Source organism: Mytilus edulis, chromosome 12 (assembly GCF_963676685.1).
Source record: "Mytilus edulis chromosome 12, xbMytEdul2.2, whole genome shotgun sequence".
NCBI lineage: Eukaryota > Metazoa > Mollusca > Bivalvia > Mytilida > Mytilidae > Mytilus > Mytilus edulis.
This window is the reverse complement of record NC_092355.1, coordinates 41331095-41544228: the sequence shown is the minus strand read 5'-3', so window position 1 is coordinate 41544228 and position 213134 is coordinate 41331095. Positions and strand designations below refer to the sequence as shown.

At 31.7% G+C, this 213134-nt stretch overlaps 4 protein-coding genes across 4 annotated transcripts; all 4 read left to right on the top strand.

Annotated features, from left to right (window-relative positions):
- The first annotated feature begins 18774 nt into the window (after positions 1-18774).
- LOC139497626 (E3 ubiquitin-protein ligase TRIM71-like) lies at positions 18775-197456 on the top strand. Its single transcript, XM_071285857.1, has 4 exons — positions 18775-19559; positions 21533-21574; positions 194857-194925; positions 197423-197456. The coding sequence occupies exons 1-4, from the start codon at positions 18793-18795 to the stop codon at positions 197454-197456; spliced, it is 912 nt and encodes a 303-aa protein (XP_071141958.1). The 5' UTR covers positions 18775-18792.
- On the top strand, positions 53274-55495 carry LOC139499266 (E3 ubiquitin-protein ligase TRIM71-like). Its single transcript, XM_071287938.1, has 2 exons — positions 53274-54079; positions 55405-55495. Exons 1-2 carry the CDS (start codon positions 53313-53315, stop codon positions 55493-55495), a joined length of 858 nt encoding a protein of 285 aa, XP_071144039.1. The 5' UTR covers positions 53274-53312.
- LOC139499265 (E3 ubiquitin-protein ligase TRIM71-like) lies at positions 77111-124574 on the top strand. Its single transcript, XM_071287937.1, has 3 exons — positions 77111-77933; positions 121613-121681; positions 124541-124574. The coding sequence occupies exons 1-3, from the start codon at positions 77167-77169 to the stop codon at positions 124572-124574; spliced, it is 870 nt and encodes a 289-aa protein (XP_071144038.1). The 5' UTR covers positions 77111-77166.
- Positions 149869-156354, top strand: LOC139499264 (E3 ubiquitin-protein ligase TRIM71-like). The gene is made up of 4 exons (XM_071287936.1): positions 149869-150656; positions 153215-153283; positions 155800-155829; positions 156333-156354. Exons 1-4 carry the CDS (start codon positions 149890-149892, stop codon positions 156352-156354), a joined length of 888 nt encoding a protein of 295 aa, XP_071144037.1. The 5' UTR covers positions 149869-149889.
- Positions 197457-213134: the final 15678 nt, after the last annotated feature.

Sequence of the window (213134 nt, the reverse complement as noted above, 5' to 3'; positions counted from 1 at the left end):
TCAGAAACACAGAAATTAAATTTGCGCCTCAAGTATATTTTTATATTATATATATTATTGGTTTCCTCTGGCGAATGAATTTACAAACTCAAACATGTTGGGGGGAGTTTCATAATAACATATATACGCCATATCAATCAAGACAAAACATATCCCTCAAATTATACTTAGTTGTTTTATTGCTAAATAGTACTTACCTTTTTTACAAAAACATACACAAATGTACGGGTAGATACACAACGAAAATTCCCTTGCCATATAAATCCTTTAATTCATTCATAAAACGGTATCTTTGATCGAGACAAACAAAAACGTGACACCAAATTAGGAAGTATACAATCTGTCTTGTCACACATGTAGAAGACCAAACTATTATTTCTAAGGTCTGAGGTTGTAAATCATTAAACATCTGTACACGATCATCACATATTGTTTCATTAGATTCAATTTTGATAAACTGTTTTTATTAGATACCCGTTTTTTTCGATTTGATGACATAGCAATATTTATACAAATGAAGGAAAAATGCAAATGTATAAATGATTGTTAAAAAAAACTAATGCTATAATTCTGTCTTTTTCTTTTTAGCCGTATTTGGCACAATTTTTTGGATTGTTTGGATCCTCAATGCTCTTCAACTTTGTACTTGGTTTTATAAATATTTTGATATGAGCGTCACTGATGAGTCTTATGTAGACGAAACGCGCGTCTGGGGTACTAAATTATAATCCTAGTACCTTTGATAACTTCAAAATAATATACTTTTCTACACGACACGTAGGGAACTCGGTATTTACTGGTCTATGAATTCGAAATGTTGTACCACTAGCATGTCAACACAGGTATTTTGAGTTCAAATTCTGCATGTGGCCAGTGTGCTCGACGTCAATCAAAACTGAAAATAATTGTCATATTCTTCTATCGACGATCGGTGGTTCTCTGTTCGCACGCCCGCGTCCTCAACTAATAAAAAAAAAATGACCGGACTGAATTAGAAAATTGCTGCTGAAAGAGTTTGAAACAACAAAACACCAATTTCTGTAATATCAACAAATTATTTTAGTTTATTGCACAAAGAAAGAACTTAAAAAATTAGAAAAATAAATTCTAGAAGTGCCTTACAGTAATTTTTTTTCTTCTATTGGGCGCTTTATTATTTTTCATTATTGACATTATAACATATAAAGAAAGACTAAACTTATTAATGAAAAATTAGATTGAGCACTGGTAAACAAATCCATACAGCTGCAGTTCGGATAATTCACATGTGAAGTAGGATCTGCTTGTCCTTACAGAGCACCTGAGATTATTCCCAGGTTTTGGCGGGGTTCGTGTTATTCAGTCTTTAGTTGTCTATGGTACTACTAACAATGTAGGTGTATATCATGAATTAACTTTTTCCCTTTGTCCTTTTGTTATTAATACAAAATAAGCGGGGTTTTTTTTACTAGAAAAATTAAAAAAATCAGTGTTTCCAATGTCACACAATTTGTTTTGCTTAATTTAATCTTTTCTACAAGTACATTATTCGAAAATCTAAATCAATACACATTTTGATTTTAACGAACGTGGGTAAATTATTAAGCCAGTGATTTGTTTACACAAATTACTAAAACAACCTTTACTCAATTCTTCAATAGCTATATAGGTTTGGTTTTGAAGTTTGATTGTAGCTGTAGATAACTATTTTCAAACGAGATAGAACATCCTCATTTTTACGGAAATGTCGTTCTCCGTGCCCGGGAATTTAGAAAAGATACTTTCAATATGCTGTACTTTTTCAGCACTGTCCAAGGTTAGGGGAGGGTTGAATTTCCGCTTACATGTGATGACCCCGCAATATTATGTATGTTTGTACCTGTCCAAAGCCAGGAGCCTGTAATTAAATGGTTGTCGTTTGTTGATGTGTGACATATTTGTTTTTTGTTCATTTTTTGTACATGAATACTGACGTTTGTTGTCTCGTTTGAAATTTTTAACATTTGTGAGGGGACACGACACTTTCGGGACGTCGGGATTGGATATTTTTAAGCTCGGGATTTGGGGATTTACCCTTTCGGGATCCGGGAATTCTTCTTTTGAATTTCGGGATGCCGGGATTTAATTTTTCGTAATTCATTTAATTCGATACCTCGGGATTTCATATTTCAAAGTTCAGGATTTCGGGATCAGGACCCCTCCGACCCCTCCTCATTTGTCATTTCTGGGCCATTTATAGCTGACTTTGAGGTATGGACTTTTGTGATTGTCGAGCGCCGTACGGTGACTTATAGATCTTGATTTTAGTGTCATTTAGTCTCTTGTAAAGAGTTGTCTTATTGGCGACCATACCACAAATTCTGTTTTTTCTATGAATAAGGCTGTTTGTTTCACTTTAGTAGAGTGTGTGGTATAGGGAGGACTGCAATTTCACCAAAAATATTGGCCCCGCCGCTTTTATTCTAGCCTGATCCAAGTAAGAAACCGATAGCCTTTGGTAGTCTTGTGGGTTTTTTTCTGATTGTGGTTCATTTGTATGTTTTGGAGTTTGTTTGCGTCCATTTTACTGAACTCAAATTGAGACGGGAAATCGGAAATGTGTAAAAGCACAAAAATAATGAGTTCCGATAACAGACCCAACCAAAGGACAGAAAACAGCCGAAGGACAATACTGTGTCTTCGACTCAGCAAGATAATTTTTCATCTGGAGGTGGTTTTTAGCTGACCCATTAAATAAATATGCACTAGTGGAAATGGACATCATTTAGTATATATTCTGTTAAAGGGTCAACTGAAGCCCGCCAACGATTGGGGTTTTTGTAATATTGTCGAAGACGTATTGTGATCTTGGTCTTATGCTCTTTGGTCGAGTTATTGCCTCTCTGACACGTTTTCCGTTTTCATTGTCGATTCTATTTCATTCTGCGAATACAGAATATCAGTTTGATTTAGTTAAGAAAATGATAGAGATGAAAAGCTGTGGGTGTACTCGAAGTTTCATCTACAGTAAAATTAATAACTACAGTCCGTATATCATTGTTCATTTTTGATTTGATATCGGAAATGATGCAAGTAGTTTTTGAGACTATCATATCAGCAATTGTATTGGTGAGTTGTGAAACACAAATTTTAACTACTTCGATAATATGTATGCTCTTTATTATGATGTATTGATGTCGGTCAGATAAAAGCAAACGTCTTATGTATTATTGCATATTATTCTCCTTGGGAACATACATGTATGTGACTAAAAAGCATGCACGTTTCTACTGTATAACTCATTAAAAACAACATTGCTCATAATGATCAATGTAAAACTATACAACAAATTAAACAGTTTATAACATTTGAATTACTTTAATACCAAAATTTATGACACACGCGATGATTTTAATTTTCCTATAGTCAACTTTCCATTTCTGTGTAGCAACATCCCAGTGGCACCAGAATATGGAGTATATGTGTCTCAATAAATACGTTACTCTAGAGCTAGCTAGTTGATTTTGTTAAACGAGGAATACTGCTTTCTCAAAAGTTGCTAAGACAGGGCTATGAAACAATCAAAGTAAGGTCATAACTCAAGGAATTTTACGGTCGCCATCATGAGCTGATTGTCCATTATGACAAAAGTGTGACAGAAATCATTTCTGATATTCTTCCTCAGTCATAATAACCTTCCATCAATACAGAACTGAACAAAGAAATAACACGACGGGTGCCATATACGGTGCAGGAAATGCTTACCCTTCCGGAGCACCTGATTTCACTACAGGTTTTTAGTGGAGTTCGTGTTGTTTCTTAATTATTATTTATAACTGTTGATGTAAATGTCCTTAGGTTTTGTGAGTCTTCGTTTACTTTTTGGTTTTGATTGTTATTGTCTTTTAATATATATACATTTAAAGCATTACAGGATACACAATGACACAGTTTTGTCGATTAATATATTCAACGTGATGGATAAGCCGGTATATACATGTTTATATAAAAACCACAAATATTTTACATTACTTTGTTTTCTTGACATATTGTGTTTTAATCATTGCAAAGGTCATAACACTAACCTTAAAATAAATGAAATGTGTTTGTATACAGTTATTTTGCAATAAAAGTTTTTTTTAATGTTTATTGTGCCTTTTCATTTGTAGTTCGTGTAGATGCACCGGACAACGTATGTAAGTGCTCTTAATATAAATAGGAAATACTCGTTCGAACGGAAAAGCAAACAAAGCAAAGTAATATATTGTCTTTAACAATTCATTGTAACGACGTGAAGTGACTCTTCAAAGAACAAAATTAAGTTTAAAACTTGATAAAGCTGAAATAATATTTGTTTAAATCAAGACATACAAAAAATAACATGTCGAATTTAGTGAAAGCTCAGTATAGCTCTATTCTTAGAATTAAAAGATATAACAAAAATACAATGGATTAATATATATAGCAGAGTTGTTACAAAGAAAGAAGTATACATGAAAGCATATATTAATTATTAGATGAAGTCATGTTTAACAATTGCAAGTAACGAAGGATAAACATTGTTAATGTTTCTATTAAGTTACTATTCAGTACATCCTGTCAAAACTTATTTGTTGGCATTGTATATGTTTTTTCAGATCTTTTTTAACGTCTTTATACTCAAATTTTATTACATATGCACTGATTCATTCTAGAAATGACAAATTTTGTTTTGAAGAATTCTAATTGGCTTATACCTAGCTTTCTTAAAGGGCTTACCAAATGGTATTGGTTTTGATTGATCAAAATACTTTATCCGTGCTGCTGCATTAGGTCACCAATATGGTTGATACTCAGTAGTTTATTTGTTTTAATATAATAACGTCAGTAAGGACCAGAATCTAAAATGCATATACGGCATTTGTGAGAAAACAAATGGTTTGAACGAGTTGAATCATTTTATGATAATCTCAAATCTTTGGAAGGGTTATTGATAAATAATTTGATAGTACTGACACGCCGTTGTGCAAGACTGTTGAAACATAAATGCTGTTCCGTTTCGACGTTTCGACTACTGTTCTGGTTAATACCCAAAGCTGGCTTTCAACTTTCATATTTGATGTTTAAAATAGTATGTTGAACGTCAATTCATATTTCAACGAGCCTCTTGCCTTTGTTCGTCTTGTATTATTTCTAATTTTAGTTTCTTGTGTACAATTTGGAGTTTAGTATGGCGTTCATTATCACTGAACTAGTATATTTATTTGTTTAGGGGCCAGATGAAGGACACCTCCGGGTGCGGGAATTTCTCTCTGCATTGAAGACCTGTTGGTGACCTTCTGCCATTGTCTGCTTTATGGTCGGGTTGTTGTCTCTTTGACACATTCCCCATTTCCATTCTCAGTTTTATTAAACATAAAATTTTGCAAAAAGTTTGTAAACAGGAAGTACTGCAACCAGCATGCTTAAAACTTTGTACATATTGTATAGTTTTGTTGTATCAATTTTGCATACAAAATAACAAAAATATTTTCAGAATAAACTTTTATTCAGACTAATATCTTTTTTTCTTGCAGACAGATGAAATATATCAAAAAAGTTTAAAAGAGGCAACGCAACAAAACCTGCATATGTTTCCAATATGTAATCAACAGTTGTACAATATTGTTTTGTATTAATGTATTAACTAGAAAATTTGAAATTTCAATGATTAGAAACTTTCAGTTGATGTAGTTTTTTAATGTATGATCAATATGAGGGTTGTTTTCAGCTAGTTCTGTTTGTTGAGAACGTTTACTTTGTCAGATTTTGCTGTCTTTGCCTATTTTAATTTACGGTATTTTTGTTATACTTTATTGTTCACGTCTTAAGATAAAATACTACCTGGAATGTTTTCATGTTAACTAGTTTGATCAAAATGTAGATGTATCATTTAAATATGAAGTATGATGTTAAACACCGTTACGTTCTTTTTTCAATATTAAATAAAACCCCGCCGCGAAATCGCGGGCAAAAAGATCGCAGTTGAAAAATCTTTGTAAACTGATGTAAGGATGATTTTTTGTAAAAGATTCTGACTGGCGAATTTCAAGAAAAGTATCAAAAGTCACAGGTACTTGGGACAGTAAACATTTTTTTAGTCCTCCGTCCTTCTTCAAAAACATAATTTTTTTTTTATTAATTTTGATTTTTTTTTGTCGTTTTTCTGTAGACTGTAAACTACGAACATACATACACTATAAGGGTAGAATAGATATGATAGTAAAGCTTGCCTTTTTTAGTATCTATTTTTATGTTTTCTATTTATTTGTTATGTTACAATCAGTGAATGCATGTAAGAAAAACGTTTTTAAAATGACGAACCGAGTATAATGTTAATGGTCATAAAAATATTGAACGTAAATTTCCAAAACATTTTTACAGCACTGGGTCGATACCTATATTCCACACTATGTCGTTAACGCAGGGTTTAAAAATGCAAAAGAATTTGTCATTCAGATATTCATGTGTAATATGTGATACAATTTCCATCAAGATTGTGGAACCGTACTATTTGTTTGTGGTATGCAAGTCCGATCATGCATATCTAACGGGTTTTCTTTTCTTATAACACTATTTAGGGAACCAAAAACTGCACAAAGAAAGAGTTCCTTACTACCGGTCAATCTTTTGACCAATCTTGACAGCTTTCGGTTCAATTTCACATATGTCATATATTTCAGTTATTTCTTGTTGTAAAACACACACTATGGTTTTTAAATGCAGTATTAGGTAACTGTGAACGAGGACAAATTCCATATTTTTTCTATAATATATTCTGATAATTCAATATGCAAATTTGCAGGACATCGTTTGTTCCTTCATGATCTAAAACATGTAAAGAATGGACAATTGAGATGCGAAAATATCAAGGAAATATTCAAACTCATAAGTCGTACAAAAACTAACAAGTTCACGGCAAACCATGAAAAACATCCAAAGAAAAACATCAAAATAAAAACCGTAACATATCAATCTAAAGACCGAGTAACACGAGTTGAAAAAGATACGACATGGTAGAAAAAAGTTGGTTGAGTGAGATATTAAACAAACAAGGCAGCCTCCCACTTCACCGTAACAGTTCACAGGACAGGAAATCTAAGTGAAAAGATTTTGGAATCAGTAGTATATAAATGTGTTTGTTGATTTTCTAATCAACGATTGTTAAAGATAGAATCATGACCAAACAGGTCTAGGTAAAACAGCATTCTATGTGAACTTTTCTTGATTGTGTTGAAAGCACAGGATTAAATACTAAGGATCTGTACAGATAAAATCAATAAGGTAAACCATGACAACCCGTTATTAAATGAATGAAAATGTAAGCAGGAAAACATTTTCAACAATTAGATGAATGTGAGTGAAAGAACTGCGTGAACCAAAAAAATACATTACAATTCTGCACGCTGTCTCCTTTCATTTGAATGTCTTACGAATCTAGATGTGTTCGCTTTTATTGTTGTCTTGTTATGACATAAGTTATAACATCTAACCGAAAAGATTTATTTCTTTTAATTTAAAATTGAGAAAGGAAATGGTGAATATGTCAAAGCGACAACCACCCGACCGTAGAGCAAACAACAGCCGAAGGCAACCAATGGGTCTTCAATGTAGCGAGAATTCCCGCACCCGTAGGTGTCCTTCAGCTGGCCCCTAAAATATGCATAATAGTACAGTGATAATGGACGTCATACTAAACTCCGAATTATACACAAGAAACTAAAATTTAAAATTATACAAGACTAACAAAGGCCAGAGGCTCCTGACTTGGGACAGGCGCAAAATTGCGGCGGGGTTAAACATGTTTATGAGATCTCAACCCTCCCCCTATACCTCTAGCCAATGTAGAAAAGTAAAAGAATAACAATACGCACATTAAAATTCAGTTCAAGAGAAGTCCGAGTCTGATGTCAAAAGATGTAACAAAAGAAAATAAATAAAATGACAATAATACATAAATAACAACAGACTACTAGCAGTTAACTGACATGCCAGCTCCAGACCTCAATTAAACTGATTGAAAGATTATGTCTTCATCATATGAATATCAGGTACAATCCCTCCCGTTAGGGGTTTAGTATCATACTATCATAAAATATATGAGAAGAACATAACCCGTGTCATGCCAACAACTGTTTTTTTAGAAATAAATGTGTTTAGTTCCGATGCAAAGACCCTATCAGTGAATCAATGTTAAAGCCAAAATATGCAATCTTTAATGACCTGACAACAGTATCGTAACTATATCCCCTTTTAATAAGTCTATTTAAAGGTTTTGTTAGTTTCTGAGGAGAATACTGACATTTTTGTGCTTTATAAAGAATATTTCCATAAAATTTTGGATGTGAAATACCTGAACGTATAAGATGTCTGCATGTTGAGTTATATTTACGAATTATTTCCTTATACCGGTGATAAAATTTAGTAAATGTTTTGACCAGTTTGTGATATCGAAAACCCTGGTGTAATAATTTTTCAGTAATACATAAATTTCTCTCGCTAAAATCTAATACATTGTTACATACACGAGCGAATCGTACAAGTTGAGATATATAAACACCATAAGATGGTGACAAGGGAACGTCACTATCTAAAAATGGATAATTAACAATAGGAAATGAAAAATCATCTCTTTTATCATAAATTTTTGTATTAAGCTTCCCGTTTATGATATAGATATCAAGATCGAGGAAAGGGCAGTGGTCATTGTTATCATTAGCGTTATTTAAAGTAAGTTCTACAGGATAAATTTCTTTAGTATACATACTGAAGTCGTCATTATTTAGAGCCAATATATCATCCAAATATCTAAAAGTATTGTTAAATTTTTGTATCAAATGTTGTTTTGATGGGTCTTTGCTAATTTTAGTCATAAATTGTAACTCATAACAATACAAAAACAGGTCCGCAATAAGTGGTGCACAGTTAGTCCCCATTGGAATTCCAATAACTTGACGATATACGGAATCTCCAAAGCGAACAAAAATGTTATCAAGTAAAAATTCAAGTGCATAAATAGTATCAAAGCATGTCCAATTGACATAGTTCTTTTGTTTATTGCTACTAAAAAATGATCTAAAAGAGTTTGAACATATGTACTCGCATTCCGACTTTTTAAATGCCCAGTTAATTAGGGATGTGAATTTTTTCTTAATAAGAATATGAGGCAAAGTGGTATATAGGGTAGAAAAATCAAAACTTTGAACAGATTCAAAATCACCAATATATGCATGCAATTTATCAAGTACTTCCAACGAGTTTTTGACACTCCAAAAGTAATTAATTCCACTATTTTCAAAGGCCTTATTTGAACAATTTATTATCAGGCGTTTTATTGTACCAAGTGTACTAGTAAGTAAAACAGACAATTTAGTAGTTGAACAATGGCTGGAAGATGAAATAAATCTATATTTGTAAGGTTTTTTGTGCAGCTTCGGAAGCCAGTACATAGTTGGGACTTTCATTGTGTTTGGTTCTGCTTGTAAAGAAGTAGCTAAAAGTTTATGTTTGTTACAGATGTCGTTTTCTGAAAATGAAGTCAGTTGGAATGTTGGTGAATTCGTGATTTCCTTTTGCAGAACCTCTATATAAAATTTACGTCAAACAATAATGATATTATTAGCAGCTTTATCAGCCGGGACAAAAACAAATTCCTTGGCTAGTTCTGTTAGTTTATTTTTGATACGCGAAATAGGGTTTTTATAGTTTTTGTTGAGGGTAAAATGTTCTTTAAAATGTTGTATTCGAATATCAACTATCTTCATTACTGAATTAAAAAAAGAGTCCAAAGATTTTTTGTCAGCTTTTTCCCGTTTTACCCATTTCAAACAGTAGGCGCGGAGTGAGTCGTTGATGATATTACGACACTCATTCCAGTTAATAGTTGACGGGGGACGATATTTAGGTCCTTTACTGAGGAATGATTTTAACTCTCGGTCGCGAACGATGTTAAGGTCTCCTGTTATAACATGGGAAATTGGTCCATAGGTGTATTCTGAATTACTGCAATTACACGACATAGGTGTATTTTCAGTGATATTTACATCTTTACACAATTGGCTATAATTAAACACATATTTTCGGGTAGATTTCTTGTAAATATAACAAATGAGAGGGAGTTCAGTATTATCAAAATATCCAGGAATTTGGTCTTTAACAGAATGGTCGTTAAAAATACCGGCAATATTTACAAAATCAAAACCTTTATTGACATACTTTATTTTAATAAAATGTTTTTTATGATCTTCAGGGCGATCAATTTTTGGAAACAGTTTAGAATAACAATATGCCATTATAATTTGGACAATTTCATACTTAGGACTGTAATATGAAATTGTGTTGCAATCCTCTAAAATTTTATTTAATTTATTTATAGGTAAAGAACAAAGCTTGGTTAACAGATAATGTCTGCCGTTGTTTTTTGAAATGGAAATTAGGTCCGAAATATTTGTATGGTTGGTCCGAAATTTTCTTTGATTGCGATTTTTTCTGCGTCCATGAGAACGTTTTTTACGAACAGTTTTAGAAACTATATCCAAAATGTTAACAGAATCGGTTCTTGATATATTGCCAATTCCCATGATATTATCATTAAGACCGAGAGGGTAGACTGTCTGTAATTTTTTAATCCAATTTAATTCATTTATTTTTCGTGATCGTACAAACTTGGAATGAGATTCACCAGGCTGCTTATTTACTACTTCTAAAGGTTGAACTGTTAAATAATTGTTTTCCAATCTTAATTTTCAAAAATGAAGATCCCATAAATTTTGTCGACCCTTTTCTTCATGTTAACTTGACATATTGCTCTCAAACCCTTCCTAACAGGTGTTAGACTCTCGAAAAGCAAAGTTCGACAGCAAACCAACAAAAAGGTCAAGGTACAGGTATAAAAGCAAACGATAGCTGAACTGGTACAAACGTTTCTATATTAACTGATCAATTTACAATCTGGACTGTCTGAAAAAGACAGTCCTTTATACTTCTAAAAACGTGACTTAAATTTACAAGAATGTTGTTTGTTTCTACTTTCGACAGGAAGTAACTTTTAGAAGGCCGAAAGCGATATATTAAAAAATTAGAAAAAGTGGACACTACTTTCTCCTCAATAGCTTAAGCCTTTTAATACTTCTACAAACGTGACTTAACTGACCACTAAACGATGACAAAAGTTATAAACGGTGGACATTACTTTTGCTTCAAATGCTTAAGTCTTTAAATTTTCTATAGATATGACTCAACTGACCAACCATAGCTAAGCATTCAAGTTCATTTAATACAAAGCAATAAATGTGAATTAACTGACCACCTGCCAAAAGTATAGGTTTTCTTAAAGCCAAAACATGTATGCACTAAGTCACGTTGTAACAATTATAAATCTGCAAGTTTAACTTAAATACACATAATACCTTACTGTCCATTTGTATATATGTCCTTTTGTATATAAAATTATATTGAATATTAAAGTTATTATATAAGCACTGCGAACTGTTACATTCCTCCCAATGTACAGGAAATATAGTTCTATATTTCACTAAATGTAGCTAAATATAACTTAAATAGTCAATACTGCTTCTCAATTAAAAGTCACATTTAAGGGTTCATCCTTCTACTTAGTTTCACACGGTATTGTTATGCGGAATTCAACTGAAGTGAACAGTTATTAAAATGTTCCGATTGTTCTATGTTGTCCAATAATTACAACAACTGTCGTCTACTATATAAAACTGACTCGACACATAAAAGTATTGTCCTAAGATCAATGTCACGAAGAGTCCATGGTCATTTCATTGTACCATTAAAGAGTGGTAAAAATTGTCCACACACATTTGTAAATACAAAGTTCATGATATAGATGATTAAACGTTCAATATGTATATATGGATTATATATCAAGGTCTCCTAAATCCCGTCTGGTCAGTACTATTCTGTAGTCTGCTTTCTTCCTTAAACGTTAGCATGGTAAGGCAGGCAGTGAAAGCAATTGAATAAACCCAGATTACTTTCATTAGTCGAAATTTGAATTTAACATAAACCAATGCAATGGGTAAGAATGATGTATGACAGGTTACTTTGTCGACTTTTACATTTCAACAGCAACATGTACAAATCTGATTTCAATAATTATACATTCTAGTATTAGCAAAAAGTATCTATATCCGTTTGAACCTATTTTTGGGTCATTTATGATATGACTGTGTCATTAATATGTCTTAATTAATATACTCGATGAAATATTGCAGTTCTACGTATATTGTAAAATAAAGAAAATATTATTGTATAAAAGGAAAACAAGAATACAAGAAAGCTGGTTGCATTATTATCTATTATATAACCTGGTTGATTGTTATGTGTAAATGATGCTACCTGAGTATTCAGAAAAGTCATATTAGTTTCCAAACTTACTATTCTCAAATCGAGGTCATCGGTTAACCGTTTAATAGCTGTATCTGAAATATTAAAATTGTTATTATTCGGGAACACGTGTAATGTGAACAAGAATTCCAATCGAAAGTATCTATAAGAATATATATAACTTATTTCTTGATAATGAAATGAATAACAAAAGGTATAATCATAAAGCCGTTTAAAAATTTCACATTTGCACTAGTGTTCATATAAATTATACATAAGGTTGTAATACTTAAAAAAACATTGGACCTACAATGAAAGAAAAGTTGTTTTCAGCATTAAATTTTAAAAGATTGTTCATGCAAATATGTCATACTTGTGAATATCTACATGGAATGCTAACCATTTTGTGTTTTCTTTCGGTATTCTTGTTCAACCGATGTGATTTGCTGAGTAAGATTTTGGCCAACAGTTATGATATCCAATTTATTTTGGTTAGTTATTTTCGAGAGGGCAATAATATCCTGATGCGTCACCGTATTGCTATATTCGAGTTGGTTTACTCTGTTTGTTGTTGCCTGTACTTGCTGTTTTAAATTTCCTATGTTACCAACTGATTGGTTTTGACTCAGGATTGTAACGTCTTGTGATAGTTTCTGCTTTTCATCCTTCAACAAAGTAGAATTCATTTCTAAATCTTTGAATTTGCTTTCTAAATCTCCCAAATTGTTTTGACATATACTGCATGAATCATTTACAGTATTGACTTTTAACTGCAAAGCCAAAATATCTATTGTATGCTTTGAAATGTCCTTCTGTTCAAGAGATTGTACTTTCTGTTGTAAAGTACTCACTACCTGCTCTAACATATGAAGTGATTGCCTTTCCTCCATTAGCAAACCGATGACGGCACTATAATGTTGTCAGTTATAACGCTCAGATAGTTGTCGTCGTAGTGCTGTCAATCAATAATCCATTTATGAGATCAGAAAGTACGCATTGGGAGAGGACAAACAGAGTTTTTAGATTATGATTCATCTTCGTTATTAAAACCACAAAAAATTTAACACAAAGATATGTGTACCGACGTGTATACGTGTACTATCTACTTGTCCTATCTGTCTTCAGGTTGGTTCTCTCTTTTCTATATCAAATTAAACTGTACAAGTTTTAGTGTAGAGGATTTTTTAGATATTTTCTGTCAGTGCATTTTCACGGTTTTATTATATATACAATGGGACTTTGGTTGATAAAGTATAACGTTTGTTTCCATAATTTCTTTATGAACTTTCCTCTTTTTCATATACCTTCTAGTTCGGTATTACTGTTTATACTTTTTCACTTTATCTTTCAAAGTTAAATATATGTATGTTTCTCTTTGAATTGCAAAATATTGCATTATTCATTGGCACTAACAGCAGCTGTGAGTTCATTTTTTTATTTATGTTTTTTTGTTGTAATGATGGTGTGAATGAAAGTAAAAGCATAAAAGTCGTGAAATGAGAATATTTTTCAAATATATATATATATATATATACAACTCGTCTAAACATCAACCCAACAATGTTAGATCTGTAAATTTGCTTTCGCAAATTTTTGGTTCTTCCCTCGCCGGGATTCGAACCCATGCTACTGTGATATCGTGACACCAAATCGCCTGCACTGCAGCCGTCCCGCTAGACCACACGACCACCTGGGCTCTCAAAAAAAGAGCTTTCGGTGGGCATGTGTTACCTTTCCACGTCAGTTTTAATCTAGCGGCGTACTACAGTACATGATATATAAGGCATGAAGATGTTATTGTTACAGATCAGCTAAATTATCTATAGTAAAGGATCCTACAAATTAATGTAATATACAGTCACAGAAAATAATTATATTCATAAGTACGTCTGAGTCAGTGACAACTCTACAACAGATGTATCCATCGGATCGCCATCAATGATGTATATATATATATATATATATATATATATATATATATATATATATATATATATATATATATTTAATAGTATAAAAAATATTGACACCTCATTTTTGTGGCATAACATCGTGGCCACAAGTTAATTGTTTTCTGTTTAGTGTTAAATTTATATTAAGATCCATTTTGTTACATCTTGTGATCATTTTTTTGGGGCAATCGCCAATGGCAGTCAGCAGGGTTAAAGAACATCAGTTGTTCGACCTGTGAGTCAAATGGGTTTTGTTTAAATATACTTTTTCACTTTTTTGGTCTTTTGGAAAATGTTGTTTGTGCTGTATTTAGACCCTTCTACAACAAAATTTGTTTTACATGCAAACTTATAAAAATTGCGGTTTTTATCCAACGCAATCATAGGTTTGAACGTAGTTTTCAATTTAGACTCGTTTGTATATTTAATAGTTATACATCTGGGTTTTTTTTAGTTTTTTTTTATCAAGTTTCGTGTTTTATGATCCTAGCAAAGTAAGTATGAATACCAATTGAAAATGTAAGATAATATAATGTTTTCAATTTGATGCGTATTGATTTTTAATTTAACATAGCATGTGAATTTTACACACGAAATACTCCAGACACAGGTCACTTAATCATGTGATTCGCATGTCGACATCAATGTTTCGATTGTGTCATAATCGAATACAACTTATGGCAAGATATTACTTTCATGATAATAGTATGTACATGGTTTGGCTTCTGTACCTCAAATCTTAATGTTTTATATAATGGTTTGTGGACTGACGTTTTGCAGTTTTGCCTGTTTGTCTTTTCTTTTAAGCGTTATATTGTCTAACTTTCCTTCGTATGGTGACACTTAGGGTATATTCATCTTTTTGCAACACTCAAAAGGACTGACATAGGAAGGAACACAGGCGGAGACGATTTTTTACTTATATTTCATTTTATTTCGAAACTTGTTGTCACTTCCAAACCGAAATGTATTGTACAAAGACGACTCTATTTTGATAAAGTAAATTTAAAGGTTATTAAAAAAATACAAGATTGGAGCGATATGGTTTTATGGAAACTAAGTAAACAAGTTTAAAAAGCTAGATACATTGAATTTTATGTCTGTCATATCTATGTCTTGATTAAGTTTCATCTGATGCATCTGGGGAACTTTTGGAGCTGTGATATAAAAACACATCTTTTCAAGAATAAATATTTATTCAAGGTGAAAAACATGATAAATTTAGATAATAAATAAAGACAGCCCTGAAAAAAATAAACCGTAGGGCTTAGATGTAATACCACTAAATCATTGTACGTCACAGCTCGTTGTATACGATAATCGGTCGAAAAAAATGTTTCCTTGAATTTGACAGTTGTAGGTAATTAATCCTACATTTTATTGCAGTGAAACAGTTCTGGGTCATAAACATATGTCTTGGGTATTTTAAAGCACCATTATTTTTTTATTAGGGTTTTCTATAGAAAATTTTGGAAACTAAATCTTATACACAGGTTAAATAAGGGGGAAATTTGATTGGTTCACTTCCAGTAATGGTTATTGTCTTATAAGCAATGTAATGTTATTTGAATTGGGTTTCTTTAGTACTGGACAGGATAAAACTTTACTCATGCCAAGTACTTCTTTATTTGAAGCAAGGATAAATTCTGCACAATTGTTTTAAAAGTGCAATTATATCAAAGACTAATAGAAGAAAATCAATGGTGTTATTACACCCAATTTAAGCTAATGTGATCGCTTCATAGTGACACATAAAAAAAGGCATTGAAAGGTCAACAATCTTCAGCAATAGTTAAGTATAAATATAATGTGGCATAACTCTAAATCACTTAGAGTCCAGAAAAGTTGGAAATTATTTGAATATAAGGTATGAAAGATTTGTACGTGATTTACATGATTTACCGGCAGTTGAAAGAAATTAGAATTTCCCGCGGGGAATTGCGGCTTTGGTGTTTAATTTTGAATACACCGGTGATGTAAATCTTTTGTTCAAACTCTCCCTTATTTTTCAGTAATTCAGATTTTCTTGGCAGAGTGGGAACGTGAATTACTTGTCTTTTCACGTATTAGTTCGAAGGCGTATGAATCTTTTGGGTAGGAAACTTATTGTGTTAAATGATGGGTGTATAATTATCATTTTAAGACTTGTTTTACTTTATTGAACGTCAATATTTTTCTTAGTGCAATGATGGATCCGGACATTGATAATGGCGTTGAGCGAACTGCGGAGATGAAATTAAAAAATCACAGAATGATTCATTGGAACAAATCATAGGAAGCTTTTCAAATAAACTACATACATTTTATCATCACAAAGAAGATCAGACTTACAATTGAACAGATAACAGAATCAGCTTAAGGTGAATGGTGACTAGAAGTTTGAAAGAAAGTCTTGAGTGGACCAATACAAATTCAACCGTAAACTTACCGTAGCTTTCAAAGAAGCTGACATTTGTTTGGAGCCTAGAGATTCACCTGCCGCTTTTGTCAAGCAGAAAATATCAGAAGGTTACATAACTTACGCACGTTGATAAGGATTTTAAATTATTTACTTTCTTTATTAAAATAATAGGATTTGGAATATATAAATTCATTTGACGTATGCATTAGTTAAACGTAAAAGATGGGTGTCTTGATTATCATCGATCGTAAGTGGCTTTGAAGTTATTTCATGTTATATGGAGGAACAGTAGTTGTTTGCAACATAAGACCTCTCAATATAAATAATAGTTGATATGATATTATATGTATATTGGTATGTAAAAATTGACATTCCTTATCATAATACGAAGGAAGTTGTGTTTTGCACTGCTTTGTGCAACTTGTGGCCAATATTGAGAACAACCCTTTGTTAAACAATGGTAAAATAACCAAAATACCGAATCTGTAGAAAATTCAAAACGTAGCGACTTTAACGAAAATGGCATAATCAAAAGCCCAAACTCATCAAACGAACTGTCATTTTCCTAACTTGTTGTAGGCATTGTTTATTTTGAAAATGGTGGACTTTTTGTATTTTCTGTCAATATTTATTTGTAACAATATTCAATGAGTTCTAAGAGTACTGTCGTTGAAGAGTTGCCACCGTCAATTTTGATTTGACGATCGCAAATCTCCGTTTTACTGTCTCCTCTACGCTTCGCCAGTAAAACTGCATTTGCGACCGTCAAATCTACAATTGACGCGAGCAACTCTTCAACTACAATACTGTAATCCTTAAATAGAACTCATTGAATATTGTTAAAAATATATATATATATACTATTATTCCGATTCTAATGCATTATAAAAAGAAAAAATGTCTAAATTTGACAAATAGAAAAAAATCCGCGAAACTTCATGAATGATTTTGGCACAAAGACGTCATGGCTAAACGTGACGTCATACAAATGAAAACTTACAAACTCGAGGTTATTACGTTACCTGTACGCTTCAAATTCGGAAAAAATTACATTAAAACGGCGAATTCGAGGTAGGTGTTGTTTCATTTTCGATTATATAGTAGTAAACGAACATTTGTTGATTCAATCAATTCAAAATGGCGGGTCCCTCCTTAGTTATGCCTGGTCAACTGTTGATTTAACGGCATCTTTTAGCCAATGAAAACAACTGTTACATCCAAATTGCATTAGAATCTTGCATATGACATTGGTTAAAAAAAAAACTGATATTGAAGGCCTGTGATTCCTATCGGGATTTCTGTGGTAGAGGATTTTAGGGTTCCACAAATTCTTTTGAAAAAGCGGATGTTAATGGTGAATATACAATGTTAGGAAAATAGAAACTTTTGTGTATGAGGCTGAAAAATTGGAAAAAGGGCGAGGTTCTATGGAGCCCTTCCCTAGTTTTGCGCTGAGTAAAAAAAAATTTCTGACATTTACATTATATTGTTTTTATGCTGCAATTTGAATTAATAAATTGATAACGTTTTAAATCGTAATACAAATGTCAAACTTATTTTCATTCCTTAATGGACCTCTGATTGTAGAGAAATGTGTTCCATGATGAAATTGACTTTATACAAAATATAGCTTTGTTATTTCTTTTAGGAAATACATGTTACTTCAATATAGATGCAGTATAAAGAACATTTTTGATTGATTTTCAATTGATTAACGCCCAGTGATAACTATTGCATGCCTATGCAAGACGATGATCTTAACAATCAGTTTGACATGTAGATTGAACGACAAGGATTAAGGATGTGATCTTTGAATTGCAACAAGACACAACGATATGACTCGAGATATTTCATTGCATACGGTTTACTTTCTTTTAATTAATCGTCACTAAAATGTCGTAGGAAGACGACACTTGAGCTTGGTATCCCATATTTTATTCCTACTCAATTTGATGGGTGTATTTACTTCGGGGTATACAAGTGTAAATTGTAAGTAACTCGTGTTACCTGTTGTGATAATGTATGTATTTGAACAAGTATTTGATAAGATAAAATTGTATGTCATGTGATAAATCACCTATCAGTCTTGTGATTTTATTTCAGTACAACATGGCTCAGGCTGCGTCTAAAACATGTGAAATTTGTGTGAGTGCCCCTGGATCACAATACTGCTTAGATTGTGAACAATATTATTGTGAAAACTGTAAGTCGCTGCATAAAAGGCAGAAGTTATCGACAAATCACCAGTTTCAACACGCCTCCGAACTTATCCCGGAAGGTAAATCTAGATGTAGCCAACACAAAGAAGAATTCAACCTAATGTGTAATACATGCAATGTACCGGTATGTACCAGTTGTGTGACAGGAAATCACAATGGTCATACATTTTCGAAATTGGTCGATGTTATTGCTCAATTACGAGGAGAAAACGAAAATCAAATTCGGGTCAAGACCAATGAAGCAAATCAAAATATAAATAAAATTGAGGATAGCTTGAAATCGTTTGATAATGATGTAGAATCTGTCATTAATGCTATCACAGATCAAAGCAACATGATAAAAAGAATGATTGATAAATCCGTAGCTCAGATGATTGTCTTAGTAAAAGAACAATCCAAAAAGGAGAAAGATAAACTCATGAAGAGTTTATCTTCTGCTAAATCCGTACTTGTTGCTGGACAGAACTTAGATAAGAGAAGACGGGATCTAGATAAAATCAGACCGGATGAAACTATGGTACAACGGATCAATAAGATGAAAGAAGAGATCAACGATTTACACATAGAGTCTCCTCCAGAGTTTCCAAAGATAGCATTCGAGAGCAAAGCTGTTACTGAAGACGACATTAGACAACTAATCGGTACATATACTTTTAGGTAAATATCAAAACTTATTTTATCTGCTTTTTCGAAAACCCCGAATGACCGAAAAAAACTTATCTTAATGTTTATTCATAGTGCCAAACTATTTTTAAGTGAAAACCATCAAGATTTTCAATAATCATAAGGCAGAAATGTCTTGTTTTAGAGATCTCGTAACAACAAGCAATTCTTTATATGGACACCTATTCTGACATCGGATATGGTTTTCTTTTAAAATGAGTTTTACTGTTTGTATTGATGTGTTGTTTTTTTATTTCTACATCGGCTAGAGGTATATGGGATGAGATCTAAAACATGTTTAACCATGCCGCAGTTTTTGCGCGCATCCTAGGCCAAGAGCCTCTGGCCTTTGAAAGTCTTGTATGATTTTTAATTTTAGTTCATCTATATATTTCGGAGTTTAGTTTGACGTCCATTATCACTGAACTTGTTCACATTTTTCGTAGCGACCAGCTGAAGCACGACCTTTGGTGCGGGATTTTCGCGCTGTATTGATAACCCATTGGCTGTCTTCGGCTGTTTAATGCTCGTTGGTCGGGTTGTTGTCTCTTTGACAAATTCCCCATTTCCATTCTCAATTTTGAAAAGTATATACTAGTCATCTAAAGGCAGTCCCTTACGAGGACTCACATTTGCGATTACTACACAGAATACTACAAAAGATTACTATTTCGCTTTCAATTGTTTTCTTTATGACCCGTGTTGCCTTCTAAAAATCCCAAGTGTTAGTACTTCGATTATAAAGGAACTCGAGCCTTATAACGAGTTAAAACGATTTGTTATTTAATGACGATTCGAATTTTAGGTTTCGTCGCCTATTATCATATTAACACTAACAAATAAAAAATGAAGGCAAAATCTGTCTGAAGCCATTTATGATTATACCTAGAAAATAAAGATTCTTTCCAATATTTGTAGAGCTCAGTTAAGAGTTTTTTAATATGTAAAAAGATAACTTACATATACATCCCAGCATGTATTATGATTACTCATAATCACACCAGCCTATACATTTCTATAAATATCACTAGTTAAATGTGACCTCTTGGTGACTGTAAGCATTTTATATGGGGTTATATAGTTAGTAGGCGTGGTTTATTTCGATACACGGTAAGTAGTGGTGTTACGTCCCTTTATTAAAACAACATGACGTTAATGAAAAATTGGAAACGATTCGTACCGACAATAGTTGAAGAAATTGAAAAAGCACGATAGACATAAATGCATGAAAACATAAAAAAGGTCACAAGTTGTTTATTGTTGACATTTGTTGTTGAATAGACCTATGACAGTAGGTTCTTTAATTTGAATGAAATTGAGAAGAGAACTGGTGATGTGTCGGAGAGACACAATAAAAATAACTCAAAATAAGAAAATATCAAAAGGCCACAATGGGTCTCTAACACAAAGAGACAACTCCACAGGAAGCGGGCTTCAGCTGACCCATTAACAAAAATGTGTTTTAGTTCATCGAAAATGAAGACTTGATCACTTTAAAAGATCACCAGTCGAAATGCTGCATGTGATGATAAGATAAATAAGCTACACAATGTGCTAGTGACCTATTACGATATCTAAGGGGTCATTGAATTCCCTCTCACCCTATGTGGAATTTACTAGCCCATGTATATCGTATTAATTTACTAGCCTAAAATGGAATAGTTTAGTAGTATATTCATCAGTAATATACTTTCATTGATACAAAAGTAATAAAGAAGTCTTTATCTTTTTTTTTTAAATAAATACTGTTCATGAATACTGAAAAAAATACACGAAAGAGCACTCAGATTTATCAATGACGGCTACATACATTCTTACGATACACTTCTTGAACAGTCTAAGTTACCAGCACTAAAAAATTGAAGAATGATAATCATGGCATACGAGACTTATCAAATAATTAATAAATCAAGTCCATAATTCATGCAAATTTAAATGAATATAAGATAAAATGCATATAACTTCAGGTACAAAGGCACAGCGGATATACCACGGTCAAAAATAACAAGGTATGGTAAATAAAGCTTTAGTAATGAGACAGCAAAACTTTGGTACTCCTTGCCAAATGAGGCAAGGAGCTTTTCAACTTTTGGCCAGTTCAATATTTTTATATCCACCTAGTGTTTTTTCGGAAAATTTTACCTGAAGTTCTTGTAAATAATGTAACTCCTTGCTGCCCCATGACTTGACCGTGAAGCTTGGTGTTTGTTTTGATGTTTTGAAGTTTTTTATGTTATTTCTTATTTCTTATGTATTTATCTGTTTTGTTTATGCATCTGTGCTGTAGATGCATGCAGTCTTTTGCTCTTCCTTACAGTTTTAATTTTGCATGTGCTACTCGGAAACATATACTGTGTGCTACTATGTGCTGATATTTGACATTTGTTTTAATAGATATATATATATATATATATTATATATATTAACAAATATATATATACAACTCGTCTAAACATCAACCCAACAATGTTAAATCGCAAATGTTTTGTTCTTCCCTCGCCGGGATTCGAACCCATGCTACTGAGATATCGTGACAGCAAATCGTCTACACTATAGCCGTCCCGCTAGACCACATGAACACCTGGGCTTCATAAAAATGAAGCTTTCGGTGGCCGGGTGTTACCTTTTTAAAAGTGTCAATCTAGCGTCGTACTACAGTACATGATATATAAGGCATGGAGATGTTATTTTTACACATCAGCTAAATTATCTATAGTAAAGGATCTTACAAATTAATGTAAGATACAGTCACAGAAAATAATTATATTTATAAGTACGTCTGAGCCATCTGTTGTAGAGTTGTCACTGGCTCAGACGTTCTTATATATATGTCAGTATATTTGTGTTGTATATGTATCTAATGTTATTACATGTATGTTTTGTTTATTAATATCAGTCGGTTAAAGAACTCTTAAGATCTCATGTTCCTTGTTAATATGTATATATGCGACCCGACTTATAAAATATTACTTTACTTAACTTTATCATATAAAAATTTTGCATATTACATATATATCCACGCATATATCATACTACACATAGTGTACTTGCCGTATCATCGGTTTCCGACGTCGTGTACGTTCAATTATAAATAAAAAATCATGCATAACTCCATATTTCGTTATAAAACTCAGTTTTTATATAAACGTGGTTATATTGAAAGAATATATAAATGTTGTAAAGAAATATAATATACATATAACTATCACATGACAAGAGGATTTTTTTGAAAGGCATTCGTTGTCATTTTGAAAATGGTAAAGCAAATCATTTTACTTTAGTAGGTGTTCACCAGTCGACGAAAAAGAAAAGCAACAACATGGATATCTATTCAAATGTTCAGAATGCGGGTAAGTTCCGCAGAAAATTAAATTGATCATTAATTGTGACTACGGTCCGTACACTTTAGATACATGGAGGCTTAAAAAACTTAAGCAATACGTAGAATGAAAGCACAAAAGACAGAAAAATATCTTGTAATCTATAACTGAAGTCAATTACATCTGATTAAAATGTACAGGAATCTTTTTTTAATATAATGCGTTAATTGAGTTACTGTTTCCAAATACATTTAGCATACGGAGCACCTGAGATCACCCCTAGTTTTTGGTGGGGTTCGTGTTGTTTATTCTTTAGTTTTCTATGTTGTGTCGTATGTACTATTGTTTTTCTGTTTGTCTTTTTCATTTTTAGCCATGGCGTTGTCAGTTTGTTTTAGATTTATGAGTTTGACTGTCCCTTTGGTATCTTTCGTCCCTCTTTTAGTGTAAACAAATTAATTTCGGCACATTATTTTAGGCCGTTTCATTTGATGTAGTGGCAAACATGTAGACTTTGTAAATTCATCCAAGAGACGATTCTGGACTACAAATATTCACCTTGTTGTTTTACCCAGAGAAAATGAATTGCTTTTTAAATTGTGTTGATTTACAGTATTAGCTATATTCTCAATATAAGCGATCGATCAGACATTTGTGTAGCTTAAGGGCATCCGATACAGTTTCTCGATTAAATGTCATTTTTATTAGTTTGTATTATGTTGTAGGCCTTGGCGAGTTATAAAATAAAACACAAAATATAACATATCACCGTGCTTGTTTTCGAGAAAATTGAGGCTGAATATTGGGGATTTGTGCAATTTTGTAAAAAAAATAGGCAATGTTATAAATTTTTTGGAGCAGATATCTTTCGTCGTAAATTATTACGATCGGGTTCAATCTGAAGCTGTGATAAGTGACTAAAAGGAAAAAAATAAATCACTACACGAATAACTACACAATTTTTCAGGTCTTGCTTGACATTGCGGACCAGATTCTCAAAGTGGTATTTTTCTGAACCTAAAAAAATGGAAATAAACTGTTTCTGAAAATGTCATTTTTATCATTTTTCTGCAGATACTGCATTTTGTCATGCTTTCTCCAAATCTCAAATAAAAAATAAAGGTCACCGTGCTTGATTCCATGATAAACGCGATTTTCCCTAAAAATGGCGTCCCCCCTTTGTAACCTCAACGTTAGCGCTAAAGTGCACGACGTCGCTGGCAGACATTTTCGACGTTATCTCTGCAAATTACCGGCGACATTTTTCAGATGTATAAATATTGCTTGTAATGTACTGTCTATAAATTGGTAATATTGTTTCCAGAAATAAAATCATGTGAATAACAAATACCTCTCTCTGTTTGTGGTCTAAGTGCACTGTGTCTAAACCACACCGGCAAAATTTGCTCGGACTCGATGGTGTCTAACATCCGGCACAATGACGGAACACCAATAGACAAAAGAAAGGTAGGTTTCTCCTTATTTTTTTATTTTTTTTATGATATCGAAGAATATATATACATATACAACTATTTTCTATTATGAGATGCAATATGTTCTACAACCGTTCTATATTAACGGAGAAATAAGTCAAAATGCATGTCAAAATGACGAATTGAGTGAACCTTGCCTCGAAATTGTTTAATTTCTCGTTAAATTGTTCACATTGTACGAAAAGAAAGGTACGAGAAGATAGATATTGACACGGAGATTGCAAATTTAGTTATTATGAGCATCTCCATAATTGTATATCTGTGTATGGAACGAAAGAAATGGGTCATGTCAAAATGGAACTGGCCGGTTTCGTCAATGTATACAACCCGGTTTCGTCATAGATTTCAAAATGCATAACCCGGTTTGGTCAAATAAAAAAAATCATTATCGCATTACATTATAATTGATTATTTAACTTCAGCGTTCAAAAGGAGTTTTGTTGGTCGTTGGAAAACAAGTTCGTTCACCGGACAACGGCTTATCATTTATACGAGTCTCAGATTCAAATAAATAATAAGCAAAAACTTGAATTCCTACTCTTACAGAACACAAATATTTTAATATACTTTGCATTCCGAAATTTTTTAACAGCTTATTGAGATTAAAGCTCTCTAAATATGCGTTTTCTATATTAGTTATGGGAAAATATGCTGAACATGTTTAAACTTGAAATTAAAGTTTACGGTCTTAAAAATCGAAACACATAATGGATATGTGATTTTCTCGCATAAAAGGATGGACACCTTTATAAGTAATCTAATCATTCTATGTATGTAATCTTTTCTACAATCGTTAAAAATAAATCTTCTTAAGGATAAACGTTGATAATTAGACAACTGTATATGCATGCATAATCGACATAGAAAATGAATGTAGGATTACAACTACCATGCATTAAAATATTTTTTTTTATCCCTTATTGTAACTATACTGCTATGTACAAATTAGTATAATAGTCTCAGGTCATCGACAAAATTCAATAATAATTATTTTGTTAACATTACTAAAAAAAAAAACGAGTCTGTACTGTCGCCGTTGTGTTGTGATGATCGTACACTGACGTTGGCCAATATATTTTGACAATATATACGGACAGACGGATTCAGTTTATTTCAAAGTGGACGTAATTCGAACAACTTTTACATACCGCCGAGCGTAGCGAGTCGAACAATATTTTGATTATTTTTTGCTTTACAAAATCGTTAAATACAGGAATCAATATAGTTTTGGCAACCAAAGGTGGGGTCGGGGCGTGCAACCTATACGTCATCTAGATTCGCCACTTGTCTTATAAAGTGTATACCGAATTAAAATATTGTAAGAATGTTTATTATAATAAATGCCGAATATCAAGTTCTTTTTATCGATTTCTATACATTTTTTTCAAATATATATAAAAGTTATATAGCAAAAATGATAAGGCAGACAAATATACAAATAAATCGACTTGGCCGATATGCTAATAAAACTTATTGACCTTTAATTACGAGTTTTTTTTTTTCTTTCTATGCGTTTTTACACGCCCGTCCCAATTTTGACAGGACGTATCACCCGTCTGTCCGTCCGTCCTTCCATCCGTCCGTTCCTCCATCTATCAGTCATTCGGTCCGCCCGTCTGTCCGTCTATCTATCCGTCTGTCCAGCATAAACATGTCGCACCGTAACTTCAGGACAGCTTATCTTATTTTCTTAAAATTTAACATAGTTATTTCTTATAATGGTCAAACGATCTGCAAACCTTTTAGTGAAAATCAAAAAATCTTTTTGAGTTACAGAAAATGTAAGTGAAACAGGAATGTGGGGTTTTTTAACATGTCGCGCCATATCTCAAAAACGAAGTATTATAACGGCATTAAACTTTATACAATTCTTTCTTATATAAATATTTTAAACTTCTGTTTACTTTTTGGTGATGTTTAAAATTTTGGTTTAGAGTGATTGAATTTTTTTACATTTATAATTTAGGGCCCTGTTATAGCTTGCTTTCATTCAGTTTGTGTGTTTTTCTCATTGTTTAAGGCATCATACGCTGACCTAAACTTGATTAATTCAACATATTTTTTTGTGTCTAAAAGAAAGTTGTCTCATTGTCAATGTTTATGGGATAAGTGGATACCGTCACTTCTTCTTAATAAGACCTAGATATAAATGACGGTCATGTTTTGCAAACCAACTTTTATTCACATTGAAAATACAAAACTGTCAGATATTGTTTTCGAAAGTTATCTTGAAGTTTCAATTGAATTTAAACTGTACAAAAAATGAATTTGAACTGTAAAAATAATGTGAAAAACATGCCTATGAAAATAAATGTGCCTACCAGAAACGGGAAGAAAGTTACAAATCTCACTGCTATGTTATGGATGCTTAAGTGTGAAAACTCGCTTTAGTGCGCAAGTAACACAGTATATATAGTACCAGAAAATCTGGCAGGACTGCATGCATGATTAACTTGTGCAGAACAGTATAGACTATAGTCGGTTCGGGACTGTTCGTCAATAATTGAATGCATAAATGTATTAATAATTGATAGTAAATATTGTAAACTAAGTGTATATAATATAGTATAGTATATTAAAATTATGGCACAATCAAAACACATCCTTTTATTTTTCATCTTTACATAGTCTACTATTATAAACAAAGAAAATATAATAATGTTACAAAATAATTAGATACCAGTGTTTGCTATTCAGTATTTATATTCCATTTAAAATTAGTTTGAAGTTAGTGAAATAAGGGATACGCCTTTCATTAGGAAAATGTGTATTATCATAATTAACTATGTCCAAAAGTGCCCGTTTAAAATAGATTTTAACACGCCAAGTTTACTTTACAATAAATATATATTTAAATTCTCGAAAGACAATGTTCAGATCCGTGCCAAAGTTTATTTTAATAAATTGTTTGTTAAAAAAAAACAAAAAAACCGGGTGATATATGTAGACGAAACCGGGTGATTGTGTAGTAACAACATTGACGAAACCGGTTTATTTTAATTTGACATGACCCTTTTCTTTCGTTCCATACACAGAAATACAATTATTGAGATGCTCATAATAACTAAATTTGCAATCTCCGTGTCAATATCTATCTTCTCGTACCTTTCTTTCCGTACAATGTGGACAATTTAACGAAAAATTAAACAATTTCGAGGCAAGGTTCACTCAATTCGTCATTTTGACATGCATTTTGACTTATTTCTCCGTTAATATAGAACGGTTGTAGAAAATATTGAATCTCACAATAGAAAATAGTTGTATATGTATATATATTCTTCGATATCATAAAAAAATAAAAAAATAAGGAGAAGCCTACCTTTCTTTTGTCTATTGGTGTTCCGTCATTGTGCCGGATGTTAGACACCATCGAGTCCGAGCAAATTTTGCCGGTGTGGTTTAGACACAGTGAAGTGAGAAACATCTCAAGAAAAGTTATTGCGGACTGTTGATAATTTTTACGGCTTTTAAAATTAAATTAAGACTCGGCAATTTAGAACTCGACATACAGGTTCATTTACTTATACACTCGTATATTATTTAATACCATATATTGACCTCTAGATTTAGAATTTACGTTAGGACGTAAAACATTTCGAATGCGAATTAAACGAATCGAATTCGGATTACGTGTGAACTCAGCCTTATCCTGCAAATAGAACTTCTTTTTTTGTACACAAATTGCAGCACAGAAATTAGGCCGTTACTGTTCTCGTTTGAATTGTTTAAAATTGTCACTTCGTGACCTTTTATTGCTGACTATACGATATGGGCTTTGCTCATTGTTGAAGACCGTACGGTGACCTATAGTTATTAATTTCTGTGTCATGTTTGTCTCTTGTTGAGAGTTGTCTCATTGGCAATTATACCACACCTTCTGTTTTATGTGGTCAGAAAACAAAAGCAAAATCTTATAAAGGAGAATCTTCAACTTGCTTAAGGAATGTTTTTGTCCAAACAATGAAACTATAACTTTGAGTTTTTTTTTATTTAGCAAAAACGATTGGATTAGTTGCGATTAAAATCCTTCTCTCATAGCGTAATTTTATTGGTCAATAACTATATATTTTTTTCACCATATAGCGCGTACAAAAAATATCGCACGTCCATTCCTCTGTCTGTCCTTCCGGATCTTCTAGTTAATTACATTTTTCAAGTGAACATTTCTTGCTAACTTTCTATAAAACTGATATCGTATGGACACGTTCGAAAATCGGTGCATATCAACTATTCTTTAAAATAGTAATGCCATTTGGAAATGTTGATTATATTGGAAATTGCATTGTATTTGCTGTCATTCCGTCATTTGTCCAATAAATTTATAAAAAATACAAAGAACAAAATAAACAGCTCCGCTTCGAGCGCATGATACGCCCGTCGTCTTATGAAAAAACATAATACATGTTTCTAAAGTAACACGGGGGTTGTACAGTAAGTCATGCTAAGCCTATCTTGACTCATTCATTATTCTTGCTCAATAGGAAGTTTGTATATCACAACATAGGCGAATCCAGGGGGCCCTGGACGGCCCGGGCCCCCCTTTCGTGGGAAAAATTTGGTTGATTATATAGGGAATCACTGAAGCATGACTGGAGTGTGCACACTGCACAACATGTTTTATATGATCCCCAAATTGAAGCTCAATAAAAATTCAAGAACTCAAAAATGAATTAAAGAATCATCACGCAAAAGTGTACAGATCTTAAGAACAATTTAACTAAAAAGTATGCCGAAGTCTTATTCAATGATTATATATAGTTTCTGAGATACGGTGCGACATGCATGTGAAAACCCCCTCTTTTTGTCACAAACTCAATAACTCTTACATCAAATTTTGAATCATTCTCAAAAAGTATATATAGATCTTCAGATAAATATATAAAATTAGTGTGTAAATTTTTAAGCAATAGTCATAAATCGTATTTGCGATACAGCGCGAACTGTGAAAAAAAAACCTGTTTTAGTTACAAAGTCCTGTAACTCAAAAAGTTCACCAAAAATTAAACAGATCGTTTGACCATCATAACTGAAAAAAGAATCATGTTCAATTTAATGAAATTTGGATAATATGCTGTACCATGTTTACGACGGACAGACGGACGCGGATATTTGTATACCATAAAACCCGTAAAAATGTTTACGGGTGTATAAACATATTGTTGGCTATTGCCTTTTGTTAGATAAAATACGTGCAACGTGGAAGAAATAAGAACTTTGTTCTTTTATAAAAGTTGTATCATTGTTTATATTAGCCGCCGCTACATTACCTACATTATCGGTATTAGTTTTAAAATTTCATTGGTTTACTGTGCTGTAATAAAATGTCATGGATAATGAATGATAATACGAATGATAATTGACATGCACCAAAAGGGTCAGTCGTCTCGAGATTGCTCACTATACGATATTGTGTTGAAGATCCCAAAGAAACAGTAATTTTATTTTTTATGATGTTATTAGCCTGTTAGAATCAAATGCACTAATATTAATGGCGTAGAAATTAGTATGCGGGAGTAACAGAAATTAGAGCATCGAAATTCCACATTACGTTTCTTATTACGGAAAATTATACGCATTACGTCCTGCAAAAAGTGACGTTTTGCGGGAATTTTAACGCTTAACGTCGCGCCAAGAGTTAACTCCCTTGAAACTGTATCAGATGCCCTTAAGGTGGATAGGGTGACTTAATTTAAATCTATAGAATTTAATAATTTGTCAAATTGTAGTTTTTATCATTCTTTTTTCAAAAATATATATAAAACAAATATTTTTGGCATGCTACAGGTTGAGCAATATTATCAGATTTTGTAAAGATTATACACGGAAACTCTAATTTTGTGTGATAAAAAGAAAAACTACATTATATAATTTTAAGATAAAATGCGAGATCGGTCTTATAAAATGCTTTTAGATTAAGAAAAAAATTGGGTCACCGGACTTGTTTTCTTGCTTCAATTTTCAAAAGGTAAATTCATAACTGATCCTGATATAAAAATCACTCTCATTGGAGTTATCTCCCTTCATGTAGCAAAAAAAAGAATCAAGCAAAATGATTGCGTTTTTTTTTTTAAATACATCCGTAAAAATGATAATTTTCTACATGAACAATAAGAAAAGTCTTACACATGAATTACATACTACTCTCAAATTTTGCAAATTTCATTCGATGCACATCTTTTTTATTAGTTGTTAGCGGGTTTGAGCTAGCTTTCATTACCTACGAGTACCCTCAGACCTTTACTCAGTGTATTTTTGTTGTTGGGATATACAAGTACCCGGCCACGTCACTCTGTGTTTTTGTTAGATGTATTTATATTTGTTTTCATCTGATGAGTTAAGCCTTTTTAACTGATTTTTATAGTTTGTTCTTATGTTGTACTATAACACAACTGTCCCAGGTTATGGGGGATCCCGCTAACCTGTTTAACCCCGCCACATTCTGTTTGTATGTGTCTGTCATTTAGTGGTTGTCGGTTGTTGATGTAATACATAATTATTTAAAATATTTTTTTGAACATACATTAGGCCGTTAGTTTTCTTGTTTGAATTGTTTTACATTTGTCATTTCTGGGTCTTTTATAGCTGACTATGCGGTTTGCTCATTGTTAAAGGCCATACGGTTACCCATAGTTGTTACTTTCTGTGTCATTTGGTATCTTGTGGAGAGTTTTCTCGTTAGAAATCATACGACATCTTTTTTTTTTATATATTTTCCCTGTATTTTCAAAATTTCGTTTTTGTTCCGCGAGTTTTTATATTTGCATTAATGATGAGAGGGTTGGAATTTATTCGCTTGGTTCCCGACAACAAGACGGGACATAATAATACATGTATTAGCTAAACGCTGATAAAGTTTGTTTCACATCAAACAATTGATATATGTTACACCTTACATCCCTTAGATACAGTACGATACAATTTAATCTCAATTAGATCTGTTATTAAATAATAAGCAGTGTCCATTGAAAAATCAAAAGTATGTTTTATAGAATATCATATTTAAAACAAAGAAGACGTTAAACCTGATATTTCATATACAGGGTGAATTGTGATTGGTATTCAATTAATTAAGTAGTCTATTAACAGGTTTCGGAAAGCTTTGAAGTTTGAGTTTGTTCTATTTCAAGAACAGGAATATTGTAATTTCATGCGCTGTTTTGTTAAAACTTGAGTTTAATTGTTGGTCATCGAGGGCACCATAAAATGCATTTGCTGCAGTTCAGTTCTTTGGTATTTACATATGTCAAAAATAAAGGTACAGCAGTAAACATCGTGTTGTTAGCTTAATCACTATAAAAGCAAACAAATATATAAACGAAAAATTACCATGACACAATAACACAATGAGAGGATACGTAAGTACAGAGCCACGTCATAAGCAACAAAGAAACACACAAAGTATTAGCTCGTCGGGCATGCCCTTTATAAAAGGTTATTTATGTTTTGCTTTGTAAACACTAATTCTCTATTGATTGTCACTGTAACGTACGATGACCCTATAATTGTTAATTTCTGTGTCATTTTGGTCTCTGGTGGACAGTTGTCTCATTGGCAATCATACATTTGTACCACATCTCCTTTTTTATATTTGGTTCAAAATTAGTTTAAAGCAATGAAGTATCACATAGAACATTATGAATGAAGACAAGAGTAATTCGAATGCAACAAAACCCAAGGATAAGAAATACAGATGGATGCACTATTTTGTCTTATCACATGTGATATATATTTATTATCTTTTAAGGAAAGAATGTATTCAACCTTACAGATATCCGTAAGTATACTATTAATATTTCTACAAGCATATACGAATAGAAGAGTAAATGCTATTTTTACTCAAAAGTGTGAACCAATTGTGTCTTCTTTTTACGAGCCGCAATTATGCCTGTGCATTTTAATATCTATAGCGTTTATTGCCGCAGCAATATTTATGTTGTGATTTGTTAAGTTAAACGTTCTTATAAATCTTCATCCTGCTTTAGACCAGTAGAAAATGTACACTAGTATGACAACCATACTGTATTATGTGTCAATTTTTTATCAAAAAATAAGAAACACTTGTGGTTTTCCAGTGTTAAACTTTCCAAAATACACTTAGAACATCCAGAACTTAAACTAGATTTAGTGATCCAAATAATGTAGGGACGTCAACAAGTACTCGAAAATTAGATTATTGATCGATTGTACAGAGAATCGAATACCAAAAACCGTACTCGACTAATCGGTTTCCTGTTAGAATATTGCTACTTCTTCGAATTAAATTGATCATTCTAAAAACCGCTTACATAAATTTAAATAAGCATCATTGATTAATCATACTAGTAAAAACAATACTTTTTATCCTATTACTTTATATTTTATTGTCCGTAAGTACGAAGACTATATATACATGGGCGAACACTTTACACTAAACATGGCTTAGGCGGAGTCACAAGTTCACGATTGTTAGAGACGTCCTTAACAGCACCATTTCGGATCAAGATCAAGATCCTGTGAATCGTGGTTGGAAATTCAAACTTTAATAATATTTTGTAAAACAATTATTAAAGCACGTTAACAGTCAGATATTTTTCACGATTCTACCTAACTCAACCGTTTCCAGCCGAAATTATGCACTGACTCTGAGGGAATATATCCGTTAGAAAACGGTCGCATTATGGTCATTTAAAATTGCTTTGTCTGGACTCAATCGTATCGTGTTCTGTAATTGTTAGGACTCTGACATGGATATCATTGCCGAATATCGTATTTATAACTAGAGTGTTCCGGAATGACGGTTCGCATTCGACCTCACTTGACCTTTCCTGATCAGTAGAAATCTGTTACGCATGTATACGACTTTGTTCAGATAATTATAGGACATTCCTGATTATTCAGAATAGAAAACCTACTGTTTAGCTTTTAGTGTTTTAGAGCTGTCTGACATTAAATGGGAGCCATAATCGGCACTGTGTGAATGTCGTTTTAGCCATTCTGTCACTTCGGTACCGTCAGACCAAATAGTTTCGTCTGCAAGTCTGTAATTTACAAAGTTGCAAAACCGACTGTCCCTTATACATGTTATAATGGTTGACGTCTAATCATTACGCCTTTGTTGATATGAAATATGTTAAATGTGTTTTCATAACGATTACCAAATGATATTTTTGTTATAAATTTCAAATAGTTTTTTTTTATTCATATTGCTTTTATTATTGTTGTTTTAATAAGTGCTGACAGGTTATGAGCATTTTGTTATTTTTGGTTTGATATTCCTTTTTTCAGATACTTATATAGGGGGTTTGTCGTCCGTTGAACAGCAAACAACAAAATTTTAAGTGCATAGTTTTGAAATCCCAATCGAGTACTCGAGTATCGCGTGATAATATCAACGAGTTATTAATAGTTATCCGAATTTATATCCCTCACCAAAAAGCATATACAGATATTTAAATTCATTTATTTCTGCTTGCACTGTGGTTTAACATGCATACAGAACGTTAAAGGTATTACAACGTCTTTTTTTTTGCTTGTTTTAACAGTTTTGTATATAGATATAGACTGAAGTTTATTAAAGACATTTTGGAATCCTACTTAAACATCAACATTACTGATCTTAATTTAAACATAGTAGATTATTTCTTAATAAACTGTTATATATAGCTTAAATTCTTAAATTTGGATACATGTTTTGTGATTTGATGACAAAGCAATACAGAAAAAGTACAATTTCACCAATGACTGTAAAAAACAACTTATGCTACAATTCCTTCTTTTTCAGTATGTAAGTAGCAAGTTCAAGCTTGAAATAGAGAAGTATATATACTTTTACTGTAATGCAACAAGAACCAGTATTTCCGTTTAAGCAAAAAATAGTTCCCTATTCGAATTAATAATAAACCATCGGATGTTAACCACGACCAAAATCAACAAAAAAATACACCATATTTAAAGTATAACAACCGTCTTGCCAAGCGTACAGAGGAGCAAAAACTACGCATTCCTCCGCCAATAAAAACTGACCACCATGAATTAGTACATTACTGATCTAAGTATTGTTAAATACAAATCAAGCAATCAATGCAAGCCATATACGTTAATGGCTTAGCTGACAAGACTTCACCACTTCTTTCAACAATTAATTTGTTACCATTTCACATCGAAAAAACTTTTTTTAAATTTTTTTTGTTTAAATAAATCTTGTAAGCGCACATATAAATGTACACCTGAAAATTATGAATGAATCAATAAGTGCAATGCTGGTGAACAATTACTGAACCTAAAGTTTTGATAATCAATATATGTTCTGTAATTTCATATGTTAGCAAAATATAGTATTATAAAATTCAACATAGACAGTAAACACGATGTATTTGCAGTCAGTTAGTCTTCTTTTAAATAATAGTAAAAGTTCAATGATGAGTTAATATTGATATTAAAAGACCTCCGAACAAAAAGGGGTGTTCAGATCCCCGAGCCCGAAGGGCGAGGGGATTTGAAGAGCCCTTTTTGTGAGGAGGTCTTTTAATGTCAATATTAACTTAATCATTGAACTTTTACTGACTTACAAACCGTCAAAAATTTAAGAAAAGTACATAAAAAGCACTTGCAGAAACCTAATTCCCCTGAACTGGACGAGTCTAAATATGTTAAACTGAAATGATAGTTAAACAGTACTCAGACTGATATGTACAATTAACAGTTACCAACTTGACATGAAAACGGACCGACTTAATGGAATTACATCATATAATAATTTATTTATGTAAAAAAAAATAGCATCGAAATAACACCAAAATTATAGTTTTACAAAATTAGGAGTTAAATTTATATTTTTTTAGCCAACTTTTCAAAATAACGATTTCTTATTTAATAAATCAGGCAATCAAAACCCTCATACATACCTCATTTATAACTGACCAATGAATATTATGCCCAACAACTTCATGCTATATATACTTGATGTTTTTGATCTGTCAGTAATCATGAAATAGAATCGTAAAGATCAGACCTTAGAAAATAGTAAATAAACTCTTCCAACAATTAGCTTTTTAAACAGCTTGTTTAAGAACTTCTAATCGGACAGTCCTACATGTCCTAGATGCATAAGGTCCTTCACAATATTCATCCGGTAAATGTTCCTTTTGTTTCTGATTTGGTAATTTTCCTACATTAAGATACATGCGAATGCAAAATAAATAGTTTTGTCTATTCAGTCCAATTGATTAATAGATCTTGCTTCATTTGTGTTTTGTTTTTTTAAACAAGAACTATGCATGCAAACTTCAATGAATAAAACCGTATTAAACTAGGTTTTCACTGTCCCGATCAAAACGTGTTGGGTGAGATATATTCGCAAGTTCAATATATTATATGAAAACAAACACTTTCATTTAGTCGTCCGTTATTCCCTTTTTATGTCTAAATGAAGCAAAAACACCTGAAAAAAACTTTTATCTTTCTTAGTTTTATCCTTGCCTGACAAAAAAAATCATATGTTATAAATCGTATTTAAATATTAGATAAGAACAATAGTAAAAACAATATTTAAAACTTTTGAATAAGCAGTCAGTTATGTAATAAACTGGAGAGACCCCCCCCCCCCAAAAAAAAAAAAGAAAAAAAGAAAAAGAACACAACATAAAAATTTAAATGGAAATTGTAATTATAGCACTTTACAAGATCGTGTCTTTGTGTGCTAAGTACTGTAACAGAGAAATTAATTAAATTGATTGATTGTTGTTTGCTTTACGTCCAGTAGCAAATATTTCATGCCTGTTAATGACTATATAACACATAAATTTTAAATACAATAGGTATATGTAGGTCGTACAAAAGGAGGTCGACAGTGAGGTTGGACGTGAAACTTTAAAATACCACTAGAAAATGAGGGTATATTGAATAAGGACAGAAATTAAGACTTGAAACAGCAGCAATATTTGGACCACTCAAATAATAGGTGCAAGAGTTTTTAATTTGATCCATAAAATCTACCATGAAGTCGATCATCCATGTTTACGTGTAGTTTACAATATCATTTCACGCATCCAATGAAGGTTAGATACTTTTAGCTCGCTTTAGTAACTGTGAGAATTCTGTGAAACTGTATTTAGTTTTTGGTATGATATTCTGTACTACCGATCACTACCGCTTTCCTGGTTGGTCTCGTGTGGGGGCGTTCGCCTCGAGAGTGGGAGATCATTAGGTTTGTTCGAATCCCGAACGGGTATAAAAAAAGACGTTAATTAAATTGGTATTCTATTTCAACGCTTAACACGTGGCATCATAGAGTAAGAGCACAGACTGGCCGGCTCAGAGTCGGAAATGTGTCCGGGTCGGGTGATTTTTCTTCCTGCGTACTAATATCTTGTGAACTTACTCGAAAAAAAAAACCGACTCAGCGTGTCAGTCTAGTAAAAAACGGGGTTAATACTCTTATTATATTTACACGTAATCGTCCTGAATATTAATTGTATTTGCCGCTGGTCGTCATCCATTATCATTATTTATTTTACCGTTTTATCATACAGTGAAGTGTTTTTATTTTACTCGTATATATTAAAACTTCTTAAATTTTTACCAATCAAATTTAAAAAATGGCAATAACTTGTGATTGTTGGGATTATTATCTTTGACGGTAAATAATATTAAATCAAATGTGCCTTTTCGCATACATAATATTTGACGGAAAATATTATTGAATTAACTCCGTATAACTATTATTTAGTCATGGCGCGGTTTTGAGCTTATTATTCTGTATACGGAATGTTCTATAAAAAAAAGACCGAATGTTGACTCTAAATATTTTTATTTATCTGTGTCTTTGGGTTGCATTAATGTAAACCTTTATCTCCTTTTATTCAAAAACAAGATTCGCTTGGGTATAGAAATATTGACATCTCTAGACCTCTCCGTCCCACAGTATACCCTTGCTAAATGGGTGCGTTCGTTTGGCTTATTGGTTATGTAAGTACGCAGCTTTGTCCGATCAAAATATAATAGGAATATATATCAGATGCCTTGTGCAGTGAGAATTCCACGCTATCTTTACATTAAAAAAACATTAGAGGGAAAGACGATCTACGCACGAGTTGAATGATTGAAATGTATAAACATCAAGAAAGGTCAGCTTAATCTTTTTAAATAAGTCGCATGGCTGATTTTCACAACATTTTTTGTGATTTTTGCTAGAACAATAGTAGATGGAAAAAAATATATAACAAAACCGATCAGCAAGACAATATAATAAAAAAAAAATGAAACGCTCAAAATAAGTTGAATCTTTTTTATAAATTGTTGTCAACCTTGTTTTCATCATCATCATTCTTTTTTTTGTTGTTGCTTTTATGACAACTATTATACCAGTCTGAGATATAAATAAACTTGAAACAGCAAATGTAAATAAAAATGAAATATATAAAAATTGGAAAACTGTTTGAAACTGTAATCAACTGAGGACAAATGATTATAAATCACTAAATGAAGCTGATTAATTTATTGCTCCTTTGTGTCCAGTGGCAAATATGGCATGCATATTCACGACTAGATTCAAAGTGGATCAATTTGAAGTTAATGTTTTCAAATTTAGAGTGGCACTTTTTACAATAAGGCAGAGCGTTCGCTAGAGGTAAAACGTATGCCGTAATAGAATAGATTTGAACCATAATGATCGAACTCGTAAGTTAAGCCCTTGAAATTGTAAATTAAGGTATTTTGCTGAGTGTTTTTTCCTAATCCTATTTCGGACCCCCCTGATGTTAAGAGGGCGTATCTAATTAGTCATGCCCGATTAACTTTAATTCAATTGAACCTCAACTTAAAGACCTACATCAGGTAAATAAGTTCGAGGTACAATAAGTAGACAATAGAAATCCTTTGTGAAATAAGATCGTCCCAGGTATCTTAGAAAATAAATTTGCGTTGAATAACAATGAAAAATGCACGAGCAGGTTTGTAAGTTATCATAAGATCTTGCATTCTGATATCTGGTACATATATATGACAATGTATACAGCTTCTCTTAAAATTCCAATTATAAAACTCGCATATGTTTCAGTTTTCCCGCAAATTGCAATAATACAAATACAACAAATAATTTTTTAAAGCAAAAATAACTATACATTGTAAGGTGACTAAAGTCTGACAATTTCGATATGTTCATGGTACCATACATAGTGTCCCGTCTGAACCCGAGTTTCTACTGTGTTTTTAAAAACATGTTTTTCATACACAAGAGTTTGTTTATTAAAAAAAAAAACCAACTTCTTTCAGCAGCTTACAAATTGAATTTGCGCCTCAAAAAATAAATTGTTGTTTGCTTCTGGCGAATAAGTTTACAAACACATTTATGTTGACAGTTTCATAATCACCTGAATACTAGTACGTCATATCAATAAAGTTAAAATGAGTTGTTTTATTGCTTATGGAATTATAAGTCTCAAGATCGATTAATCTGTATTACTTATAATGTAATAAGATACATCGATATAAGGGTAGATCAACAAGATACTTCCCTTGCTAAATAAATCCTTTAATTCACTCATCGGTACGTTAACTTTGATTGAGACGAACATAAATTTGGCACGTAATCAGGGAGTATAGAACCTGTGGTGTCACACCTTTCGAAAATACAAACCTATAATTTCTAAGGTCTAGGATTATACTACATCATAATTCTCTACACGATATATACACTGCCTTTTCGTATTATTGCACATAGAAATAGACTGAAGATCATTAAAGACATTCCGGAATCTTACTTATGCACTAAATTGCTAATAAAAAAAATTGATTCAATTTTACAAAACTGTTATACATAGCTCTAAAACTAAAAGTGGGATATCTTTCTAACGACTCGATGACAACGCAATATAGAAAATGTACAAATGCATCAATAGTTTAAAAAAACAACTAATCACATTTCTTTTTTTCAGTGAGTAAGTACCAAGTTCAAGTATCAGTAAGAGAAGTATATATATTATTTTAACTGCAATGCAACACTAGTAGCTGTATTTCCGGTAAGGTAAAGTTTTTTGCCAGATTTGATGTAATATTTAACCATCGGACGTAAGTCACGAACAAAGTAGACAAAAAAAGACAAAGAGTAACACTTATCTTGTCAAGCATATATAAGAGCACAAACTATGATGGCTAAATATTTTAAAAGAAAATGTTTTTTCTATACAAGATACATTGGGTACGCCGTGGTTTAGTGTTCTAAGTATGCAAACCAGTTTATCAACAGCATATCAATACTGATGTTTTGAGATCAAATCCGGCATGTAGCAGGTGTACAAGCCGACAACCATAACTGAATAGAACTGCCCATTCTTCTATCGATGGCGGATGTTCTTTCCGGACATCACGGCTTCCTCCATAAAAAAATTGACCCTCTCCAATGAGCAACTGCTGTTAGTGTCGATAAAACAAATCAATCAAGCAATACACGACACATATATTGCAGGCCAGGCCAAGAAGACATCAATACATCTGTCGTATCAACAAATATATTTTTCATTGTACAAAGAAAGAACTTTTTTTTTTAAATAAATCTTAGAAGCGCACATATAAATGTACAACCAAAAATATGAATAAAACAATAATTCAGTTCTTGTGAACATTTCAATACAGCTGAAGTTTTGATAATTAGATACTGTTTCTGTAATTTAATATGTGAGCAAAATACAGTATTATAAACTTCAACATCTGCAGTAAAATATGATGCCTTTTCAGTCCGTAAGTGCCCGTTCATGTTATCATAAGCACTTGTATTCTGATATTTTTTTTATTCATATTGCTTTTATTATTGTTTTTTTTTTAATGAGTGCTGAAAGGTTATAAGCATTTTGTTATTTTTGGTTTGATATTCCTTTTTTCAGATACTTATATAGGTGATTTTTATAGTTCGTTCTTATGTTGTACTTTTACAGCACGGTCCAAGGTTAGGGAACGGTTGGATTTCCGCTTTTACATGTGTAACCCCGCAATATTATGTATGTATGTACCTGTCCAAAGTCAGGAGCCTGTAATTAAGTGGTTGTCGTTTGTTGATGTGTGACATATTTGTTTTTCGTTCATTTTTTGTACATGAATTCTGACGTTTGTTGTCTCGTTTGAATTTTTTTAACATTTGTGAGGGGGCAGGACCTTTTTGGGGACGTCGGGATCAGATATTTGTAAGCCTTTCGGGATCCGGGAATACTTCTTTTGAATTTCGGGATGCCGGGATTTATTTTTTTTTTTAAATTCGTGACCTCGGGATTTTATATTTCCAAATCCAGGATTTCGGGATCAGGATCCATCCGACCCCTCCTCATTTGTCATTTCGGGGTCATAGCTGACTTTGAGGTATGGGCTTTTGTGATTGTTGAGGGCCGTACGGTGACTTATAGATCTTAATCTTATTGTCATTTGGTCTTTTGTAAAGAGCTGTCTAATTGGCGACCATACCACAAATTCTGTTTTTACTATGAATTAGGATGTTTGTTTCACTTTGGTAGAGTGTATTGTATAGGGGAGGACTGTAATTTCACCAAAATATTGGCCCCGCCGCTTTTATTCTAGCCTGATCCAAGTAAGAAACCGATAGCCTTTGTTAGTCTTGTGTTTTTTTTTCTGGTTGTGCTTCATTTGTATGTTTTGGAGTTTATGGCGTCCATTTTCCTTCACTCAAATTGAGAAGGGAAATCGGAAATGTGTAATAAAACTAAAAGCACAAAAATACTGATTTCGGATAACAGACAACAACCCAACTAAAGGGCAGAAAACAGCCGAAGGGCAATAATGTGTCTTCAACACAGCAAGATACTTTCGCTTCAGCTGACCTCTTAAATAAATATAAACAAGTGGAAATGGACGTCATATAGTATATATTCTGTTAAAGGGTCAGCTGAAGCCCGCCAACGATTGCGGGTTTTCTTATATTGTCGAAGACGTATGATGATCTTGGTCTCATGCTCTCTGGTCGAGTTACTGACATGTTTTCCGTTTTCATTGTCTATTCTATTTCATTTTTTGAATATCAGTTTGATTTAGTTATGAAAATGTTAGAGATGAAAAACTGTAAGTGTACTCGGAGTTTCATCTACAGTAAAATTAATAACTACAGTCCATATATCATTGTTCATTTTTGATTTGATATCGGAAATAATGCAAGTAGTTATTGAGACTATCATATCAGCAATTGTATTGGTTGGTTGTGAAACACAAATTTGAATTACTTCGATAATATCGTATGAATTTAATATGGTGCATTTATGTCGGTCAGATAAATGCAAACGTCTTATGTATTATTGCATATTATCCTCCTTGGGAACATATGTGACTAAAAAGCCTGCACGTTTCTAATGTATAACTCATTAAAAACAACATTGCTCATTATGATCAATGTTAAACTATACAACAAATTAAACAGTTTATAACATTTGAATTACTTTAATACCAAAATTTATGACAAACGCGATAATTTTAATTTTCCTATAGTCAACTCTCCATTTCTGTGTAGCAACATCCCAGCGACACCAGCATATGGAGTATATATGTCTCAATTGGTACGTTACTCTAGAGCTAGCTCAAAGTACGTTGATTTTGTTGAACGAGGAATACTGTTTTCTCAAAAGTTGCCAAGACAGGGCTATGAATCAATCAAGTTAAGGTCATCACATAAGAAATGTTACGGTCGCCATCATGAGCTGATTGGCTATTATGACAAAAGTGTGACAGAAATCATATCTGATATTCTTCGACGGGTGCTGTACGGAGCAGGAAATGCTTACTGATTTTTAGTGGAGTTCGTGTTGTTTCTTAATTATTATATATAACTGTTGATGTAAATGTCCTTAGGTTTTTATGGGTCTTTGTTTACTCCTTGGTTTTGATTGTTATTGTCTTTGAATATATATACATTTAAAGCATTTAAGGATACACAATGACACACTGTTGTCGATTAATATATTCAACGTCCTGGATAAGTCGGTACATACATGTTTATATAAAAAACACAAATATTTTACATTGCTTTGTTTTATTGACATATTGTGTTTTAATCATTGCAAATGTCATAACACTAACCTTGAAATAAATGAAATGTGTTTGTATACAGTTATTTTGCAATAAAAGTTTTTTTTTAATGTTTATTGTGCCTTTTCATTTGTAGTTCGTGTAGATGCACCGGACAACGTATGTAAGTGCTCTTAATGTAAATAGGAAATACTCGTTCGAACGGAAAAGCAAACAAAGCAAAGTAATATATTGTCTTTAACAATTCATTGTAACGACGTGAAGTAACTCTTCAAAGAACAAAATTAAGTTTAAAACTTGATAAAGCTGAAATAATATTTGTTTAAATCAAGACATTCAAAAAATATACATGTCGAATTTAGTGAAAGCTCAGTATAGCTCTATTCTTAGAATTAAAAGATATAACAAAAATACAATGGATTAATATATATAGCAGAGCTGTTACAAAGAAAGAAGTATACATGAAAGCATATATAAATTATTAGATGTAGTCATGTTTAACAATTGCAAGTAACGAAGGATAACCATTGTTAATGTTTCTATTTAGTTACTATTCAGTACATCCTGTCAAAACTTATTTGTTGGCATTGCATATGTTTTTTCAGATCTTTTTTAACGTCTTTATACTCAAATTTTATTACATATGCACTGATTCATTCTAGAAATGACAAATTTTGTTTTGAAGAATTCTAATTGGCTTATACCTAGCTTTCTTAAAGGGCTTACCAAATGGTATTGGTTTTGATTGATCAAAATACTTTATCCGTGCTGCTGCATTAGATCACCAATATGGTTGATACTCAGTAGTTTATTTGTTTTAATATAATAACGTCAGTATAAGGACCAGAATCTAAAATGCATATACGGCATTTGTGAGAAAACAAATGGTTTGAACGAGTTGAATCATTTTATGATAATCTCAAATCTTTGGAAGGGTTATTGATAAATAATTTGATAGTACTGACGCCGTTGTGCAAGACTGTTGAAATATAAATGCTGTTCCGTTTCGACGTTTCGACTACTGTTCTGGTTAATACCCAAAGCTGGCTTTCAACTTTCATATTTGATGTTTAAAATAGTATGTTGAACGTCAATTCATATTTCAACGAGCCTCTTGCCTTTGTTCGTCTTGTATTATTTCTAATTTTAGTTTCTTGTGTACAATTTGGAGTTTAGTATGGCGTTCATTATCACTGAACTAGTATATTTATTTGTTTAGGGGCCAGCTGAAGGACACCTCCGGGTGCGGGAATTTCTCGCTGCATTGAAGACCTGTTGGTGACCTTCTGCCATTGTCTGCTTTATGGTCGGGTTGTTGTCTCTTTGGCACATTCCCCATTTCCATTCTCAGTTTTATTAAACATAAAATTTTGCAAAAAGTTTGTAAACAGGAAGTACTGCAACCAGCATGCTTAAAACTTTGTACATATTGTATAGTTTTGTTGTATCAATTTTGCATACAAAATAACAAAAATATTTTCAGAATAAACTTTTATTTAGACTAATATCTTTTTTTCTTGCAGACCGATGAGATGTATCAAAAGAGTTTAAAAGAGGCAACGCAACAAAACCTGCTTATGTTTCCAATATGTAATCAAAAGTTGTATAATATTGTTTTGTCTAAATGTGTTAGCTAAAAAAAACTGAAATTTCAATGATTAGAAACTTTCAGTTGCTGTAGTTTATACATGTATAATCAATATGACAGTTGTTTTCCGCTAGTTCTGTTTGTTGAAAACATTAATTTTGTCGATTTTTATGGACTTCGACAATTTGAATCAATTTTTGTTGTTCGGTACTTTTGTTATACAAGTTTGTTTGCGTCTCAACATAAAACACTAACTATAGTATATTTGATATTTTTAGATAATACCATTTGTTGGCACTACGAATTTACAATAGAGTGTGCATTATCTATTGTAGTAAGAGTATTAATTGTATGAGCATTTCGTTTGCACGATTGCCCTCTGTTCAGAACAAACGGAGGATTAAATCAATCACATTTTAAATATCATTGCACACCAACATTCAAAAATTAAATGGCTAATCGGACATGAGCCATCTATGACCACAAGTATAAAAACATGTTTTCAATAATTTTACAGTTCAATATAGTTTCTTTTTTTACAAATCAATGTTGAAAAAGTTAAACATGTTTAATGAGCACATTAGTTTACTACGAAATTAAAGACGTAGATTGACGTCATATTTGTTACTTCAATACCATAATAATTAACATATTCCTTTATTTATTCTAGTGGAATGGATCAACAAAAAATCTATTTTTATAAATATTTAGAAAAAAATGAGAAAGGTATTAGGGAATATACATCGAGGAGACAACAAACTGACTAAAGAGCAGACACAGCTCAATGACACCGTTTGATCTTCAACAAGTCGAGAATAATCTGCACCCTGAAGCGATCTTGAACTGGTCCCTTACATTATATCAAAATAAGAAGAAGTAGTATGACTGCTAATGATACAACATAACCACAAATGACTTAAATAACAAAGACCATCGTAATGCCTTCTTGACACATGTAAAAACAATTCAAACAAGAAAACTAACGGTCTGATTTATGTCAAAATAATCAACGAAAAACTAATATTATATGCAGCAACAACCTACAAAAATTGAATTACATGTACCTGACTAGGATGTGGCTGGATTTAACTTGTTTGAAGGTACATCCCCCCCTTACCTTGCATAGTGGTGGATCAGTGGTAAAATTTGTCATTTATGGGCTATAAATCCCAAAAAAGAATTTGTCTAACAGGTTTGGACATGTTGGAAGCGCTCATAACATTTTTGCTCCTTTCAGATTTTCTTGAATAACAACGGTTCATTAAATAATACCGGTAGACAAATCATGCATTCATTCCCTATGTATTTTTTGAAACCATATCAGCCATTTTGATTGAAACGCGGAGTCATCGGCCATATTCTTAAAACTATAACCCCAAATGGTGATTGTGACCAAGTTTGGTTCAATTTTTATCGATAGTTTCAGAGGTGAAGATTTATGTAAAAGATTTCAAATGTTAACAAAACGCTGTTGAACATTTACTATAAAGGGCAATAACTCTTTAAGGCAACAATTGACCATTTTTTTCAAGTTAAGTTATTTGTAGATCTTACTTTGCTGAACATTATTGTTGTTTACAGTTTATATCTATCTGTAAAAACTGTAAAATTAAAAACTACCAATTCAGAGGTAGTAACAGGTTTCGGCCTATTGAAAAGTCTTTACTATTGTTGCTTTTTGTAATGGGCATTTATAATTATTAAGTATATGCTATTTCCATTCTCTAGTGAGTTATTTTTAAGATAGGTAGTTTGGATCAAATGGTCATTATGAAAAAGAAAGAAATTAAAGTCCTTTGATATCCAATATAAAATTAATACCTGGTTATGTTCATTGCACCGCCGGATTGTAGACACAACGCACACTTGGGTATGACACCTACATTACTTCACATGTTTAGGATTTATAGTGATAATATAAATAATTCAAAAAGAATGCACAATTTAACGTTTTTTCTTTCCTTGTTATATGTTTTTACAATGTCACAAAAAGTAGGTTTCGTCGGCGATTATATTTAGCATTCACAGTGAGGGTATAAATCTGCTAATTTTAGTTCCAAGGTTGTGTACGATACACCCATTTTAGCTTTACCAGATAGGTCAGATTTCATAGTCATTTAATCATCGTGTAATGTACGTACATTCCCCCATTTTTGAATCTTTACAGATACTAGTTATTGGGAATCAAATGCTTTTGTCAAATATGATCTTCTTTGTCTTTTTCTGCAATGCGATGATGTAACTGAAAGATTTTGTTTTATAAAACGGTACCCAAGAGGGATATCATGACAATCATTTGGGAGACACGAGACAGTATTCAAAGTTCCGGAATTGACTCATTTTGCTGTGAATAAATTATGCGTTTAAGAATGTTCCGATATAACAAAATTAAGCTGGTTACAGGAACAGCGATATGTTCTCAAATCAAAACTGATGCATTAAAGATATGAGTTAGAACGACTGAACTTAACGGTGGCTATAATTAAATGGTTGCTTGTAACAGTGTCTTAGTTTCTGATACAATTAGGAGATATTTATTTCTGATGAGACAAATACCAACTAAAGGCCACAAGACATGCATGTAAGCAAATATAGGACACGTCTTTCAACATTTTCAAAATCAATAACATAAAGTGAGCTAATTATGGAATTTTGTGTCCTCAATGCTCTTCAACTTTGTACTTTTATAAATTTTTATGGCTTTATCATGTTTATAACTGTTTTGATCTGAGCGTCATTGATGAGTCTTATGTAGACGAAACGCGCGTCTGGCGCCTGGTACCTTTGATAACTATTCAACATAAAAATAAAAGATGTAGTATAAATGACAATGAGACAACTCTCCATCATAGACTCAATTCATTACTATTAATTTATTACATCTGTCCATCAAAATAAATATTAAAGTTTTAGCATATTGCTACTAGATGAAAGTGTGAATGGTTTGACGGATATGGATAGCGTATATCTACACTCCATAATTCCAAACACCATGCGGTCGTAAAGGTAAATGCGAGGATACATGACATTATACAGACTCGAATTTCGTCGTTTCAGACTTTAATGAATTTTGGGTAATATTTCCAAAAGTGAACATCAACACGTCGTGATTTGTTAGAAACATCCTACACAATGGAAATTCAACCAATTCATTTTAGGGTAATAACAATGAAATTACCGATCATCCTTTAGATTCTTAAACGGCCAATTCCTATAACATAACAATACATCTACGTAAAAAAAAACTTTTTAAAGATTACCTTGTTTGGCCTTATGGTAAAATACACTAGCATAACGAAAATTTTATAAGAAAGAAGACCAATGAGAGGTAGCGTTAAGTTTCAAGTCTTTTTCTGATCACTTATCTTGATCGATCATATTTTAACATTCTGTATCTGTTGTCATTTTTGCCAAATTTTCCTTGAATGTGTACCCGATTTAGAATATTGTTTTTTTTAATTTCAAAAGCTGAATCGTACATATCAGAGTTGACTGTCACCGTAATAATGTAAGCCCATCTACTTCTACTGTAAAAGCTCCCGTTGAATGAATGGCCGGCAGGCTACCTTCACCAATCGGTGTCTTAACTTTGTTGAATTTTATGACCTTGTCAGAGGTAACGTTTCCACCTTCATTCTAGGCAGTGAAGGCAACTAAAAATTAAATCATACAATCACTTTCAATAGATTCAAATTTCCATTTTAACTTACACCAATGAGAAAGAATGATACAACAACATATACATGTCGGATTTCAATAATAATAAATTCTAGTAAAGCAAAATGTAATTATAAACTATAATTGTGTCATTGGCATGTCTTAATTAATATAGTTGATGATCATGAACAGTTGGAATTCTACGTACATTATAAAATAAAGGAAATATTATTGTATAACGTTTGCTATGAGAAATTAAAGTGTATTGTGATTTTAATGCTATATCTATTTCTCGAGAAGAAATGTGAGAAAACGAGAAATGTAGTTGCATTATTATCTATACATTACCTGGTTGATTGTTATGTGTAAATGATGCTACCTAAGTATTCAGAAAAGTCATATTAGTTTCCAAACTTGCTATTTTCAGATCGAGGGCTTCGGTTAACCGTTTAATAGCTGTATCTGAAATATTAAAGTTATTATTCGGGAACACGTTTAATATTAACAAGAATCCCTATCGAAAGTATCTATAAATTAATATATAACTTATTTCATGATGGTGATGAATACCAAAAGGTATAATGATAAAGCCATTTAAAAAATTCACACTATTATTCATATAAATTATACATAGGGTTATGATACTTAAGATAACATTGGGCCTACAATGAAAGAAAAGATGTTTTCAGCATAACATTAAAAAGACGGTTCATGTATTAAGCAATAGGTCACACTTATAAATATCTATGCTTACCATTTTGGGTTTTCTTTCGGAATTCTTGTTCAACCGATGTGATGTGCCGAGTAAGATTTTGGCCAACAGTTGTGATATCCAATTTATTTTCGTTAGTTATTTTCGAAAGGGCAATAATATCCTGATGCGTCACCGTACTGCTATATTCGAGTTGGTTTACTCTGTTTGTTGTTGCCTGTACTTGCTGTTTTAAATTTCCTATGTTACCAACTTTCCTCCAACAGCAAACAGATGACGGCAATACAATGAGTGTCAGTTATAACGCTAGGATAGTTGATCGTCGTGGTGCTGTCAATCAAAAATCCATTTATGAGGTCAGAAAGTAAGCATTGGAAGAGGACGAAAAAATCTTTAGATTATGAAGCATCTCCGTTATTTAAACCACAGACTATTGAACACAACAGTACGTGACTGTAATACGTGTACTATCTACTTGTCCTATCTACCTACAGGTTGGTTTGTCCCAATTTAGCATGACTTATAATACAGAACTACATATAATTATCCTAAACACAATCAGAATGATCTCTCTTTTCTATGTCAAATTAAATTGTCCAAGTTTAACAGTGTTGAGGATTTTCAAGTTATATTTCGTCTGTGCATTATCGCAGTTTTATTCTATATAAAATGTACCTTTCATTAACAAGGTAAAACGTTTGATTTTATCAGTTTTGAGAGTGTGATTGTAAATCACAACGTAACAAAGCAGAACACTCATGAAATGAGAAGATACATTTTTCAAAATCTATTATCATGTTTTATGATCCTAGCACATAGTAATAAATACAAATTGAAATTGTCAGATAATTCAAAGTTTTCCATTGATGCGTATCGATTGTGTTTTTTATACAAAAAAGGCGTCTTACACATGAAATATTCAAGATAAAGATTAATCGTACTTCTATGTGATTTTTTGTCGACCACAAGGTTTCGATTGTGACATAATCAAATGCGACTGATCTCAGAATGTTACTCTAATAAGTAGTAACCTATTGGTGTATAAGATGTGGTTCATGTAGCTCAATTTTTTTTTATATTTCTTTATATTTTTTTATATTAGTCGTTATGTTGTCTATCGCAATCTTATGCAGACGGATCTTTTTTAATTATGTATGCTAAATAATATATTAGTTATCAGGATTATAGAGTTATGTTGATAGAAACCAATAACAAGTAATCAATTGTGAAAAACTAGAGACTATCTTGTTACAGATTCAAACTCTCTATTATTTTTCAGTAATTCAGATTTCCGAGGCACGAAGTGGAACGGGAATTAATTGTCTTCTCAAGAAAAAGTTCGAAGGTTATGATTTATTTGGGCGGAAAATATATTGTGTTAATTGATAAATGGTAATTTCTAGTTCTACTTCACTCGAGTAAACTTCAGGGTTTTTTTTCTGAGTGACATGATGGATCCGGCTATCGATAATGACGTTGAGTGGACTGCGGAGAATATATAGACAAATGACAGAACGATTGGTTGTCACAAATAGTAGGAAAGTTTTCAATTAAACTTTAGGAATTTAATCACCACAAAAGTAGATCAGACTACACAATGAGTTTCGCTTAATTATGACTACATGTTTCTACAAAAGTCTTGTGTGGACCAATACAAGTTCATACTTAAACTTACCATAGCTTTGAAGGAAGCCGACACTTGTTTGGAGCCCAAGGATTCACGTTCACTTTTCGCCAAGCAGAACATATCAGAAGGTAACACAACTGAATGACTAATGCACGTTGCTAATGATTTAAAATTATTTACTTTCTTTATAGAAATAAGAAGATGTGGTATATTTAAATTCATACGACTAATGTATAATTGGAACTAAAAGAAGGGTGTCTTGATTATGTGTTCAAACTGACTTTGAAGATATTTCATGTTAATAACACTTACAACTTACAACTCCCGTTAGAGCCATTTTAATTTGTCTGCGTTCATTCCTTTTTCTTCAAATTTCTAATGTTTTAAATTTATTTTTTGAAACCCAGTTTTTCAAATTTTTCATAATAATATGTTTTTTTTATTCCAATGAAGACAACTTTACTAACTACATTTGTTTTAGGTATGATTCAAAACTTATATGATTTATTTTTTAATCATATAAGTTTTGAAACATACCTAAAACAAATGTAGTTAGTAAGACGCGGTTTAAAAGAATACTTTTTTTTTAAATTATTAAAAGTTTTATTGCACTTTTGCTGTTAACAATTTACTCAATCTACAGCTGGAATCAAGTATCCCTTGAATTAGTTATTGAATATTTAGGGAAAAATATTCAATAAAGTATATCTATAATAGTTAGTTATATATATATTAAATCATATTAAATATATTAGAGCAGTTTTACAGAATATATACAGAATGTAAGACTCGGTTGAAAAGAACACTATTCGACATGCTATTACATTTTTGTAAATCGTTTTATCCTTTTATCATGTTAATAGAGTTAATAATATTTGTTTTTGAAAAAAACAACGTTTTATTGGCTAATGGCAAGCACATCAGTTGTATTCAACCTGAGAGTAACATCATGTAACCTAAGTATACTGATGAGCTTGACGAGGTAGTTGTTTGCACCATAACAACACTCAATGTAAACGTGTAGGGCCATTGACAATATCACAAAGTAACAAATTGTCGTCTGATTTTTTCAACAATGTAAACACAAAATTGTTTTCCAGATTACGTCACCGGGGATATGATAATTTATCATCTTTTTAATGGTATATAAATATTGATAGTCATGATCATATTAAGAATACAGTTGTGTTTTGCACTGCTTTGTGCAAATTTTAGCCAATGTTAAGCACAACTATTTGTTAAAAAAAGTTAAATAAACAAAATACCGAATGTGTAAAAAATTCAAAAACATCCTCAACCAAAATGGCAAAATTAAAAGCTAAAACTCATCAAAATGATAGATTAACAACTGTTATTGAGCTGACTTGTTACAGACATTCTCCTCTTCAGAAAATGGTGGATTTTTGTATTTCCCTTCCATATTTATTTGTAAACATATTTTATGAGTTCTGTTCCTGCATGTGACATATTTGTATATACGTAAAATAAATATTGAAGGCCTGTGTTTCCTTTCGGTATTTCTGTGGTAAAAAGAAAAATCATAAAAATACTGAACTCCGAGGAAAATTCAAACCGGAAAACTGATAATCAAAAGGCAAAATCATATGATAAAACACATCAAACAAATGGATAACTATCATATTCCTGACTTGGTACAGGCATTTTCAAATGTAGGATACCAGGTTCCGACAATTGTTTAAAAACTGTTAATGGTGAAGTAGATTTATTAATTGATTTTAAACTGATTAATGCCCAGTGATACCTATTGCATGGCGATAATTTTAACAATTAATATGTAGTTTGGACGACAAGGATGGAGGATAAAAAATAAAATCACAAAAATGAAGAACTCCGAAGAAAGTTCAAAAGAGAAAGCTTAAGGATGTACATGTACGCCTCTGAGGAGCCAAATTTCTAGAATTAAACTTTTTTTCTGAATCTGATTTTTGGGTTTATAATTGGTGAAGAAAAAATCATATGGTGGTGCGCTTTTTTCTGCTACAGCCTTTTGAAAGTACACAATTTTGATGATTATCCAATTTTTTCATCAATTTTGACTCATTTTTGATCTATCATCGTGAAAAAAAATCACAGTTTCACAATTAAACCTTTTTTCATACTCTCAATAAAGATGAAGCGGACCAATCTGAATAAATTCAACTAAAAAAATAGAGGTCGGTGTTAATATAAGAAAGTTTTATCATATTTTGATGCTTTTTTTGTGTCAAATTTATCATGTTGTCAGTTTTGTAAATTTGTGATTTTTCTCAGTTCAAAGAACAAAATGCACATTATTTCAACTTCTTTGTTATAATTAAATGATTGAAAAAAATAAATGTCTAAGAAATTTGAAAAGAAAAAGATATATGGGATGTTCATGTTTCTGGTAAAATCATTTTTTGTAACCCTCACCCATTTTCTCAAAATTTTGACTAAAAAGACTGACTAGATAAGTAATAAAATTTGAAAATTTTATTACTCAAGAAATACTTATTTGAAATACACAATTTTTTCACAGAGTTAAGTTTGATTAGGATATAAATCAAATTCATTGGTTTTTTTACATTTTGACCAATGTTTTGGAAATAATTTCAAAACGAGATTTCAATGACACTGAATGAGACTGGAACATCAGAAGAATACATCCTTAAGCCACTATTCAAACGGCAAAATCAAACACATCAAACGAATGAATAACAACTGTCATATTACAGACTTGAAACAGCATTTTCTTATAGAACATGTAGAAGTCAACAATGTGTTGTAATCTTAAGCTTATTAAATCACTATAAAAACAAACAATTATGTAACAAAGAAGCATAAAATGACAACTGTGATCTGTGGAATGCAACTAGACAAAACTTTATGAACTGAGATATTTTATTACATACGATTTACTTTTTTTTTATCGTCACTAAAGGGTCGTATGAAGAAGACACGTGAGAGGATACCATATTTTATTATTACTAAATTTGATGGGGTTATTTACTTCGGGGGCGTATACATGGTATACAAGTGTAAACTGTAAGTAACCCGTGTTACCTGTTGTGATAATGTATATATTTAAACTAGTATCTGATTAAATATTTGATATGGCATCTATATAAACAGAAATACCATTTGCTCTTAGTTATGTAGATATTATTAAACCTTAGTAAAAAACGTACATTTCAAATTTTTGGTATTGTGTATTTAATTGTAGATGATATTTTATTTATTTGTTTATTTTTAGAAAGGGTGCACATGATAAAAAGTCATTCATAAACACTATTTATCGTTCTTGATTTAAATTTAGAATACGTTGTCATGTGACATAATCACCAATCAAACTTGTGGTTTAATTTCAGTACAACATGGCTCAGGCTGCGTCTAAAACATGTGAAATTTGTGTGAATGCCCCTGGATCGCAATACTGCTTAGAATGTGAACAATATTATTGTGAAAACTGTAAGTCGCTGCATAAAAGACAGAAGTTATCGACAAATCACCAGTTTCAACACGCCTCCGAACTTATCCCGGAAGGTAAATCTAGATGTAGCCAACACAAAGAAGAATTCAACCTAATGTGTAATACATGCAATGTACCAGTATGTACAAGTTGTGTGACAGGAAATCACAATGGTCATAAATTTTCTAAATTGGTCGATGTTATTGGTCAATTACGAGGGGAAAACGAAAAGCATATTCGGGACAAGACCAATGAAGCAAATCAAAATATAACGAAAATTGAGGTTAGCTTGAAATCGTTTGATAATGATGTAGAATCTGTCATAAAAGCTATCACCGATCAAAGCAACAATATTAAACGCATGGTTGATAAATCTGTTTCTAAGATGATTGCCTTAGTAAAAGAACAATCAACGAAGGAGAAAGATAAACTTATGAAGATTTTATCTGCTGCTAAATCCACACTTGTTGCTGGACAGAACTTAGATAGAAGAAGACGGGATCTAGATAAAACCAGACCGGATGAAACTATGGTACAACAAATTAATAAGATGAAAGAAGAGATCAGCAAACTAGATATTGACTCTCTTCCCGAGTTTCAAAAAATATCATTCGATAGTAAAGCAGTTACTGAGGATGACATTAAGCAACTAATCGGTTCATATACTTTAAGGTAAATATCTAAATTTATGTTTTCTGCTTTTTCGAAAACCGCGAATGACCGTAAAAAATATCTTAATGTTTATTCATAGTGTCAAACTATTTAAAATTGAAAACAATTATTTCAAGCTTTGAGTAAAAGACCGAAATGTCTTGGTCCAGAGATCTCCATCAACAAGCCATTCTTTATATTAACAGTATAAACTATTTATCTAAAGGTAGTAACTAATGATCATTACTATGAATACTTAACCGAAATATCTTTCTAAAACAAATCAACAAAGAATTATTATTTCGCTTTCAGTTGTTTTCTTTATGACATTTGATTGCCTTATAAAATTATCAGGTGTTTTTACTTCAAATCGAAACGGACTCATGCGTTTTCAAGAGTAACACTATTTTTTATGTCATGACAATTCTTAAATTTTTAGGTTTCGTCTCTTATTTTCTATAATGTAGTCTTTTTTCTTTCGTCGATTTTTTAAAGCTGTATGAAACATCTGTATATTTACCATTTTTCAAAGCGTCATCTCAAAGAAATATCAGGATAACTGCTTTAGTTCGTCAGTTGCGCTTTTCGTATACACAAGTACCCTGGGTTTCAAAACTTTTTGAGATTTAAATCAATCAATCATACTTTTTATTAAAAAAATGAATAACAAATCTTTCTAAAGACATCTGTGAACTGAAGTAGAAAATCAAGTATGTTTCTTATATTTGTAGATCTAAGTATACATGGTATAGATAGGCTATTTTCACAAATTAAAATTGAAAAAAGTGAAGCATGTTCAATGAGGACAAGAGTCTACAATAAAATTAAAGACACAGTTTGACTTCTCGCAAGTCGTTTCATTACCACAATAATTCATTATAAACTATAAAATGTGAAAAAATAAAATAATACACCTATTACTTATTTATCCACCCATATGTCATAACAACTCATAGTTTTGTAAACTTTACAACAATATTCTACTTTCATTGATAATAAAAGTCATACACGAGTCCGTATCTCATTTTTTAATATTTAAATAAGGAATTAGTTGTGTGAAAAAAACCCCTTAACATATTACTTTCATACCCAGCATATATCATAATATCTCAGAGATGTCTTATCTTTTTTTCATTCTACTTTTATTGGTAAAAAAAAAATCATACATAAATCTGTATCTTTTTTTTAAAATAAGCAAGTTTTCTATATATTGAAAAAATATATAACTGTTAAAAGAAATATAATTAACATATTTCCTATACATTCAAACAGAAATTGACAAGAAGAAGTTTTTAAAGACATTTATTGTCATTTCGAAAATGATGAAACAATCTTTTTCATTTTAGTGGATGTTTACCAGTCAAAGAAAAAGACTATCCAAAACATGGAAGGCTACTTAGATGTCCAAACTGTGGGCAAGTTCCGAAAGGAAATTAAATTGATCATTAATTGTGACAATGGTCCATACACTTTAGAGACATAAAGACTTAAAACATTAATCAGTACTTGAATGAGACTGGTATCAAACACAATAGACAGAAATATATCTTGTAATATGTATATAACTGTAGTCAATTACATCATAATGTCTTGCATTAATGTACAGAAATCTGGTTTTTTATATTATGCGTTAATTGAGTGACTGTTTTCAAATACATGTAGTGTAAACAAATTAATTTCGGCACATTTTTTTAAGCCGTTTCATTTGATGTCGTGGCAAACTTGTAGGCTTTGTAAAGTTATTCAACAGACGATTCTGAACTGCGTGTACTCGCCTTGTTTTTGACTCAGAGAAAATCAATTGCATTTTAAAATATGTTGATTTACAGTTTTAGCTATATTCTCAATATAAACGATCGATCAGACATTTGTGTAGCTTAAGTTGGATAGCGTGTCTTAATTTAAATCCATAGAGTTTAATAATTTGTCAAAATGTAGTTTTTATCAATCTTTTTTCAAAAATATATATAAAAAAAACCTTTTTGGCATGCTACAGGTTGAGCAAAATTGTCAAATTTTGTATACACGGAAAATCCATTTTTTTGTGATAAAAAGAAAACTTACATTATGGAATTTTAAGATAAAACGCGATAGCTCTTCTAAAATGCTTTCAGATTAATAACAAAATGGGTCACCGGACCTATTTTATTGCTTCAAATCACTTCATTTGAGTTAGCTCTCTCCTACCATCTGAGTTATCTCCCTTTATGCAGCAAAGTTGAAAAAATGAATCAATCAAATCATTTTTTTCTTCAGAAAATACATCCGTAAAAATGATAAAGAACATAATTTTCTATATGAACAATATGAAAAGTTTTACACATGAATTACATATACTACTCTCAAAATTTGCAAATTTCATTTTCAGATCTTTTCTTAGTGTTTTCTTTTTGATGTTAAGATATACCCGCCCCGGTCACTCTGTGTTTTTGTTAGATGTATTTCTATATGTATCCATCTGATGAGTAAGGCCTTTTTCAACTGATTTTTATAGTTTGTTCGTATGTTTTACAGTTACACAACTGTCCCAGGTTAGGGGGCGCTAACCTGTTTAACCTCGCAACATTTTGTATATGTGTGCCTGTCATTCAGTGGTTGTCGTTTGTTGTTGTGATACATAATTGTTTTCGTTAATGTTTTTGTACATAAATTAGGCCGTTAGTTTTACTTGTTTGAATTGTTTTACAATTGTCATTTTGGGGCCTTTTGTAGCTGACTATGCGGTTTGGGTTTTGCCCTTTGGTGAATCCCGTACGATGGCCTATAGTTGTTACTTTCTGTGTCATTTGGTCTCTTGTGGAGAGTTGTCTCGTTGGCAGTCACACCACATCTTTTGTTATATGATTTCCCTGTATTTTCACAATTTCTTTTTATTCTTCGAGTTTTTATATTTGCATTTATGATGAGAGAGTTGAAATGTAGTCGTTTGGTTCCACACAACAAAACGGGACATAATACATGTATTAGCTAAACTCTGATTAACTTTGTTTCACATAAAACTAGTAATTTATGTTATACCTCACATCCCTAAGATTCAGTGCGATAGAATTGAAGCTCTATTAGATCGGTCTTTAAATAATAAGCCGTGTCCATTGAAAAATCAAAGAATGTTTCATATAATATCATATTTGAAACAAAAAACAAGTTAAACTTGATTATTTATATACAGGGTAAATAGTGATCGGTAGTCTTTTAATTAAGTAGTCTATTAACAGGTTTTGGAAAGCTATGAAGTTTGAGTTTGTTCTTTTTCAAGAACAGGAATATTGTAATGTCATGTTAAAACTTGTTGGTTCTCGAGGGCATTATAAGATGCATATGCTGCAGTTCAGTTCTGTGGTATTTACATATGTCAGAAATAGAGGTACAGCAGTTAACATCGTGTTATTAGCTTAATCACTATAAAAGCAAACAAATATGTAAACGAAAAATTACCATGACACAATAACACAATGACAGGATGCGTAAGTACAGATAGAGCCACGTCATATGCAACAAAGAATCACAAAAAATGTATATAAACAAAGTATTAGCTCGTCGGGCATGCCCTTTAATACTAAGGCTTTTCTACCTCAGGCATAGATTACCTTAGTTCTATTTGGCAAACTTTGAGGAATTTTGGTCCTCAATGCTCTTCAACTTCGTACTTTATTTGGCTTTTTAATTTTTTTTGGATTCGAGCGTCACTGATGAGTCTTTTGCAGACGAAACGTGCGTCTGGCGTACATACAAAATTTGGTTCTGGTATCTATGATGAGTTTATTCATAAAATGTTATCTATGTTTTGCTTTGCAACCACTAATTCTCTATTCATTATTACTGTAATGTGCTTTATTTCTATTTTTTGCCACTGGTCCAAAATTAGTTTAAAGCAATGATATATCACATAATAACAATATGAATGAAGACAAGAGTCAATTAAATGCAACAAAAACACAAGGATTAGAAATACAAATTGATTAACTATTTTACATTATCACATGTGATATACATATATATTGAAAATCAGTTATTTCAAATTAAATATATTTATTATCTTTTAAGGAAACAAACTATTCAAACTGACAGATATAAGTAAGTATACTATTAATATTTCTACAAGCATAAACGAATAGAAGAGTTAATGCTAACTTTACTCAACCAACTGTGTCTTCTTTCTCCACGCCCCAATCACACCTGTGCATTTTAATATTTAAAGCGTTTATTGCCGCAGCAATATTTATGCTTTTTTTTTATGATATTATTAATCTTCATCTTGCTTTAGACCAGTAGAAAATGTACATTAATATGACAAGCATAATGTATTATGAGTCAACTTTGTATAAAAATGAAGAAACACTTTTGGTTGTTAAAATTTCCTAAATACACTTGGAACATCCTAAACGTAAACCAACTTTAGTGATCCAAATAATGGAGGGATGTCAACAAGTACTCGAATATTAGATTATTGATCGATTGTACATCGTATCGAATACCAAAAACCATGCATACTCGACTAGTCGGTTTCTTTTTAGAATATTGCTGTCTTCGTCGTATTAAATTGATAATTCTGAAAACATTTTACATAAATCTAAATAAGCATCAGTGATTAATCATACTAGTTAAAATAATACTTTATATTTTATTGTCCGTAAATACGTAGGCTATATATACCGGGGCAAACACTTTACACTAAACATGTTTTAGGCGGGGTCAGAAATTTACAATTGCTAGAGGCGTCCCTAACATGACCATTTCCGATCAAGATCAAGATCCTGTCAATCGAGGTTGGAAATTTAAACTTTAAAAATATTTTGTAAAAACAATTATTTAAGCACGACAACAATCAAATATTTTTCACGATTCTACCTCATTCACCGAAATTGTCCTGGTTATCCCGTTCTCCATCCGATTCTGATCCGATTTGTACTTATCGCATGGTTAAAAACGACTGAATCGGCCTCAAAAGTGTCACGATTCTACCGAATGTGAACCTACAGAGATTAAACAGTGCACTGACTCTGAGGAAAGATATCCATTAGAAACGGTCGCCTTATTCAGGATGGTCATTGCAATTAAATTGCTTTCGCTGGAACTATTTGTATCGTCTTCTGTAATTGTTAGGATTCTGACGTGGATATCATTACCGAATATGATATTAATAACTGGAGTGTTCCGGAATGATTTCGGCAAAGACGGTTCGCATTCAACCTCACTTGACCTTTCCTAATCCGTAGGCATCTGTTACGCATGTATACGACTTTGATCAGATGATTATAGGACATTCCAGATTCCTCAGAATAGAAACCCGACTGTTCAGCTTTTTGTGTTTTAGAACTGTTTGATATTAAACGGGAGCGATAATCGGCACTGTGTGAATGCCGTTTTAGCCATTCCGTCACATCGGTACCGTCACACCAAACAGTTTCGTCTGCAAGTCTGTAATTTACAAAGTTGCTAAACCGACTGTCCCTAATAATGGTTGACAGGAAAATGTTTCCAAATAGAATAAATTTGGAGCCTCCATTTGTGATCATTAATTAAAAGTTAAACGTCTAATCATTACGCCTTTGTTGATATGAAACATGTAAACATGTAAAAAAAATGTGTATTTTTTGTTATAAATTTCAAATAGGTTTTTATTTATTCATATTGCTTATCCGAATTGACATCCCCTAATATAAAGCATTTAAAAATATTTAAAATGCATTTGGTATGCGTTTACACTATGGTTCAACATGCATACAGATCAAGGTATTTTAAAAAAACGTCTTTTGTTTTGCGTGTTTAAAACAGTTTTTGTAAATCATCCAAATCATTGATCTATATACAACCATTACAGAATTTGAATCACATAATGTACGACATAATCTTTTAATTCATTGAATATATACTTGGCTATCGTAATTATAAGAACTTGTATTCTGATATCTGGTAAATATATCCGTCCGTTTGTAGCTGCGCCAAAAACATTTAAACTCGCGTCAGTGTACATATTTTTATCCAAAAAGCAATAATAAAACACCAAATAATTTCTGAATTTATCCTAACTGAATTTTGTAATGTCAAGTCTGCCAATTTTAACATATTCATTGCGTTATACATAGTGACATCATTAGTGACCTGTCTGCAGTCAAGTTTCTATTCCTCCTGTACTACACACATATTAATAACACTTAAGGTAGATTCATGGTATACCGCCATCTTGGATTGAAGAATCACAGTAAAAAATCGGTCTAGTTATTTGCCTAAATCTGCAAATTTGGAGACAGATTTGCAATTTGATGGTTAGACTGTTTAATAATATAAAGAAAACTTGGCAATTTATTGTATAATTCAAAATAATTAAACAAATATGATTTTATTTTGCTTTTTGAATCATTTTTTTCAAATGAGCCATTTAAGGGAAGATAACTCTTTTAGTAAAAAATGTATACTGGATAGATAGGGAATTTTTTTCTTTTTACTTGTAGCAAGAAAACAAGTTCGGTGACACCATTTTTTCTTTTTATTTTCTTAAAACATATTACAAAACCTATCTTTTCACAATTTATTTCAAAATTCTATCTCATAGATTATTTTTTATGCACACAATTGTGTTTTTCCATTATCAATCTAACCAAATTTAGGCAATTTTCAACGACTCATAGCTTGAAAAATAGCACGGTGACCCCTACTTTTTATTATATTTTTGAAAAGAGCATATTAAAATCTTCATTCTGGCTAAGTATAAGAAAATTCTGTCTCAAAAAAGATTTACTTATGATCTACCTTAATAGTTTGTTTACTATAAATATCGTTTTTCTTATTATTGCACAAAGATATAGAGTGAAGTTTATTAAAAATATTTTGGAAACCTACTTTAACACGAACATTACTAATTTTAATTTAAAAATAGTAGATTAATTCTTAATGAACTGGTATATATAGCTTTAATTCTGAAAACTGGACATTTGCCTTCGATCGGATGACAAATTAGCAACATAGAAAAAAATACAAATTCATCATTGATTGTCAAAAATTCTCATACTACAATTCCTTCTTTGTCAGTGTGTAAGTAGCAAGTTAAAGATTAAAATAGAGACTTATATACACATTTACTGTAATGCATTACTGCGTGGTACCTTTCCGGTTAATTAGGAAATATTTCCCAACTCGATATAATATCAACCATCGGCTGTTAATCACGACCAAAAATAACAAAATAAAATGACGCCATTTTAGAAGCATAACACTTATCAAGCATATACAATAGCAGAGACTATGATGGTTAAAGTTAAGAAGGCTTTTTTTTGAACAAGCTACACATTACTAGTGTCAACGTGATGATCGTAACTGCAATTACGATGATCCCAATATACCAGACACAACTTCACGGAAATTTAAAAGGCCGATTTCTCAACTTTAATATCTTATATACAGATTTGTATAATTTCAAGGAAAATCTTTATAAACGTTGTCATTAATTGTGTGTTTCCTGTATGACGGACAGTTTCATATAAACATCGATACGCCATATCCATCAAGTCAAAAATATCCCTCAAATTAAACTTAAGTTTTGTTATGCTAATATACGTCGCAAGATCGATAAACAGTTATTACTTAAAATGCAATAATATGCAAAAATGTACGGGTAGATTCAAAAAGAAACTTCCCTTGCTTTAGAAATCCTTTAATACACTTATAGGACGTTAACTTTCATCGAGACGAGAAAAAAAACATGACACCTTATCAGGAAGCATAGAACATGTCTTGTAACACATGTAAAAGACCAAACTATAATTTCATAGGTCTGAGGTTGTAAATCATTAAACATCTGTACACCATACATAAAAATGTATGTGCCAGTCGACAAGGCATCGAAAATGTTTGTTTCAGTAGATTCAATTTTGATAAACTGTTATATATAGTATAAACCTTTTTATTAGATACCATTTTTTTGCGATTTGATGACATAGCAATATATACAAATGAAGAAAAAATTTAAATGTATAAATGATTGTTAAAAAAACTAATGCTATATTTCTGTCTTTTTCAGTCGGTAAGTAGCAAGTTCAAGTTTAGAATAGGGAAGTATATATATATAACTTTTACTTAACCGCAACACCTGTATTCAGGTTAAGAAAAACAGATATATTCCTTTCGATTTTATATAAACCTATCAGACGTTAACCAATACCAAGGTTAACTAATAAATGCCACCGTAATTGAAGTTTTGCATCCGTCAAGCATATTAAAGCAAAAACTAGGATGCTTAAAATTGCCATGAATATCAATGTTGTGGTCATTTTTATAAATTTCCTGTTTACAAAACTTCGATTTCTTCGAAAAACTACGGATTTTCTTATCCCAGACAAAGATTACCTTAGCCGTATTTGGCACAATTTTTTGGATTGTTTGGATCCTCCATGCTCTTCAACTTTGTACTTGTTTGGTTTTATAAATATTCTGATATGAGCGTCACTGATGAGTCTGATGTAGACGAAACGCGCGTCTGGCGTACTAAATTATAATCCTGGTACCTTTGATAACTTCAAAATAATATATATTTTTTCTACACGACACAAAAGGAACTCGGTATTCACTGGTCTATGAATTCGAAATGTTGTACCACTAGCATGTCAACACTGGTATTATGAGTTCAAATCCTGCATGTGGCCAGTGTGCTCGACGTCAATCAAAACTGAAAATAATTGTCATATTCCTCTGGAAACGATCGGTGATTCTCTGTTCGCAAAACCGCGTCCTCAACCAATAAAAAAAAATGACCGCTCCGAATTAGAGAATTGCTGCTGAAAGGGTTTCAAACAACAAGACACCAATTTCTGTAATATCAACAAAATATTTTAGTTTATTTCACAAAGATAAAAACTTTAAAAAATAGAAAGATAAATTCTAGAAGTGCCGTACAATAATTTCTATTTTTTTCTATTGGGCGCTTTATTATTTTTCATTATTGACATTAAAACATATAAAGGAAGACTAAACTTATTAATGAAAAAATAGATGAAGCACTGGTAAACAAATCCATACAGCTGCAGTTCGGATTATTCACATGTGAAGCAGGATCTGCTTGTCCTTACAGAGCACCTGTTATTCAGTCTTTAGTTGTCTATGGTACTACTAACAATGTAGGTGTATATCATGAATTAACTTTTTTTCCCTTTGTCCTTTTGTTTTTAATTAAAAAAAGCGGGTTTTTTACTAGAAAAATTAAAAAAATCAGTGTTTCCAATGGCACACAATTTGTTTTGCTTAATTTAATCTTTTCTACAAGTACATCATTCGTAAATCTAAATCAATTCACATTTTGATTTTAACGAACGTGGTCAAATTATTAAGCCAGTGAGTCGTTTACACAAATTACTAAAACAAGCTTTACTCAATTCTTCAATAAATATATCGATTTGGTTTTGAAGTTTGGTTGTAGCTGTGGAAAACTATTTTCAAACGGGATAGAACATCCTCACTTTTACGGAAATGTCGTTCTCCGTGCCCGGGAATTTAGAAACTATACTTTGAATATGCTCATTCTGAAACGTTACTAATTCAACACTGTGACTAGATCATTGAATACTGTTTTTCTTGGTATTAATAATAATTTTGTTATCAGTAAATCAAAAGCAAACTAAATATAATTGTTATCTACATACACACATTTATTGATGTACATCTGTCGATACCTGTATCAGCTGACTGTTTATGACGTCTTTAAACTAAATCCATCGGATGTGTACTGATTGATAATCTACTCTTAGATGTATGTACTTTTTTATTAGTTGTTTGTGATTTGAACTAGCTGTCAGCAGCTGCGAGTATTCTCACATCAGTTCTTAGTCTTTTTTTTTTTTTTTTGGGATGTAAAAGTACCTGGCCACATCCACTTGTATTTGTAGTATTTGTATCTTTATCCATCTGATTTTTATAGTTCGTTCTTATGTTGTACTTTTACAGCACTGTTAAAGGTTAGGGGACGGTTGGATTTCCGCTTACATGTGTAACCCCGCAATATTATGTATGTTTGTACCTGTCCAAAGTCATTTTCATTTCATTTTGCGAATACAGAATATCAGTTTGATTTAGTTATGAAAATGATAGAGATGAAAAGCTGTAAGTAAACTCGGAGGTTTCATCTACAGTAAAATTAATAACTACAGTCCGTATATCATTGTTCATTTTTGATTTGATATCGGAAATGATGCAAGTAGTTATTGAGACTGTCATATCAGCAATTGTATTGGTGAGTTGTGAAACACAAATTTGAATTACTTCGATAATATGTATGCACTTTAATATGATGCATTGATGTCGGTCAGATAAAAGCAAACGTCTTATGTATTATTGCATATTATCCTCCTTGGGAACATATGTGAATAAAAAGCTTGCACGTTTCTACTGTATAACTCATTAAAACAACATTGCTCATAATGATCAATGTAAAACTATACAACAAATTAAACAGTTTATAACATTTGAATTACTTTAATACCAAAATTTATGACAAACGCGATGATTTAAATTTTCCTATAGTCAACTTTCCATGTCTGTGTAGCAACTACCCAGCGGCGCCAGCATATGGAGTATATGTGTCTCAATTGATACGTTACTCTAGAGCTAGCTCAAAGTACGTTGATTTTGTTGAACGAGGAGTACTGCTTTCTCAAAAGTTTCTAAGACAGGGCTATGAATCAATCAAATTAAGGTCATCACTCAAGACATTTTACGGTCGCCATCATGAGCTGATTGGCCATTATGACAAAAGTGTGACAGAAATCATATCTGATATTCTTCCTCAGTCATAATAACCTTCCATCAATACCGAACTAAACAAAAAAATATCACGACGGGTGCTGTATACGGTGCAGGAAATGCCTACCCTTCCGTAGCACCCAATTTCACTACCGGTTTTTAGTGGAGTTCGTGTTGTTTCTTAATTATTATTTATAACTGTTCATGTAAATGTCCTTAGGTTTTGTGGGTCTTTGTTTACTCCTTGGTTTTGATTGTTATTGTCTTTTAATATATATACGTTTAAAACATTTAAGGATACACAATGACACACTTTTGTCGATTAATATATTCAACGTGATGGATAAGCCGGTATATACATGTTTATATAAAAACCACAAATATTTTACATTACTTTGTTTTCTTGACATATTGTGTTTTAATCATAACACTAACCTTGAATTAATTGAAATGTGTTTGTATACAGTTGCTTTGCAATAGAATACATTATTTTAATGTTTATTGTGCCTTTTCATTTGTAGTGTGTGTAGATGCACCGGAAAAAATATGTAAGTGCTCTTAATATAAATAGGAAATACTCGTTCGAACGGAAAAGAAAACAAAGCAAAGTGATATACTGTCTTTAACAATTCATTGTAACGACGTTAAGTGAATCTTCAAAGAACAAGATTAAGTTTAAAACTTGATAAAGCTGAACTAGTATTTGTTTAAATCAAGACGTACAAATAATTTACATGTCGAATTTAGTGAAAGCTCAGTATAGCTCTATTCTTAGAATTGAAGATATAACAAAAATACAATGGATAAATATGTATAGCAGAGCTGTTACAAAGAAAGAAGTATACATGAAAGCATATATAAATAATTAGATGTAGTCATGTTTAACAATTGCAAGTAACGAAGAATAAACATTGTTTATGTTTCTATTTAGTCTTTATTTAAAACATCCTGTCAACTTATATAACGGCATTGCATATGTTTTCTCAGATCTTTTTTTACGTCTTTATACTCAAATTTTATTACATAATTTATGCACTGATTCATTCTAGAAATGACAAATTTTGTTTTGAAGAGTTCTAATTGGCTTATACCTAGCTTTCTTAAAGGGCTGACCAAATTAAATATGGTTTTGATTGATCAAAATACTTTATCTGTGCTGTTGCATTAGATAACTAATATGGTTGATACTCATAAGTTTATTTGTTTTAATTTAAAAACGTCAGTAAGAGCCAGAATCTAAAATTCATATACGGCATTTGTGAGAAAACAAATGGTTTGAACGCGTTGAATTATTTTATGATAATCTCAAATCTTTGAAAGGGTTATTGATAATTATTTTGATAGTACTGACACACCTTTGCGCATGACTGTTGGAATATAAATGCTGTTTCGTTTCGACTACTGTTCTTGTTAATACTTAAAGCCGGCTTTCAACCTTCATATTTGATGTTTAAAAAATTATGTTGAACGTCAATTCATATTGCAACAATGTTAAACATAAAATTTTGCAGAAAGTTTGTGAACAGGAAGTACTGTATACATCATGCTTTTTAAAATATTGTATAGTTTGGTTGTATCAATATTTCTTACAGTAAGACAAAAATATTTCAAGCATAATTATTTTTAAACGAATATATGTATTTCTTGTAGATATATGCAATGTATCAAAGAAGTTTAAAAGAGGCAACACAGCAAAACCAGCATATGTTTCCAATATGTAATCAACAGTTGTACAGTAGTGATTTCTCTTAGCGTATTAACTAGAAAACATTGAAATTTATATCTCTAGAAACTTACAGTTGATGTAGCTTTTAATTGTATGTCTAATAAGAGAATTGTTTCTCGCTCGTTTTTATGGTTGAAAATGCCGTTTTTGTTTGTTTTTATGGTCCTGGTGAATTTGAATTCACTTATGTGGTTCGGTATTTTTGTTAGCTTTTTTGTTGACGGCTCCATAAAAAAAACCCACTTATTATAGATTATATATACATGTTTTTGAATTTAAAATAAAGTGTGCGTTGTCGAGAGTTAAACGAGTATTTATTTCATGAGCATTTTGAATACACACATACCCTCGGTTCAGAAAAAACGAATAATTAAATCAATCAATCACATTTTAAAAAGCATTGGACACCAAGAACTCAAAAAATAATTGGCTGATCTGAGAAAAACCATATACGACCAGAAGTACAAAAGCATGTTCCAATGATTTTAGAGATCAGTATAGATTTCTGTTTTCACAAATCAATGTTAAAAAGTTAAAATAGAAAGTAGAAATAGGGAATATGTCAAAGAGACAACAACCCGGCCATTAGTTTACTACGAAATTAAAGACAAATATTGAGGTCATATTAGTTACTTCAATACCATGATAATTAATAGTTTTTATCAGTATTTTAGTTGAATGGATAAAGAAAAACAGTTCCAGAAATCGACGATCTGTTTTCATAAATTTTTAAAAAAAATTGAGAAATGATTTGTACCGAGGAAACAAAAACTGATTAAAGTGCAGAAAACATCTCAATGACATCAATTAATACCAACTAGGCGAGAAAATTCTGCAGCCGTAAGGGATCTTCAACTGATCCCTTAAATTATATTAGAATAAGAATATGTAGTATGACCACCAATGATACAACACCATGGACTAAAATGATAGATCATCGTTCAGCATACTACACATTAAACAACCCCAATCCAAACAAAAAAACTAACGGCCTGATTTATGTCAAAATTATCAACGAAAAACAAATATTACATGCATTAACAAACGACAACCATTGAATTTACATGTTCCTAACTAGGATGTGGCGAGGTTTAACTTGTTTAAAGATGCTAACCCTCCCATAACCTTGGACAGTGGTGGATCAGTAAAGCATAATGAACATTTTTAACTATAGTCTCTATAGAGTCGGTATCGCTCATCTAGATCTATGTGTATATCAAGCAAAGGATGCATTCAAACAATGTAAATGAGAATAGACTTCATGACATAATAAACTCAGCATAGATAAATCTGAACACTTTTGCTCCTTTGAGATTTTCCCTATTTATAACGGTTCAAAAATAATACCGGTAGACAAAACTTGCATTTTAATACACCTATGTTTTATTTTATGGCATGTCAGCCATGTTGATTGGAAGGCGGAGTCATCGGATATATTTTTGAAACTATATACCAAAATGCTGATTGTCTCGGTAGTTTCAGAGGAGACGATTTATGTAAAAGATTTCAATTACAATTTGTAACAGCAAATTTTAATATCACAAACAATCCGTATTTTCATTCCAGTACCGAAGTAATGGCTACTGGGCTGGTGATTGCATGAAAATACGGATTGTTTGTGTTATTAAAATTTGCTGTTACAGATTGTTAGAAATTATTATAAATTAAGGAATGTATCTCCCTCATGCAAAGCTCTGATTCCTTTCACGGATTTGGCTATACTTGTTGGACCTTTTGGATTATAGCTCTTTATCTTTCATATAAACTTTGGATTTCAAATATTTTGGCTACGAGCATCACTGAAGAGACATGTTTTGTCGAAATGCGCATCTGGTGCAGAAAAATTGGTACCGTTAATGTTATTACTACCACTGGGTCGATGCCTCTGCTGGTGGACTGTTAGTCCCCGAGGGTTTCACTTGGAAATAAATAAATAAATAAATAATCTTTATTTCAATTAGAACAGGTGAGATGAAAAGCAGTTGGAAAGGGATTAACTTATCAGATACACACAAAGCAGAAAGATAGATAGCTTAAAAAAGCCGACCGAATGTGTCAGGGTATTTATACATTCCAACATTAAGATATTAAATATGTTCTGAGAGTACTCACAGCTACTGAGAGTTAGCTTGAATTCACAAAGAACAAAACAAATCATGCATCTGCGACTATAAAAGCAACCAGTACCAATCCAACATCCAATGGTCTTACTGTAAAGACGTCATTAACATTTAGAGGAAAAAATGAACAAAATGAACAAATTTAACAATAATGTATATTAGTTCAGGGAAATGGACGCCACAATAAACTGTGGCACATATAAATGAATCAAATTAACAAATAAACAAAAAAGAACACACACAGAACTATATAGCTAACAAAAGCTAGATATTCCAATCTTGATACCGGCACAAAAATGCAGCGACATTCACAAGTTGTTTTTTAATAGATCTAGTGCCTTCCCTTTATACCTCTACCTTATAAGAAATAAACGAACGAACATCAATTCTCACAAGACCAAAACCGCTGAAAGAAGTCCGAGTACGAAGCTAGATAATGTTCCAAAAGAAACTAAGCAAAATGACAAAGATCAACATAAAATAACAATTAAAAGACTACGAGCAGTTATAAACATGCCTGCCCCACACCTCCACCGACCGTGCAAGTGCTGTATATCTAGTCTAGGTTGTTAAAAACTTCCATCATCAACCTCCGTTTAAATAATTGACGCAAAATCATTTAATGTAGATCGATCTTTTAACACAAATCACCTTATACCATATAAATAGGTAATACTCTAATCGACGTCCAATTATGATTTCGTAATGAAATAAAATTGCAATTCGATGACCAAATAAAAGCCACTTTAACATGTCTTATGGATGTCTTTCAAATTGTTTCTTAAATCGAGATTCATTGTTTATTTTATTTGATCGACATTCCTTTTCTGGACCTGCTGCAACTACGTCAAAATTTTATTTCATAAAACAACTGTTCCATTCCAGATTTAATACAAACATTTTCCTAATGCAATTGTCATAAGAAAAGAATACAATCCTTGAAATCTTGCAAATTTAAAACAATTATACTTTTTAACACTTGAATGCACTTCTTTATTCTGTCCATTGATTGCGACTGTATATTGCTCCTAAGTTGTCTTTCTGGTATTCTTGTCTTTGGGTTTTCGTCTCATAATCTGTGGTTATCACAAATTTTTTAATATTTTTTAAATAATGACAATAGGACCTGAAACGACATTCCAAATCACTGCTACTGAGTTATGTTTTATCAACTATACAAGAAAAAGTTATGAAAAAATAAATATAACTATACTTTTGTCTTGTATCATTTGGTAGGAAGAAATAGTGACGAATTTTGTTTACGTCTACTATCGGTTCTATTTCTTTTTGGTTTCTAAATTTGACTCCTTGTATCCACCATGCACAACTTACAGGAGCCCACTGTGTTCCAACATTACGAATCAAATATTCTAAAACAAAAGTACATGTTTTTCATTGTGTTTACCTCTTCAGAATGTTGAGCCGGTTGTTTTTATGCCAAGTCTGGACACTTAATGACATCCTATACAACCAATAATGTAGAGTAGGATCCATTCTCGATTACCATTTAGCACAATTTTTTTGGTTATCAAACGCATGTGCAACCGAAATTTGTCTGATGTGCATAATGCCTTTGCAACACTGTGGAGTTTTCTATTATGTTCAGTAGATTTTGATCTGTTTTTCCTGTTGCATCTGCAATACTTAAATTAGGATATCTAAGTTTGCAGAGTATGTTATTCCTGTCATGTTTTTCAAATCCTGTGCCATTGATCGCCTTGAGGTAGATGCTCTCACGTGTTTCCATATAATCGATCAGGATGTTAATTTGTAGTTTATGTGGCCTTATATCAAAGTTTGATTTCAATCCAAAGTCAAGTCCGGAAACCAAAATTAACAGTAACTTCGTAGTGCGGGGTAACAGTCACATGAAATAGGCTTTATTTTACTTCGTCACTGCAACGTTGTATCAATTACGAACGACTAAAGTTGTAACGAAAATTGTCAGTTTTGTTCCGGAACTCCAGATTTATGATCTTTGTAGATAGTATCTACAAGTGTATTCACCAAAATTATCACTAGGATGTGGCGAGGTATTCCATAAAAAATGATGTTATGTCTTGTGTGTGTGTGTGATTTTGCTGCGTTGATTCATTCATTTCACCCACATTTAATACTTTTGTTGTTTATTGCATTGTTGTACTGTCGTAAATTAATGGAAGTTTGTCCGTTGTCATGTTGTGGTTTACATGTTGTTATGCAGTATTATATTATTTATTTATGTATTTCTCTAGACTTCATTTGTACTGTATTCCTGTCACGTAATGGTGTCACTTCAGCGGTATTTTTAACATTGACATATAAGCGAGAGGTTTGGTTAGCCAGGAAACCAGGTTCAACTCACCAATATTTGGCAGTTGAAATCAAATATTCCGTTCCTATGTTTGTTGGTGTTAGTTTTTGTAGCAGTTCAGTGTTTCTGTTGTTCCGTTGTTTTCCCATTACAGTTGACGAGTTTTTCACTCGGTTTTGATTTGTGAACTGGATTTTTTTCAATGTACCTACATTTCCCCATCCTTGAATTTTTACAGATTCTATTTATTTGGAATTAAATGCTATTGTCAAATATGATCTTCTTGGTCTTTTTCTGAAATGCGATGATGTAACTAAGATTGTTTTATAAAACGGTGCCCAAGAGGGATATCATGATAAGCATTTGGGAGACACGGGACAGTATTTTAAGTTCCGGAATTGACTCACGTTGCTGTGAGTAAAGTATGCGCTTAAGAATTTTCAGACATACCAACATAATGCTGGTTTCAAGTAACAGCGATATCCTCTTAAATTAAAACTGATCAATTATTATGAGTTAGAACGATTGAACTTTTCAGTGGCTATCATTAAATGGTTGATAGTAACAATGTCTTAGTTTCTGATAAAAAAGGAGATGAATATCATTTCTGATGAGACAAATACCAACCAGAGGCCACATGACGTGCATGTACGCAAATATAGGATAACATTCGTTTTTCGACATTTTCAAAACCAATAACATGAAAGTCAGCTATAAAAGATAGAAATACGAATATGTGGTATGATTGACAACGAGACAACTCTCCATCAGATACTCAATCTATTACTATTAATTCATTACATGTGTCAATCAAATTGAAAGCAAAACAGTCTATTATATATGTTGATACAAGATGAAAGTTGGAATGGTTTCACGGATATGGACAGCGTATTTCAACACTCCATAATGCCAAACACCATGCTTTCGTAAAGATACAAAAAATAACATGTAGATTACATCTGTCAACCAAAACAGTCTAGTATGTTACTACTAGATGACAGTTGGAATGGTTTGACGGATATGGACAGCGTATTTCTACTCTCAATAATGCCAAATACCATGCTTTCGTAAAGGTACATGTAGATTACAACTGTCCACGAAAACAGTCTAGTATGTTGCTACTAGATGAAAATTGGAATGGTTTGACGGATATGGACAGCGTATTTCTACTCTCCATAATGCATAACACCATGCTTTTGTAATGGTAGATGCGAGGATACATAGACAATAATAGTGCATTGACTTGACATATCAACGATATAAGGATGAGGCTTAGAAACGGGAAAATGCGAGGCTCTGCCGAGCTTTTTCCCCGTTTTGGGCCGAATCCTTATATTGTTGATATGTCAAGTCAATGCACTATTATTGTCTTTATACTGCAACCTAAATAAAAAACATTTTCAATTGTTGTTTAATGTGTTAATGTTATCATTGATTTAAATATTGGGTAACTTCCCCCTTTTATTAAAAGGCCTCATATCATGGAGGCGGAGAAATATACAACACGATGAAATGTACATTTATCTGTTGAAATTCGAAATCAATGGTGAACAAATTTGTTTAAAGAATGAACTGAAATATCAACAATAAGCATAAATATAATGATTTATAGTATGCAGACCAAACATATTAACAAGTGAAATATGTTTTTTTTTTTATAAAAATTGCAAAAGAAACAAGTTTGAGTCGTTGTATACATTGAAAACAAGAACAGGTTGAATAGGTCGAATGAATAATTAATTATAATCTCGGCAATTTCTATTTTAATATTCATGAGGAAAAATGATATCATGCCAGTGACTGTATATGACATAGAAATATACGGTCAACGCAATTTGACTGCTCAAATAGAACGAGTGCAGTATAAATTACATAATACAGAACTCGTCGTTTCATACTTTAATGAATTCTGGTTATTATTTCCAAAGGTGAACATCAAAATGTCGTGATTGGTTAGAAACGTCCTAGACAATTGAAATGCAGCAAGTGACGTGACATTATTTTCATTACTTTCATATTCATTTGATAAAATTTACTGTTTGCAATAGCATGAATTGTTCTATATAATAAGAATGTTCTTATCCCGGGCATAAAAACAATGCCGTATTTGGCGAAACCTTTTCAACTTTTGATCTTCAGTGTTGTACAATTTTGTACTTTTTTCACTTTCGATCTTTTATATCTGAGCGTCACTTGTAAGTCTTGTGTGGACAAGGCGCGTTTTTGGCGTATCGAATTTTAAACCTGATGCTTTTTGTTATCTATTAATCATGTTTCTCTTTGTCTAATATGTTCTATTAATTTGTATTGTAGTCCTGTAATATTATGTTGTCATTTCAATGTTATATTTAACTTTGCCATTAAAGTGCGAGGTTTGGCATGCCACAAAACCAGGTTCAACCCACCACTTTTATTCCCCTTTAAAAGTGTCCTGTACCAAGTCAGGAAGATGGCCATTGTTATATTATTGTTCGTTTCTGTGTGTGTTGCATTTTAACGTTGAGTCGTTTGGGTTTTCCCTTATTTTTGAGAAATTGAGATAAGACGTGGCACGGTACTTGTCTATCCCAAATTCATGTATTTGGTTTTCATGTTATATTTGTTATTCTCGTGGTGTTTTGTCTGATGCTTGGTCCGTTTCTCTGTGTGTTACGTTTCGGTGTTATGTCGTTGTTCTCCTCTTATATTTAATGCGTTTCCCTCGGTTTTAGTTTGTTACCCCGATTTTGTTTTTTGTCCATGGATTTATGAGTTTTGAACAGCGGTATACTACTGTTGCCTTTATTTAAGACTTTTTTCTATGAGAAATTATAGTGTAATGAGATTTTAATGGCTATATCTATTTCTCGAGAAAAAATGTGAAAAAACAAGAAATCTGGTTGCATTATTATCTATTACATTACCTGGTTGATTGGTATGTGATAATGATGCTACCTGAGTATTCAGAAAAGTCATATTAGTTTCCAAACTTGCTATTTTCGAATCGAGGGCTTCGGTTAACCGCTTAATAGCTGTATCTGAAATATTAAAGGTGTTATTATTCGGGAACACGTGTAATGTGAACAAGAATTCCTATCGAAAGTATTTTCAAAAATATATATAACTTACACTAGTAACCCGAATTTAACTTGAACGGACAAAAACGTGTTAACGCTATTTAAATGAGATTGATCGTTATTTGATAAAGATTGACAAAAATTAAAAATTATATTTAATTCATATCAATTCATATCAGTTCATTTTAACGCCAGTCAAATAGATTTCTTTGCGGTGAATCAATTGAAATCAAGTTGCTGGTTAGTTGCGTTAAACTAATAGGCCACGCCCCCGTTAAACTATTTCAAACATGCATTAATTCGTTTTAAACATGGATGAGACCCGAGCTTTTTACAGCGTTTTTGTCCGTTCAAGTTAAATTCGGGTTACTAGTGTTATTTCATGATGATGATATAAATTACAAAATGTATAATGATAAAGCCTTTTAAAAGGTTCACATTTCCACTAGTATTCATATAAATTATACATTAAAAAAACATTGGGCCTTCAGTGTAAGAAAAGTTGTTTTCAGCATTACATTAAAAAAGACAATTCATGTATTAAGCAATAGGTCACACTTATAAATATCCATGCTTACCATTTTGGGTTTTCTTTCGGAATTCTTGTTCAACCAATGTGATTTGCTGAGTAAGATTTTTGCCAACAGTTGTGCATGTTGTGATATCCAATTTATTTTGGTGAGTTATTTTCGAAAGGACAATTATATCCTGATGCGTCACCGTATTGTTATATTCGAGTTGGTTTACTTTGTTAGTTGTTGCCTGTACTTGCTGTTTTAAATTTTCAATGTTACCAATTGGTAGGGTTTGTCTCAAGATTGCAACGTCTTGTGATAGTTTCTGGTTTTCATCCTTCAACAACGTATAATTCATTTCTAAATCTTTGAATTTGCTTTTCAAATCTCCTAAATTGTTCTGACATAAACTGCATGCAGCATTTAGAGTATTAACTTTTAACTGCAAAGCCGATATATATTTTGTGCATGCTTCGAAATATCCTTCTGTTCAAGAGATTGTACTTTCTGTTGTAAAGTAGTCACTACTTGCTCTAACATATGACGTGATTGTCTTTCCTCCATGAGCAAACCGATGACAGCAATATAATGATTGTCAGTTATAACGCTAGAATAGTTGATCGTCGTAGGGCCGTCAATCAAAAATCCATTTATGAGATCAGAAAGTACGCATTGGAAGAGGATGAAAAGAATTTTTAGATTATGAAGCATCTTCGTTATTAAAACCACAAACAATTGAACACATAAATACGTGTAACGACTGAAATACGTGTACTACCTACTTGTCCTATCTACATTTTGTACAGGTTGGTTAACCCCAATTGCCATGACTTATTATACAGAACGTCATAAAATTGTCCCTATTACATTCAGAATTATCTCCCTTGGAGCTCGGTTTTACTGTTTATACTTTCCAAATGTATTTTTCAAAGTTTAAAATATGTACGTTTCTTTTTGTATTTCAAAATATGGTATTATTTATTAGAATTAACTGCTCCGAGTAAAGTTTTTCCTGTTAAAACATTTTTTTTAAATTTGATTGAATGATGGTGAGATTGACCGAGACAATGTTACAAAGTAGAAAAGTCGTAAAATGAGAAAATACATTTTTCAAATATACAATAGTTATATCCCAGTTTTTTGTAGTTTTTTCTATATCTACTATCGTGTTTTATGATCCTAGCAAATAGTAAGGAATAATAGTTGAAATTGTTAGAAAATTTACAGTTTTTAATTGATGCAAATCGATTAGTATTTTTACACAAGTGCATTTCACATATGAAATATTCCAAAATTCAGATCAATCGTACTTTGGTGTAACTCGCTTGACCCTGTTGACCGCACACAATGTTTCGATTGTGACATCATCGAATACGACTGGTGACAGGATATTACTTTAATGATAAGATTTAACCTTCTGCATCATATTTATGCACATTGTTTGGCTCCTGTAGCTAAAATCTTTCTATAATTTCTATGTATGATTTGTTGACTGCCGTTTTTTCCGTTTTGCCTGTGTCTATTCCTTTTGAAAATTATGGTGTCTAATTTTCCTCCGTATGTAGACACTAATAGTATATTTGACCCTTATTTATCACACAAAAGTATTGACATAGGTAGACGATCTTTTTACTTTTATTTCATTCTAATTCGTAATTAATTGCCCCCTCCAAAACAAAATGTATCGTATAAAGACGAATCTATTCTAATAAAATAACTCTTAAATTATATGTAAGAGATAACAAAATTAGAGTGATATGTTGATGGAAACTACGTCCACAATTTGAGAAGCTAGAGACATTGGATTGTCACGTATATGTCTTTCCTTAGTTTCATCCAATGCCTCTGAATAGCATTTGGAGCTGTAGTCTTAAAAACAAATGAAAAGAAATATTTATACAAGGCAAAATATTCAATACATTGAAAAAAAATATAGCTATCAATTTGAAATATGCAATCTGGTAGACAAAATTCTTAGTGAGTGTTTTTGAAGGTTAAAAGAAAGTAAATTAGAAATGAATGGCACCACCTAGTACATTTTTCACCAAAGATAATAGGTAGATGTTAATCTATTTTCTGCTGCCCTGGTAATGATTAGAAAGCAAAAGTGCAATAATGAGAAATAAGTGTTGGCCATTTGTAAAGAAACAGCGAGATATTGCAGGAAACTCTATGTGACGAGCACCTTTTTTCTGTTCAAAATGAAGCAAGGAGTGAGCTTCATTCATACTATTTCTGAAAATTTCGGTATCGTTGAGTACAATAATTAAGTGTAATTTTTCTATCAAAAAAACTGCGGAACCATATGTGTTTTCAATTCTATTCACACCCTAGATGTGTTGATAATTCAGAAATTGTTAATCTTTAATAGTGAAAATGCAGTGCCACAAAGCTTATATTGTCTCCTATGTAAAAAAATATTTTCTTTTAAAATAATTGTTTTTTTATTAATTTTGATATTCTAAATGGCGTCTATACATTTTGAGTACTTTTTGTCCGTTTTAATTTTGTCAAAATAACCGGGAATCAATTTTAGCTCACGGCTCACTTCAAAATAAAACCCCATATTATAAAACCAGGTAAGTCATTCATAAACAATACTTATCGTTCTTGATTTAAATTTAGAATTTGCTGACCTCCGTCATACCTTTGATTTTATATCAGTACAAAATGGCTCAGGCGGCGTCTAAAACATGTGAAATTTGTATGAGTGCCCCTGGATCACAATACTGCTTAGACTGTGAGCAATATTATTGTGAAAACTGTAAATTGCTGCATAAAAGACAGAAGTCATCGACCTACCACCAGTTTCAACACGCCTCCGGACTCATCCCGGAAGGTAAATCTAGATGTGGCCAACACAAAGAGGAATTCACTTTAATGTGTAATACTTGCAATGTACCAGTATGTACTAGCTGTGTGGCAGGAAAGCACAATGGTCATAAATTTTCCAAAATGGTCGATGCAATTGCTCAATTACGAGGGGAAAACGAAACGCTTATTCATGACAAGACCAATGAAGCAAATCAAAATATAACGAAAATTGAGGACAACTTGAAATCGTTTGATAATGATGTAGAATCTGTCATAAAAGCTATCACCGATCAAGGCAACATGATTAAAAGTATGGTTGATAAATCAGTAGCTCAGATGATTGCCTTAGTAAAAGAACAATCCAAGAAGGAGAAAGATAAACTTACGAAGAGTTTATCTGCTACTAAATCCACACTTGTTGCTGGACAGAACTTAGATAAGAGAAGGCGGGATCTAGATAAAACCCGACCAGATGAAAATATGGTATTACAGATGAAGAAGATGAAAGAAGATATCAACAAACTACGTATTGACTCTCTTCCTCAGTTTCCAAAGATATCCTTTCAAAGCAAAGCTGTTACTGGGAATGACATTAGACATCTACTTGGTTCATATACTTTAAGGTAAATATGAAAATTTATGTTTTCTGCATTTTCCAAAACCCCTAATAACCTAAAACAAATATCTTAATGTTTATTCATAATGTCAAACTATGTACATGATGTATAAATTAGAACAATTATTTCAAGCTTTAAGTAAAAGACCGGAATGTCTTGGTTCAGAGATCTCCAACAACAGGTCATTCTTTATATTGACAGTATAAACTATATGTCTTAAGGCAGACACTAATGACCATTACAAAGGATTATTATTTCGCTTTCAATTTTTTTCTTTATGACCTTTGATTGCCTTCTAAAATCATCAGGTGTTTTTACTTCTAATCGAAACGGACTCCTGAGTTATCAAGAGTAAAACTATTTTTTATGTCATGACAATTCTTCCATTTTTAGGTTTCGTCTCTTATTTTCTATAATGTAGTCTTTTTTCTTTCGTCGAATTTTTTTCAAGCTGTATGACAACATCTGTATATTTACCCTTCTCCAAAGCGTCATCTCAAAGAAATATCAGGATAACAGTTACTGCTTTAGTTCGTCAGTTGCGCATTTCGTATACACAAGTACCCTGGGTTTTAAAACTTTTGGAGATTTAAATCAATCAATCATACTTGTTTTTAAAAAAGGAAGAACAAATCTGTCGGAAGACATCTGTGAACCGAAGTAGAAAAACAAGAATGTTTCTAATATTTGTAGATCTCAGTATACATGGTATAGATAGGCTATTTTCACAAACTAAAATTGAAAAAAAGTAAAGCATGTTCAATGAGGACAAGAGTCTACAATAAAATTAAAGACACAGTTTGACTTCTCGCAAGTCATTTCATTACCACAATAATTCATTATAAACTATAAAATGTGAAAAAATAAAATAATACACCTATTACTTATTTATCCACCCATATGCCATAACAACTCATAGTTTTGTAAACTTTACAACACTATTCTACTTTAATTGATAATAAAAGTCATACATGAGTCCGTATCACGTTTTTACATATTTAAATAAGGAATGAGCTGTGTGAAAAAAAAGCCATTAACATATTACTTTCATATCCAGCATATATCATGATATCTCAGATATGTCTAATCTTTTCTTCATTCTACTTTCATTGGTAAAAAAAATCAGAAATTGACAAGAAGAAGTTTTTAAAGACATTTATTGTCATTTCGAAAATGGTGAAACAATTTTTTTTCATTATAGATATTCACCATTCAAAGAAAAAGAATATCAACAACATGGATGGCTATATAGATGTTCAGACTGTGGGTAAGAACTGAAAGGAAATTAAATAGATCATTAATTGTGACTATGGTCCATACACTTTAGATACATAAAAGCTTAAAAAATTAATCAATACTTGAATGAGACTGGAATCAAACACAGTAGATAAAAAAATATCTTGTAATATATATTTATAACTGTAGTCAATTACATCATAATGTCATACATTAATGTACAGAAATCTGTTTTTTGATATAATGCGTTAATTGAGTGACTGTTTTCAAATGCATGTAGTGTAAACAAATTGATTTCGGCACATTTTTTTAAGCCGTTTCATTTGATGTTGCGGCAAACTTGTAGACTTTGTAAAGTTATTCAAGAGACGATTCTGAGCTGCATGTACTCGCCTTGTTTTTGTCCCAAAGAAAATCAATTGCATTTTAAAATATGTTAGTTTACAGTATTAGCTATATTCTCAATATTATAAGCAATCGATCAGACATTTGTGTAGCTTAAGTTGAATAGCGTGTCTTAATTTAAATCCATAGAGTTTAATAATTTGTCCTGATGTAGTTTTTATCATTCTTTTTTTCTAAAATATGTATAATTTTTTTTTATTGCACACTACAGGTTGAGGAAAATTGTCAAATTTTGTAGACACGGAAAATCCAATTTTGTGTGATAAAAAGAAAACTTATATTATGGAATTTATGATAAAATGCGATAGCTCTTCTAAGAGGCTTTCAGATTAAGAAAAAATGGGTCACCGGATTTATTTTTATTGCTTAAAATCACTTCATTTGAGTTATCTCTCCTACTATCTGAGTTATCTCCCTTTATGCAGCAAAGTTGAAAAAAATAAATTAAGCAAATATTTTTTCTACAGAAAATACATCCGTAAAAATGATAAAGAACATAATTTTCTATATGAACAATATGAAATGTTTTACACATGAATTACATTAACTACTCTCGAAATTTGCAAATTTCATTCTCAGATCTTTACTTAGTGTTTTCTTTTTGATGTTGGGATATACCCGTCTAGGTCAATCTGGTTTTTTGTTAGATGAATTTCTATTTGTATCCATCTGATGAGTAAAGCCTTTTTCAACTGATTTTTATAGTTTGTTCTTATGTTGTATTGTTACACCACTGTCCCAGGTAAGGGGGAGGGTCCCGCTAACATTTTTAACCCCGCCACATTTGCCTGAATTCAGTGGTTGTCGTTTTTTGATGTTATACATAATTGTTTTCTTTACTTGTTTTGTACATAAATTAGGCCGTTAGTTTTCTTGTTTGAATTGTTTTACACTTGTCATTTCGGGGTCTTTTATAGCTGACTATGCGGTTTGGGTTTTGCCCTTTGGTGAATCCCGTACGATGGCCTATAGTTGTTACTTTCTGTGTCATTTGGTCTCTTTTGGAGAGTTGTCTCGTTGGCAAACACACCACATCTTTTGTTAATATATATTTTCTCTGTATTTTCACAATTTCTTTTTATTGTTCGAGTTTTTATATTTGCATTAATGATGAGAGGGTTGAAATGTAGTCGTTTGGTTCCCGACAACAAAACCGGACATAATACATGTATTAGCTAAACTCTGATTAACTTTGTTTCACATAAAACTATTGATTTATGTTATACCTCACATCCCTAAGATTCAGTGCGATAAAATTGAAACTGTATTAGATCTGTCTTTAAATAATAAGCAGTGTCCATTGAAAAATCAAAAGTCTGTTTCATATAATATCATATTTAAAACAAAATAGACGTAAAACTTGATTATTCATATACAAAGTAAATTGTGATCGGTATTCAATTAATTAAGAAGTCTATTAACAGGTTTTGGAAAGCTATGAAGTTTGAGTTTGTTCTTTTTTAAGAACAGGAATATTGTAATGTCATGTTAAAACTCGGGTTTAATTATTGGTCATCGAGGGCATCATAAGATGCACATGCTGCAGTTCAATTCTTTGGTATTTACATATGTCAAAAATAGAGGTACAGCAGTAAACATCGTGTAATTAGCTTAATCACTATAAAATCAAACAAATATATAAACGAAAAATTACCATGACACAATAACTATGATAACACAATGAAAGGATGCGTAAGTACAGAGCCACGTCATATGCAACAGAGAAACACGGAAAGGTATATATACAGAGTATTAGCGCGTAGGGTATGCACATTTATAAAATTTATTTATGTTTTGCTTTGCAACCACAAATTCTCTGTTACTGTAATGTGCTTTATTTCTTTTTTGCCACTTGGTTCAAAATTAGTATAAAGCAATAAAATATCACATAACACATTATGAATGAAGACAAGAGTAAATCAAAGGCAACAAAAACACAAGGATTAGAAATACAGAGGGATAAACTATTTTACCTTGTCACAAGTGGTATTATCTTAATATAAGTTATTTCAAATTAAATATATTTATTATCGTTTAAGGAGAGAACGTATTCAACCTAACAGAAACCCGTAAGTATACTATTACTACTTCTACAAGCATATACGAATAGAAGAGTGAATGCTATGTTTACCCAAAAGTGTGAACCAACTGTGTCTTCGTTTTACAAACTGCAATAACACCTGTGTATTTTAATGTTTAACGCGTTTGTTGCCGCAGCAATATTTATGTTGTGATTTCTTTACGTTATTATCAATCTACATCCTGCTTTAGACCTGTAGAAAATGTACATTAATATGATAAGCATAATGTATTATGTGTCAACTTTTATTAAAATTAAGACACAAAACTAAAACAAAATTAAGGTTTATGTACCCTTCTGTAGCCATTTTTGTACGAATTTTTCAAACCTAAATTTTATCAAAACTAAAGATATAATAAATAATAGAGATAGGCCACTTAGTACATGTTCCAAGGGGAACTTGATGCAAAACATTATTTTTTACTGTTTCATTGCATTTGATAGAAAAAGAGGACTTTGTGGCAAATAAATCAAGATTTTTATAACAAAAAAAGGTATTACAACGTCTTTTGTTTTGTGTGTTAACAATTTTGTATATAGATATAGACTGAAGTTTATTAAAGACATTTTGGAATCCTACATAAACACCAACATAACTTATCTTAATTTAAAGATAGTAGATTCATTCTTAATAAACTGTTATATATAGCTTAAATTCTTAAAATTGGATACCTGTTTAGCGATTTGATGATAAGGCAATACAGAAAAGTACAAATTCACCAATGATTGTAAAAAATAAACTTATGCTATAATTCCTTCTTTTTCAGTTTGTAAGTATCAAGTTCAAGTTTAATCAGAGAAGTATATATACTTTTACTGCAATGCAAATAGAACCTGTATTTCCGCTTAAGAAAAAATTGTTCCCTATTCGATTTAATAATAAACCATCGGATGTTAACCGCGACCAAAACAAACAAAAAAATACACCATATTTAAAGCATAACAACCGTCTTGCCAAGCGCACAGAGGAGCAAAAAAAATGCTAGTGAACAATTCCTGACGCCGAAGTTTTGATAATCAAATACACATGATACATGTTCTGTAATTTCATATGTTAGCAAAATATAGTATTATAAAATTCAACATAGACAGTAAACACGATGTTTTTGCAGTCAGTTAGTCTTCTTTTATGTTATCATAAGATCTTGCATTCTGATATCTGGTGCAGATATATTTATACAGCTTCTCCTAAAATCCCAATAATAAAACTCGCATATGTGTTAATTTTCCCGCAAATTGCAATAATAAATACAACAAATAATTTTTTAAAGTAAAAATAACTATACATTGTAAGGTGACTAAAGTCTGACAATTTCGATATGTTCATGGTACCATACATAGTGTCCTGTCTGCACTCGAGTTTCTACTGTGTTTTTAAAAACATGTTCTCCATACACAAGAGTTTGTTTATTAAAAACAATCAACAACTTCTTTCAGCAGCTTACATATTGAATTTGCGCCTCAAAAATAAATTGTTGGTAGCTTCTTGCGAATAACTTTACAAACACATTAATGATGACAGTTTCATAATCACCTGGATACTAGTACGTCATATCAATAAAGTTAAAATTAAACTGAGTTGTTTTATTGCTTATGGAATCATAAGTCTCAAGATCGATTAATCTGTATTACTTATAATGTAATAAGATACATCGATGTAAGGGTAGATCAACAAGATACTTCCCTTGCTAAATAAATCCTTTAATTCACTCATCGGTACGTTAACTTTGAATGAGAGGAACATAAATTTGGCACGTAATCAGGAAGTATAGAACCTGTGGTGTCACACCTTTCGAAAATACAAACCTATAATTTCTAAGGTCTAGGGCCATACTTCATCATAACTCTCTACACGATATATACACTGCTTTTTCGTATTATTGCACATAGAAATAGACTGAAGACCATTAAAGACATTCCGGAATCTTACTTATGCACTAAATTGCTATAAAAGAATTGATTCAATTTTACAAAACTGTTATACATAGCTCTAAAACTAAAAGTGGGATATCTTTCTAACGACTCGATGACAAAGCAATATAGAAAATGTACAAATGCATCAATAGTTTCAAAAAAAAAAACTAATCACATTTCCTTTTTTCAGTCCGTAAGTACCAAGTTCAAGTATCAGTAAGAGAAGTATATATATTATTTTAATTGCAATGCAACACTAGTAGCTGTATTACCGGTAAGGTATAATTTTTGCCAGATTTGATATAATTTTTAACCATCGGACGTAAGTCACGAACAAAATAGACAAAAAAAGACAAAGAGTAACACTTGTCTTGTCAAGTATATAGAAGAGCACAAACTATGATGGCTAAAGATTGTAAAAGAAAATGTTTTTTCTATACAAGATACATTGGGTACGCCGTGGCTTAGTGTTCTAAGTATGCAAACCAGTTTATCAACAGCATGTCAATACTGGTGTCTTGAGTTCAAATTTCAACTGCTGTTAGTGTCGATAAACACAAATCAATCAATCAATACACGACACATATATTGCAGGCCAGGCCAAAAAGACATCAATACATCTGTCGTATCAACAAATATATTTTTCATTGCACAAAGAACGAACTTTTTTTTTTAAATAAATCTTAGAAGCGCACATATAAATGTACAACTAAATTATGAATAAAACAATAATTTAGTTCTGGTGAACATTTCAATACAGCTGAAGTGTTGATAATTAGATATTGTTTCTGCAATTTAATATGTGAGCAAAATACAGTATTATAAAATTCAACATCTGCAGTAAAATATGATGCTTTTGCAGTCCGTAAGTGCCCGTTCATGTTATCATAAGCACTTGTATTCTGATATCTGAAACTATATCTGTATGCAGGATCTCCTAGAGATATATTTTCCCACAAATTGCAATAATAAATACACCCCATAATTTCTGAATTTATAGTATCTAACATTGTAAGGTCAAGTTTGTTAATTTTGACATGTTCACAGCATCATACATACACAATAATAGTGCATGAACTTGACATACCAACGATATAAGGATGAGGCTTAGAAACGGGGAAATGCGAGGCTGTGCCGAATCCTTATATCGTTGATATGTCAAGTCAATGCACTATTATTGTCTTTATACTGCAATCTTAAAAAAAAACATTTTCAATTGTTGTTTATTGTGTTAATGTTATTTTTTTGATTTAAATATTGGGAAAAATCCCCCTTTAAAAAGGCCTCATATCACACAGACGGGGAAATATAAAACACGATGAAATGTACATCATTACCGCAATCAATGGTGAACGAATTCGTTGCAGACTAAAATATCAACAATAAACATAAAGCATAATGATATATAGGTTGCAAACAAAAAATATTAAAAAGTGAAATATGTTTTCCCGAAAATTGCAAAAAAAACAAGTTTGAGCCGTTAAACGCATCGTTTTTTACATTGAAAAAAGAACAGGTTGAAGAGGTCGTATGAATAATTAAACATAATTTCGACAATTTCTATTTAAATATTCATGAGGAAAAGTGATATCAGGTAGTTACTGTATATGACATAGAAATATACGGTCAACGCATTTTGACTGCTCAAATAGAACGAGTGCAGTATAAATAGTGATATTATAATTAGCCAGTGCTCACTCCCATCCAGGTTACACTCTTTTTCTCTTGTTTAAACATGTTTTGCACAAACAAGAGTTTGTTTATTATAAATAAAATCAAAAACCTTCAGAAACATAGAAATTAAATTTGCGCCTCAAGTATAAATTATTGGTTGCCTCTGGCGAATAAATTTACAAACTCAAACATGTTGGGAGTTTCATAATAACATATATACGTCATATCAATCAAGACAAAACATATCCCTCAAATTATACTTAGTTGTTTTATTGCTAATGAAATTATAATTTTCAACATCAATAAATAGTACTTACTTATAATACAAAAACATACACAAATGTACGGGTAGATACACAACGAAAATTCCCTTGCCATATAAATCCTTTAATTCACTCATAGAACCTAATTAGGAAGAATACAATCTGTCTTGTCACACATGTAGAAGACCAAACTATTATTTCTAAGGTCTGAGGGTTGTAAATCATTAAACTTCTGTTCACGATCATCACATATTGTTTCATTAAATTCAATTTTGATAAACTGTTATATATAGTATATACCTTTTTATTAGATACCCGTTTTTTTCTCGATTTGATGACTTAGCAATATATACAAATGAAGAAAAAATGCAAATGTATAAATGATTGTTAAAATAAACTAATGCTATAATTCTGTCTTTTTCAGTTAGTAAGTAGCAAGTTCAAGTTTAAAATAGGGAAGTATATATATATACAACTTTTACTTAACCGCAACACCTGTATTCTGGTTAAGAAAAACAGATATATTCCTTTCGATTTTATATAAACCTATAAGACGTTAACCAATACCAAAGTTAACTAATAAATGACACCATAATTGAAGCTTTGCATCCGTCAAGCATGTTCAAGCAAAAACTAGGATGTTTAAAGTTTTAACATGAATATCAATGTTGTGGTCATTTCGAATTTTTCGAAAAACTAAGGATTTTCTTATCCCAGACAAAGATTCCCTACGCCGTGTTTGGCACATTTTTTGGATTTTTTGGATCCTTAATGCTCTTCCACTTTGTACTTGGTTTTATAAATATTTTGATATTAGCGTCATTGATGAGTCTTATGTAGACGAAACGCGCGTCTGGCGTACTAAATTATAATGCTGGTACCTTTGATAATTTCAAAATAATATATATTTTCTCTACACGAGACACATAGGGAACTCGGTATTGACTGGTCTACGAATTCGAAATGTTGTACCACTAGCATGTCAACACTGGTATTTTGAGTTCAAATCCTGCATGTGGACAGTGTGCTCGACTTCACAATCAAAACTGAAAATAATTGTCATATTCTTCTATCGACGATCGGTGGTTCTCTGTTCTCACGCCCGCGTCCTCAACTAATTAAAAAATGACCGCCCCGAATATGAGAATTGCTGCTGAAAGAGTTTCAAACAACAAAACACCAATTTCTGTAATATCAACAAATTATTTTAGTTTATTGCACAAAGAAAGAACTTAAAAAATTAGAAAAATAAATTCTAGAAGTGCCTTACAGTAATTTTTTTCTTCTATTGGGCGCTTCATTATTTTTCATTATTTGCATTATAACATATAAAGGAAGACTTAACTTATTAATGAAAATTAGATTGAGCACTGGTAAAAATATCCATACAGCTGTAGTTCGGATAATTCACATGTGAAGCAGGATCTGCTTGTCCTTACAGATCACCTGAGATTATTCCCTGTTTTTTTTATATCATGAATTTACTTTTTTCCCTTTGTCCTTTTGTTATTAATAAAGGACGGTTTTTTTTACTAGAAAAATTCGAAAAATCAGTGTTTCCAATGTCTGACAATTTGTTTTGCTAAATTTTATCTTTCCTACAATTACATTATTCGTAAATATAAATCAATACACATTTGTTTTTAACGATCGTGGGTAAATTATTTAGCCAGTGATTCGTTAACACAAATTACTAAAACAACTTTTTACCTAATTCTTCCATAGATATAAAGATTTGGTTTTGAGGTTTTGAGGTTTGGTTGTAGCTGTAGAAAACTTTTTTCAAACGGGATAGCACATACTCTTTTTAAACGGAAATGTCGTTCTCCCTGCCCGGAAATTTAGACACGATACTTTCAATAAGCTCATTCTGAAAGGTTACTAATTCAACACTGTAACTAGATCATTGGATATTGTTTTTCTTGGTATTAATAATAATGTTGTTATCAGTAATCAAAAGCAAACTAAATATACTGTTATCAACATACACACATTCATTGATCTACATCTGTCGATACCTGTATCAGCTGACTGTTTATGACGTCTTTAAACTAAATCCATTGACTGTTGAATGTGTACTGATTGATAATCTACTCTTAGATGTATGTATTTTTATATAAGTTGTTTGTGGTTTGAACTAGCTGTCAGCAGCTGCGAGTATTCTCAGATCAGTACTTAGTTTTTGTTTTTGTTTTTGGGAAGTAAAAGTACCTGGCCACATCCACTTGTATTTGTTTCTTTATCCATCTGATTTTTATAGTTCGTTCTTATGTTGTACTTTTACAGCACTGTTCAATGTTAGGGGACGAATTTCCGCTTACATGTGTAACCCCGCAATATTATGTATGTATGTACCTGTCTAAAGTCAGGAGTCTGTAATTAAGTGGTTGTCGTTTGTTGATGTGTGACATATTTGTTTTTCGTTTATTTTTTTGTACATGAATTCTGACGTTTTTTGTCTCGTTTGAATTTTTTAGCATTTGTGAGGGGGCAGGACCTTTTTCGGGACGTCTGGATCGGATAATTGTAAGCTTGGGATTTTGGGATTGAACCTTTCGGGATCTGGGAATTCTTCTTTCGAATTTCGGGATGCCGGGATTTAATTTTTTCTTAATTCAGGACCTCGGGATTTCATATTTCCAAGTCCAGGATTTCGGGATCAGGACCCCTCCGACCCCTCCTCATTTGTCATTTCGGGGCCATTTATAGCTGACTTTGAGGGATGGGCTCTTGTGATTGTTGAGGGCCGTACGATGACTTATAGATCTTAATTTTAGTGTCATTTGGTCTCTTGTAAAGATTTGTCTCATTGGCGACCATACCACAAATTCTGTTTTTACTATGAAAAAGGCTGTTTTTTTTTCACTTTGGTAGAGTGTATGGTATAGGGGAGGACTTCAATTTCACCAAAATATTGGCCCCGCCGCTTTTATTCTAGGCTGATTCAAGTAAGAAACCGATAGCCTTTGTTTGTCTTGTGGGTTTTTGTGTGTCTGATTGTGGTTCATTTGTATGTTTTGGAGTTTATTGCGTCCATTTTCCTGAGCTCAAATTGAGAAGGGTAGTCGGAAATGTGTAGAACAAAAACTAAAAGCACAAAAATACTGAGTTCCGATAACAGACAACAACCCAACCAAAGGGCAGAAAACAGCCGAAGGGCAATAATGTGTCTTCAACACAGCAAGATAGTTTTGCATCTGGAGGTGGTTTTCAGCTGACCCATTAAATAAAGGTACACTAGTGGAAATAGACATCATATAGTATATATTCTGTTAAAGGGTCAGCTGAAGCCCGCCAACGATTGGGGGTTCTCTTATATTGTGAAAGACGTATTGTGATCTTGGTCTTATGCTCTTTGGTCGAGTTATTGCCTCTCTGACAGGTTTTCCGTTTTCATTGTCTATTCTATTTCATTTTGCGAATACAGAATATCAGTTTGATTTAGTTATGAAAATGATAGAGATGAAAAGCTGTAAGTGTACTCGGAGGTTTCATCCACAATAAAATTAATAACTACAGTCCGAATATCATTGTTCATTTTTGATTTGATATCGGCAATAATGCAAGTAGTTATTGAGACTATCATATCAGCAATTGTATTGATGAGTTGTGATACACAAATTTGAATTACTTCGATAATATGTATGCACTTTAATATCATGCATTGATGTCGGTCAGATAAAATCAAACGTCTTATGTATTATTGCAGATTATCCTCCTTGGGAACATATTTGACTAAAAAGCTTATACGTTTCTGCTGTATAACTCATTAAAACAACATTGCTCATAATGATAAATAAAGCATTATACAACAAATTAAACAAATTTTAAACATTTGAACTACTTTTAATTTATATAAATTTAAAGCATTAAAGGATACACAATGACACAGTTTTGTCGATTAATATATGCATCGTGCTGGATAAGCCGGTATAAACATGTTTATATAAAAACCATAAATATTTTACATTACTTTGATTTATTGACATATTGTGTTTGAATCATTGCAAATGTCAACACTAACCTTGAAATAATTGAAATGTGTTTGTATACAGTTATTTTGCAATAAAAGTTTTTTTTTTTTAATGTGTATTGTGTCTTTTCATTTGTAGTATGTGTGTATGCACCGGAAACATTATGTAAGTGCTCTTAATATAAATAGGAAATACTCGTTCGAACGGAAAAAACCCAAAGCAAAGTATATATTGTTTTTAACAATTCATTGTGACGACGTTAAGTGAATCTTCAAAGAACAAAATTAAGTTTAAAACTTGAAAAAGCTGAAACAATATTTGTTTAAATCAAGACATACAAAAAATAAACATGTCGAATTTAGTGAAAGCTCAGTATAGCTCTATTCTTAGAATTAAAAGATATAACAAAAATACAATGGATTAATATATACAGCAGAGCTGTTACAAAGAATGAAGTATACATGAAAGCATAAAATAAATCATTAGATGTGGTCATGTTTAACAATTGCAAGTAACGAAAGCATAAATATTGTTTATGTTTCTTTTTAGTTACTATTCAGTACATCCTGTCAAAACTTATTTGTTGGCATTGCATATGTTTTCTCAGATCTTTTTTTACGTCTTTATACTCAAATTTTATTACATATGCACTGATTCATTCTAGAAATGACAAATTTTGTTTTGACGAATTTTAATTGGCTAATACCCAGCTTCTTAAAGGGCTTATCAAATTTAATATCGTATTGGTTTTGATTGATTAAAATGCTTTATCTGTGCTATTGCATTAGATAACCAATATGGTTGATACTCAGTAGTGTATTTGTTTTAATATGATAACGTCAGTAAGGACCAGAATTTAAAATGCATATACGGCATTTGTGAGAAAACAAATGGTTTTAACGCGTTGAATCATTTCATGATAATTTCAAATCTTTGAAAGAATCATTGATAGTTAATTTGATAGAACTGACACGCCGTTGTGCATGACTGTCGAAATATAAATGCTGTTCCGTTTCGACAACTGTTCTGGTTAATACCCAAAGCTGGCTTTCAACTTCATATTTGATATTTAAAATAGTATGTTGAACGTCAATTCATATTGAAACAATGTTAAACATAAAATTTTGTAAAAAGTTTGTAAACAGGAAGTACTGCAATCAGCATGCTGAAAACCTTGTATAGTTTTGTTGTATCAATTTTGCATATAATATGAATAAAAATATTTTCAGCATAAACTTTTATTTAGACTAATATCTTTTTTTCTTGCAGTCAGATGGAATTCATCAAAAGAGTTTAAAAGAACCAACACAGCAAAACCTGTATATTTTTCCCTATATGTAATCAACTGTTGTACAGTAGTGTTTTGTCTAACAAGTAAAATCACAAAAATACTGAACTTAGAGGAAAATCAATTCTGAAAGTCCATAATCACATGGCAAAATCAAATAACAAAACGGATAAAAAACGAATGGACAAGAACTTCATATTCCTGACTTGGTACAGGCATTTTCAAATGTAGAAAATAGTAGATAAAACCTGGTTCTAACCCTCTCACTTTAATGACAGTCTAAATGTGTTAACTAGAAATTTTGAAATTTCAATTTTGAAAATTGGGAACTTTCAGTTTTTAAATGTATAATTAATATGACAGTTGTTTTCCGCTAGTTTTTTTTGTTGAGAACAATAAATTTGTCGATTTTAGTGGACTTTGACTATTTGAATTTAATTTTGGAGTTCGGTACTTTTTTTTAACTTTTATGTTAATGTCTCGAACTCAAAACACTAACTATAGTATTTTATAGAAGTTTTTTTTTTAAATACCATGTGTTAGCACTACGAATTTATATAAATTTAAAGCATTAAAGGATACACAATGACACAGTTTTGTCGATTAATATATGCATCGTGCTGGATAAGCCGGTATAAACATGTTTATATAAAAACCATAAATATTTTACATTACTTTGATTTATTGACATATTGTGTTTGAATCATTGCAAATGTCAACACTAACCTTGAAATAATTGAAATGTGTTTGTATACAGTTATTTTGCAATAAAAGTTTTTTTTTTTTAATGTGTATTGTGTCTTTTCATTTGTAGTATGTGTGTATGCACCGGAAACATTATGTAAGTGCTCTTAATATAAATAGGAAATACTCGTTCGAACGGAAAAAACCCAAAGCAAAGTATATATTGTTTTTAACAATTCATTGTGACGACGTTAAGTGAATCTTCAAAGAACAAAATTAAGTTTAAAACTTGAAAAAGCTGAAACAATATTTGTTTAAATCAAGACATACAAAAAATAAACATGTCGAATTTAGTGAAAGCTCAGTATAGCTCTATTCTTAGAATTAAAAGATATAACAAAAATACAATGGATTAATATATACAGCAGAGCTGTTACAAAGAATGAAGTATACATGAAAGCATAAAATAAATCATTAGATGTGGTCATGTTTAACAATTGCAAGTAACGAAAGCATAAATATTGTTTATGTTTCTATTTAGTTACTATTCAGTACATCCTGTCAAAACTTATTTGTTGGCATTGCATATGTTTTCTCAGATCTTTTTTTACGTCTTTATACTCAAATTTTATTACATATGCACTGATTCATTCTAGAAATGACAAATTTTGTTTTGACGAATTTTAATTGGCTAATACCCAGCTTCTTAAAGGGCTTATCAAATTTAATATCGTATTGGTTTTGATTGATTAAAATGCTTTATCTGTGCTATTGCATTAGATAACCAATATGGTTGATACTCAGTAGTGTATTTGTTTTAATATGATAACGTCAGTAAGGACCAGAATTTAAAATGCATATACGGCATTTGTGAGAAAACAAATGGTTTTAACGCGTTGAATCATTTCATGATAATTTCAAATCTTTGAAAGAATCATTGATAGTTAATTTGATAGAACTGACACGCCGTTGTGCATGACTGTCGAAATATAAATGCTGTTCCGTTTCGACAACTGTTCTGGTTAATACCCAAAGCTGGCTTTCAACTTCATATTTGATGTTTAAAATAGTATGTTGAACGTCAATTCATATTGAAACAATGTTAAACATAAAATTTTGTAAAAAGTTTGTAAACAGGAAGTACTGCAATCAGCATGCTGAAAACCTTGTATAGTTTTGTTGTATCAATTTTGCATATAATATGAATAAAAATATTTTCAGCATAAACTTTTATTTAGACTAATATCTTTTTTTCTTGCAGTCAGATGGAATTCATCAAAAGAGTTTAAAAGAACCAACACAGCAAAACCTGTATATTTTTCCCTATATGTAATCAACTGTTGTACAGTAGTGTTTTGTCTAACAAGTAAAATCACAAAAATACTGAACTTAGAGGAAAATCAATTCTGAAAGTCCATAATCACATGGCAAAATCAAATAACAAAACGGATAAAAAACGAATGGACAAGAACTTCATATTCCTGACTTGGTACAGGCATTTTCAAATGTAGAAAATAGTAGATAAAACCTGGTTCTAACCCTCTCACTTTAATGACAGTCTAAATGTGTTAACTAGAAATTTTGAAATTTCAATTTTGAAAATTGGGAACTTTCAGTTTTTAAATGTATAATTAATATGACAGTTGTTTTCCGCTAGTTTTTTTTGTTGAGAACAATAAATTTGTCGATTTTAGTGGACTTTGACTATTTGAATTTAATTTTGGAGTTCGGTACTTTTTTTTAACTTTTATGTTAATGTCTCGAACTCAAAACACTAACTATAGTATTTTATAGAAGTTTTTTTTTTAAATACCATGTGTTAGCACTACGAATTTACAATAAAGTGTGCGTTGTCGAGAGTAGTATGAGTATCTATTTCATGAGCATTTCGTATACACACCTAATAGCCTCGGATCAGAACAAACGGAGGATTAAATCAATCAATCACATCTGTTTAAAAATTGGCACCAAAAATTCAAAAATGAATAAGCTGATCTGACTAAAGCCATCTATAACAGAAGTTAAAAAGCTGTGTTTCCAATAATTTTAGAGATCAGTATAGATTTCTATCATCACAAATCAATGTTGAAAAGGTAAAATTGAGAATGGAAATGGAAATGGGGAATGTGTCAAAGAGACAACAACCCGACCAATGATCACATTAGTTTACTACGAAATTAAAGATGTAGATTGAAGTCATGTTAGTTACTTCAAAACCAAAATAATTAATAGGTTTTTTCAATATTCTACTTGAATGGATAAAGAAAAAAAATTAGAGCAGAAACAGCTCTATGACACTAATTGATCTTCAACAATAAATGTGACCCAGAAACATATGGGCACATGACTATGTATAGGATTCCCCGTCACTCTGAGTCTTGTTTACATAATAAATACTTCAACCGGAGGTCAAAATTCAACACTTTTCTAACGTTTTTAGAGATATTTAGGCGCAAAATTAAGCAAATTCTGTCATATTTCACAGTTTTTAACCACGAAATTGATAGAGACAATGAAGGGGGATGATGTGTTCAGGATTTTAAATATATTTTACTTAAAAATGATGATAAGTTGAAGGCTTTACCCCGTCATTTGTTGATGTTTTTCATGTTGCTCAAACTCCTCGCAGTATTACATTTTCTGTAGTTATTTAATTATGCTGCAGTGTGTAACAGATGTATGTAGTACATTGAAACTGGGTTAATCTATGAACAAATTTGTCCATATAAATGACTTCACGACTGGAAGTACCCCCCTCTTTTCCCCAACTTTTCAAAAATTTCAGCAAGGGGTAAGTCAAAAGTTATTGTCTGGATAAATATCCTACGCATGTGCAAAGTGTAAGCACTCATTTAATCTTTGTTTTAAGCCATTTATTTAGGGTAATGGTTACAGTCATTCTTTGATTCAGTATAATATTAATCTGAAATCAACTTGTCAATTTAAAAAAGTACCAATCAACAAATATTAATCTTCTTCTTCTTTAGGCTTCTAGCGATCCTTCAATTATTGAAGATTATTCGCCGGGCGTCGACTATAAATTTATAATTTACACTTTCGTAACAAAAATCAAAAATAACAAAATCAAAAAATCAACATAACGTATTTACATTTGAAAAAATGAATTGTGATGAAACTATATACATTTGATAACAGAATAGTTAGGGATAGAATATGGGGATGAGAGCAGATTCTGAGATCATACTCTTGAATTCCTGTACTGTACTGCATGATACTATTTGTTGTGGCAGATGATTCCAATTTATAACAGTTCGTGGATAAAATGAATATTTATAACTGTCTTTGGATGTTTGTATTTGCCTAAATGAGTGTGGAGGACACACTCATTTAGGCAAATCTATAATTTTCATGCATCTATAATTTTCACTTGATTTTTAGTCTTCGTTCTTGTTGTTTATAAAAAAAAAAAACTAAGCAGGTTGGAAGTTGACACTCACACATGTTTATTAATGTCTGTCCTGTCCTTATCATGCATATCAAGCAACATGGTGAACACTAATCATTCATGTTTGAGTGTGTCTGGGCCGTGGGGTATGTTTAACTCTTGAGAACTTGAGATTAACATTCAATAGGAATGCCCAATGCCTAGTACATACAATTCTTAATGCATGTCAGAGCTATATGACCATTTAAAGCATTAACAAAATGCTGTATCACTTCTAATGTCTACTTTGAAATTGGCATATGAAAGTCTCACTCTGATTTTAGGGATCCTGTTTTGTTGCATTGATATCAATGCTTGACCCACATTTTTATTTACACCAATCTACAAGAAAACAAAGCTTAGACACAGGATCTATAGTTTAATCAGAATCATACCATTCCTATATCTGTGTGCTGATTTGTCTGCAATATAATGCTTTTTCACACATTTTTCTCCATTCTTAAAAGGCACACAATTGCAATAATTTGCAAAATCATGTGATAAAATATAGGAAAAGGGCACCAGGAGATCAATTATATGTTGTCGGTTCAAGTTGCTCAGTTTTCTTTTTTTTAATTTGAATATTAGTTTAGACTTTTCATAAAAAAAAGTATGAAAAAAGAGAGACTACTGAAAATGATTTATTTAGGTGCAGGGGTTACCACACTTCAGAAAAACAGTGAAAAGTCGTCATGATAGGCCATTTGAGAGACATCAATGATACCTTACTATGTCTAGGAGAACTGAACGATTTTAAAACCTTTCTGTTTCAGTCCTTCACACCTAATCAATCATTAAAGACCATCAAGTTGACTTTTTATATCTTTGATTTTTTATGTCTCAAATACTACAGTACATGCATGTATATGCCTGATATCAGTGACGGATCCAGAACTTTTTCTAGAGGGCTGCTGACTGACTTAAGAGGGGCTGCTCCAGTGATTCCCTATTTAATCGACCACAAAAGGGGGCCCCTATGAATATGCTAGCTTTGCATCTATGAATCTCAGGTTTTTCAATGACAATAAGTTTTATTGTATCGTAACAGCATTATTGTCTCATGTACATTTACCACAAGTTATCAATATAAAATGGTTGAGTGTTTCACATTGTATATTTAAAAATATAAAAATGTTTAGAAATAAACGTTTATTAAATGATAAATAAATACAGTCATAAAAATAATGTTAAAATGAAACATACGTAAAAAAATATTTAAAATAATTTAAGAGTATCATTGTTAAAAAGTCCAAGTTAAAAGTAAAATCAAGTCAAATAGTCCTCTGTCCCATACATGTAAATCCTCAAAATAGAAATTCTGCTCTTCTTATTCCTATTGTTATCTGAAAATATATAATATATGCAGATGATATTATCAAATGAAAATAATTTCGAACTTTTCTACAGTTGTTACATGTATATGAAATTATAATATATTTTAATTGTCTACAAATTTCTATGTGGTCCAAGAATGAGAAGGTTCACATTTAAATTGGAATTGAATGTTTTTTATTTGAATTTTACTAATGGAAAACTAATCAGATGTGAATAATTGCCAATGAGACAACTATCCACAAATACTCATTTGGAGTGGATACATAGGCATTTTTTTGCTACATGAAAGCCTTTAAACATGAGAAAATCTCATAATGTATATACTATGATTGTTTTCAGATGTTTGTTATCATTTCATATAAATTGAAATCCTTCTTATTTTAATCTTAAATAATCAAAAGGAGGTTTATATGATTCAACACAAATAAAGAAATTATTTTAGACTTTTGATGTAAATAATTGATTTATTTTTAATGACTTTATATAATATGTCAAAGAAGGAGGTGAGGGATGTTGCAGGGGTCCTAATTCCAAAATCCCGGGCTAAAAACATGATCTTCTGAGGTCCCAAATAAAAAAAAAATCACAAAAGAAAATCCTGGATCCCAAAATCCTGAGCCCCTAAGTTGTCTTTTATGTATCCTTGTCTTTGGGTTTTCGTCTCATTATCTGTGGTTATCACATATTTTTTAATATTTTTAAATAATTAGAATAGGAATTGAAACAATATTTCAAATCACTATTACTGAGCTATGTTTAAACAAGTGTACAAGAAAAAGTTTTGAAAAAATAAATACAACAGTGACGAATTTTGTTTATGACTACTATCGGTTCCATTTCTTTTTTGTTTCCAAATTTGTTCCTTATATCCACCATGCATAACTTACATGAGCTCATTGTGATCCAACACGTCAAATTAAATATTCCAAAATAAAAGTACAGTATTTTTATTGTGTATACCTCGTCAGAGTGCTGAACAGGTTGTTTTTACTAATGAATATTTACTAACATCCTATTACAACCAATAATGTTACGTAGGATCCATTCCTGATTACCATTTAACACAATTATTTTGGTTATCATATGCATTTACAACCCGTGGATTTTGATATCATGTTCAGTAGATTTTGATCTGTTTTTTCCTGTTGCATCTGCAGTACGTTACTTTAAATATCTGAGTTCGCAGATTCTGTGACTGATAGCCGTGAGGTAGATACTCTCACGTGTTATGATATAATCGAGCAGGATGTTAACCTTATCACATGTGGCCATATATTGTTATGATATTGTAATTATTGTATTTATTTATGTTGGCCTAATTTGTGTTGTATGGCCTGATAGTTGTTTACCAAATAATCTTATAACTGTGCAGTTTATGAATGATTGGAACTTTCTAGAATGATCCTGATAAAAGATGCGTAATTTAAACTTCTACGTTATTCCAGAAACTTCCGTTGTAACTTTCCAGGATTTTCCACAATGTTCCATTATAGAGTGTTCTAGAATTTTCCATGACAACACTATATATACAGACACTAAAGTTAAACTCTCATAATTAAACTTGGACATAGACATTGATAGACATTAGTATTCACAGCATTTGGATTGACACTTTTATTCTACAAACAACATCATACTGGATTGTGACATTAGTAGTGAACGTAATATTCAAATTGGATTCCGAAAGATTTCCGGATACAGATAAAGATAACAGATTGGACTCATATTTTGACAGTTAAGTTAACAGTAATATTTGTGTAATACCTTTTGTAAACATTTGTATAATAAATCTTGTTAATTTTTATAATTGATTTGTGTCTTTTGTTGGCTACAATTTAAAGGCGATTTCTGGCCGTAACAATATCAAAGTAAGTTTTCAATCGAAAGTCAAGTCCGGAAATCACAATTAACAGTAACTTCGTAGTGCGGGGTAACAGTCACTTGAAATATCTTTATTTTACTTCCGTCGCTGCGACGTTGTGTCAATTACTAAAGACTAAAGTTGTAACGCAAATTGTCAGTTTTTTTCCGGAACTGCAGGTCTTTGTAGATAGTATATACAAAATTATCACTAGGGACAATCCGAAAACGATAACACGCTATGCAATGTGCTCATTGATATTGAATAAAAAAATTATGTTATATATTGTCTTGTGTGTGTGATTTTGTTGCGTTGATTCATTCATATGACCCACACTTAATACTTTTGTAGTTTATTGCAATTTTGTCGTAAATTAATGGAAGTTTGTCCGTTGTTATGTTGTGGTTTACATGTTGTGTAGTATTATATTATTCATTTATGTATTTTTCTGAAATTAATGATTTTGCATTCATGTGTACTGTATTTCTGTCACGTACATGTAATGGTGTCATTTTAGCGGTATGTTTAACATTGACATATAAGCGAGAGGTTTTGCTAGCCACAAAACCAGGTTCATCTCACCATTATTTAGCAGTTGAAATCAAATATCCTGTTTCTATGTTTGTTGACGTTTCGTTTTGTAGTAGTTCTGTGTTTCTGTTGTTTCGTTGTTTTCCTCTTATAGTTGATGTGTTTTACTCGGATTGGTTTGTGACCCGGATTGGTTTGTGACCCGGATTTGTTTTTTTTCTTCTCTAAATCGATTGAAGACTAATGATTAGTCAATACTATTGTTGCTTTTTTGATGGGCGCTAATAATTATTAAGTATATACCATTTCCATTCTTTTGAACAAAGGTGTAAAATCTGAAGTGTATATTCATTACAAATGGCCATTTTTTAATCGATCCAATTCCGGCCAATATCGGAAGTCCTTTGGTGAGTTAGTTCTAAGATAAGCAGCAGTTTTGGATCAAACGGTCATTATAAAAAAGAAAGAAATTAAAGTCCTTTTGTAATCCAATATGAAATTAATACCTGGTTATGTTCATTGCACCGCCAAATGGTGGACACAATTCACACCTTGGTTTGACACCTACTTCACATGCTTAAGATTTATAGTGATAATATAAATGAATAAAAATGAATGTGCAAATTCAAGATTTTCTCTTTCCTTGTTCTATGATTTTATAATGTCACAAAAAGTAGATTTCGTTGTCGATTATATTTTGCATACACAGTGAGAGTATAAATCTGTAAATTTCAGTTCCAAGGTTGTGTACGCTAGACCCATTTCAGCTTTACCTAATCGGTTAGATTTCATAGCTATTTAATCATCAAGCATTGCACGTACATTTGCCTATCTTTGAATATTTACAGAGACTATTTATTGAGACTTTAATGTTTTTGTCAAATATGATCTTCTTTTCTATTTCTGAATTACGATGATGTAATTGTAAGATTTTGTTTTATAAATTGGTGCACAATAAGCATTTGGGAGCAGACTTGGGGTAATTGTAATTGTAATCGTTAATCAGCTGTAATTGATTACAATTTTTCAAGTAATCAGTGTAATCATTAATCAGCCAAAAATCTGATTACATGTAATTTAATTTAATCAATTACTTTTTAAAATACCCTGTAATCATGATTCCTTTTTGATTACATTCTGATTACAATGAAAAAAATCTAAAATTGTGTTTTTTGTCATTAAATGAACCTCTTTGTTATTTATATTTGATAAATTTTAAACATACTAAAATGGTTTGGTTACTTTAAGCATGTCTACTTCAGTAAAAAATAAACTGTTACAGTATTGAAAAGTCATCATTAGCCTAAGCAGAGACATATAATACAATTATATACCTTTTATCTTGGTAAAAGATATTTTACATACATGTATATTCATCGTTTTATAATGATCTTAATATTAATATTTGATAATAACTGTTATATATTCAAGTAATACTTTTCTTTAACCCTGAATTATAATCTTTTGTTAATTTTTGTAAATTTTGTCAACTTTGAATTGACAGGTAGGAGACTAATTAAGGTTTGTTTTTATTGCAATTACCAATTGAGTATTGCTGTAGGGAAATGTACATGATCAAAGATAAATAATAAAAAAAATTATATAATAAGCACAAACAAAATTAAAAGTTGGACAACTATGTTGTTTAAATTTTTTTTTGAATTTGGACTGGACATGTAAAATACAATGATTTTTAGTACTTACATATTGTTTACAATTTGATTAAACATTTCTATAAAAATTAAACATAGTTTTAACTGGTAACTTTATTTCATCCATATTTAAACTTTATATTTATACATATAAATTATGAAAGAGGTCAGAAGACAAACAAAACAATTCTTGATTATGATATATCTTTATTAAAGGAGTAGGTTCAGTAAGACCCCTTTTTGGCCCCAACATATAGCAGTTTTACAAAATTGTTAAAATGTAAACCTTTAGTTATTTATTGAACAGTAGAATGCTTCTGCTACATAAATATGGGCTGTTTTTGACAATACAATACACATATATCCGGTACTAGCACCATTAAGTCATGCTAAATTACTGAAATCCTCATCATTCTAGCATTTTAGTTAAATTTTAGACGGTTTTCGTGTAAAACGAAAGTGGCCGCATTCGTGTTCATCCTTAATATTGAAATGTAAGTTGTATTTTATGATATAACATAACATATATAAAGGTTGGGATGAACACGGATGCGGCCACTTTCATTTTTACCAAAAACCATCTGAAAAATGACATTTTTTGGCATATTAGGTAGATTTTTTATATTTGAGCTTGAATCGGATCGTTTTTAATGACTAAATCTGTTAAAATTTCACATAAACTAATTAATTCAAATAAAATAGACACTTAAGTGTTTAAAAAGAGGTCAAAATCTTTCGTCAGATGAACCTGGAATTTGAGGCCAAAATCAGTCCTTACCGGACCTACTCCTTTATTTCAAAATAATTCAGAGATAATTGGTGATAAAGTGTAATGAATATATATGTAGTGAAATTTGGTGTTTATTTAAATAAATGAAGTTTAATTTGAAGTTAACATTTTATATTTGAACCAAATAAAATACTTTTTAAAAATTCTATAGTTATATTGAACGTCATTCACATCATTCAAAATGTTTTGTTTTTAAATTCAGTGTAATTAGATGTAATCATGATTACTTTGCCAATGTAATCATTAATTTAATCAGATACTTTCAGAAATGATGTAATCATTAATTTAATTTAATCGTACAAATGACAAAGTAATTGTAATTTAATCAATTACATTGAAAGTAATCGGACCCATCTCTGTTTGGGAGACACGAGACAGTATTTAAAGTTCCGGAACTTACTTATATGCTGTGAATAATTTATGCGATTAAGAATGTTCAGACATAACAAAATAAAGCTGGTTTCAAGAACATGGACATGTTCTCAAATCAAAACTGATCCGTCAAAGTTATGAGTTAGAACGACTGAACTAAACGGTGGCTATCATTACATGGTTGTTTGTAACAGTGTATTAGTATCTAATACAATAAGGAGATGCAGTATGATTTCTGATGAGACAAGTACCAACCAGAGGCCACATTTCGTGCATGTAAGCAAATATAGGACACCGTACGTCTTTCGACATTTTCAAAACCAATAACATAAAGTGAGCTATACAAAATAGAAATAAGAAGATGTGGTATGCATGACAATGAGACAATTCTCCATCAGATACTCAATTAATTCATAACATCTGTCCATCAACATAAATCTGAAAGTTTAAGTATGTTGATACTAGATGACAGTTGGAATAATTTGACAGATATGGATAGCGTATTCATACACTCCATTATTCCAAACACCATGCTGTCGTAAAGGTAAATGCGATTATAAATGACATTATACAGAGATCAGTCTCGAATTTCGTCGTTTCAGACTTTAATTAATTCTGGGTATATTTCCAAAAGTGAACACCAAAACGTGGTGATTAGTTAGAAATGTCCTAAACAAATTGAAATGCAGCCAATGTTGTGACATTATTTTCATTTTGGGGAACGAAAAATGAAATTACCCATCGTCCTTTAGATTCTGAAACGGCTAATTCACATAACATATTAATACATCTACGCATACAGAATTCGTTTTAAATATTAGCTTTTTGGCCTTATGATAAAATACAATAGCATAACTAAAATTATATAGTAGAGAGAACCAAGGAGAGGTAGAGGTCAAGTCCTTTCTTGATTCCTAAACTTCACCACACTGGTTTGAACATTATGTATCTATCAAATTACAGCATTCTTATATTTTAAAACAACAATACTGAACACATACTAGTGAATATATCAGTACATGAATAAAAGATGTGCGGCATGCGTTTATAAAACAACCCAACTACATGAATATTCAAAAACATCCAGAGGTCAATATTTAGTATGACTCTTATATAATTTCAATGTACAACAACACTGAAGGAAAAGATTGCTTACTGCTCAATGATAACTGAGTCCTTTATAAGGTTGCCACATATAATTTAATTCGTTATATTAAAGAAATCGTTCTGCATTGTTTTAAAAAAGCTAACATTTTTTTGAAATAGAACACCTGATCAAAATTAAAGATAGACCTATACATGCTATAGATCTGCAAACAGTGGGTATATTTTAAATACATCTTGACAATAAATATAAAGCAAATAAAATCGCAGAACAAATGAATATGTGGAGTGTGCCTCAAAGGCCACATGACATATTATAAATATAAATCAGTTACAGCTCAGTGAATTCAATTTTAGTAATAGATAATGTGCACCAACCCATTTCAACACGAAGTGTTTCACGTGAACCAACACTGACTGTATCTCCCTTCTGTAACTCAGTCGAGACCACACTTGTCCCACTCTAGTCATTGTGGTTACTTTTTCCTTGAATGTAAACCCGTGATAGAGGAACATTGTTTTTATAAATTTCAAAAGCTGAATCGTTCGTATCAAAGTTGACTGTCACCGCAATAATGTAAAGCCAATCTACTTCTACTGTAAAAGTTCCAGTTGAATGAATGGCCGGCAGGTTACTTACACCAATCGATGTCTTAATTTTGTTGAACTTTATCACTTTGTCAGAGGTAACGTTCCCACCTTCATTCAAGGCAGTGAAGGCAACTGAAAAAATACGCTAAATAAAGTCAATGTTTTAATTAAAATTAAACCAATGTGAAAGAATGATCTGTTACATGGTCGGTTTCTATATTTTAACAGCAACGTATATAATTCTGATTTCAATACTATAACATTCAAACTGGCAAAAACATTATCCGTTTGAAATTAGTTGTGTGTCATTTATGTTATGACTGTATCATTACTATGTCTTAATTAATATAATCCATGAAATGTTGCAGTATACTAGTATTGTAAAGGAAAGGAAATATAATTGTATAACAGGATTTTGTTTAAGATTTTTTTCTATGAGAATTTATAGTGTGATGGGTATATCTATTGCATGAGAAAAAATGTGAGAATACAACAAAGCATGTTTTTTTTTATTATCTAATTCATTACCTGGGGTCTGTTGTTCAACTTGTGATTAAACTAATCATATGATTAGTTTTAATCAGTCGTTAAAAGTTAATCGGATGATTAGTAAATGCAATGATTAAATTGCGTTGTTCAACTTATTTTAATCATTGTATTTACTAATCATCCGATTAATTTTTAATCATATGATTAAATTTGGGTAGTTAGCAAGTGTTTCCCATAATGCATTGTAAATCAGGGCCTACAAAACTTCCTTTGATGCATTAAATTATAACATTCTTCTTTTAAACAGGTTTTGGGTGCCAATAATTATTGAATAAATATCTTATAACATGTTCATGTTTTTTTCTTATGGAAACATAAAAATATTTTAGATATGTTTCCAGTTCAAAATGAAATATGCTTGAATGAAAAAATAATTTCAGTGAATGCACTGATTAAGTAATCTCAAATTCAAAAGTAATATGCATTTATTTACCATGAAAATGGTTTAGGGTGCATTTTGTAATAATCTGCATTTGCATTCCACTTTAAATTATGACTAGGGCCAGAGTTTTTCATGTTATTGCTCATAAATCTTGGTATCTGAAATGATGAGGTCATGCAGGTGGTCGAAAAACCAACATTCAATGAGTATAACTTGAAATCAGTTTGTTTCTTAATTATATTAAAAAATTTCAATCGTTGTTAAATAGTCTTATCATGCAACATGTGACTGTTCTAACTCAGAAGCAATGTCAGAGATTGTCTTCGGTCCTCAATCAAAATGCATCATTCATGGCCATGAATCATGATTTTAATGCCGGAATTTGGTGTCTGACAACAACGAGAGTGTCCGTGATTGCAATGATAATTCAGTTGAAGTCTTTGTTTTTACATAATGATTCCTTCAAATATCTGTTAAATATTTTTTTTTTAATTAAGTCATACCTTCTACACATGCGAAGGATCCGCTTTTGTTTTATAAATGACGAAATAATTTGGAATAACGATGTCCATTGACGCGTATGTGAAGGGTGCTTTCTTTCACGTCCGCATTTTATCAAGTATGGCATGCCAAGTTAACATTTCAGATCATTTTTACGGATAGTGTAGATCGTAATAAATAACAGAACTGTAATCGATTGCAGTTCACACGGCATAAGAAGATACAGCGTGACAATTTTAAATATTCACTTGTGCAAGTGTAATGGCACAGTACGAGAACCTTTTCAATGATTTTTTAAAACTGAAATAACAACTTGTTAGTTCTAGAAATTTTCATAAAGGGGGAGGGGCACTGACTGCCTAAGAGGGGGCTCGCTCCAATCATGCTTCAGTGATTCCCTTTATATAATCAACCAAATTTTTTCCACAAAAGGGGGAGGGGCCGGGGCCCCTGAAAACACCTCTGAATCCGCCCCTGACAATACCCTGTTAGAACGTGTTTTTCAATAAAAGAAAGTAATAAGACAGTATGATATATCTTGGGTATCCAATATTCACGTGGGATGGTGTGCATAATGGCCGGCCACGTCCACTTGTATTTTTGTCCATCTGATGAGTTTCGCCTTTTTCAACTGATTTTTATAGTTCGTTCTGATGTTGTACTGTTATACCACTGTCCCAGGTTAGGGGAGGGTTGGGATCCCGCTAACATGTTTAACCCCGCCACATTATTTATGTATGTGCGTGTCCCCAGTCAGGAGCCTGTAATTCAGTTGTTGTCGTTTGTTTATGTGTTACATATTTGTTTTTCGTTCATTTTATATATATATATATATATAAATAAGGCCGTTAGTTTTCTCGTTTGAATTGTTTTACATTGTCTTATCGGGGCCTTTTATAGCTGACTATGCGGTATGGGCTTTGCTAATAGTAAATATAAAGACAAGAAGATGTGGCATGATTGTCAAAATCGGGAACCAAAAGATGTAGAAGTTAACAGATACAATATAGGTCACCGTATGGCCTTCAACAACGAGCAAAACTCATATCGAAGCATAAGCTATAAAAGACCTATAGATATGACAAATCAAGGCAGTAAAACAATTCAAACTAGAAATCTAAAGGCCTTATATATATTCATGAACAAAACTAAGAACGTAAAACAATAATATATATAGCAACAAACGACATGCAACAACTGAATTACAGGCACATCCAAATGCTGATTTACGGTATACAAGTAGAAGATATTTATTTGGTCCCTATTGGCCCTAGAACACAGTTATTTCGTAGAGCATTTCTGTTAGACAATAAATTCAAATTTAAAAAATCGCACCTACTCTTTCTCAAAAAGATTTTTACAGTGTAGTGTACTACTAGTGAGACAAATAATATCAAATTAATAGAAACTTCTACCAGCTCTAACTGACAGCTTCCGACGTAATAAAAAATGACCTTGTTTAAACTGACCAAATCACTACTTAACATAAAGATTCAGCACCCAAATTTTTATAACATGTAATAACAGCCCCCTACTTAATATTTCATGCATTAGATATCAAGAAATAAATTGTGAAAGTGTATCAAATTAAAATGCAAGTTATACACTGTTCACAGTAGGGACTAACTAACGAAAACCAAAGGACGATAACTGTGTCCTTGAACCTATTGTGTGGTCTTTTTTACCATTTGATGAGATTGTGCTACAACCGACCAACAGAGATGGCTGCTCACTGTGAATAAAATAACTATGAATTATGATTATGTATCTATTTTTGTGGCAAAAAGTTTAGCTTCTTGTTTGAAATACATTCTCTTAATTGTTCTCCATTATATAAAGGCATGAAGTATTTTCCACTGGATTTTTTACATGATAATTCACAAGATAACAAAAGAAAGGAAGAAAGACCAATCACAATTTGTCTAATGTTTTTATTTTTAAATTAAACTGAAAAAAGATAAACCTTTCAAATAAAAAGTTCTTTATATAAAAATATTCCCTGGATGTGGAACTTTTGCTCCCTCTATTTTCATATAACAAATAGTCAATATAAATTATCCATGTTTAATATTTGCTCTATGAGATATTTGCATGCTCTTTATTGTTTAATATTGATGCAATTTATGATCATTTATACTTATCATTTCTTACTCGGACTATTAACCAGAGAAGCATCTATAGATGAGTTAATTGGAAGTTAAAAAAATCAAACATATATTCTGTGATGATCTGGAAAAAGCACTAGTCACATAAATCATACATTGTTGTACCTCTCTCCCAACGGTGGTATAATACTTCTTTTGAAATATATCTGACACTCGAATATGAGATTTCCTTGATTCTTAAAAACAGGTGCTTGTTTTTGTATATTGTGTCAGATAAAAAATATGAGACATTTTATTGACTCAGTCTCTAAATATACCTAATCAGTACAGTGGCGGATCCAGAACTTTTCCTAAGGGGGGCCCGCTGACTGACCTAAAGGGGGGGGGGCCGCTCCAGTTATGCTTCAATGATTCCCTATATAATCAACCAAATTTTTCCCACGTAAGGGGGGGGGGGGGGCCTCCAGTGCCCCCTGGATCCGCCTATGCAGTAATATTAAACACTGATGGCAGTATATTTTCATTATAAATATTTGCAGTTGCGGATCCTAGGCCTAAGGGGGAGTCCGGGGGTTGGAATCCCCCTTTTATTTGACAATCAAAGTTTTTGAAAGGTGACGTGAGGTTTGAAACAACCCTTTTAATCTGGGCTACGTTGGAACCCCCCAAAATGGCTAGATCCACCCATGATTTGAATCCTCATAGCTCATAAACTTTACTAAATGGGAAAACAATATACAATGTTTAAAAACTCTGTGTAAAGATAAAAATCGTAAGGTCCGAGATATACGGGGACGAATTCACCCATCATAATTTACCTGCGTAAACAGTTAGGACTAGGTCAAGGGCGCTACTGAAACTGAAAGTGCTAATATTTGAACTTCGAAAATGGGGAAATTGGCAAAGACTTGCTTTGAAAATCAATTATGGCTTGTACATTAATGCTATGGTAACATTATTTATTTAAGAAAGCTGTTCGTCATAATTTGCTGAATGGTTCCGCACAATAACATGTGGCCCGTCTCAGCGTACGTTTAGTTTTTTTGCAATCAACACTGTCACTGAGCGGTAAAATACAAACGAAAAACTGCCGAAATGTGCAATTTCTCTCTGTTATCAAATGACCATTGTATGAGTGCGTCCAATCCTTCGCCCCATCTTGTCAAATCTCTTTCCAATTTATGTTTCAACTCAACTCCTAGCAAATATATTGTGTTTCTTTCAAATATTAAGGTATTTTATGGCTGAAATCTCTTTCCAGGAGCTAAATATCTCTTAAAAGCCTCATATTTCGAGGATAAACTAATTTTTGCATTGATACAGCAGCCATCTTGGATGCTTTAATCATATGATTAAAATTTAATACACCTCAAAGACAGTTTTAGCCTTTTTAACGCATCGTTAAAATTAACGACAAGTTGAACAACACAGTAATCATATGATTAATTTTAATCGAATGATTAAGAAATTTTAACGACGCGTTAGCCCTAACGACAAGTTGAACAACAGACCCCAGGTTGATTGTTATGCTAGCTGAGTATTCAGAAAAGTCATATTAGTTTCAAAACTTGATATTCTCAAATCGAGGTCTTCGGTTAACCGTTTAATAGCTGTATCTGAAATATTAAAAGTGTTATTATTCGTAAATAGTTATCAAAGGTACCAGGACTACACAAGACCCACCAGTGACGCTCACATCAAAATATCTACAAAGCCAAACAAGTACAAATTTGAAGAGCACCGAGGATCCAAATTTCAAAAAATTGTGCCAAAAACGGCTAAGGTAATCTATGCCTGGGATAAGAAAATCCTTAGTTTTTCGAAAAATTCAAACTTTTGTAAACAGGAAATTTATAAAAATGACCACATTATTGATATTCATGTCAACACCAAAGTGTTGACTACTGGGCTGGTGATACCCTCGGGGACGAAACGTCCACCAGCAGTGGCATCGACCCAGTGGTGTAAATAGTTATCAAAGGTACCAGGACTACAATCCAGCGCGCCAGACGCGCGTCTCGCCCACACAAGACCCACCAGTGACGCTCACATCAAAATATCTACAAAGCCAAACAAGTACAAATTTGAAGAGCACCGAGGATCCAAATTTCAAAAAATTGTGCCAAAAACGGCTAAGGTAATCTATGCCTGGGATAAGAAAATCCTTAGTTTTTCGAAAAATTCAAACTTTTGTAAACAGGAAATTTATAAAAATGACCACATTATTGATATTCATGTCAACACCAAAGTGTTGACTACTGGGCTGGTGATACCCTCGGGGACGAAACGTCCACCAGCAGTGGCATCGACCCAGTGGTGTAAATAGTTATCAAAGGTACCAGGACTACAATCCAGCGCGCCAGACGCGCGTCTCGCCCACACAAGACCCACCAGTGACGCTCACATCAAAATATCTACAAAGCCAAACAAGTACAAATTTGAAGAGCACCGAGGATCCAAATTTCAAAAAATTGTGCCAAAAACGGCTAAGGTAATCTATGCCTGGGATAAGAAAATCCTTAGTTTTTCGAAAAATTCAAACTTTTGTAAACAGGAAATTTATAAAAATGACCACATTATTGATATTCATGTCAACACCAAAATGTTGACTACTGGGCTGGTGATACCCTCGGGGACGAAACGTCCACCAGCAGTGGTATCGACCCAGTGGTGTAAATAGTTATCAAAGGTACCAGGACTACAATCCAGCGCGCCAGACGCGCGTCTCGCCCACACAAGACCCACCAGTGACGCTCACATCAAAATATCTACAAAGCCAAACAAGTACAAATTTGAAGAGCACCGAGGATCCAAATTTCAAAAAATTGTGCCAAAAATGGCTAAGGTAATCTATGCCTGGGATAAGAAAATCCTTAGTTTTTCGAAAAATTCAAACTTTTGTAAACAGGAAATTTATAAAAATGACCACATTATTGATATTCATGTCAACACCAAAGTGTTGACTACTGGGCTGGTGATACCCTCGGGGACGAAACGTCCACCAGCAGTGGCATCGACCCAGTGGTGTAAATAGTTATCAAAGGTACCAGGACTACAATCCAGCGCGCCAGACGCGCGTCTCGCCCACACAAGACCCACCAGTGACGCTCACATCAAAATATCTACAAAGCCAAACAAGTACAAATTTGAAGAGCACCGAGGATCCAAATTTCAAAAAATTGTGCCAAAAACGGCTAAGGTAATCTATGCCTGGGATAAGAAAATCCTTAGTTTTTCGAAAAATTCAAACTTTTGTAAACAGGAAATTTATAAAAATGACCACATTATTGATATTCATGTCAACACCAAAGTGTTGACTACTGGGCTGGTGATACCCTCGGGGACGAAACGTCCACCAGCAGTGGCATCGACCCAGTGGTGTAAATAGTTATCAAAGGTACCAGGACTACAATCCAGCGCGCCAGACGCGCTTATTATTCGTAAACACGTGTAATGTGAACAAGAATTCCCATCGTAAGTATCTATAAATATATATATAATTTATTTCATGATGATGATATGAATAACAAAAGGTATAGTGATAAAGCCAGTTAAAAAGTTCATATTTGCACTATTATTCATATAAATTTTACTTAGGGTTGTAATTCTAAAAAAAAACTTTGGACCTTCAATAAAAGAAAACTTGTTTTCAGCATTAAATTTAAAAAGACAGTTCATGTATTAAACAAATAAGTCATAGTTTTGAATATCTATGCTTACCATTTTGTGTTTTCTTTCGGAATTCTCGTTCAACCGATGTGATTTGCTAAGTAAGATTTTGACCAACAGTTGTGATATCCAATTTATTTTGGTTAGTTATTTTCGAAAGGGCAATACTATCCTGATGCGTCACCGTATTGCTATATTCGAGTTGTTTTACTCTGTTTGTTGTTGCCTGTACTTGCTGTTTTAAATTTCCTATGTTACCAATTGATTGGGTTTGTCTCAAGATTGCAACGTTTTGTGATAGTTTATTGTTTTCATCCTTCAACAACATATAATTCATTTCTAAATCTTTGAATTTGCTTTTGAAATCTCCCAAATTGTTTTGACATAAACTGCATGCAGCATTTAGAGTATTGACTTTCAACTGCAAAGCCGAAATATCTTGTGTATGCTTCGAAATATCCTTCCGTTCAAGAGATTGTACTTTCTGTTGTAAAATAGTCAATACCTGCTCTAACATATGACGTGATTGTCTTTCTTCCATCAGCAAACCGATGACGGCAATATAATGATTGTCAGTTATAACGCTAGGATAGTTGATCGTCGTTGTGCTGTCAATCAAAATTCCATTTATGAGGTCAGAAAGTACGCATCGGAAGAGGACGAAAAGAATCTTTAGATTACGAAGCATCTCCGTTATTTTAACCACAGACAATTGAACACGACAATACGTGTAATGACCGTAATATGTGTACTATCTGTACTATCTACTTGTCTTATCTATCTACAGGTTTGTTTGCCCCAATTTAGCATGACTTATAATACAGAACTATGTATTTTTTTTTCTTAACACAATCAGAATGATCTTTCTTTTCTATGTCAAATCAAATTGTTCAAATGTAACGGTGTAGAGGATTTTCAAGTTAAATTCCGTCCGTGCATTATCGCAGTTTTATTCTATTTTTAATGGAACTTTGATTGACATAGTGAAACGTTGGGTTTTATTAATTTTGATGGTGTGATTGCCACTCACAACGCAGCAAAGCAGAACAGTCATGAAATGAGAAAATACATTTTTTAAATATTAAATAGTTATATCTCATTTTTTTGTAGTTTTTGTTATTATCTAGTATCGTGTTTTATTACCCTATCAAATTAGTAATAAATAACAATTTAAATTTTAAGTTAATTACAAGTTTTCCATTGATGCGCATCGATTGGTATTTTTACACAAAAAGTCGTTATGAAATATCTCAGATTCAGATCAATCGTACTTTGGTGTGATTCGCTTCTCGAAACGAAGGTTTTAATTGTGTTATCATCGAACGCGACTTGTCTCAGAATGTTAATTCCATAAGAAGTAACCTTCTGGTGTGCATGATGTGGTTTCCTTAACTCAAATCTTTATATTTCTATATATTTATTTGTTGACTGCCGTTTTGTATGGTAATCTGTTTGTTTAGCCGTTATGTTGTCTATTCTTCCTATGATGACATTCTGCATACACCCCCCCCCCCCCCCCCCCCCATTACAAAACAAAGGAGTGACATAAACGACCTTTTGAATCTTATTTCAGTTAAATTCACATTTTATTGTCAACTCTTTAACGAAATGTACCTCGATCGTGTACAGGCGCATCTAATTTGATTATGTATTATAAATACTATAAAAGTTCTCAGGATTTTAGCGTTATGTTGATAAAACCCAAGTAAACAATTGTTCAAAAGTGGAGTCTATTTCTTGCTTCTGGTTCAAACTCTCTTTTATTTTTCAAGGAATTTAGATTTACGTGGCACGGAGTAGAAAGAGAATATATTGTCATCTCACATAATAGTTTGAAAGCGTATAATTTTTTTGGGGCGAGAAAAATTATTGTGTTATAGATTGTGATTTCTAGCCATGCTTCACTCGAGTAAATATCAGGTTTTTTTTCCCTGAGTGACATGATGGATGCGGCCATCGACAATGGCGTTAAGACTGCGGCCATCGACAATGGCGTTAAGACTGCGGAGAAGAAACTAAAAAATCTCATAACGATTGATTGTCACAAATAGCAGGAAATTTTTCAATAAAACTACATGCATTTGATCCTCACAAAAAGAGACCAGACTTACAATTGAACAGATTATAAAATAATCTTTCAGTGAATGATGACAACAAGTTTCTGAGATAATCTTGTGTGAACCAATCCAATTTCTGCATAATCTTACTGTAGCTTTGAAGAAAGCCAACAAGTATTTGGAACCACCAAACAGAAAATATCAGAAGGTAACATAACTTATACACGTTGCTAATGATTTTATATCATTTCCTTTCTTTATAATGTGGAATTTTTAAATTCATCTGACGTATGCAAAAATATGACTTAAAAGATGGCTGTTTTATCATCGATAATTACTGACTTTGAAATCATTCCATAATATTTTTTCTACGTTACTTCTTTTTCTTCAAATTTTTTTCGAACTGCAGATTTTAAAACTTTTGCATATGTTCTTAAATTTTCGAGATGACTTCCGAATATATGAATTATACATAAAAATGGTTATTTAGACTCGTTTGAAAAAAAATCTATTCGACACTTTCATGGAGTTGATGACATAAAAATCGTTTCATTGGCAAGCAGATAAGTCATATGTACATGTATCTATTCCACATATATATCAAATAATATCATTTACCCTTAAGTATCCCATTGAGCTTGACGCTGTATGTATCTGCAATTTAATAACCCTCCATGTAATTAATATTTGAAGAGTCAATGACAATAGAAACCAAATAGTCAATTGCCGTTTGAATTTGATAGCAATGTCAGAAATGAAGTTGTTTCCGTACTATGTCATCTGTTAATTGGAATATAAAATTGGATAGTTACTATTTTAAGACTAAAGTTGTGTTTAGCACTGCTTCGTGCAGACTGTAGCCAATGTTAAGCAAAAATACAGAACCCATAACGGAGAGGTCTTAATCAAATGAAAAAACATCAACAAGTTCAAAATCACCAAACGAATGGATTATCATTTGTCATTACCGAATGTAGAGACTGGTTAATTTTTGTATTTTCTATCAAGATTTATTTGTAACAATATTCAATGAGTTCTGCTACTTTATATGATATATATTTCATTGCTATAAAAAAATATATTGAAGGTATGAGTTACCTATAGTGATTTTCTTGGTAGAGGAAAGACGGTTCCACGAATGAATTAGCGGATGTTAATATTGCATGACCAATTACAAAAAAATGTATATGATATGTAGATTTAACAACATTGATGATATCTATTCACTTTGTGATGCAACTAGACAAAATGGTATGATGGATAAAGACGAATATTTGAAACAGGTCACCAACGCACAGAGAATCTGATACTCACTTTAGACGAAGCTTGGTCTTATTCTTCATCTTTGTACATATTTGGCTTTATAACTATTTTGATCTGAGCGTCACTGATGAATCTTATGTAGACGAAACGCGCGTCTGGCGTATTAAAATATAAGCCTGGTACTGTTTTATAATTTTTAATATGATAAATGTATACAAAGAAGGAATTGTACATATAATGCTTTTACATTAACTGAAAGTCAAAACAACATTCGTTGAAAACCCAGGTATGTTTTAGCAAATCAGACATCAACTACCTAATAACCCTAATCATACCTTTTCCTTTGATTAAAGTTTTCTCATATTCATTTTATAACAAACAACGTGTTCATTGATTTGACATTAATACGTTTTTTAAACATTGTGACTTATCTATGCAAAGATTGGAAGAATGTGTATGCTATTTAACAAAAATGAAATAGCGTATGAACATTGAAAACAACCGACATATTTTATTACATACGGTTTGATTTTTTAGAAAAAAACCCAATATTTTACATTTGTGAAATACAAGTAAAATTGAGAATGGAAATGGGGAATGTGTCAAAGAGACAACAACCCGACCAAATGAAAAACAACAGCAGAGGGTCACCAACAGGTCTTCAATGTAGCGAGAAATTCCCGCACCCGGAGGCGTCCTTCAGTTGGCCCCTAAACAAATATATACTAGTCCAGTGATAATGAACGCCATACTAATTTCCAAATTGTACACAAGAAACTAAAATTAAAATAATACAAGACTAACAAAGGTTAGAGGCTCCTGACTTGGGACAGGCGCAAAAATGCGGCGGGGTTAAACATGTTTGTGAGATCTCAACCTCCCCCCTATACCTCTAACCAATGTAGAAAAGTAAACGCATAACAATACGCACATTAAAAGTCAGTTCAAGAGAAGTCCTAGTCTGATGTCAGAAGATGTAACCAAAGAAAATAAACAAAATGACAATAATACATAAATAACAACAGGCTACTAGCAGTTAACTGACATGCCAGCTCCAGACTTCAATTAAACTGACTGAAAGATTATGATTTCATCATATGAACATCATGCACAATCCTTCCCGTTAGGGGTTTAGTATCATACCATCATAACATATATGAGAAGAACATAACCCGTGTCATGCCAACAACTGGTTTTTAGAATAAATGTGTTTAGTTCCGATGCAAAGACCTTATCAGTGACTCAATATTAACGCCAAAATATGCAATCTTTAATGACTTGACAACAGTATCGTAATTATATCCCTTCTTAAGTCTATTCAAAGGTTTTGTAAGTTTCTGAGGTGAAAACTGACACCTTTGTGCTTTATAAAGAATATTTCCATAAAAAATTGGATGTGAAATACCTGAACGTGTTAGAAGTCTGCATGTTGAGCTATATTTACGAATGATGTCTTTATACCGATGATAAAATTTAGTAAAGGTTTTGACTAGTTTGTGATATCGAAAACCCTGGTGTAATAATTTTTCAGTAATACATAAATTTCTCTCGTTAAAATCAAAAACATTGTTACATACACGAGCGAATCGTACAAGTTGAGATATATACACACCGTAAGATGGTGACAAGGGAACGTCACCATCTAAACACGGATAATTAACGATAGGAAATGAAAAATCATCCCTTTTATCATAAATTTTAGTATTCAGCTTTCCATTAGTGATATAGATATCAAGATCGAGAAAAGGTCAGTGGTCATTGTTAGTATTAGCTTTATTTAAAGTAAGTTCAACAGGATAAATTTCATTAATATACATACTGAAGTCGTTATTATTGAGAGCCAAAATATTATTCAAATATCTAAAAGTATTATTAAATTTGTTTATCAGATGTTGTTTCGATGGGTCTTTGATGGATTTTTGTCATCAATTGTAACTCATAACAATACAAAAACAGGTCCGCAATAAGTGGTGCACAGTTAGTCCCCATTGGAATTCCGATAATCTGACGATATACGGAATCCCCAAAGCGAACAAAAATGTTATCTAGTAAAAATTCAAGGGTATATATAGTATCAAAGCATGTCCAATTAACATAGTTTTTTTGTTTATTGCTACTAAAAAATGACCTAAAAGAGTTTGAACATATATATTCACATTCTGATTTTTTGAATGCCCATTTAATTAGGTGTGTGAATTTTTTCTTAATGAAAATGTGAGGCAATGTGGTATACAGGGTAGAAAAATCAAACTTTGAACAGATTCAAAATCACCAATATAAGCATGCAATTTATCAAGTACTTCCAACGAGTTCTTGACACTCCAAAAGTAATTTATTCCACTATTTTCGAAGGCCTTATTTGAACAATTTATTATCAGGTTTTTAATTGTACCAAGTGTTCTGGTAAGAAGAATAGACAATTTAGTAGTTGAACAATGGCTTGAAGACGAAATAAATCTATATTTGTAAGGGGTTTTGTGTAGCTTCGGAAGCCAATACATAGTTAGGACTTTCATTGTATTTGGCTCTGCTTGTAAAGCGGTGGCTAAAAGTTTATGTTTGTTACAGATTTCGTTTTCTGAAAATGGAGTCCTTGGCTAGTTCTTTTAGTTTATGTTTGATACGAGAAATAGGTTTATTGTGGTTATTGTTAATAGTAAAATGTTCTTTAAAATGTTGAATACGTATATCAACTATCTTCATTACTGAATTACAAAAAGAGTCCAAAGATTTTTTGTCAGCTTTTTCCCGTTTTATCCATTTCATACAGTAAGTATGGAGTGAGTCGTGGATGATATTACGACACTCATTCCAATTAATAATTGACGGGGGACGATATTTAGGTCCTTTACTGAGGAATGATTTTAACTCTCGGTCTTGAACGATGTTAAGATCTCCTGTTATAAGATGGAAAATGGGTCCATAAATATATTCGGAATAACTGCAATTACATGAAGTAGGTGTATTTTCACTGATATTAACATCTTTACACAATTGACTATTATTAAACACAAATTTCCGGGTAGATTTCTTGTAAATATAACAAATAAGAGGTAGCTCAGAATTGTCAAAATATCCAGGAATTTGTTTTTTAACAGAATGGTCGTTAAATATACCGGCAATATTTACAAAATCAAAGCCTTTATTGACATACTTAATTTTAATAAAATGTTTTTTATGATCTTCAGGGCGATCAATTTTGGGAAATAATTTAGAATAACAATATGACATAATAATTTGAACAATTTCATACTTAGGACTGCTATATGAAATTGTGTTGCAATCCTCCAAAATTTTATTTAACTGATTAACCGGTAACGAACAGAGTTTTGTTAACAGATAATGTCTGCCGTTGTTTTTTGAAATAGAAATTAGGTCCGAAATATTGGTATGATTGGCCCGAGATTTTCTTTGATTGCAATTTGTTCTACGACCGTGAGCACGTTTTTTACGAACAGTTTTAGAAACTATATCCAATATATATGTTAACAGAATTGGTTCTAGATATATTACCAATTCCCATGATATTATCATTTAGACCGAGAGGGTAAACTGTCTGTAATTTTTTTAATCCAATTTAATTCAATTATTTTCCGTGATCGTACAAACTTTGAAGGCGATTCACCAGGCTGCTTATTTACTACTTCTAAAGGTTGAACTGCTAAATATTTAAAAGGATGGTTGTGCTTTTTAAGGTGTTGGTAAATGATACTTTTGAATTTATTGGGTCTTTTAAAACGATACAGATGTTCTTGAGTGCGTTTAGATAAATATCGTCCAGTTTCTCCTACGTACTGAATACCACACCCCGGTTTGTTTCATGTGAGTAAATAAATAATACTGTTTGTTTTTCAAGTTATATCAGTTTCAAAATTTAAAGAAAATGTGCGACCATTAAACGTGGACATTACCGTATTGTTGGTGGAAAGACGGGGACATGTAAGTCATTTTTTGGCATGACACTTATCGATAGAAGGGTAACCACGATTTTTATTGTTAAAAATGTTAGAGATGGTAGTATTTTTGGATAACCGATTTTGAAGATTGAGACGTGTAGATACCCTTTGAACAAGTTTAGTATTTAGTAATTTTCCATTTCTAAGCTTCATAATTGATTTGTTAGTGAATTATATAATAAAGGAGCAAAGATTGGCGTCCAGAATATGAACCAGCATACAATAATTTAAGTTATATAAAATGGATAAATTTGTTCGGCTAAAAATGTCAAACGCTATCAGTATTAGTTACCTGAAAAAGATAGGGTATATCAGGGTAGGACTGATGGCTGACTAAATAGTAGAATGGGGCTGAATATTGAAATACTACTTTTTGATAAATATTCCTAAAGTAATGAACTAGAGCAGTTCTCCCTCGGACACACATTCCATAATCTAGTATATTATAAGAGCATAAACCTGAAGCACGGGGAGGCACTCTACTGCCTCCACACGGCACTAAGTGTACATTGTAGCATGTGTAGGTAACTCGTATTACCTAGTGTGTCAATATGTGTATTTAAAACTAGTAATTGATAAGATATTTTGTATGACGTCTATAAATTTTTAACAACAAGACTATTTGCTCTTAGTTTGGTAGATATTATCTAACCCTGGTAAAAAACTTACATTTACAGTTTTCAATATCGTGCATTTATTTGTAGATGATACCTCATTTATTTGTTTATTTTTAGAAATGGTACACATTACAAAAAAATCATTCGTTAACACTATTTATCGTTCTTGATTTAAATTTACAACTTGTTGTCATGTGATACAATCACCTGTCATACCTGTGATTTTTATTGAGTGCACAATGGCTCAGGCTGCATCTAAAACATGTGAAATTTGTGTGAGTGCCCCTGGATCACAATATTGCTTGGATTGTGAGCAATACTATTGTGAAAATTGTAAGTCGCTGCATAAAAGGCAGAAGATATCGACAAACCACCAGTTTCAAAACGCTTCGGAACTCATCCCGGAAGGTAAATCTAGATGTAGTCAACACAAAGAAGAAATCACCTTAATGTGTAATACATGCAATGTACCGGTATGTACAAGTTGTGTGACAGGAAATCACAATGGTCATAAATTTTCTAAATTGGTCGATGTTATTGCTAAATTACGAGGGGAAAACGAAAAACAAGTTCGTGACAAGACCAATGAAGCAAATCAAAATATAACGAAAATTGAGGATAGCTTGACATCGTGTGATAGTGCTGTAGAATATGTTATCAAAGCTATCACAGATCAAAGCAACATGATTAAAAATATGATTGATAAATCAGTAGCTCAGATGATTGGCTTAGTAAAAGAACAATCAACGAAGGAAAAAGATAAACTGATGAAGTGTTTATCTGCTGCTAAATCCACACTTGTTGCTGGAAACAAATTAGATAAGAGAAGACGAGATCTAGATAAAAGCAGACTGGATGGAACTATGGTACAACAGATTAATAAGATAAAAGAAGAGACCAACAAACTACATATAGACCCTCTTCCCGAGTTTCAAAAGATATCCTTCGATAGCAAAACTGTTACCGAGGATGATATAAGACAACTAATTGGTTCATATACTTTAAGGTAAATATCAAAATTGTGTTTCTTCTGAATAATAGTTATCATTGTTTCTATAAATCCCTGAATGACCGAAAAGAAATATTTTCAAATTTATTGTGTTAAACTATTTCTAAGTGAAAACCATTAAGTTAAGCTTTAAGAAAAAGACCGGAATGTCTTGGTCCAGAGATCTCCAATCAACAAGTCATTCTTTATATTGACCGTATAAACTATTTATCTAAAGGCAGTCATTAACGATCATTACAATAAATACTGAAATATCTTTATAAAACAAATGAACAAAGGATTATTACTTCGATTTTAATTGTTTTCTCTATGACATTTAATTGCCTTCTAAAATTATCAGGTGTTTCTACCTTGAATCGAAACGGACTCAAGCGTTATCAAGAGTACAACTATTTTTTATTTCATGACAATTCTTCAATTTTTAGGTTTCGTCTCTTATTTTCTATAATGTAGTCTTGTTTCTTTCGTCACAATCTTTTTAAAGCTGTATATTAACCTTTCTTCAAGCGTGACATCAAAGACATAGCAGGATAACTGTTTTAGTTCGTCAGTTGCGCATTTCGTATACACAAGTACCCTGGGTTTCAAAACTGTTGGAGATTTAAATCAATCAATCATACTTTTTAATAAAAAATGAAGAACAAATCTGTCTAAAGACATTTGTAAACCGAAGTAGAAAATCAAGTATGTTTCTTATATTTGTAGATCTCAGTATACATGGTTTAGATATGCTATTTTCACAAACTAAAATTAAAAAAGTGAAGCATGTTCAATGAGGACAAGAGTCTACAATAAAATTAAAGACACAGTTTGACTTCTCGCAATTCATTTCATTGCCACAATAATTCATTATTAACTATAAAATGTGAAAAAATAAAATAATACACCTTATACTTATATATCCACCCATACGTCATAACAACTCATAGTTTTGTAAACATTACAACAATATTATACTTTCATTAATAATAATAGTTAATTAAAGGTACCAGGATTATAATTTAGTACGCCAGACGCGCGTTTCGTCTACATAAGACTTATCAGTGACGCTCATGTCAAAATATTTATAAAGCCAAACAAGTAAAAAGTTGAAGAGCATTGAGTATAAAAAATTCCAAAAAAGTTGTGCCAAATACGGCTAAGGTAATCTATGCCTGGGATAAGAAAATCTTTAGTTTTTCGAAAAATTCAAAGTTTTGTAAACAGGAAATTTATAAAAATGACCACATTATTGATATTCATGTTAACACCTAAGTGTTGACTACTGGGCTGGTGATACCCTCGGGGACGAAACGTCCACCAGTAGTTGCATCGACCCAGTGGTGTAAATAGTTATCAAAGATACCAGGATTATAATTTAGTACGCCAGACGCGCGTTTAGTCTACATACATGTAAGATTCATCAGTGACGCTCATATCAAAATATTTATAAAGCCTAACAAGTAAAAAGTTGAAGAGCATTGAATATCAAAAATTCCAAAAATGTTGTGCTAAATACGGCTAAGGTAATCTATGCCTGGGATAAGAAAATCCTTAGTTTTTCGAAAAATTCCAAGTTTTGTAAGCAGGAAATTTATAAAAAGGTTGACTATTGGGCTGGTGATACAAGTCATACATGAGTCCGTATCTGGTTTTTTAATATTTAAATAAGGAATTAGTTGTGTGAAAAAAAACCACCTTAACATATTACTTTCTCATCCATTATATATCATAAAATCCAAGAGATTTCTAATCTTTGCTTCATTCTACTTTCTTTGAAAAAAAAAATCACACACAGGTTTCTATACATTTGTATATTGAAAAACTATATAAATGTTAAAAGAAATATCTAACATATTTCCTATACATTCAAACAGAACATGAGAAAATGAAGTGTTTAAAGGCATTTATTATATAATTAGTAGTAAATACAGACAAATTGTATGTGTAACACAATCAATGGCAAGCGTGCTGTATCAGCCACCCGTGATGATATCGATATCAGCACGGTTGCAAAAGCTTTATCACACCTTTAATCTGTATGATGTCATGTCATCGATTGCATCACTGTTGCGAAGGCTTTATTAAATCCCTAATCTATATGACGTCATGTCAAAGCTATAATCTGTATGACGTCATTTCAAACCTCCTTATCTGTATGACGTCATGTCACATAAAAAAACATCTACTTGAGGTATATGTATATAATAAAGTGTATATGATATGGCTTTTTTAATATCACACACCGTATCAACCCTCAACCAATATAATCCCTCGAGCAGATCTCTTGGGATAATATTAGTGTCTCGGGTTGATACGGATGCTATATTGAAAAAGCCATATGATATTCTCTATCTATTGTCATTTCGAAAACGGTGAAACAATCTTTTTCTTTTTAGTGGATGTTCACCAGTCAAAGAAAAAGAATATCCACAACAGGGATGGCTATATAGATGTCCAATATGTTGGTAAGTTCCGAAAGGAAATTAAATTGAACATTAATTGTGACTATGGTCCATACACTTTAGATACATAAAGGCTTAAAAAACTAATCAATACTTGAAAGAGACTGGTATCTAACACAATAGACAGAAAAAATTCTTGTAATATATATATAACTATAGTCAATAACATCATAATGTCTTGCATTAATGTACAGGAATCTGTTTTTTGATATAATGCGTTAATTGAGTGACTGTTTTCAAATACATGTAGTGTAAACAAATTAATTTCGGCACATTTTTTTTAAGCCGTTTCATCTGATGTCGTGGCAAACTCGTAGACTTTGTCAAGTTATTCAAGAGACGATTCTGGACTGCATGTACTCGCCTTGTTTTTGTCCCAGAGAAAATTAATTGCTTTTTTAAAATATGTTGATTTACAGTGTTAGCTATATTCTCAATATAAGCGATCGATCAGACATTTGTGAAGCTTAAGATGGATAGCATGTCTTAATTTAAATCTATAGAATTTAATAATTTGTCAAAATGTAGTTTTTTATTTTTTTTTTCTCAAAAAAATATATAATATATTTAAAACTTTTTTGCACACTACAGGTTGAGCAAAATTGTCAAATTTTGTATACACGGAAAATCCAATTTTGTGTGATAAAAAGAAAACTTACATTATGGAATTTTAAGATAAAATGCGATAGCTCTTCTTAAATGCCTTCAGATTAAGCAAAAATGGGTCACCGGACTTATTCAATTGTTTATAATCCCTTCATTTGAGTTAGCTATCTCCTACTATCTGAGTTATCTCCCTTTATGCAGCAAATTTGAAAAAAATGAATCAAGCAAAACATCTTTTTCTTCAGAAAAATACATCCGTAAAAATGATAAAGAACATAATTTTCTATATGAACAAAATGAAAAGTTTTACACATGAATTACATTTACTACTCTCAAAATTTACAAATGTCATTTTCAGATCTTTACTTCGTGTTTTTTTTATGTTGGGATATACCCGTCCAGGTCATTCTGTGTTTTTATTAGATGAATTTCTATTTGTGTTCATCTGATGAATAAGGCCTTATTCAACTGATTTTTATAGTTTGTTCTTATGTTGTACTGTTAAACCACTGTCCTAGGTAAGGGGGGTCCCGCTAACATGTTTAACCCCGCCACATTCTGTATGGATGTGCCTGTAATTGTGGTTGCCGTTTGTTGATGTAATACATAATTGTTTTCGTTAATTTGTTTGTACATAAATTAGGCGTTAGTTTTCTTGTTTGAATTTTTTTACAATTGTCATTTCGGGGTCTTTTATAGCTGATTATGCGGTTTGGGTTTTGCCCTTTGGTGAATCCCGTACGATGGCCTATAGTTGTTACTTTTTGTGTCATTTGGTCTCTTGTGGAGAGTTGTCTCGTTGGCTATCACATTACATTTTTTTTTGTATATTTTCTCTGTTTTTTCACAATTTCTTTTTATTCTTCGAGTTTTTATATTTGCATTTATGATGAGAGTGTTGAAATGTAGTCGTTTGGCTCCACACAACAAAACGGGACATAATACATGTATTAGCTATACTCGGATTAACTTTGTTTCACATAAAACTATTGATTTATATTATACCTCACATCCCTAAGATTCAGTGCGATAAAATTGAAGCTCTTTTAGATCTGTCTTTGAATAATAAGCAGTGTCAATTGAAAAATAAAAAGTATGTTTCCTCTAATATCATATTTGAAACAAAATAGACGTTAAACTTGATTATTCATATACAGGGTAAATTGTGATCAGTATTCAATTAATTAAGTAGTCTATTAACAGGTTTTGGAAAGCTATGAAGTTTGAGTTTGTTCTATTACAAGAACAGGAATATTGTAATGGCATGTTAAAACTTGGGTTTAATTGTTGGTTCTTGAGGGCATCATAAGATGCACATGCTGCAGTTCAGTTCTTTGGTATTTACATATGTCAAAAATAGAGGTACAGCAGTAAACATTGTGTTATAAGCTTAATCACTATAAAAGCAAACAAATATATAAACGAAAAATTACCATGACACAATAACACAATGACAGGATGCGTAAGTACAAATAGAGCCAAATTATATGCAACAAAAAAACACAAAAAGGTATATAAACAAAATATTAGCTCGTCGGGCATGCCCTTTAATACTGAGGCTTTTCTACCTTAGCCATAGATTACCTTAGCTGTATTTGGCAATACTTTGAGGAATTTTGGTCTTCAATGCTCTTCAACTTCGTACTTGTTTGGCTTTACAACTATTTTGATCTGAGCGTCACTGATGAGTCTTATGTAGACGAAACGCGCGTCTGGCGTATTAAATTATAATCCTGGTACGTTTGATAACTATTTAGATACATTTTGGATGTTTTCTTGTGTGAACAAAATACAATATTATCAACTTTTGCATTGATAGAAAAATATTATTATTTTTTGTCCGTAAATAGTTATCAAAGGTAGCAGGATTATAACTTAGTTTGCCAGACGCGCGTTTCGTCTACATAAGACTCACCAGTGACGCTCATATCAAAATAGTTATAAAGTTGAAGAGGCGTTTTGATTTTTTTTGGAATCGAGTGTCACTGATGAGTCTTTTGTAGACGAAACGCGCGTCTGGCGTATATACAAAATTTAGTACTGGTATCTATGATGAGTTTATTCATAAAATGTTTTTAATGTTTTGCTTTGCAACCACTAATTTTCTATTGATTGTAACTTTAATGTGCTTTATTTCTTTTTTGAAAGAACCAAAGGATTAGAAAAACATATGGATGCACTATTTTACCTTATCACATGTGATATATATTTTGAATATCAGTCATTTCAAATTAAATATATTTATTATCGTTTAAGGAAAGAACATATTCAAGCTAAAATGATTCCGTAAGTATACTATTGATATTTCTACTATGCAACATTCTACATCCAAATGATGTAGGGATGTCAACAAGTACTCGAATATTGGATTACTGATTGATTGCACAGAGTATCGAATACCAGAAACCGTACTCGACTAATCGGTTGCCTGTTTGAATATTGCTGTCTTCTTCGTATTAAATTGATCATTCTGAGAACCTCTTACATGAATGAGACCACTGATTTATCATACTTTTTTCCCTGATACTTTATATTTTATTGTCCGTAAATATGTAGGCTAAATATACCGGGTCGAACACTTTACACTAAACATGGCTTAGGCGGGGTCACAAATTCACGATAGTAAGAGGCGTTCATAACATGATCATTTCCGATCAACATCAAGATCCTGTGAATCTCGGCTGGAAATTCAAATTTTAAAAGTATTTTGTAAAATCAATTTTTAATCACGACAGCAAGCAGACATTTTCACGATTCTCCCTTATTCAGCCATTTCCAGCCGAAATTGTCCTGGTTATCCCGTTGTCCATCCGATTGTAATCCGATTTGTATCTATCGCATGGTTAAAAATGACTGAATCTGCTTCAAAAGCGACCCGATTCTACCTAATGTGAACCAACAGAGATTTAACAGTGCACTGACTCTGAGAAAAGATATCCGTTAGAAAACGGTCGCCTTATTCAGGATGGTCATTGCAAATTGCTTTGGCTGGACTCAACTAATCGTATCGTGTTCTGTAATTGTTAGGATTATGACATCATTGCCGAATATCGTATTAATAACTAAACTGTTCCGGAATGGTTTCGGCAAAGACGGTTCGCATTCAACCTCACTTGACCTTTCCATGTCTGTAGGAATCTGTTACGCATGTACACGACTTTTTTCAGAAAATTATAGGACATTCCAGATTCTTCAGAATAGAAATCTGACTGTTAACATTTTAGAGTTTTAGATCTGACTGAAATTAAACGGGAGCCATACTCGGCACTGTGTGAATGCTATTTTAGCCATTCCGTCACATCGGTACCGTATCACTTAACAGTTTTGTCTGCAAGTCTGTAATTTACAAAGTTGCAAAACCGACTGTCCCTAATAATGGTTGACAAGAAAATGTTTCCAAATAAAATAAATTCGGAGCATCCATTTGTGATCATTGATTAAAAGTTAAACGTCTAATCATTACGCCTTTGTTGATATGAAACATGTATTTGTTATAAATTTCAAACAGGTTTTTATTTATTCATATTGCTTATCCGAATTGACATCCCTAATATAAAGCAGTTACAAAATTTAAAATTCATTTGATATGCGTTTACACTGTGGTTCGACATGTATACATATCAAGGTATTAAAACGTGTTTTGTTTTGCGTGTTAACAGTTTTTGTAGTTCCAAATCATTGATCTGTATACAACCATTACAGAATTTAAATCACATAATGTACGACATAATCTTTTCATTCATTGCATAAATACTTGGCTATCGTAATTATAAGAACTTGTATTCTGATATCTGGTAAATATATCAGTTTGTAGCTGCTCCTAAAACATTTAAACTCGCGTCAGTGTACATTTTTTTTTTTATCCAAAAATCTATAATGAAACACCAAATAATTTCTGAATTTATCCTACCTGAACCTTGTAATGTCAAGTCTGTCAATTCTAACATATTCATTGCGTCATACATAGTGACATCATTAGAAACCTTGTCTGCACTCGAGTTCTATTCCCTCTTTACAACACACATATTAATAACAAAAAATAGCTGTTTACTATAAACATTGTTTTTCTTATTATTGCACAGAGATATAGACTGAAGTTTATTAAAGACATTTTGGAGTCCTACTTAAACACCAACATTAATAATTAAATAGGAGATTTAATCTTAACAAACTGTTATATATAGCTTTATTTCTGAAAATTGGACACAAGTTTTGCAATTTAATGACAAACAACATATTCAAGTTCATCATTGATTGTCAAAATAACTTTTGGTACAATTCTGTCTTTTTCAATAGGTAAGTAGCAAGTTCAAGTTTAAAATAGAGAAGTATATATACTTTTACTGTAATGCATTACTCGTGCCTGTTTTTCCGGCTAAGTAAGACATATTTCGATATAATATTAGATAATTGGTCGTTAATCGTTATCAAAGGTACCAGGATTATAATTTAGTACGCCAGACGCACGTTTCGTCTTCATAAGACTCATCAGTGACGCTCAGATCAAAACAGTTATAAAGCCATACAAGTACAAAGTCGAAGAGCATTGAGGACCCAAAATTTTAAAACGTTGTGCCAAATACGGCTAAGGTAATCTACTCCTGGGGGTAAGAAAATCCTTAGTTTTTCGAAAAATTCAAAGTTTTGTAAACAGTTAATAATGACAAAAATTAAGAACAACAATAATATTTTAAGCATAAAACTTGTCAAGCATATATTAGAGAAAAAACTATGATGGTTAAAGTCATTAAAAAAAAGCTTTTTTCTGTACAAGATGCACATGATACATAGGGAACGCGGTAGCTGGGTGGTCTAAGTATTCAAACCAGTGTATTAATAACATGTCAATACTGGTGTTGTAAGTTCATAAACGGCATAACACAGGTGTGCATGACGCCAGTCATAACTTCAAAGGACTGCCAGTTTTTTCATCGGCAGTCGGATGTTCTATGTGGGCATTACGGTTTTCTCTGCTAATATAAACTGACCGTCTCGAATGTTAACATTACTGCTATTAGTGTCGTTTAACACAAATCAATCAATTAATACACGGCACATATATTCCAGGCCAAGTCAAAAAGACTTCAACACTTCTGTCGTTTCAATAAATATTTTTTCATTGCACAAAGAAAGAACTTTAATTTTTCATATAAATCTTGGGAGCGCACATATTAAATGTACAACACAATTATGAATAAAACAATAATTTAGTTCTGGTGAACAATTCAATACAGCTGAAGTTTTGATATTTAAATGCAGTTTCTTCAATTTCATGTGTGAGCAAAATCAAGTATTATAAAATTTAACATTTACAGTAAAAGTTATCAAAGGTACCAGGATTATAATCTAGTACGCCAGACGCGCTTTTCATCTACAATTCTAATTGTGACATTTAAACGGCATCATACATAGTGACATCAAAAGTGACTTGTCTACACTCCAGGTTCTGGACTGGTTTTTTTTGTTTTTTTTTTTTAAATATTTTGCACAAACAACATGAACAAGTGTTTGTTTATTATAAATGAAATCAAAAACTTCCTTCAGCAACTTACGAATTAACTCCAAGAAAATATTGCTGGTTGCTTAATGCGAATAACTTTATAAAAAGTAAAAACACAAAAATACTGAACTCCGAGAAAAATTCAAAAAGGAAAATCAAAAATCAAAGGCAAAATCAAAAGTCCAAACACATCAAACGAATGGGTAACAACTGTCATATTCCTGACTTGGTACAGGCATTTTCTAATGTAGAAAATGGTGGATTGAACCTGGTTATATATAAGCTCAAAAATGTTGAGAGTTTAATTATAACATCGATACGCCATAACATATCCCTCAAATTACACTTAGTTGTTTAATGCTATTTAAATTAAAAGTCGCAACATCGATATATAGTATTTACTTATAGTACAATTTTGATAATCTGTTAAATATAGTATATATATACTTTAATTAGATACATGCTTTTTTTTTTTTTTTAGATTTGATGACTAAGCAATATACATATGTAGGAAAATTACAAAATGTATTAATGATTGTAAAAAGAAAATAATGCTTTAATTCCTTCTTTTTCAGTCCGTAAGTAGCAAGTTGAAGTTTAAAATAGGGAAGTATATATTACTTTAACTTTAAAGCAAAATCTGTATTATGGTTACGAAAAGAAAAATTTTCCCTTTCAATTTTATATAATTGTAAACTTTTAAAGGACACCATATTTGAAGCATAACATCCGTCAATCACATATATGAGAGCAAAAGCTATGATGTTTCAAGTCTTTAAAAAATTATGCTTTTACTCTACACGACACATAGGTAACTTGTTCCTTGACTGGTCTATGTATTCGAACTTATATATCCTTAGTATATCAACACTGATGTTGTGAGTTCAAATCCAGCATTTGGTAGGTGTGCTCGACGCCAATGTGGCAGCCCCGAATTAGCACATTACTGCTGAAAGTGTTTTTAACACCAAAACATCAATCAATTAACGACACGTATGTTACTGGACAAGTTGACAGGAAGTCATCAGTTTCTGCAATATCAAAAAATCATTTTAGTTAATTGCACATATACAGAACTTTAAAAATTAAGAAAGAAATTATAAAAACACTTAACCTCGAGGAAAATTCAAAACGGAAAATCTCTTATCAAATGGCAAAATCAAAAGATGAAACACACCAAACGACTGGAAAACAAATGTCATTTTCCTGACTTTGCACAGACATTTGTATATGTAGAAATGGTGGAATAAACCTGGTTTTATAGCTAGGTAAACCTCTCACGTGTAGGAAAGTCGTATAAAATTCCATTATATCACAACGATGTATGAACAAAAAATACAGACATGACAGATAGAAATGTCAAAAGTTGGGGTACAGAAGTCAAGGCTGTTTTATTATCTTAATCACTACAACACAAGCATATATCTAACCAAAAACTTACCATGACTCAATAACACAATGACGGAAGCAATAATTCAAATGTTTACCTAAATCTTTAATGTGAAATAATATTCAGTGCTGGTAAACAATTTCATACAACGGTAGTTCTAATAATTCACATGGGAGCAGTATCTGATTACCCTTCCAGAGCAGCTTAGAACAACCCAAAGTTTTCGTGGCGTTCATTTTGCTCAAAATATAGGCTTCTATGTTGTGTCTTGTGTACTATTGTTTATCTGCTTGTCTGTTTCTTTTCTAGCCATGACGTTTTCAGTTTATTTTCATCCTATGGGTTTGAATGTTCTTTTGGTATCTTTCGCCTGTTTTTAGATAAAGTTTGTGTGAACAAAATACAATATTATCAACTTTACATTGACAGAAAATATTATATTTTTGTGCGTAAATAGTTATCAAAGGTACTAGGACTATAACTTAGTACAACAGACGCGCGTTTCGTCTACATAAGACTCATCAGTGACGCTCATATCAAAATAGTTATAAAGTTGAAGAGCATAAGATTTTCCAAAGGATCAGATTGGTCAAAAATACTATTGCTGTGATATGATATATATACGAGGAAAGGTAACACACGGCCAGCGAATGCTTTGTTCGAATCCCGGCGAGGGAAGAACCAAAAATTTGCGAAAGCAAATTTACAGATCTAACATTGTTGGGTTGATGTTTAGACGAGTTGCATATACATTATGTACACAGCCATGTATCACCATCATTGATGGCGATCCGATGGATACATCTGTTGTAGAGTTGTCACTGACTCAGACGTACTTATATATATATATATATATATATATATATATATATATATATATAAACAGGTCTAAATTGAAAACTACGTTCAAACCTATGATTGCGTTGGATAAAAACTGCAACTTTTATACGTGTGCATGTAAAACAAATTTCGTCTTAGAAGGGTCTAAATACAGCACAAACAACATTTTCCAAAAGACCAAAAAAGTGAAAAATTATATATTTAAACAAAACGCATTTGACTAACAGGTCGAACAACTGATGTTCTTTAACCCTGCTGACTGTCATTGGCGATTGCCAAATAAAATTGATCACAAGATGTAACAAAATGGATCTTAATATAACTTTAATACTAAACAAAAAACAATAAACTTGTCGCTAAGATGTTATGCAAATGTTTGGCAAAACTTTTAGGAATTTTGGTTCTCAATGCTCTCCAACTTCGTACTTTATTTGGCTTTTTTTTTTAACTTTTTTTGGATTCGAGCGTCACTGATGAGTCTTTTGTAGATGAAACGCGCGTCTGGCGTAAATACTAAAATGAGTCCTGGTATCTATGATGAGTTTATTTATGGTGTCAATATTTGTTTAGTACACCAGATCCGGATTTCGACAATAGATGTCTCTTCAGTGATGTTAGGGATCGATATATTTAAATATTTAATAATATTTTCGTTACGCCCCTTAGAAAATTATCATAAAAAATTGTTAGCATGTTACAGTAAATGGTAACAACCAAGATTCTTAATTTGGGATGATATTAAGCTATGATTGTGATGCGCATCGTTTACTCGTTCTTTCCAAAAATTGGACAGCTGTACAAATAGCTGAAAACGATTATACATACAGCAACCTTAAATTTAATTGATGATTTTTAACTTTTGCCTTTCAGATTTACAACCGTATTTTTTGTCGAATATTTATAAAAACTTGCAATTTTTGTATAACACCACAATTTATAAGCCAGGGGCATAATTCGTAGATATCAATCAGCGTGTAGACATGTTATACGTTCATGTTAAGCACATCCCATCTTTCATGGTAATATTACATACAAAGCATAAACATAACTTTATACACCTCAAAAAGCTTTTCAAATCTTTAAAGAAACTTATAAACAAGGGATACAGTTACGATACGGTTATCAAGTCAAGATTGCTTTTTGTGGAATTAGTGTCGATAAACTCATAGCGTCTTTACATCAGAGACTAAAAATAAACAAAATAAACATTTATTCTTAAACTTGTTGTCAGCATTGTAGAGGTTGGCGTTAAAAAATATAATCCTAGTACCTTTGATAACTATTTACACCACTGGGTCGATGCCACTGATGTTGGACGTTTCGTCTCCGAGGGTATCACCAGCCCAGTAGTCAGCACTCCGGTGTTGACATGAATATAAATTATATGGTCGTTTTTATAAATTTCCTGTTTACAAAACTATGAATTTTTCGAAAATCTAAGGATTTTCTTATACAAAGCATAGATTACCTTAGACGTATTTGGGACATTTTTTTTGGAATTTTGGGTCCTCAATACTCTTCAACTGTGTAGTTGTTTGGCTTTATATTTTTTTTTACATGCGCGTCACTGATGAGTTTTATGTAGACGAAACGCGCGTCCGGCGTAAAAAGATATGATCCTGGTAACTTTGATACCTATTTACGTTCCCTTGTATGATTTTGACGGCATGATACTAACTCTATCGAGAAGGTTGATATGGTAAAGAGATGATCGGTTAATCCGTTTAATTGAAGTCTGGAAAAGTCATAAACCTGATGTTCAATAGTTGCTGTTTGTTGGTGTGGGTCATAAGTTATTCTCGTTTCTCATTTTTTATATAGATAAGACCATTTGTTTTCCCGTTTGAATGGTTATACACTAGTCATTTTTGGTGTCCTTTATAGATTGCTGTTTGGTATAAGTCAAGGCCCCGTGTTGGAGACTGTACTTTGACCTATAATGGTTTACCTTTACAAATTGTGACTTGGATGGAGAGTTTTCTCATTGACAGTCACACCTCATCCTCTATCTATGTCAGGAACTTCTAGTATACCTTTGTTAATGTATTTTTCGTTGTTATTTTGCTTAGTTTCTATTTTAACATCTTACTCAGACTTCTTATTAAGTTATAAGTTTTACTATTGGTTTTGTAGCCAGATTATTTATTTTACTTTGCTAGAGGTAAACAAAATGAATCATAGATACCAGGATTAAACTTTTATATTTACGCCAGACGCGCGTTTCGTCTACAAAAGACTAATCAGTGACGCTCCAATGAAAACAGGTGAAAAGGGTGAAATAAAGTACGAAGTTGAAGAGCATTGAGGACCAAAAATTCCTAAAAGTTTTGCCAAATACAGCTAAGGTAAACTACTCTTGCGTTAGATAATTTAGTATTTTAAAAAGTCAAAGTTTTGTTAACAGTCAGTTTATAACTATGAACATATAAATGATAACTCAAGTCAACACAGAATTGGTGACTTTTGGGCTGGTGATACCATCGAGGAATTAAAACTCCACCAGCAGTGGTATCGAACCAGTGGTTGTAAATAAAATCATCATTAATACAAAGATAAAAACTTTCTCTTTACGCCAGACGCTTGTTTCGTCTACCCGTGACGCATGGGGGCATTGAAATCTCACAAACATATCAACTCTGTCGCTTTTTTGCGCCTGCTCCATGTCAGAAACCTATAGCCTTTGTTAGTCTTACGGTTTTTTTTTTTCCTTTCTTATATTGGTTCATTTTTATTGAAAAATGACAAAAAAATCTTATACCGTATAAGTGGCCATAAAAGGCTCAGATATAAACAAAAATATGAAACAATTCAATTGATAAAACTATGTATAACATATTCCAAGAAATCATTGCTTACAATGATCAAGATAAAACTATGATAAATTCAACATTTGAAATACTTTAAATTTAAAGACAATTAAAGCATTACAAAATACACAATGACACATTTTTGTCTGTTATTACATCCGATGTGCTAGTAAAGGAGGCATTTATTTATTATAGATGTGTCTGTAAAAGCTGCCAATATTTCATATCAATTCATTTTATTAAGATATTTTATTTTAATAATTACAAATGCCACATAACACTAGCCTGGTCAAAATCGAAATGTGTTTGTTTACATTTATTTTATAGGAACATTTTTGTTTTAAGTGTTTATTTTTTCATTTAAAGTTTATGTGGCTGCACCAGAATACACAGGTAAGTGGGTTTATATTCAAAGAAAATAATCGTTTGTGTGTAGAAAGCTAAAAAAGAAATACATTTTCATAAAAACTGTTTTAACGACAACCAGTGAATCCTTAGTATAATAAATTTACAGAAGATGCACTTCAGTGAGAATCCGATTATTTAATACATGACCATGTCTAATTTAATCGATCCGGTATGACTATAGTTACCGTAAATAAGTAATTCGTTTCTGTTGTTGATGTCACAATGTATTGAATTATTTTTTACAAAACTTTAATAAGAATTTAAATAAGCAAAAATTTGTTTCAATAAAGACCGTGAAATTTGGGTAAACACTCTAATTTGGCATTAAAATAAGAAAGATCATATCATAGAGAACATATTTACTAAGTTTAAAGTTGATTGGACTTCAACTTCATCAAAAAACTACCTTGACTATAAACTTTAACCTGAAGTAGAACAGACGAACGAACGAACGGACGCACAGACCAGAAAACATAATGCCCCTCTTCTATCGTAGGTGGGGCATAAAAGCGCATGTTCCTATGGGTACGTTAATTGTATCACATGCATCCGGCATTCAACTTTCATATGTTTTTTTTAATGACATGTGTTGACCGTCATTTCACATTTCAACTATGTTAAACGTAACTATTTGCTAAAAGTATGTAAACAAGTGGTAATGCAATCAGTATGCTTTTAATAATGTATAGTTTTAATGTATTATTTTGCTTACAATATAACAAAAGTATTTCAAACATATTTTTTTAAACGATTTTTTTTTATTTCTTGCAGTATGATGAAACTTATCAAAGAAGTCTAAAAGAGGCAAAGCAGCAATACCTACATATGTTTCCAATATGTAATCAACAGTTGTACAATAGTGGTTTTTTTAAGGCATTAGCTAGGAAACATTGAAATTTCTATGTCTCGAAACTTACAGTTGATGTAGTTTTTATTTTTCTGTTGTGTCGTAGTTCTCTTATATTTGATACGTTTCCCTCAGTTTAAGTTTGTAACCCTGATTTGTTTTTTCTCTATCGATTTATGAATTTTGAACTGCGGTATACTACTGCTGCCTTTATTTAATTGTATATTCAATATGAGAACTGTTTTCCGCCCGTTCTGTTTGTTGAAAACAATAATTTTGTCAATTTTTTTGCCTTTGCCTATTATGGAATTTACTTTTAGAGTTCGGTACTTTTGTTATACTATTTTGTTAACGTCTCGAACTTAAAACACTAACTATAGCATTAATAGATATTTTTTGGATAAAACCATGTGTTAGCACTACGAATTTACAATAAAGTGTGCGTTGTCGGTCCGTGTATATTTGCGTCCATTTGTTTTTCAATTTGAAACATCAAAAACAAAGAACAAAAAACGAGAGTGTTTTCATTTTTCGTTTTTGATTTCTCTAAAACCAAAATGAAAATCAAAAGTGTTTCCGTTTTTCGCTATTGATTTTACTAAAGAAGAGTTTGGTATTTAATTTTAATTATGTCTCGATTTATAATGTATTTTTTTTTTCTTTCTTGTTTTACGGTCATTGATAGTAAATATTGCCTGGCAACCACTCCGGTGTTCTTTCAACATAATGTAGACAAAATAGACCGCATGAACTATGGTGATCAAGTAATCAAAGACTTTCAAATTACCTTGTTTATATCTTTGATAGAAAATACATTATTATATTTTAATATTGAACAAATCACAAATTTAAATTGTACAATATAATATTATATAAAGATGGTACAAATAAATAGATTGATGATATCACACAAACAAGGGAGGTAACTACTTTTAAAACTGACAAGAAAACTAGCCCGGTCTTTAAAGTATACATGCACCGCGGTTGTCAGATCAATATTAGTTTAATCGAAGAAAATATCGACAGATGCAAAAGTATTAATTTATCTAAACAATAATGGTGCGTGATCTTTTAAGTTTGGAGAGGTTGATCTGAAATGATAAGATAGAACCGTAACCTGGTAACTAGCCTCTAGTACAAATAGAGCAAACTATATATTTGGCGAGGGTAGGACTCCAGAACTAGAAAAAATGACGCAAAATCTTGCATTCTAAACGTTTCTTTTGGACCCTCTCTTAATCTAAAGCGCAAGTTTTGTTTTATTTATTTTATTATATTCTGGTCTCGGAGCAAAATATATAGATACAGTGTAAGATTTTGAGTATTTACATGTAGGAACAATATCAAAAGACATATGTAGGATAAAAAAAAACCCATTGTAATCCACATAGTCAAGTGTGTGGCTATTGTTACTTTAAACATATTTATTTATAGTGGATTGGAAATTTTCTCCCCGAATCGGGGATCGAACCAGGAACCTTTGTTTTTGTAGTCCGATGCACTAACCTATGTGGCTATTGTATAATGGGTATGAATGGTCTGGTTCCTCGTTGAAGACCCTCCAGCTACTTTAAAGATGAAGAACTGGAATAAAAGCCCTGTTCATTAATAATTTGTATTTTTTCTATGTATTGTGTGCGATTTTGTCCCGTGTACATTTACTCCACTCTCTTTATTGTCTATTTAGGACCTAACCACGGCTCAATGCAAGTTTAGCCTTCCAATGTTAAAGGTCATATATATACATTTTTTTTTAAATTATTTGATGCCGGGGGATTGGGATTTCTAGCTTTAACGTAGCCCATGTCAGCTTTTTAACTTGTATTTACAGCAATGTTAGCCAGTTTTGTGTTCTGTAATATATTGTAACAGTTTAATTTTCCATGAAAAAAGAGCATTTTTTTCTATCTCCGGTATCATCGTAACTTCTTAAAACATGTTTCGAACAATATCTAGACATCGGTGGGCATGTACAATTTCCAAACCTTACATGACCGTTCTTTAGTCTTCGTAGATCTATTCCAACTTGAAGTCTTATTAAGTCTAAGACAAGAAGAACATGATCTTTTAATACTGAAGCCATAGTCATAAAGATCGATAACTTAATTGGTGTTTTGTTAACGTCGCCGCAGAACAAAGAAAAAAGCTTGTTATTTTTATGTTGTTTTAAAATATTAATTTGACTTGAATGTATATGAGAATATTAAATATATATGTATATACCAAGCTAAGTCAGTTTATATCTTGTTTCTCGTCTGACTATACAAAGGCCAGGAGATCTATTTTGATAGATCAGGATGACTGATAAGCTGTCTATATAAAGTAATGGGACTTGCATGGTATGAAGATATCACCAAATCACCGTATGCAATATTCAAAAAGACATCCAAAGCTTACCCACCAACAGACCAGGGGCTCTGTGGGGCTCTTAACATAAATCCAAGAGCACAGCAAAATGTCAAAATATCCAATTCAAACTGGGTGACTTGAGAGGAAAACATTTAAACTTTCAAAAGAAATACAAGTTCCTCCACCCCCCCCCCCCCCCCCCAACCCCCTCTCAACTTTTTGATGTGGTATGATTGCAATTGAGTCAACTATCCCCAAAAGTTCAAACGTTGTGGATGTAAGCAATTATATGTAGGCAACCATATAACCTTCAACAATGAGAAAAAAAAAACATACGGTATAGTCGGCTACACAATGCAATTCTTAAATCAGTGTTTTAAAGTCAGAACAGATAATAACGATTTTCTGTAATTCCCCAAAAGAAATCATGTACTTAAGAATATTCAAATACATGAAATCTGATTTGAATAAGTTTTAGACTCAATGAAATTCATTACGATTTTTGGCATATTTATTCCTATAAAGGGACCATTTGGGTATCGAATTTAAATTTGGGGTCGGGGTTAAAGATTGAAAAGATAATCGTTGTGTCTGTTAATTTAACATTTTAAATTTATGTACTAACATCTTCCTCTGTTCATCTTCCTCTAAGCATACTATTAAGGAAAGAAAAGCAGTTAATATTTTACATCACTGGGTCGATACCTCTGCTGGTGGACTATCAGTCCCCGAGGGTATCATCAGCTCAGTAGTCAGTATTTCGGTACTGACATGATTTAACAAACTTTACTAAAATTTGTCCGTTTATAAATTTATAAATTATTAAGAAACTAAGGTTTCAACTCCCTCAGGCAAAGTTGGCTTTAGATGAATTTGGCTATTTATTTTAGGTATTTTTGACATACAGCTCTTCAACGGTTTCGGTACTTATACATCTTCGGATTTCAAATGTTTGGCTTTGAGCGTTCCTGATGAAGGTAAATCCAGAAAAGCGCTTCGGACGCAAGAAGTTAATAACGTGTTGTTTTCAATATTTTACATCACTGGGTCGATACCTCTGCTGGTGGACTATCAGTCCCCGAGGGTATCATCAGCTCAGTAGTCAGTATTTCGGTACTGACATGATTTAACAAACTTTACTAAAATTTGTCCGTTTATAAATTTATAAATTATTAAGAAACTAAGGTTTCAACTCCCTCAGGCAAAGTTGGCTTTAGATGAATTTGGCTATTTATTTTAGGTATTTTTGACATACAGCTCTTCAACGGTTTCGGTACTTATACATCTTCGGATTTCAAATGTTTGGCTTTGAGCGTTCCTGATGAAGGTAAATCCAGAAAAGCGCTTTGGACACAAGAAATTAATAACGTGTTGTTTTCAATATTTTACATCACTGGGTCGATACCTCTGCTGGTGGACTATCAGTCCCCGAGGGTATCATCAGCTCAGTAGTCAGTATTTCGGTACTGACATGATTTAACAAACTTTACTAAAATTTGTCCGTTTATAAATTTATAAATTATTAAGAAACTAAGGTTTCAACTCCCTCAGGCAAAGTTGGCTTTAGATGAATTTGGCTATTTATTTTAGGTATTTTTGACATACAGCTCTTCAACGGTTTCGGTACTTATACATCTTCGGATTTCAAATGTTTGGCTTTGAGCGTTCCTGATGAAGGTAAATCCAGAAAAGCGCTTCGGACGCAAGAAATTAATAACGTGTTGTTTTCAATATTTTAATCTTTACTCAATAACACCGATTTGAAAGTACAATATCTCTGAGTATTAATCGTCACTGATTGCAAAAAAAAAAATATGAATAAATTTAACAGAAACGATAGAAAAAAATTACAATTAAATCACAAATAATGTAACAATTTAGGAAGAATCCAAATATTAAAAAAAACATAATTACTTAAAACTTACCAACCTCTTACTACATCAAGGCGTGTTTTCACCTTTCTTTACTCTACAAGAAACATTACTAGGAGCCGTGGATCGCGGAATATCGTTTGCATATTTCTAAAACGTTCATGCACGTAAATTAATCGATGGCGTCATGTGTTAAAACAGTTATTGGCCAATCAAATCGTTCAGGTTAATAAGGGTCACCCAAGCCGTCTGATTACAATAATTTTCCACACGTTTATTGGAACCCAATAATTTGGCAAGGTGTTGCAACCTCTAATGTTAAGCGTTACAGCCGATTGCATTGAGTGTGTAGGCAAAGGTAATATCCTTGGTTAGATTGCTTGCATTATTAGGTTAGGTAAACTACCCTCCTTTAAGAGTAGACTAGTCCGACAGATAACCAATTAATCTGTCTGTATAACTAGGCTACTTCTACAGGAGGGTAGTATACCTTACCTAATAATTACTTCACGGTTCAGCTACAAGCAAGCTAACCAAAGATATAACGTTTGTCTACACACTCAATGCAATCGGCTGTAATGAAAATGCGGAGTTTGTGAGACCAGGCTCAAGCAGTCAGTCGGTAGCAGCCAGTTTTCAAATATTTATATAAACAAAAATGTTACATAAGACTCAAACGTACTTCAAATGTTTTTATTAATATATATATATATATAACCACTATATCATCATTTTTTAATATATAATTAAGCAACCAAAGACACTATTCAATGAATTTTAAATTTTCATTTACATTTTAAATTTTAAACATTTTTGTGGGTTTATAGAATCATAAATAATTATGATTTTTTATAAAATGATGACAAAATTGCACTATTGTGTGATAAAGGTTTCAATATTCTCGGCATCCTGTCAAATAGTTCATGAAAAAGAATAATTGTTCTGCATTAGAAGAAAAGAAAGTTGCACTCGTGCATTAACTTTTTTTTTTTGCCACACAAAACTGTTTTTACAAAACATTCGACATCTGAACTAGTAGAATTCGCTTAATCATGATTTGACGAAAAGTTTACTTTTTGTATTCAAAGTATGGTGGGCAAGGAAATTATTTATAAGCTTAAAAAAATTAATCCGTGCTGTACATTAACTTGTAATTTTGTGGGCCATAGATCTCTAGCTTACGTTTTCTCCTAGTGCAGATAAAAGTATTGCCGCAGAATATTTTTATTAACTGTAACGGTTGGGTTTGGTAGGGTATCCGACCTCAACTTTAGACCTACTTTAGAAAAAAAACACTAAGCAGAACAACACCCTGTATTTTTTCTACTGTAGACCTCAGCTACCTACCATATTTCTCTATTCTTTATACTGTTTGCCAATTATCCTCTTCTCTTTATATTTTATAACACCAATATTCTCGCTATTTTATTTATTTCTTGGTCCATTATTTATATTTGTATGTCCACTATTCTCAATTCCATAATCCCCCATCAACGCCCTAGCCCTAGTTATAAAGTCACCATATATAGCCTTCACAAATAAGCAAAACTTATACCGAATAGGCTCCGAATGGCAAAATAATTGAATGCTTATCCCAGTTTAAATTGTGAAATTGCGGAAATTTGTTTTTTAATCTATTGATCCAGCAAAATTGTTCGTAAAATGCAGATGGACCTTGGTCATCAATTTTAATAATCTTAGATCAACCTTTCTAAACTTAAAAGTAAAGTTCACGCACCCTTATTGTTCAGATTGTTAAAGATTTTTGCATTCGTCGACATTTTCTTCGATTAAAGTAGTATTGATCTGACAACCGCTGTGCATGTATACTTTAACGACCGGGCTAGTTTTTTTTGTCAGTTTTTTAGTAGTAACCTCCCTTGTTAGTGTGATGTTGTCATCAATCTAATTATTTGTACCATCTTTATATATTATTATATTGTACAATTTAAATTTGTGATTCGTTTAATATTTAAATATAATAATGTATTCTTTATCAAAGATATAAACAAGGTAATTTGAAAGTCTTTGATTATTTTATCACCGTAGTTCAATTCAGAAGTCATGCAGTCTATTTTGTCTACATTATGTTGAAAGAACACCGCGGTGTTTACATTGGCAATATATTTACTATCAATGACTGTGAAACAAAAAAGGAAAACATTTTACATTACAAATCGAGATATAATTAAAATTAAATACAAAACTCTTCTTTAGTAAAATCCAAAACAAAAAACGGAAACACTTTTGATTTTCATTTTGGTTTTAGAGAAATCTAAAACAAAAAATGAAAACACTTTCATTTTCCGTTTTTGTTTAAGAGAAATTAAAAACGAAAAACGAAAACACTTTTGTTTTTTATTTTGGTTTTCTAGAAATCAAAAACGAAAAATGAAAACACTTTTGGTTTTCCTTTTTGGTTTTCGAGAAATCAAAAACGAAAAATGAATATACTTCCGTTTTTTTGTTTTTTGTTTTTGATATTTCAAAATGAAAAACGAATGGACGCAAATATACACGGACCGTTGTCAAGGGTAATACGAGTATTTATTTCATGAGCATTTCGTATACACAAATACCCTCGGTTCAGAACAAACGGAGGATTAAATCAATCAATCACAATTTAAAACCATTGGCCATCAAAAGTTCAATAATGAATTGGCTGATCTGACTAAAGCCATCTATGACCAGAAGTATCAAAACATGTTTCAAACAGTTTTAGAGTTCAGTATAGATTTCTATTTTCACAAATCAAAGTTGAAATAGTTAAACATGGTTAAGGAGCATATTAGTTTACTACGAAATTAAAGAGGTAGATTGACGTCATATTTGTTACTTCAATACCATAATAATTAATTTTTTTTTTTCAATATTCTACTTGAATGGATAAAGAAAACAAAGTTGCATAAATTCAGATCAGTTTTCACAAATATAAAAAAAATGAGAAAGGAATAAGGGAATGTATCGAGGAGACAACAAACTGACTAAAGAGCAGAAACAGCTCAATGACACCAAGGCGAGAAAAATCTGCACCCAGAAGCAATCTTCAACTAGTCCCTTAAATTTATATCAAGTTAAGAAGATGTAGTATGACTGCCAATGATACAACATAACCACCAGTGACTAAATTGACATTGATCATCGTTCGGCCTTCGTGACACATGTAAAATCAATCCACACGAGAAAAATTACGGCCTGATATATGTCACAATAATCAACGTAAAATAAACATTATATGCAGCAACAAACGACAACCACTTAATTACATGTTCCTAACTAGGATGTGGCGAGGTTAAACTTGTTTAAATGTACTAAACCTCACCTAACCTTGGACAGTGGTGGATCAGTAGGGCATAATGAAAACCTATAACTAGAGGCTCTATAGAGCCGGTGTCACTCACCTAGATCTATGTGTTATGCAAGCAAAGGATGCATTCACACAATGTAGATGAAAATGGACTTCATGACATAAATCTGTATTTTTTTGGGGTCTTGTATTGCTGATCTTTTAAGTCTGTTTTGGTTTGATTCTATCTTCTTTAGTTTTTTTTTAAAAACAAAGGAGGGTAAAAATAATCGTCATTTAAGGGCAACCAATCCTGTGAAGAGTGACAGTCTACTAACTGTGTCGGCAAACATTTTCTTATAAATAGATCTTGCCTTGCTAATCACTTTTGTGATTTAAAGTGTTTATTTATCTAGTATAAAATAAATCATGTAAGGATTAACGGGATAAAGATGTTTCCCTCTAAATATTATAGTTTTCATGATACATTTTATTAGCCAAAAATGAAATAAAATGTAAAAATTTGTCATTAATGGTCAATATAACTCCTCAAATAAATTGTCCAACAGTTTTGACTTGTACGGACAGATGGAAGAGCTCATTAATCTGAACATTTTTGCTCCTTTCAGATTTTTTCTATTTATAACGGTTGAAAAAATAATACCGGTAGACAAAACTTGTACTTTATCCCAATGCTTTCTTTCAAGCCATGTCAGCCATGTTGATTGCATTGGACGGCAGAGTCATTGGACATATTTTTAAACTAAACACCCAAATGATGGTTGTGGCCAAGATGGGTTAATTTTGTCTTGGTAGTTTCAGAGGAGAAGATTTATGTAAAAGATTTAAAAAATTAACAAAACACTGTTAAACATTTACTATAAAGGGCAAAAACTCATTAAGAGGTCAATTGATCATTTTTGTCAAATTGATTTATTTGTAGATCTTACTTTGCGGAACACAATTGCTGTTTACAGTTTATCTCTCACTGTAATAATATTCAATATAATAATAACAAAACTGCCAAATTAAAAACTACCCATCCAGGGGTAGTAACCTAACAGCAGGTTTTCAAATGCGTCTATAAATACAAGGGCAGATAAATTTTGATGCTTTATTTTCAGAGAAATAAGCCAAAAACTGCATTTTACCCCCATGGTTTTTTAGGCCATAGTGGCCACCTTGGTTGATGGGCAGAATCCTCGGGTGTATCCTAAAAATGATTTAGGCAAGTTCGGTTTAATTTGATTAATTTCAGTAGTTTCAGAGGAGAAGATTTTTGTAACAAATAACGGACGACGACTGACGTTGGACGCCAAATGAAGAGAAAAGTTATTTGGCCCTTTTGAGACAGGTGAGCTAAAAAGCAGTTGAAAAGTGTTTAACTCATCAGATCAACACAACGCAGAAATATAGACAACATAAAACGCTGACCTGGCGTAACAGGGTATTTAACATTCCTACATCAAAATATCAGCTGATAATAACTATATTCTGAGAAAACTCACAGTTACTGACAGGTAGCTCAAAATTAATAAAAATCAAACAAATCATGCATCTATGACTAAAAACGCAACCAGCTGTACCAATCCAACCTCCAAAGGACTTACTGTAAAGTTGTCTACATTTAGAGACAAAATGACTAAATTGTGCAATAATGTTTATCAGGTCAGCGAAATAGACGCCTCAATAAACTATAGTACATATAAATAAACCGAAATAACAAACACACAAACAAGAACATACACATATTAACTATATAGCTAACAAAAGCTTGATATTCCCATCTTGAGATTCTCAAAAATGCAGCGACGCTAACATGTTTTTTTAATAGATCTAGTGCCTCACTTTATACCTCTAACTTATAAGGAATTAAAGAGTACACAGCAATATGCACATGAACAAAACTGTCAAAGAGAAGTCCGAGTATGAAGTTAGAAAAGGTCACAAAAGAAACTAAGCAAAATGACAAAGATCAACATTAAATTAACAATTAAAGGACTACTATCAGGTATTTACATACCAGCTCCACACATCCACCGACCGTGCAAGGGCTGTATAGCCAGTCAAGGTTGTTAAAAACTTCAATCATCAACCTCCATTTAAATAATTGTCTCAAAATTGATCAACGTAGATTTGTTTTAACACAAATCACCCTATATCATGTATATATGTTATACTCTAATCAACGTCCAAATATGATGTCGTAGTGAAAAAAGTCACGCTAACATGTCTTTTGAATGTCTTTCAAATTGTTTCTTAAATCGATGTTCAATGTTTGACTTATCTGATTGACATCCTTTTTTTTTGACTTGCTGCAACTACGTCACAATTTTATTTCATAAAACAACTGGCCCATTTCAGATTTAATACAAGCATTTTCCGAATGCAATTGTCATTAGAAAAAAAAAAGACTAAATCTTGCAGGGTTAAAATAATAATACTTTTAAACAATTTAATGTACTTCTTTATTCTTTCCATTGGTTGAAACTGTATATTGCTCCTAAGTTGACTTGCATGTATCCTTGTCTTTGGGTTTGCGTCTCATTATCTGTGGTTATCAAAATTATTTTAATATTTTTAAATAATGACAATAGTAACTGAAACGAGATTTCAAATCACTATTACTGAGGTATGTTTTAACAACTGTAGAAGCAAACTATGAAAAAATAAATATAATAGTTTAAGAAGATGTACTATGATTGCCAATGAGACAACTCTCCATCCAAATAACATTTTATAAAAGTAAATCATTATAGGTCAAGGTGCGGCCTTCAACACAGAGCCTGGGCTCACATCGAACAGCAAGCTATAAAGGCCTCCAAAAATTAGTAATGTAGAAACCATTCAAACGGGAAAACCAACGGTCTAAACTATATAAAAACGAGAAATGAGAAACACGTATGAACTACTTAACCAAACGACAACTATTGTACATCAGATTCTACGTTTGTCTTGTATCATTTGGTGGGAAGAAATACTGACAGTTTTGTTTATGCTTACTATCAGTTCCATTTCTTCCAACTTTGATTCCTTATATCCATCATGCACAACTTACATGCGCCCATTGTGATCTAACACTACAAATTAAGTATTCCAAAATAAAAGTCAATTTTTTCATTGTGTATACCTTGTCAGAATGTTGAGCAAGTTGTTTTTACGCCAAGTCTGAACACTTAATAACATCATATTACAACCAATAATGTACAATAAGATCCATTCTCAATTTATTATCATTAACACAATTATTTTGGTTATCAAATGCATGTATAACAGAAATGTGTCTGATGTGCATAATGCCTTTGCAACAATGTGGATTTTTCTATTATGTACAGTAGATTTTGATGTTTTCCTGTTGCATCTGTAGTACATCAATTAGGATAGCTGAGTTCGCAGATTCTGTTATTCCTGTCATATTGATTCATATACTGTGCCATTGGTCGTTGAGAGTTGTTATGGTATAATAGATCAGGATGTTAACTTTATCATATTTGGCCATATATCGAAGTTAGATTCCAATCCAAAATTCAGTCCGGAAACCAAAATTAACCAGTAACTTCGTAGTACGGGATAACAGTCACATGGAATAGCCTTAAATTGTACTTCTGTTACTACGATGCTGTATCAATTACGAACGACTAAAGTAACGAAAATTTTGTTCTGGCACTGCACATTTGTAATCTTTGAAGATAATATAAACAATTTTATCCATCAAAATTATTACTAGGAGCAATCCAAAAACGATAACCCGCTATGTAAAGTGCTCATTTATCTCCAATCCCCCTCTAAACAAACAACAAATGATGGTATTGTCTTGTGTGTGCGATTTTGTGGCGTTGATTCACTTATTTGACGCACAGTTTATGATGTTGTAGTTTGTTGCATTGGTGTACTGTCGTAAAATAATGGAAGTGTGTCCGTTGTCATGTTGTGGTTTACATGTTGTTATTGTGTATCATATTATTCATTTATGTATATCTCTGGACTAAGTACTCTTGCATTTATTGTACTGTATTCCTGTCACGTAATGGTGTCATCTTAGCGAATAACATTTTATAATAAATGATAACTAAAGAGAAGTAAAGTTAAGTTTCGAATCATTTCTTGATTCCTTAGCTTGATCACATGGGTCTTTAACATTCTGTATCTATAAGTATGCTTATATTTTAAAAGTTTAAAAACAATACCGAAAACGCAGTATTGAATATATCAGTACATGAGTAAATGATGTGTGGCATACGTTTATTAATCAACCCAACGACATGTATATTCAAAAACATCCATAGGTCAACATTTAGTATGACTCTATAGAATTTCGATTTACAACAACACTTACTAAAGGGATTGCTTACTGCATAATGATAGGTGTGTGCTTATCTTATAAGGTTTCCAGGTAGACTTTAAACCGTTATACTAAAGAAATCGTTCTACATTGTTTTAGAAAAGTTAATCAATATTGAAAATTGAGCACTTGACCAGAAATAAAGATAGACCTGTAGATATTCATACAATGGGTATATTTCAAATATATTTTGACAATGAATATCAGATAAAATTGCAAAACAATTGGATATTTGGAAATGTACCTAAGAAGGAAACATGGCATCATATAAAGATAAGAAAATCCGTTAGGTAAATTAAATTTTAATAATGGATAATGTTGACCACCCCATTTCAACACGAAGAGTTTCACGTGAACCTACATTGACTGTATCTCCCCTTTGTAACATAGTTGAAACCACACTTGTTCCACTTTGGTCATTGTGGCCAACTTTTCCTTGAATGAAAACCGGAGATAGAGGAGTATTATTTTTATAAATTTCAAAAGCTGAATCGTTCGTATCAGAGTTGACTGTCACCGCAATTATGTACAGCCCGTCTACCTCTACTGTAAAATTTCCCGTTGAATTGATGGCTGCCAGATTACTTACTCCAGTTGATGTCTTAATTTTGTTGAATTTTATCAGTTTGTCAGAGGTAACGTTCCCACCTTCATTCCAGGCAGTGAAGGCAACTGAAAAAATACGCTGAATTAAGTCAATGTTTGTATTAAAATTAAACCAATGTGAAAGAATGATCTGTTAATTGGTTGAACTGTAAACGTCAAAATCATTCAATCGCATAGTGGAATTTACTATTTGTGGATTCTTATAAATTCTATATATAACTTTTGGACTATTTTCAATCTCGGTCTATTTCTGAAATTTATTCTTACATTCTTTTGATTTTTAAACCCTATATGCTAACATTGCCTATGTAAATTTTAAAATTGTGTGTATGCACATTGAACGATAAATTTATGTGACGTTTTAAATTTTCTGACGTCAGAAACTCAAATCAATGAATGTGTTTGTAAATAGATGTTTTTGTTTTCTGTTAAATTTTTCCTTTTAAAATTGTTATACGATGATGACTGATAGTGGAATTAACTATTTGTGGATTCTTATAAATTCTATATATAACTTTTGGACTATTTTCAATCTCGGTCTATTTCTGATATTTATTCTTACATACTTTTGATTTTTTAACCCTATATGCTAACATTGCCTATGTAAATTTTAAAATTGTTTGCATGCACATTGAACGACAAATTTATGTGACGTATAAAATTTTCTGACGTCAGACACACAAATCAATGAATGTGTTGGTAGATAAAGGTTTTTGTGTTCTGTTAAATTGTTCCTTTTATATAAAAATTGTTATACGATGATAACTGATGTACCCATATTTTGACTATTTTATTTATTGTGTCTGTTTAGTTAACGCATCCATGTAAATATAACGGATTTTGATGAGACTGTCATCAAAGTGAGAGGGTTAGCGCTATAAAACCAGGTTCAATCCATCATTTTCTACATTTGTAAATGCCTGTACCAAGTCAGAAATATGACAGTTCTTGTCCATTCGTTTTTGATGCGTTTTGTTATTTGATTTTGCCATGTGAATATGGACTTTCCGAATTGATTTTCCTCTAAGTTCAGTATTTTTGTGATTGGTCGGTTACTATATTTTTGTATGCTTTGAAATACCCTTCTGCGCAAGAGATTGTACTTTCTGTTGTAAGCTAGTCACAACCTGCTGTAACATATCACGTGATTGCCTTTCTTCCATTAGCAAACCGATGACCGCAATATAATGTTTGTTAGTTATAACGCTATGATAGTTGGTCGTCGTAGTGCTGTCAATCAAAAATCCATGTATGAGGTCAGAAAGTACGTATTGGAAGAGGACGAAAAGAATGTTGAGATTATGAAGCATTTCCGTTATTAAGACCACAGACTATTGAACACAACGATATGTGTAATGACTGTAATACGCGTACTATCTAGTAGTGTTTGTCATATCTATCTACAGGTTGGTTTGTCATAATTACAATGACTTAAATTACAGAACGTCATATAATTGTCCTTATCACAATCAGAATAATCTCTCTTTCTAAGTCAAACTAAATTGTCCTAATTAAAAATTTTGAAAGATGTTCTATTTATACATTTTACATTCCGTCGTTGCATTATCCCGGTTTTTACTCTATATAAAATGGAACTTTGGTTGATATAGTATAACGTTTGATTTTGTCTTTTTTTTTTACTTCCCCCATTTTTTATTAACCTTGGAGTTCGGTTTATTGTTTATACTTTCCCAATGTATTTGTCTAAGTTTAAAATATGTATGTATATTTGTATTTCAAAATATGGTATTATTTATTAGAATTAACTGGTGTGAGTATAGTTTTTCCAATTAAAACATTTTTTTTTTAATTTGATGGAATGATGGTGTGATTGCACGAGACAATGTTACAAAGTAGAAAAGTCGTAAAATAAAAAAATACATTTTTCAAAAAATTAATAGTTATATCTCATTTTTTTGTAGTTTTTCTTTATCTACTATCGTGTTTTATGATTCTAGCAAATAGTAATAAATAACAATTGAAATTATAAGACAATTTACAGTTTTCAATTGATGCGAATCGATTAGTATTTTTACACAAGTGCATTTCACATATGAAATATTCCAAATTCAGATCAATCGTACTTTGGTGTAATTCGCTTGACCATGTTGACTGCACACAATGTTTCGATTGTTTTTTTTGACTGCCGGTTTTCCGTTTTTTTTTCTGTTTGTCTTTTCGTTTTGGAAATTATGGTGTCTAATTTTTCTTCGTATGTAGACACTAATAATATATGTGCCCCTTATTTATCACACAAAAGTATTGACATAGGTATAGACGATATTTTTTACATTTATTTCATTTTAATTCGCAATTAATTGCCCCCTCCAAAACAAAATGTATCGTATAAAGACAAATCTATTCTAATAAAGTAACTCTAAATAATATGAAAGAGATAACAGAATTGGAGTGATATGTTGATGGCAACTAAGTACACAATTTGAGAAGCTAGAGACATTGGATTGTCACGTATGTGTCTTTCCTTACTTTCAGCTGATGCTTCTGAAGAGCATCTGGAGCTGTAATTTAAAAAAAAGCATTTTTAAGAAGAAATATTTATGCAAGGCAAAATATGTAATGCAATGTACATTGAAAAAATATATCGCTATCAATTTGAAATATGCAATCTGGTAAACAAAATTCTTAGTGAGTGTTTTTAAAGGTTAAAAGAAAGTAATTAGAAATAAATGGCACCACCTACATTTTCACCAAAGATAATAGGTAGATGTTAATTTATTTTCTGCTGCCCTGGTAATGATTAGAAAACAAAATTGAAATAATGAGAAATAAGTAATGTGTAAAGAAACAGCGAGAGATTGCAGGAAACTCTATGTGACGAGCACCTTTTTTTCTGTTCAAAATGAAGCAAGGAGTGTGCTTCATTCATACTATTTCTGAAAATTTCGGTACCGTTGAGTACATTTATAAAGTGTAATTTTTCCATCAAAAAAGCTGCGGAACCATACGTGTTTTCAATTTTATTCACACCCATATTTGTTGATAATTCAGAAATTGTTAATCTTTAATAGTGAAAACGCAGTGCCACAAAGCTTATATTGTCTCCTATACATGCTATAAAAAAAATATTTTCTTTTAAAATAAGTGTTTTTTTTTATTTTTTTTTTATTAATTTTGATATTCTAAATGGCGTATATACATTTTGATTACTTTTTGTCCGTTTTAATTTTTTCAAAATAACCGGATATCAATTTTAGCTCACGACTCACTTCAAAATAAAACCCCATATTATAAAACCATGTAAGTCGATCATTCATAAACAATACTTATCGTTCTTGATTTTAATTTAGAATTTGCTGTCCTCCGTGACCGTCATAACTTTGATTATATACCAGTACAAAATGGCTCAGGCGGCGTCTAAAACTTGTGAAATTTGTATGAGTGCCCCTGGATCACAATATTGCTTAGACTGTGAGCAGTATTATTGTGAGAACTGTAAATCGCTGCATAAAAGACAGAAGTCATCGACAAACCACCAGTTTCAACACGCCTCCGCCCTGATCCCGGAAGGTAAATCTAAATGTAATCAACACAAAGAAGAATACACCTTAATGTGTAATACATGCAATGTACCAGTATGTACAAGTTGTGTGACAGGAAATCACAATGGTCATAAATTTTCTAAATTGGTCGATGTTATTGCTAAATTACGAGGGGAAAACGAAAAGCAAGTTCGTGACAAGACCAATGAAGCAAATCAAAATATAACGAAAATTGAGGATAGCTTGATATCGTTTGATAATGCTCTGGGGTCTGTAATAAAAGCAATCAACGATCAAGGCAACATGATTAAAAGTATGGTTGATAAATCAATAGCTCAGATGATTGCCGTAGTAAAAGAGCAATCCAAAACGGAGAAAAATAAACTGATGAATATATTATCTGCTGCTAAATCCGTACTTGTTGCTGGACAGAACTTGGACAAAAGAAGACGGGATCTAGATAAAACCAGACCGGATGAATCAATGGTACAACAGATCAATACGATGAAAGAAGAGATCAACAGACTTCATATTGACTCTCTTCCCGAGTTTCCAAAGATATCCTTCGATAGCAAAACTGTAACTGAAGATGACATTAGGCAACTTATCGGTTCATATACTATAAGGTAAATATAAAAATTTGTGTTTCTTCTGAATGATAGTTATAGTTATCAAAGTACCAGGATTATAATTTATTACGCTCAGATCAAAATAGTTGTAAAGCCAAACAAGTACAAAGTTGAAGAGCATTGAGGACCCAAAATTCCAAAAAGTTATGCCAAATACGGCTAAGGTAATCTATTCCTGGGATAAGAAAATCCTTAGTTTTTCAAAAAATTCAAAGTTTTGTAACAGAAAATTTATAAAAATGATCACATAATTGATATTCATGTCAACACCGAAGTGCTGACTACTGTGCTGGTGATACCCTCGGGGACGAAACGTCCACCAGCAGTGACATCGACCCAGTGGTGTAAATAGTAACAAAGTTACCAGGATTATAATTTATTACGCCAGACGCGCGCGCGCGTTTCGTCTTTATAAGACTCATCAGTGACACTCAGATCAAAATAGTTGTAAAGCCAAACAAGTACAAAGTTGAAGAGCATTGAGGACCCAAAATTCCAAAACGTTGTGCCAAATACGGCTAAGCTAATCTATTCCTGGGATAAGAAAATCCTTAGTTTTTTGAAAAAAATCAAAGTTTTGTACAGAAAATTTATAGAAATGATCTCATAATTGATATTCATGTCAACACCGAAGTGCTGACTACTGGGCTGGTGATACCCTCGGGGACGAAACGTCCACAAGCAGTGGCATCGACCCAGTGGTGTAAATAGTTATCAAAGTTACCAGGATTATAATTTATTACTCCAGACGCGCGTTTCGTCTACATAAGACTCATCAGTGACACTCAGATCAAAATAGTTGTAAAGCCAAACAAGTACAAAGTTAAAGAGCATTGAGGACCCAAAATTCCAAAACGTTGTGCCAAATACAGCGAAGGTAATCTATTCCTGGGATAAGAAAATCCTTAGTTTTTCAAAAAATTCAAAGTTTTGTAACAGAAAATTTATAAAAATGATCACATAATTGATTATTATTGTTTCTATAAATCCCTGAATTACCGAAAAAAGTATTTTCAAATTATTCAAAGTGTTAAACTACTTCTAAGTGAAAACCATTAAGTTAAGCTTTAAGAAAAAGACCGGAATGTCTTGGTCCAGAGATTTCCAATCAACAAGTCATTCTTGATATTGACAGTATGAACTATTTATCTAAAGGCAGTAATTTACGATCATTACGATGAATACTGAAATATCTTTCAAAAACAAATGAACAAAGGATTATTATTTCGATTTTAATTGTTTTCTCTATGACATTTGATTGCCTTCTAAAATTATCAGGTGTTTCTACCTTGAATCGAAACGGACTCAAGCGTTATCAAGAGTAAAACAATTTTTTATTTCATGACAATTCATCAATTTTTAGGTTTCGTCTCTTATTTTCAATTATGTAGTCTTGTTTCTTTCGTGCAAATCTTTTTTAAGCTGTATATTAATCTTTCTTCAAAGCGTCACATCAAATACATATCAGGATAACTGCTTTAGTTCGTCAGTTGCGCATTTCGTATACACAAGTATTACTAATGTTATTTCAACTGATCGGGCGGAGCTTATGGTTTAATTTGCATAAGGACAGTCTATTTGAAGATGTGTGTGATAAGGATGATTGCCGTTATAATTATTATTGAATTCTTATCACCCATCAGTGTCACCAAACACATATACAAAAGAACTGAGTGTATGATATGGGAGAATAACTGCACACTTCATTGATGAGTTTATCCCGAATCTCCTGTCGATAGATAGACTGGTCTTAAATAAGCGAACTTCTTAAACCCCACCCAGTCAAGTGAAAGAAATCTAGTAATACCCTGGGTTTCAAAACTGTTGGAGATTTAAATCAATTAATCATACTTTTAATTAAAAAATGAAGAACAAATCTGTCTAAAGACATTAGTAAACCGAAGTAGAAAATCATGTATGTTACTAATATTTGTAGATCTCAGTATACATGGTATAGATATGCTATTTTCACAAACTAAAATTGAAAAACGTGAAGCATGTTCAATGAGAACAAGAGTCTCCAATAAAATTAAAGACACAGTTTGACTTCTCGCAAGTCGTTTCATCACCACAATAATTCATTATTAACTATAAAATGTGAAAAAATAAAATAATACACCTTATACTTATATATCCACCCATACGTCATAACAACTCATAGTTTTGTTAACGTTACAACAATATTCTACTTTCATTGGTAATAAAAGTCATACACGAGTCCGTATCTCATTTTTTAATATTTAAATAAGGAATTAGTTGTGTGAAAAAAACCTTAACATTTTATTTTCATATCCAGCATATATTATAATATCTCAGAGATTTTTTTATCTTTTCTTCATTCTACTTTCATTGGTAAAAAATATCATACATAAGTCTAGATCTGTATCTTTTTAAAAAAAAAGGGGGTTTTGTATTTATTGAAAACAAATATATAATTGTTAAAATAAATCTAATAAACATATTTCCTATACATTCAAACAGAAATTGACAAGAAGAAGTTTTTGAAGACATTTATTGTCATTTCGAAAATGGTGAAACAATCTTTTTCATTTTAGTGGATGTTTACCAGTCAAGGAAAAGGAATATCAACAACATGGATATCTTTTTAGATGTTCAAAATGTGGGTAAGAACTGAAAGAAAATTAAATAGATTATTAATTGTGACTATGGTCCATACCCTTTAGATACATAAAGGCTTAAACAATTAATAAATACTTGAATGAGACTGGTATCAAACACAATAGACAGAATAATATCTTGTAATATATATTACTGTAGTCAATTACATCATAATGTTTAGCATTAATGTACAGGAATCTGTTTTTTGATATAATGCGTTTATTGAGTGCATGTTTGCAAATACATGAGGGGTAGACAAATTAATTTCGGCACATTTGTTTTTAAGCCGTTCCATTTGATGTCGTGGCAAACTTATAGACTTTGTAAAGTTATTCAAGAGACGATTCTGAACTGCATTTTCTCGCCTTGTTTTTGTCCCAGAGAAATTCAATTGCATTTTAAAATATGTTGGTTTACAGTATTAGCTGTGTTCTCAATATAAGCGATCGATTAGACATTTGTGTAGCTTAAGATGGATAGCGTGTCTTAATTTAAATCCATAGAGTTTAATAATTTGTCCAAATGTAGTTTTTATCATTCTTTTTTTCTAAAATATATATAAAAAAAACTTTTTTGCACACTACAGGTTGAGCAAAATTGTCAGATTAGTATACACGGAAAATCCAATTTTGTGTGATAAACAGAAAACTTACATTATGGAATTTTAAGATAAAATGCGATAGCTCTTCTAAAATGCTTTTAGATTAAGAAAAAAATTGGGTCACCGGACTTGTTTTCTTGCTTCAATTTTCAAAAGGTAAATTCATGACTGATTCTGATATAAAAATCACTTCATTTGAGTTAAATCCCTTCATGTAGCAAAAAAAAAAGAATCAAGCAAAATGATTGCGTTTTTTTTTAGAAAATACATCCGTAAAAATGATAAAGCACATAATTTTCAACATGAACAATAAGAAAAGTCTTACACATGAATTACATACTACTCTCAAATTTTGCAAATTTCATTCGATGCACATCTTTTTTATTAGTTGTTAGCGGGTTTGAGCTAGCTTTCATTACATGTACCTGCGAGTACCCTCAGACCTTTACTCAGTGTGTTTTTGTTGTTGAGATATACAGTACCCGGCCACGTCACTCTGTGTTTTTGTTAGATGTATTTATATTTGTTTTCATCTGATGAGTTAAGTCTTTTTCAACTGATTTTTATAGTTTGTTCTTAAGTTGTACTATAACACAACTGTCCCAGGTTATGGGGGATCCCGCTAACCTGTTTAACCCCGCCACATTCTGTTTGAATGTGCCTGTCATTCGGTGGTTGTCGTTTGTTGATGTAATACATAATTGTTTAAAATATTTTTCTGAACATACATTAGGCCGTTAGTTTTCTTGTTTGAATTGTTTTACATTTGTCATATCTGGGTCTTTTATAGCTGACTATGCGGTTTGATCATTGTTGAAGGCCATACGGTTACCCATAGTTGTTACTTTCTGTGTCATTTGGTCTCTTGTGGAGAGTTTTCTCGTTGGAAATCATACCACATCTTTTTTTTAATATATTTTCTCTGTATTTTCACAATTTCGTTTTTGTTTTGCGAGTTTTTATATTTGCATTAATGATGAGAGGGTTGGAATTTATTCGCTAGGTTCCCGACAACAAGACGGGACATAATACATGTATTAGCTAAACGCTGATAAAGTTTGTTTCACATCAATTGATATATGTTACACCTTACATCCCTTAGATACAGTACGATACAATTTAATCTCAATTAGATCTGTTTTTAAATAATAAGCAGTGTCCATTGAAAAATCAAAAGTATGTTTTATAGAATATCATATTTAAAACAAAGAAGACAGACGTTAAACTTGATATTTTATATTCAGGGTGAATTTTGATTGGTATTCAATTAATTAAGTAGTCTATTAACAGGTTTCGGAAAACTTTGAAGTTTGAGTTTGTTCTATTTTAAAAACAGGAATATTGCTATTTCATGCGCTGTTTTGTTAAAACTTGAGTTTAATGGTTGGTCATCGAGAGCATCATAAAATGCATATGCTGCAGTTCAGTTCTTTGGTATTTACATATGTCAAAAATAGAGGTACAGCAGTAAACATCGTGTTATTAGCTTAATCACTATAAAAGCAAACAAATATATAAACGAAAAATTACCATGACACAATAACACAATGAGAGGATGCGTAAGTACAGAGCCACGTCATAAGCAACAAAGAAACACACAAAGTATTAGCTCGTCGGGCATGCCCTTTATAAAATGTTATTTATGTTTTGCTATGATTGTCACTGTAACGTACGATGACCTATAATTGTTAATTTCTGTGTCATTTTGGTCTCTTGTGGACAGTTGTCTCATTGGCAATCATACCACATCTTCTTTTTTATATTTGGTTCAAAATTAGTTAAAAGCAATGAAGTATCACATAGAACATTATGAATGAAGACAAGAGTAATTCGAATGCAACAAAAACCCAAGGATAAGAAATACAGATGGATGCACTATTTTTCCTTATCACATGTGATATATATTTATTATCTTTTAAGGAAAGAACGTATTCAACCTAACAACTATACGTAAGTATACTATTATTATTTCTGCAAGCATATACGAATAGAAGAGTAAATGCTATTTTTACTAAAAAATGTGAACCAACTGTGTCTTCTTTTTACGAGCCGCAATTTCGCCTCTGCATTTTAATATCTATAGTTTATTGCCGCATCAATATTTATGTTGTGATTTGTTTACGTCCTTATAAATCTTCATCCTGCTTTAGACCAGTAGAAAATGTACATTAGTATAACAAGCATAATGTATTATGTGTCAAATTTTTATAAAAAATAAGAAACACTTGTGGTGTTCCAGTGTTAAACTTTCCAAAATACACTTAGAACATCCAGAACTTAAACTAAATTTAGTGATCAAAATAATGTAGGGACGTCAACAATACTCGAAAATTAGATTATTGATCAATTGTACAGAGTATCGAATACTAAAAACCATACTCAACTAATCGGTTCCCTGTTAAAATATTGCTGTCTTCTTCATATTGAATTGATCATTCTGATCATTCTTACAGATGTTCCATTGATTTAAATTAGCATCATTGATTACTAATACTAGTAAATACTTTTTTTCCTAATACTTTATATTTTATTGTACTTAAATACGTAGACTATATATACTGGGGCGAACACTTTACACAAAACATGGCTTAGGCGGGGTCACAAGTTCACGACTGTTAGAGACGTCCTTAACAGCACCATTTGCGATCAAGATCAAGGTCCTGTCAATCGGGGTTGGAAATTCAAACTTTTATAATATTTTCTAAAACAATTATTTAAGCACGTTAACAGTGAGATATTTTTCACGATTCTACCTAATTCAGCCATTTCCAGCCGAAATTGTGCACTGACTCTGAGGGAAAATATCCGTATTATTCATATTGCTTTTATTATTGTTTTTTTTAATGAGTGCTTAAAGGTTATAAGCATTTTTTTATTTTTGGTTTGATATTCCCCTTTTCAGATACTTATATAGGTGGTTTGTAGTCCGTTGAACAACAAACAACAAAATTTTAAGTACATAGTTTTGAAATCCCAATCGAGTACTCGAGTATCGCGTGATAAGACCAACGAGTTATCCGAATTGACATCCCTAACCAAAAAGCATATACAGATATTTAAATGCATTTATCTGCTTGCACTGTGGTTTGACATGCATACAGACCTTTTAGGGTATTACAACGTCTTTTGTTTTGTGTGTTAACAATTTTGTATATAGTTATAGACTGAGGTTTATTAAAGACATTTTGGAATCCTACTTAAACACAAACATTAATAATCTTAATTTAAAGATAGTAGATTTATTCCTAATAAATTGTTATATATAGCTTAAATTCTTAAAATTGGATACCTGTTTCGGGATTTGATGACAAAGCAATACAGAAAAAGTACAATTTCACCAATGATTGTAAAAAACAACTTATGCTATAATTCCTTCTTTTTCAGTATGTAAGTAGCAAGTTCAAGTTTAATTAGAGAAGTATATATACTTTTACTGCAAGGCAACAAGAACCTGTATTTCCACTTAAGTAAAACATATTTCTCTATTCGATTTATTATTAAGCCATTGGATGTTAACCACGACCAAAATAAACATAAAAATACACCATATTTAAAGTATAACAACCGTATTGCCAAGCGTAAAGAGGAGCAAAAACTACGCCTTCCTCCACCAATAAAAAATGACCATCCCGAATTAAAACATTATTGCTGAAAGTATAGTTAAATACAAATCAATCAATCAATGCATGCCACATAAGTTACTGGCCAAGCTGACAAGACTTCAACACTTCTTTCAACAATATTTTGTTTTGTTTTTCGACATAGAAAGAACTTTTTTAGTTTTTTTGTTTAAATAAATCTTGTTAGTGCACATATAGATGTACAGCTGGAAATAATTAATGAATCATTAAGTGCAATGCTGATGAACACTCCTGAAGCTGAAGTTTTGATAATCAAACACATGCTCTGTAATTTTACATGTTAGCAAAATATAATATTATAAAATTCAACATAGACAGTAAACACGATGTTTTTGCAGTCAGTCAGTCTTCTTTTATGTTATCATAAGATCTTGCATTCTGATATCTGGTGCATTTATATTTATGCAGCTTCTCCTAAAATCGCAATAATAAAACTCGCATATATGTTCATTTCCCCGCAAATTGCAATAACAAATACACCAAATAATTTTTTTAAAGCAAAAATAACTATACATTGTAAGGTGACAAAAGTCTGACAATTTTTATATGTTCATGGTACCGTACATAGTGTCCTGTCTGCACTCGAGTTTCTACTGTGTTTTTAAAAACATGTTTTCCATACACAAGAGTTTGTTTATTAAAAAAATCAACACCTTCTTTCAGCAGCTTACATATTGAATTTGCGCCTCAAAAAATAAATTGTTGGTTGCTTCTGGCGAATAACTTTACAAACACATTAATGTTGACAGTTTCATAATCACCTGGATACTAGTACGTCATATCAATAAAGTTAAAATCAAGCTGAGTTGTTTTATTGCTTATGGAATTATAAGTCTCAAGATCGATTAATCTGTATTACCTATAATGTAATAAGATACATCGATGTAAGGGTAGATCAACAAGATACTTCCCTTGCTAAATAAATCCTTTAATTCACTCATCGGTACGTTAACTTTGAGTGAGACGAACATAAATTTGGCACGTAATCAGGGAGTATAGAACCTGTGGTGTCACACCTTTCGAAAATACAAACCTTTAATTTCTAAGGTCTAGGGTTATACTGCATCATAACTCTCTACACCATATATACACTGCTTTTTCGTATTATTGCACATAGAAATAGACTGAAGACCATTTAAGACATTCCGGAATCTTACTTATGCACTAAATTGCTAATAAAAAAAATTGTTTCAATTTTACAAAACTGTTATACATAGCTCTAAAACTAAAAATGGGATATCTTTCTAACGACTCGATGATAAAGCATTATAAAAAATGTACAAATGCATCAATAGTTTAAAAAAAAAACTAATCACATTTCCTTTTTTCAATCCGTAAGTACCAAGTTCAAGTATTAGTAAGAGATGTATATATATTATTTTAACTGCAATGCAACACTAGTAGCTGTATTTCCGGTAAGGTAAAGTTTTTTGCCAGATTTGATATAATATTTAACCATCGGACGTAAGTCACGAACAAAGTAGACAAAAAAAAAAGACAAAGAGTAACACTTGTCTTGTCAAGCATATCTAAGAGCACAAACTATGATGGCTAAATATTTTAAAAGAAAATATGTTTTCTATACAAGATACATTGGGTACGCCATGACTTAGTGTTCTAAGTATGCAAACCAGTTTATCAACAGCATGTCAATACTGGTGTTTTGAGTTCAAATTTCAACTGTTGTTAGTGTCAATAAACACAAATCAATCAATCAATACACGACACATATATTGCAGGCCAAGCCAAAAAGACATCAACACATCTGTCGTATCAACAAATATATTTTTCATTGCACAAAGAAAGAACTTTTTTTGATAAATAAATCTTTGAAGCGCACATATAAATGTACAACTAAATTATGAATAAAACACTAATTCAGTTCTGGTGAACATTTCAATACAGCTGAAGTTTTGATAATTAGATAATGTGTCTGCAATTTAATATGTGAGCAAAATACATTATTATAAAATTCAACATCTGCAGTAAAATATGATGCTTTTGCAGTCCGTAAGTGCCCGTTCATGTTATCATAAGCACTTGTATTCTGATATTTTTTTAAATTCAAATAGGTTTTTTTTTTAATTCATATTGCTTTTATTATTGTTTCTTTTAATGAGTGCTGAAAGGTTATGAGCATTTTGTTATTTTTGGTTTGATATTCCTTTTTTCAGATACTTATATAGGTGGTTTGTCGTCCGTTGAAAAACAAACCACAAAATTTTAAGAACATCCCAATCGAGTACTCGAGTATCGCGTGATAAGACCTACGAGTTATTAATAGTTATCCGAATTGAAATCCCTAACCAAAAAGCATGTACAGATATTTAAATTCATTTATCTGCTTGCACTGTGACTGTGGTTTGACATGCATACAGGGTTTTTAAGGTATTACAACGCCTTTTGTTTGGTGTGTTAACAGTTTTGTATATAGATATAGAATGAAGTTTATTTAAGACATTTTGGAATCCTACATAAACACCAACATAACTAATCTTAATTTAAAGATAGTAGATTTATTCTTAATAAACTGTTATATATAGCTTAAATTCTTAAAATTGGATACCTGTTTTGCGATTTGATGACAAAGCAATACAGAAAAGTACAAATTCACCAATGATTGTAAAAAATAAACTTATGCTATAATTGCTTCTTTTTCAATAGGTAAGTAGCAAGTTCAAGTTTAATTAGAGAAGTATATATACTTTTACTGCAATGCAAAACGAGCCTGTATTTCCGCTTAAGTAAAAAATAATTCCCTATTCGATTTAATAATAAACCATCGGATGTTAACCACTACCAAAATAAACAAAAAAATACACCATATTTAAAGTATAACAACCGTCTTGCCAAGCGTACAGAGGAGCAAAAACTACGCATTCCTCCGCCAATAAAAACTTACCACCCCGAATTAGCACATTACTGCTCTAAGTATTGTTAAGTACCGGTCTTTGTTAAAATCATGCAGAAGGTGATTCATGGCATGTCACAGAAGTAATTTTTTTTGCCCTATATCATAAGAACTTTGGTAGATGGTCAAAATTCTGTCTTTATTTTCCCTGTATTATGCCCGTTGCCATGGTTTTTGCCTGAATATGTGAAAAAAGACCCTTTTTGAAAATATAAAATAAGGGACTTTAAAGTCCCATAGAAATAAAGTTAATCAATACAAAAGATATGTATATTTACAGTATTGACAAACAAAACTCCAAACTATATAAAAACGTTAAAATTGTGAATTTACTAAATAGTTTGTTTCCATAGCAACCATTTAAAAATGTGTTAAAATTCGAAAATGAAAAATTTCAAAAACTTTAACATATTAAATCTGTTTATCTCCCAAGACCAACAATACTATGACATATCATTGACAAATTTTGAAAGACCACATTCTATATATTAAGAAAATAAAAACAAAGTTGTGTGTTTTTTTTTTTATAAAAAAAAATTTAGTCAAAAATTGTCAATTTTCACCAAAATTCAGATTAATAATCAGATGAATAATCAAAAATTTTGAACTTAAAAAGCTAAAACATTCCATTTATATGTGCAATTCTGACACAAATTTGTTAATTTTAAACGAGAATATATGATAAATGAAGATATACTTGTACAAAATGAAAAATCATCACTCTGGGTATGGTGCACCCCCCTTTTTTTCGATTTTTTTTTTTTTCAAAATTATAAAATTTGTTGAAAGAAATGTGGTATCTCATTGTGTTTACTTGTGAACTAATTATTTTAAGAATTTAAGCATAACACAACTTCTAAAGTTGAGGGCAGCATATGTACCCCCTCCCTTCAATCTTATATGTAAGATTTCTCAGAAGTTTAAAAAAAAATGGTAATACGCATAACCCGTTGTCGTGTCTAAGACTGATGCTGTCAGTGAAAAAGAATAAAGTTGAATCCAAAACTTAATTACTAGTAAGTCTATGTATAAAGATAAGAGGATGTGTTGTAATTGTCAATGCGACAATTAACTCTCAACCAGAGAGCAAAGACATAGAAATAAAGAGAACGGAAACGGTAAATTCAGCATTTTTTCCATTTTTAAAGGGGCATAACTTATTGAGAGTACCTGTTACACCAATAACATTCTAACTGTTCTGAATTTTATGGAAATAAGCATTGTATATAAGTTTCAAAACATTTGGTTGTGTCAAACTTAAGTTAGAGAACGGAAACAAAAAAGTCAGCATTTTTTTCCATTTGTATAAGGGTATAACTCTGGAACGGACGTACTTACAGACAAGGGTACAACTTAATGCCCCCTTTGCTACAGTGGGGGAATACAAATTCTACATGTTCTATCTGAGGAAATATATACCAACGATTTACATTAAATTGTGCAAGAATTAGTCAATGTTTCTATTGTATATGGTGGAAAAGGACAGCTTGTCTATTATTTTTTTTAAAACCTAACTGAATTATTATTTGTATACCGCAGAATAATCGCATTTTTTCATGGTTCTCAAAAATATTTTCCTTGTGGCCCTGAGGAAAATTTGCTGGTCCGAACTATTGTATACTGTTTTTATTCTCAAACCTTTATGACAACCATGTGCAATGACTATTCTTGAATTTTGCCTAATTTAATGAATTGTTATATTTACATATTTTTATGCCCCCGCAGTGGCGGAGGGGGCATTAAGGTTTACCCTTGTCCGTCCGTCAGTATGTCCCAACGTTGGTTTCTGTTCTCTATCTTTAGTTTGCATCAACCAAATGTTATGAACTTAATCACATTGCTTATTACCATAAAACAAGACTAAGTTTGGTGGTGTCACTTAAACCGTCCAAGAGTTATGCCCCTTTACAAATAGAAATATTGCTAAATTTCCGTTTCTGTTCTCTAACTTTAGTTAGTCTTTACCAGATCTTATTAAAATTATACACAATGCTTAAAACCACCAAATGCAGATCAACTTTGAATTTTGGTGGTGTAACTTTCACTGTTCTATACAATGCCTCTTTATAGAGGGAAAAAGTTGCTGAATTTTTTGTTTTGTATTTCTTTCTTTAGTTTGCCTCTACCAAATGTTAAGAAAATTTTACACAATTCTTATCACCATAAAAGTTAGTACACAATTGGTAAGTGTCTTTAGTCATGTCCGTTTATAACTTTTATGATATGGAAGCGGGAGCATCATCTGTGTCCAATGGACACATTCCGCATTTATTTCAAATCTTTTAGATAAGTTAGATTATTATATATTAGAATAAAAAGAAAGGTTCTGTAGTTCTTATTCAATTTCAATTTTAGCACAGTTAAATCGACATAGTGACAAATAAGTGTTTGCATAAAGGTTTCGATACGTGTCGATTTACATGGGAGGTAAATAGTAACAGCCATTATGTGTACATAATCTGACTCTGCGCAATAGTATACTAGTCCACAAAAGAAACGATACAAGGCAATGTATTTTCCATAGATAATGAAATTGGAAACATTGTACCAAGATTAAGACTGTCCCATTTGTCTAATCTTTACAGAGTGTTATTATCTTATCAAAACCACTGATTTAAGACAAAACAAATATTTTATTTTTTTATTTTTGTTAAATCAAAAATAGTATTTTTATAAATAAACCAGATGCTCCGCAGGCGCAGCTTTATACGACCGCAGAGGTATTGCACAATACTTAACATAATAATTTTGGACCCCGATTTGGACCAACTTGAAAACTGGGCCCATAATCAAAAATCTATGACCATGTTTAGATTCAGCATATAAAAGAACCCCAAGAATTCACTTTTTGTTAAAATCAAGCTAAGTTTAATTTTGGATCCTTTTGACCTTAATGTAGACCAATTTGAAAACAGGACCAAAAAATAAGAATCTGAATACACGGTATTTTTGGTATGGTATTGTTGGTCTTGGGAGATAAACAGATTTACAATTTTAAAGTTTTTGAAATTTTTCATTTTCGAATTTTAACACATTTTTAAATGGTTGCTATGGAAACAAACTATTTAGTAAATTCAAAATTTTAACGTTTTTGTATAGTTTGGGGTTGTGTTTGTCAATACTGTAAATATACATATTGTTTGTATTGATTAACTTTATTTCTATGGTTCTTTAAAATCCATTATATTTCAATTTTCAAAGGCTACTTATGGACGTATTTAGGCAAAATTTTGTAAGGATGGTTTCCATGGCAACCCAGGTTGAAAAGAAAAAATTAATACAGAAAACTTATTTTCATACCATACCTTCATCATGAACAAAAAAAAAGTAAAATCACAAAAATACTGAACTCAGAGGAAAATCAATTCGGAAAGTCCATAATCACATGGCAAAATCAAATAACAAAACGCATCAAAAACGAATGGACAAGAACTGTCATATTCCTGACTTGGTACAGGCATTTTCGTATGTAGAAAATGGTGGATTGAACCTGGTTTTATAGCTAGCTAAACCTCTCACTTGTATGACAGTCGCATCAAATTCCATTATATAGTCACCGATGCGTGAACAAAACAAACAGACATAATAGGTAAAAATGTCAAAAATAGGGGTACAGCAGTCAACATTGTGTTATCATTTTGATTATATTATACGATTATATTTGTCTATGTAAAATGCACCCATCAAGGAAGGAGGGTATGGGTACTGGTGTAAAATTGCGCGTTTGAAATTCGCAAAATAAAGACATTTGAAGAGGGGTCATGAATCGCCCATCAACAGGAACCTGCATGATTCTTACAAAGACCGGTACTTAAATACAACTCAAGCAATCAATGCATGCCATATATATTACTGGCTTAGCTGACAAGACTTCACCACTTCTTTCAATAATTATTTTGTTACCATTCCACTTCGAAAAAACTTTTTTTTAATTTTTTTTTTTAAATAAATCTTGTAAGCGCACATATAAATGTACACCTGAAAATTATGAATGAATCAATAAGTGCAATGCTGGTAAATAATTACTGAAGCTGAAGTTTTGATAATCAATACATGTTCTGTAATTTCATATCGCTACAAACCATTAAAAGTCTGAAATGGCCTATATCTGTACTCGACTATACTGATTTTTACTCGACCAGTCTGAATTCGTCTTGAGATTAACTTGATAATACTCGACTGTAGTTTGAGCCATACTTAACAGTCTGAATGTGTTCTTGACCAGTACTTAACCAATTTATACGAGTCTGAACCGTACTCGACCTAGTCTGAACCGTACTCGACCTAGTCTGAACCGTACGTGACCTAGTCTAAACCATACTCGACATAGTCTGAACCATACTCGACCAAGTCTAAACCAACCTAGACCTATTCTTTGTATCTATCAACTGAATTTTATCAATTTAGGAATTTTTTAAATAAAAATAAATTTTAACAACAACTTGAAATTAATGTATTCAATACAGTATTGAAATTAAAATTTCACAATAATCAATCATAATATAACTTCAACTCAATATTAATCAACACTTACATAATAATAATAGATAAACTTTTAAAATATAAATAAAACAAGCTGATCAAATAATCTAAAAAAATGAATTGTGACTAATATTTTCAATATTATTCAAAATTTTATGAATATTTCGGAAGTATTTTATGGTAACTGGACTTTTTTCACCATTAATTTAAGCCTAGTATATAGATTTATGGTGTCAGTTGAGTTCAGGTAATAATGCAGTGAATGTTTTTTTTTATTAAGATATATATATAAAATAGTATATAAAACAACTTAATAAATTTAAAAAAAATGAGAGCTTAATTGTTTTGTTTTATTAAACCAAGAATTTAATATAGTCATGATAATAGAATTTCCATAGCAATCCTTTTAACTTTTTTAAAATGGAAATGTATTCCAAAGTAACAGTAAAAAAAAATCAATTTATTTAAGTATTTTTTTGTCAAATTAACATCGCATACATAAAGCACTTTAATATGTTCTAATTACCTCAGTGCATGTGTGTTTTACAGGTAAAAATAAAGCCCTATTTTCTTATATTCGCGTATTACTTATCTAGTGCATACATGTATTTTTCATTTTCGAATTTTAACACATTTTTAAATGGTTGCTATGGAAACAAACTATTTAGTAAATTCAAAATTTTAACGTTTTTGTATAGTTTGGGGTTGTGTTTGTCAATACTGTAAATATACATATTGTTTGTATTGATTAACTTTATTTCTATGGTTCTTTAAAATCCATTATATTTCAATTTTCAAAGGCTACTTATGGACGTATTTAGGCAAAATTTTGTAAGGATGGTTTCCATGGCAACCCAGGTTGAAAAGAAAAAATTAATACAGAAAACTTATTTTCATACCATACCTTCATCATGAACAAAAAAAAAGTAAAATCACAAAAATACTGAACTCAGAGGAAAATCAATTCGGAAAGTCCATAATCACATGGCAAAATCAAATAACAAAACGCATCAAAAACGAATGGACAAGAACTGTCATATTCCTGACTTGGTACAGGCATTTTCGTATGTAGAAAATGGTGGATTGAACCTGGTTTTATAGCTAGCTAAACCTCTCACTTGTATGACAGTCGCATCAAATTCCATTATATAGTCACCGATGCGTGAACAAAACAAACAGACATAATAGGTAAAAATGTCAAAAATAGGGGTACAGCAGTCAACATTGTGTTATCATTTTGATTATATTATACGATTATATTTGTCTATGTAAAATGCACCCATCAAGGAAGGAGGGTATGGGTACTGGTGTAAAATTGCGCGTTTGAAATTCGCAAAATAAAGACATTTGAAGAGGGGTCATGAATCGCCCATCAACAGGAACCTGCATGATTCTTACAAAGACCGGTACTTAAATACAACTCAAGCAATCAATGCATGCCATATATATTACTGGCTTAGCTGACAAGACTTCACCACTTCTTTCAATAATTATTTTGTTACCATTCCACTTCGAAAAAACTTTTTTTTAATTTTTTTTTTTAAATAAATCTTGTAAGCGCACATATAAATGTACACCTGAAAATTATGAATGAATCAATAAGTGCAATGCTGGTAAATAATTACTGAAGCTGAAGTTTTGATAATCAATACATGTTCTGTAATTTCATATCGCTACAAACCATTAAAAGTCTGAAATGGCCTATATCTGTACTCGACTATACTGATTTTTACTCGACCAGTCTGAATTCGTCTTGAGATTAACTTGATAATACTCGACTGTAGTTTGAGCCATACTTAACAGTCTGAATGTGTTCTTGACCAGTACTTAACCAATTTATACGAGTCTGAACCGTACTCGACCTAGTCTGAACCGTACTCGACCTAGTCTGAACCGTACGTGACCTAGTCTAAACCATACTCGACATAGTCTGAACCATACTCGACCAAGTCTAAACCAACCTAGACCTATTCTTTGTATCTATCAACTGAATTTTATCAATTTAGGAATTTTTTAAATAAAAATAAATTTTAACAACAACTTGAAATTAATGTATTCAATACAGTATTGAAATTAAAATTTCACAATAATCAATCATAATATAACTTCAACTCAATATTAATCAACACTTACATAATAATAATAGATAAACTTTTAAAATATAAATAAAACAAGCTGATCAAATAATCTAAAAAAATGAATTGTGACTAATATTTTCAATATTATTCAAAATTTTATGAATATTTCGGAAGTATTTTATGGTAACTGGACTTTTTTCACCATTAATTTAAGCCTAGTATATAGATTTATGGTGTCAGTTGAGTTCAGGTAATAATGCAGTGAATGTTTTTTTTTATTAAGATATATATAAAATAGTATATAAAACAACTTAATAAATTTAAAAAAAATGAGAGCTTAATTGTTTTGTTTTATTAAACCAATAATTTAATATAGTCATGATAATAGAATTTCCATAGCAATCCTTTTAACTTTTTTAAAATGGAAATGTATTCCAAAGTAACAGTAAAAAAAAATCAATTTATTTAAGTATTTTTTTGTCAAATTAACATCGCATACATAAAGCACTTTAATATGTTCTAATTACCTCAGTGCATGTGTGTTTTACAGGTAAAAATAAAGCCCTATTTTCTTATATTCGCGTATTACTTATCTAGTGCATACATGTATATTCGAAAGGCCTTGTTATTTAATTTAAACAGGATGTTGCAACTTTGATCAATGTTATTTAGAATTTAATACCTCTGACCAGGTATGATCTTATTTATGAGTTTGCCCCCAAGCAGAGGTTATACTTTAAATTTCACCACTAATCAGAATTTTTTTTTTTATTTATTTATTTCATTTTATCCCTTTTTGATATAAGTTATATATAATATATTTTTTTTTATCCAAAATATAATCAGAGATTTATTTCTTTTATAATGTTAATTTTTTTTATAAATTTTGTTGGCTGTTGTTATATATGCCAGTTAAAAAGAAATTTATTTTAACAGTTAAAAAAGTAGAGTTTTGTTGGTCTAGTATGGTTCAGACTGGTCGAGTATTGTTCAGACCTTTGGTTAAGTATGGTTTAGACTGGAAAAGTAGGTCGAGTACATGTCGAGAATGGGTAAAGACTGTTTAAGACTGGTCGAGTAATAGTTCAGACTATTTTCAACGGCAAAGATAAGGGTCAAGTACGATTCAGTACAGTCAAGTATGGTTCAGACTGGGGTCGAGTAATGTAAAGTAAAAGTCAGACCAATTCAGACTGGTCGAGTAAAAATCAGTACAGTCGAGTACAGATATAGGCCATTTCAGACTTTAATGGTTTGTAGTGTATGTTAGCAAAATATAGTATTATAAAATTCAACATAGACAGTAAACACGATGTTTTTGCAGTCAGTAAGTCTTCTTTTATGTTATCATAAGATCTTGCATTCTGATATCTGGTACATATATATTTATGCAGCTTCTCTTAAAATCGCAATAATAAAACTCGCATATGTGTTGATTTTCCCGCAAATTGCAATAATAAATACAACAAATATTTTTTTAAAGCAAAAATAACTATACATTGTAAGGTGACTAAAGTCTGACAATTTCGATTTGTTCATAGTACCATACATAGTGTCCTGTCTGCACTCGAGTTTCTACTGTGTTTTTAAAAACATGTTTTCCATACACAAGAGTTTGTTTATTAAAAAAATCAACAACTTCTTTCAGAAGCTTACATATTGAATTTGCGCCTCAAAAAATAAATTGTTGGTTGCTTCTGGCGAATAACTTTACAAACACATTAATGTTGACAGTTTCATAATCACCTGGATACTAGTACGTCATATCAATAATAGTTAAAATTAAACTGAGTTGTTTTATTGCTTATGGAATTATAAGTCTCAAGATCGATTAATCTGTATTACTTATAATGTAATAAGATACATCGATGTAAGGGTAGATCATCAAGATACTTCCCTTGCTAAATAAATCCTTTAATTCACTCATTGGTACGTTAACTTTGAGTGAGACGAACATAAATTTGGCACGTAATCAGGGAGTATAGAACCTGTGGTGTCACACCTTTCGAAAATACAAACCTATAATTTCTAAGGTCTAGGGTCATACTTCATCATAACTCTCTACACGATATATACACTGCTTTTTCGTATTATTGCACATAGAAATAGACTGAAGACCATTAAAGACATTCCAGAATCTTACTTATGCACTAAATTGCTAATAAAAAAAATTGATTCAATTTTTCAAAACTGTTAAACATAGCTCTAAAACTAAAAGTGGGATATCTTTCTAACGACTCGATGACAAAGCAATACAGAAAATGAACAAATGCATCAATAGTTTCAAAAAAAAAATAATCACATTTCCTTTTTTCAGTATGTAAGTACCAAGTTCAAGTATCAGTAAGAGAAGTATATATATTATTTTAATTGCAATGCAACACTAGTAGCTGTATTTCCGGTAAGGTAAATTTTTTTGGCCAGATTTGATATAATATTTTACTATCGGACGTAAGTCACGAACAAAATAAACAAAAAAAGACAAAGAGTAACAGTTGTCTTGTCAAGCACATATAAGAGCACAAACTATGATGGCTAAAGATTTTAAAAGAAAATGTGTTTTCTATACAAGATACATTGGGTACGCCGTGGATTAGTGTTCTAAGTATGCAAACCAGTTTATCAACAGCATGTCAATACTGGTGTTTTGAGTTCAAATTTCAACTGTTGTTAGTGTCAATAAACACAAATCAATCAATCAATACTAGCTGCGGTATCGTAGCTCTATTAGGTCCTTATGTTATTTTTTGACTATTTGCGGACCATAGAGCTACGGATTTTTCCTATTTCAAAACGTTCGGAATTGCGACCCAGGTTCAGGTCGCACTTATTTCCCTAAAATTTATTCTTTATAATCCATGCAAAGCTTGTCAATATATCTAGTTCGTTTCGTTAGATATTTTTCTAGGATATGACGTACCTATTTATGTTTGAATATTCATTTCCTTAACACTATTATCTAATTATTTCCATTTGTATACATTCTCCGCCTATTTTGTTCGGCCATATTGAATCTCGTGGTGACGTCACGAAAATCAAGAAAAGATTACTCAAATATCCTCGATCTCCTATGTTGGAGGTGAGGAACGCCTACGAAAAACAAGAACCGATAACTCTTATAGAAAAACACGTGTTGGTTAGTTTACTTATTTATAAGCAAGAATCGAGTGTTCTTAAATCTTTACAGCATTAATTCATACGAAATATTTGAATACATTGAAAGAAATATTATTTCCGTTAGTATTTAACTTTAATAAAACGTACTTTCATTCAAAAAGTCATGAAAATGAAATAAAAGACAACGTAAACAAACCAACACGTGTTTTCCTATAAGAGTTATCTTTTCTTGATTTTCGTGACGTCACCAAGAGATTCAATATGGCCGAACAAAATAGGCGGAGAATGTATACAAATGGAAATAATTAGATAATAGTGTTAAGGAAATGAATATTCAAACATAAATAGGTACGTCATATCATAGAAAAATATCTAACGAAACGAACTAGATATATTGACAAGCTTTGCATGGATTATAAAGAATAAATTTTAGGGAAATAAGTGCGACCTGAACCTGGGTCGCAATTCCGAACGTTTTGAAATAGGAAAAATCCGTAGCTCTATGGTCCGCAAATAGTCAAAAAATAACATAAGGACCTGATAGAGCTACGATACCGCAGCTAGTATTGATTGATTGATTTGTGTTTATTGACAATAACAACAGTTGAAATTTGAACTCAAAACACCAGTATTGACATGGTGTTGATAAACTGGTTTGCATACTTAGAACACTAAGCCACGGCATACCCAATGTATCTTGTATAGAAAACACATTTTCTTTTAAAATCTTTAGCCATCATAGTTTGTGCTCTTATATGTGCTTGACAAGACAACTGTTACTCTTTGTCTTTTTTTGTTTATTTTGTTCGTGACTTACGTCCGATAGTAAAATATTATATCAAATCTGGCAAAAAAATTTACCTTACCGGAAATACAGCTACTAGTGTTGCATTGCAATTAAAATAATATATATACTTCTCTTACTGATACTTGAACTTGGTACTTACATACTGAAAAAAGGAAATGTGATTATTTTTTTTTTTAAACTATTGATGCATTTGTACATTTTCTATATTGCTTTGTCATCGAGTCGTTAGAAAGATATCCCACTTTTAGTTTTAGAGCTTTGTTTAACAGTTTTGAAAAATTGAATCAATTTTTTTTATTAGCAATTTAGTGCATAAGTAAGATTCCGGAATGTCTTTAATGGTCTTCAGTCTATTTCTATGTGCAATAATACGAAAAAGCAGTGTATATATCGTGTAGAGAGTTATGATGAAGTATGACCCTAGACCTTAGAAATTATAGGTTTGTATTTTCGAAAGGTGTGACACCACAGGTTCTATACTCCCTGATTACGTGCCAAATTTATGTTCGTCTCACTCAAAGTTAACGTACCGATGAGTGAATTAAAGGATTTATTTAGCAAGGGAAGTATCTTGTTGATCTACCCTTACATCGATGTATCTTATTACATTATAAGTAATACAGATTAATCGATCTTGAGACTTATAATTCCATAAGCAATAAAACAACTCAGTTTAATTTTAACTTTATTGATATGACGTACTAGTATCCAGGTGATTATGAAACTGTCAACATAAATGTGTTTGTAAAGTTATTCGCCAGAAGCAACCAACAATTTATTTTTTGAGGCGCAAATTCAATATGTAAGCTGCTGAAAGAAGTTGTTGATTTTTTTAATAAACAAACTCTTGTGTATGGAAAACATGTTTTTAAAAACACAGTAGAAACTCGAGTGCAGACAGGACACTATGTATGGTACTATTGAACATATCGAAATTGTCAGACTTTAGTCACCTTACAATGTATAGTTATTTTTGCTTTAAAACATTATTTGTTGTATTTATTATTGCAATTTGCGGGAAATTGAAACATATGCGAGTTTTATTATTGGGATTTTAAGAGAATCTGCATAAATATATATGTACCAGATATCAGAATGCAAGATCTTATGATAACATAAAAGAAGACTAACTGACTGCAAAAACATCGTGTTTACTGTCTATGTTGAATTTTATAATACTATATTTTGCTAACATATGAAATTACAGAACATATATTGATTATCAAAACTTTAGCTTCAGTAATTGTTCACCAGCATTTATTGATTCATTCATAATTTTCAGGTGTACATTTATATTTGCGCTTACAAGATTTATTTAAACAAAAAAATAAAAAAAAAGTTTTTTCGATGTGGAATTGTTACAAAATAATTGTTGAAAGAAGTGGTGAAGTCTTGTCAGCTAAGCCAGTAACATATATGGCATGCATTGATTGCTTGATTTGTATTTAACAATACTTAGAGCAGTAATGTACTAATTCGGGGTAGTCAGTTTTTATTGGCGGAGGAATGCGTAGTTTTTGCTCCTCTGTATGCTTGGCAAGACGGTTGTTTTACTTTAAATATGGTGTATTTTTTTGTTTATTTTGGTTGTGGTTAACATCCGATGGTTTATTATTAAATCGAATAGGGAACTATTTTTTTATTTAAACGGAAATACAGGCTCGTTTTGCATTGCAGTAAAAGTATATATACTTCTCTAATTAAACTTGAACTTGCTACTTACCTATTGAAAAAGAAGGAATTATAGCATAAGTTTATTTTTTACAATCATTGATGAATTTGTACTTTTCTGTATTGCTTTGTCATCAAATTGCTAAAAAGGTATCCGAATAGAGCTACGATACCGCAGCTAAATCAATACATGACACATATATTGCAGGCCAAGCCAAAAAGACATCAATACATCTGTCGTATCAACAAATATATTTTTCATTGCACAAAGAAAGAACTTTTATTTTTTTCAAATAAATCTAAGAAGCGCACATATAAATGTACAACTAAATTATGGTTAAAACAATAATTCAGTTCTGGTGAACATTTCAATACAGCTGAAGTTTTGATAATTAGATATTGTTTCTGCAATTTAATATGTGAGCAAAATACAGTATTAAAAAATTCAACATCTGCAGTAAAATATGATGCTTTTGCAGTCCGTAAGTGCCCGTTCATGTTATCATAAGCACTTATATTCTGATATTTTTTTTAAATTCATATTGCTTTTATTATTGTTTTTTTTTTTAATGAGTGCTGAAAGGTTATGAGAATTTTGTTATTTTTGGTTTGATATTCCTTTTTTCAGATACTTATATAGGTGGTTTGTCGTCCGTTGAACAACAAACAACAACATTTTTAGTTCATAGTTTTGAAATCCCAATCGAGTACTCGAGTATCGCGTGATAAGACCAATGAGTTATTAATAGTTATCCGAATTGACATCCCTAACCAAAAGGCATATACCAATATTTAAATTCATTTATCTGCTTGCACTGTGGTTTGACATGCATACAGACCTTTTAAGGTATTAGAAAGTCTTTTGTTTTGTGTGTTAACAATTTTGTATATAGATATAGACTGAAGTTTATTTAAGACATTTTGGAATCCTAAATAAACACCAACATAACTAATCTTAATTTAAAGATAGTAGATTTATTCCTAATAAATTGTTATATATAGCTTAAATTCTTAAAATCGGATACCTGTTTAGCAATTTGATGACAAAGCAATACAGAAAAGTACAAATTCATCAATGATTGTAAAAAATAAACTTATGCTATAATTCCTTCTTTTTCAATAGGTAAGTAGCAAGTTCAAGTTTAATTAGAGAAGTATATATACTTTTACTGCAATGCAAAACGAGCCTGTATTTCCGTTTAAGTAAAAAATAGTTCCTTATTCGATTTAATAATAAACCATCGGATGTTAACCACAACCAAAATAAACAAAAAAATACACCATATTTAAAGTATAACAACCGTCTTGCCAAGCATACAGAGGAGCAAAAACTACGCATTCCTCCGCCAATAAAAACTGACCATCCCGAATTAGTACATTACTGCTCTAAGTATTGTTAAATACAAATCAAGCAATCAATGCATGCCATATATGTTACTGGCTTAGCTGTCAAAACTTCACCACTTCTTTCAACAATTATTTTGTAACAATTCCACATCGAATTTTCGATATGTTCATGGTACCATACATAGTGTCCTGTCTGAACTGGAGTTTTTACTGTGTTTTTAAAAACATGTTTTCCATACACAATAGTTTGTTTATAATAAAAAAAACTTCTTTCAGCAACGTACAAATTTAATTTGCGCCTCAAAAATAAATTGTTGGTTGCTTCTGGCAAAAAACTTTACAAACACATTAATGTTGACAGTTTCATAATCAACTGGATACTAGTATGTCATATCAATAAAGTTAAAATCAAGCTGAGTTGTTTTATTGCTTATGGAATTATAAGTCTCAAGATCGATTAATCTGTATTACTTATAATGTAATAAGATACATCGCTGTAAGGGTAGATCAACAAGATACTTCCCTTGCTAAATAAATCCTTTAATTCACTCATCGGTACGTTAACTTTGAGTGAGACGAACATAAATTTGGCACGTAATCAGGGAGTATAGAACCTGTGGTGTCATACCTTTCGAAAATACAAACCTATAATTTCTAAGGTCTAGGGTTATACATATCCAGAAATCAACGCCACTTTGCTGATTTGAATATTATACTTAAGAAATCGGATACGGGTCACAGAAATTACATTAAAATGGTAGGGAATTTTGAAAAAATGTCTGTTTTAATTTTGATTTAAGTGATAGACAGGTTGCCGGGGCAGAAAACGAATATACACAACAATATACACCATTTAAACGAAACATAATGACTGTTGTTGCAAAAATACAGGTTCCTGAGCTATTTTAAAAATCGAAGCAGGAGGCTTTTAACATTGCAGTGTAAAATACAGGCTAAAATGGCTGAAACGTCAAATTTGCAAACTTCGTGTTGAAAATTGGCTTACAAGGCCATTACAAAAACAGGTTGCCGGGGTGAAATTTGAAACTTGAATTTCCAAAGAATAAGCAAGTCCAAACCTTGTATATGTAGTCGTTGAACTCTAGGTTCCCGAGTAAAATTAAAATGTCACTATTTCAAGAAGAATAAACTCACAAAAGCACGAAAAATTCACTAAATTCGCGTTCATTGTTTTGATTTTGACCGCCTGACAACTTTACGGAAATATCAAAGTGATTGTAAACAAGGACTCTGTGACGGCCAACTTATAATATCCGTGTTTTAAAGATTTTAATGATATCAAGCCTACCAAGCCAGTCTAGTTCAAACTACTATCACGTGGTACAATTCTCATTTACATATTATGAATATTAATTAGCAAAACCACTACTAATTTCTGGCTATGAATTCATCATAACTCTCTACACGATATATACACTGCTTTTTCGTATTATTGCACATAGAAATAGACTGAAGACCATTAAAGACATTCCGGAATCTTACTTATGCTCTAAATTGCTAATAAAAAAAATTGATTCAATTTTACAAAACTGTTATACCTAGCTCTAAAACTAAAAGTGGGAATTTTTCTAACGACTCGATGACAAGAAATATAGAAAATGTACAAATGCATCAATAGTTTAAAAAAAAAACTAATCACATTTCCTTTTTTCAGGACGTAAGTACCAAGTTCAAGTATCAGTAAGAGAAGTATATATATTATTTTAACTGCAATGCAACACTAGTAGCTGTATTTCCAGTAAGGTAAAAAATTTTGCCAGATTTGAAATAATATTTAACCATCGGACGTAAGTCACGAACAAAGTAGACAAAAAAAGACAAAGAGTAACACCTGTCTTGTCAAGCATATATGAGAGCACAAACTATGATGGCTAAAGACTTTAAAAGAAAAAGGTTTTTTTTCTATACAAGATACATTGGGTACGCCGTGGCTTAGTGTTCTAAGTATGCAAACCAGTTTATCAACAGCATGTCAATACTGGTGGTTTGAGTTCAAATTTCAACTGTTGTTAGTGTCGATAAACACAAATCAATCAATCAATACACGACACATATATTGCAGTCCAGGCCAAAAATACATCAATACATCTGTCGTATCAACAAATATATTTTTCATTGCACAAAGAAAGAATTTTTTTTAAATAAATCTTAGAAGCGCACATATAAATGTATAACCAAATTATGAATAAAACACTAATTCAGTTCTGGTGAACATTTCAATACAGCTGAAGTTTTGATGATTAGATATTGTTTCTGCAATTTAATATGTGAGCAAAATACAGTATTATAAAATTCAACATCTGCAGTAAAATATGATGCTTTTGCAGTCCGTAAGTGCCCGTTCATGTTATCATAAGCACTTGTATTCTGATATCTGAAACTAAATCTGTATGCATGATCTCCTACTGATATATTTTCCCACAAATTGCAATAATAAATACACCCCATAATTTCTGAATTTACAGTATCTAACATTGTATGGTCAAGTTTGTTAATTTTGACATGTTCACAGCATCATATACATAGTGATATTATAATTGACCTGTCTGCACTCCCATGCAGGTTACACTCTTTTTCTCTTTTTTAAACATGTTTTTTGCACAAACAAGAGTTTGTTTATTATAAATAAAATCAAAAACCTTCAGAAACATAGAAACATAGAAAATAAATTTGCGCCTCAAGTATAAATTATTGGTTGCCTCTGTCGAATAAATTTTCAAAATCCTGGTACCTTTGATAACTTCAAAATAATATATTTTTCTACACGACACAAAGGGAACTCGGTATTCACTGGTCTATGAATTCGAAATGTTGTACCACTAGCATGTCTACACTGGTATTATGAGACGTCAATCAAAACTGAAAATAATTGTCATATTCTTCTGCAAACGATCGGTGGTTCTCTGTTCGCTCCCAATAAAAAAAAAATGACCGCCCCGAATTAGAGAATTGATAGAATAGAAAGATAAATTCTAGAAGTACTTTACATTAATTTCTATTTTTTTCTATTGGGCGCTTTATTATTTTTCATTATTGACATTATAACATATAAAGGAAGACTAAACTTATTAATGAAAAATTAGATTGAGCACTGGTAAACAAATCCATACAGCTGCAGTTCGGATAATTCACATGTGAAGCAGGATCTGCCTGTCCTTACAGAGCACCTGATATTATTCCCTGGTTTTGGTGGGGTTCGTGTTATTCAGTCTTTAGTTGTCTATGGTAATACTAACAATGTAGGTGTATATCATGAATTTACTTTTTTCCTTTTGTCCTTTTGTTATTAATACAAAATAAGCGGGGTTTTTTTTTTTACTAGAAAAATGCCAAAAATCAGTGTTTCCAATGTCACAAATTTTGTTTTGCTTAATTTAATCTTTTCTACAAGTACATCATTCGTAAATCTAAATCAATACATATTTTGATTTTAACGAACGTGGGTAAATTATTAAACCAGGGATTCGTTTACACAAATTACTAAAACAACCTTTACTCAATTCTTCAATAGGTATATAGGTTTGGTTTTGAAGTTTGATTGTAGCTGAAGATAACTATTTTCAAACGAGATAGAACATCCTCATTTTTACGGAAATGTCGTTCTCCGTGCCCGGGAATTTAGAAAAGATACTTTCAATAAGCTCATTCTGAAATGTTACTAATTCAACACTGTAACTAGATCATTGAATATTGTTTTTCTTGGTATCAATAATAATTTTGTTATCAGTAAATCAAAAGCAAACTAAATATAACTGTTATCATTCCTTGATGTACATCTGTCGATACCTGTATCAGCTGAATGTTTAAGACGTCTTTACACTAAATCCATTGGATGTTGAATGTGTACTGATTGATAATCTACTCTTAGATGTATGATCAGTACTTAGTCTTTTTTTTTTTGGGGGGGGGGGGGGGGGGATGTAGAAGTACCTGGCTACATCCACTTGTATTTGTAGTATTTGTATCTTTATCCATTTGATTTTTATAGTTCGTTCTTATGTTGTACTTTTATAGCACTGTCCAAGGTTAGGGGACGATTGGATTTCCGCTTACATGTGATGACCCCGCAATATTATGTATGCATGTGTCTGTCCAAAGTCAGGAGCCTGTAATTAAGTGGTTGTCGTTTGTTGATGTGTGACATATTTGTTTTTCGTTCATTTTTTGTACATGAATTCTGACGTTTGTTGTCTCGTTTGAATAGTTTTACATTTGTGAGGGGGCAGGATCTTTTTCTGGACATCGGGATCGAATATTTTTAAGCTCGGGATTTCGGGATTGACCCTTTCGGGATCCTGGACTTCTTCTTTACTGTAAATTTTGTTTTTACTATGAATAAGGCTGTTTGTTTTACTTTGGTAGAATGTATGGTATAGGGGAGGATTGCAATTTCACCAAAATATTCGCCCCGCCGCTTTTATTCTAGCATGATCAAAGTAAGAAACCGATAGCTTTTGTTAGTGTTGTGGTTTTTTTTCTGATTGTGCTTCATTTGTATGTTTTGGAGTTTATGGCGTCCATTTTCCTTCACTCCAATTGAGAAGGGAAATCGGAAATGTGTAATAAAACTAAAAGCACAAAAATGCTGATTTCGGATAACAGACAACAACCCAACTAAAGGGCAGAAAACAGCCGAAGGGCAATAATGTGTCTTCAACACAGCAAGATACTTTCGCTTCAGCTGACCTCTTAAATAAATATAAACAAGTGGAAATGGACGTCATATAGTATATATTCTGTTAAAGGGTCAGCTGAAGCCCGCCAACGATTGCGGGTTTTCTTATATTGTCGAAGACGTATGATGATCTTGGTCTCATGCTCTCTGGTCGAGTTACTGACATGTTTTCCGTTTTCATTGTCGATTCTATTTCATTTTTTGAATATCAGTTTGATTTAGTTATGAAAATGTTAGAGATGAAAAGCTGTAAGTAAACTCGAAGTTTCATCTACAGTAAAATTAATAACTACGGTCCGTATATCATTGTTCATTTTTGATTTGATATCGGAAATAATGCAAGTAGTTATTGAGACTATCATATCAGCAATTGTATTGGTGGGTTGTGAAACACAAATTTGAATTACTTCGATAATATCGTATGAATTTAATATGGTGCATTTATGTCGGTCAGATAAATGCAAACGTCTTATGTATTATTGCATATTATCCTCCTTGGGAACATATGTGACTAAAAAGCCTGCACGTTTCTAATGTATAACTCATTAAAAACAACATTGCTCATTAATATCAATGTTAAACTATACAACAAATTAAACAGTTTATAACATTTGAATTACTTTAATACCAAAATTTATGACAAACGCGATAATTTTAATTTTCCTATAGTCAACTCTTCATTTCTGTGTAGCAACATCCCAGCGACACCAGCATATGGAGTATATATGTCTCAATTGGTACGTTACTCTAGAGCTAGCTCAAAGTAAGTTGATTTTGTTGAAAGAGGAATACTGTTTTCTCAAAAGTTGCCAAGACAGGGCTATGAATCAATCAAGTTAAGGTCATCACTCAAGACATTTTACGGTCGCCATCATGAGCTGATTGGCTATTATGACAAAAGTGTGACAGAAATCATATCTGATATTCTTCCTCAGTCATAATAACCTTCCATCAATACCGAACTGAAAAAAGAAATAACACGACGGGTGCTGTACGGAGCAGGAAATGCTTACCCTTCCGGAGCACCTGATTTCACTCCCGGTTTTTAGTGGAGTTCGTGTTGTTTCTTAATTATTATATATAACTGTTGATGTAAATGTCCTTAGGTTTTTATGGGTCTTTGTTTACTCCTTGGTTTTGATTGTTATTGTCTTTGAATATATATACATTTAAAGCATTTAAGGATACACAATGACACACTTTTGTCGATTAATATATTCAACGTGCTGGATAAGTCGGTACATACATGTTTATATAAAAACCACAAATATTTTACATTGCTTTGTTTTATTGACATATTGTGTTTTAATCATTGCAAATGTCATAACACTAACCTTGAAATAAATGAAATGTGTTTGTATACAGTTATTTTGCAATAAAAGTTTTTTTTAATGTTTATTGTGCCTTTTCATTTGTAGTTCGTGTAGATGCACCAGACAACGTATGTAAGTGCTCTTAATATAAATAGGAAATACTCGTTCGAACGGAAAAGCAAACAAAGCAAAGAAATATATTGTCTTTAACAATTCATTGTAACGACGTGAAGTAACTCTTCAAAGAACAAAATTAAGTTTAAAACTTGATAAAGCTGAAATAATATTTGTTTAAATCAAGACATACAAAAAATATACATGTCGAATTTAGTGAAAGCTCAGTATAGCTCTATTCTTAGAATTAAAAGATATAACAAAAATACAATGGATTAATATATATAGCAGAGCTGTTACAAAGAAAGAAGTATACATGAAAGCATATATAAATTATTAGATGTAGTCATGTTTAACAATTGCAAGTAACGAAGGATAAACATTGTTAATGTTTCTATTTAGTTACTATTCAGTACATCCTGTCAAAACTTATTTGTTGGCATTGCATATGTTTTTTCAGATCTTTTTTAACGTCTTTATACTCAAATTTTATTACATATGCACTGATTCATTCTAGAAATGACAAATTTTGTTTTGAAGAATTCTAATTGGCTTATACCTAGCTTTCTTAAAGGGCTTACCAAATGGTATTGGTTTTGATTGATCAAAATACTTTATCCGTGCTGCTGCATTAGATCACCAATATGGTTGATACTCAGTAGTTTATTTGTTTTAATATAATAACGTCAGTATATAAGGACCAGAATCTAAAATGCATATACGGCATTTGTGAGAAAACAAATGGTTTGAACGAGTTGAATCATTTTATGATAATCTCAAATCTTTGGAAGGGTTATTGATAAATAATTTGATAGTACTGACACGCCGTTGTGCAAGACTGTGAAATATAAATGCTGTTCCGTTTCGACGTTTCGACTACTGTTCTGGTTAATACCCAAAGCTGGCTTTCAACTTTCATATTTGATGTTTAAAATAGTATGTTGAACGTCAATTCATATTTCAACGAGCCTCTTGCCTTTGTTCGTCTTGTATTATTTCTAATTTTAGTTTCTTGTGTACAATTTGGAGTTTAGTATGGCGTTCGGGTGCGGGAATTTCTCGCTGCATTGAAGACCTGTTGGTGACCTTCTGCCATTGTCTGCTTTATGGTCGGGTTGTTGTCTCTTTGGCACATTCCCCATTTCCATTCTCAGTTTTATTAAACATAAAATTTTGCAAAAAGTTTGTAAACAGGAAGTACTGCAACCAGCATGCTTAAAACTTTGTACATATTGTATAGTTTTGTTGTATCAATTTTGCATACAAAATAACAAAAATATTTTCAGAATAAACTTTTATTTAGACTAATATCTTTTTTCTTGCAGACCGATGAGATATATCAAAACAGTTTAAAAGAGGCAACGCAACAAAACCTGCATATGTTTCCAATATGTAATCAAAAGTTGTATAATATTGTTTTGTCTAAATGTGTTAGCTAGAAAAAACTGAAATTTCAATGATTAGAAACTTTCAGTTGGTGTAGTTTATACATGTATAATCAATGTGACAGTTGTTTTCCGCTAGTTCTGTTTGTTGAAAACATTAATTTTGTCGATTTTTATGGACTTCGACAATTTGAATCAATTTTTGTTGTTCGGTACTTTTGTTATACAAGTTTGTTTACGTCTCAACATAAAACACTAACTATAGTATATTTGATATTTTTAGATAATACCATTTGTTGGCACTACGAATTTACAATAGAGTGTGCATTATCTATTGTAGTAAGAGTATTAATTGTATGAGCATTTCGTTTGCACGATTGCCCTCTGTTCAGAACAAACGGAGGATTAAATCAATCACATTTTAAATATCATTGCACACCAACATTCAAAAATTAAATGGCTAATCGGACATGAGCCATCTATGACCACAAGTATAAAAACATGTTTTCAATAATTTTAGAGTTCAATATAGTTTCTTTTATTACAAATCAATGTTGAAAAAGTTAAACATGTTTAATGAGCACATTAGTTTACTACGAAATTAAAGACGTAGATTGACGTCATATTTGTTACTTCAATACCATAATAATTAACATATTCCTTTATTTATTCTAGTGGAATGGATCAACAAAAAATCTATTTTTATAAATATTTAGAAAAAATGAGAAAGGTATTAGGGAATATATATCGAGGAGACAACAAACTGACTAAAGAGCAGACACAGCTCAATGACACCGTTTGATCTTCAACAAGTCGAGAATAATCTGCACCCTGAAGCGATCTTGAACTGGTCCCTTACATTATATCAAAATAAGAAAAAGTAGTATGACTGCTAATGATACAACATAACCACAAATGACTTAAATAACAAAGACCATCGTAAGGCCTTCTTGACACATGTAAAAACAATTCAAACAAGAAAACTAACGGTCTGATTTATGTCAAAATAATCAACGAAAAACTAATATTATATGCAGCAACAACCTACAAAAATTGAATTACATGTACCTGACTAGGATGTGGCTGGATTTAACTTGTTTGAAGGTACATCCCCCCCTTACCTTGAATAGTGGTGGATCAGTGGTAAAATTTGTCATTTATGGGCTATAAATCCCAAAAAAGAATTTGTCTAACAGGTTTGACGTGTACAGACAATTGGAAGCGCTCATAACATTTTTGCTCCTTTCAGATTTTCTTGAATAACAACGGTTCATTAAATAATAATACCGGTAGACAAATCATGCATTCATTCCCTATGTATTTTTTGAAACCATATCAGCCATTTTGATTGAAACGCGGAGTCATCGGCCATATTCTTAAAACTATAACCCCAAATGGTGATTGTGACCAAGTTTGGTTCAATTTTTATCGATAGTTTCAGAGGTGAAGATTTATGTAAAAGATTTCAAATGTTAACAAAACGCTGTTGAACATTTACTATAAAGGGCAATAACTCTTTAAGGCAACAATTGACCATTTTTTTCAAGTTAAGTTATTTGTAGATCTTACTTTGCTGAACATTATTGTTGTTTACAGTTTATATCTATCTGTAAAAACTGTAAAATTAAAAACTACCAATTCAGAGGTAGTAACAGGTTTCGGCCTATTGAAAAGTCTTTACTATTGTTGCTTTTTGTAATGGGCATTTATAATTATTAAGTATATGCTATTTCCATTCTCTAGTGAGTTATTTTTAAGATAGGTAGTTTGGATCAAATGGTCATTATGAAAAAGAAAGAAATTAAAGTCCTTTGATATCCAATATAAAATTAATACCTGGTTATGTTCATTGCACCGCCGGATTGTAGACACAACGCACACTTGGGTATGACACCTACATTACTTCACATGTTTAGGATTTATAGTGATAATATAAATAATTCAAAAAGAATGCACTATTTAACGTTTTTTCTTTCCTTGTTATATGTTTTTACAATGTCACAAAAAGTAGGTTTCGTCGGCGATTATATTTAGCATTCACAGTGAGGGTATAAATCTGCTAATTTTAGTTCTAAGGTTGTGTACGATACACCCATTTTAGCTTTACCAGATAGGTCAGATTTCATAGTCATTTAATCATCGTGTAATGTACGTACATTCCCCCATTTTTGAATCTTTACAGATACTAGTTATTGGGAATCAAATGCTTTTGTCAAATATGATCTTCTTTGTCTTTTTCTGCAATGCGATGATGTAACTGAAAGATTTTGTTTTATAAAACGGTACCCAAGAGGGATATCATGACAATCATTTGGGAGACACGAGACAGTATTCAAAGTTCCGGAATTGACTCATTTTGCTGTGGATAAATTATGCGTTTAAGAATGTTCCGATATAACAAAATTAAGCTGGTTACAGGAACAGCGATATGTTCTCAAATCAAAACTGATGCATTAAAGATATGAGTTAGAACGACTGAACTTAACGGTGGCTATAATTAAATGGTTGCTTGTAACAGTGTCTTAGTTTCTGATACAATTAGGAGATATTTATTTCTGATGAGACAAATACCAACTAAAGGCCACATGACATGCATGTAAGCAAATATAGGACACGTCTTTCAACATTTTCAAAATCAATAACATAAAGTGAGCTAATTATGGAATTTTGTGTCCTCAATGCTCTTCAACTTTGTACTTTTATAAATTTTTATGGCTTTATAACTGTTTTGATCTGAGCGTCATTGATGAGTCTTATGTAGACGAAACGCGCGTCTGGCGTATTAAATTATAATCCTGGTACCTTTGATAACTATTCAACATAAAAATAAGAAGATGTAGTATAAATGACAATGAGACAACTCTCCATCATAGACTCAATTCATTACTATTAATTTATTACATCTGTCCATCAAAATAAATATTAAAGTTTTAGCATATTGCTACTAGATGAAAGTGTGAATGGTTTGACGGATATGGATAGCGTATATCTACACTCCATAATTCCAAACACCATGCTGTCGTAAAGGTAAATGCGAGGATACATGACATTATACAGACTCGAATTTCGTCGTTTCAGACTTTAATGAATTTTGGGTAATATTTCCAAAAGTGAACATCAAAACGTCGTGATTTGTTAGAAACATCCTACACAATGGAAATTCAACCAATTCATTTTAGGGTAATAACAATGAAATTACCGATCATCCTTTAGATTCTTAAACGGCCAATTCCTATAACATAACAATACATCTACGTAAAAAAAAACTTTTTAAAGATTACCTTGTTTGGCCTTATGGTAAAATACACTAGCATAACGAAAATTTTATAAGAAAGATGACCAATGAGAGGTAGCGTTAAGTTTCAAGTCTTTTTCTGATTACTTATCTTGATCGGTCATATTTTAACATTCTGTATCTGTTGTCATTTTTGCCAAATTTTCCTTGAATGTGTACCCGATTTAGAATATTGTTTTTTTTAATTTCAAAAGCTGAATCGTACATATCAGAGTTGACTGTCACCGTAATAATGTAAGCCCATCTACTTCTACTGTAAAAGCTCCCGTTGAATGAATGGCCGGCAGGCTACCTTCACCAATCGGTGTCTTAACTTTGTTGAATTTTATGACCTTGTCAGAGGTAACGTTTCCACCTTTATTCTAGGCAGTGAAGGCAACTAAAAATTAAATCATACAATCACTTTCAATAGATTCAAATTTCCATTTTAACTTACACCAATGAGAAAGAATGATACAACAACATATACATGTCTGATTTCAATAATAATAAATTCTAGTAAAGCAAAATGTAATTATAAACTATAATTGTGTCATTGGCATGTCTTAATTAATATAGTTGATGATCATGAACAGTTGGAATTCTACGTACATTATAAAATAAAGGAAATATTATTGTATAACGTTTGCTATGAGAAATTAAAGTGTTTTGTGATTTTAATGCTATATCTATTTCTCGAGAAGAAATGTGAGAAAACAAGAAATGTAGTTGCATTATTATCTATACATTACCTGGTTGATTGTTATGTGTAAATGATGCTACCTAAGTATTCAGAAAAGTCATATTAGTTTCCAAACTTGCTATTTTCAGATCGAGGGCTTCGGTTAACCGTTTAATAGCTGTATCTGAAATATTAAAGTTATTATTCGGGAACACGTTTAATATTAACAAGAATCCCTATCGAAAGTATCTATAAATAAATATATAACTTATTTCATGATGGTGATGAATACCAAAAGGTATAATGATAAAGCCATTTAAAAAATTCACACTATTATTCATATAAATTATACATAGGGTTATGATACTTAAGATAACATTGGGCCTACAATGAAAGAAAAGATGTTTTCAGCATAACATTAAAAAGACGGTTCATGTATTAAGCAATAGGTCACACTTATAAATATCTATGCTTACCATTTTGGGTTTTCTTTCGGAATTCTTGTTCAACCGATGTGATTTGCTGAGTAAGATTTTGGCCAACAGTTGTGATATCCAATTTATTTTCGTTAGTTATTTTCGAAAGGGCAATAATATCCTGATGCGTCACCGTACTTCTATATTCGAGTTGGTTTACTCTGTTTGTTGTTGCCTGTACTTGCTGTTTTAAATTTCCTATGTTACCAACTTTCCTCCAACAGCAAACCGATGACGGCAATACAATGAGTGTCAGTTATAACGCTAGGATAGTTGATCGTCGTGGTGCTGTCAATCAAAAATCCATTTATGAGGTCAGAAAGTAAGCATTGGAAGAGGACGAAAAAATCTTTAGATTATGAAGCATCTCCGTTATTTAAACCACAGACTATTGAACACAACAGTACGTGACTGTAATACGTGTACTATCTACTTGTCCTATCTACCTACAGGTTGGTTTGTCCCAATTTAGCATGACTTATAATACAGAACTACATATAATTATCCTAAACACAATCAGAATGATCTCTCTTTTCTATGTCAAATTAAATTGTCCAAGTTTAACAGTGTTGAGGATTTTCAAGTTATATTTCGTCTGTGCATTATCGCAGTTTTATTCTATATAAAATGTACCTTTCATTAACAAGGTAAAACGTTTGATTTTATCAGTTTTGAGAGTGTGATTGTAAATCACAACGTAACAAAGCAGAACACTCATGAAATGAGAAGATACATTTTTCAAAATCTATTATCATGTTTTATGATCTTAGCACATAGTAATAAATAAAAATTGAAATTGTAAGATAATTCAAAGTTTTCCATTGATGCGTATCGATTGTGTTTTTTTTATACAAAAAAGGCGTCTTACACATGAAATATTCAAGATAAAGATTAATCGTACTTCTATGTGATTTTTTGTCGACCACAAGGTTTCGATTGTGACATAATCAAATGCGACTGATCTCAGAATGTTACTCTAATAAGTAGTAACCTACTGGTGTATAAGATGTGGTTCCTTAGCTCAATTTTTTTTTATATTTCTTTATATTTTTTGATATTAGTCGTTATGTTGTCTATCGCAATCGTATGCAGACGGATCTTTTTTTATTATGTATGCTAAATAATATATTAGTTATCAGGATTATAGAGTTATGTTGATAGAAACCAATTGCAAGTAATCAATTGTGTAAAACTAGAGACTATCTTGTTACAGGTTCAAACTCTCTATTATTTTTCAGTAATTCAGATTTCCGAGGCACGAAGTGGAACGGGAATTAATTGTCTTCTCAAGAAAAAGTTCGAAGGTTATGATTTATTTGGGCGGAAAATATATTGTGTTAATTGATAAATGGTAATTTCTAGTTCAACTCACTCCAGTAAACTTCAGTTTTTTTTTCTCTGAGTGACATGATGGATCCGGCTATCGATAATGACGTTGAGTGGACTGCGGAGATTATATAGACAAATGACAGAACGATTGGTTGTCACAAATAGTAGGAAAGTTTTCAATTAAACTTTAGGAATTTAATCACCACAAAAGGAGATCAGACTACACAATGATTTTCGCTTAATTATGACTACATGTTTCTACAAAAGTCTTGTGTGGACCAATACAAGTTCATACTTAAACTTACCATAGCTTTGAAGGAAGCCGACACTTGTTTGGAGCCCAAGGATTCACGTTCACTTTTCGCCAAGCAGAACATATCAGAAGGTAACACAACTGAATGACTAATGCACGTTGCTAATGATTTAAAATTATTTACTTTCTTTATAGAAATAAGAAGATGTGGTATATTTAAATTCATACGACTAATGCATAATTGGAACTAAAAGAAGGGTGTCTTGATTATGTGTTCAAACTGACTGTGAAGATATTTCATGTTAATTACACTTACAACTTACAACTCCCGTTAGCGCCATTTTAATTTGTCTGCGTTCATTCCTTTTTCTTCAAATTTCTAATGTTTTAAATTTATTTTTTGAAACCCAGTTTTTCAAATTTTTCTTAATAATATGTTTTTTTTATTCCAATGAAGACAACTTTACTAACTACATTTGTTTTAGGTATGATTCAAAACTTATATGATTTATTTTTTAATCATATAAGTTTTGAAACATACATAAAACAAATGTAGTTAGTAAGACGAGGTTTAAAAGAATACTTTTTTAAAAAAATTATTAAAAGTTTCATTGCACTTTTGCTGTTAACAATTTACTCAATCTACAGCTTGAATCAAGTATCCTTTGAATTAGTTATTGAATATTTAGGGAAAAATATTCAATAAAGTATATCTATAATAGTTAGTTATATATTTATTAAATCATATTAAATATATTAGAGCAGTTTTACAGAATATATACAGAATGTAAGACTCGGTTGAAAAGAACACTATTCGACATGCTATTACATTTTTGTAAATCGTTTTTTCCTTTTATCATGTTAATAGAGTTAACAATATTCGTTTTTGAAAAAAAAACCCGTTTTATTGGCTAATGGCAAGCACATCAGTTGTTAAGAGTATGTATTCAACCTGAGAGTAACATCATGTAACCTAAGTATACTGATGAGCTTGACGAGGTAGTTGTTTGCACCATAACAACACTCAATGTAAACGTGTAGGGCCATTGACAATATCACAAAGTAACAAATTGTCGTCTGATTTTTTCAACAATGTAAACACATAATTGTTTTCCAGATTACGTCACCGGGGATATGATAATTCATCATCTTTTTAATGGTATACAAATATTGATAGTCATTATCATATTAAGAATAATGTTGTGTTTTGCACTGCTTTGTGCAAATTTTAGCCAATGTTAAGCACAACTATTTGTTAAAAAAAGTTAAATAAACAAAATACCGAATGTGTAAAAAATTCAAAAACATCCTCAACCAAAATGGCAAAATCAAAAGCTAAAACTCATCAAAAGGATAGATTAACAACTGTTATTGACCTGACTTGTTACGGACATTCTCCTCTTCAGAAAATGGTGGATTTTTGTATTTCCCTTCAATATTTATTTGTAAACATATTTTATGAGTTCTGTTCCTGCATGTGACATATTTGTATATACGTAAAATAAATATTGAAGGCCTGTGTTCTCTATCGGTGTTTCTGTGGTAAAAAGAAAAATCACAAAAATACTGAACCCCGAGGAAAATTCAAACCGGAAAATTGATAATCAAATGGCAAAATCATATGATAAAACACATCAAACAATGGATAACTGTCATATTCCTGACTTGGTACAGGCATTTTCAAATGTAGGATACCAGGTTCCGACAATTCTTTAAAAACAGCGGATGTTAATGGTGAAGTAGATTTATTTATTGATTTTAAACTGATTAATGCCCAGTGATACCTATTGCATGGCCATAATTTTAACAATTAATATGTAGTTTGGACGACAAGGATGGAGGATAAAAAAATAAAATCACAAAAATGATGAACTCCGAGGAAAGTTCAAAAGAGAAAGCTTAAGGATGTACATGTACACCTCTGAGGAGCCAAATTTCTAGAATTAAACTTTTTTTCTGAACCTGATTTTTGGGTTTATAATTGGTGAAGAAAAAATCATATGGTGGTGCGCTTTTTTCTGCTACGGCCCTTTGAAAGTACACAATTTTGATGATTATCCAATTTTTTCATCAATTTTGACTCATTTTTGGTCTATTATCGTGAAAAAAAATCACAGTTTCACAATTAAACCTTTTTTCATACTCTCAATAAAGATGAAGCGGACCAATCTGAACAAATTCAACTAAAAAAAATAGAGGTAGGTGTTAATATAAGGAAGTTTTATCATATTTCGATGCTTTTTCGTGTCAAATTTATCATGTTGTCAATTTTGTAAATTTGTGATTTTTCTCAGTTCAAAGAACAAAAAGCACATTATTTCAACTTCTTTGTTATAATCAAATGATTGAAAAAAATAAATGTCTAAGAAATTTGAAAAGAAAAAGATATATTGGATGTTCATGTTTCTGGTAAAATCATTTTTTGTAACCCTCACCCATTTTCTCAAAATTTTGACTAAAAAGACTGACTAGATAAGTAATAAAATTTGAAAATTTTATTACTCAAGAAATACTTATTTGAAATACACAATTTTTTTCACAGAGTTAAGTTTAATTAGAATATAAATCAATTTCATTGTTTTTTTGTACTTTTGACCATTGTTTTGGAAATAATTTCAGAACGAGATTTCAATGACACTGAATGAGACTGGAACATCAGAAGAATACACCCCTAAGCCACTATTCAAACGGCAAAATCAAACACATCAAACGAATGGATAACAACTGTCATATTACAAACTTGAAACAGCATTTTCTTATAGAAGTCAACAATGTGTTGTAATCTTAAGCTTATTAAATCACTATAAAAACAAACAATTATCTAACAAAGAAGCATAAAATGACAGATGTGATCTGTGGAATGCAACTAGACAAAACTTTATGAACTGAGATATTTTATTACATACGATTTACTTTTTTTATCGTCACTAAAAGGTCGTATGAAGACGACACGTGAGAGGATACCATATTTAATTATTACTAAATTTGATGGGATTATTTACTTCGGGGGGCGTATACATGGTATACAAGTGTAAACTGTAAGTAACCCGTGTTACCTGTTGTGATAATGTATATATTTAAACTAGTATCTGATTAAATATTTGATATGACATCTATATAAACAGAAATACCATTTGCTCTTAGTTATGTAGATATTATTTAACCCTTGTTAAAAACGTACATTTAAAGTTTTCAATATCTTGTAAAAATTTGTAGATAATATCTCCTTTATTTGTTTATTTTTAGAAAGGGTGCACATGACAAAAAGTCATTCATAAACACTATTTATCGTTCTTGATTTAAATTTAAAAGTTGTTGTCATGTGATACAATCACCTGTCATACCTGTGGTTTTATTTAAGTACACCATGGCTCAAGCTGCGTCTAAAACATGTGAAATTTGTGTTAGTGCCCCTGGATCACAATTCTGCCTAGATTGTGAGCAATTTTATTGTGAAAACTGTAAATCGCTGCATAAAAGGCAGAAGTTATCAACAAACCACCAGTTTCAACACGCCTCCGAACTAATCCCGGAAGGTAAATCTAGATGTAGTCAACACAAAGAAGAATTCAACCTAATGTGTAATACATGCAATGTACCAGTATGTACCAGTTGTGTGACAGGAAAGCACAATAAGCATGAATTTTCCAAATTGGTCGATGCAATCGCTCAATTACTAGGGGAAAACGAAAAGCAAGTTCGCGACAAGACCAATGAAGCAAATCAAAATATAACTAAAATTGAGGATAGCTTGAAATCGTTTGATAATGTTGTAGAATCTGTCATAACAGCTATCACAGATCAAAGCAACATGATAAAAAGAATGATTGATAAATCCGTAGATCAGATGATTGTCTTAGTAAAAGAACAATCGAAAAAGGAGAAAGATAAACTCATGAAGAGTTTATCTTCTGCTAAATCCGTACTTGTTGCTGGACAGAACTTAGATAAGAGAAGACGGGATCTAGATAAAACCAGACCGGATGAAACTATGGTACAACGGATTAATAAGATGAAAGAAGAGATCAACGAACTACACATAGAGTCTCCTCCAGAGTTTCCAAAGATAGCCTTCGAGAGCAAAGCTGTTACTGAAGACGACATTAGGCAACTAATCGGTACATATACTTTTAGGTAAATATCAAAACTTATGTTATCTGCTTTTTCGAAAACCCCGAATGACCTAAAAAAATTATCTTAATGTTTATTCATAGTGCCAAACTACTTTTAAGTGAAAACCATTAAGATTTTCCATTATCATAAGGCAGAAATGTCTTGTTTTAGAGATCTCGTAACAACAAGCAATTCTTTATATGGACACCTATTCTGACATCGGATATGGTTTTCTTTTAAAATGAATTTTACTGTTTGTATTGATGTGTTTTTTTTATTTCTACATCGGCTAGAGGTATATGGGCTGAGATCTAAAACATGTTTAACCATGCCGCAGTTTTTGCGCCCGTCCTAGGCCAAGAGCCTCTGGCCTTTGAAAGTCTTGTGTGATTTTTAATTTTAGTTCATCTATATATTTCGGAGTTTAGTTTGACGTCCATTATCACTGAACTTGTACACATTTTTCGTAGCGACCAGCTGAAGCACGACCCTTGGTGCGGGATTTTCTCGCTGTATTGAAAACCCATTGGTTGTCTTCGGCTGTTTAATGCTCGTTGGTCGGGTTGTTGTCTCTTTGACAAATTCCCCATTTCCATTCTCATTTTGAAAAGTATATACTAGTAATCTAAAGGGAGTCGCTTACGATGACTCACATTTGCGATTACTACACAGAATACTACAAAAGATTACTATTTCGCTTTCAATTGTTTTCTTTATGACCCGTGTTGCCTTCTAAAAATACCAAGTGTTAGTACTTCGATTATAAAGGAACTCGAGCCTTATCACGAGTTAAAACGATTTGCTATTTAATGACGATTCGAATTTTAGGTTTCGTCGCCTATTAACATATTAACACTAACAAATAAAAAATGAAGGCAAAATCTGTCTGAAGCCATTTATGATTATACCTAGAAAATAAAGATTGTTTCCAATATTTGTAGAGCTCAGTTAAGAGTTTTTTTTAATATGTAAAAAGATAACTTACATAATACATATACATCCCAGCATATATAATGATTACTCATAATCACACCAGCCTATACATTTCTATAAATATCACTAGTTAAATGTGACCTCTTGGTGACTGTAAGCATTTTATATGGGGTTATATAGTTAGTAGGCGTGGTTTATTTCGATACACGGTAAGTAGTGGTGTTACGTCCCTTTATTAAAACAACATGACGTTAATGAAAAATTGGAAACGATGCGTACCGACAATAGTTGAAGAAATTGAAAAAGCACGATAGACATAAATGCATGAAAACATTAAAAGGTAACAAGTTGTTTATTGTTGACATTTGTTGTTGAATAGACCTATGACAGTAGGTTCTTTAATTTGAATGAAATTGAGAAGAGAAATGGTGATGTGTCGGAGAGACACTATAAAAACAACTAAAAATAAGAAAATAGCAAAAGGCCACAATGGGTCTCTAACACAAAGAGACAACTCCACAGGAAGCGGGCTTCAGCTGACCCATTAACAAAAACGTGTTTTAGGTCATCGAAAATGAAGACTTGATCACTTTAAAAGATCACCAGTCGAAATGCTGCATGTGATGATAAGATAAATAAGCTACACAATGTGCTAGTGACCTATTACGATATCTAAGGGGTCATTGAATTCCCTCTCACCCTATATGGAATTTACTAGCCCATGTATATCGTATTAGTTTACTAGCCTAAAATGGAACAGTTTAGTAGTATATTCATCAGTAATCTACTTTCATTGATACAAAAGTAATAAAGAAGTCTTTATCTATTTTTTTAAATAAATACTGTTAATGAATACTGAAAAAAATACACGAAAGAGCACTCAGATTTATCAATGACGGCTACATACATTCTTACGATACACTTCTTGAACAGTCTAAGTTACCAGCACTAAAAAATAGAAGAATGATAATCATGGCATAAGAGACTTATCAAATAATTAATAAATCAAGTCCATAATTCTTGCAAATTTAAATGAATATTAGATAAAATGCATATAACTTCATGTACAAAGGCATAGCGGATATACCACGGTCAAAAATAACAAGGTATGGTAAATAAAGCTTTAGTTATGAGACAGCAAAATTCTGGTACTCCTTGCCAAATGAGGCAAGAAGCTTTTCAACTTTTGGCCAGTTCAATATTTTATTATCCACCTGGTGTTTTTCGGAAAATTTTACCTGAAGTTCTTGTAAATAATGTAACTCCTTACTGACCCATGACCTGACTTTGAAGCTTACTGTTTGTTTTGATGTTTTTATTTTTTGATGTTATTTCTTATTTCTTATGTATTTATCTGTTTTGTTAATGCATCTGTGCTGTAGCTGCATGCAGTCTTTTGCTCTTCCTTACAGTTTTAATTTTGCATGTGCTACTCGGAAACATATACTGTGTGCTACTATGTGCTGATATTTGTCATCTGTTTTAATATATATATATATATTAAAACAAATATATATATATACAACTCGTCTAAACATCAACCCAACAATGTTAAATCGCAATTTTTTTGTTCTTCCCTCGCCGGGATTCGAACCGATGCTACTGAGATATCGTGACACCAAATCGCCTGCACTATAGCCGTCCCGCTAGAACACATGACCACCTGGGCTTCATAAAAATGAAGTTTTCGGTGGCCGGGTGTTACCTTTTTAAAAGTTTCAATCTAGCGTCGTACTACAGTACATTATATATAAGGCATGGAGATGTTATTTTTACACATCAGCTAAACTATCTATAGTAAAGGATCTTACAAATTAATGTAAGATACAGTCACAGAAAATAATTATATTTATAAGTACGTCTGAGCCATCTGTTGTAGAATTGTCACTGGCTCAGACGTACTTATATATATGTCAGTGTATTTGTGTTGTATATGTATCACATGTATGTTTTGTTTATTAATATTAGTCGATTAAAGAACTCTTAAGAGCTCATTTTCCTTGTTAATATGTATATATGCGACCCGATTTTAAATAAATATTACTTTACTTAACTTTATCATATAAAAAGTTTGCATATTACATATATATTCACACATATATTATATTACACATAGTGTACTTGCCTTATCATCGGCTTCCGACGTCGTGTACGTTCAATTATAAATAAAAAATCATGCATAACTCTATATTTCGTTATAAAACTCATTTTTTGTATAAACGTGGTTATATTGAAAGAATATATAAATGTTGTAAAGAAATATAATATACACATAACTATCACATGACAAGAGGAATTTTTTAAAGGCATTCGTTGTCATTTTGAAAATGGTAAAGCAAATCTTTTTACTTTAGAAGGTGTTCACCAGTCGACGAAAAAGAAAAGCAACAACATGGATATCTATTCAAATGTTCAGAATGTGGGTAAGTTTCGCAGAAAATTAAATTGATCATTAATTGTGACTACGGTCCGTACACTTTAGATACATAAAGGCTTAAAAAACTTAAGCAATACGTAGAACGAAAGCACAAAAGACAGAAAAATATCTTGTAATCTATAACTGAAGTCAATTACATCTGATTATCTTGTATTAAAATGTACAGGAATCTTTTTGTTAATATAATGAGTTAATTGAGTTACTGTTTCCAAATACATTTAGTGTAAACAAATTAATTTCGGCAAATTATTTTATGCCGTTTCATTTGATGTAGTGGCAAACATGTAGACTTGTAAATGTATTCAAGAGACGATTCTGGCCTGCATATATTTGCCTTGTTTTTCTCCCAGAAAAAATCAATTGCTTTTTAAAATGTGTTGGTTTACACAATATTAGCTATATTCTCAATATAAGCGATCGATCAGACATTTTTGTAGCTTAAGGTGGATAGCGTGTCTTAATTTAAATCTACAGAATTTAATAATTTGTCAAAATGTAGTTTTTATCATTTTCTTTTCAAAAATATATATAAAAAAAAACTTTTTGGCATGCTACAGGTTAAGTAAAATTATCAGATTTTGTATAGATTATACACGGAAACTCCAATTTTGTGTGATAAAAATAAATTACATTTTAAAATGCGAGATCGGTCTTATAAAATGCTTTTAGATTAAGAAAAAATTAGGTCTCCGAAACTTGTTTTCTTGCTTCAATTTTCAAAAGGTGAATTCATAACACTTTCTGATATAAAAATCTTCCTTCATGTAGCAAAAAAAAAGAATCAAGCAAAATGATTGCGTTATTTTTAGAAAATACATCCGTAAAAATGATAAAGCACATAATTTTCTATATGAACAATAAGAAAAGTCTTACGCATGAATTACATACTACTCTCAAATTTTGCAAATTTCATTCGATGCACATCTTTTTTATTAATTGTTAGCGGGTTTGAGCTAGCTTCCATTACCTGCGAGTACCCTAAGACCTCTACTCAGTGTCTTTTTGTTGTTGGGATATACAAGTACCCGGCCACGTCACTCTGTGTTTTTGTTAGATGTATTTCTATTTGTTTTCATCCGATGAGTTAAGCCTTTTTCAACTGATTTTTATAGTTTGTTCTTATGTTGTACTGTAACACAACGGTCCCAGGTTATGGGGGATCCCGCTAACTTGTTTAACCCCGCCACATTCTGTATGTGTGCGCCTGTCATTCAGTGGTTGTCGTTTGTTGATGTAATACATAATGGTTTTCGTTATTGTTTTGAACATACATTAGGCCGTTAGTTTTCTTGTTTGAAATGTTTTACATTTGTCATTTCTGAGTCTTTTATAGCTGACTATGCGGTTTGCTCATGGTTGAAGGCCAGACGGTTACCCATAGTTGTTTCTTTCTGTGTCATTTGTTATCTTGTGGAGAGCTTTTTCGTTGGAAATCATACCACATCTTCTTTTTTATATATTTTCTCTGTACTTTCACAATTTTGTTTTTGTTCCGCGAGTTTTTAATACGCATTAATGATGAGAGGGTTGGAATTTATTCGCTTGGAGCCGGACAACAAGACGGGGCATAATACATGTATTAGCTAAACGCTGATAAAGTTTGTTTCACATCAAACAATTGCTATGTGTTACACCTTACATCCCTTAGATACAGATCGATACAATTTAATCTCAATTAGATCTGTTTTTAAATAATAAGCAGTGTCCATTGAAAAATCAAAAGTATGTTTTATAGAATATCATATTTAAAACAAAGAAGACGTTAAACTTGATATTTCATATACAGGGTGAATTGTGATTGGTATTCAATTAATTAAGTAGTCTATTAACAGGTTTCAGAAAGCTTTGAAGTTTGAGTTTGTGCTATTTCAAGAACAGGAAATATTGTAATTTCATGCGCTGTTTTGTTAAAACTTGAGTTTAATTGTTGGTCATCAAGGGCATCATAAAATGCATATGCTGCAGTTCAGTTCTTTGGTATTTACATATGTCAAAAATAGAGGTACAGCAGTAAACATCGTGTTATTAGCTTAATCACTATAAAAGCAAACAAATATATAAACGAAAAATTACCATGACACAATAACACAATGAGAGGATGAGTAAGTACAGAGCCACGTCATAAGCAACAAAGAAACACACAAAGTATTAGCTCGTCGGGCATGCCCTTTATAAAATGTTATTTATGTTTTGCTTTGCAAACACTAATTCTCTATTGATTGTCATTGTAACGTACGATGACCTATAATTGTTAATTGCTGTGTCATTTTGGTCTCTTTCGGACAGTTGTCTCATTGGCAATCATACAACATATTCTTTTTTATATTTATTTCAAAATTAGTTTTAAGCAATGAAATATCACATAGAACATTATGAATGAAGACAAGAGTAATTCAAATGCAATAAAAACCCAAGGATAAGAAATACAGATGGATGCACTATTTTACCTTATCACATGTGATATATATTTATTATCTTTTAAGGAAAGAATGTATTCGACCTTACAGATTTTCGTAAGTATACTATTAATATTTCTACAAGCATATACGAATAGAAGAGTAAATGCTATTTTTTACTCAAAAGTGTGAACAAACTGTGTCTTCTTTTTAGGAGCCGCAATTACGCCTGTGCATTTTAATATCTATAGCGTTTATTGCCGCAGCAATATTTATGTTGTGATTTGTTTACGTTCTTATAAATATTCATCCTGCTTTAGACCAGTTGAAAATGTACATTAGTATGACAAGCATACTGTATTATGTGTCAATTTTTTATAAAAAATAAGAAACACTTGTGGTTTTCCAGTGTTAAACTTTCCAAAATACACTTAGAACATCCAGAACTTAAACTAAATTTAATGATCCAAATAATGTAGGGACGTCAACAATACACGAAAATTAGATTATTGATCAATTGTACAGAGTATCGAATACCAAAAACCATACTCAACTAATCGGTTCCCTGCTAGAATATTGCTGTCGTCTTCATATTGAATTGGTCATTCTGATCATTCTTACAGATGTTCCATTGATTTAAATTAGCATCATTGATTAATCATACTAGTAAATAAAATACTTTTTTTCCTAATACTTTATATTTTCTTGTACGTAAATACGTAGACCAGGGCGAACACTTTACACAAAACATGGCTTAGGCGGGGTCACAAGTTCACGATTTTTAGAGACGTCCTTAACAGCACCATTTCAGAGGTTTTCTAAAACAATTATTTAAGCACGTTAACAGTGAGATATTTTTCACGATTCTACCAAATTCAGCCATTTCCAGCCGAAATTGTGCACTGACTTTTAGGGAAAATATCCGTAAGAAAACGGTCGCATTATGGTCATTGCAAATTGCTTTGTCTGGACTCAATCGTATCGTGTTCTGTAATTTTTAGGACTCTGACGTGGATATCATTGTCGAATATCTTATTTATAACTAGACTGTTCCGGAATGGTTTCGGCAAAGACGGTTCGCATGCGACCTCACTTGACCTTTCCTGATCCGTAGGAATCTGTTACGCATGTATACGACTTTGTTCAGGATAATAAGACATTCCAGATCCTTCAGAATAGAAATCCTACTGTTTAGCTTTTAGTGTTTTTGAGCTGTCTGATATTAAACGGGAGCCATAATCGACACTGTGTGAATGTCGTTTTAGCCATTCTGTCACTTCGATACCGTCAGACCAAACAGTTTCGTCTGCAAGTCTGTAATTTACAAAGTTGCAAAACCGACTGTCCCTTATGATGGTTGGCGTCTAATCATTACGCCTTTGATGATATGAAACATGTTAAATGTGTTTTCATAGCGATTACCAAATGAAATTTTTGTTATAAATTTCAAATAGTTTTTTTTTTATTCATATTGCTTCTATTATTGTTTTTTTTAATGAGTGGGGAAAGGTTATGAGCATTTTATTTATTTTTGGTTTGACATTCCTTTTTTCAGATACTTATATAGGTGGTTTGTCGTCCGTTGAAAAACAAACCACCAAAATTTTAAGTGCATAGTTTTGAAATCCCAATCGAGTACTCGAGTATCGCGTGATAAGACCAACGAGTTATTAATAGTTATCCGAATTGACATCCCTAACCTAAAAGCATATACAGATATTTAAATTCATTTATATGCTTGCACTGTGGTTTGACATGCATACAGACCTTTTTAAGTATTACAACGTCTTTTGTTTTGTGTGTTAACAATTTTGTATATAGATATAGACTGAAGTTTATTAAAGACATTTTGGAATCCTACATAAACACCAACATTACTTATCTTAAAAGATAGAAGATTTATTCTTAATAAACTGTTATATATAGCTTAAGTTCTTAAAATTGGATACCTGTTTAGCGACACAGGAATACAGAAAAGTACAAATTCACCAATGATTGTAAAAAATAAACTAATGCTATAATTCCTTCTTTTTCAGTCGGTAAGTAGCAGGTTCAAGTTTAATCAGAGAAGTATATATACTTTTACTGCAATGCAAAAAGAACCTGTATTTCAGTTTCAGTAAAAAATAGTTCCCTATTCGATTTAATAATAAACCAATAAATGTTAACCACGACCAAAATAAACAAAAATATACACCATATCTAAAGTATAACAACCGTCTTGTCAAGCGTACAGAGGAGCAAAAACTACGCTTTCCTTCGCCAATAAAAAGTGACCACCCCGAATTAGTACATTACTGCTCTTAGTATTGTTAAATACAAATCCAGCAATCAATGCATGCCATATATGTTACTGGCTTAGCTGACAAGACTTCACCACTTCTTTCAACAATTATTTTGTTACCATTCCACATCGAAAAAACTTTTTTTTAATTTTTTTTTTAATAATTCTTGCGAGCGCAAATATAAATGTACACCTGAAAATTATGAATGAATCAATAAGTGCAATGCTGGTGAACAATTACTGAAGCTGAAGTTTTGATAATCAATACATGTTCTGTAATTTCATATGTTAGCAATATATAGTTTTATAAAATTCAACAAAGACAGTAAACACGATGGTTTTGCAGTCAGTTAGTCTTCTTTTATGTTATCATAAGATCTTGCATTCTGATATCTGGTACATATATATTTATACAGCTTCTCTTAAAATCCCAATAATAAAACTCGCATATGTTTTAATTTTCCCGCAAATTGCAATAATAAATACAACAAATAATTTTTGAAAGCAAAAATAACTATAAATTGTAAGGTGACTAAAGTCTGACAATTTCGATATGTTCATGGTACCATACATAATGTCCTGTTTGCAATCGAGTTTCTACTGTGTTTTTAAAAACATGTTTTCCATACACGAGAGTTTGTTTATTAAAATAATCAACACATTCTTTCAGCAGCTTACATATTGAATTTGCGCCTCAAAAAATAAATTGTTGGTTGCTTCTGGCGAATAACTTTACAAACACATTTATGTTGACAGTTTCATAAACACCTGGATACTAGTACGTCATATCAATAAAGTTAAAAAATGAAACTGAGCTGTTTTATTGCTTATGGAATTATAAGTCTCAAGATCGATTAATCTGTATTACTTATAATGTAATAAGATACATCGATGTAAGGGTAGATCAACAAGATACTTCCCTTGCTAAATAAATCCTTTAATTCACTCATCGGTACGTTAACTTTGAGTGAGACGAACATAAATTTGGCACGTAATCAGGGAGTATAGAACCTGTGGTGTCACACCTTTCCTTCCGAAAATACAAACCTATAATTTCTAAGGTCTAGGGTTATACTTCATCATAACTCTCTACACGATATATACACTGCCTTTTCGTATTATTGCACATAGAAATAGACTGAAGACCATTAAAGACATTCCGGAATCTTACTTATGCACTAAATTGCTAATAAAAAAAATTGATTCAATTTTACAAAACTGTTATACATAGCTCTAAAACTAAAAGTGGGATATCTTTCTAACAACTCGATGACAAAGCAATATAGAAAATGTACAAATGCATCAATAGTTTTAAAAAAAAACTAATCACATTTCCTTTTTTCAGTTAGTAAGTACCAAGTTCAAGTATCAGTAAGAGAAGTATATATATTATTTTAACTGCAATGCAACACTAGTAGCTGTATTTTCGGTAAGGTATTTTTTTTTGCCAGATTTGATATAATATTTAACCATCGGACGTAAGTCACGAACAAAATAGACAAAAAAAGACAAAGAGTAACACTTGTCTTGTGAAGCATATATAAGAGCACAAACTATGATGGCTAAAGATTTTAAAAGAAAATGTGTTTTCTATACAAGATACATTGGGTACGCCGTGGCTTAGTGTTCTAAGTATGCAAACCAATTTAACAACAGCATGTCAATACTGGTGTTTTGGGATCAAATTTAACTGTTGTTAGTGTCGATAAACACAAATCAATTAATCAATACACGACACATATATTGCAGGCCAAGCCAAAAAGACATCAATACATCTGTCGTATCAACAAATATATTTTTCATTGCACAAAGAAAGAACTATTATTTGTTTTTAAATAAATCTTAGAAGCGCACATATAAATGTACAACTAAATTATGAATAAAACAATAATCCAGTTCTGGTGAACATTTCAATACAGCTGAAGTTTTGATAATTAGATATTGTTTCTGCAATTTAATATGTGAGCAAAATACAGTATTATAAAATTCAACATCTGCAGTAAAATATGATGCTTTTGCAGTCCGTAAGTGCCCGTTCATGTTATCATAAGCACTTATATTCTGATATTTTTTTTAATTCATATTGCTTTTATTATTGTTTTTTTTAATGAGTGCTGAAAGGTTATGAGCATTTTGTTATTTTTGGTTTGATATTCCTTTTTTCAGATATTTATATAGGTGGTTTGTCGTCCGATGAACAACAAACCACAAAATTTTAAGTTTATAGTTTTGAAATCCCAATCGAGTACTCGAGTATCGCGTGATAAGACCAACGAGTTATTAATAGTTATCCGAATTGAAACCTCTAACCGAAAAGCATAACAGATATTTAAATTCATTTATCTGCTTGCACTGTGGTTTGACATGCATACAGACCTTTTAAGGTATTACAACGTCTTTTGTTTTGTGTGTTAACAATTTTGTATATAGATATAGACTGAAGTTTATTAAAGACATTTTGGAATCCTACATAAACACCAACATAACTAATCTTAATTTAAAGATAGTAGATTAATTCTAAATAAACTGTTATATATAGCTTAAATTCTTAAAATTGGATACGTATTTAGCGATTTGATGACAAAGCAATACAGGAAATGTACAATTTCATCAAGGATTGTAAAAAACAACTTATGCTATAATTTCTTCTTTTTCAGTGAGTAAGTATCAAGTTCAAGTTTCATTAGAGAAGTATATATACTATTACTGCAAGGCAACAAGAACCTGTATTTCCGCTTAAGTAAAAAATAGTTCCTTATTCGATTTATTAATAAACAATCGGATGTTAACCACGACCAAAATAAACAAAACAATACACCATATTTAAAGTATAACAACCGTCTTGCCAAGCGTACAGAGGAGCAAAAACTACGTATTCCTTCGCCAATAAAAATTGACAACCCCGAATTCGAACATTACTGCTCTAAGTATTGTTAAATTCAAATCAAGCAATCAATGCATGCCATATAAGTTAAAACTGGCTTAGCTGACAAGACTTCACCACTTCTTTTAACAATTATTTTGTTACCATTCCACATCGAAAAAACTTTTTTTTCAATTTTTTTGTTCGAATAAATCTTGTAAGCGCACATATAAATGTACACCTGAAAATTATGAATGAATCAATAAGTGCAATGCTGGTGAACAATTACTGAAGCTGAACTTTTGATAATCAATACATGTTCTGTAATTTCATATGTTAGCAAAATATAGTATTATAAAATTCAACATGGACAGTAAACACGATGTTTTTGCAGTCGGTTAGTCTTCTTTTATGTTATCATAAGATCTTGCATTCTGATATCTGGTACATATATATTTTTACAGCTTCTCTTAAAATCCCAATAATAAAACTCGCATATGTTTCAATTTCCCCGCAAATTGCAATAATGAATATAACAATTAATGTTTTAAAGCAAAAATAACTATACATTGTAAGGTGACTAAAGTCTGACCATTTCGATACGTTAATGGTACCATACATAGTGTCCTGTCTGCACTCGAGTTTCGACTGTGTTTTTAAAAACATGTTTTCCATACACAACAGTTTGTTTATTAAAAAAATCCCAACAACTTCTTTCAGCAGCTTACAAATTGAATTTGCGCCTCAAAAAATAAATTGTTGGTTGCTTCTGGCGAATAACTTTACAAACACATTAATGTTGACAGTTTCATAATCACCTGGATACTAGTACGTCATATCAATAAAGTTAAAATGAGTTGTTTTATTGCTTATGGAATTATAAGTCTCAAGATCGATTAATCTGTATTACTTATAATGTAATAAGATACATCGATGTAAGGGTAGATCAACAAGATACTTCCCTTGCTAAATAAATCCTTTAATTCACTCATCGGTAAGTTAACTTTGAGTGAGACGAACATACATTTGGCACGTCATCAGAGAGTTTAGAACCTGTGGTGGCACACCTTTCGAAAATACAAACCTATAATTTCTAAGGTCTAGGGTTATACTTCATCATAACTCTCTACACGATATATACACTGCCTTTTCGTATTATTGCACATAGAAATAGACTGAAGACCATTAAAGACATTCCGGAATCTTACTTATGCACTAAATTGCTAATAAAAAAAATGATTCAATTTTACAAAACTGTTATACATAGCTCTAAAACTAAAAATGAGATATCTTTCTAACGACTCGATGACAAAGCAATATAGAAAATGTACAAATGCATCAATAGTATCAAAAAAAAATTAATCACATTTCCTTTTTTCAGTCCGTAAGTACCAAGTTCAAGTATCAGTAAGAGAAGTATATATATATTATCTTAACTGCAATACAACACTAGTAGCTGTATTTCCGGTAAGGTAAAACTTTTTGCCAGATTTGATATAATATTTAACCATCCGACGTAGGTCACGAACAAAGTAGACAAAAAAAAGACAAAGAGTAACACTTGTCTTGTCAAGCATATATAAGAGCACAAACTATGATGGCTAAAGATTTTAAAAGAAAATGTTTTTTCTATACAAGATACATTGGGTACGCCGTGGCTTAGTGTTCTAAGTATGCAAACCAGTTTAACAACAGCATGTCAATACTGGTGTTTTGAGTTCTAATTTCAACTGTTGTTAGTGTCAATAAACACAAATCAATCAATCAATACACGACACATATATAGCAGGCCAGGCCAAAAAGACATCAATACATCTGTCGTATCAACAAACATATTTTTCATTGCACAAAGAAAGAACTTTTATTTGTTTTTGAATAAATCTTAGAAGCACACATATAAATGTACAACCAAATTATGAATAAAACAATAATTCAGTTCTGGTGAACATTTCAATACAGCTGAAGTTTTGATAATTAGATATTGTTTCTGCAATTTAATATGTGAGCAAAATACAGTATTATAAAATTCAACATCTGCAGTAAAATATGAAGCTTTTGCAGTCCGTAGGTGCCCGTTTATGTTATCATAGGCACTTATATTCTGATATTTTTTTTTAAATCATGTTGCTTTTGTTATTGTTTTTTTTAATGAGTGCTGAAAGGTTATGAGGATTTTGTTATTTTTGGTTTGATATTCCTTTTTTCAGATACTTATATAGGTGGTTTTTCGTCCGTTGAACAACAGACCACAAAATTTTAAGAACATAGTTTTGAAATCCCAATCGAGTATCGCGTGATAAGACCAACGAGTAATTAATAGTTATCCGAATTGACATACCTAACCAAAAAGCATATACAAATATTTGAATTCATTTATGTGCTTGCACTGTGGTGTGACATGCATACAGACCTTTTAAGGTATTACAACGTATTTTGTTTTGTGTGTTAACAATTTTGTATATAGATATAAACTGAAGTTTATTAAAGACATTTTGGAATCCTACATAAACACCAACATAACTAATCTTAATTTAAAAATAGTAGATTAATTCTTAATAAACTGTTATATATAGCTGAAATTCTTAAAATTAGATACCTGTTTAGCGATTTGATGACAAAGCAATACAGAAAAGTACAAATTCACCAATGATTGTAAAAAATAAACTTATGCTATAATTCCTTCTTTTTCAATAGGTAAGTAGCAAGTTCAAGTTTAATTAGAGAAGTATATATACTTTTACTGCAATGCAAAACGAGCCTGTATTTCCGTTTAAGTAAAAAATAGTTCCCTATTCGATTTAATAATAAACCATCGGATGTTAACCACTACCAAAATAAACAAAAAAAACACCATATTTAAAGCATAACAACCGTCTTGCCAAGCGTACAGAGGAGCAAAAACTACGCATTCCTCCGCCAATAAAAACTGACCACCCCGAATTAGTACATTACTGCTCTAAGTATTGTTAAATGCAAATCAAGCAATCAATGCATGCCATATATGTTACTGGCTTAGCTGACAAGACTTGACCACTTCTTTCAACAATTATTTTGTAACAATTCCACATCAAAAAAACGTTTTTTTATTTATTTTTTTAAATAAATCTTGTAAGCGCACATATAATAAAATTAACGGTACCAATTTTTTTGCACCAGATGCGCATTTCGACAATACATGTCTCTTCAGTGATGCTCGTGGCCAAAATATTTGAAATCCAAAGCTTATATAAAAGATGAAGAGCTATAATCCATAAGGTCCAAAAAGTATAGCCAAATCCGTGAAAGGAATCAGAGCTTTGCATGAGGGAGATACATTCCTTAATTTATAATAATTTCTATCATTTTGTAACAGTAAATTTTAATAACACAAAAAATCCGTATTTTCATGCCAGTACCGAAGTACTGGCTACTGGGGTGGTGATACCCTCGGGGACTAATAGTCCACCAGCAGAGTGCACATGAAAATTATGAATGAATCAATAAGTGCAATGCTGGTGAACAATTACTGAAGCTGAAGTTTTTTTTAATCAATACATGTTCTGTAATTTCATATGTTAGCAAAATATAGTTTTATAAAATTCAACATAGACAGTAAACACGATGTTTTTGCAGTCAGTTAGTCTTCTTTTATGTTATCATAAGATCTTGCATTCTGATATCTGGTACATATATGTATTTATACAGCTTCTCCTAAAATCCCAATAATAAAACTCGCATATGATTTAATTTTCCCGCAAATTGCAATAATAAATACAACAAATAATTTGTTAAAGCAAAAATAACTATACATTGTAAGGTGACAAAAGTCTGACAATTTTTATATGTTCATGGTACCATACATAGTGTCCTGTCTGTACTCGAGTTTCTACTGTGTTTTTAAAAACATGTTTTCCATACACAAGAGTTTGTTTATTAAAATAATCAACAACTTCTTTCAGCAGCTTACATATTAAATTTGCGCCTCAAAAAATAAATTGTTGGTTGCTTCTGGCGAATAACTTGACAAACACATTTATGTTGACAGTTTTATAAACACCTGGATACCAGTACGTCATATCAATAAAGTTAAAAAATTAAACTGAGTTGTTTTATGGCTTATGAAATTATAAGTCTCAAGATCGATTAATCTGTATTACTTATAATAATCGATGTAAGGGTAGATTAGCAACATTCTTCCCTTGCTAAATAAATCCTTTAATTCACTCATCATAACTCTCTACACGATATATGCACTGCTTTTTCGTATTATTGCACATAGAAATAGACTGAAGACCATTAAAGACATTCCGGAATCTTACTTATGCACTAAATTGCTAATAAAAAAAATTGGTTCAATTTTACAAAACTGTTATACATAGCTCTAAAACTAAAAGTGGGATATCTTTCTAACGACTCGATAACAAAGCAATATAGAAAATGTACAAATGCATCAGTAGTTTAAAAAAAAACTAATCACATTTCCTTTTTTCAGTTAGTAAGTACCAAGTTCAAGTATCAGTAAGAGAAGTATATATATTATTTTAACTGCAATGCAACACTAGTAGCTGTATTTCCGGTAAGGTAAACTTGTTTGCCAGATTTGATATAATATTGAACCATTGGACGTAAGTCACGAACAAAGTAGACAAAAAAAGACAAAGAGTAACACTTGTCTTGTCAAGCATATATGAGAGCACAAACTATGATGGCTAAAGACTTTAAAAGAAAATGTTTTTTCCATACAAGATACATTGGGTACGCCGTGGCTTAGTGTTCTAAGTATGCAAACCAATTAAACAACAGCATGTCAATACTGGTGTTTTGATTTCAAATTTCAACTGTTGTTAGTGTCGATAAACACAATTCAATCAATCAATACACGACACATATATTGAAGGCCAGGCCAAAAAGACATCAATGCATCTGTCGTATCAACAAATATATTTTTCATTGCACAAAGAAAGAACTTTTATTTTTTTTTAAATAAATCTTAGAAGCACACATATAAATGTACAACTAAATTATGAATAAAACAATAATTCAGTTCTGGTGAACATTTCTATACAGCTGAAGTTCTGATAATTAGATATTGTTTCTGTAATTTAATATGTGAGCAAAATACAGTATTATAAAATACAACATCTGCAGTAAAATATGATGCTTTTGCAGTCCGTAAGTGCCCGTTCATGTTATCATAAGCACTTGTATTCTGATATCTGAAACTATATCTGTATGCAGGATTTCCTAGTGATATATTTTCCCACAAATTGCAATAATAAATACACCCCATAATTTCTGAATTTACAGTATCTAACATTGTATGGTCAAGTTTGTTAATTTTGACATGTTCACAGCATCATACATAGCGATATTATAATTGACCTGTCTGCACTCCCATCCAGGTTACACTCTTTTTCTCTTTTTTAAACATGTTTTGCACAAACAAGAGTTTGTTTATTATAAATAAAATCAAAAACCTTCAGAAACATAGAAACATAGAAACTAAATTTGCGCCTCAAGTATAAATTATTGGTTGCCTCTGGCGAATAAATTTACAAAATCCTGGTACCTTTGATAACTTCAAAATAATATATATTTTCTACACGACACATAGGGAACTCGGTATTCACTGGTCTATGAATTCACTAGCATGTCAACACTGGTATTATGAGTTCAAATCATGGATGTGGCCAGTGTGCTCGACGTCAATCAAAACTGAAAATAATTGTCATATTCTTCTGCAAACGATCGGTGATTCTCTGTTCGGACGCCCGCGTACTCAACCAATAAACAACACAACACCAATTTCTGAAAAATCGACAAATTATTTTAGTTTATTGCACAAAGAAAAAACTTAAAAAAATAGAAAGATAAATTCTAGAGGTGCCTTACAGTAATTTCTATTTTTTTTCTATTGGGCGCTTTATGATTTTTCAGTATTGACATTATAACATATAAAGGAAGACTAAACTTATTAATGAAAAATTAGATTGAGCACTGGTAAACAAATCCATACAACTGCAGTTCGGATAATTCACATGTGAAGCAGGATCTGCTTGTCCTTCCAGAGCACCTAAGATTATTCCCTGGTTTTTGTGGGGTTCGTGTTATTCAGTCTTTAGTTGTATATGGTACTACTAACAATGTAGGTGTATATCATAAATTTACTTTTTCCCCTTTGTTCTTTTGTTATTTATTAAAAAAAAACCGGCTGCAGTTCGAATAATTCACATGAGAAGCAAGATCTGCTTGTCCTTACAGAGCACCTTAGATTACTCCCTGGTTTTGGTGTTTTTTTTAATTAAGTCTTTAGTTGTCTATTGAACTACTAACAATGTAGGTGTATATCATGAATTAACTTTTTCCCCTTTGTATTTTTGTTATTAATACAAAATAAGCGGGTTTTTTTTTTACTAGAAAAAATCAAAAAATCAGTGTTTCCAATGTCACACAATTTGTTTTGCTTAATTTAATCTTTTTCTACAAGTACATTATTCGAAAATCTAAATCAATACACATTTTGATTTTAACGAACGTGGGTAAATTATTAAGCCAGTGATTCGTTTACACAAATTACTAAAACAACCTTTACTCAATTTTTTAATAGATATATAGATTTGGTTTTGAAGTTTGGTTGTAGCTGTAGAAAACTATTTTCAAACGGGATAGAACATCCTCATTTTTACGGAAATGTCGTTCTCCGTGCCCAGGAATTCAGAAACGATAATTTCAATATGCTCAGTCTGAAACGTTACTAATTCAACACTGTGACTAGATCATTGAATATTGTTTTTCTTGGTATTAATAATAATTTTGTTATCAGTAAATCAAAAGCAAACTAAATATAATTGTTATCTACATACACACATTCATTGATGTACATCTGTCGATACCTGTATTTGCTGACTGTTTATGATGTCTTTAAACTAAATCCATTGGATGTTGAATGTGTACTGATTGATAATCTACTCTTAGATGTATGTATTTTTATATTAGTTGTTTGTGGTTTGAACTAGCTGTCAGCCAGTGCGAGTATTCTCACATCAGTTCTTAGTCTTTTTTTTTTTTTTTTTGGGATGTAAAAGTACCTGGCCACATCCACTTTATTTGTAGTATTTGTATCTTCATCCATCTGATTTTTATAGTTCGTTCTTATGTTGTACTTTTTCAGCACTGTCCAAGGTTAGGGGAGGGTTTGATTTCCGCTTACATGTGATGACCCTGCAATATTATGTATGCATGTGTATCTCCAAAGTCAGGAGCCTGTAATTAAGTGGTTGTCGTTTGTTGATGTGTGACATATTTGTTTTTCGTTCATTTTTTGTACATGAATTCTGACGTTTGTTGTCTCGTTTGAATTGTTTTACATTTGTGAGGGGGCAGGACCTTTTTCGGCTCATCGGGATCGGATATTTTTAAGCTCGGGATTTCGGGATTGACCCTTTCGGGATCCTGGAATTTTTCTTTTGAATTTCGGAATGCCGGGATTTCATATTTTCAAGTCCAGGATTTCGGGATCAGGACCCCTCCGACCCTTCTTCGTTTGTCATTTCGGGGCAATTTATAGTTGACTTTGAGGTATGGTCTTTTGTGATTGTTGAAGGCCGTACGGTGACTTATAGATCTTAATTTTAGTGTCATTTGGTCTCTTGTAAAGAGTTGTCTCATTGGTGACCATACCACAAACTTTTTTACTATGAATAAGGCTGTTTGTTTCACTTTGGTAGAGTGTATGGTATAGGGGGGATTGCAATTTCACCAAAATATTCGCCCCGCCGCTTTTATTCTAGCATGATCAAAGTAAGAAACCGATAGCTTTTGTTAGTCTTGTGGTGTTTTTTTTTTATTGTGCTTCATTTGTATGTTTTGGAGTTTATGGCGTCCATTTTCCTGCACTCAAATTGAGAAGGGAAATCGGAAATGTGTAAAAATCTAAAAGCACATAAATACAGATTTTCGATAACAGACAACAACCCAACTAAAGGGCAGAAAACAGCCGAAGGGCAATAATGTGTCTTCAACACAGCAAGATACTTTCGTATTTGGAGGTGGGCTTCAGCTGACCCCTTAAATAAATATAAACAAGTGGAAATGGACATCATATAGTATATATTCTGTTTAAGGGTCAGCTGAAGCCCGCCAACGATTGCGGGTTTTCTTATATTGTCGAAGACGTATTGTGATCTTGGTCTCATGCTCTTTGGTCGAGTTACTGACATGTTTTCCGTTTTCATTGTCTATTTTATTTCATTTTTTGAATATCAGTTTGATTTAGTTATGAAAATGATAGAGATGAAAAACTGTAAGTGTACTCGAAGTTTCATCTACAGTAAAATTAATAACTACAGTCAATATATCATTGTTCATTTTTGATTTGAGATCGGAAATAATACAAGTAGTTATTGAGACTATCATATCAGCAATTGTATTGAATTACTTCGATAATATGTATGCACTTTAATATCATGCATTGGTGTCGGTCAGATAAAAGCAAACGTCTTATGTATTATTGCATATTATCCTCTTTGGGAACATAGGTGACTAAAAAGCCTGCACGTTTCTACTGTATAACTCATTAAAACAACATTTCTCATAATGATCAATATAAAACTATCCAACAAATTAAACAGTTTATAACATTTGAATAACTTTAATACCAACATTTTAATTTTCCTATAGTCAAATTTCCATTTCTGTGTAGCAACATCCCAGCGGCACCAGCATATGTAGTATATGTGTCTTAAGTGATACGTTACTCTAGAGCTAGCTCAAAGTACGTTCATTTTGTTGAACGAGGAATACCGCTTCCTAAAAAGTTGCTACGACAGGGCTATGAATCAATCAAATTAGGGTCATGACTCAAGAAATTTTACGGTCGCCATCATGAGCTGATTGGTCATTTTGAAAAAAGTGTGTCAGAAATCATATCTGATATTCTTCCTCAGTCATAATAACCTTCCATCATTACCGAACTGAACAAAGAACTAACGTGCCGTATACGGTGCAGGAAATGCTTACTCTTCCGGAGCACCTGATTTCACTACCGGTTTTTAGTGGAGTTCATGTTGTTTCTTAATTATTATTTATAACTGTTGATGTCAATGTCCTTTTATTTTGTGAGTCTTTGTTTACTCCTTGGTTTTTATTGTTATTGTCTTAATATATATATATATATATATATATATATATATATATATATATATATATATATATATTTAAAGCATTTAAGGATACACAATGACACCGTTTTGTCAAATAATATATTCAACGTGTTGGATAAGCCGGTATATACATGTTTATATAAAAACCACAAATATTTTGCATTACATTGTTTTATTGACATATTGTGTTTTAATCATTGCAAATGTCGTAACACTAACCTTGAAATAATTGAAATGTGTTTGTATTCAGTTATTTTGCAATAGAATAAATTATTTTAATGTTTATTGTGCCTTTTCATTTGTAGTGCGTGTATGTGCAACGGAAAATTTAAGTAAGTGCTCTTAATATAAATAGGAAATACTCGTTCGAACGGAAAAGCAAACAGAGCAAAGTAATATATTGTCTTTAACAATTCACTGTAACGACGTTAAGTGAATCTTCAATGAACAAGATTAAGTTTAAAACTTGATAAAGCTGAACTAGTATTTGGTTAAGTCAAAACGTACAAAGAATATACATGTCGAATTTAGTGAAAGCTCAGTATAGCTCTATTCTCAGAATTAAAAGATATAACAAAAATACAATGGATTAATATATATAGCAGAGCTGTTACAAAGAAAGAAGTATACATGAAAGCATATATAAATCATTAGATGTTGTCATGTTTAACAATTGCAAGTAACGAAGGATAAACATTGTTTATGTTTCTATTTAGTCTTTATTCAAAACATCCTGTCAACTTATATAACGGCATTGCATATGTTTTCTCATATCTTTTTTTACGTCTTTGTACTCAAATTTTATTACATAATTTATGCACTGTTTCATTCTACAAATGACAAATTTTGTTTTGAAGAGTTCTAATTGGCTTACACCTAGCTTTCTTAAAGGGCTTACCAAATTAAATATGGTATTGGTTTTGATTGATCAAAATACTTTATCTGTGCTGTTGCATTAGATAACCAATATGGTTGATACTCAGTAGTTTATTTGTTTTAATATAAAAACGTCAATAAGGACCAGAATCTAAAATGCATATACGGCATTTGTGAGAAAACAAATAGTTTGAACGCGTTGAATTATTTTATGATAATCTCAATCTTTGAAAGGGTTATTGAAAATTATTTTGATAGTACTGACACACCTTTGTGCATGACTGTTGAAATATAAATGCTGTTCCGTTTCGACTACTGTTCTGGTTAATACATAAAGCCGGCTTTCAACTTTCATATTTGATGTTTAAAATAATATGTTGAACGTCAATTCATATTTCAACGAGCCTCTTGCCTTTGTTCGTCTTGTATTATTTCTAATTTTAGTTTCTTGTGTACAATTTGGAGTTTGGTATGGCGTTCATATCACTGAACTAGTATATATATTTGTTTAGGGTCCAGCTGAAGAACACCTCCGGGTGCGGGAATTTCTCACTGCATTAAAGACCTGTTGGTGACCTTCTGCTGTTGTCTGCTTTATGGTCGGGTTGTTGTTTCTTTGACACATTCCCTATTTCC

Coding starts and splice junctions, on each gene's coding strand:
- LOC139497626 (XM_071285857.1), top strand. CDS start 18,793: ATGGCTCAGGCTGCGTCTAAAACATGTGAAATTTGTGTGAGTGCCCCT. Junction 19,560..21,532: donor ATCGGTACATATACTTTTAG/GTAAATATCAAA, acceptor ATATAACTTCAG/GTACAAAGGCACAGCGGATA. Junction 21,575..194,856: donor CCACGGTCAAAAATAACAAG/GTATGGTAAATA, acceptor TTTTTACTTTAG/AAGGTGTTCACCAGTCGACG.
- LOC139499266 (XM_071287938.1), top strand. CDS start 53,313: ATGGCTCAGGCTGCGTCTAAAACATGTGAAATTTGTGTGAATGCCCCT. Junction 54,080..55,404: donor ATCGGTTCATATACTTTAAG/GTAAATATCTAA, acceptor TTTTCATTTTAG/TGGATGTTTACCAGTCAAAG.
- LOC139499265 (XM_071287937.1), top strand. CDS start 77,167: ATGGCTCAGGCGGCGTCTAAAACATGTGAAATTTGTATGAGTGCCCCT. Junction 77,934..121,612: donor CTTGGTTCATATACTTTAAG/GTAAATATGAAA, acceptor TTTTCTTTTTAG/TGGATGTTCACCAGTCAAAG. Junction 121,682..124,540: donor TATAGATGTCCAATATGTTG/GTAAGTTCCGAA, acceptor TTATCGTTTAAG/GAAAGAACATATTCAAGCTA.
- LOC139499264 (XM_071287936.1), top strand. CDS start 149,890: ATGGCTCAGGCGGCGTCTAAAACTTGTGAAATTTGTATGAGTGCCCCT. Junction 153,284..155,799: donor TTTAGATGTTCAAAATGTGG/GTAAGAACTGAA, acceptor TTATCTTTTAAG/GAAAGAACGTATTCAACCTA. Junction 155,830..156,332: donor ATTCAACCTAACAACTATAC/GTAAGTATACTA, acceptor TCATTCTTACAG/ATGTTCCATTGATTTAAATT.